We start from the raw sequence: 288,358 nt of genomic DNA, 5'->3' as shown, positions 1-288,358 counted from the left end.
TTTATGTTGTCGGCTTTTGTTTTGTCTTGTATATAAGAAAGTACATTAGATGATGTTTGATCAGGGGAAAGCCACCGAGAGGGGTTTTGGCACTGCAGGTTGTATTTCTGAAGTGCCAACTTGTGCCGGAAGTCCGGACTCAATATTCCTTTGTGGTGGTAAACAATTCGGGACGGGTGGAATCACCGGTTGAGAAACCAGTGTGGACAAAACGGAATCTGTAGCTGTCCCAGGCTGGACTCCCTCCACAACCGATTGATCGGATTGCGCCGAATCTTTTTTAGCTGCCGATCTAAGCAACATTTGAGGGTTTGCTGCGATCGTCAACTGATTAGCTGTGTTGATCACTTGCCGAAGGTTGCGGGGCATTCCCCTTAGGCAGCCTACCACCAGCGGCTTTCTTGCGCTTTGGAGATTCTTCTAATAGTTTAAGGCTATTAAATTGCGAGTCAAGCGCAGAAAGAAGATCATCAGCTCGACGAAAACTATCTCTAGCCACGCCAAAACTGCTGATCAGTCCTTTCAAGCCACCTTTAGTTTGGCGCATAAAGAGTTGCATTTCATTCGCAACTCCTAGGCAAGTATCACAACAGTATTTTAGATTAGGGCCGTAAAAACCAGCGCACTTAGTGTGCACCATTCTATCACATAGCCAACAGGTCATTTTTGACTGATCAGGCTTTATTACCTGACGGCATTTGTTATGGAAGCAGACAACATTGGATTCCATGTTTAATTGGGTTTTGACCACTGTACCAAAAGACAAAATCAGAAAATGTACCGCAAGAGCGCAGTGTGCACTTTAAGATTTTGTGTGGGAGAGCGAGAGAGCGGGTGCACCGTGCAGTTAATTACAAAAACAACACCAAACAGCACTACGGACAACGCACGAAAAAGAGAGTAAACAAAACGCAAAGACAGAAAGAGAACAGAACAGAAGAGAACAGAAATAAATAATGTTTTGGTCATGTAAGGATCATCAAATTCCTTTGACCACCGTTTTATAAAACCAAGCACACCCCTGGCCTTATTGACAATAGACGAAATATGGTCTGAAAATTTAAGTTTAGGGTCCAGAAGAACACCAATATCATCAACATGTGTTATTCTGTCCAAAGAGCACATTGAGTTGGCACGACAAAAGGTCATAACTTTACACTTAGAGCCATTTAGATTTAATACGTTATCACGGCACCAGGTTTGAAAGCAATCTAGATCGGATTGTAAGTCCAAATGGCGAGAAATGTCCTTATATTGCAAGCATAATTTTACATCATCAGCGTACATTAGTACACGCGAATGATTTATTATTAAGGGAAGGTCGTTAATAAATAAGGTAAAAAGGAGCGGACCTAGGTGGCTCCCTTGTGGGACGCCGGATGTGACTCGGAGAATACAAGAAAGAGAATTTTTAAAGAGGACCTGTTGCGTCCTGCCATTCAGATAACTTAGAATCCAATTTAGGAGATCAACAGGGAAACCTAATAAATCAAGTTTTTTTTATTAAAAGTGAATGATAAACAGAGTCGAATGCTTTACTGAAATCCGTATAAATGACATCTGTTTGAAGATTATTTTTGAAACCCTGTACTACGAAGGAGGTTAGCTCCAGAAGGTTAGTAGTTGTTGATCTGCGTTTCATGAACCCATGCTGACATGGTGAAATAATTGACCTACAAAGGTGCTGCAAATGAGGAGTGATAACGTTTTCAAAAAGCTTAGGGATAGCAGACAATTTGGAGATTCCTCTGTAATTGCTTGCATCCGATTTGCTACCTTTTTTATGGAGAGGGATCACAAAGGACTCCTTCCATATTTGGGGGAACTGAGTAGATTCCAAAGATAATTTAAACAGTTTTAGTAGAGGTTTGCACAAGGCTTCCGCACAGAATCTAAGCACACATCCAGGAATTCCGTCGGGACCTGGCGAATAGACAGGCTTAACTCGCTGAAGATCATAAAGCAGTGAGCTTTCGTTTAAAGTGGGACAGAATATTAAATTTCACTTTGATACCGCGTAAGAGTAAGGTCGTTCGGAATGAGGTAACGTAGAATATGTGGTTTGAAAAAACTTGGCAAATAGATCGGCTATTGCCTGATCCGATGTTACCGAAGTATTTTCAAAAAATAGCGAGGAAGGGTAACTAGTTGTTTTGCGCTTAGTGTTAACGAAATTATAAAACTGTTTGGGATCCTGTGCGAACTGGAACTTACAACGGTTTAAATAATTCTTATAACACTGAGCATTAAGCACGGTAAAATTTAACCGAACACTTACATATTTAGAAAATATAGATTGAGAACCGGTATTTTTAAATTTTATATAAAGTCTGGACTTAACATTTCTTAGATGTGTCAACTCTTTATTAAACCAAGGAGGTTTGTTAGAGGTAGACGGATAGTATATCGGAACACAAGAGTTGAAGAATGATTTAATTGCATTATAAAAAATATCTATGTCATCGGCCATTATGTTGCAAGAATATAGATCGGACCAATTAAAGCCAGATATAAAAAGATTTAGCTTCTGAAAGTTTGCCTTACGAAAACAATGAATTCGTTTGGTTGACTTTTCTGGCCTCTCTTTTATTACGGTACCTGTGTCGATTGTCACCTCGAAAGTTGGATGGTATGGATCTTCAGGTTGACTAAGAGGTGCTACTCTAGTCAGAAACACACTTTCAGGACTTGAAACAAAACATAGATCCAATAAACGACCAAGAGAATTTCGAATATAATTAACTTGCGACAACGATATGTCAAGCAAGCCGTCAATAAAGTCATGCTGTGCTATAGGCAGGAGAATATTCGACTGTTCTTCAGTGGACCACTTAGTGCCTGGTATATTAAAGTCACCTAGGACAACTAGTTGGTCCCTATCGGACAGTCTGTTTGTAACGGATTGGATAGCGGACAAATGGTTAATATATTCAGGAAATTCAGAAGACGGCGGAATGTACGAGCACGTAATATAAACATAGCTATCAGAAAATGACAGCTTTACGCATAAGAATTCTAAGTTACGGAACTCGTCAAAAAGTACCTTCACTGACGTGAGGGTAGACCTAACAGCAATTAGGACTCCACCTCCCCGCCTAGAGGGACGATCATGCCTGTATACTGTGTACATACCTGTGAAAACTTCGGAGTTAAGTATCTCCGGTTTTAACCAAGTCTCTGTAAACACAATAATATGGGATGCAAAGGAAAGACTATTAGAATACAAATTAGTAAGCTTACTACACAAGCCTCTTACATTTTGATAACAGATAGTGAGACTAGATTTTAGTTTTTTTAAGATAAAGAATTAGAATTAGTAGAGGAGGATGGGGCAGTGATCTGGCCACTTGTGGGAAGTTTAATTCCCACGGGCCCTTTTTTTCTATTTTTAATCTTAGCTTCAAACTCTTTCACAATCATACTTTCCGGCCAAAAATCACCAGAACATATGGTTGAGAATAGCTCATTTGGGACAGTTATCTTGAAAGATGAGATGTCCCTAGCATAAGAAAAGTTAAATTTTTCCACTTTTATGTTGTCGGCTTTTGTTTTGTCTTGTATATAAGAAAGTACATTAGATGATGTTTGATCAGGGGAAAGCCACCGAGAGGGGTTTTGGCACTGCAGGTTGTATTTCTGAAGTGCCAACTTGTGCCGGAAGTCCGGACTCAATATTCCTTTGTGGTGGTAAACAATTCGGGACGGGTGGAATCACCGGTTGAGAAACCAGTGTGGACAAAACGGAATCTGTAGCTGTCCCAGGCTGGACTCCCTCCACAACCGATTGATCGGATTGCGCCGAATCTTTTTTAGCTGCCGATCTAAGCAACATTTGAGGGTTTGCTGCGATCGTCAACTGATTAGCTGTGTTGATCACTTGCCGAAGGTTGCGGGGCATTCCCCTTAGGCAGCCTACCACCAGCGGCTTTCTTGCGCTTTGGAGATTCTTCTAATAGTTTAAGGCTATTAAATTGCGAGTCAAGCGCAGAAAGAAGATCATCAGCTCGACGAAAACTATCTCTAGCCACGCCAAAACTGCTGATCAGTCCTTTCAAGCCACCTTTAGTTTGGCGCATAAAGAGTTGCATTTCATTCGCAACTCCTAGGCAAGTATCACAACAGTATTTTAGATTAGGGCCGTAAAAACCAGCGCACTTAGTGTGCACCATTCTATCACATAGCCAACAGGTCATTTTTGACTGATCAGGCTTTATTACCTGACGGCATTTGTTATGGAAGCAGACAACATTGGATTCCATGTTTAATTGGGTTTTGACCACTGTACCAAAAGACAAAATCAGAAAATGTACCGCAAGAGCGCAGTGTGCACTTTAAGATTTTGTGTGGGAGAGCGAGAGAGCGGGTGCACCGTGCAGTTAATTACAAAAACAACACCAAACAGCACTACGGACAACGCACGAAAAAGAGAGTAAACAAAACGCAAAGACAGAAAGAGAACAGATTGAATTAATTTATTAAAATAATGCACATATCACAAAAGATTCACTCGCGAAGCGAACGGCACTTTAACTAGTACGGATTACGAAATTGAATTATTAAAGAATTTGTTAAATTCCACCGCTGGATTTAGCAAAACAAAAATAAATTCGGAGCGCAGAAAAAAAACACGACCGTTCGCTTTGAAGCTTGGCCAAGGTCAAAAGACATTTTTACTGGAAAAATATGAGTAAATAATTTATTCCAAGGAATGATGACTATAGCATTCTCCGGAATAGAACCGTCTCAGGCATTCCTTTATATGGATGACTTAATAGTCATCGGTTGTTCCGAAAAGCATATGCTTAAAAACCTCACTGATGTGTTTGATAAATGCAAGGAATACAACCTTAAGTTACATCCCGAAAAATGTTCATTTTTCATAAAAGAGTACGTAAGAAAATGCCAAAAATGCCAGAAAGCAAAAACAACAAAGCATACAAAGACCCCAATGACTATAACAGACACACCAGAACATGCTTTCGATAGAGTTGTCGTGGACACAATTGGTCCACTACCTAAGTCAGAAAATGGTAACGAGTACGCAGTTACTCTCATATGTGATTTAACCAAGTACTTAGTTGCCATTCCAATAGCAAATAAAAGCGCAAAAACAGTGGCTTAAGCTATATTTGAATCTTTTATTCTAAAGTGCGGTCCAATGAAGACGATCATAACGGACATGGGAACAGAGTATAAGAATTCAATAATTACTGACCTATGTAAATATTTGAAAATCAAAAATATAACATCAACAGGTCGAACGAAGTCATAGAACTTTAAACGAATATATACGATCCTATATATCGGCGGATAAAACCGATTGGGACGTATGGCTTCAATATTTCGTATACTGCTTCAACACGACCCCATCTATGGTACATAATTACTGTCCATATGAATTAGTTTTCGGTAGAACAAGTAATTTACCAAAAGATTTTAATAAGTTACACAGCATAGAACCAATATATAATATTGATGATTACGCTAAGGAAAGTAAATATAGGTGAGAAGTAGCATATGCTCGAGCAAGAAAACTGCTTGAAGCAAATAAAGAGAAAAATAAGGGAAATTACGACCTAAAAGTAAATAATATAGAGTTAGAAGTAGGAGATAAAGGTTTATTAAGAAATGAGGTAGGCCATAAATTAGACTTTAAATACACAGGGCCCTATAAGGTAGAAAGCATAGGAGATAATAATAATATTACGTTACTTACAAATAAAAACAAGAAACAAATAGTTCATAAAGATCGATTAAAGAAATTTCATTCATAACTGATTTTACACTTATATTTTTCTTAATCACAACATTTTTATTTTACAAAATTCACTTTTATAATACTATTGTTCAAGAAAAAAAAAATAAATAAAAAAATAAAAATAATAATAATAAAAAAAAAAGATATAATATGCATTCATTAAATAAAATAACTACACTAGGTTACGTTATTTTTCAAAAGGAGGGAGATGTAGTATGCGCATAAGTAATATTAAGAACATTAAACATTAAATTAAGAACATATTAAAAGTAGCAGCACTTTGTTTCTATGTTTATGTCAATAAACTCCAAGACGGATGCAACATGATCGTCCACTTGAAGGCTACAAAGTATAAGTGCATGGTCAGCATTCCCACGCCGACCAAATGCACAATACATATGTGCATAACTCACTCTCGCGATAAGCATAGATATATAAGATATACATAAGAGAGAGCCGCTCCGCTGCTGGCGTATCCGGCAGCGCAGCTACGCGGTTTAGGCTTAGCCGAAATATAATTAAGATCGAATATGCAGATACTTGTGAACCGTTGAACGGGCAGAACCATTTCTGCCCTTAATAAAGAAATCTTAACAAAGAAACTTGTGACTTAAAACTGACGACTTGTGGCATTCTCTACAATAGTGCAAGTGCTGCTGCAAAAGCTGGATACGGCGAGCCAAGCTAAGTGGGAGGAGCGCTTGGAGGATCTGGTCCTTGTCAACCTTATTCCGTTGTGGGAATCGATGGCTGCATTCCTGGAGCAGCGATGTAGGACTTTGGAGGCAGTGGATTGCGCCATGGCAACCTATGCGCGAGGTGATCAGGTGGGCAGAAATCGTTCGACGCTAGTTGCTACCACCCAAAATTCTCTTGGTTGCATGCTGTGCCATAATGCAGAGCATGCCATATATTATTGCCCGCAATTTAGAGACTTAGCGCCAGTAAATCGTCTGCGCGAGGCAAGGAGACTAGCACTTTGCCTAAATTGCGTAAAGGCAGCTACGGCAATGCAGCTCGAGCCGCTGCCGCTACCATTAAGCTCGGGATCAGGATCAATAGTCGAGTCCATCTGGCCATGTCCGTCTGTCCGCCCGTCTGTCCGTCCGTCTGTCCGTCCGTCTGTCCGTCCGTATGAACGCTGAGATCTCAGGAACTACAAAAGCTAGATTAAGCATACAGACTCCAGAGTAATAGACGCAGTGCAAGTTTGTCGATTCATGTTGCCACGCCCACTCTAACGCTTACAAACCGCCCAAAACCGCCACGCCCACACTTTTGAAAAATGTTTTAATATTTTTTCATTTTTGTATTGGTCTTGTAAATTTCTATCGATTTTCAAAAAAACTTTTTACCACGCTCACTCTAACGCCCACAAACCGCCAAAAACTGTCACTGTTGAAGACTCGCCTTCTCCCTTCCACTAACTGAGTAATGGGTATCAGATAGTCGGTGAACTCGACTATAGCGTCCTCTCTTGTTTCAAATACTTTAGAGAATATTGACAAACAACTAATGGGACGGTACGATGTCACTTCATTTTCTGCCTTTTTTGGTTTAAGGATCATCAAGGATCATAAGGAAAGTGATAAACTCTTAAGATCGCATTGAATATACGAGGGTCGTTTGATAAGTCCGTGACTTTTTGTATTTGCCGCGCACCTGCTCTAAATACAACACTGCTCCTGTCAGCAGTTATCGATTAACAGCTGACTGTAAAATTTTGAGAAAGCTGCGTTTTTTGGTTTGCGTTTTATAGGCATTGAAAGCAGACGATCTCGTGAATTTTAACGAAAATGGAAAAAAGTGAATTTCGTGTGCTAATTAAGCATTATTTTTTGCGTAAAAAATCCATCACCGAAACCAAGGAAAGACTTGATAAATATTATGGGGACTCTGCACCATCAATTTCAATGGTTAAGAAATGGTTTACTGAGTTCCGTTGTGGTCGTACCAGTACAAGTGATGCCGAACGTTCAGGTCGCCCAAAAGAGGTCGTCATGCCAGAAATCGTCGACAAAATCCATGGAATGATATTGGATGATCGGAGAATGAAAGTGCGTGAGGTAGCTGAGGCTGTAGGCATCTCAACTGAACGGGTACATCACATTTTACATGAATATTTGGACATGAAAAAGCTTTCCGCGCGATGGGTGCCGCGATTGCTCACACACGACCATAAGCGCAACCGTGTGACCATTTCAAAGGAGTGTTTGGCGATGTTCAACCGCAATCCAAACGAATTTTTGCGCCGTTTCGTTACCGTAGACGAAACATGGATCCACCACACCACACCAGAGACCAAAGAACAATCAAGACAGTGGGTTTCTCCGGGTGAACGTGCACCAAAGAAGGCCAAGGTGGGTCTGTCGGCCAACAAGGTCATGGCCACAGTTTTTTGGGATGCACAAGGTATCATTCACATCGATTACCTTGAAAAGGGTAAAACGATCACCGGCGAATATTATTCAGAGCTTTTGGACAGATTCGATATTGATTTGAAGCAGAAACGACCGCATTTGGCGAAAAAAAAAGTGCTGTTCCATCAGGACAATGCACGGGTGCACACGTGTGTAGTCAGCATGGCAAAATTTCATAAATTGGGCTACGAACTGCTACCCCATCCAGCATATTCTCCAGATTTAGCCCCCTGTGACTATTTTTTGTTTCCAAACATGAAGAAATGGCTCGGCGGTAAGAGATTCGGGTCAAATGAAGAGGTCATCACAGAAACAAACGACTATTTTGAGGGCCTTGAGAAAACCTATTATTTGGAAGGAATAAAAAAATTGGAAAAACGCTGGACTAAATGTATAGAGCTAAAAGGAGATTATGTTGAGAAATAAAACGCTTCTTTGACGAAAAAAATATATTTTATTCAAAAAGTCACGGACTTATCAAACGACCCTCGTAAGCTTAAGAATTCGGTGGTAGATTCTTTAGGGTTTTACCATTAATTTTGTCCGAACCTAGATATATTTTATTATTCAACCATTTAATTTCTAAAATAACTTCATCAATACTGATTTTACGGATGGGCAAGCTCATTTGGTATGGAGACTCGAGAAAGTTATTTACTTCTCTCTCTGTTTGCGGGTTATCAATATCATTTGGCTGAAATACAGAGTTTATGTGTTGTGCAAATGCTTTGGCTTGTTCATCATCATATCTACACCATTTGCCATTACTATTTCGGACTACAGTGTTTCTTTTTGCAGGTCGCCTAAGCTATTTGGTTTCTCTCCATAAATTATGTTCGTGGTTACAAGAACATGGATCTAGGTTTCTAAGATATTCAGCGAGAGTTCATTTTTTAAAGTTGGCATTAGTTTTTACAGATCAAATGCAGTCTTGTTATAGGATCTTTTGTCAGCAGGTTAACGGGTGTCTTGCCGGGTTTCTCTGGTTTTGTATTTGTCTTTGGATTTCAGATGAGGAATAGAGCTGATTCGATTGTGGGTTTCTGGCTGAATGCTTCGTAGATGTATAACTTGCTTTATGGATTTTAATTGCTAGAAGCTCAACAGCTTTACATATCTCCTATCCTGATTTTAAAGAGACATTCAGGCTGATACCTGTTTCCAAATAGCTCTTAAACGCATTGAAAGCGGAAATTACTTTGTATGGTTTTGTCAATATTTGAGCTACTGTAATGTATGTTACTATTATTGGAGAATGGTCTGTGCTTAGATCAAAGTTTTCCATTATGCGCATGTTTGATTGTGGAATACTACGAAGTCGATTAGGTATGGTATCTTTCTACTGTCAGTAGGCCAGTATGTTGGTTTGCCGGTTGAAGTTGTTATGTTGTTATTTATTATTATTTATGCATTTATTCTCTTCCCTTCGGATTTATCAATCTGGAGGGCCACCAAGGATGCTTAGCATTGAAGTCGCCTCCTACTATAAACTGTGTTACACTGCTGTCACACTCGCTGTTACAGATACGTCCGCATGAAAACATTTGATCTTGACCGTGACAGCTTGCATAGCGTTTTCTCTAATGCTTTGAAATTGTAGGCCCTGTTTAACCACCATGATCAGCTCTGATTATATCACATCCAACAACTGTAATATATGATTTGCTGCTGAAGTGAGTCTCTAAGATTAACATAATATTAATTTCATGCATTTTTATAAAGATGGATATTTCATTTACCTGGTTGGAAAGCCCATTGGCATTCCATATACCGAGGTTTAGATTCACTTGCATATTTTATTTACAAGTATCATAATCATGTTAAGTAAATTACTTGTAAGTTCAGACCGTTTTTCTAAGAGTTGCTCTATTCTTTCTAGTGAAGTGTTTATTTTGCTATTCCCTGAAGCAATTTTGGCATAAGTTTGATAATTGTTACTTTGTTGGGTATATGTTGGTTTGTTAGGTGGAGCAAAAGACTAAGAGCTTCCTATTTATTGCTATTCAGATATTTTCGATTTGTTATTGATTTTTTTGGCAAGAGTTCCTGATAAATTCGACATCCTTTGTAGCTGGCGGCGTGTTGTTCGTTGGCAGTTGGCACACTTTGCTGGTCGATCAATATTATTCGGGTCGAGGTTGTTGGGTTTCGAGAAAAGCATTTTACACATCGGTACACAATTCTGTGTCCGAATTCCTGGCATGGAAAGCATTGAACAATTTCATTGGTTTTGCAGGGTGGCTCTATGTCGATAATAGCATTACCAATGTGTTTCACTTAATATATATCTCCGTTTTTGTTTTTTGGCTCGATATCTACATAGAACATGTTCAGTGGCGTTTTGGTTGCACGGCTTTTAATATTACTTTTGATTCTAACAACATAGTCTTTTGACTCTACATCTCGTTTGATTTCATTTATATTTGTAGAAAAATGCAAATTCTTAACAACGCCTCTGAATTCTCTATGTGTGATAATTCAAACAATCATCATTAAGTGTTTAAACTAATTTTCTATATTCTTCGATAGTCTTAAACATTATTCTTACATGTCCATCACGTTGTGTTTTGTATAGTAGAGATAGGCTAGCACTGACGTCAGACAGAAAGATGGGAAGGGACTTGGCAGAATCATAAGTGCTGCCTTCAATTACCGTTTCGCAATCTTCTTTTTTTCATCTTCATTTACTCTTTTATTGGGTAATCCGTCGCTTAACAGAGCGAATTTTTTGGCGCTTGTGCTTGGTGAGTTGTCCAGAGAAGATTTTTTTCTGGGAAATTCGGGAGAGACTTGAGTTAGGTCTTCGTCGCTGTCATTTATGTCGACAACAGTTAGTTGGTGCTTATCAGCAACCACAGAATTATTGTTGTATTTTATGATTGTAGCACAAGAACTAAATTAATTCAAAGCTAAGGCGTAGCTTCCGCACAAACTAGGCACGTCTAGACTCAAAGAGTGTTCGATCGCAATTCGGCCATATGTTAATGCGAGTTTTTTCCCGATGAGTACTTGGAAATATTTGTGTCAACAATAGGCCAAATCTAAACAGTATTGTGAAACACTGGATCCCTAGTTCCTGTATTAAATATCGCTCGCAAAGAAGAGCGGCCATAAGAGTGCAATAGTTGCGAAGCGGCATTTGGTGGCCTGCGTTCGGAGTTAAAAGTTAATAATAAAGGAATACATTTAATGCTTCTTACAAATGTTTGTCTATAACCCCCTGTCGAGGTTCTGTATGCTCACTCAGATTTTTCATGCCCAGTCGTTATAGAAGCTTGGAATATTTGTATATTACTTATGTACATAAGTAAATATGAAATATTTCAACATGATTCTGGAACTCTTCACCAGCTTTTTGTACAATTTTAATGTTAATCCAGTTGAATTCTTGTGGCTATTCTAACAACAAATGTTGGACCTGGCTCTGCAATCATTATTATAAAACTCAGCACGAAGACATAAGTTTTTTGTGTTTGCAAAATGTTTGGCATATAAAAAAAATAATTCTGATCGCACTATTGAAGCCGTTTATTTCTACTACTTTATATAGAAGTCTTCTTGCGCATTTCATTTTTCCGGCAGCCAGCCCTTATCGTCCCACATAAGAAATAAAACTTTTTATCGCCAAAGAAACCGATAGCTTCCACGCTAATCCATTCTCCCGATCGGATGTATCTCTCAGAGGCTATCTGGGACCTTTCTTTCACACATCTTAACTTCTACAATCAGAGGTACTAGAATCTTAGATATGAACAGGTTCAACCTAAGAAAAATTTGAGTCTATATAAAAAAAAGAACACAAATTTAGGTTATATTTTTTACAAGAATATAATATCTTTAAACCCATTTTTTTAAAGTAACTTATGAAATGAAATCCTTTCATTTCTCATCTTACAATTTTCAAAAGTTAACAATATCATTGATAGCTGACAAACAACGGTGTTTATCGGGCATATAAAAAGGCTCGAAGACGTGAGGAAACGGAGTATCCCATCCAGTCACTCGCTTTACAGGTGCTTCAAGGTGCAAAAAGCACTTTTCTTGAATGTACGATGCTAGCTCTGAACCGAATCCCTGTGTTAATGGAGCTTCATGCGCAATTATAACTCGACCGGTTTTTTTAGCAGACTAAAAATAAAAAATTATATATAATCTTGTTTAAATATCTAATAAGTTAATCACTTACGGTGCATATGGCATCAGTGTCCCACGGCAAAATGGAGACCAAGTCTATAACTTCACAATCTATATTTAGCTTCAGATTTGCAGTTTCTGCAACCTATATAAGAAATAGCATAACGGGAACATTGGTATCTAACTGTATATCGCCACTTACTTCTAATAGCACATGTACTTGTGTACCCCAACCAATAAGTGTGACATCTTTTCCATGTCGCAATATATCAGCTTTGCCAAGCGGTGATGTATAGTATTCCGTTGGAACATCCTCAACGGCTGCCCGATATAAAGTTTTTGGCTCAAAAACAATGCACGGGTTTGGATCACGAATACATGCAAGGATAAGGCCTTTTGCTTTTATCGGTCCACGGGGTACCTATACAAATTGTAAAGTACAACTTCGAATATTCCAGAATTCATTGATGGTTTCAAATTACCACTACACGAAGACCCGGGGTATGCGCAAAGTATGCTTCAGGACTTTGAGAATGGTAGAGTGCTCCGTGTCCAACAGCACCGCAAGGAACTCTAAAAGTTAAGGATCCACAGTCGAATAGCCCTCCGCTTCGGTAGCGATATTTGGCAGCTTCATTTACTATTTGGTCAAAACTAGGAAAAATGTAGTCCGCAAACTGAATTTCAGCTATCGCGGTTGCTCCAGTATTAGCCACACCAATTGCAAAGCTATGAAATAAATAATAGAAATATTATCAATATAATATACTACATAATGTACACTTCTTTTAAAGCTCAGCTAATTTGAAAAAATACACAATATTAATATTCACAAAGTTGTCTTGATCTAATTCTTCACTTAGAAGGGGCTAGATAAATGGCTTTGATTTATTTAGAAACCTTAAGCATATTGAAAATGATTACTTTTACTCACATACAGCCTTACATATTATATATAAATTCCACATTAGTCGTGCACGTCTATGAAATATTTTAATATGATTCTGGAATTCTTCACCTGCTTTTTGTATACTTTTTTGAATCTTTGATGTTATCAGCTTACATCATGATGCATCAGCTTACAACAAATGTTTTACATGGATCTACAATCATTATTATAAAACTAAGCCGGAAGGCATAAGTTTTGGGTGTTGGCAAAATGTTATGCCCAACATTATACAACATTTACAAAACAAATAAACAAATTAAAAAAAGTAAACATTTTTGAAAAGTTGGAAGTATGCAGTTTCAAAGTTCTAAAATACGTTTTGATCAAGATACTTGTACATAATTAATTTGATCGCACTATCTTGCGCATTATTATTTTATTTTACTATTTGGTCAAAATTTGGAAATACATATGTACTCCGTAAACTGATTGTTCCAGTATTACCCACACCTAATGCAAGCTATGAAATAAATAACAGAAAATATATTATTATATTTTATTTATTAATTTATTTTTTATAATAGATAGAGTAGTTTAGAAAACTAAGCTAACTAATCTTATGACTGTGTTGGTTAACAATTGTTTTGCATCTTAATTGGCTAAATGATTTTGTGTTTGTTATGTATATTTGTCTTTTTTATTTTTTTTAAATTCTGTTAATACACTGCAGTGTAATAAGTTTTCTTTCTGTTTTATCGCAGAATCCTTTTTAAGATGTTATTTTATATCTGTGTGGTTTATGTTTGCCGCATTTCAAAATGGTCGTTTCGGTTGTGCTGACGAATGTTATTGTGCAGTTCATTTTTAAGCCGTCAGGGAATTTGTAGTTTGCGATTATATTTTGTGAGTTCTTACAGATTTCGGTATGATTCTGGTTCTTGTTTCTTATGGTTTCGGAGTTAACCGAACCTATTTATACCAGTTACTCGTAGAGTAAAAGGGTATACTAGCTTCCTTGAAAAGTATGTAACTGGCAGAAGGGAGCGGTTCCGACCATATATCCGACCATGTCCGTCTGTCCGTCCATGTCCATGTTGCTACGCCCACTCTAAAGCCCTCAAACCATCCAAAGCTGCCACGCCCACACATTTTTAAAAAATGTTTTGAAATTTTTTCACTTTTTTCATAGTCTTCTAAATTTCTATCGATTTGTCAAAAAACTTTTTGCAACCTCCACCCTAACGCCCACAAACCGCAAAAAACTGCCACGCCCACACTTTTAAAAAAGCTTGTGATATTTTTTTACATTTTTGTTAATTTTGTAACTTTCTCTCGATTTGCTTCGCCCACGCTAACTGAAAAACTAAAAAAAACTGTCATTGTTAAAATTTCTCCTTCGCACTTCCACTAGCTGAGTAACGGGTACCTGATAATTGGGAAAATCGACTATAGCGTTCTCTATTGTTTAATTTGGCCATGACCTTGACGACATCGAGGAGTGTATACGTGTTGCAATTAAATTTAGGACTGGATAGGCATTCCATTACATTTAGTTTATTGTGGAGTTTAGGTAGAAGTGAATTTATGTGTTTCCTATTTATTTATTGTTTATTGTTATACCTAGAATTTTTAAGGAAGTAACGCTAGGAATTTGTACGTTAACACAGCGTATCCTGCAACTGCAGTTGTGTTTTTTTTTGTACATATATGAGGGTGTTGGCATTTGGATAGGGATAGCAATGCCCTAAGAGGTTATCTATGCGGAAGTCTGTATTTATGTTTTCATTTAAAAATGTTGTTGTCGTATGCTAAATCTTATTTCTTTGTGAAGGGATATGATGTTAGATAATTTATTGAAATCTATAAAAAATAGTATGACGGATATATGTGAACCTAAATGGAAAAGGGGTTTGAAGAATGCGGACCGACGCGGAAGATTATTTTCAAAGGTTTTCGTTAAGAAGGTTGTTGTGTCACAAACCACCAGAGTCTTTTAACTACATATGTTTACTTGCGTTTTTGCTATACATGAGTTGAGAGAAATGGGACGGTAAGATGGAGTTTTGAGTTTTGTGGGTTTTTGGCTTGAGGATTGGGGTTATTAAATTTGTTTTGAAAGCTTGTGGTATGTGGCTATTAAGTATATCGTTAAATAGTTGTTATTATACCCGTTACTCGTAGAGTAAAAGGGTATATTAGATTCGTTGAAAAGTATGTAACAGGCAGAAGGAAGCGTTTCCGACCATATAAAGTATATATATTCTTGATCAGGATCAATAGCCGAGTCGATCTGGCCATGTCCGTCTGTCCGTCCGTCTGTCCGTCCGTCTGTCCGTCCGTATGAACGCTGAGATCTCAGAAGCTACAAAAGCTAGAAAGTTGAGATTAAGCATACAGACTCCAGAGACATAGAAGCAGCGCAAGTTTGTCGATTCATGTTGCCACGCCCACTCTAACGCCCACAAACCGCCAAAAACTATCAGTGTTGAAATTTCTTCTTTGCACATCCACTAGCTAAGTAACGGGTATCAGATAGTCGGGGAACTCGACTATAGCGTTCTCTCTTGTTTTTTTATGTAAGAGAGATATTTTTGATCAATTCATATTGTCTAAACATGTGTTTAGACATGATAAGAAGACAAACTATAAATATGGTCTATTTATGGGCTGCAATAAACATGTTACTGGACAGCATAAGTGGCAACTACAGATAAGTACGATTGCAGCGGTCTATTGCCGAAGTGTCATGATGTCAGATATGACCACGCGGGAGGTAATTAGCGCGGTCATAGGCCTTAAACATAGACATAAACATGTTACTGGACAGCATAAGTGGCAACTACAGATAAGTACGATTGCAGCGGTCTATTGCCGAAGTGTCATGATGTCAGATATAACCACGCGGGAGGTGATTAGCGCGGTCATAGGCCTCAAACGCAGACTGCGGCGTCTTACAAGCGCTGCATTATATAATTAGACGATAAGAACCTATGTAAGAAGGAATAAAAGTCGAAGCCCTCGCAGTAGCGAGTCAGTTAGATTCAAACACCCGAATTGAACACATTAAGTGTACGCACTAGTTTATAGTGTGAACATTTTCGTCCTTCGAGAAATTCTGTTGTTTTCCCCCACCAGTGGTAAGAAACACAGAAGTAAAAACCAGCGCTTCAAAGTAAAAAGAGCAAGGTTATACGAGTGATTCTGTTGTTTTCCCCACCAGTGGTAAGAAACACAGAATAAAAGACCACCCCTTAAAGTACTAGGACTATGTGAAACATTGTGTTCTTGCTTTTCCTTGGCTGATCAATCAGCTGGGTCAACTGGGCGACCAATCAAAAAATCCTCCAACGGATCACGCCAAAGAATACAAGCAGAAAGCACAAAAAAGTCACAGTGATTGTTTTCCCAAGATGTTGTTGGAAAGATCTGTGAAATTGATGCCAGACCATGGAGAGCTGCAGAACAAAATACTGCAAGCCATCAAAGAAAAAGCATATATACCAGCAATAGAAGCATTGGTAGTCCGATTTACTACTAAGAACAATGCGCTGGTAAAATTGGGAGTTGGCGATCATCAATATTTTAATGATAAAATATTTATTAAAACTATGGATGCTGTCAAGGCCTACAAGGAGTCGCAATTAAAGGTAGAAACACTTGAAGAGATAAATATACCAAGTGGATCAAAATTATCTGATACCGCATCAGCTCGGAGCTCCAGTCCAGTTGATAATCTGGCTCAACTGGTGGACAGAAGAGCGGACAGGGTGAGGCAACAGATGAGCCTAATCTACGAAACCCTAGATAGTTCAAGTGAGATTGAACTAGTCAAGCAGCTGGCAATGATGAAAAGTCATTGGTCCAACGTGATGGACACACTGAAACTGCTTGAAAATAAGTATGACAGAACTGCCTTTGATCAAGATGAGGCAGACATTCTGCAATCTGAAGTTTCAGCACTAGAGATGGTACTTCAGAGGAAGTTGGAACAGTTTAAAAGTTCCAACTACGACGTGCCAGAACTCCCAAAAGTGGACCTTCCAACGTTCAATGGAAATGCGACGGAATGGCCAACAGTTTTACGAACTGTTCTCTGAGCTAATAGACAGCAGGAAGGATCTCAGCAACACAAGAAAGCTGGGATATTTAAGAGCCTACTTAAAAGGAGAAGCTCAAATGGTGGTTAGCCATTTGATAACGGGTTCAGCGGCTAGATATACAGCAGCGTGGGAGCTTATCTGCAAACGCTATGAGAATAGCAGAAAAATATTCTCCCAACACTTCAACAAATTAATGGAACTGGAGTGCTTGCTGCCCCATGATGAGAAAAATTTAGGGAAGTTTTTGGATATTGCGAACGAGAGCATATTCATCATAAAGCAAAAAGGAAAAATAGGAAGCTCTGCTGACGTAATTTTAGCAGAAATTCTGCTGCGGAAATTTTCGCCAGAAGCCTTGCAGCTTTATGAACAGCATGTAAAAAAGGCAAGAGCTATACAGTCATTACAAGATGTACTAGAGTTTATTGAGCAACAATACAACTCAGTAAATGCCATTACCAAAAATACCGCTCAGCTTGCTACAAGAAAAGTGCAAGTTAGATCGTGTGCCTTTTGCTCTAAGGATGGCCACGATATGATAAAGTGTCTCAAATTCAGAGCACAATCAATCGAAAAAGGAAAAGAACAGCATGTGCTTTAGATGCTTTGGAAAGCATAATGCTATCGACTGCAGAAAGGAAATTAGATGCAATCGATGCTCCAAAAGACACAACAGCCTTCTTCATGAAGACACAAAACGCAGTATCAACAGCAATAGCCTTAAGCAAGGCCAAGACACACTATTGGCTACAGCTGTTGTTTTAGTGAAAAACAAAGCTGGTGGTTACAACGAGTTGATAGCGCTTATTGACGGTGTATCCCAAAAGACGCTGATTACAGAAGAGGCAGCACAAATATTAAGCATTCCCAGAGTGAGGAGTACTATAGAGGTCGAAGGTATCTACTCAATTATCAAAAAATAGTGTCCACCTGACGATCAAACCAAAAATTCCAAGCAGCTTCAAAACATCAACGGAAATTGGTTTTACCAACACTCCATAGAGCCCTTCCCAGCAAAAAGTTTGATATTGATATCAACAAAGAGTGGAAGGGCTACAGGCTAGCGGATTCACGATTCAATGAGCCAAGCAGAATTGACATGGTGATAGGTGTGGATCTATTTCCCCTGATTATGATGGAGAAAATAAAAACCGTGAATGGAATCTTGGGAGTAAAAACCAGATTTGGATGGATTGTGTCCGGAAATATAACTCGAGCAACAAAGTTATTATATTATAAATTATAAGTGTCACTACAACAATAAATCTAAAGGACCTGGAACGCTTTTGGGAACTGGAAGATGAAGCCGATGAGACGATTACAGACAATGCAGAACGCGAAAGAAAATTCCAAGAAACAACTGTCATCAACGAGGAAGGCAGATTTGTGGTTTCAATTCCATTCCACAAAGAAGCAAAGCTGGGACACTCTCGCAAACAGGCAATGGCAAAGGCTTATGCAAATGGAAAAGAAGTTTCAAAGAAACCCAAAGAACTGGGCTGCATACAACGAATTCATGAAAGAATACCTTAAGATGGAATCTGTAAGGACAACGGGTCAAGGTAAATACTATTTACCCCATCAAGCAATCATCAGGCCAGGAAGCTTAACTACGAAGCTACGAGTAGTTTTTGACGCATCCGCAAAGACGACAAATGGACTAAGCCTAAATTACGTTATTATAGCTGGTCAAAAGGATATATTGGATATTCTAATTAAATGGCGCAAGTGGCAATATGTTATGGTAGCTGACATTGAAAAATGTATCGCCAAATAAAGTTTGCTGAGAAAGACCAAGAATACCAATATATCCTATGGAGAGATGATCCAAAATTGGCGATCAGTGAGTTTAAGTTAACAACCGTAACTTATGGCACCTCGGCAGCACCTTTCTTAGCAGTCCGATATCTACGAGAGTTGGCAGATCGCTTTTGCCAAGAGGATAGCGTCTTAGCAGAAACAATTAGAGACGACTTTAATATGGATGACCTCATAACTGGTGGAGACACAGTCAACGAGCGCAATGAACTTCAAGGCAAATGTTTCATTCAGGAACTGTGGAAGTTACCGATGACTTGGGACGTTGAATTGGAATCCAACTTAGCTAACTGTTGGATGGAATATGCTAAAGGTCTATCATATTTCGAAGAAATTAGCATTTCACCCTGGACTGGATGCTCCAAAGGTATTATGGAGCTACATGGATTCTGCGATGCATCAGAGAAAGCATATGCAGCGACTGTGTATACAAAAGTAGGCGACAGAGTTACTTTGCTAGCAGCAAAAAGCAAAGTAAATCCTATAAAAAACAGGAAAACAATTCCAAAGCTGTAATTATGTGCTGCGCATTTATTAGCAAAGTTATTAGCGAAAGTGCAGGCTATATGGAGCAACGAGATTACAACGCATGCATGGAGTGATTCGTAAATTACTATTGCTTCGTCAGAACTAGAGGTATCAATAAACTAATTCCCAATGTCAAATGGAATTACGTTAAATCGGAAGAAAATCCAGCAGACGTGGCTTCAAAAGGGATATCACCGCAAGTTCTTAAAATCTGTGAAATTTATTGGAGAGGGCCGAATTGGCTATCTATAGATGCACAACACTGGCCCACTCAAAAGGAATCGGAAATTGTTGTGGCATCCACATTGATAAAATCCGAATATCTGCAAAACCATCTTTTATAGAAGTATTCATCGATCGACAAACTTTTTAGAGTAATGGCGTATGTATTACGCTTCATAACAAAGCTGAGAGGAAAATCGCAAAAGCCGTCACATCATACGGTGGAGGAATTAAAGCTAGCGAAGATTGCCGTGGTAAAGATACAACAATAGCTGGATTTTGGACACGAAGTCAGACTACTTAAAAACAAAAGACCATTAGACCCAAAGAGTAAGTTACAGGCGCTAAATCCGTTTTTGGATAGTAATGGCGTACTTCGAGTACGTGGTGGACGACTACAAAACGCAATGATACCGTATAATATAAAACATACAATTATACAGGATAAGTCACATTTGACTTGGTTAATTGCAAAGGATGCTCATAAAGAAACTCTGCATGGCGGAATTAACATTATAAGAACTTATGTTCAGAGGGAGTTCTGGATATATAGTATAAAAAATTCCTTAAATATTTAAGGGAATGTATTGTATGCATACTATACAAGCAAGAGATGTCCAGTCAACTGATGGGAAATTTACCAGTTTATCGAGTAACGGCTGATTACTCGTTTCAAAATACTGGAATCGACTACGCCGGACCGTTCCAGATTCGCTGCTCAAAGGGAAGAGGTCAAAAAACGTATAAAGGATACATTTGTGTATTTGTTTGTATGGCAACAAAAGCGATACATCTGGAAGCTGTTAGCGACCTTTCGGCAGACAAATTCCTGGAGGCTCTTCGACGGTTCTTTGCAAGACGAGGCAAGAGTGAGAACCAATACTCAGATAATGGAACAAACTTCGTGGGAGCTTTAAGAGTATAAGACAAAGAATTTGTAGCTGCCATTAAAAACAATAATGATTTAGCACCTATACTAGAAAAAGAAGGCATCAAGTGGCACTTTATTCGACCGGAAAGCCCCCATATGGGAGGTTTATGGGTAGCCGGTGTAAAATCACTGAAGCATCACCTTAAACGAGTTATTGGTGAAAACAGCTTTATTTATGAAGAATTTGCATCGCTGCAATGTCAACTCGAAGCAGTGCTAAACTCGCGCCCATTAGTCACCGTAAGGAGCGAAAACGATGGTGAGGACATATTAACGCCGGGTCATTTTCTGGTGGGAAGACCTCTAATTGGAGCTCCTGAACATTTTGACGAAAGTAAGACAATCAGCTCTTTGGATAGATGGAAGCTTATTCAACGCATCAGAGGTGATTTTTGGAAGAAATGGAAAGAGGAGTATCTGGTGTCATTGCAACAGCGAACCAAATGGCGCCAAGTAAAGCCAAATCTGAAGGAGGGACAACAGGTTCTTATAAAACATGAGAACACTCACCCTGCCAGATGGCCAATGGGAAGATTCATTTGTACGACTTAAGGACAAGATGATAAAGTCCGGGTAGTCACGGTTAAAACAATTGATGGGGAAGTAAAAAGATCGCTAAACAAGATCTGTCAACTTCCTGTTAGCGAAGCAAAACCAGCTGGAGCTGCAACGCCATCTATAACGGAGTCAATGCAGCTACGCAAGGACAAGAAGCTTAGGCAGCGAGTTCCAAAAGACAAAAGGAATGGCACTGGAAGCATATCTACTGTGCTATGCTGTTTATTGATGTTGCAAGCTACAACTGCAACAAAAAATTCTGAAGAAATTCCCAAAGAACTTGGGAAAATTTACGACATCGATGCAAAAGCTGCAGTTATGGTGAACAAAATTGGTAAAATTTAAGTCGCTACATCCAGTTGGCAATTATTGTTTTATTATGACATTTTGATGTCATAAAACAATCAGAGGACTTCCTGGAAAAATCCCGCCTGGTTTGCAAAAAAATGGAAGACTTCAAGGACTACTGCGATTTCTTCGGCACGACAATACGGACAAAAATTGACAACATAAAAGAAAAAGACAAAATACTACGGCACCGAACCAACCGAAAGAAAAGGTTTTTACTGTTCTTTGATATCGGAAATGCAAATAGAATACAGGAAAATATGCAAACGATCATAAAAAAACGAAAAGCATATAATGGAATATGTTGACAATCAGAACTCGGTCATCAATGCCACGGAAGAACTAGTAAGAGAAGCTACGATAGAAGCAAACCGCAATTTGGGAAAACTGACCCAACAAGTCAATATTATTGCAGAAACCATAAAGGAGCACTTTATGGAATATAAGGAGTCAATTAAATTTCTTATGTTATCAAATCAAGTGCGAAACTGGATTGAAGAGGCAGAAAGCCTACAAGCAACAGCGATCTCAATGATAACGGACATTAGTGAAGGAAGAGTTCATCCTACACTAATTGCGCCTAAAAAAATGCTGGAGGAGCTCGAAAAAATTAAGCAAAAATTAGGACAAAAACAAGAGAGAACGCTATAGTCGAGTTCCCCGACTATCTGATACCCGTTACTCAGCTGGTGGAAGTGCGAAGGAGAGTCTTAAACACTGACAGTTTTTGGCAATTTGTGGGCGTTAGGGTGGGCGTGGCAAAAAATTTTTGCAAATCGATAGAAATTTACAAGACTAATACAAAAATGAAAAAATATCAAAACATTTTTCAAAAGTGTGGGCGTGGCAGCTTTGGGCGGTTTGTGGGCGTTAGAGTGGGCGTGGCAAAAAGTTTTTTGGCAAATCGATAGAAATTTAAAAGACCAATATAAAAATGAAAAAATATCAAAACATTTTTCAAAAGTGTGGGCGTGGCAACTTTGGGCGGTTTGTGGACGTTAGAGTGGGCGTGGCAAAACGTTTTTTGGCAAATCGATAGAAATTTAAAAGACCAATACAAAAATTAAAAAATATTAAAACATTTTTCAAAAGTGTTGGCGTTAGAGTGGCGTGGCAACATGAATCGACAAACTTGCGCTGCTTCTATGTCTTGGGAGTGTGTATGCTTAATCTCAACTTTCTAGCTTTTGTAGTTCCTGAGATCTCGACGTTCATACGGACAGACAGACGGACAGACGGACGGACAGACGGACATGGCCAGATCGACTCGGCTATTGATCCTGATCAAGAATATATACTTTATATGGTCGGAAACGCTTCCTTCTGCCTGTTACATACTTTTCAACGAATCTAGTATACCCTTTTACTCTACGAGTAACGGGTATAATAAATGCTACCGGGTGGAAATTTAGTAATACAACTACCAGTGATCTATAAACTGATGAAGGCACAAGCTATGTTGAAGGATAATGTCCTATTCATTGAAGCAAAATTGCCGATATATAATAATCAGGAAACGGATCTCTTTGAAGTAATCCCAATACCACTGTGAGAAAAAAGGAACAAAGCTTATTCCGAAATTGAATTCTACATTTTTTGCGTCCAATACAGACATAAACGCATATCACCTAATGTCTAAAATGGAAATTAACCAATGCAGACAAGAGGATTCGACAACATGGCCTTGCGAAAGTAATTGGGCATGGAAAAACGCGGATGATCACTTTTGCGAAATATCACCATTGAAACCAAGCAAGGCGCACTCAGCGAAATGATGGAATTCCAAGGCAATTCGTTCATTAAAGAGATAAGTGGATTCAACCGTTGGATATTAAGACTGTTTCGGAATACAACAGCTTATATAAGATGCAACGAACAGCATCAAGTTATAAGACTGTCCAATCAAGGCATTATACATCTACTTGCAGGATGCAAGCAATATTAGGGGATACAACAATAATTACTCCTCAAAAAGTAATCTGAAATGTCAAGTAAAATTTTGTTAAGCTGTTTCTGTATATATTGTTTCGGAAATCCTCTTAAAATTTCCAGTCCCCTGAGAGGTCAGAAAACAATTTCTCTAATATGTCAGCAATTTCGTTGCTAGCAAGTGTAGTCCTATCGTTTCCTGGGTTTGAGATGGCACGAATTTGTTTTACTGGCTTAGTCCGCAGAAACGTTTTATATTGACCCATATTTTGTATGAAGGAGTAGTGGGTTGGATGGTTGAGGTTAAAGAACTGGAAGAGTCTTTTTTCTCTTTTTTTTAATTTGTACCTAATTTTAAAATTTTTGCGTATATATTCTATGTTTTCTACGGTAATTATTCGGTTTAATTTTTTCCAGGCAAGTTTTGATTTCGTAGTTGGTCAAGGTGTTTATTCCATCGTGGGACACTGTATTGATGTATGTTTGGTGAGGTTTGTGGGATGGAAAGGTGCGATATATAGAATAATCCTGTTGATTTGGGCACCTTGTTTGTTTATGTTTTGGGAAGTAGGGCATTTCTGATTTGTTTGTTGACTGAGTACGTTGTACTTTTCCCAGTTGGGTTCTTTCAGCTTGAAAAAGGTCTGTTTAATTTTTGTGTACTTGTTGTGAAATAGGGTCCTTGGCGTCAGGGGCTAAGATTGCAGAGCAGAATGTTTTGTCAAGTGTGTGGGAAATTTGTCGTTTAATAGAATAAAATGCCTATTGTCAAAGAATCTTTGAGTAATTTCCCCATGTGTATTTAAACTAGAAAGTTAAGATTAAGCATGCAAACTATAGAGACATAGACGCAGCGCAAGTTTGTTTACCCATGTTGCCACGCCCACTATAACGCCCAAAAACCGTACAAAGCTGTCACATCCACACTTTTAAAAATTGTTTTGATATTTTTTATTAGTATTGTAAAATTCTATCGATTTGCCAATTAACTTTTTTCCACGCCCAGCCTAATGCCCACAAGCCGCCCAAAGCTGCCACGCCCACAATTCTGAAAAATGTTTTGATATTTTTTTTTCTCATTTTTGTTAGTCTTGTAACACAAAACGCCACAAAACGCTAAAGACTGTCTGTGTTGAAATTTCTTCTTTACACTTTCACTAGCTGAGTAGGGTAGCTGACTATAGGTTCTCATTTGTTTAAGTATAAATTGTATATTTATTTATTATGTATATTATATATTATTATTGCGAGTTAGGCTTGTTAGTACTCAAATAACCGAAAAGTGAGTGCACTCGTGCAGACCTCTAGTGGCTATATTCGTTATCAGTTTGTAGTTTATTGGGATTGGTATGTTATATGTGAACTTTATGTGGGTTTCTTTGAGGTAAAAAAATGTGTGGGGAGTATTTTTGATCAGAATAAGCAGTTGGCTGTAGTTGTTTACATATTCTTTTAAATTTCATTGAATAACAGTTAGTAATTTTTGAGCAAATGGGGGCTAAAAATTTAACTTAGAGGTGGTGTTAACATTTAGGTTTAAGTTTTTTTTATAACTCAGATAATCGGATTTGTAAGGTTTTTAATCGAAATCTTTTCGGTTTTATCTTTGGCCCTAAGGAGCTCAGACGCTACAAACTTTACAGTCTATTTGGCTTAATATAATATATATACTTAATATTAATACTTGGTAACATCTCCCTTAGCCTCTATAACACGTTTACAACATCATGTACGAATTAATAGTGGTCAAGTGTTGGTAAGCAATAATAAGAATAGTGTATGTAAATAAATGCTGTTGTTGTTGTAAGTTAAATAACAACAACATTTTTTTTTCTTTTATATTTACTGTGAAATCATGGAATGTCTGCATGTTCATTAACCTTTTGGCTTAGCGTTCTTAAATTGTCTCGCAACTAACCAAATGTACGGCTTCAGCATCCTTGCCTCCATTACTATTGTCAAATTTAAAAGTTTCAGTTCATTTAAAAGTAAAGATAGCCACAACCAAAAAGAGGTACTGAACGAACGATTGTTCACTTTTAAAATCGATTATCCATCGATCAACTACCGGCTCAAACAAAGGAAGAAGAACTCATCTCCAAAGAGCTAGTCGCACATTCATTCGTTTTTCTTATTTAAATTGAATACAATTGTTAACGCTTTAAAGTTAGCACCCCATAAATAAACTAATTAAGATCATTAAAGTCAACCTCTCTAAGTGTTCTTTATCAACAACGCAGCAGCAAGTCCCCCGACCGAATTATAGCTCATCTTTAACTGCCAAATTATTCGGCGCAGTCACTACATTATGGTAACCCATTGGGGGAACTGCTCAATTGCTAAAGTTATTTATGAAGTGAACTTGGTATCTGCCGAATTATTTAACACCATCCAGCATTCTGAACGGCACTTTCTCAACATTCTGACTACATATCAAACACTACATACCAAAGCCACAAACAACGGAGTTTTCTGCAACCGACATTAACGTGCGCAGTAGGAAGTTTTAACAGCTTCATGCAGTTTACACTGGAAACTGTTGCCTAGAATCTTGTAGTCAAACGCTACAGCAATGCGCAACTTCAGTTCATGCACACTATGGCGGCATTCTATAAACTCGAACCAGCTTACAAAGAGGTAGCAAAAGTCTGTTTCAGCGAAAAGTAAATATCAAGTGCGATCACTGGTTGGTGCACCATCTGCTAACTAAACTATCATTACGCAAGCTTGAGAGCACAGGCTGCGAAGATCTGTCGAGATTCCCATCTTTGGCATGTTGGAGAGGTTCCTGTTTGTACAGAAGTGCTGCTGATCGATTTTTTATCACCAAAACCAGCAAATCGCGGTGTACACCCTGCCAAAGGAATCGCATTCTTCCTCGTTAGAAATCCCTGGGTCATTTCTTTATGTCTATAAACTTTTCGAAAATTTAAAAATAATTACATTTTTTATTTACAAAGTCGTATGTGCTACCGTGTAACACGCGAGACTTGAGGCGAACTTATTTCCAATGACTGCGAAATTGAGGAACGCACTTAAGCTTTACAAACGTGCCTTCACAGCTGCTTAAAAGAAGAACCTAAAATAAAAAGAACAGAATGCCGTTTTAAGTCATAGCATAACAATTCAAATGTAAAACTAATTTTTAACCACTCCCTTAAGTTCCTTTTTTTTCCTGAAACCTAAGTTGCAGACACCAAAGCCACAGAAACTTCTATAGAACTTCTTACCCAACAAAACTCCGAAATTATACTGAAAAGCCTTTAGAAAATACGTTGGTCCCATCAAATTTGTATTAAAACGTGATCACCCAGTTACCAGTAACAACACTTTGCAGTTCTCGTTTCTTGTATGTTTATTCTTGCCTAGATTTATAATGTGATTTCGTTATCCGGACGTATCGGCTGGACACTCGGCTGGTACTGCCGCGGCCACACGTGGTTGATGGCGAGAAGAAAGGCTGTGGTCACCGTTCCCAGACTAGAGTGAAGAACCTCCTGTCCCTTGCTCTGTCCCTGCCGGTCCCGCCAGACGCCTGTTTAGTTCCTACCGACGCTCCGCCCAATCGCACGGTTTACGCGGCAGTCCCTGTAGCAAGACGCCCCATGAAAGACGAACGTTCCACCCTACCTTTTCTTTCTAGCTAGTGCGGACGGACCAGGGTGGTCTGTTTAGGGGCTTTGTTCTGCTGTCTCGCCGCTCTTGTCGTCCTGAGTGGTGCGGACCGTGTCGCTGGGTGCCCGTCCCACTCAAACTCACTCTCATCCGAGGTGACCACCGGCTCTAGGTCTTCTCCTCGATCGTCCTCGGCACCACGCCTTGGAGCTTGGGTGGACCGCGGGTAAGGCAATCGCCCAACCTGACCGCCCTTGCCTCTCGGCAAGCGACCCTTCCTTTTCCCCGGTGGTAAGTTTGTTGACTCTGGCGGAGACCAGACGGATATACAGTCTTTCTATCCCATTCCTTCCCCGCTTTCCCTAATCGCTCGGGTAAGTTCATTGGTGCAATACTCTGGTTCGCTCGTGGTCTGCATCCGTTGACTCTCGCTTTGACCTGACACTAGAACGGCTGTCGAGGTATTGTCGTTCTTCAACATCCCGCCGTTTGCGACCTTACTTTTCCCTGGTGGTGGGTCTGTTGACTCTGGCGGAGCCCAGACGCTTACCCAGTTGTTCTCGGCACGTTCGAGGGATGCAGTACTCCAGTTTGCTCGTGGCGTGTCTCCGTTGACTCTCACCTTGGCCTGACGCTAGAACGGTCGTACTCGTGGCCTTCACCCGTTAACTCTCGCCTTGGCCTGAGGCTAGAACAGATGATTGGATCCGTCCACTCTCGGGTACTGTTTGCTCTACTACGTGCTCTCCCTGTTCCGTCCTCTCAGCTCCGCATCTTCGCCCTTGCATCCTTGCGTCTCCCTGCATTCCTGGCCAGTAATACCGGCAGTAAGTCGCGCAATTGTCTTACGACTGCCCACATGGCCGGCTAGTGGGGAGTAGTGGTTTTCTTGCAGGACTGTTTCCCTCAGTTGCCTCGGAACGCATACCTTCCAGGTCACTACATCTTCGTTCCCTGCTCTATGCTGAATCTGCCTGTAAAGGGGGCTACCTTCCCATACGTAGTCTAGGAACTTTTGCGGATGAGCTTTTATTTTCTCTTGCATTTTCGTGATCCAGCTGCACTCTGCTTTGGCCTCTGTGTCATGCGTTCTCCGCAGCATCTCTGTTTCTGTAGACTCGATAACGCATCTGCTACTACGTTCAATTGGCCTTTCCTGCACGCGACCTCGAAGTCATACTGCTGTAGCTCTAATGCCCATCTGGCAATTCTTCCAGAAGGGCTTTCTATGATCCGCCACTACCTTAAAGTGGTAGGCCGCCAGGTCGGGTCACGCCAAGACTGGTTCAATGACTTATCTGGCTTTCACCTCCTCAAAGGCTTGCTGCTAGTCCTGTGACCATTTCCACTTGGTACCCTTGCGGAGGAGGTCGTTGAGTGGCCTTACAATGCGCGCGAAGTCAGGCACGAAACGTTGGTATCAAGATGCGACCCCAATATATTGCCTAAGCTCGCGGACCGATGACGGTTGTTCTAGCTGGGCTATGGCTGCTACCTTCTCTGGGTCCGTGCCTATCCCTTGGCTTGTGACGCTGGCCTAGGTACTGTAGTTTTTGCTTAAAGAATTGGCATTTCTCTGGGTTTGCGTTCTTCAAGCGGCGGAACACTTCCCTGAGGTTTCTTTTGTGTTCCTCTAGGGTGCGGCCAATCACGATGATGCCACCTTGTTACGCAAAGGCATGTGGCGACATTTCTGGTTCAATCACCTGATCCAGTGCCCGGTGAAATGTGGCCGACGCGGAGTGTAATCCAAACGGCATCACTCTCTATTGGAGCAGCCCTTTCCCTGGGACCGTGAAAGTCGTGAAGCGCCGGCTTAACTCTTTCAAAGGTATTTGCCAATACTCATCCTTAAGTTCCAGACTGCTTATGAAGCGCGCCTCCCTTAGTTGGTCGAGGATGTCGTGGCACCGGGTAGGCACCTGAAGTCCACGCATAGTCTCTATTTTTCCGTGTTCTTCTTTACCATGTCTATGAGCGAGCTGTACGGGATCCTTGAATGTTCGGCCTGCTTATATAGGCATCTTTTAACGGTTAATCCCTCTTGTCCCCAGTCTCCGGATCCGAAGTCCGCGGTATTACCGCTGGCCCGGTCCAAAGTCCAGCTTGTACCGTTATGCTCCTTACCCTGGTACGTCCCCGTTACTACGCGATGACTTGTTGCGTAACCCAGCGTTTGTTCTTGGCCTCGGTTGAAAACCTTGACTCGATGTTCTTCCATTTGTAGTGGGACATATATGTATATTTAATGCCCACTGCACTGTACATTTATTTATAATTTGTTCGAATATAAATAAAAAATATAAAAGATCTAATAATAATTCTGTGATTCACATTTAAACAAGAGAGAAACCAATAGTCGGGTTCTCCGACTGATAACGGGTATCAGCTAGTGAAAGTGCGAATGGGGCTCTTCAAAACTGACAGTGTTTGGCGATTTTTTTTGCAGATCGATAGAAAATTACATGACTAACAAAAAAAGGAAAATCTCCTGAGATCTCGACGTTCATACGGACAGACAGACGGACGGACAGACGGACATGGGCAGATCGACTCGGCTATTGATCCTGATCAAGAATATATATACTTTATATGGTCAGAAACGCTTCCTTATGCCTTTTACATACTTTTCAACGAATCAAGTATACCCTTTTACTCGGGTATAATGACAGCGAATACGAAAGCGCGGCCGCAGCGGTCGTTACCGAAATAGGTGACGAGTCTGACGATAAAGATCAGGTAAATTTTTTAGGGAACGCTCCCGACTATTGTTCATTGAACGCCAGTTGCTGGAGAGGCAACTAAAAATTCTAATCGACACAGGGCGGCAAAAAAAACTACATCAAGCCCGTTAAGGAGCTTAAAAATCTGGTGCCGGTCGATTACCCTTTCACAGTTAGTTCCATTCATGGTTCTAACAGGGTTCGCCAGAAATGTTTAATGAACGTATTTGGGAAATTATAGGATGGCATTATAGGATTTGACCTTCTAGCACAAGTGGGAGCAAAGCTGGACGCAGAGAAAGATACAGTAAACTATGGTGCTGTTTCTGAAAAGCATTTTTCTAACGTGAATGACATTGCCGTACAAGAATCTATAAGATCTGAATTTCGAAACATGATCAGAAACATTTCTAACGCGTTTTCAGCATCTAACAAGGCACAGCCATTTAACACTTCTGGTGCCACAATTTGCACAAGCGATATATACAAGCCCGTATATTCCACACTATACCCGTATCCCATGCGTGTATCTGAGTTTGTGAAGCGAGAAATCGCCTTACAACAACGCAACATGGGTGGTAGACAAAAAAGCCATGATGATCTGGGGTATAAGAATAAGTATCGAAAAAACCATCGCTGACAACTTCCCAATGCCAAATATTCCCATGATACTGGCAAATTTGAGAAAGCCAAATACTTCACAACGTTAGATTTAAAGTCATCAGCAGATATACTTAACCAAGCATGACCGCGAGAAGACATCTTTCTCGGTAAATGGCGGAAAGTATGAGTTTTGTCGATTACCGTTTGGCTTGAAAAATGCGGAAAGCATCTTCCAAAGAGCGATCGACGACGTCATACAAGAACAAATTGGCTAGTCGTGCTACGTTTACGTAGATGCCGTCTTTTTTTTCATAAAAAAGACCATATTAGGCACAAAGATATTTGATGCCAACATAAAGGTATCCAACGAAAAACACACTGAATATCTGGGATTTATTGATACCAATGGTGGTGTAAAAACCTACCCAGAAAAAGTAAAAACCATAAAGGAATACCCAGAACCAAAAAATCTGTATGAGCCAAGGTCATTTTTGGGTCTAGCCAGTTACTACCGTTGCTTCGTTAAAGACTTTGCGGCGATCGCGAGTCCTTTGACAAGCTTGCTGAAAGGAAAAAATCGATCAGCAAACACATGTCTAAGAAAATCTATTGCCTTCGGTGACTTGCAGAGAGATGCATTCGAGACGCTGAGAAATTTCTTTGTTTCCGAAGATGCAGTTCTTAGATACCCTGACTTCAGAAAGCCATTCGATCTAACAACAGATACTTCCGCGAACGGTATCGGCGAGGTTCTATCGCAAGATAAAAGACCTATCACAATGATCTCTAGGAACCTCAAAGAAAGCGAGTCGCACTGTGTCACGAATAAAAGAGAGTTATAAGCCATAGTGTGGCCTTTAGGCAAGTTACAGCACAATCTGCACGGACCACCAGCCTTAGACCGATCGGAATCCAAATCCGAAGATAAAAAGGTGTAAAGTGTATATTGACGATCATAACGCAAAAATCCATTACATACGGGGTAGAGAAAATACAAAATGAGTCTCAGTGAGTCGCTGCGACTATTCACAGCGAACTCTCACTGACATACACGGTCGAAGCGACAGACCAACCATTAAACTATATCAGAAATCAAATCATTATAGAAGTAGTGACCAAGTTACGGGGCGAGGACTGTCACCCACTCTCCGCTCCCTCTCTCTCTCTCTCTCTCTCACTCTTCAGCACAGAATTGCTCCCTGGATCTCCAATTCTACTCTTCCCGTGGCAGCACAAATTGGAGTCTCCGCTGCGCTCGGGGGAGCTTAGTTAAGTAGAATAAGCTTTAGTTTCTAATTGGTATTCGCCGAATAAAAATTGCAAAAATCCAAATGTAAAAAAGTGAAAATAATTTGTGCCAAGTTCAGTAAAAATTTCTAAGTCCAAAACTCTGCCAAAAATGGCAACCATTCTGTTCTCATTTCATTGTGTCCAACGCAAGCCAAATTCTTTTCGCAACACATTTATCAAAGAATACAATAACATAACAAACAACACTTACCCTCTGCCCATTCCAATTAAAATATAAATACATATTACATATGCCATCGTTTCGATTTTGCCTCTCACAAACAGAGCGTTTCGAAAATAAACGATTGTTGCAGTCAATTGAAAATCCTTTTTAATGTGCAGTCGATACCACTGGAATCTGGGGCGGCCTTGAAGGTACTCCAAAGTACTGTTCAAGGTTGCTTGACTGCCTTAGAAATTTCAGGCATCAACATTGAGAACTGGGACTGTCTGCTGGTATATCTGTGTTCATCCAAGCTCCCGAAGTTAACTCTCTCCTTATGGGAGCAGTCGCTCCATAAGAAAGCCGACCTCCCGACATGAATAGAGCTGAACACCTTCCTCACAGAACGCCATCGAACCCTAGAGGCCATCGATGATGTGAGACCACCCGTACCAAGTAAGTCACACTCCAAAGCGATGAATTCAAGTGGGCCTCTAGAAAAATAAGTTTCTACGAGACAAAAGTGGCTCCAAAATTCAAAAGTTGCGACTCGTGCAACAAGGAAAACCATCCTGTCCGTGTATGTCCACGTTTTCTCAAAATGTCGGTTGACGACCGGTCAGCCTACATTAAACGGAAGCAGTTATGCTTAAACTGCTTTGCAAAGGGACATCAGCTTCGTTAGTGCCAAAGCACGCTCAATTGTTTTACTTGCCGTGACCGGCATCACACGTTGTTGCAACGAAACAACCCCTTTTCCAGCAATTCAAGTCCTTCAAATCCTGCAAGGTCAATTTTTGCTTATCAAGACAATTTCGTTCCTAATGAGCAAGCCGGTGTTCAAAATTATTTCGCCACGGGCTCAAGAGCTATCCTTCTAAACACTGCCATAATTCACTGGACAAACTACTCACAAAATTTTGGGAGGTGGAGAATATACCAATAAAGTTGGTAAAAGAATCCGATTCCATGTGCAAGAGACGAGTGCAGCAAATATGTCGTTACTCTGCCTTTTCGCGACCCAGAACATATCGGTTCCGGGCTAGGGCATTCCAGGTCTTTCGCGTTGGCTCAGTTTTTAAGAAATGAACAGCGTCTAAAAACAGATGAGGCCTTAAAAGTGAAATACGATTGAGTGATCCAGGAATTTCTCGACTTAAAGCACATGCGACCAGTTCTTCCTACCCATGATTGCAACGCCTATTATCTGCCACAACACGCCGTCTTAAAACCGGAGAGCGTAACTACTAAACTCCGTGTAGTATTCAATGCCTCCAGTCCTTCATCGAATGGTACCAGTTTAAATGATATCCTTCCTGCTGGCCCCGTCTTACAGTCCGACTTAACCATTCAAATTCTATAGTGGCGCTATTTCCGAAATGTATCGGCAGGTCTGGGTAGATCCGAAGCACACTCCATTCCAACGAATACTTTTCCGAAATAATATAGGGGAAATCAGAGATTTCGAATTGAAAAGCAGCTAGCAGCTGACGTAGAACTCAACCATCCAAAAGCTAGCAAAATCATTCGAAATTTCATGTATGTAAATGATGTTCTAGCCGGAGCGGAGGTGGAGAATAATGCATTAGATTTGGCTACAGGAGCTTGGGTTGGACGAAGACATTCCAACTGAGTTTTTTCAGCGATAGCTTAATTTTCTCCAAAGTTATTCGGTTTTAGAGCAGATACGCATTCCACGCTGGCTCTTGTTTTATCCAGAGTTCAATGTCGAGCATCATGGCTTTTGCGATGCATCGCAAAAGGCTTATGGGGCGGCTAAAGATGTCCGCGTAGAAGTGGGCAGCACCATTATGGTGCAACTCCTAACCGCGAGGACCCGGGTAGCACCAGTCAAAACGGTTTCGTTCCCAAGACTGGAGCTGTGCGGAGCGTTATTGCTTTCCGAAATGGCTGCAGCCATCATTCCACAGATGCCTACGATCAATTCCGCACTTTACTGCTGGACGGACTCCACAATAGTGCTTGCATGGTTAAGCAAGCCAGCGTGCCAGAGGGCCACATTTGTAGCCAATAGGGTGACGAAGGTCGCCCAGGCCACAAAAACAGAAAATTGGTCACATGTTCAATCTGAGCATAATCCAGCAGACCTCGCATGTAGAGGAGTTTCCCTCAAAGATCTAGCCGATAGCCAGTTATGGTGGCACGGACCGACTTGGTTGCAAAATCCACGCAACCCCTGACGAGCAATGATGACTAGCAATGATGCCGCATTGCGGTGCTCAACCGACGCATCCTGGCACACCTTGTATATCTAGCAACTAAAAATAAGGAAGCTAACCAAAATAAAGAGTTTTAAGGCCGAGTACGCATTACAAGTTCTTAAGAGAAAAGCTGAGTAATGGTACAAGCCAAAGCTTATAAAGAAAATCAAGAAAATTAATTTGAAAGCCGAGTGCGCATTACGAGCTCTAAAGAGAGGAGAGTAGTGGTACAAGACTGAACATATTACAAAAAAAAAAAATTAATTACAATACATAAACAAATAACTTTTAAAAAAAGAGAGAAGAAATTATTACAAGCTTTTAAGAAAAGAGCTAGGTAATAAATCTGAGTTGCAAACACAAAAAAAATAATATAAAGGTCGGGTGGAGCAGGCTGCCCTCTACAAGCCAAAGAAGGAAATACAAACAAAGAAACACAATTGTTGAACTGAGGCTGGGTAATAATTCTATTACCAGTTCTAGGTCCCATATCGGAAATGACTGACTGGGTCATAAAACCGCTTCAGTGCGAGGCGATCGACAGGGCAATTGAAACCGAAAAGCAGAAGAGGAGTAAGCTACTACTCTTGCATGAAGTCCAGCTACAGTCAGTAGTATATTCTTTACCTGGTTGAGACCACCGACGAAAATAACGAAAACATTTACTAAATCCTTATCGACCATCTAAATAAGCACTTCTCACCGAAGCAGAACTCAACGTTTCAGAAATATATATGTATTTGAGGCCTGACACCTTTAGACACGGAAAGCTTTTGCTTGACATGCGACTGGCAAACAAAGCAATCCTACGGGAAAACTATCCATTGTCAACCTTCGACTGTATCATGACCGGACTCAAGGAGGCTATGTTCTTCGCACGCCTAGACCTCAAGGACCTTTATCTTTAAGTGACCCGAGCCGGGAAAGAACAACGTTTATAACCCCAAGGAGACTTAAACAAAAAATTCGTCTGATGTTTTGAGTAAACTTAACTACGTAAGTAGTAAGAATACTGGAATTAGCCCACAAAGAACATCCTGGTGAGACACCAATAAAACACAGCCTAAGGTCTAAAGTACGGTGGCCACAGATAGACAAAGAGAAATTCGTTAGAGCATGTAGAGATTGCTGCCTGGTATTGCAAGACATCCGGCCAACCACAATGAAGAGAAATCCAGAAATCCGTTCCCCAATGGCCCGTAGATATGGGTAGCATCGGATTTGCTAGGTCCTTTACCCAAAACCATCTTAAAACCATATCTTCCACGACCCTGGTAGAGGCAATGAAAGAGATCTTTTGTAGACTGAGATATCCGTTCGTTCTCTAACTACTGCAAGGCGTACTGCATTAAACAAGTTATTGGCCGCAAGCAAACGGAAGAGATAAAACATGAACAGAGCTCTTGTAAAACGCCCAAAAAAATGATACGCCAACCCCATGTAACCCCAAATGGAGCAACAGGGGCAGTGTACACAAAGCTTATGTTCAACAGGGTTATCCGTGACAAAATACCAGGCCTTGGGGAGATCTACGAGCGAACCTTGGACTCTGTCGAAAAAGTGAAAGACAATATTGAAAAAAGAAGAGGGGCAAAGGAAATCGATATCGATGTGGGCAAAAAAGTATTTCTTAAAAACGTAGTGTTCCCGAACAAACTTACATCAAACTTTGACAAGACGGAATTTACTGTGTTAGAACAACAGAATAACATTAAAGAAATCGAAGGGAGTGGTATAAAACTAACAAGAAATGCTTCACATCTCAAAAAGGTGCCAGCCAACCAGACGTATCCAGTATCCGGAATCATCACCTACTCCGCAGGTCACGGCCCTCCTCGGGATCCAGCCAGTCCCTGAGCCCGTTAAAGCTAAAACTCTTTAATAAAGGAGGGAGGGACACTGATGACCGATGCCATTATTGTGTTAATGTTACACCATAAAAAGTGTTACGTCACTGAATAAGTGGGTCATTACATCTGGGTCACACAATTCATATTGATATATTCTTAAACAATTCTCCACCCTACAAATTATCAGTTAACGGAAAAATATAAAGAACTAATTTACCTCTGGCCGCAACTATCAAAATCCAAACAGGTTCACCGAACAGTAGCCTTATCAAGATCAGCATTAATATCATGTGGTGTGTCCGATCTTTATAAGACGTTGGAGCTGATCGATAAGCTTCAAAAAATGCTTAAAAAATTATCAGCGCGAAAGAAAATTTTAAGTAATTTAAGTGAGAATTCTTGTAACTCTTATACGTCCACACATTTATCCGTGTAATTGCAACCATGAGCAGCGTCTATTGCGGCATAGTGCGCCACCGATGCCCTTCCATTTCCTTATTGGAAATTTCCGATTGTTACTATTTTATAGTCTTGGAATTATTACAAAGCAAATTTGCTAATCTTCATTTCGTATTATAGGCACACATTACTGAGATTTTGGGGCTTGAGGCAGTGCGGAGGGGTTTCTTTTGTTTCATAATTATTTCCTTATAATCCTTTTTTATTCATAAGCTGGATCCAGCGAGTCAGGCAAAATGGGAGGAGCGTTTGTAGGACTTAAATGTAATACCAATGTGCAAATCCAAGGCATCGTTTTCTAAAGACTGGTCATCAACTGATACTGTGCAGGAAACTTTATGCAGAGGCAGCTTAGGACCACCTAATCTCGACACTCTCGCGTCTCTCTCTCTTCTTACTATCGCGTTTAGCGTTCTGCTGTTCGCTCTGTCTTGTCAGTTGCTTTCGCAACCTATGCATATGTGAATTGTGATCCATTCGTGACCACGTTTCCGATTCGACGTCAAAATGAATGAAGTTCGTTTTTGATGGCATCTATAAGGCTGAATTGAACGAGTTCCTGATTCGCGAATTCGCCGAAAATGGCTACTCTGGCGTGGAGTTCTGTATGGCCCCCTCTCACATCAAGACCCAGCAGGTGCTGGGAGAGAAGGGCCGTCGGATCCGGGAGCTGACCGCTATGGTGCAGAAGCGTTTCAACTTCTAGACCGGAGCCAAGGAATGTGTGGTCGTCGTGTCCGGCAAACTGCGTGGTCAGCGTGCCACGGCGATAATAATCTTCTGAACATATAACGTGAATATCCATATTCACCATATCTCTCTGTCCTCAATCTCAGTAAATATATAAGCAAGAATGTTAAGATTAAGCTTTCAGATTCCAGAGACATTGACGCAGAGCATTGTTTCCCCACCCACTCTAACGCGCAACAACCGCCCAATACTGTCACATCCTGATTTTTGAAAAATGTTTATTTTTCTTTCGTTGTATTTGTTTTGACAAATTTTTTCAGTATACCAAGAACTCTTTGCCCACGCGCCATCCAACGCCCACAAACCGCCCAAAACTCCCACACTTTTGGATTTTTTCTTAATTTTATTATTTTTTTTCCAATTTCAATCGATATGCCTGAACATTTTTTTTTTCAGTTTTTCGCTAGGTACTTTGTTATATTTCTTGCGAACGCTTCCTGCTGTTCAGTCGGAATACATTGAGAAAAATAAATCAATAGAAATTTGGAAAATTCATTCTGGAACGGGCACAGAAACATTTCTGAGTAAAGTTTACGAAAGCTTTGATCTGGAATGTTATACAAGGTGTGTTCAAAAAGTAAAGCGAATTTAAATTTTTGCGGGTTATGTATTATACTCATGTCTGTCACTTATGCCGACAAGCTCGTTCATTTTGAACGTTCACTTAATTTTTGACAGCTGCTCTATTTTTCCCTATTCAAATTTAGTGTAAAAACGAAATTAAGTGAGCGGATGCATCACGAATGTTGACTGTGCCATACGCAAAAGCTAACTTGGACCAAAGCAACGTTTATCGGTGATACAAAATGTTCTCAGCAAAACGGATTCCCTTTTTTTGCAATGCACTGTGGTCCAGAAATCGATTTTATCGCCATAAAGTCTAAAAATGAAGCTAAAGACTTGAAACATTTTGTTGTTAAATCACAAATAGTTTGCACACAAAACCACGCCCTCTCTTGCCCCCCATATTAACTACTGGTATGACTCAGGAGTCAACGAAATTTTATTGTTTTTTTAAATATAATAAATGTGTATACGTGTAAAATAATCTTGCTCCTGCATTTTGTTTAGATAAGTTTCGGCGTCCCCTTTGCTGTGGTGTGTTGGAGTTTTCAAAATACGTGTACATAATCTTGCTCCTGCATTTTGGTAAGATAAGTTTCGGCGTCCCATTTGCTGTGGTGTCTTGGAGTTTTCAAAATCACTAGCAAGAATTGCCATCCACTTAAATCGGTCTAGTTGTCTGTTACACTCGGGCCGTTTTCTTTTAATGAATAATTCAAAATTGACTATTTTTTTCTGTCTCTTCCAGATTATTGTTGTTGATTGCGGAATAAACGTAATCTGAAACATAACTTATTTGCCAATTGTTACGCCTCCAAATGTCCAGGAGGTCGCTATGTCTGAACTCGAACTTGTCTATATAAAATCAAATTCTTAGGAAACGAGCAAAAATGGGCAAAAGATATTACTTTACCGTCAAAGACAATAGTTAAAGGTTACAATCGTATCACGTGCAAAAGTAAGCAAATAATTTGGCGCGAATTGCCTTCTCGCAATCAGCTGTTCAACACTGCACTTTTAAAGCTCATATCAAAATTGTTTTTTATTTATATGATCAATTTTGTTTTAGAAAATATTTGATAAAGGACGATATATTGACATAAAAATGTAGACTTAATTACAAAAAAAACGAATTCTGGACCATAGTGCAATGGCAGAAACCGAGACGAAGCCGCCACTGAAGGCTTCAAAACGTTTACGCTGCACATTGCCGGCAAAGAACGGGCAGATCTACATATTTCATAGGTCCGCCTTACAAGACGCTACCGATCACTGCTCTTGATCCAGATCGAAAAAGTCGTGTCAAAAAGTTGTATGGAATTACACATCTACATATTCTTATGCCTTTGCTCCTTCCCAAATTAATTAAATAATCCTGATGTTTTATATTTGTCTTATTTATATTTATTTATATATATATATAATAAAATATATTTTTAGTTTCAAAGATCACAAAGATCATATCTATCCAAAAAATCGCTAATATTGGGTTTCGAGCATATACATATATTTAATCCAGTAACTACAAAATAACGTACCCTGCAATTCCTTGCTCACATAGGGGGGTATTAAAAACGCGCTGACTTCCGTACTTATCCCGTAAATTAACTGAACACCTGTTGAATGCAAACATTAAAAAAACCAGATAGTCCATTTAAATTGATTTACTGACCGAAAAACTCCACCGAATCCCACATCCTCGCCAAACAACAATGCTGATTTGTCTTCGTCTAGCGCCAAATCCATTGCATTATTTATGGCGTTAAACATATTCATTCGTTTTCCAGTTCCCAAAGATGTAGGATAGTAGGTAAAATGTGATCGAGACCACGAGCATTTTATATTGAACCGAATACAATTATGCAAAATATGTCCTAGTTGAGCAGTTATAATGTTCATTTTTTTAATATATAACTAACACTTAGCAGGAAACGCACAAACACTATGACATAACACTTGTTATGATCGCGACTGAAATAAATTAATCAATATAATTAATGAATATGGTCTAAAAATATCTTGTAATACCATTTTCATGCCATAAACATTAAATATGTTTTTCATTTTATTTAGGGTATTCATCGCTTTATATAGCGGCAGTATGCAAGTGGTTGCGACCCGTTTATACTAGCCACCGGTGTTTTCTTTAGAAAGGCCGATCGATTGAGCGCGAAACAAAGTCGGATGAAAAGGAATAGCGCTCTTTTTGAAAAGGAAAAACAAAATATTATAAAAAGCTTGATTCTTTGTGAGCAATACACTAATTTGCTATTTTGGGGTATCGACAGAAATGCCAAATGCCATTCCAACTCTCTGCCGCTCTTTAAGCGATCAATACTAACTTTTTTAGCACATAATTTTTCAAATTTTTTTATTAATCTTGTACATTTTAGTTTCTTGCTAAAAAAATAACTAGCCAAAGCTGCCCCGCTCACAATTTTGAAAAATATTTTAATTTTTTTGTCATTTTATTATTTATTTTGCGTGAGTATTATTTCCAACTCAACAACTTTATGCAGTATATATGATATTTTATTTATTTTCTTAATCTGACCAGTCATTTCTGTAGAAGGCAAACTTCGTCCGATTTATACAGTTGTATTGACATCTATTAAATTGGCTTTCGTTTCTGCCCTTTCTGTCTGTGATATTGTAAATGGGCTTGAAAGCGCTGTATTTTGTGGTGAATGTGCTGACACACTGAATGTGCTGGCAATATCAACCTGTCAATTGCTATTGATTGATTTTTAACTCTAAGACAATATTTGTATACCCGTTACTCGTAGAGTAAAAGGGTATACTAGATTCGTTGAAAAGTATGTAACAGGCAGAAGGAAGCGTTTCCGACCATATAAAGTATATATATTCTTGATCAGGATCAATAGCCGAGTTGATTTGACCATGTCCGTCTGTCCGTCCGTCTGTCCGTCTGTCTGTATGAACGTCGAAATCTCAGGAACTACAAAAGCTAGAAAGTTAAGATTAAGCATACAGACTCCAGGGACATAAACGCAGCGCATCATGCTGCCACGCCCACTCTAACGCCCACAAACCGCTCAAAACTGCCAAGCCCACATTTTTGAAAAATGTTTTAAATATTTTTTTCATTTTTGTATTGGTCTTCTAAATTTCTATCGATTTGCCAAAAAACTTTTTGTCACGCCCACTCTAACGCCCACAAACCGCCAGGGGTGTTTCCCCCCGGGCCCGGACTTCTGAGGGGGGCCCGGATTTTTGACGGAAACATAACTTATATGCAGGCCTGGTGACAGGGGCGGGGACGGGGTGTTTCCCCCCGGGCCCGGTATTCGCTGTCGCCGGGCCTGATTATACGCCTAACTGTAAAAAATAATCTTCTAAAGATACTACCTATCGTCCGTAGGTGGCATGCACGATACACGTACTATAACAAAAACCTCCGTGTGCTCTTCAAGCCCTTCTTTCGATGATCAGGATGTGGAGCCAGATTGCACACCTTTCCTTCAGAGTTGTTTTGTTTTAGCTTGCAGCTCTGTTGGCCATCTCGTCCGTTCGGACTCGTTTCATCATATTGATGATGATTCAATGTCCCAGCTCCCATGCCTCGTTGTTCGGCAAAATAGCTGCGAGCAAGCCACTTCGGCTAAGCGGATCACCAGTCAACGCTTTTAGCTGCTCTCTCACCGCCGTAAGCATACCGTAGTACAGAACATGGACTAAGTGCTATGGACCGTAACACCGAGCGCGCTCCTTTCAGGTATGATTCACTACAAGTGGTATTGCTCCAGATATTTGCAGTTTATAGAAGGGTAGCCTTTACTACCCCCCAACAGTCGTTTCCTGACCAGATTCCTGGGACCTCCAACGTTGGGTATGAGTCTAGACCGATCTTGAACGGTCTGTGGATTATCATAACACGCAACTACTTAAGGGACTCTTGTGAAGTCACCTGTGTCTCGTTAGTCTCCACCTTTTTTCTGCTGGTAAGTAGGACAGCCTCGGTCTTGGGCGCCGCGATTGTAAGCCCGGATTTCTCGAGCCAGTGGATGGGTGCGATTGTTTTGGCGACTGGCGACGTTTATTGCCACGACGCCACGTCCGCAAAGCAATGTAGATGTACTCCTAAGGGACTGTTGATGCCCAAGATCCCATCGTGCATGACGTTCTACAGGATCGCTCGAAGCACAGATTCTTGGAGAACACCTGCCAAAACTCGGTATCTTTTTGGGCCAGCTTCCGTATCGTACCAAATGATACTGTCCCTAAAGTAAGTGCCAACGACGATCCTTAGGTACTCCGGTATCCCCATTCTGTTCACTCTAAGACTCTAAATTCTATTGTGCATTGGCTGCGTTTTTTCTATGAAATAATTGTAATCCCATTTCTCTTCTGTGCCTAAGCTGTTTTACACTCGGTCGCTCCGCCAACGCTCATTTGCATTTCTGCTTCGAAATCACAACCTTGTGAAACACAACGCAACCTAATAAAGTTTCTTTTCCGACTCGGCTTTAACTGTTTCTTTGATGTCTTACTAATTCTTTATTTGCGTGCTTTTTAACATTAGTAATGCCGTGGCGGAAAAAAAAAAATGAGTTCGTGTTGTGCTGTATCTTGCGCGTTTAACAACAAAATATTCTCTCGTCCACCTTTAATTGCTGGACCAAAAAGAGCATTTTAGCGTGGAACTAGTCGCATAGTGGTCAAATCGTTGGTAAGCTTATACAACAGGTTGGCCTTAACTGGACGTGTCTGAGCACATTTATAAATGGCATGAAATCATTTATGAGGTGAGAAATTTGGATTTCCGTAACCTTCAAGAAAAAATGTATTTTTACCGAAGCCCGTTTCAAGAACCTACAATTGTTAAGCGTACTCCTCATTGAAATACAATATATTAATTGTAAACAGAACATTTTTCCAGCTTCCGTTGCCCATACGCAATTGCCTCTTTTCCCTTTGCTGTGGAGGTAAATACGGTGTCTCTAACGCTACTTGACGGATCTTGATGATCTGAATACTAGTGTTGGTGATAAGATTGGTAGCATAAATTGGCAAGGAAAAAGGAAAAAAAGAAACTGAACATTTTTAAAAGAGTGAGCGCAACAGCTTTGGGCAGTTTGTTTTCGTTTGAGTGGGAATGTTTCGGAGACCGTATTAAATGTACATAGGAAGCTGCAGGTAAAGCATTTCAAGAGGTAGAATTATCATTTGAGTTTGATAGGAATAGAGTAACCATAACGAATAAAAGATATCTAATCTGATAAAGATAAATGATAAATGGTGCAAATAAAAGCTTATGAGGCTAAGCTATTCTAAGAAACAATCCTGACAGAAAAATAACTGAATGAGAGTAAGGGCAGTGAGAGTAACAAGTTTCTGAATAAAAGTAGAAAACAATCCTGACAGAAAAATAACTGAATGAGAGTAAGGGCAGTGAGAGTAACAAGTTTCTGAATAAAAGTAGAAAACGTAAGTATCCTAACCAACTTAGTGGACTGGAACTGGACTGGAAGAGGTAAGAATCATGTTATCATGGTGATATTGATAACAGCCAAAAATATATTAAATAAACAATTTTTTTCCTTATATGCATCTGCCCAGTGGTCAATTAATTAAATCGTTTGATAACATCGGCTTTTGAGTAAATAGTTTACTCAACGTCGACTTGTGGAGTCCAGCATAATGACAGCTAATGGGTTAACATGTTCGTTTATTTTCTTCAGGTGTGTCATGTTGGATTTTCCATTTTTTCTACCACTGAATACGAATGAGGATCTCTTTTGATAATGATATTCCATACACATAGAAAGGCGCATTCATTATCTGCCTTAATAGTTTGGTCTTGGCTCTTTTAAACCTTTTTATGTTTGTATATGAAGCTGCGCACCAGAGCCTTCTTATTAGCCTGTTTTCAAAACGAATGACTTTTATATATATTTTTATAGTAGCGAATTCAAGCTATTTAATTTATTTTTCTTCGAGAAAGCGATGCGCATGCTTGGGGAAAACGAGAGTCTTTATATTACAGAGCGAGTAGCAGAACCCAACGACAAAGGTGCAGGCCAGAGTACAAGAGAGCGCGAGAGAGGGGAGCTTCGCTGCTCACGTAGCTGATCTGCATAGATAAAGCTAAAGTTCCGTTGACTAATTGTTTTTTTCAATGTGGACAACAGCTGGACATACATATTGGTGCTGCTGGTGTCTGCGAGACCCGACATACTATCCGGTTGGAAGCGTACTTAAGGGGAAGCAGTTTATTCAATGCCCGCTTTGTCAATCCTGTTGGTGTCCTTAGCACAGTAACTCGGACGACTATATCTCTTTCAGGCAGAGCTCAACGACCCTCGCTAAAGGCCACTTCAAAGGCGGCAAAGGAGGACCACTTCATCCACAACTAGCCCAGGCTTGGGAGTGCGCCAATTCGATAGCTGCTGCAGTAAGGTTAAATAATCTTCCTTACATCGAGACCAGAAAATCTGCTGCAGGAAGGCAATGCGCTGCCAGCTATCCAAGCGATATAAGTTTAAATTTGTCACATTTTGTTCGATAAATGATGACGGTGGGCCATCCAACACTGCCTTGGTGTGGACGTCGATGAGGAATAAACGCCTCAGTTCAAGCAACTCGTTCTTTAGTTAGTTGCATTACCAGACCAAATTTGTCGTGGCTTCCTTCTTGTGCATATAAACCGTGCAAGAAAGCAACTTAAGAAAGATCATTATTGAGCTCTCAATGTATAGCCTTGGTTGAGAAGCTTATATAAACACACGTAGAATTTTAAATGAGCCTAGTTGCGCGCTTCAGGCTTGTAGAAAAATGGTCCCCAGAAGTCGGTGCCAGTAACTTTGGCAGATCCGTCATTATGTGCTTAATTAGGCGAAGTTTTGTTCGAAAACACCTGACGCATTTGTTTACTGCCCTGTTTACGGGTTTCCTTCCCACATAGGCCAATATTGAGAGAGAAGAGAACCACGACAACCAGTATGTAGGTTGCGTAATTTATAGTTGCCATAGTAACTGGGTGATCCATTGGAAGGATGATTGGGCGACGGCCAATCCAACGAAGAATTCTTCAACAGACTATCTACACGAAAAAGTCCAACTTGGTCGGAAGGGTGACAGCGAAGCCAATGAGCTAGACTGCTGTACTACCCCTTTGGTCTGCAAGGATTTAATGTATTTCCACAAATGAGCACGCTGAACCAGACGCAGCAACAGTAGTGCCACTTTGAACGTCAGTGACAGTAAGTCCACGATGTCGAATGCACTTGCAAAACTTATGAATGTATCCTGCAAAGCATCCTGTAGCTGCAAAACATCAAATGAGCTTACATCGCAACAATAGAAGTGTACGGAGATCGTAGCAAGACCCTTTGACAAAGTCCCAGTATTGTCTTTTCCGTTACCACTGTTTGTGGCCAATCAGTTATGAGGTTACTAAGGAAAGGCGGTCCATGGGCCTACAAAAGGAAATCATTAAGCTCGTTAAGCGAAGAGCTCATCGCGAAAGAAAATCTTCCGGACTTAAAGCAGTGAGAATTGCAGGATCCAAGAAAGCACCGCACGCACAGCCATCAGAACATCTTTTAAGAAGTATCCTGAAGCAGTTAACGCCGATCCATCACAAACGACGCGAACTTTTGTGGTGGTACTGTCCTGCTGACAGGAACTGAATTCTTCTGTCGGAACTTCTCACATTTGTTCCATATGCAAGTACTCATTAATGAAAGCCGTGTATTGGGTCTTGACGGCTGGACGATGCTCTAGTTTTCTCTCAAGAGATACGAATCTTTGAAGAGCTTGCTGTAAGGCTCCCCCAAAAGATCTAAATTGGACTTGGCTGGCAATCGAACAGAATAATCTCCAGTAGGCAAGTAAAATGTTAAAAAAATGAGCTTCACAGTCGAGCTCATTCTTAGTAGCAACCTCAAGATGATCCAGTTGGGTTTTCTTATTAAGTGGAAAAATATCGTGAGGCGATATTAAAGCCTTGACATTGGAGCGACTGCCGGCTTCGGAAACAACCCAGCCTAACGAATCTTTTGAATTAGAGGCAATCCCGGCAGAAGTATGAATTGACCAACGCCGCCTATCAACAAATCAACGCGCTTGGGACGATTGAACTATGGATCCGCGAGCTTTAAGTTTTGGGTTATGTTCCAGTTTCAAACTTCGATGTTAAAGTTTGACTGATGTTCGGTTATATGGGAATCAATGACAACAGTAACAGAAGTCAAGTACTCGAAGGTTTGGGATCGCATTGTTAAGTTAACTGACTTGAAACTAGAGTCACCTTTAACGGTAACACAAGCGGACGAATTTGTTTTCTTAAGTTGAAGCAATTTAACAAATCGGTTTGCAGCTGGGAGCCCGAGTCGAGTACAGCTCGTCAAGAAACAAAGATTCCCGAACGGTTTTTTTTACTAACACAGTGGCAGTGACTAGGAGTACCACATCTTTGACGACATCGTGAGCAATAATTGCTGAAGATATGATGCATGATCAAACCATTTTCAGAGTCCACGGTTTCAGTCAGCTGAGATCGCTTTAAACAGCTTTGTATGATTGCACTTATGATCCGAAGTGCTGATCCGAATAGATAAAGCTAATTGTTTTCTCCAATGTTGACAACAACAGGACATAAGTTAATGTGCTGCTGCCGGCTACAAGACCCGACATATGGTTTCTGTCAAATAGTGAATGTTATGTGCATAAAATAAACAAATTCATAAATGTTTTACTTTTTAAGTATTGCAAGTGGACTGTAATAGCTGATAGACAAACAAGAGAGAACGCTATAGTCGAGTTCCCCGACTATCTGATATCCGTTACTCAGCTGGTGGAAGTGCGAAGGAGAGTCTTAAACACTGACAGTTTTTGGCAATTTGTGGGCGTTAGGGTGGGCGTGTCAAAAAGTTTTTTGCAAATCGATAGAAATTTAAAAGAACAATATAAAAATGAAAAAATATCAAAACATTTTTCAAAAGTGTGGGCGTGGCAGCTTTGGGCGGTTTGTGGGCGTTAGAGTGGGCGTGGCAAAAAGTTTTTTTAAAAAACGATAGAAATTTACAACACCAATACAAAAATGAAAAAATATTAAAACATTTTTCAAAAGTGTGGGCGTGGCAGTTTTGGGCGGTTTGTGGGCGTTAAAGTGGGCGTGGCAGCATGATTCGACAAACTTGCGCTGCGTCTATGTTCCTGGAGTCTGTATGCTTAATCTCAACTTTCTAGCTTTTGTAGTTCCTGAGATCTCGACGTTCATACGGACAGACAGACGGACGGACAGACGGACATGGCCAAATCGACTCGGCTATTGATCCTGATCAAGAATATATATACTTTATATGGTCGGAAACGCTTCCTTGTGCCTGTTACATACTTTTCAACGAATCTAGTATACCCTTTTACTCTACGAGTAACGGGTATAAAAAAGCTAGCTACACTCAGCATTCTATCTTACAAATAAAAAAATTAGTGTAAATTCCTACACGTTACTCAATATATAAATAATTGAAAAATAAGCAAAATATATCGATATACAAGCTTAGTTGGAAATATTTTAACGTTTAACATTTAAATATTTTGAGTCGACTCGAAGGTCATATAAATATACGACCCCATTACAATTGTAATGGCCTCCCAGTGGTGTTTCCTGGGTATAATTATTACATATATGTATGTATTACATCTTATTAATAATAACCATATAAATTTACATATTGTAACAACCCGTACTTTAAGGGACCACACATATAAATTAGGATTGTCAACTTATTTTATTAGATTCCAATATGATTGCTTCCAAAGTCAACGCCAGACTAAAACTACAAAGTATGTATGACAAAAGAGTCAAGTAAAGTAAATGCCGAGAGCGAGAGAGAGAGAGAGAGCATCGTGGTGCTGGTTCCCACACATATGTCAACAGTATATAGTGTAAGCGTCGATTTTAAGTAACGCATATTAATAAAACCTCTTTAAAAAAGCAATAGTCACGGCATAAGTTTTCAAATAATATTTGTTTAGATAATATTACAACGAAATTGGCCAAAACATTAATCAAATTCGTTTCTTAGATCAAAATAGATTTCGGGCCGAAAATCGTCTTCTAGCACATACACACTTTCCTGATTATTGTTTTTACTCACACAAGCAAGTGAATTCTATTTTTAGATTTTTCAACAATATCCCGCTTAAAGGTAACCAGTGTTACCGCTACATAACAAAGAACGTTTTATAAACAAATAATACTAAAATGGCATTATCAGTTAATCATCAAAGCAAACTTCTTCGACAAATACGCTAAGTGCCGCACTTCCCTGGATAATAATGCAGCTTCACTTCGTTTATACTTTGACGTCGTTTATCAGACGAATTGAATATCTGCTGAACTTATACTTTGACGTCGTTTATCAGACGAATTGAATATCTGCTGAACTTATACTTTGACGTCGTTTATCAGACGAATCGAATATCTGCTGAACTTATACTTTGACGTAACTACGAGTCATCGGAGATGACAAAAAGGTTTAAAAAGTTTATTCACAAGCAATGATAACCAAAATAAATTTATAATTTATAATTTATTTAAAAGCAAAACTCCCACCCCATTCAACAATGCGTTGAAAATTGAAAATGACGTCTCAATCAGACCACCATAAACAAGCTTTTCCTTCTAAACAACATCAATTCGATCAGAAAAGATCAAATTTGTAAAAACAATTCAGAACAGACTTGAATATTGACTGTCAGAATGATACCCGAAATTATTATCAGACCCCTTAACAGCAAAGAGTACCAAGTAAGCGTCTTACACAACACGTTTCCACAAAACGAGACGAGAATCACGAACACCGATGTATAGTCGATTCTGTGTGATCAATATATGTGATGAACTCAAACTTTTTCAATCTTCAAGTTCACGATAAACAAATACATTTGTATACATCTTGCAGCCAATGGATTATTCCATGAATCACAGAAATTTATATACATTCGTTTTCACCATTTTATGACATTTTATCAGAAGGAAAAGTATTTATGGAAAATAACTGTTGTATAGACTATTGTAGAAAAGAAACAGTTATCTGTGGAAAAACATGCCTTCATTATGAATTATAGCTATGTAATAGCTAGGACATTTTGAAGAAATTATACAAAAAACAAGAGAGAACGCTATAGTCGAGTTCCCCGACTATCTGATACCCGTTACTCAGCTAGTGGAAGGGAGAAGGAGAGTCTTAAACAAAGTTTTTGGCGGTTTGTAGGCGTTAGAGTGGGCGTGGCAAAAAGTTTTTTGGCAAATCGATAGAAATTTACAAGACCAATATAAAAATGAAAAAATATCAAAACATTTTTCAAAAGTATGGGCGTTTTAGTTATGGGCGGTTTGTGGGCGTTAGAGTGGGCGTGGCAACATGAATCGACAAACTTGCGCTGCTTCTATGTCTCTGGAGTCTGTATGCTTAATCTCAACTTTCTAGCTTTTGTAGTTCCTGAGATCTCGACGTTCATACGGACGGACAGACGGACATGGCCAGATCGACTCGGCTATTGATCCTGATCAAGAATATATATACTTTATATGGTCGGAAACGCTTCCTTCTGCCTGTTACATACTTTTCAACGAATCTAGTATACCCTTTTACTCTACGAGTAACGGGTATAAAAACATTTTTCAGCTGAAATATACTACGCATTTATAACATATTGACAAGAAAAATTAATTTTAAAAGAATTTGAAGATATCCAGTATTCTAATAAAAAAAAGGTAATTTTACAAGCATCCGTATATAGTACTGGGCCCTATGCATATCCGTTTCGTTAAAAAGAAGAAGCTAACAAGCAAATTAAAGAAATGCTCCCCCATTGCTGTCAATTATGGATGGTTCCCAAAAACATTAATAGCCATGGCAAACCAAAATTTATATAAAAAAATAACTTTTCTTCATTCAAAATTTGCGTTCCTTATAAAAACAAAGACTAGACGTTAGCTAGAAGCCATAAGAGCCCTAACTAGAACACGATAACGATATGGGAAAAACACAGAGAATCAAAGCAGACAAAGACTCAGCGTTTATACGCATCTCTTTAAAAGTTTGACTGCATAATGAAGGAATACAAATTTACATCACTTCGAGCGAAAAAGAAATAGCAGATGTAGAACAATATATAACAAAATACCAATCAATACTGGTTTTCAGGTGATTTAACAAAAACAAAATTTAAAAAGTTAATAAAGACCAACACAATTATGAAATTGACAAAATATAGACAAGCCCCCATACCACATTCACAATCTAAAAATTCTTACAGGAATACAGGCAGAATTCAACAATTAGATGAAAGACATTACAGCAAAAACCATAAAGGCCAAGATGTAACACATTATACAAGAAATTTAAAAAGAAAATTATTGTTAAAAACAGCGAACAAAGATGACGCAAGCTACAGCAGGAACAATCGAAAAAAATCCAATTGAAAACAATCTAGGATTAATTTTATTTGAATTAGGAAGAATATAAATTCCTATAAAAATTATAGAAAATATAACAATCTTATTAAAGGAAGTCAGGAGCTTACTGACATAACACAAATAAATTACCTAATTGAAAAAGAAATTACCTAATTAATAAAACGTAACAGACAAAGTGTGTTTAACTTCGAAGTCTCTTCTTAAAAATACCATAGACGAGACGACAGAGAAAATATGTATATCAAATTACATCCCTATCACAAAGCACTGTACAGATTGGCAGTCTAAACACGTTATTGATAACCTTATTAAAGGCGTAAAATTGATTAATGCCCACTTAAAACTTATAGAAAGAAGAACATTTTACTGAATATATCGAAGACGTTAAAAGGGTTTCACAATTAACACGACTAAGACTTTTTAATCCGAAACTTCTAAAGCACGACAGCCTTAGTAACGTTAACTATAAAAGTTTAACGGATTCGAAAACTTCTGCCTGGTACATATAACACCGCTTCCAACGAAATATTCCTAATGTATCACTTTCCCACAAACACAATTGAACAGCTTACATTCCTAATCATCCCTTACCTCGACAATAACGGACAAACTATTTATGAATAAAAGTCTAATTTTATGTACACAATAACTATATTTTAAATACACAAACAAAGAGTATTATCAAAGACCATTGCAAAGTAAGTTAAATCAATATCGAAACACAAACTTTCAACAAATATTGTAAAATATTTACTTTCAACACATTAAGCTTAATATAAACTAACAAAGGAGTATTCGAGTTTTTTTTTTTAATTCCTTTTATTCCTCTCGGGAACTTAGGGCTTCTACGAGAGCTTTCCATCTATCTCTATTTGGATATTTAATTGTACAGCATCTTCAATATCAAGTATATTGAACAATATACAAACCTAATATTTACCGAACATAATGTAATAAAAGTTGAACCAATAACACACATAGAATTAAATGAAATGATTATGCATATAATAAAAATTTTGCAATCTATCTATAGAAATAAAATAAAATTCCTCTTGTTAGTATTAGCTATAATTTTCACATTTTACCTTTATATTAAATTATAAGAACCTATATAAAACCTAAAACATTCAAAAAAGTTACTGAAAATATTGAAGCCTTATAATAATAAATCTTGTAAGACACAAATAGGTAAACGATAGAAAGCTTAAATTATTGATAAGCAAACAAGTCAAGCCCAATAGATCTTTAGAACATAAAAATAATGTTCATAATTAGTTCGTGGGAGTATGAACAAGTAATCCTTAATTGACAAAAATTTAAACATGAGATCAGAGTACGTATGTTCTGCACGCGTCTGCTGCTGGTGGAAGAGGGAGATCGTCCTCGAAAAACTATCGAAAAAGCTAACTGTCGAAAAATGCCATTCGCGGTGTTGGCTGTTTGCCAATCACCGACGGTGATTTTACTCGTAGAGTAAAAGGGTATACTAGATTCGTTGAAAAGTATGTAACATGCAGAAGGAAGCGTTTCCGACCATATAAATTATATATATTCTTGATCAGGATCAATAGCCGAGTCGATTTGGCCATGTCCGTCTGTCCGTCCGTCTGTCCGTCCGTCCGGCTGTCCGTCTGTCTGTCCGTATGAACGTCGAGACCTCAGGAACTACAAAAGCTAGAAAATTGAGATTAAGCATACAGACTCCAGGGACATAGACGCAGCGCAAGAATCATGCTGCCACGCCCACTCTAACGCCCACAAACCGCACAAAACTGCCAGGCCCACACTTTTGAAAATTGTTTAAATATTTTTTCATTACTGTATTGGTCTTGTAAATTTCTATCGATTTGTTAGAAAACTTTTTGCCACGCCCACTCTAACGCCCACAAACCGCCCAAAGCTGCCACGCCCACACTTTTGAAAAATGTTTTGATATTTCTTCATTTTTGTATCAGTCTTGTAAATTTCTATCGACTAGCAAGAAAACTTTTTGCCACGACCACTCTAACGCCCATAAACCGCCAAAAACTGTCAGTGTTGAGGACTCTCCTTCGCACTTCCACTAGCTGAGTAACGGGTATCAGATAGTCGGGGAACTCGACTATAGCGTTCTCTCTTGTTTTTAAATACAGTCTTTGTCGGTTCAAACGTACGTACGCCAGCGCTGATGTATGTACATAAGAAGATGGGCGATAGAAAGAAACGAGAAGCCGATGAGGCAAATTGCTGCGCTCGTTGCAGGTGTGGATATGATGTCGGTTATCCTGTACATAGTCGATGCATTGAACATAAAAAATGAATACAAATACAGCATGTACAGCTGCAAGACTTACGATGAACTACAGAGCCAGTATTCAATTTGCAAGCAAATGAAAGAACGCGAACCAGTTCATAAATATACAGCCGGATCAGGGAAAAAAGCCGAACATGGAGGAAGAGCAGCGCATTGTTTCAATTGCGGTTCCACAGATCATCTCAGGAAGTTTTGTCAAGCTGCAACTAAATGTTTCAAGTGCGGCGAAAGTGGTCACATGTCGAAAAATTGTCCAAAGCTGTGCAAAGCGTAAGAGTGATACGAGACAACAACCGCCTTAAATCTGTTGTCATCAATAAAGTTGCGATCGATTGTCTAGTTGACACAGGCGCTGATGTATCCATCATAAAAGCCAGCGTGTGTCAAATGTTTCCTGATGTCCAGCTGCAGAAGTCGGTATCAATGCTGAGGGATCTGGGCAACACTAAAACATCGCCGATAGGACATTTGGTTGCTGATGTGCTGGTGGACAACATACAAGTTCAGCAGAAGTTCGTCGTGGTGCCGGATGACAAGCTAGAGTACAATGGTCTTCTGGGCTACGATTTCGTGTCAAAATGTTGCGTTGTTTTGGATCAGAGTGGTTTTCACTTTTCTCAGAAGGTTGCGCCGGTGGAACAGGAGGCGCACAATGAGCTAAGTATTTATAATGTTGTAGAAGCCGATATTAAAATCCACACTCCTCCGCAGTTCGAGCCAGTTATACGATCCATTGTCACGGCTTATAAGCCGGAATCGCCCGCTGCAAAAAGCCCAATCGAGCTGAAGATTGTGCCAAAGGAGAAGATGATACCATTTAAACACCAGCCCACTCGATACTCAATGGTTGAATGCAAAGCGATTCGAAATCAAGTTGCGGAATGGCTACGAGACAAAATAGAACGCAAGTCGACGTCGAATTTTGCCAGCAGAGTCGTCATCGTCAAAGAGAAAGATGGATCCAACAGAGTCTGCGTTGATTTTCGTCAACTTAACGCCATGGTTTTAAAAGACTGCTTTCCCGTGCCGCTTACGGATGACATCTCCGAAAAACTGCAGGCAGCAAAGCTTTTTGTCGTCATTGATTTGGAGAACAGTTTTTTCACGTCCCCGTAGAAGAGGAAAGCCGAAAATACACTGCATTTATAACCAAGGAAGGCCTGTTCGAGTTCAGTAAAACGCCCTTCGGATTCACAAACTCGCCAGCTACGTTTATACGATTTATAAACGCCGTTTTCTAAGATGTTGTTAGCCGTTATGTAATGCAAATTTATATGGATGACATTATCATATACGGCATGTCGGTAGATGAATGCTTGGAAAAGCTTAAATTAGTGCTGGAGGTAGCTGCTCGTTTTGCATTGATCATAAAATGGAAAAAATGTCGTTTTCTGGAAAGCAGGATTGATTTCCTCGGACGGTTTAAAATGGAAGGATTTGGCCTGGCTTCGAAAAGACTCGAGCCGTAAAACATTTCTACGAATGTTAAAGCAGTTCAGTCGTTTTTTGGGCTGACTGGTTTTTTTTCGCAAGTTTATAAAAGGATACGCACCAGAGAACTGCAGCAAGCCACCGGCACCCTAAGTGCACCCGCTAAACACCGGGAGTCTCCGCACCCGGGTGTTTGGAGACACCCTATTTTTAGCAATGACAAACACCCGGGTGTTTTGCCACCAGGGTGTTTTTTGTACTTGCACACAAACACCCGGGTGTCTGCTGTGCAAAGAAGTTTAGGGTGAGTGACGCGCAAGCAAGGATCGGCCGCAGGTACTTTTCTGAAATTATACATACAAAGTTAAATATGGGAATTAAATATTAAAAATTTTAACAAACCAAATAATATAAGATATAAAAAAGAAATGTCTATTTCGTGTTGCTTAAATTTCTGTAAAAAGAATGCATAATTCTACAGATTTTGGGCATAATATATTTCGTTTTTCAGTACTTACTGTACTTTTCTTTTTCGTATGTTACGTACCACAGGCACTCGAATGTCTACCAGACACCCGGGTGTTCACCAAAACACCCGGGTGTTTACCAAAAAAAGGCACTTGCCTTTTTCTGCATGTTTGCCTTCTCTACCCTTCGTTATGAGTGGCGAGTGTGATCGGCACCCGCGACGTAGGGTGCCGCATTGATTCGGGTGCGCAGGCACCGGGGTGTTTGCAGACACCCGAATATTTTGAGCGGGTGTTTGTATGTACCCGCGATGACCGGTGTGAGTGGCACCCGCACTCAAAATTATTGAGTGTGATCAGGGTGGCAAAAAATGCCACTCTTGCAGTTCTCTGATACGCACACATAGCTCGACCATTCTGAATTGAAGATGGACGCCGAGGAGCTGAACGCATTTAATCAGTTGAAGAATAGCCTTTGCCAAGAACCAGTTCTTCAAATATATTCACAGAATGCACACACGGAACTGCACACAGACGCTTCAAAGGAGGGTTTTAACGCAACGTTGTTTTAGCGGTTTGGAGAAAATCTTCATCCAATATTTTTCTGGAGTAAAAAGACCTCGGAAAGCGATTCAAAACGACATAGTTACATCTTGAAGGTTAAAGCAGCATACTTGGCGATCGAGACGTTCAGACACTACTTGCTGGGTGTAAGCCTCGGGTTTTTGACTGACTGCGCATCGTTTACCCAAACTGTAAGGAAGAAGGATGTTCCTCGTGAGGTTGCGCAATGGATTTTGTCTCTGCAGGATTATTCGTTTGCAGTGGAGCATCGTAGCGCTGATCAAATGAGCAGTCAACAGCTTAAGCCGATTTCACAATATTCTTTTGGTGGGAACAGAAGTAACAGCCCGTATAAAGAAAGCACAACGGATGGACGAGTTTATTAATGCAATCTTATGTATCCTGGAGAAGGGACCATACCAAGGATATAAGCTAAAAGAAAATGTTTTGTTTAAACATGTTGACGGTCGTGATCTTCTCGTTGTACCTAAGGCTATGGAGCATGAGATTATAACTAAAGCCAATGCAGATGGACACTGCAATAACAAAGACGATGCACAGCCTGCAACAGCATTTTTTTATCCCGCACATGGAACGAAAGGTGTCACAGGTTATCGCCATGCATAAAGTGCATAATGACCAATAAGAAAATTGGTAAGCAGGAGGGTTACCTGAACTGTATAGACAAAGGCGGTCAACCGTTACTGACGCTGCATCTGGATCACCTTGGCCCAATGGATTCTACGGCAAAATTTTATAAGTACATATTTGCAATGGTCGATGGATTTTCGAAGTTCGTGTGGTTGTTCGCTACAAAATCTACAGGGGCCGATAAAGTTATCAAAAAGCTGGAGGAATGGTCAAAAGTTTTTGGATTTCCTGGATCGTGACGGATAGAGGAGCAGCTTATACCTCAGATGCTTTTGAGGAGTTCGTAAAGCAGAATGCGATTCAGCACATATGGACGACAACTGGAGTGGCCAGAGGAAACGGTCAGATAGAGCGAGTTAACCGAGTTATCCTGTCCATCATTAGTAAACTTTCTGCAGACGATACAACTAAATGGTATAAGTTCGTTGCCGAAGTCCAAAAAGCAATCAACTCGCATGTTCATTCGACTACACAAAAATCACCATTCGAGCTTATGTTTGGTACCAAGATGCTGACCAAAATTACAGACAAGATAACTATGGTCCTAGAACAAGAATTAATGGAAGATTTTGAGAAAGAAAGGCAAGAAATGCGTCGCGAAGCTCGAATGCAGATACAAAAAGCCCAAGATGTCTACAAACACAATTTTGACAAAAAGAGGAAGAAGGAGGTCACTTATAAGGAAGGGGATCTGGTTGCCATTAAGCGGACGCAGTTCGTCGCTGGTAGGAAACTGCCTAATACTTTTCTTGGTCCTTACGAGGTGGTGAAAGTGAAACGCTGTGGTCGCTATGACGTCTAGAAGGCTGCCGAGTTTGAAAGCTATAATCTAGAGTTATTATTCGTTGTATTACTTAAATACCCATTAATTATCAATAAACTATAAAGATACATCTACATATATATGTAATATTTATTTAAATATTGGTTATAGTTTATTAATAGTATTTCATGTAACAAAGTTAAGTTTAAGAGAAAAGATAAATGAGTGAAAACACTTGTTATACCCGTTACTCGTAGAGTAAAAGGGTATACTAGATTCGTTGAAAAGTATGTAACAGGCAGAAGGAAGCGTTTCCGACCATATAAAGTATATATATTCTTGATCAGGATCAATAGTCGAGTCGATCTGGCCATGTCCGTCTGTCCGTCCGTCTGTCTGTCCGTCTGTCTGTCCGTCCGTCCGTATGAACGCTGAGATCTCAGGAACTACAAAAGCTAGAAAGTTCAGATTAGGCATACAGACTCCAGGTTCATGTTGCCACGCCCACTCTAACGCCCACAAACCGCCGAAAACTGCCACGCCCACACTTTTGAAAAATGTTTTGATATTTTTTCATTTTTGTATTGGTCCTGTATCGATCGATTTGCAAAAAACCCTTTTGCCACGCCTACTCTAACGCCCACAAACCTCCCGAAGCTGCCACGCCCATTTTTATTTAGGACGACAAACCAAAACTTCCACGCTCACACTTCTCAAAAATGTTTTGATATATTTTTACCTTCGACTCTAGTGTTATTTATTATTATTATGGTGTGAAAAACCTTTTATTTGCTTTTCCACTATTCTGTTGTATTGTGTGGCGTTTCTAGTATACGATTGTTGGACCGCCGGACAGTGTTGCTTCCAGCGAGTCAACGCGTAGCTTAACTTACTTTAGTGACCTTTTCGATACTATAGAAATTTTGAAGAAAAAAAACAGGATGGAACTTTAGCTTAGCGTGAACCCTTGCAGAATGAAAAAAAAATGTACAATAGCTCTTTAGATAAATGCACCAAGGACTGCAAAGGAATGAAAATTTTTAAAAGTTTATATATTTAAAATAAGAGATCATATGTTTTAGTTTATGCTGATGAAAAGTAGCATATCTAATGACCAGGCTTACTAAAGGTCCTTTCAGACTCAGTCGAAGTGGTATTCTTAAAATGATCCCATACCATTGAAAACTCTCTTTTACTATTCGGAGTCGGGTTATCCACAGTTGTTGAAGGGTCTAATATCAGTGTAATTATGGTTACTAAATATAAATCAAAAAAGTATGTAAATGCATATTTTGTAATTGCATATGTATTTATATATATAAATACACATGTGCATATGGTACGCGAACGAAAGCATTTAATCACACTAAATACATACATTTCAAGTACTTATCCATTGTCTTTTCCAACCTTTATCGCTCTTCCAAAACCACCAAAACTTGTATAATTGTTTTTTTTTTCCTGTAATCTGAAAAAAGGTTACAGCTTTTTTGCAAGCTTGGTTTCAGGTCTCCTTTGGGCCTTCCCCGTGGCTCTCCCTTTTCCCCTGACAGCACCGTTATTTTTTTTTGCCCTTTGCTTTATAGGGCTCTTGTCTAGCTTTGGTTCCAGTCTATCTTCACGGTACTGTTGGCTTAAGCCGGCTCTCCCCCTTATTCGGGATTTTCTAATCGAGAGACCCCGTTGACTGTGGCGGTGGCTAGACGAAGAAACAGTTGTCTGGCTTCCCTACTTTCCTTTTTAGATTTTGCTGTCTTGGATGTGTTTGTATGCAGCAGTATTCTGTTTTGCTCGCGAAATGTCTTCGTTGACTCCCCTCACTGGTTTTATTTGACCGCTTACTGGCTTTCATTGCCTTCTTCGCATATTGTAATACTTGGAATACTTTTTCTAGACTCCTGCGCACTATTTTAAGAATCTCCGTAATTTTTTCGGCGTTTCCCATTGGGGCCCCGGCTGTCTTCCTGTACCTAGCGTTTCTTAGTCGTGTACCTTCGGTAGCTTTGTTTTGCTGATTTGTGGTAAAAACGCCGTTGAGAAGCCCGTAGATTCTGATGTACTGGAATTTACAAACAGCAAGATTTTAGACCATTTTTCATCCGGATTCCTCTGGTTTTGTCCTGCGAACTGAGCTATCATGGAATTTGGGCGGTTTGTGGGCGTTAGAGTGCGCGTGGCAACATGGGTGAACAAACTTGCGCTGCGTCCTGGATTCTGGATTTTGCATGCTTAATCTCAACTTTTTGGCTTTTTTAGTTCCTGAGATCTCGACGTTCATAATATATATACTTCATTTGGTCGAAAATTCTTCCTTCTGCCTGTGACTATTCAACGAATCCAATATATGTCAAAGGTACACTTTCGTTTTGCCCGCCATAATGTTAACGCAGTGAGTTTCGATCGCACTGAAGTTCTACGCACAACTGACTTGTGTCGCACACATTTTCTACGTGGTTACCATCGAACCACACTCGGCGTCAGCGACAACACACTGGCGCCGCGCTATAACGGTTCTTCCCAAAACTACAAAGTACAGACGACCAATAACTGCGCAAGTAGAGGCTGATGCAATATTTCCATTATGATGAAATACACTAAAAGCATACCCATACACAAACACATGCAAAAGTATGCTCCGACACGGCCATCCTGACTATTACACGACTTTGTGAATTATTACCAATAATTTTTTGTTCTTTTTAACTTCAATGCAACTTTTCAAATCACACTTACATTAACAAATTAAATTTCACATTTCAATATCATTCTTAGAGTAATACAAACTTTTTAACATTATTCAATCATTTCATTACAATATCTAATGCGTCACACGCCATGATCAAAACAATTGTTTTGCACTTGTGCTTACATTATTATTATAAATTTCATTATAAGCCCTTCAGGCCTCACTTGCTAAAACTTATATTTTAATTATTTCATTACTTTCTATTTCAACAGCTTCCTTTTCCATTTCCTTATTACTGTCTCTTTCAACAGTTTCAGTTTCCATTTCTTCATTACTGTCTCTTTCAACAGTTTTATTTTCCATTTCTTCATTACTGTCTCTTTCAACAGTTTCATTTTCAAACATTTCATTTAAATTCTTTTTCCATTTTTCTAATTCTTCTTGTACTTAATAATCTGGCATTTTTCTTTTGTCATCGTGAGCATATTTATATTTTCTATTGTTCGTCAACGACCTGAGCACATATCTAAACTTCGGACTTAACTTTGTTTGATGCCTTTCTTCATTTTTTAACAACACGAAATCTCCAACTTGACATCTAACAACTTTGGCTTTTTCTTTATCAAATTGCGCCTTGTTATATGCTGCTGCAGCTGAAATATTGCGAACTGCCTGTGATCTTACTTCTGCCAAATCAATCTCATCTACCGTATCGCAAGGTGGAAGCAACCCCAACGGGCGAGCGACTTTGCCAATAAACAGTTCTAAGGGACTTGCCTTGGTTGCTCTACTAACGGTACAATTTAACGCTAATTGAACCTCTCCCAATGCATTTTGCCAAGAGCGGCTGCTAGTCTCAACTGCAGTCTATAAGTTTTTTAAGGTGCTCATAATGCGTTAGACTTGCCCATTAGCTCTTCTTGCACCAGTCGCAATCAAATGCAAATTTATTTTCTGTTGATCACAAAACTTCCTCATTCTAGTGCTGGCAAAACACCTATTCTGATCTGCTATAATGCGATTTGGCACTCCAAACAAAGATATAGACGGCGACACAGCCTTTATGCAATTCTCAGAGTCAATCTTAATAGTGTGGGTTAGATAAACAAATTTAGTAAAGGCATCTACTTGGACGATTATATATATGATAAGATTTGCCACTCAACTTTCCAGTAATGTTAATATGAACGGTGTGCCAAGGTATATGAAAAATCGGGAGAGTTTTCCCGAAGAAAATTTGTTACGAAATTGGGACTGGCGGCTAGCAGCCGAAAGAAAAAGTCGAGAGGTTCGATCCAAAATGTTTAGTGCGCGGGCGCAGCCAGCAGCTTTGACTTCAGTTTTACGACTACTTATTAACATAGTAGAGCTTTCATGAGAGGGATAACATAATTGGTCGAACATAACATAACAGGGTAAAATCTGTAGGAATTTAATAATGGTTAACAATTCAGCAGCAGTTCTAAGATCTCTTATTGATTATTTAACAGTGCCAAATCAAACAGACTTTCGTATTCTTGTTATTAAAACTTAAACTACTGCTCCAACAGTATATTTACTTTTGGTATTGGATGAAGCCTAGCTTGAATTTTGCCGGAAGAAGTCGTTGACATTTTGTAGTATGCAGTAATGCAGTTTTCAACGAACTTTCGAATATATTATATTTAGACATGTTCGCAAACCAGTAAAAGTCATAGGCCTTATCTAATGTATTCTCCCAACCCAGGTGCATAATTGCCTCATGAATTTGATTTATAACTGATCATCTAAATTTTTTTTTTTTTTTTTTACTTTGCTGTTATTTATTGAATCTTCTTGCTTAAGAACTAACAATAAGTTTAAAAATCTTAACTATAACAAGTATTTTTTTTTTAAACAGTTGTACTACTTTTCCAACTGTTCTATGATTTAACGGCCCTAAAAATTTCTTCGCTGGGTTGGTAGGTCTTTTCGCCGGAGACGGGAACGGCTGCTGAGCTGGGTTAAACCTCTCGCTAGGTGTTGGTATGGTATGGTATTTTTCCGTAAGTTCCGTAATTGTATTGATAACTGATGGGATATTTAAGTCTCTTTGGATGTTTTCATTCCGAACGTACCACGGTGCCCCAGTGATGGTTCTCAGAATCTTTGATTGTGCTCGCTGTATGATGTCAACATTGCTGTTGCTGGCATTGCCCCATAACTGTGAGCCATAGGTCCAGATAGGTTTCAATACAGAATTGTAGAGTAAGACTTTGTGATCTAGGCTGAGCGGAGAACCAGAGTTGATGAGTCAGTGTAAGTTGTTGGCTTTTAGTTTCAGTTGAGTTTTTTTTGCTTCAATGTGCCTGCGCCATGTGAGTCTTCTGTCAAGGTGTACTCCTAGGTACGCTACCTCATCTGCTTTCGGGAGTGGTATGTTGTTCAATAAGAGCGGAGGGCAGTCTTGTCTGTTTAGCGCAAACGTCACGTGCTTGCATTTTTGCTCGTTTACCTTTAGTCGCCAGTCAGAGAGCCACTTCTCAATGTTGGTGAGGTGCAATGCCAGCTGTGCTGTAGCTTGGGTAGGGGACCTTGAACGGCTAAGGATAGCTGTATCGTCGGCAAATTTGGATACCGTTAAGCGACTATTTGTAGGGATGTCGGATGTGTAGATGAGGTATAAGGTTGGCCCAAGAACGCTGCCTTGGGGGACTCCAGCCTCAATTACATGATCTGTGGAAGTGGCAGTGTTGCACCGCACTGCAAACTTTCTGTCATAGAGGTAAGACGTTAGAAGTTTGTGTGTGCTTTCGGGTAGGGCTGTTTGAATTTTAAACATTCGGCCGTCGAGCCAGACTCTGTCGAATGCTTGGGATACGTCTAAAAATACTGCTGTACAGTATTCGCGATTTTCGAATGCAGTTTCTATTTCCGTTGTAATACGATTCACCTGTTCAATGGTTCCGTGGCATTCGCGAAATCCAAATTGATGGGCTGGGATTATGTTGTGGGTTCTCAGATGTAGATTAAGTCGGACCAGCAGGCATTTTTGGAATAGTTTCGAAATACATGAGAGTAGACTTATTGGTCTGTAAGATGAAGGGACTGTGTGGTCCTTACCAGGCTTTGGAATCATTATGATAATCGACCTCCGTCGTTGTGGAAAGTAAACTAGTTTGGTGATGGCATTAAAGAGCTGGGTTATGTAGCGAACTGCAGAGTGAGGCAGCTGGATGATCATTTCCGGTGTTATAAGGTCGCAGCCGGGGATTTTTTCGGGCTGCGATTGTCTTTGATTATTTTAATTACTTCTTTAGGACGAAACACAATTGGGGTGCGTTGCTGGTGGCAGTTTACGGGTGAGGACGGTAGCGCGAACGTGCTGTAGCCTAGTTTGGCGTGAACAAATTTTGTAGGTGAGCGGCAAATGTAGTGGCTCTGTCTGCATCACTACGGGCCCAGCCGCCTGAGGAATTCCTTATCGGCAAAACGGTTTCAGTCGGTGGGCGAAGAGTTGAGTGGGCTCTCCACAGTGACTTATGTTTCGTGCCTGTTGGTATGAGTTGCTCTATGTATCGGCGCTGATCGTCTTCCTCTTCTTGTTTCAGAGCGTTGGCCAGTTTTCGTGTGGCTACTTTTAGCTTTTGTTTTGCAGTTGGGGATCTAGAAGATTGCCATTCTCTGCGTAAGCGTCGTTTTACGTGTTCGAGTTGCTCGATTTGTGCGTTGGTCTTTTTTGAATTAATTGTAGTATTTGTGATTTCGGATGTTGCAGTAAGAGCTGCTGCAGTAAGGATGGATTGCAATGCACACGTGCAGCTCTCTATATCAGATTCAGTATTGAGTTTTGAGCTTAGCTCAATGTGTGAACTTATATATTTTTTATACCTGAGCCAGATTGTTTTGTGAGAAGTCAATCTGAATGGTGGTTTCACGTTTTCTGCGTATCGGCGTATAAGGCCGCTAGTGTGAGGTAAGTGCTGTCCTCATGCTGTATGTTGATAGATGTGGCCTGAAGATGATTTTCCCCAAATTCTTTGTAAAAGTGGTGCTTCATACGGTTTCTTATGAGTATTGCGGTGCCGCCGTGTGCTTATCCGTCGGGATGATTTGTACCATAGAAATGGTAGTCTTTTATTTGAAAATGAGATGAGTTTCCGAAAGAAGCATTACGTCGATATGCTTCTCATGTAGGAATTGAGCTAGCTCAAGTTTGCGCTGTGAAACGCCATTGGCGTAGCTATGCGTAAGGTAGCCATTATTTATTTGATTGTTGGGCTACAAGCATCTGTATCAAAAGGTTATGATTACGCAACATGTCTTGTATGGTGGTCCTTATAAATGCTTTTAAAACGTTTGCAGAGGTTATCTTGTTAGTGCTGGGTATAGACCAGGCGGCTCTTCTACTGTGATCCTACGGTCCAGAAGGAGCTGGAGTTTGTAAATTGGATGAACCTCGTTTTTTTTAGGAGGCTTGTTTTCTGCTTCAAGCTCAATCTTGAAGAGTGGTTGTGGCTGCCTGTTTCTGTTTTTGATATTGAACACGCTTTTGGCGAAAAATCTCTTTTCCTTTAGCGCCTCACTTATCTCTTCGGGCGTAACATCAGACTCAATGCCCTTCAGTACTACTTGCAGGCCCTTGCTGCTTTTAAGCTGGTAGGTGTAGAAGCCTATTTTTTGTGCGATAAGATAGTTTGTGAATTTCTTTCCCAATAAGATCAATCAAAGTATTTACCAAACCGCTTGTGCTCTCCTAGCGGATATATATTAACGGAGGCTTTGTTAAAGCGGGCTGTCGGTATAGCTCCAGCTGTTGTTGTTGGATGTTGCGGGGACCATCTAAATGATCTTGGAACAATTGATAAGAAACGAGTTCTCCCGTTTCGCTGAATTGTCCGATATAGTATTCCTTCTCTCAATTCTCTTCCGCAGGAAGAGAATAATCTTTCAGTTTATTTACGATATTAACTATTTCGGAATCCTGACGCTGTTCAGGCAAAAGCCAATTACTGGATATTTCTGCTAGATTAACTCTTTTTTCAGGAATATTGCACTTTATGAACAACAATTGAAACAACCTTGCTAAAATATTCGACTACATGAGGCCTATTATTGATTTTGTGTAATAAGATGGCACCGTATCCACGAGAACTTGCATCTGTATGCAACTCTATTGGGTGTGGCGGGTCAAATATTACTTAAACTGGCTTTTGTGTAAGAATAAAGATAATCCTTTGTCTAATTTGTTCATGCTCTGCATTTCTAATAATTTCTTTCCGAAGTCAAAAGATATAGCGAAGTCAAAAGATATAAAGCAAGAAAATCCCTGCATAAATTGTCTAAAATAAGACGCTAATCCTATAAATTGTCGTAAAGCGACTGAGGGGGTGATAAAGCAGTTAACGCTGCAATTTTTAACGAATTTCACCTGCACTCACTTCGTATCACAAATATTGAACTGTTGACTTAAGAAAAGAACATTTTTTTAAATTGAATTCATATCCAGCCTTAGTGAGACAATCAAGAGTAATCTGTAACCTTTCTAAAGCCTCACTTTTTGTTGAAGCAGCCACCAATCACTGTACGCTGAAAAACAGAAGGATCATTTTTGAGCCCAAACGGCATTGCCAAAAATTCGTATTGCCCATCTGGGGACAAAAGCTGTAAAGCCTAATCTGCATGCAAGGGAATTTGGTAATACCAACTTGCCATGTAAAATATTTCGCTCCATGAAGTCTAGCTATCTGATATGAAATAAGAGGCAAAGGATATCTATTTGACACCGTATTTGAATTTAATTATCGGTAATCAACGCACAAACTATGAGAACCGTCCTTTTTGTTAACTAACATTATGGGACTTGCATAGGGTGATCTTACACTCCAATTTTCCTCCTTAATTAATTCTCCTTAATCCTCCTTAATTTTCTCACGCACTAATTCTCTTTCATTTGGACTAAGCCTATATGGTCTTTGAACAATTCTATTTGGATCTACCAATTTAATTTTCATTTCTCCTGAGCTAACTCTAGACAAAGGAATTCTGTTAGTAAAAGATTTTGAGAACTTTCCCATTAGATTTTTTAATTTGTCTATATCTTTACCAAAAAGATCAGTATTTAACTCACAAAGTTTTTTATCATTTGAACAATAGTTTACAGTTTTTGAACTGACGATTTCAAAATGGCCAAGTGATACTACTACATTAAATCCTGAGAACAAAACTTCTCGACCAATATTGATATCATTTCTTAAATGCACATCGTCCAAAACATGAAACAATATCTCAATACAATAGTTGTTAATTTTTACGTTGCTAGTTATTTGCAATGTGCTACAAATACTACCATTGCCAATACCTTTCAACAACACTACATTGATAATTCTTTTACCAACAAATTTATTACTTAGCTTTTGTTTAATTAAAGAACATTCCGCTCCAGAGTCAAAAGTTATTGGAAATGTCTCGCACTGATGAACCATCTCGCACTTGGGTTCAACAACTTCACAAAGCTCCAGCCTTTTCACCTGATGCGTGCCTTTTTTCTTTCTTTGGTTAAAACAGGTTACATCCAATTTTTGATGGTGACCAACTGCGCTCCTGTCGTTGGTGTCCTTAGCACAAGATGAAAGATTTTGCTGCTGTTTAGTTCTGCATTCGATCATCTTGTGGCCTAGAACAGAAATGACATCTTATTGTTGAAAGTATATGACGCTTTATTTCAGACGTAGCTGCTTCTTCTTGCAGAGTTTTCTTCCTTTTGTTAGAGGTAAATGCTTTAAGGTCCGTTTGCAATTACTTCTGGTCAATCTCTGCAATCTGCTATCCACATGTGCCATCTTAGCAAGCGTTACAGACGCTGCAATTTCTTCCACATTCAGATCGACTAGCATAATTGAAAAGGCATTCACCGTCTGCCAGCATTGCCAAAAACATAGCCGCTGGAGTTTCCGCACTGGCAAAACGCTGAACGAAAAGTTCTTTAAATTCGGCCCAAGTTATTTTTTAAGTGGTCATTCAATATGGTGTGATAAATAGTAGATTTTTTACTCAAAAATTAATGTTTTTGGAAACATTCAATTTTTAGAAAGTATCTTTTGCTTAGGAAATTCGGGGTCGGACGTGGGGGGAACTGATCTCTTTTGATGATGATAAAGAACATATTCAAGAACAACACCTCGTACTCCAAAACCAGGGAATGGTACGGAATCGCTTTATTATTATTAAGTTGAAAAATATGTGAAAATTAGTACTTCGGTAAAACAGGTATTTCTGCACTTGCAATAAATATGATACATTTATTCTACCTTTATTTTACATTTATTCTAATCTCTACCGAGATTTAATGACCCTTTCCATAGAGACCATAGGCGAGCCAGTCGGTTACATATTTTACCTAAAAATCGACCGCAAAGTCCCAATTTTCTACAAAAAATACCTTCTGTTTTTGCAACCCAAAAAAGGTTAGACTTTGAACACGTGTAACTTCTAAAATACTGAACCGATTTGAATCATTTTTTGGATTCAACCCTTTTGAACTATTACCTGTCGAATACGATATCCGTTGTCATCAAAAATTTGATTTTTGTATAGCATCTGTATCTTTTGCGCTATTGTGCGCCATAGACATATCAGATAGCAAGCGAGATCCCACTTTTTATGTCAAAGATACACTTTCGTTTTGCCCGCCATAATGTTAACGCAGTGAGTTTCGAGCGCACTAAAGTTCTACGCACAACTGACTTGTGCCGCACACATCTTCTACGTGCTTAGCATCGAACCACACTCGGTGTCAGCGACAACACGCTGGCGCCGCGCTATAACGGTTCTTCCCAAAACTACAAAATTCAGACGACCAATAACTGCGCAAATAGAGGCTGATGCAATATTTCCATTAGATGAAATACACTTAAAGCATTCCCATACACTAACACATGCAAAAATATGCTCCGACATATATATATATAAGTTAGCGCGACCCAGTTGGTCACTCCTTAGCCGATCCATTTAACACGAATTGCATGAAGATTATATGTTCCATTCTCAAATAAATCAAGCTTCAGTTCCGTGGGTTGATTCTTTATTACAATATTTTAGATTCTTAATTTTAAGGTCTTCAATGTTCCTTGATGAACTTGGCTTGCCGTTCCAGACTGGAATGCCCAAACTTCCTCGGCCAAGTTTAAAAGTAGCCAATGCTACGACTTGCTGTATCAGCAACGGACGGTCGGCCCTAGTAAAATGCTGAGTGGCACAACAGATGTTGAAAAACGGGCTCAGCTTGTGTACGCTGACGTGATTGTTTCCAGCGCTGACGCTGCACATTGCAGCGACGATCGATTTGTCGAGGTATTTTGTCTACACATTGGTGTTGCGGCCCGCGTCAGCGGGAAGAGGGAGGAGCGGGTCTTTAACTCCTCCCCCTTACAAGATCTGCGTCCCGCCTTGGTAGTTTTGATGACGGTCACCACTACAGGATTTGTCGGGATGATGTCGCTGGGCTTGGGAACTCCTTTGAAAGATGTTAGCCTTCTCCATAGAAGGTACAACGATACAAGGATGGTCAAGGAGAAGGCTGTTCCGAGAGGAAAGAAGCCAGTAGTCCCCCTGTTATGTCGGACATCCTCTTCAGATTCCTCAAACTAACGTCGTGGACATATGGTGGGGTCAAATGGTATTCCCTCGTTGTGGATTTCAGTTTGCCATTGAAGTTTGTTATGAAAGAGGTGCCTTCGTCGATTGGTTTGACCATGTACTGATCATTCCGTTGGTATGCACAGAAGGCATGTCCTCCTTTCAGCAGGCGAGGGATACAATATATCTCCCTCTTGGCAGACGGTTGTGTTTTCGATTGATAGGCAATTTCCCAGAACCGCATAAGTTTCGTTAGCGAAACTGGCAGTAGCAAGTTTGATGTATTGTTATACCCGTTACTCGTAGAGTAAAAGGGTATACTAGATTCGTTGAAAAGTATGTAACATGCAGAAGGAAGCGTTTCCGACCATATAAAGTATATATATTCTTGATCAGGATCAATAGCCGAGTCGATTTGGCCATATCCGTCTGTCCGTCCGTCTGTCTCTCCGTATGAACGTCGAGATCTCAGGAACTACAAAAGCTAGAAAGTTGAGATTAAGCATACAGACTCCAGGGACATAGACGCAGCGCAAGTTTGTCGAATCATGCTGCCACGCCCACTCGAACGCCCACAAACCGCACAAAACTGCCAGGCCCACACTTTTGAAAAATGTTTAAATATTTTTTCATTTCTGTATTGGTCTTGTAAATTTCTATCGATTTGTTAGAAAACTTTTTGCCACGCCCACTCTAACGCCCACAAACCGCCCAAAGCTGCCACGCCCACACTTTTGAAAAATGTTTTGATATTTTTTCATTTTTGTATCAGTCTTGTAAATTTCTATCGACTTGCCAAAAACTGTCAGTGTTGAGGACTCTCCTTCGCACTTCCACTAATTGAGTAACGGGTATCAGATAGTCGGGGAACTCGACTATAGCGTTCTCTCTTGTTTTATTTGTATTGTATTATTTGTTTTCCCCCCTCGACCGTTGGGTAGATGTGGATCAGAAGGTAACTTCTGTCCGTCACTTTTGGAAACGCTACGATATACAACAAGGTTCCGTTGGTGACGATCGACGGTTGAGCAAATTCTATGGCCTCGATAGTGTTCTGGTACGGCAGGTTGTCCACCTCTGATTAGATCATCAACGGTATTTATTTTCGTAACGATGTTCTTAATTCGTTGAATTGACTCATGGGTCGCTTCAAAGATTCTGGAGCTAATCCTTAGCTGTTGGTCGTTGTTCTTAGAAGCCGTATCTCGTGCGCTTAGAATCGCGTTCCAATCAGCTGCATCCAGGGATCCGGCTACCCATTTCCAAGCTGCCCCTATACAAGCTATGGAACGTGGTCTCCTTCTTGGTACAATTGTTATCCGGTTGATTCCTTCCCCCGCATCCCTTAGGTAGTGACCCACCATTGGCTCTATCCTATTGTCCGTCAACATAGCTGCCTCTTTAGTGATTTCATCCGTTAGTTGCCGCATCCTTTCCAAGTCCAAGACAAACATGTTGCAAGGAAACCACCACAAGGAGGCCACCGTATTTGTAGATGCTAACAGCTCCCATCACGTGAGCAAATGCCAAAATTACAAGAAAAAATGTGTATATACTGTAGTGTTTTTTTTTTATGTGATACTTAATGTGATTTGAAACATTTTTATTGTTGATTTTGTATAATGCTTTTTTGTTTTTTTTATGTTTCGTGTTTTTTGTTTTGAGTGCTTCTTTGTTGTTAGTGTGTTTTCTTAGGTTATATTTAATTATACTATATATTTTTTATAAAAGTGTTTTTGTATGTTTTTCGTAAAAATTTTTTTTTTTATGTATTATGCATTTCTGTTCTATTGTGAAAAATATTATTAAACTAGCTTCAATGGGTGAAACGCATGGAGGTTTTTTGTTTTATTTGTTTTGTATTTATTTTTGTTAGTTCCTTATATGCGACTTATGAAAAATTTTACCGGTCCTAGTTTTAACAGCAACATTACTTCCGGTACCTCTTTAGCTTTGAATTTCGGATTTTCCTTTGTTTGTTGGCTTCGAAGATTTTATCGTTTCGATTGTAGTCAATTGGTTCTTTTTTACTTTTATTGTGATTGGCTTTATCTAGCTTTTGGTTATGTTCGATGAGTCCCCTTACGTCTTTCATAACTTTGTGTTAATGTTTGAAATCAGATAAACCCTGGTAGTTAATTCTAGCTGTCTGGTCGAAAAAAATATCTAGAGGTTTTTTGTTTGTCACTGAGTGAATAGAATTGTTGTATCTGTCACAAGATATAGAAACTAGCTCTTAACTCTTGAAAGTAGGATGTTCGGTCCTCAGCCAACGGTGGAACTCTAAGAAGGTAGAGTGAATTCTGACCGTTGACCTCGCTTTTCTGTGTAGGGTGTAGTATAGTTGTATTTGCAACGACCGAAGATATTTAAGAATGGTTGGAGAAAGAAAACCTTATTATCGGAGACAATTATTTTAGGAACTGTGAAGTAGTGAATTGCTTCGAGTTTAGTTTAGAAAATGTAGTAAATTTGTCGATGCGTCTGAGATAAATTTTTTTTTCCAATGTGAACACGTCAATGTGAATCATTATTTATTGAAGGGCAGGTTTGTTGGGGTGGCGCTCGTATTTGAAGGTCTTGCAACATTGGCAAGAATTGTGCTTGACATTTCTGACAAGTAAAATGTTTGCACTCTGCACTCTTACCTCTCTGGGACCTCTATGAGCCCTGCGGTGTCCTTTTTCGATTAATTCGCATATTATGTCCTTATCTGATAAATTAATAACCAATCTTTGCGTTATTTAAAATTTTGTAGAGTTTAAAATTGTCAAAGCAAACAGATTGCAAAGTTTATGAGTTTGTTTCTGAAATTTTAACGCCAATAATTATTGATGGTTTAAGGAACTTCTGTAAAGAAGTAACTAAACTGGAATGGTCGTTCAGTTTGAAAGGATCAGGTGACCTATACACCCCTTGTGGGGGTATACGCATGAGTATTCTCGCTGTTCTAGATCGAATACTAATTGATTCCTAAATACGTTTATGGGTGTTACGACGTGAAGTATCAGATGTGATGAATCTTGTAATCTCGCTTTCTTGATAAAGAACCGTTTTCAGATGAAAAGGTTTCTTGAAATCTGGGAACATCAAAACTTCAGAAGAGGAAAATATAGTTTTAAGGTTATCAAATGCTTTCAAAGCTGTCTCATCAAGTTCTATTGGAACTTGTTTCGATTGGCTAGACTTGACTTTTGTAAGTTCGCCCCGTGTAAGATTAAGCGACTTTGGCGTATACTCGAATACATTTCCTGTAATATGACGTCATACCAAGAAAGCTTCTGAATTCTTTGACATTTGCAGGCAGTCCTATTTTGTTTTTCGTCCTCCCTGATGCCTTCAAGGTTTATTATGTAACCAAGAAATTCGACCTGTTTTGCGAGAAATTGTGTCTTTTCCAGACACTTCTAGTCCCACCTTCTTTAATTTTTTGAAAACTTTGCGTAAATGACTCTCGTAGTCTTTGTCAATAAAGACGTAACATATTTTCCCTATGTGTTCCTTAAAACATCATCGATCATGCGTTGGAAAATTGCAGGGGCGTTTTTTAAGGTCCCCGTTAAAGGTTGAGAACGCTGTCTCATTGATGTTTGATTCCTTGATATGAATTTAATGGAATCCTGACTTTAAATCAAGCGTGGTGAAGTACTAAGCTCCACCGAGACTAGCCAAAGTGGTATTAATGTCCAGTATCGGGAACGTGTCTGATCTTGTCACCGTGTTAAGACGCTTGAAATCGACCACCATACGGTATTGTTTTTTCAGATCGGCTTAGGTTTCCCCCAAATCGGGGAATTTGATGGGCATTTCGAAGCCCTTATAATACCTTCGTTCAAAAGTTCATCTATCTGTCTTTCAACTCTGCCCCTCATAGGCGCGGGGTAGAGATAGCTTTCGTATAGATAGGATTTTCTTTCCTGGTACGAGTTTCAGCTCTCACGTTCGTGTTGATTGCTTTCCTAAACGATAAAGGTTCAAAGATACTAGAATATTCGTCTATAAGAGAGTTTAGCGTTTGGTCTATAGTGCGTGAGTGTTCTGCATCAAGCAGCGGGCAGACATTCGGTGATTCTTTTGCCAAAAGAGGTAATTGTAGGATACGTATCGCGTATCGCCTCCTATGATTCCGTCAAACGAATGCAGTTCTGGAAGTACGAAGAAGGGGACATCTTCGTTGTAGCCCCCGCCATTGTCGCAAGCTTGTTCATAATAAGGTACGGAAGGGTGTTGTTGGTCATTTTCATGAGAGTTTAAGGTTGCAGTTTTTGGTGTCACCTCTATCTGAAACAGCACTCTCTGATCTTTTTCTGAGGAATTAGGGCCATTAAAATATCTTTTAGTGCCCGATCCCTGAGAAGCGAACCTCTGAAAATTATGAGGCTTGCTGACCATTAATAATCTAAAATAGTCGTCGCTAACGCCCTGGATGAACACATGCTGTGCCTTATCCTTGTAGATCTCGATCATGGCACCTACGAAGCTCTGGGGGACGGTTGCTATTCATTAGATTGTTCATTATTAATAAAAATAGATTGTTGACTTGCAAATAGAATGCACCTAAAGTGTTAGCTCCCTGGGTTAGCATACCTAGCTCGTGTTTGAGCGTGGTTAAATCCCTTTTGTTTGCGTAGTGTAAGCTCTCGTTTAATATCGTCCCAGTCGTCGTCTTGAACATTATAAGATACTAATGCCATGTCAGCGTTTTCCCTCAATTTTCTGCCTTATGAACATTACGATTGCCCTGTGCAGGGGTTTGTTCCGAATGATATTGTAGTCATTCAAAATGGATTGTGCCCTTCCTACCCACGAAGCATAGTTCCCTAGATCGCCCTCGAAGACTTGTACATCCTTCAAGCAGTCGGAAAGAATCAAAGTGTCTCATAGCTCGTATTCGGTACGCGCTTGGACCATGTGGGCTGGTCGAGGGGTAGCCGTATTTCTATTCTGGCACTTCGTCTCTAGATTTACCATTCTTTCTGTTCTTATTATCTTCCCTGTAAGTTGCCATTAGGGCAATCATTGTATTATTGATTGTATTTTTGATTTATTCACTCACCCTTCGCTGTATCTTCGGTGTAATTTTTTGTGATTTTTTCGGTTAAGGTAAGGGTCCTCCTTACAATAGAAACATTCTAGTGGAGGTAGAAAAAAAACAAGAGAGAACGCCATAGTCGAGTTCCCCGACTATCTGATACCCGTTACTCAGCTGGTGGAAGTGCGAAGAGAAAGTTCCACTCTGACAGTTTTTGGCGTTTTGGGGGTGTTAGAATGAGCGTGCCAATTTGCAAGACTTACAAAAATGTGAATAATTATCAACAACATTTTTCAAAAGTGTGGGCGTGTCAGTTTGGGCGGTTTGGGGGCATTTGAGTGGGCGTGGCAACATGGGTCAACAAACTTGCGCTTCGTCTCTGGAAACTGTATGCCTGATCTCAATTCTCTAGCTTCTATAGTTCCTGAGATCTCGGCGTGATGTCATAAGAAGACAGCTAAAGTTCTAAAGAAAAAGAAATGGAAAATACTATCTTTGAAAATTACAGGGGATTTTGCGATTAAAAATTAATTTTAAACGGTGATGAATTGTCATTTAATATGTGCATAAACGGTGATGGCTTGTCTAATTGGATGAATCATTAATGTTTATATCATCGCTAGTTTTTGAACGAATTGAGCGGTAATATGGCGGTTATGATAAATCCTACTTAGTGATACATAAAAGTTTATGTATGGTACTGCTGGGTAGTATAAAACTTAAGTGTTGACACAGTTGTAAGAGTTAACTTCAATTTTAATTCCAGGTGTTTGCAGCTCTTAAATGATTTCATATTTATACCCGTTACTCGTAGAGTAAAGGGGTATACTAGATTGGTTGAAAAGTATGTAATACGTAGAAGGGACCGTTTCCGACCATATAAAGTATATAAGGTGAGCGGAATAAAATACGAACAACATTAAACATGTTCGCAAGAATTTCCAAGAATTTACGGAGAAGAACAGAACACATGACAATTAACGGTACTATTCCAGCTTGCAATGCAATGAATATTAGTTTTCAAGAAAATCAGTAGTAGTGGTAATGTCTCTGAGCACAGCAGAGCGTCGAAATTTGATTTGCACATATTGTGCAAATAACCCAACTCAGCCAAAAAAAAGCAATTTTTCATTACCCTGGGTCCGGAAAAAAGTGTCCATTACAGCAGTCTCAAGTTAGAGCCAAATTAAAGGCTGAAATTCTGGGTCGCACAGCAAAATCGTATCGTGCGCTTTTTAAAAAATACAATGTTAGCGACAAAACAATAAAAAAGTACATTCAAGAATTGGGAGTGATGGAATGTTCTAAAAAAACCTGTTCCTTAAGTTTCAGATGCCCAGAGAGAGACTATTAAACTTCGGCTGCGTGCGCTTACTAGAAATAGTCGGGGAACTCGACATGTGCGTTCTCACTTATTTTATATACATATACATACATATGTCTACAGATGCTTTTTGTAGATTTTTTTTCATGTTTTTAGACATACGAAATAAATCTGCAAGTAGTTCAAAGGTTTGCATAATGGACGGTGAGACATATTTCACAATGGAGGGCCATGAATGGACTCCAAAACACTACTTTAAGCTCCCTAATACTCATCCACCAGAAAGTGTTACTCAAATTACAAAAACAAAGTTTCTTTAAAAGGTTTTACTGTGGCTGGCCATTAGCGAACGTGGAATAAGCGATCCAGTGTTTTTTATGGCAGGATTAGCGGTGAATGCGCAAAATTATATGGACAAATGTCTTCCGGTCGTTAAAAAAATTATTAATAAATATCATGCAAATGATAATACAATGTTTTGGCCCGACTTGGCGTTATGCTAAAACAACACTGGAGGCTCTTGACCATTTGAGCATTGAATTTGTGCCTAGGAAGCAAAATTCTCCAAATGTGCCTCAGCTAAGGCCAATTGAAAAGTTTTGGGCAAATTTGAAGAGAAATGTTTACAGCAAGGATTATAAGCCGCAAAAAAAACATAGACTGTTAAATATTAAAAATCAAAAAAAAAAAGCTTGCTTAAATGGATACTAAGGAAATTCAGGAGGCTTTGCGAAAGGTACCCGAAAATCTAAGGAAAGCTGCTCGCTATTTTTTGTAATATAACGGGTGTTTTTTTTAGAGGTATAGAACTTTAAGTTGGCATTACTGTTCAAGATGGCGACCGATTTAACAGCTGTCAAGTGATTTATTCTCAGTTTGGTTTGGCAATTCGTCATGCGTGCTTACAAAATCCAACTCGTGCAAGAATTGAAACCAAACGATCATCAAGCAAGGCGTAGATTCGTCGAATGGGCCCAAAACGAGATTGCTGTTGTTCCCGATTTTTCATAAGCCTCCAAGATCTTGTGATTTAACACCGCTAGACTACTTTTTGTGGGGCTATGTAAAGTCATTGGTCTATGCGGATAAGCCACAAACGCTAAACCATTTGGAAGACAACATTCGCCGTGTTATTGCCGATATACGGCCAAATGTTGGAAAAAGTCATTGCAAATTGGACGTCCAGATTGGACTACATCCGAGCCAGCCGTGGCGGTCATATGCCAGAAATCATATTTAAAATGTAATGCCACAAGATTATCTTTCATGTCAATAAAATTCATGTCAATCGAATAATCCATCGTTGTTTTATTGCAATTTAAAGTTCTATACCTCTAAAAAAAACACCCTATACATAGCTTAAAGTCTTATAAAAAACATATACAATATATAAGTTGCTCTGACTTGAAATAAATTAGCTATTTGTATTACAACACGTGTTCGTATTTCATTCCGCATACCTTATATTCTTGATCACGATCCGTATGAACTCGACGTTCATATCTCGACGATTTCAGGAACAATAAAGGTCGAGAATAAGCTTACACATTCTAATTCCTTGTTCGCACTTTCACTAGCAGAGTAACGGGTATGTGATAGTCGGGGAACTCAACATGTGCGTTCTCACTTGTTTTAAATACATATATGTCTACAGATGCTTTTTGTTGTTTTTATACCCGTTACTCGTAGAGTAAAAGGGTATACTAGATTCGTTGAAAAGTATGTAACAGGCAGAAGGAAGCGTTTCCGACCATATAAAGTATATATATTCTTGATCAGGATCAATAGTCGAGTCGAACTGGCCATGTCCGTCTGTCCGCCCGTCTCTCTGTCCGTCTGTCTGTCTGTCCGTCCGTATTAACGCTGAGATCTCAGGAACTACAAAAGCTAGAAAGTTAAGATTAAGCATACAGACTCCAGAGTAATAGACGCAGCGCAAGTTGCCGACATAGACGCTGCGCCTACGTTTGTTGACGCACGTGGCCACGCCCACTCTAACGCCCACAAGGAAAATGTTTTGGAAAATTTGACTAAAATTTTGTTAGTCTTATAAATTTTTGACGATTTGTCGAAACTTTTTGCCACGTCCACTCTAACTCTAACTCGACTATAGCGTTCTCTCTTATTTCATTTTATTATTTGTCTTTCAACTTCCATCAATATCCAAAAATAAATTGGGGCCACACCTACCAACACTTTTGAAATATTTTTCCAATTTCTATTAAAATCTATCAACAAGATTGTTGAACATTTTCATTCGCCCTCCCACTAGCTAAGTTTGGGGTATCTTATAGTCGGGGAACTCGACTATAGCGTTCTCTCTTGTTTAATACTGTGGTGGTGACAGTTTTGGTCGGCTGGTGGGCGTTGTAGTGGGCGCGGCGAAAATGTTATAGAAAGACTAATTGAAAAATTAAAAGTAAAACAAACATTTGTATGCCCGTTACTGGTAGAGTAAAAGGGTATACTAGATTAGTTGAAAAGTATGTAAAAGGTAGAAGGAAGATTTTCCCAGCATATAAAGTTTATATATGCTTGATCAGGATCAATAGCGGTGTCTATCTGGACATGTACGTCTCCCCGTCCGTATGAACGTCGAGATCTCAGGAACTACAAAAGCTAGAAAGTTGAGATTAAACATACAGACTCCAGAGACATAGGAGCAGCGCATGTTTGTCGATTCAGGTTGCCACGCCCACTCTAACGCCCACAAACCGCCCAAAACTTCCACGCGCACACTTTTGAAAAATGTTTTAATATTTTTTTATTTGTCTTGTAAATTTCTATCGATTTGCCAAAAAACTTTTTGCCACGCCCACTCTAACGCCCTCAAACCGCCCAAAGCTGCCACGCCCACACTATTGCAAAATGTTTTGATATTTTTTTATTTTTGTATTAGTTTTGTAAATTTCTATCGATTTGCCAAAAAACTTTTTGCCACGCCCACTCTAACGCCCACCAACCGCCAAAAACTGTCAGTGCTGAAAACTCTCCCTTGCACTTTCACTAGCTAAGTAACGGGTATCAGATAGTCGGGGAACTCGACTATAGCGTTCTCTCTTGTTTTTTAATGTTTTTAGACATAAGAAATAAACCTACATATTTTATTAAACTTGGCGTAGTTATCTTTCTTATATGAATTTAATTATTTATTAACCACAATCTAAACATACTTCTTATGGAAGGAACTTCCGGGTGTCTATAATTTTAAAACCAAGTTAAATTATTCTATAGTTCTGGTGGGAATTGGAATTTACCATTGGAAACAGTATGCAAGGCTTTGACCATGCCGTGCCCATCACCATAAACATTGAGGTTTAAATTGTGAAAGAGTGAATAAAAAAAGACAACTCAAAAATTATTAGCCACTAGGCTAACTGAATATTAGGATCAGGACTCCTCTCGGATGAAACAAAATTTTGATTCGACGGTTTTGTTTAATGTTTGAAAATGATTAATTTAAATATTAAAAAAATACAATTATTTAGGCGCTGTATACGCCGTATGTATGATTGCCGGTAAATTTATTTCGATATTTATAAATAAAAGTATGTTTCATATTTGAAATAAAAAGGGTAATATACATATCTGAACCAGATGATTGTTGAGACACATACAAATAGTATCGAAATTTGCGTAAAAGAAATTTGCGTATAAATAAGAATTTGTCAAACTTACATTTCCAATTAAATACATCTTTACATACTTACTAAATACTACAAATAAATTTAGATTCCAATGTATTTAGTGTGATTCATATATGCGAAAAAGTTTTTTGTGTAAATTTAATTACTTTAATTACTTTCAGGCGGGTGTGTGCGTTTTCTAATGGTTGTATTGTAGTTCTTCTCTATAATTGTAGTTCGTATATTGACTTAAGATACTTATCGATGTACTAAATTACGGTCGTGTACATAACATTATGTACATTAAACAACCAATCAAATTCCTATATGGTGCCTCAAATGACTCCTCCACATGCAAAGCCTCATAATTTATTTTGCTTGGAAGTGGAGTTCCAACTGGATTACAATCTTACATATTGAATTTTTTAAAAACATTTTTAATATATGTAGATTGACTGAGACAAATTTGATCATTTTTTCTTTCAATTTTTATGCCAATAAAAAATCGTATTTTATTTAGATCGGTAATTTAAAAGTTATTTAAAAGATATGTTTTAAATTTAGACATTCTTTTGGAATCACTAGTAGAAATTATTATATCGTCAACATATAAGAGTACATACATATGTATATATTTTTATGTATATCTCCTTCATCTAAAATATATATACATCTGTCTACTTCTAGACTCCGAAATCCAAAATTTTGTAGTGCACTTTCAAATATCTCAAACCAGCATCTTGCAGCTTGTTTTAGACCATAAATGGCTTTATTAAGTTTACATACTTTATTTCCATCATACTGCTTCAAATCTTTTGGAAATTTCATCTTTTAGTGTTCCATTTAAAAAAGCTGTTTTGACATCCATCTGATGGATCAGTAAATTATAATGATTGGAAACTAGAAATGTGCAACTGGTGCCAAAGTCTCATCATAATCCATCATATATTCTTGGGTGAATCCCTTGCCTACCAATCTTGCCTTATATTTATGTAAATTACCATTTTCATCTTGTTTTATAATAAATACCCACTTGCAAACTGATATATTTTTATCCTTAGGCATTTGCACTAAGCACCATGTATTATTTACAAAATGAGAATTCAGTTCGTCCTCCCACAAGATTTCCAATTAAATACATCTTTACATACTTACTAAATACTACAAAAGAATTTAGATTCCAATGTATTTAGTGTGATTCATATATGTGAAAAAGTTTTGTGTGTAAATTTTAGTCATAATAGGGCTATTTAAAATTATTATTTTTGAATAGAAGTTATGTATTATATACGCTCTTTAAATAAAAGACTCGTTGGATTCTCCTTTCGGCAGTTGTTAATAATTTTTAAATTATTTATACGCTATTTATTTGATACAACAAAATAAGTTCACGTCTATCTGTAGCCTGCTTGGGTGTATAAACCCAAAAGCAACTCTCACTTTTAAACAGAGTAAACAAGTTCCAAAGTATCTATCACTGTGGTGTGTTTCTGGGCATGTTGGATAATAGTTGCTTGTGGTTGATTATAGGTTCCACTAGTAATAAATTTCTATAACAAAACCCGAGAAGTTTCACTGTCGCGATCGTCTGTTGCAATAAAATCAAAATTTTACAGTAAAATATTGCAAAATAAATATTTTATTTCAATATTATATAAAGTTTAGGATTCATGTAAGAGATCCACAAAATAAAAAAATGTTTACATTGTGCGATTAAACAGAAGCTGTTTGGGATCAGTTCCAAGCAAATCTACATAAACAGGTAGATACTAAAATAGGTTAAAGTCATGGCAGCAATTCGAAAAAAGATCAGCCGAATGGCGCTGGCAGTAACGTGTTATTACTTTATACACTATTCTTATAAATACGCACACGCAACTACCGCTAGTGGTGCATCGCGAACCCTATCAGGATTTGGAAACGTAAATCATCGATTGCCGCGTACAAGTGCCAGCTATTTTAGTAGTGGAGCTAGTGCAAACACCAATTTTAAAACTGCTACAAAATCAAAAAATTTAACAAGATACGGAAACATACACATCAGGTAAGAATTTAGATTGGTGCAAATAAAACATTTTCTGGTTGAAAAACTTAATTATAATCACAACTTTTTGATTATGACATGATTTATATGACAATTTTTTTTGGTATTGTAATTTTTCTAAAGCTGTGAATTTTATTCAGTGTCAGAATAAATGAAAAGTAAAGTAAAAGAAACAAATAAAACTCAGGTAAATTGTGTTTCAGAGTTTCAAATAGGCAAACACTTCTCTGGAATCTCTGTCTCTGGAATCTGCATGACTCCTATCAATTTTCTAGATTTTATAGTTCCTGAGATCTCGACGTTCATACGGACGGGGAGACGTACATGTCCAGATAGACACCGCTATTGATCCTGATCAAGCATATATAAACTTTATATGCTGGGAAAATCTTCCTTCTACCTTTTACATACTTTTCAACTAATCTAGTATACCCTTTTACTCTACCAGTAACGGGCATACAAATGTTTGTTTTACTTTTAATTTTTCAATTAGTCTTTCTATAACATTTTCGCCGCGCCCACTACAACGCCCACCAGCCGACCAAAACTGTCACCACCACAGTATTAAACAAGAGAGAACGCTATAGTCGAGTTCCCCGACTATAAGATACCCCAAACTTAGCTAGTGGGAGGGCGAATGAAAAAGTTCAACAATCTTGTTGATAGATTTTAATAGAAATTGGAAACATATTTCAAAAGTGTTGGTAGGTGTGGCCCCAATTTATTTTTGGATATTGATGGAAGTTGAAAGACAAATAATAAAATGAAATAAGAGAGAACGCTATAGTCGAGTTAGAGTTAGAGTGGACGTGGCAAAAAGTTTCGACAAATCGTCAAAAATTTATAAGACTAACAAAATTTTAGTCAAATTTTCCAAAACATTTTCCTTGTGGGCGTTAGAGTGGGCGTGGCCACGTGCGTCAACAAACGAAGGCGCAGCGTCTATGTCGACAACTTGCGCTGCGTCTATTACTCTGGAGTCTGTATGCTTAATCTTAACTTTCTAGCTTTTGTAGTTCCTGAGATCTCAGCGTTAATACGGACGGACAGACAGACAGACGGACAGAGAGACGGACGGACAGACGGACATGGCCAGTTCGACTCGACTATTGATCCTGATCAAGAATATATATACTTTATATGGTCGGAAACGATTCCTTCTGCCTGTTACATACTTTTCAACGAATCTAGTATACCCTTTTACTCTACGAGTAACGGGTATAATTACTTTCAGGCGGGTGTGTGCGTTTTCTAATGGTTGTATTGTAGTTCTTCTCTATTATTGTAGTTCGTATATTGACTTAAGATACTTATCGATGTACTTAATTCCGGTCGTGTACATAACATTATGTACATTAAACAACCAATCAAATTCTTATATGGTGCCTCAAATGACTCCTCCACATGCAAAGCCTCATAATTTATTTTGCTTGGAAGTGGAGTTCCAACTGGATTACAATCTTCCATATTGAATTTTTTAAAAATATTTTTAGTATATGCAGATTGACTGAGACAAATTTGATCATTTTTTCTTTCAATTTTTATGCCAATAAAAAATCGTATTTTATTTAGATCGGTAATTTGAAACTTATTTAAAAGATATGTTTTAAATTTAGACATTCTTTTGGAATCACTAGTAGAAATTATTATATCGTCAACATATAAGAGTACATACATATGTATATATTTTTATGTATATCTCCTTCATCTAAAATATATATATATATATATATATATATATACATCTGTCTACTTCTAGACTCCGAAATCCAAAATTTTGTAGTGCACTGTCAAATATCTCAAACCAGCACCTTGCAGCTTGTTTTAGACCATAAATGGCTTTATTAAGTTTACATACTTTATTTCCATCATACTGCTTTAAATCTTTTGGAAATTTCATCTTTTAGTGTTCCATTTAAAAAAGCTGTTTTGACATCCATCTGATGGATCAGTAAATTATAATGATTTGAAACTAGAAATGTGCAACTGGTGCCAAAGTGTCATCATAATCCATCATATATTCTTGGGTGAATCCCCTGCCTACCAATCTTGCCTTATATTTAAGTAAATTACCATTTTCATCTTGTTTTATAATAAATACCCACTTGCAATCTAATATATTTTTATCCTTAGGCATTTGCACTAAGCACCATGTATTATTTAAAAATGAGAATTCAGTTCGTCTTTAATGGCATCTTCCCACAAGATTCTGTCATCACGAGTTTTAATCTCTTTATATGTATTAGGAATATCATTTAAAGACATTTGGGTATTCATCAGACACTTTTCTAAAAATCTATATGATAACTTTGGTTTGCCTTTAATTCTCTCACTGCGTCTAATTTCTTCTTGATTTTTATTTTCTTTTATTTTATCACCAGTTTCAGCCCCTGGATCGGTATTCTCGAGACAATAGGAATTTTCATTTATATTTTCATCAGACTTCGAATCTGTAGATTCACAATTTTCCTGCATTGGAAAATTCGACTCTTCATTCTCCTCAATTAGAGAATCACAATATTGGTCAAAAACATCATGTTTTTCCAAAGAGTCATTTTCATTTGAAGTCACAGATTTCATGTTCATATCATCCACCTCTACATCTCTAGTTGTCATAAATTTGCTCGAGTTCTTATTCCACAACTTATAGCCATTTGGCTCATATCCGACAAGTATAGTTTTGATCGATTTCTCGTCAAATTTTTGCTTTCGCACTTTATTTAGTGCATACACTGTCGAGTCCAATATCTTTAGATATTTTAAAACTGGCTTCTTTTTATGCCACATCTTAAATGGTGTTTTCCGTATATTTTTTAAAAGCTCTACTTGGGGACCTGTTAATTAAATATGTTGCTGTCAAAACAGCTTCACCCCAAAAACTTTTATTTAGTTTAGTACAGTTAATCATAGAGTGAGCCTTTTCAGTGATTGTTCTAATCATCCGCTCTGCAACACCATTTAGTTGTGGGGTATGAGAAACCGTTAAATGATAGCTGATACCTTCGACACAAAATTCAAGCATTTCATTAGAGAGATATTCTCTTCCATTATCAATATATAGATCAACCATTTTTAAATTGAAATGAGCCTCACTCTTTGCTACGAAATCTTTAAATACAAAAAACACGTCCGATTTATAAGTTATTAAATACGTCACAATGTGTATATTGATCAATAAATACTACATAGTAATTTTTATTATCAATAGTTGAGGACGTAATCGGACCGCATACATCCGAATGAATTACAAATAATGGGTGTTTGATATTTTCTTTATGTTTGTATTTTTCAAATTTTAGTCTTGATTTTTTTCCGTTAATACACGCCTCACAAAATTTACTACTCTTAACTTGTTATACCCGTTACTCGTAGAGTAAAAGGGAAATTCAAGTTGAGATTAAGTATACAGACTCCAGAGACATAGACGCAGCGCAAGTTTGTCGATTCATGTTGCCACGCCTACTCTAACGCCCACAAACCGCCCAAAACTGCCACGCCCACACTTTTGAAAAATGTTTTGATATTTTTCATTTTTGTATTGGTTTAGTAAATTTCTATCGATTTTCCAAAAAAAAATTTGCCACGCCCACTCTAACGCCCACAAACTGCGCAAGGCTGCCACCCCCACTCTTTTGAAAAATGTTTTGATATTTTTTCATTTTTTTATTAGTCTGGAAAATTTATATCGATTTGCCAAAAAACTGTTTGCCACGCCCACTCGAACGCCCACAAACCGCCAAAAACTGTCAGTGTTGAAGACTCGCCTTCGAACTTTCACTAGCTGAGTAACGGGTATCAGATAGTCGGGGAACTCGACTATAGCGTTCTCTCTTGTACGTTTTTTATAAGTTCACTATATTCAAACAAGCCATCTCGTTTAATTTCTAAGAATTTTCCTACACTTATATGTCCCAATCGTTCATGCCACAAGCGATATTCTGCATCATTTGATATTACAGATGTGTATACTTTACTATTTAAATTGAATCTAACAGTCGGTACATTATACTCACATATTCCTTCAAATACCAAGTTACCGTTCTTGAATACTTTAATGCCATCCGTATTAAACTCAACGGACATTCCAGCATCTATCATTGTCTTTACAGATAGCAAATTGTGCGGGATTTCCTTACAATACAGCACGTTGTGTAATGTAATGTCGTTTCCGGAATTGTTAAGTTTAACTTGTCCTTTCGCAGTAGCATAAACAAATTCTCCACGCTTCGCAATCTCAATAGCCACGTTTACATTTAAATTCTCATACTCAGAAAGTAAATTAATGTCATTCAATAGGTGGCATCAGACCCCCGAATCTAATATAATGTTTACTTTGTCTGACTTTTCGGTGTAATTTGCTAATTTCACTATAAATGCAAATGCGCATTCTCCCTGTGTTGCTACTGTTTCTGTCGCTATCTGAGCCTGTCTCTCTCTAACATTATTTCCATTAGGAACATTCTGGTTTTCTGCCTGCCTTTTTAGTAGAAAACAATCTTTCTTTATATGACCTAATTTCTTGCAATGAAAACATTTTAGCTTGGGCTTATTCTGAAAAGGTTTCTTCATAAATTTCATAGCATTGTTTTTGTATGTATTTTCCCTAGGCTCTCGATTGCCTATAGCTTGCAGCACTTTTGTCTTTGTTAATTCCTTTTAACTTTATTTCATGATCGAGTAGCCGTGTCTTAACGAAGTCTAATGTTAATTTGCTCTCAGTAAGAGTTTCTATGGCTGTTAATACCCCTTCATAGTTAGTCGAAAGTGTATTAAGCCGATGAGAAACCCTGTCCATTTCGTCCAACTTGGCTCCAGCCGCAACAAAATCATTTATCAGATCATCAAATAAATGAAAATGGTTTACTAGGTGAGTATCACCTTTTAATTTTAAAGAAAATAATTGCTTGCGTAGTGACAGTTGAGATGCCAAACTTTTACGCTCATAAATAGAATCCAATTTTTCAAACATCTGCTTTGCAGTATTTTCATTATTGGCAAATGTTAGAAAAGAATCACTTAAATATTCTATTATGATCCTCTTTTTTTCTGCCCTTTTTACTTTCTCGCTAATTTTTGTTTGTTCTTTATCAATTACATTTAACAAATCATTTTCCTCTAACAGTGCCCTTACTCGAAACTTCCATATTGAATATTTTTCACCGTTAAACCGTTTTATGTTCCTTTTTCCTTTATCCATGTCTTTCCTTTCCTTGATTATTGACTGCGCGTCGTCGCTTTGATAAAGCTAACATCCTTTTTTTTTTTTTTTTTTTTTTTTACGCGCGAGTCCCACGGCCACACCTTCCGCCCAACCGACCGAGGGGCGCTGCCGTGTATCGTACGGCTCGAATCGCGGGAAGATAGACGCGATATACAAGACAGTAAAGGTAAAAAAATAAAGGTAGTAAATCTGCTTGGAACAGTGAAGTTTAGCCGACTAACCAAGTCGGGACTATCCACTTCACCACGAATAAGGTTAAAAATAAAGACTGTTCCAAGCATCGTTCTACGGTTAGCTAAGGAGGGTAAGTTAATTAACATTAATCTATTCGAATAAGGAGGTAATCTACGGTTTGCATCCCAATTAAGGCGCCGTAAGGCAAAAAGTAAGAAGTTCTTTTGAACCGATTTAATGCGGTCCGAGTAAACTTCATATTGTGGACTCCAAACAGGTGATCCATACTCGAGGATCGGACGGACTAGAGAAATAAATAATGTTTTGGTCAAGTAAGGATCATCAAATTCCTTTGACCACCGTTTTATAAAACCAAGCACACCCCTGGCCTTATTGACAATAGACGAAATATGGTCTGAAAATTTAAGTTTAGGGTCCAGAAGAAGACCAAGATCATTAACATGTGTTATTCTGTCTAAAGAGCAGCCACTTAAAGTGTAAGTGGCGTGCATTGAGTTGGCACGACAAAAGGTCATAACTTTACACTTAGAGCCATTTAAGTTTAATACGTTATCACGGCACCAGGTTTGAAAGCAATCTAGATCGGATTGTAAGTCCAAATGGCGAGAAATGTCCTTATATTGCAAGCATAATTTTACATCATCAGCGTACATTAGTACACGCGAATGATTTATTATTAAGGGAAGGTCGTTAATAAATAAGGTAAAAAGGAGCGGACCTAGGTGGCTCCCTTGTGGGACGCCGGATGTGACTCGGAGAATACAAGAAGGAGAATTTTTAAAGAGGACCCGTTGCGTCCTGCCATTCAGATAACTTAGAATCCAATTTAGGAGATCAACAGGGAAACCTAATAAATCAAGTTTTCTTATTAAAAGTGAATGATTAACAGAGTCGAATGCTTTACTGAAATCCGTATAAATGACATCTGTTTGAAGATTATTTTTGAAACCCTGTACTACGAAGGAGGTTAGCTCCAGAAGGTTAGTAGTTGTTGATCTGCGTTTCATGAACACATGCTGACATGGTGAAATAATTGACCTACAAAGGTGCTGCAAATGAGGAGTGATAACGTTTTCAAAAAGCTTAGGGATAGCAGACAATTTGGAGATTCCTCTGTAACTTTCAGGACTTGAAACAAAACATAGATCTAATAAACGACCAAGAGAATTTCGAATATAATTAACTTGCGACAACGATATGTCAAGCAAGCCGTCAATAAAGTCATGCTGTGCTATAGGCAGGAGAATATTCGACTATTCCTCTGTGGACCACTTAGTGCCTGGTATATTAAAGTCACCTAGGACAACTAGTTGGTCCCTATCGGACAGTCTGTTTGTAACGGATTGGATAGCGGACAAATGGTTAATATATTCAGGAAATTCAGAAGACGGCGGAATGTACGAGCACGTAATATAAACATAGCTATCAGAAAATGACAGCTTTACGCATAAGAATTCTAAGTTACGGAACTCGTCAAAAAGTACCTCCACTGACGTGAGGGTAGACCTAACAGCAATTAGGACTCCACCTCCCCGCCTGGAGGGACGATCATGCCTGTATACTGTGTACATACCTGTGAAAACTTCGGAGTAAAGTATCTCCGGTTTTAACCAAGTCTCTGTAAACACAATAATATGGGATGCAAAGGAAAGACTATTAGAATACAAACTAGTAAGTTTACTACACAAGCCTCTTACATTTTGATAACAGATAATGAGACTAGATTTTAGTTTTTTGAAGATAAAGAAGTAGAAGTAGTAGAGGAGTATGGGGCAGTGATCTGGCCACTTGTGGGAAGTTTAATTCCCACGGGCCCTTTTTTTCTATTTTTAATCTTAGCTTCAAACTCTTTCACAATCATGCTTTCCGGCCAAAAATCACCAGAACATATGGTTGAGAATAGCTCATTTGGGACAGTTATCTTAAAAGATGAGATGTCCCTAGCATAAGAAAAGTTAAATTTTTCCACTTTTATGTTGTCGGCTTTTGTTTTGTCTTGTATATAAGAAAGTACATCAGATGATGTTTGATCAGGGGAAAGCCGAGAAACAAAAATTTGTTTCTTTAGTGGAACCACCGAGAGGGGTTTTGGCACTGCAGGTTGTATTTCTGAAGTGCCAACTAGTGCCGGTAGTCCGGACTCAATATTTCTTTGTGGTGGTATACAATTCGGGACGGATGGAATCACCGGTTGAGAAACCAGTGCGGACAAAACGGAATCTTTAGCAATCCCAGGCTGGACTCCCTCCACAACCGATTGATCGGATTGCGCCGAATCTTTTTTAGCTGCCGATCTAAGCAACATTTGAGGGTTTGCTGCGATCGTCAACTGATCAGCTGTGGAGTCCTGTTGATCACCTGCCGAAGGTTGCGGGGCATTCCCCTTAGGCAGCCTACCACCAGCGGCTTTCTTGCGCTTTGGAGATTCTTCTAATAGTTTAGTATTAAATTGCGAATCAAGCGCAGAAAGAAGATCATCAGCTCGACGAAAACTATCTCTAGCCACGCCAAAACTGCTGATCAGTCCTTTCAAGCCACCTTTAGTTTGGCGCATAAAGAGTTGCATTTCATTCGCAACTCCTAGGCAAGTATCACAACAGTATTTTAGATTAGGGCCTTTAGCTAGGTCATCACTTGTTCGGCCGTTAAAACCAGCGCACTTAGTGTGCACCATTCTATCACATAGCCAACAGGTCATTTTTGACTGATCAGGCTTTATTACCTGACGGTAATGGGAAGCAGACAACATTGGATTCCATGTTTAATTGGGTTTTGACCACTGTACCAAAAGACAAAATCAGAAAATGTACCGCAAGAGCGCAGTGTGCACTTTAAGATTTTGTGTGGGAGAGCGAGAGAGCGGGTGCACCGTGCAGTTAATTTCAAAAACAACACCAAACAGCACTACGGACAACGCACGAAAAAGAGAGTAAGCAAAACGCAAAGACAGAAAGAGAACAGATTGAATTAATTTATTAAAATAATGCACTTATCACAAAAGATTCACTCGCGAAGCGAACGGCACTTTAACTAGTACGGAATACGAAATTGAATTATTAAAGAATTTGTTAAATTCCACCGATGGATTTAGCAGCACAAAAATAAATTCGGAGCGCAGAAAAAAAACACGACCGTTCGCTTTGAAGCTTTATACAGTATAGCTCCGATTGCTTAGCGCTTCTTAGAATCACTTCGTTGCTGTACTGCTTTTTAACACTTATTTATACCGTTATACCTAAATATGTATGTATTTCCTAAAACTTATTTTAAATAAGAACTTTCACTTTTTATTTATTTATTTTTTTTTTACTTGCACAATTAAATAATTTCACTGCTTGGCTGAAAATGTGACTGGGCCCATAACCTATTATACACGTTTACGTATATTATAATCCAGCCCATCAACCAAATAGCGAAACACATTTTTTGTTTATACTGCTGAATAATTATTTTATTAAGGCAACCGATAGAACCGCAATAATAGAGCGCGTTCTCTCTTTCCAAGATCCATCAAATTTCATCACTCTCACATACACACAAATTTGCATAAGTGTGACATTTGTATATTCAACACATACATATTGCGAATACCAGATAATGGAACAATATAATGGTATAGAACGCAAATGCGAATGCCCGTTTTTAATGAAAGCTAACAAGTTTTTAGTTTTCACTAATATTTACACGTATAAGGATTAAGAAGTAGAATGTTTAATTGGTACCACGATAAAGTCCGGCTGGAGCTGCATGTATGAATTGGATAAAACTATGTGCAAACATAACCTAGCATCATTCAAATTCACTAGGACTTTCCAGAACTCAATCTCTTAAGAAAGATCATTCCCGTTTAATAATAATTGACCAAGATGACTACCTAAAGAAATTTCGAAACTCACATTTACCGTTATATGTTATTAAATTGTACTCGTTGGATACAATTCGTTAAATAAATGCTTTGCTGAAGTCGGTAAAGAACATTTGTATTAAAAAATGGAAAACTTGCCTATAAACGTAGCAAACTGAAGGAGGTTGTTCGACTATTACTAAAGCCACGATGGCAAGAAAAAATTAAGGATGTCCACTGGATTAATTAATTTTTTGAACAGTTTTAGAATGACACTGAGCTTAGATATGCAAAGATAATTGCTATATCGGACTTTTGAAGTGTCCTTCCAAATGACCTGTCTGAAAAACAATGTTAATGAAACTGGCACTCTAAGCGGCATATTAGGACTAAGTAGAAAACATTAGTAAACAGATAATCAAGTTCTATATCGTTTGTCGCAATTCATTAATATTCAGTAATATATGGATAATAAATTATGAATGAGCGCTTTTAATTAACAAGAGAGATAGTAATTTTTTTGCAACGTACCAGGTAGTTCTCGAATTATACGAAGATGTTCATGGGTGCGCTTGCTCCGATAAACTTACATTTGGAGCTCCATCCATTGTGGTTTTAGGTGGGTGATCATTAGAGATAAATGACAACACGGGGTCTGTATCTTGGACGAAATTGGAATTATCCGCCATTTTTCCAATTTTTGTGAATTGGAAGATAAGAAAATCAGGACATGGTTTTAAGAGAAAGAATTGTATTTTATTAGTTACTCGATTTTTTGCGGCAAACCTTTGTCTACGATTTTCAGATCTTCGATCTGTTAATTAATAAAAAACTTTTTTTTAATTGCGATTTTATATTTTAGTGGGTAAATTAAATAAACTAAATGATATAGAAAAGACTCGAGTTGGGCGCACCTGAACATTGAGATCTTTACCGTAGGGGTCGCTCTGGTGATAGCCGTTAGTGCGAACGGAACCTCCAGGACATCTAGAGATGTTAAAGAAGTCATTAGCGGAAGAAATAGGCGTCTTCCTTTCCGGTAAATCGCATTTCTACTGGTAAGGCTTGTTACTGCACGCAAATTATCCAGCTATCAATAACCATAGACATTAGTGAGATCGACAAAGTTTTACAAGCGATAGTAAAATATAGTAGCAACAAAAAAAGACTAAGATTATTATCGTACATAAAATAGGAGAGAAGATACTGACCGTTGTAGTTAGAATATGCAACTCGTGTTACAGTTTTGCTCGTCAGTGTGTGTGTATTTGTAAGTCTGCAGAATATATCTGTGTATCTATATAAACTAAATTGTTAGCTTATTAGAAGGCCAGCAGCCAGCGGAGAAGATCCTGGGCCACGCACTAACATGCGTTAAAAATAATGCAAAAAAAAAGAAAAAAAAAACAAGAAAGAATGCTATAGTCGAGTCCCCGACTATCAGATACCCGTTACACAGCTAGTGGAAGTGCGATCGAGAAATATCAACATTTTCAGAAATATCGGTAGAAATTGGGAAATAAAATAATAAAATTAAAACAAGAGAGAACGCTATAGTCGAGTTCCCCGACTATCTGATACCCGTTGCTCAGCTAGTGGAAGGGAGAAGGAGAGTCTTAAACACAGTTTTTGGCGGTTTGTAGGCGTTATAGTGGGCGTGGCAGAAAGTATTTTGGCAAATCGATAGAAATTTACAAGACTAATACAAAAATGAAAAAATATCAAAACATTTTTCAAAAGAGTGGGCGTGGCAGCCTTGCGCAGTTTGTGGGCGTTAGAGTGGGCGTGGCAAATTTTTTTTTGGAAAATCGATAGAAATTTACTAAACCAATACAAACCAAATGAAAAATATCAAAACATTTTTCAAAAGTGTGGGCGTGGCAGTTTTGGGCGGTTTGTGGGCGTTAGAGTAGGCGTGCCTAAATGTTTTTTGGCAAATCGATAGAAATTTACAACACCAATACCAAAATTAAAAATTATTAAAACATTTTTCAAAAGCGTGGGCGTGGCAGTTTTGGGCGGTTTGCGGGCGTTAGAGTGGGCGTGGCATGATTCGACAAACTTGCGCTGCGTCTATGTCCCTGGAGTCTGTATGCTTAATCTCAACTTTCTAGCTTTTGTAGTTCTTGAGATCTCGAAGTTCATACGGACAGACAGACGGACGGACAGACGAACAGACGGACATGGCCAAATCGACTCGGCCATTGATCCTGATCAAGAATATATATACTTTATATGGTCGGAAACGCTTCCTTCTGCCTGTTACATACTTTTCAAAGAATCTAGTATACCCTTTTACTCTACGAGTAACGGGTATAAATATATTACAAATTTCCCAAGGGATTGGGTGTGGCAGCTTTGGGATTTTTTATGTATTCAAAATTATTATTTTCCAAATTAGTATATTGTGCAAAAAATTTTTTTTTCTGAATTACTAGTACAAAACGATTCTTTTTTTTCTCTTGACAGTCACAAGCACTTAATAAGTACAATCCACATTGATTAAAATACCTTTTACAGAATGGAAGTACACGCATTGGTTCTAAAGATATTACAATAAATATTAGAAGACATTTTTAAGGGGGGAATACTAATCGTTGCAGAAACATGTTTTTTGTATGCGCATCACTTTCTTTTACAAGTTGATTTCTTTCTTGTAGCGCCATCTATTTTAATTTCTGGTATGCAAAACTAAATATTGATAAATTATGAATTCGTATACATACCCATAACATTCCGACTTACAGAAAATGGGTTTTGTCCAGAAAAGAGCGTGTCGGAACAACAACTTCAGCGACCGAACGACATCGGCAGAATAGCAGAAGTTCAAGTGGCTACAACAATGTATGATTTTAAGCCCGGCAACAATGCCCTGCACGTATTTCCGTTGCATATATGCTGACACCACGAAAATGGCAGCGCGCGGTTTGGTCAAACAGCCACTTGTAGCTGACTTTAGAATTTATTCTCTTAGTACCAACAGGCACAGACTTATTGCTTTGAACTAATAAAGCCAAATGTAACGTTTACAGAAGATCTTGCTGTTCTATTTCAACGAAGACCAGTGTAAATAATTATAATATTCAATTGGGAATTCAATGGGAAAAAATTGGTGATAGAGCAATTAACTAACTATGAGGAATTTAGTCATTAGGTAAACAAAATTTTTCACGCCCAAAAGGATTAACTTGTATATATTTTTTTAACCAGAATCAATGGCCGAGCTAATCTGACCATGTATGTTTGCCTCTGACTTCTGCCAGTTGACAATATGCTCTCAGGAAAAGCTATAAGTTAAGATACAAAAAAAATAATAATCCAAACAGCAAATCAGAAACAAATCAACAAAGAATCGAAAGCAATGACAACCAGACCAATTGCTGATTCCATCGGTAAAATCTGAGTAGAGGCCATGACCCATCATGTCCTACAAGAAAAGTAACTTGAAACAAATGCTCGAGGTCTGGTCAAAGAGTCGTACAAGCCTTAATGGCCAACTCTTTATGCCCCAAAGAAATAACCTTAAAAGATCACGCCCTTATGTACGCTGCGTGGAAGAGAAGGCCACCTACTCCAAGCAAAAGAAGGAGCGTGCACCCTGTCCCAACAAGCGATGACGAAGAAGAAGATACACAATGGCAAGTTAGAGGCTGTTAAATCGCTCTTATCATCGCCTTGGGTTCCAAATATAATATCATTAGTTACGCGGACTGGTCCCCGCTAAAGAAAGAAAAAGCAACAGGCTTTAACGAGAGATTCCATTCGGAAAAGAAATTCCGAGGGTATGCTTCTAATAAATTACTGCAGAGCATGTGATTAAGAATAGAAACCAGTTTCTTTTTGGACGAGGCACGGCTATTGAATATATGTTATTTGATATATTTGAGCCAGTTACAGGTTCTAGCGCGTGGATACATCCATTCGTCCTTACGCTGAATGAGAACTGGAGGAGGAGAACAACATCAACCCCAACCTTGGTAGAAGCAATAAGAAGATCATTTGAAGAGTGAAGTATCCTTAGTTCTTAGGGACTGACAATGGGAGATAATATATTAGTGCAAAAACACTTTTTGCCACGCCCACTCTAACGCCCACAAACCGCCCAAAGCTGCCATGCCCACACTTTTGAAAAATGTTTTGATATTTTTTCATTTTTGTATTGGTCTTGTAAATTTCTATCGATTTTTGCCACGCCCACTCTAACGGCCACAAACCGCCAAAAACTGTCAGTATTGAAGACTCTTCTTCGCAATTCCACTATCTGAGTAACAGTCGGGGAACTAGACTATAGCGTTCTCTCTTGTTAAACTTAAAAACATATAAATATTCCACCAATTTTTAGAAAGGTATTTAGAAGTCTATTCCGAACATTCTCAGAATTTTCTCAAATCCCGATCCAGTGGCCGAGGTGGAGTATCGGGACACAAAAAACTATTAATCTTTCTCACTCCAAAAAGGGTGAAAAATTGTCAAAGTCTTCATAAGCACTCAGCAGGCTTTTGGGTATTGTTGGCTGATTCCCGAAATTTATCAGAAATATTTTGACAATATCACTTCTCTTAACCGATTTATTGAAGCTCAGCCAAACAGATTTCGGTGTTTGATGTGATCACGAGTCTCTTTAACGGCTATTATAGCAGTCGGATATGTGCAATTCTCAAGAAAGTACAACCGCCGCCAAAAATTTCAAAGTCTATAAAAGTGGGTTTTTGTTCACGGTTATGGATAAAAAATAAAGTAAATTTAAGTAATATAAGCATTTTTGATATTTTATCGTAACACATTTTTATATATTTCGATGCAAAGCAGAAAAGGTGCAAAAGTTCTGTTTAATACATTTATAGGGTACGTTTTAATTTGATTCTTTTTCTTAAAGAGAGTCACTATGAATCGATATTCCCTATTTTACATCTAGTTATATAGTTAAAGAATATTTAAAAAATATAAACGAAACGATGCGATAGCTAGTTACGGTAAATTTCTCGTGGGCTATTAACGTCGCGTGCGACATCGAAAAAGAACATTTGTTATCAGTGCGCCTAAAGTTCTTGTCCAGTGATCATCCAATCTTGTGTCTAAACATATATTGGGACATCAAATTTAATGAAATATATTTTTGTTAAGGATACGCAAATCGTAGTTTTTTAAAATTTTTTAAAGTGAGACGCGTACGACATGGTAAGTAATCATTTTATTTATTCTTTTTTTGTTAAACTTTTATTTAATTTTGATGAATAAAGGCAGGAGGCAATTTAATTGCAAACGTTGGAAAGAAAAAATTGAAATACAGAAATTAGAGAACAGGGAAAGAATGCGAAAGGCCAGAATTACGTGTAAAACATAAATGGAATTACAATTTATTTTATATCATCTGCACAAATTGATAATAAGTCACTGTCTTATAAGTAAGATGAAAAATCCAAGGATGTGCAAAGCAAACCTGGTATAAGCCAGATGCATTGGTTTGGTTGCAATGGCCAACAGACGAAAGCTGCTAGAACAGCATATTCATTTAAAAATGGTTTTTGACCTTTTTAACTATATAATTTAAGTTAGGTAATTAAGTTTTTCTTATAAGAAGAATATGTACATTTTGTAATTTTAGTGAAGATATTTTGTTATGTTTGAAGTTTAAAAAATAAAAAAAATATGTTAAATATATTACAAAAAATTTTAAATTCATTCTATGATCTTCTAATTTACTTAAAAGGTATAAAAGAATTTAAAAAACATGATGGAAGAAAATGTCGTGTGCGACCGTAGTTAAAATTCAATTTAAAAAAAGAACTACCTAATATTTTTAAGTAAACTCAAATATTATATTATTATCATGAAAACGAACATTTGTCCGAAATTGACTATAACACCAATTATAGTGCTAATCAAGAGCTATAAGCTTAAAATTAGTAAAAATTAAAATTAAGTCTTGGTACATGTTTTTTTTATACCCGTTACTCGTAGAGTAAAAGGGTATACTAGATTCGTTGAAAAGTATGTAACAGGCAGAAGGAAGCGTTTCCGAACATATAAAGTATATATATTCTTGATCAGGATCAATAGCCGAGTCGATTTGACCATGTCCGTCTGTCCGTCCGTCTGTCTGTCCGTATGAACGTCGAGATCTCAGGAACTACAAAAGCTAGAAAGTTGAGATAAGGCATACAGACTCCAGGGACATAGACGCAGCGCAAGTTTGTCGAATCATGCTGCACACGCCCACTCTAACGCCCACAAGCCGCACAAAACTGACACGCCTACAATTTTGAATTGGGAATTTCTTCCGAATTTTCTGTAACTCGCTGCTTAAGCTTCTTGTCCTTGCGTAGCTGCACTAGCATTGCTTCGCTAACAGGAAGTTGACAGATCTTGTTTAGCGATCTTTTTACTTCCCCATCGCTTGTTTTAACCGTGACTACCCGGACTTTATCATCTTGTACTTTAGTCGTACTAATGATTCTTCCCATTGGCCATCTTGCAGGGTGAGTGTTCTCATGTTTTATAAGAACCAGCTGTCCCTCCTTCAGATTTGGCTTTACTTGGCGCCATTTGGTTCGCTGTTGCAATGACACCAGATACTCCTCTTACCATTTCTTCCAAAAATCACCTCTAATGCGTTGAATAAGCTTCCATCTATCCAAAGAGCTGATTGTCTTACTTTCGTCAAAATGTCCAGGAGCTCCAATTAGAGGTCTTCCCACCAGAAAATTACCCGGCGTTATTATGTCCTCACCATCGTTTTCGCTCCTTACAGTGACTAATGAACGCGAGATTAGCACTGCTTCGACTTAACATAGCAGCGATGCAAATTCTTCATATGTAAAGCTGTTTTCACCAATAACTCGTTTAAGGTGGTGCTTCACTTCAAGTCTAATGTGACTAATCCAGTATAATTGGATGTTTTACATTATATGGTATCATTGCGTTTTGTAGTCCTCCACCAAATCGAAGTACGCCATCACTATCCAAAAACGGATTTAGCGCCTGTAACTTACTCTTTGGGTCTAATGGTCTTTTGTTTTTGAGTAGTCTGATTTCGTGTCCAAAATCCAGCTGTTGTTGTATCATGAAGCGTAATACATACGCCATTACTCTAAGAAGTTGGTCGATCGATGAATACTTCGATAAAAGATGGTTTTGCAGATATTCGGATTTTATCAATGTGGATACCACAACAATTTCCGATTCCTTTTGAGTGGGCCAGTGTTGTGCATCTATAGATAGCCAATTCGGCCCTCTCCACAAAATTTCAAAGATTTTAAGAACTTGCGGTGATATCCCTCTTGAAGCCACGTCTGCTGGATTTTCTTCCGATTTAACGTAATTCCATTTGGCATTGGGAATTAGTTTATTAATATCTTCCACTCTAGTTCTGACGAACTTATCTTTGCTGCGCTTGTTCTGTATCCAAGCAATAGTAATTTGCGAATCACTCCATGCATGCGTTGTAATCTAGTTGCTCCATATAGCAGCACATAATTCCAACTTTGGAATTGTTTTCCTGTTTTTTATAGGATTTACTTTGCTTTTTGCTGCTAGCAAAGTAACTCTGTCGCCTACTTTTGTACACACAGGCGCTGCATATGTTTCTCTGATGCATCGCAGAATCCATGTAGATCCATAATACCTTTGGAGTATCCAGTCCAGCGTGAAATGCTAATTTCTTCTAAATATGATAGACCTTTAGCATATTCCATCCACCAGTTAGCTAAGTTGGATTCCAATTCAACGTCCCATGTCATCGGTAACTTCCACAGTGAATGAGTCATTTGCCTTCCTGAATGAAACATTTGCATTGAAGTTCATAGCACTCGTTGTCTGTGTCTCCACCAGTTATGAGGTCATCCATATAAAAGTCGTCTTTAATTGTTTCTGCTAAGACGCTATCCATACATTTTTTCAATGTCAGCTACCATAACATATTGCCAATTGCGCCATTTAATTAGAATATCGAATATATCCTTTTAAATCTTAGGACCAGTTATAATAACGTAATTTAGGCTTAGTCCATTTGTCGTCCTTGCGAATGCGTCAAATACTACTCGTAGCTTCGTAGTCAAGGCCTGATGATTGCTTGATGGGGTAAATAGTATTTACCTTGACCCGTTGTCTTTACAGATTCCATATTGCAGCCCAGTTCTTTGGGTTTCTTTGAAACTTATTTTCCATTTGCATAAGCCTTTGCCATTGCCTGTTTGCGAGAGTCTCCCAGCTTTGCCTCTTGGTGGAATGGAATTGAAACCACAAATCTGCCTTCCTCGTTGATGATAGTTGTTTTTTTGGAACTTTCTTTCGCATTCTGCATTGTCTTTAATCGTCTCATCGGCTTCATCTTCCAATTCCCAAAAGCGTTCCAGGTCCTTTAGATTTATTGTTGTAGTGGCACTTATAATTTTTTGCTTTGCTGCTCGAGTTATATTTCCGGACACATTCCATCCAAATTTGGTTTTTTGTCCCAAGATTCCATTCACGGTTTTTATTTCTCCATCATAATCAGGGGAAATAGATCCACACCTATCACCATCTTAATTCTGCTTGGCTGGTTAATTGTGGATCTGCTAGCCTGTAGCCCTTCCACTCTTTGTTGATATCAATATCAAACTTTTTGCTGGGAAGGGCTTTATAATTTTTTTATAATTGAGTAGTCTGGGAGATACCTTCGACCTCTATAGTACTCGTTACTCTGGGAATCCTTAATATTTGTGCTGCTTCCTCTGAAATCAGCGTCTTCTGGGATCCACCGTCAATAAGCGCCCTCAACTCGTTGTAACCTCCAGCTTTGTTTTTCACTAAAACAACAGCTTTAGCCAATAGTGTGTCTTGGCCTTGCTTGAGGTTATTGCTGTTGATACTGCGTTTTGTTCCTTCATGAAGAAGGCTGATGTGTCCTTTGGAGCATCGATTGCATGTAATTTCCTTTCTGCAGTCGATAGCATTATGCTTTCCAAAGCATCTAAAGCACATGCTGTTCTTTTGAACAAATTCTTTTCTTTTTTCGATTGATTGTGCTCTGAATTTGAGACACTTTATCATATCGTGGCCATCCATAGAACAAAAGGCACACGATCTAACTTGCACTTTTCTTGTAGCAAGCTGAGCGGAATTTTTGGTAATGGCATTTACTGAGTTGTACTGTTGCTCAATAAACTCCAGTACATCTTGTAAGGACTGTATAGATCTTGCCTTTTTTACATGCTGTTCATACAGCTGCAAGGCATCTGGCGAAAATTTCCGCAGCAGAATTTCTGCTAAAATTACGTCAGCAGAGCTTCCTATTTTTTTCTTTTTGCTTTTTGATGAATATGCTCTCGGTCGCGGTATCCAAAAACTTCCCTAAATTTTTCTAATCATGGGGCAGCAAGCACTCCAGTTCCATTAATTTGTTGAAGTGTTGGGAGAATATTTTTCTGCTATTCTCATAGCGTTTGCAGATAAGCTCCCACGCTGCTGCATAGCTAGCCGCTGATCCTGTTATCAAATGGCTAACCACCATTTGAGCTTCTCCTTTTAAGCAGGCTCTTAAATATCCCAGCTTCCTTGTGTTGCTGAGATCCTTCCTGCTGTCTATTAGTTCAGAGAACAGCTCGTAAAATGTTGGCCATTCCTTCGCATTTCCATTGAACGTTGGAAGGTCCACTTTTGGGAGTTCTGGCACGTCGTAGTTGGAACTTTTGAACTGTTCCAACTTCCTCTGAAGTACAATAGTTTTAATAAATATTTTATCATTAAAATATTGATGATCGCCAACTCCCAGTTTTACCAGCGCATTGTTGTAAGTAGTAAATCGGACTACCAATGCTTCTATTGCTGGTATAGATGCCTTTTCCTTGATGGCTTGCTGTATTTTGTTTTGCAGCTCTCCTTGGTCTTGCATCAATTTCACAGATCTTTCCGACAACATCTTGGGAAAACAATCACTGTGACTTTTTGTGCTTTCTGCTTGTATTCTTTGGCGTGATCCGTTGGAGGATTTTTTGATTGGTCGCCCAGTTGACCTAGCTGTGCCTCGACTCACAGCTGATTGATCAGCCAGGGAAAAGCAGGAACACAATGTTTCACTTTATCGTCTTTAAGACGTGGTCTTTTATTCTGTGTTTCATACCACTGGTGGGGGAAACAACAGAATCTTTCGAATAACCTTGCTCTTTTTACTTTGAAGCGCTGGTTTTTTCTTCTGTGTTTCTTACCACTGGTGGGGGAAAACAACTGAATTTCTCGAAGGACCAAAATGTTCACACTATAAACTAATGCGTACACTTAATGAGATCAATTCGCGTGTTTGAATCTAACTGACTCGCTACTGCGAGGGCATCGCCTTTTATTCATTCTTACATAGGTTCTTATCATCTAATTATATAATGCAGCGCTGGTAAGACGCTGCAGTCTGCGTTGGTCAATGCAGATGAGATTTATCTTAAATCTATGTTTGTGGCCTATGACCGCGCTAATGACCTCCCGCGTGATCATATCTCTTGACACTTCGACAATAGACCACTGCAATCGTACTTATCTGTAGTTGCCACTTATGTTGTCCCGTGCCATGTTTATTGTAGCCCATAAATAGAACATATTTATAGTTTGTCTACTTATCATGTCTAAACACATCTTTAGACATAATGATAGCACAGTTTGCCGGACAGTTTGAGACAAAAGTAGGCCCGAAATCATGCTGGCTGTGAATTTCAGTGTGTCAGATTCCACAGGCTACTCACCGGATTTTTTGACACAGGGCCGCGAGCCAAGGTTACCGAACGCGCTATATGACAGAGAAACGCTAGGTACAGGAAGGCAACCAAAGTCGCCGGAAAGAAACGCTGAGAAGATGAAAGAGATCTTCGAGATTGTGCGGAGAAACCTGGAGAGAGTGTCCCAGGACCAAGCAAGGCATTACGACCTGCGGAGAAGGCAGTGGAAGCCAAGGATTGGTGAAGTGGTGTGGGCCAAAGAGTACCATTTATCAAAAGCGGCTGAAGGGTTTGCGGCCAAACTAGCTCCGAGGTTCTATGGGCCGTACCAAATTGTGGATTTAATATTGCCAGTGATCTGTAAGATTCGCCCCCGGAAGAACAGAACGGAGACTGGAGACTAGAGGGATGAACCGTTAAAGAAGGCCTGTATAAGCAAGCCGAACGCTGGGAGCAGGAACAGTCAAGGTGAACGAGTATACAAGTCAACAACGTGAAGAAACGAAGTCAGCAGAGGAGCTACAGGTAGTACAGGTACAGGTAGTCAATAAGGAGCAAGGAAAGTCTCCGAATTGAATTCGCCGAAGAGGCGACAGAAATTGTGGTGTAGACCCGGTCGACTATGTCGGAGACCGCGTACTTGAACCCGGCGATAGCCTGGTGTGTCCGTGCGATCCCAGCAGGCGTGGTACCGGCGCCACCAGTCCGAGCAGATGGGGATGGCGTGTTGCTGTTCCACCAGGCGTTTGCCTTGGGGATCGCAGCCGTTAGCTGCCGTGAGTCTGCATACGACGACAATTCTCAGCCCAAGTGACGAACGCCCGACGACACGGTCCGCGCCACTCAGGACGACGAGAGCGGCAAGACAGTGGAACGTGGCCGCTGGACAGACCATCCAGCTCTACGACGGGAGAGCAGAGACGTCCGGATAATCATACCGCACTGTAAAGCTAAGCACGAATAAATACCCAAGCAACGAAAACTGTAAGTGTCATTACTGGTAACCGGGTGATCACGTTTTAATATAAATTTGGTGGCATGAACACACAAAATCTACTGAGCTAGCCGCACGTATTCCGTAGCGAGCACACCAACAAAATCAGTTCGTTACAGAACACAACGCCAAAGAGTTCTATAAGCCTGGAAAGGAAAATATCCGACGCTTTGTCCCGTCAGAAAATTAGGGGTTTGGAAAACGAACCCCATTCTGGGGATCTGGATCTACACCGTCGAAACTACGGATAAACCCTTTGTGGCATTGCAAAAACTTCGTAAATAATATCACAGATGTTAATAAACAGAGAGAAATTTTTACGTGCTAGCACAACTGCGCCCACAGGAAAATGTTAAACAAGTCCTCCAGGATTTCTATTTTCCAAATATGTCCAAGCTCGCCAACGAAGTAGTTATAAACTGCAAGACATTAGGGCTAAGTACAACAGGCACCCCAAGAAGCAGGAATTGGGTGTGACACCTGCATATAGACATCTACTCCACGGATAATAAATTATTTTTAACCTGTGTGGACAAGGTTTGAAAGTGCGCCGTGGTACAGCCATTAACTACTTGGGCCATAGTTGACGTACGCAGCCCCATACTACAATTGGTAAATTTTTTCCCAAATACCAAAACAATATACTGCGATAACAAGGCATCCTTCAATTCGGAGATCTTAACTTCGTTACTAAAATATTATGAAATTTACATCCTTAATGCACCCTCTCTACACAGAAGCTCCAACGGGCAAGTTGAGCGATTCCACAGCACCCTAACGGAAATAGCTAGGTGCATTAAAACTGACAAAAAGTTTCTTTTTGCTGCGCTTCCGGAGAAGTCGTCTTTACTAGAAGCCACGTGCTAAATTTGTAGTTTGCAAGTTTCGTTCGATTCTTGAACCGTTCGCCACGAGAGATGACGAAGGGTACCTCCAGCTTTGGTAAGCGCCACAACAAGACGCACACCCTGTGCCGTCGCTGTGGCCGCTCCTCCTACCACATCCAGAAGTCCACCTGCGCCCAGTGCGGCTACCCCGCCGCCAAGATGCGTTCCTACAACTGGTCGGTGAAGGCCAAGAGGAGGAAGACCACTGGCACCGGTCGCATGCAGCACCTGAAGGTCGTGCGCCGCCGTTTCCGCAACGGATTCCGCGAGGGCACCCAGGCCAAGCCCAAGAAGGCTGCGCAGTCCAGCAACTAGGAGGCTCTGTGTATCCCCCTCGTGATGTATATCCCACACCACCGGGTTATATAGACGGAGATATAGCAGCTGCCCTTATAAACAGAGAACGACAGCCTCCAGTTGATCAACGTGAACACACCATCCAAAATCCACTAAAAAGGCCGACACAACATGGCTAATAAATCGCTCGAGCGCTAATAAATGAACGTTTTTTTTAAGAAGTGACACCATCGAGCTCATCATGAGAGCCACGGTAGAGTATAATAAATGCCTTACACTCAGCCAACGACTCTCAGAGACTGGCATTTAGAAACAACATCAAAAAGCGCAACAGGCTGATCTAGATAGGTGCAATCCTACTAGACAAAATCTCTTTAACAACAGACTACTCGCATTCCCAGTATATTCCTATCACGGACGGTGTTGCACTGGTGTGGGAACAGAGAAATTTACTTAGGCATTCAAGAAATCTGACCGAATTCTTAATGATGGTAAAAGAAACTAGTAGGTTGTCAGATTTATTCCTAGAGTAGCATATGCGAAAATTGTTAAATGTCGATACCGACCACATAAAAAGTTTATTGCCCGTATTAAAAGTTCATCATAGGATCGCCAGGAGACTAAACTTTCTAGGCACCGCACTTAAGGTATTAGCGGGCACACCTGATGCCTCCGATTTTGAAATGCTAAAAATGCCGGAATCCCGGTGAATAGAGTCATTAACATACAAACCCAAAATGAGTTAACGGAGGCAGTTAACAAAATCATTAAAGCAAAACAAAATAATATAGTTGACATTCCTCACTTGTATGTTATAAGCATAATAGAGACATCTAATATTAGATACTTCCAGTCCGATAGTACGAGGGTCGTTTGATAAGTCCGTGACTTTTTGTATTTGCCGCGCACCTGCTCTAAATACAACACTGCTCCTGTCAGCAGTTATCGATTAACAGCTGACTGTAAAATTTTGAGAAAGCTGCGTTTTTTGGTTTGCGTTTTATAGGCATTGAAAGCAGACGATCTCGTGAATTTTAACGAAAATGGAAAAAAGTGAATTTCGTGTGCTAATTAAGCATTATTTTTTGCGTAAAAAATCCATCACCGAAACCAAGGAAAGACTTGATAAATATTATGGGGACTCTGCACCATCAATTTCAATGGTTAAGAAATGGTTTACTGAGTTCCGTTGTGGTCGTACCAGTACAAGTGATGCCGAACGTTCAGGTCGCCCAAAAGAGGTCGTCATGCCAGAAATCGTCGACAAAATCCATGGAATGATATTGGATGATCGGAGAATGAAAGTGCGTGAGGTAGCTGAGGCTGTAGGCATCTCAACTGAACGGGTACATCACATTTTACATGAATATTTGGACATGAAAAAGCTTTCCGCGCGATGGGTGCCGCGATTGCTCACACACGACCATAAGCGCAACCGTGTGACCATTTCAAAGGAGTGTTTGGCGATGTTCAACCGCAATCCAAACGAATTTTTGCGCCGTTTCGTTACCGTAGACGAAACATGGATCCACCACACCACACCAGAGACCAAAGAACAATCAAGACAGTGGGTTTCTCCGGGTGAACGTGCACCAAAGAAGGCCAAGGTGGGTCTGTCGGCCAACAAGGTCATGGCCACAGTTTTTTGGGATGCACAAGGTATCATTCACATCGATTACCTTGAAAAGGGTAAAACGATCACCGGCGAATATTATTCAGAGCTTTTGGACAGATTCGATATTGATTTGAAGCAGAAACGACCGCATTTGGCGAAAAAAAAAGTGCTGTTCCATCAGGACAATGCACGGGTGCACACGTGTGTAGTCAGCATGGCAAAATTTCATAAATTGGGCTACGAACTGCTACCCCATCCAGCATATTCTCCAGATTTAGCCCCCTGTGACTATTTTTTGTTTCCAAACATGTAGAAATGGCTCGGCGGTAAGAGATTCGGGTCAAATGAAGAGGTCATCACAGAAACAAACGACTATTTTGAGGGCCTTGAGAAAACCTATTATTTGGAAGGAATAAAAAAATTGGAAAAACGCTGGACTAAATGTATAGAGCTAAAAGGAGATTATGTTGAGAAATAAAACGCTTCTTTGACGAAAAAAATATATTTTATTCAAAAAGTCACGGACTTATCAAACGACCCTCGTATTATCCATGTGATAATTGGATATCCCAACGGCTCACATCTGATTATGTTCGAGCGAGTGGCTTTCATCAACAGCATCAAATACTCCAACCATAAGGAAAACACCGGGCATGGCTGCATCCCCATTACTAAACATCATCGGCCACGATCCAAAATTAAGCGAGCCACTTTTCCAAAGGATTGAGAACGAAAACTTAGAGGTCATTCAAGGACTTAAGGAGGAAGTGAAAGCGGCTGAAACTACTGACATTTGGTTCGGCTTGGGATCCAGCGTCCTCTATATCAGCTCTATCCTACTCGTCTGGGTACTGAGGAGGAGACGATATGCGCGAGATATACGTCAAGTTGTTGACAAGTTCCAGATAACCGAGGACTATCATCCTCCTAGGGGGAGTAGTTAAGACAATTGATCATTAAAAAGTCCACCCTAGAGTTTTTATACTCAAATTGAGCATAAATGCCTTTAGGGGTTGTACCCGATCCCCATTGTTTGCCAAGTATGTTAAGATATGCTGTTTTTGCAAGTATCAGCACTTTGATGGACGAGCGGGCGTCCAGGCTGCGTGGGACCTCCCAGAAGTCACCCAATTTGGCTAACCAATATATAAGATCGTACTAATAATATAATTTATATGTATATTGAGGGGGCTTTGGCGATTCGTATGTATACACTACAGTTGCATGACGATCAGCGTTTGATTTCACAACACCGTAACTATTCAGTACATATCGACAAACGAATGAGTATTGTGATGCATTTTCCAGCGTATGAACATTCCGACGACGTGATCAGCGTTTTATTCCACGTCACCATGGCGGTACTTTACACTTGCACTTGTCATTGAAAATTATGATGTATTTGATAGCGTTTAAACATACCGATGACGTCATGATCAGCGTTTGATTCTACGTCACCATGGCAGTATTTTATGCATGCACTTGATGATGAAACTGATGATTTATTTGATAGCGTATGAACATACCGATGACGTGATGATTAGCGTTTGATTCCACATCACCATGGTAGGTTAGGATTTTGGTTTTGCATGTATGTTAGAGTTTTTATTTGGTGCACCACGGTTTAAAATTCGTTTTATAAGAATTTTTTTGCTATCACTTTCGGTCGTTATAAAATATAACTTGTTTCTTTTCTCACATGTTTACTTTGTAAAAGGGACTCAATAAGTAAAAGCTAAGTAAAAAAAATAGAAAATCTAAGCCACTTGTACGCTGTAGAGTCTGATTTAAATAAGCTGTCCTATATGAACCAATTGATAGTTATAGGAGATTTTAAAATACCTGGTACTACGCGGTCCTCAGCTAAAAAGTTAAATGTCCTTCTCCGTATAGCACAACATGATTTTATTGACGGCTTGTCTAAACATGTGTTAAGACATGATAAGTAGACAAACTATAAATATGTTCTATTTATGGGCTGCAATAAACATGGCACGGGACAGCATAAGTGGCAACTACAGATAAGTACGATTGCAGTGGTCTATTGCCGAAGTGTCAAGAGATATGACCACGCGGGAGGTGATTAGCGCAGTCTTAGGCCACAAACATAGATTTAAGATAAATCTCACCTGCATTGACCAACGCAGACTGCAGCGTCTTACAAGCTCTGCATTATATAATTAGATGATTAGAACCTATGTAAGAATGAATAAAAGGCGATGCCCTCGCAGTAGCGAGTCAGTTAGATTCAAACACGCGAATTGATCTCATTAAGTGTACGCATTAGTTTATAGTGTGAACATTTTGGTCCTTCGAGAAATTCAGTTGTTTTCCCCCACCAGTGGTAAGAAACACAGAAGAAAAAACCACGTCTTAAAGTACTTGGACGATAAAGTGAAACATTGTGTTCCTGCTTTTCCCTGGCTGATCAATCAGCTGTGAGTCGAGGCACAGCTAGGTCAACTGGGCGACCAATCAAAAAATCCTCCAACGGATCACGCCAAAGAATACAAACAGAAAGCACAAAAAGTCACAGTGATTGTTTTCCCAAGATGTTGTCGGAAAGATCTGTGAAATTGATGCAAGACCAAGGAGAGCTGCAGAACAAAATACTGCAAGCCATCATGGAAAAGGCATCTATACCAGCAATAGAAGCATTGGTAGTCCGATTTACTACTTACAACAATGCGCTGGTAGAACTGGGAGTTGGCGATCATCAATATTTTAATGATAAAATATTTATTAAAACTATGGTACTTCAGAGGAAGTTGGAACAGTTCAAAAGTTCCAACTACGACGTGCCAGAACTCCCAAAAGTGGACCTTCCAACGTTCAATGGAAATGCGAAGGAATGGCCAACATTTTACGAGCTGTTCTCTGAACTAATAGACAGCAGGAAGGATCTCAGCAACACAAGGAAGCTGGGATATTTAAGAGCCTGCTTAAAAGGAGAAGCTCAAATAGTGGTTAGCCATTTGATAACAGGATCAGCGGCTAGCTATGCAGCAGCGTGGGAGCTTATCTGCAAACGCTATGAGAATAGCAGAAAAATATTCTCCCAACACTTCAACAAGTTAATGGAACTGGAGTGCTTGCTGCCCCATGATGAGAAAAATTTAGGGAAGTTTTTGGATACCGCGACCGAGAGCATATTCATCATAAAGCAAAAAGAAAAAAATAGGAAGCTCTGCTGACGTAATTTTAGCAGAAATTCTGCTGCGGAAATATTCGCCAGATGCCTTGCAGCTGTATGAACAGCATGTAAAAAAGGCAAGATCTATACAGTCCTTACAAGATGTACTGGAGTTTATTGAGCAACAGTACAACTCAGTAAATGCCATTACCAAAAATTCCGCTCAGCTTGCTACAAGAAAAGTGCAAGTTAGATCGTGTGCCTTTTGTTCTATGGATGGCCACGATATGATAAAGTGTCTCAAATTCAGAGCACAATCAATCGAAAAAGGAAAAGAATACGTTCAAAAGAACAGCATGTGCTTTAGATGCTTTGGAAAGCATAATGCTATCGACTGCAGAAAGGAAATTACATGCAATCGATGCTCCAAAGGACACATCAGCCTTCTTCATGAAGGAACAAAACGCAGTATCAACAGCAATAACCTCAAGCAAGGCCAAGACACACTATTGGCTAAAGCTGTTGTTTTAGTGAAAAACAAAGCTGGAGGTTACAACGAGTTGAGGGCGCTTATTGACGGTGGATCCCAGAAGACGCTGATTTCAGAGGAAGCAGCACAAATATTAAGGATTCCCAGAGTAACGAGTACTATAGAGGTCGAAGGTATCTCCCAGACTACTCAATTATAAAAAAATTATAAAGCCCTTCCCAGCAAAAAGTTTGATATTGATATCAACAAAGAGTGGAAGGGCTACAGGCTAGCAGATCCACAATTAACCAGCCAAGCAGAATTGAGATGGTGATAGGTGTGGATCTATTTCCCCTGATTATGATGGAGAAATAAAAACCGTGAATGGAATCTTGGGACAAAAAACCAAATTTGGATGGAATGTGTCCGGAAATATAACTCGAGCAGCAAAGCAAAAAATTATAAGTGCCACTACAACAATAAATCTAAAGGACCTGGAACGCTTTTGGGAATTGGAAGATGAAGCCGATGAGACGATTAAAGACAATGCATAATGCGAAAGAAAGTTCCAAAAAAACAACTGTCATCAACGAGGAAGACAGATTTGTGGTTTCAATTCCATTCCACCAAGAGGCAAAGCTGGGAGACTCTCGCAAACAGGCAATGGCAAAGGCTTATGCAAATGGAAAAAAAGTTTCAAAGAAACCCAAAGAACTGGGCTGCAATATGGAATCTGTAAAGACAACGGGTCAAGGTAAATACTATTTACCCCATCAAGCAATCATCAGGCCTGGAAGATTAACTACGAAGCTACTAGTAGTTTTTGACGCATTCGCAAGGACGACAAATGGACTAAGCCTAAATTACGTTATTATAACTGGTCCTAAGATTTAAAAGGATATATTCGATATTCTAATTAAATGGCGCAATTGGCAATATGTTATGGTAGCTGACATTGAAAAAATGTATGGATAGCGTCTTAGCAGAAACAATTAAAGACGACTTTTATATGGATGACCTCATAACTGGTGGAGACACAGACAACGAGTGCTATGAACTTCAATGCAAATGTTTCATTCAGGAAGGCAAATGACTCATTCACTGTGGAAGTTACCGATGACATGGGACGTTGAATTGGAATCCAACTTAGCTAAATGGTGGATGGAATATGATAAAGGTCTATCATATTTAGAAGAAATTAGCATTTCACGCTGGACTGGATACTCCAAAGGTATTATGGATCTACATGGATTCTGCGATGCATCAGAGAAACATATGCAGCGGCTGTGTGTACAAAAGTAGGCGACAGAGTTACTTTGCTAGCAGCAAAAAGCAAAGTAAATCCTATAAAAAACAGGAAAACAATTCCAAAGTTGGAATTATGTGCTGCTATATGGAGCAACAAGATTACAACGCATGCATGGAGTGATTCGCAAATTACTATTGCTTGTATACAGAACAAGCGCAGCAAAGATAAGTTCGTCAGAACTAGAGTGGAAGATATCAATAAACTAATTCCCAATGTCAAATGGAATTACGTTAAATCGGAAGAAAATCCAGCTGACGTGGCTTCAAGAGGGAAATCACCGCAAGCTCTTAAAATCTGTGAAATTTGTTTGTATGGCAACAAAAGCGATACATCTGGAAGCTGCTAGCGACCTTTCGTCAGACAAATTCCTGGAGGCTCTTCGACGGTTCTTTGCAAGACGAGGCAAGAGTGAGAACATATACTCAGATAATGGAACAAACTTCGTAGGAGCTTTAAGAGTATTGGACAAAGAATTTGTAGCTGCCATTAAAAACAATTTAGCACCTGAGTTTAGCATCAAGTGGCACTTTATTCCCCCGGGAAGCCCCCACATAAGAGGTTTATGGGAAGCCGGTGTAAAATCAGTGAAGCATCACCTTAAACGAGTTATTGGTGAAAACAGCTTTACATATGAAGAATTTGCATCGCTGCTATGTCAAATCGAAGCAGTGCTAAACTCGCGCCCATTAGTCACTGTAAGGAGCGAAAACGATGAAGGAGCACTTTATGGTATATAAGGAGTCAATTAAATTCCTTATGTTATCAAATCAAGTGCGAAACTGGATTGAAGAGGCAGAAAGCCTACAAGCAACAGCGATCTCAATGGTAACGGACATTAGTAAAGGAAGAATTCATCCTATACAGAATTCATCCTAACAAAATGCTGGAGGAGCTCGAAAAGTTAAGCAAAAATTAGGACGAAAACAAATGCTACCGGGTGGAAATTCAGTTATACAATTACCACTGATCTATAAACTGATGAAGGCACAAGCTATGTTGGAGGATAATGTCCTATTCATTGAAGCAAAATTGCCGATATACAATAATCAGGAAACGGATCTCTTTGAAGTAATCCCAATACCACTGTGAGAAAAAAGGAACAAAGCTTATTCCGAAATTGAATTCTACATTTTTTGCGTCCAATACAGACATAAACGCATATCACCTAATGTCTAAAATGGAAATTAACCAATGCAGACAAGAGGATTCGACAACATGGCCTTGCGAAAGTAATTGGGCATGGAAAAACGCGGATGATCACTCTTGCGAAATATCACCATTGAAACCAAGCAAGGCGCACTCAGCGAAATGATGGAATTCCAAGGCAATTCGTTCATTAAAGTGATAAGTGCATTCAACCGTTGGATATTAGGACTGTTTCGGAATACAACAGCTAATATAAGATGCAACGAACAGCATCAAGTTATAAGACTGTCCAATCAAGGCATTATACATCTACCTTCAGGATGCACAGCAGTATTAGGGGATACAACAATAATTACTCCTCAAAAAGTAATTTCGACAGCGTCTGAAATGTCTATCTGCCCCAGTTTTCGAATTATAGATGACAAGGAGAGATGGAACGTGGTCCCGCTGAAGCACTTGATTGTCAACAACACTAATGAACTACAAAATCTTCAAATGCGCATCCAGACTCTGAAAAATAACAAAGTACACATTGATGACTTGATTTTCCACACGGCAAGCGGACACTCGGCTCTAGCGTTGACAACGATTATCATAATTATAATGGTCATTTATATCCGGAGGCAACGCATAAATGAGACTGGCCGTACATTTCCCCCCCCCCCCCACGGAGAATGTCTAAAAATGTGTTTAGACATGATAAGTAGACAAACTATAAATATGTTATATTTATGGGCTGCAATAAACATGGCACGGGACAACATAAGTGGCAACTACAGATAAGTACGATTGCAGTGGTCTATTGTCGAAGTGTCAAGAGATATGATCACGCGGGAGGTCATTAGCGCGGTCATAGGCCACAAACATAGATTTAAGATAAATCTCATCTGCATTGACCAACGCAGACTGCAGCGTCTTACAAGCGCTGCATTATATAATTAGATGATAAGAACCTATGTAAGAATGAATAAAAGGCGATGCCCTTGCAGTAGCGAGTCAGTTAGATTCAAACACCCGAATTGAACTCATTAAGTGTACGCATTAGTTTATAGTGTGAACAATTATCTTCACAATGCGGTTGGCTCTCTCCGTCAGGTTCTCCTGCGGTTCTCCTGCACGCCGTTGTCCGCAATCACCACCTTCGGTACCCCAAATCGTGCGACTATGCGTTTCCTGAACGCTTTCTGCAACGTTTCCGCCGTGGATGTTCGCAAAGGCACCAATTCTGTCCGTTCGACCTTGATTTGGTTTGAACCTTGCGCAGTCCTTGCATTTCCGAACGCAGGACTGTTTCCCTCATCTGCCGCGGAACACATACCTTCCAGGTCGCTACATCTTCGTTTCCTGCTCTATGCGGAATCTGCCTGTAAAGAGTACTACCTTCCATTACGTTGTCTGGGAACTTTTGAGGAAGCGCTTTTATCTTCTCTCGCATTTCCGTGATCCAGCTGCATTCTGATTCGGCCTCTGTGTCCTGCGTGTCCTGTGTGAGGATCGCGCCAATCGCGTAGTCGCTGGCGTCCGTTTGCAGGATGAACATTTTTCCGAAGTCGGGGCACTCCAGGACTGGGTCGGTAACTAATCTGGCTTTTACCTCCTCGAAGGCTTGCTGGTGGTCCTGTGACCATGTCCACTTGGTACCCTTGCGGAGGAGGTCGTTGAGTGGCCTTACAATGCGCGCGAAGTCAGGCACGAAAAGTTGGTATCAAGATGCGACCCAAAGGTATTGCCTCGGGGACCGATGACGGTGGTCTAGCTGGGCTATGGCTGCTACCTTCTGTGGCCTAGGTACTGTAGTTTTTGCTTGCAGAATAGGCATTTCTCTGGGCTTATTCTTAGGTTCGCGTTCTTCCAGCGGCGGAACACTTCCCTGAGGTTTCTTTTGTGTTCCTCTAATCACGATGATGTCATCTTGATACGCAAAGGCATTTGGCGACATTTCCGGTCCAATCACCTGATCCAGGGCCCGTTGAAATGTGGCCGACGCGGAGTGTCACTCTCCATTGGAACAGCCCTTTCCCTGGGAGCGTGAAAGCCGTGACGCCCCGGCTATCTATCATTCCCATCTCCAGAAGTTCGTCCACCCTTGCATTAATCTACCCATTAATCGTCTTTGGATTCTTGGGTTAGTATCTTTGCCTAATTGGTTTATCATCCTTTATGGTTATTGTGTGCTCGGCTATACTAGATGTTCCGGTCATGGAGTGAAATTCCGCGAGCTCTGTTTCCAGGAATTTATTCATGTCATCCTCTTCGCCGTCCTTTTGGACTACTGCGACCGGACAACTTCTCCTCCGCAGCCTCTGGCCTGTATCCTGATTTCATGACCGGCGCACCTGATCTCGGCCCCAACTTGCGTGAGGAAATTCCACCCCAGCACCAAAGCATCCACTATTCCTGGTAATATCAGCAGGCTCATATTGAGTCGCCTGTTGCCAAACTCCACTCCTATTTCGAGCTTTGCGTTAAAATACCACCTTGCGACCCCGGCTCGCTTCTCTGCGGCTGGGATCGCTGGCCATTTCCCGTTCACTGGCAGCATTCCGTACTTCGGATTCCTATTTTTCCGCACATCCAGCAGAGCAGCAGCCTCTATTTTTGGCAGCCTTTTGCCCAATGTACATGTCCACCGCATCTGCGACAAGCTTCTTGCGGATTGGCAACATGGGTTGGGTTCTGAACCGAGTTGCCCCCAAGAGTCGTTCCATTGTGTTTCTGGGTGGTGACTGGCGGCCTCCATAGGCATGTGTTTTGTCGCCTCGACTGAACCGGGGTATATTGCGGCCACTGTTCCTGCTCTAGCGTTTCCTTTTTCCCCGTATCCATGGGGTCTTATCAGGGTCTGCATCTCGACAATGTAGTCCTTGAATGCTTCCCTAAACCCTTGCTTCCTTTGCTTCACCTTGTCCGCGAGTTTCGTAAAGTACCCCCTGGGCAGAAAGTAGGTTTGGAAACTATCTATGAATTCGGCCCAAGTCCTCCAGTGTTTACTATCCGATATGTACTATTTCAGAGCCTTTCCCTGCATCAATTCCGGCATGGCTTGGGGAATCATGTTCAGGTCCAAACCATACGTGTTTGCGGACCACTCCACCTGCTTTAGAAATTCGAGGGCTTTTTTTTTCTCCGTCAAAGCGAAAAGAAAATTCCCTGACTTGCTTTGCTACTTTTGCGTAGTCCGCCTGGCTGGGCCTGGGTCTTTCTAGACTTGGCCTCCTTTCCTTGCTCGTCTCTCTACGTTGACCTTCCCGCTGCATCTCCTTCATGCTCAGACTTGCTATGAGGTCTTCACCCTCGGGGTTCGTCAGCTTTACGTTTGGACCTGGTATGTCTGTTTTCCGTCTCTGCGTAGTACTCCGCTTGGGCCTTTCGCATGTCCTCTGTTCTTCCGGACAGCGATATGCGCAACCTCTGTGCGAGGTTGCGATATGCGCAACATATGCGAAATCTTCTTTTTGAGACGGTATAATCACGTTTTTTGGGCGCCAGATGTAACGAACTGATTTAATTTGTCTGCTCGCTACGGAATACGTGCGGCTAGCTCAGTAGATTTTGTGTGTTGGTCCCACCAAATTTATATTAAAACGTGATCCCCCGGTTACCAGTAATGACACTTGCAGTTTTCGTTTCTTAGGTATTTATTCTTGCTTAGCTTTACAGTGCGTAAGTCTCTGCCCTCCCGTCGTAGAGCTGGATGGTCTGTCCAGCGGCCACGTTCCACTGTCTCGCCGCTCTCGTCGTCGGTGCTCGTCACTTGGGCTGAGAATTGTCGTCGTATGCAGACTCCCGGCAGCTAACGGCTGCGATCCCCAAGGGAAACGCCTGGTGGAACAGCAACACGCCAAACCCATGTCTGCTCGGACTGGTGGCGCCGGTACCACGCCTGCTGGGATCGCACGGACACACCAGGCTATCGCCGGGTTCAAGTACGCGGTCTCCGACACAGTCGACCGGGTCTACACCACAATCCCTGTCGCCTCCTCGGTGCCCTTCTTGGTTCGGCCCCGCCTGTTGAATGCTTCCGGACTAACCATGCTTCGTCGTATTTGACCTCAGCTACCTGCGTCTCAATTCGGAGACTTTCCTCGTCCCGAACGTCTTGACATAGCGATCTTGCTCCTTATTGACTACCACGGCTGTAGCTTCTCTGCTGACGTTTCTTCATGTTGTTGACTTGTATACTCGTTCTCCTTGACTGTCCCTGCTTCCAGCGTTCTGCCTGCTTATATAGGCCTCTTTTAACGGTCCATCGCTCTAGTCTCCGGATCCAAAGTCTACGGTATTACCGTTGGCCCGGTCCAAAGTCCAACTTGTACCGTTATTCACCTTCAAACCTTCTGTCTATCCAAACTCTCTTTCTACAGGTTCAGAGTCTCCAAACTCTCAATCTCTAGCTTCAGAGTCTCTAAAATTTTTTTCCCATGTTCAGAGTTTCCAAACTCTTTTTTTCCATGTTCAGAGTCTCCAAACTCTCTTTTTCCTCGGTTTCGCACTGCCGTTACTACGCGTTGACTTGTTGCGTAACGGCAGGCCCTCCTCATGCAATCCTCATCTGCATTTGTGCGGAGTTTTAACTCCTCAAAGCTCTTCAATTAATGCTTTCCATCGTTTTATTTTATCATTTGTATTCCTCTCAGACACAGCGAAGGTGAGAGGCTGATGGTCCGTAAAAATCCTCTCGTGCCGTATAGGTAATTTTGCAGTTTCCCAATAGCCCAGACGATTGCTAATAACTCCCTTTTGTTTATTGCGTAATTAACCTCGCAGTCTTTTAATGTGCGAAATATTATAGTGATTGGTCGTCCCTTTTGGGGCAGTATCGCAAAAAAGTATTCCGCTTGCTAAAGCTTCGGTAGTCAAGTCGAAAGGGTGTTAAAAGTCAAATTCAATAGCGACCTTTTTTGACATGTGTTTATTAACAGTGCCATTCTTTCCCTTTAGTATTGAGGTAAGTGGTCTAACTATGGAAACGAAGTCTTTAAAAAAACTTCTGTAATAACTGGCCAGTCCAGTTACGTCTACACAGACATAAAAAATTTTCTCGATTTGTTCGCGTAACACATCGTCCAATCGCCCTTTGGAAGATGCTTCCTGCATTCTTTAGTCCAAAGGATAGACGGCAGAATTCATACTTTCCTCCGTTTATGAAGAAGGCAGTTTTTTCGTGGTCCTTTTCGGCCAGATAACTCTGGTTGTAACCCGATTTTAAGTCTAGAATAGTAAAAGTCTGCTAAATTTATAGGAATACTTGGCATAGGGTACCAATCAGCGATGGTTTGTTCATTCAGTGTTCTGAAATCGATCACTAGTCGTTTTTTTCTGTTTCCGTCGGCATCAGATCCTTTTTTGTCAACAACCCATGTTGGGCCGTTGAAAGGCGACCTAAAAGGCCCGACAATGCCATCCTTTAACAGCTGGAATATACGGTTTCGTTAGTCTCCGTACGAATTGTGGCAATGATCGAGGTTTTAAATGGAAGCGCCTCGTTAGAGTGCGAAAACACTTGTTTCCTCTTAAGGATCATTTTTTTTAATTCAGCTTCCACCGAGCATGGGACTTCTACGTCATCGATATTTGTGAAGTTCACAGTATCGCATTCGTGGTATCTTAGCCGTTCGGATACGTTTCCGTACCTATACATAATTGCGTTGTTGCGTAGATCCTATGCCGCTCCGACCTGCGTTAGCAAGTCGAAACCTATTATGGCATCAAACGTACTGATGGTATCAAGTACAAAGAATCTGGCCCTTAGGCCAAATATGTGCATTAAGCACTTTTCTTTTACTTTACTGGAGCCGTGAATGGAACTTACAGTGAATGGGGAGTCGACGAGAGTTATGTTTTTCACCTCCTTTACGGGCTTTACATAACTTTTTGCCTCTGCCCCTCTTGCTAATGCCAGTGCTGCTAACAGGTCTTTGGGTTGTGGAAAAACAACAGCCCTTAGGGATTTTTTTCGACCGGAAATAAATACGTGTAGGGTATTAGCCCTAACCTCTCTATTATGCAAGATGGCTCTTTCATCATCATATGACATGACAATTTTGTTTGTAACGAGGGTTAATTTTCGTTCGACCTCATCGTAGTACTGCATTAGGGTTTCGTCGCCTTGATGGAACGACTCAAGTCCCTGTCGAAATAGGGGCAAGGATGTTTTATCTGCATAGGAGCAGTCTAATATATCCAAAATGGCTTTAAAATTAAGCACTGTGTTGTGCAAAACTAGCAGCGAACGCGCTGACCTTTAATTTTGTTTCTAATAATTGTAACGGCCTGGAAATGACCGCTACTGCCCAGATAATTCAAAACCATCAGTGGCCGATTGCCTCCATGCCACGTATTCATCCTGAATGCCAGTAAAATCTGGAATTGACTTTACTATGTGTAAAGGTGTATCGCACGGTGTTGCTCCCGGCTTTACGGCTTTCATCTGATAAGTTTCACCTTGTGGCGGTTTTACACGCAAACTTTTTAATTGTTGATTAACGGCATTATTAGGCCTGAACTAACATTTTAATTTGGGACACATTCATGGAGTATGTGTTTTTTTCTGCCTGTGCTGATGTCTGAGGTTCCCTGGTTCTTCTTCACTATCACTTTGTGATGTGGTTTCCCTATATGGGCCTGGGTAATTCATAGCGCACAACCCCTAAAGCCGTTTATGCTGAATTTGCATATGAAAACTCTAGGGTGGACTTATTACTGATCAATTGTCATAACTTATATACTCAAACATACAATGTCAAGTACACTACAATACGCTCATGTACTTTACTGCCGCGTTGAGCACACACACACACTCGTTTACATACAACGCGTTCTCTCAAGTTTTTACTTAGCTTTTACTTATTGAGTCCCTTTAACTAAGTTAACATGAGAAAAAAGAAACAAGTTATATCTTATAGCGACCGAAAGTGATTGCAAAATTTCTTATAAAACGAATTTTAAACCGTGATGCACCAAATAAAAACTCTAACATACATGCAAAACCAAAATCCTAACCTACCATGGTGATGTGGAATCAAACGCTGATCATCACGTCATCCGTATGTTCATACGTTATCAAATACATCATAATTTTCATCATCAAGTGCATGTATAAAATACTGCCATGGTGACGTAGAATCAAACGCTGATCATGACGTCATCGGTATGTTCATACGCTATCAAATACATCATAATGGTGACGTGGAATAAAACGCGTCATCGGAATGTTCATACGCTGGAAAAAGCGTCACAATAGTCATTCGTTTGAGTATAAATTATAAGTCGTGGTGTTTTAAGTTGATTTATTTATTACCACTCTCCCGTTAGGGTGAGGGTCTTTATATTTATGTAGGTTTACAATACGAGGCGTAAGCCACGGAGTATGTCTAAAGATGTGTTTAGACATGATAAGTAGACAAACTATAAATATGTTCTATTTATGGGCTGCAATAAACATGGCATGGGACAACATAAGTGGCAACTACAGATAAGTACGATTGCAGGGGTCTATTGCCGAAGTGTTAAGAGGTATGATCACGCGGGAGGTGATTAGCGCGGTCATAGGTCACAAATATAGATTTAAGATGAACCTCAGCTGCATTGACCAACGCAGACTGCAGCGTCTTACAAGCGCTGCATTATATAATTAGATGATAAGAACCTATGTAAGAATGAATAAAAGGCGATGCCCTCGCAGTAGCGAGTCAGTTAGATTCAAACACCCGAATTGAACTCATTAAGTGTACGCATTAGTTTATAGTGTGTACATTTTGGTCCTTCGAGAAATTCTGTTGTTTTCCCCCACCAGTGGTAAGAAACACAGAAGAAGAAACCAGCGCCTTAAAAGTAAAAAGAGCAAGGTTATTCGAGTGATTCTGTTGTTCCCCCCACCAGTGGTAAGAAACACAGAATAAAAGACCACGCCTTAAATTACTAGGACTATAAGGTGAAACATTGTGTTCTTGCTTTTCTTTGACTGATCAATCAGCTGTGAGTCGAGGCACAGCTAGGTCAACTGGGCGACCAATCAAAAAATCCTCCAACGGATCACGCCAAAGAATACAAGCAGAAAGTACAAGTCACAGTGATTGTTTTCCCAACATGTTGTCGGAAAGATCTGTGAAATTGATGCAAGACCAAGGAGTGCTGCAGAACAAAATACTGCAAGCCATCAAGGACAAGGCATCTATACCAGCAATAGGAGCATTGGTAGACCAATTTACTACTAACAACAATGCGCTGGTAAAATTGGGAGTTGGCGATCATCAATATTTTAATGACAAAATATTTATTAAAACTATGGATGCTGTCAAGGCCTACAAGGAGTCGCAATTAAAGGTAGAAACACTTGAAGAGGTAAATATACCAAGTGGATCAAAATTATCTGATTCCGCATCAGCTCGGAGCTCCAGTCCAGTTGATAATCTGGTTCAACTGGTGGACAGAAGAGCGGACAGGGTGAGGCAACAGATAAGCCTAATATACGAAACCCTGGATAGTTCAAGTGAGATTGAACTAGTCAAGCAGCTGGCAATGATGAAAAGTCATTGGTCCAACGTCACGGACACACTGAAACTGCTTGAAAACAAGTATGACAGAACTGCCTTTGATCAAGATGAGGTAGACATTCTGCAATCTGATGTTGCCGCACTAGAGATGGTACTTCAGAGGAAGTTGGAACAGTTCAAAAGTTCCAACTACGATGTGCCAGAACTCCCAAAAGTGGACCTTCCAACGTTCAATGGAAATGCGAAGGAATGGCCAACATTTTACGAGTTGTTCTCTGAACTAATAGACAGCAGGAAGGATCTCAGCAACACAAGGAAGCTGGGATATTTAAGAGCCTGCTTAAAAGGAGAAGCTCAAATGGTGGTTAGCCATTTGATAACGGGATCAGCGGCTAGCTATGCAGCAGCGTGGGAGCTTATCTGCAAACGCTATGAGAATAGCAGAAAAATATTCTCCCAACACTTCAACAAATTAATAGAACTGGAGTGCTTGCTGCCCCACGATGAGAAAAATTTAGGGAAGTTTTTGGATACTGCGACCGAGAGCATATTCATCATAAAGCAAAAAGAAAAAAATAGGAAGCTCTGCTGACGTAATTTTAGCTGAAATTCTGCTGCGGAAATTTTCGCCAGAAGCCTTGCAGCTGTATGAACAGCATGTAAAAAAGGCAAGAGCTATACAGTCCTTACAAGATGTACTAGAGTTTATTGAGCAACAATACAACTCAGTAAATGCCATTACCAAAAATACCGCTCAGCTTGCTACAAGAAAAGTGCAAGTTAGATCGTGTGCCTTTTGCTCTAAGGATGGCCACGATATGATAAAGTGTCTCAAATTCAGAGCACAATCAATCGAAAAAAGAAAAGAATTCGTTCAAAAGAACAGCATGTGCTTTAGATGCTTTGGAAAGCATAATGCTATCGATTGCAGAAAGGAAATTACATGCAATCGATGCTCCAAAAGACACAACAGCCTTCTTCATGAAGAGACAAAACGCAGTATCAACAGCAATAGCCTTAAGCAAGGGCAAGACACACTATTGGCTACAGCTGTTGTTTTAGTGAAAAACAAAGCTGGAGGTTACAACGAGTTGAGGGCGCTTATTGACGGTGGATCCCAGAAGACGCTGATTTCAGAGGAAGCAGCACAAATATTAAGGATTCCCAGAGTAAGAAGTACTATAGAGGTCGAAGGTATCTCCCAGACTACTCAATTATCAAAAAATAGTGTCCACCTGACGATCAAACCAAAAATTCCAAGCAGCTTCAAAGCATCAACGGAAGCATTGGTTTTACCAACACTCCATAGAGCCCTTCCCAGCAAAAAGTTTGATATTGATATCAACAAAGAGTGGAAGGGCTACAGGCTAGCAGATCCACGATTCAACGAGCCAAGCAGAATTGACATGGTGATAGGTGTGGATCTATTTCCCCTGATTATGATGGAAAAAATAAAAACCGTGAATGGAATCTTGGGACAAAAAACCAAATTTGGATGGATTGTGTCTGGAAATATAACTCGAGCAGCAAAGCACAAAATTATAAGTGCCACTACCACAATAAATCTAAAGGACCTGGATCGCTTTTGGGAATTGGAAGATGAAGCCGATGAGACGATTACAGACAATGCAGAATGCGAAAGAAAATTCCGAGAAACAACTGTCATCAACGAGGAAGGCAGATTTGTGGTGTCAATTCCATTCCGCCAAGAGGCAAAGCTGGGGGACTCTCGCAAACAGGCAATGGCAAGGCTCATGCAAATGGAAAAGAAGTTTCAAAGAAACCCAAAGAACTGGGCTGCATACAACGAATTCATGAAAGAATACCTTAAGATGGGACATATGGAATCTGTAAAGACAACGGGTCAAGGTAAATACTATTTACCCCATCAAGCAATCATCAGGCCTGGAAGCTTAACTACGAAGCTACGAGTAGTTTTTGACGCATCCGCAAAAACGACAAATGGACTAAGCGTAAATGACGTTATTATAGCTGGTCCTAAGATTCAAAAGGATATATTCGATATTCTAATTAAATGGCGCAAGTGGCAATATGTTATGGTAGCTGACATTGAAAAAATGTATCGCCAAATAAAGGTTGCTGAGAAAGACCAAGAATACCAATATATCCTATGGAGAGATGATCCAAAACTGCCGATCAGTGAGTTTAAGTTAACAACCGTAACGTATGGCACCTCGGCAGCACCTTTCTTAGCAGTCCGATGTCTACGAGAGCTGGCAGATCGGTTTTGCCAAGAGGATAGCGTCTTAGCAGAAACAATAAGAGACGACTTTTATATGGATGACCTCATAACTGGTGGAGACACAGTCAACGAGTGCTATGAACGTCAAAGGAAATTGAGACAAGTGATGGAGAAGGCCGGCATGCATCTGCGAAAATGGGTTGCAAATGACGAACGTATTTTAGCCGACATTCAGGACGACGGAGCTACGGAGAAAATCTGCATTGAGGAGAATGAATCGATCAAAACCTTAGGACTTCAATGGGATCCGAAGAAGGATACATTTACGTTTTCGGCAGAAAACCCAATGCTAACACGCATAACAAAGCGGTTAGTGTTATCACAGTTGTCCAGAATTTTCGACCCACTAGGATGGCTGGCACCGGTAACAATTCAAGGCAAATGTTTTATTCAGGAACTGTGGAAGTTACCGATGACTTGGGACGTTGAATTGGAATCCAACTTAGCAAACTGGTGGATGGAATATGCTAAAGGTCTATCAAATTTAGAAGAAATTAGCATTTCACGCTGGACTGGATGCTCCAAAGGTATTATGGAGCTACATGGATTCTGCGATGCATCAGAGAAAGCATATGCAGCGGCTGTGTATACAAAAGTAGGCGGCAGAGTTACCTTGCTAGCAGCAAAAAGCAAAGTAAATCCTATAAAAAACAGGAAAACAATTCCAAAGTTGGAATTATGTGCTGCGCATTTACTAGCAAAGTTATTAGCGAAAGTGCAGGCTATATGGAGCAACAAGATTACAACGCATGCATGGAGTGATTCGCAAATTACTATTGCTTGGATACAGAACAAGCGCAGCAAAGATAAGTTCGTCAGAACTAGAGTGGAAGATATCAATAAACTAATTCCCAATGTCAAATGGAATTACGTTAAATCGGAAGAAAATCCAGCAGACGTGGCTTCAAAAGGGATATCACCGCAAGCTCTTAAAATCTGTGAAATTTGGTGGAGAGGGCCTAATTGGCTATCTATAGATGCACAACACTGGCCCACTCAAAAGGAATCAGAAATGGTTGTGGTATCCACATTGATAAAATCCGAATATCTGCAAAACCATCTTTTATCAAAGTATTCATCGATCGACAAACTTCTTAGAGTAATGGCGTATGTATTACGCTTCATAACAAAGCTGAGAGGAAAATCGCAACAGCCGTCACATCTTACGGTGGAGGAATTAAAGCTAGCGAAGATTGCTGTGGTAAAGATACAACAACAGCTAGATTTTGGACACGAAGTCAGACTACTCAAAAACAAAAGACCTTTAGAACCAAAGAGTAAGTTGCAGGCGCTAAATCCGTTTTTGGATAGTGATGGCGTACTTCGAGTTGGTGGACGACTACAAAACGCAATGATACCGTATAATGTAAAACATCCAATTATACTAGATAAGTCACATTTGACGTGGTTAATTGTAAAGGATTCTCACAAAGAAACTCTGCATGGCGGAATTAACATTATGAGAACTTATATTCAGAGGGAGTTCTGGATATTTGGCATACAAAATTCCTTAAAGAAATATTTAAGGGAATGTATTGTATGCATACGATACAAGCAAGAGATGTCCAGTCAACTGATGGGAAATCTACCAGTTTATCGAGTAACGGCTGATTACTCGTTTCAAAATACTGGAATAGACTACGCCGGACCGTTCCAGATTCGCTGCTCAAAGGGAAGAGGTCAAAAAACGTATAAAGGATACATTTGTGTATTTGTTTGTATGGCAACAAAAGCAATACATTTGGAAGCTGTTAGCGACCTTTCGTCAGACAAATTCCTGGAGGCTCTTCGACGGTTCTTTGCAAGACGAGGCAAGAGTGAGAACATATACTCAGATAATGGAACAAACTTCGTAGGAGCTTCAAGAATATTGGACAAAGAATTTGTAGCTGCCATTAAAAACAATAATGAGTTAGCACCTACACTAGAAAAAGAAGGCATCAAGTGGCACTTTATCCCCCGGGAAGCCCCCACATGGGAGGTTTATGGGAAGCCGGTGTAAAATCAGTGAAGTATCACCTTAAACGAGTTATTGGTGAAAACAGCTTTACATATGAAGAATTTGCATCACTGCTATGTCAAATCGAAGCAGTACTAAACTCGCGCCCATTAGTCACTGTAAGGAGCGAAAACGATGGTGAGGAAATATTAACGCCGGGTCATTTTCTGGTGGGAAGACCTCTAATTGGAGCTCCTGAACATTTTGACGAAAGTAAGACAATCAGCTCTTTGGATAGATGGAAGCTTATTCAACGCATCAGAGGTGATTTTTGGAAGAAATGGAAAGAGGAGTATCTGGTGTCATTGCAGCAGCGAACCAAATGGCGCCAGGTAAAGCCAAATCTGAAGGAGGGACAGTTGGTTCTTATAAAACATGAGAACACTCACCCTGCAAGATGGCCAATGGGAAGAATCATTAGTACGACTAAAGGACAAGATGATAAAGTCCGGGTAGTCACGGTTAAAACAAGCGATGGGGAAGTAAAAAGATCGCTAAACAAGATCTGTCAACTTCCTGTTAGCGAAGCAAAACCAGCTGGAGCTGCAACGCCATCTAGAACGGAGTCAATGCAGCTACGCAAGGACAAGAAGCAGCGAGTTCCAAAAGGCAAAAGGAATGGCACTGGAAGCATAGCTACTGTGCTATGCTGTTTATTGATGTTGCAAGCTACAACTGCGACAAAAAATTCGGAAGAAATTCCCAAAGAACTTGGAAAAATTTACGCCATCGACGCAAAAGCTGCAGTTATGGTAAACAAAATTGGTAAAATTGAAGTCGCTACATCCAGTTGGCAATTACTGTTTTATTATGACATGCAAGCCTATTTTGATGTCATAAAACAATCAGAGGACTTCCTGGAAAAATCCCGCCTGGTTTGCGAAAAAATGGGAGACTTCAAGGACTACTGCGATTTCTTCGGCACGACAATAAGGACAAAAATTGACAACATAAAAGAAAAAGACAAAATACTACGGCACAGTACCAACCGAAAGAAAAGGTTTATACTGTTCTTTGATATCGGAAATGCAAATAGAATACAGGAAAATATGCAAACGATCATAAAAAACGAAAAACATCTAATGGAATATGTTGACAATCAGACCTCGGTCATCAATGCTACGGAAGAATTAGTAAGAACAACTACGATAGAAGCAAACCGGAATTTGGGAAAACTGACCCAACAAGTCAATATTATTGCAGAAACCATGAAGGAGCACTTTATGGTATATAAGGAGTCAATTAAATTCCTTATGTTATCAAATCAAGTGCGAAACTGGATTGAAGAGGCAGAAAGCCTACAAGCAACAGCGATCTCAATGGTAACGGACATTAGTGAAGGAAGAATTCATCCTACACTAATTGCGCCTAACAAAATGCTGGAGGAGCTCGAAAAAGTTAAGCAAAAATTAGGACGAAAACAAATGCTACCGGGTGGAAATTCAGTTATACAATTACCACTGATCTATAAACTGATGAAGGCACAAGCTATGTTGAAGGATAATGTCCTATTCATTGAAGCAAAATTGCCGATATACAACAATCAGGAAACGGATCTCTTTGAAGTAATCCCAATACCACTGTGGACAAACGGAACAAAGCTTATTCCGAAATTGAATTCTAAATATTTTGCGTTCAATACCGACATAAACGCATATCACCTAATGTCTGAAATGGAAATTAACCAATGCAGACAAGAGGATTCGACAACATGGCTTTGCGAAAATAATTGGGCATGGAAAAACGCGGATGATCACTCTTGCGAAATATCTCCATTGAAACCAAGCAAGGCACACTCATGCGAAATGATGGAATTCCAAGGCAATTCGTTCATCAAAGAGATAAGTGGATCCAACCGTTGGCTATTTAGACTGTTTCGGAATACAACAGCTAATATAAGATGCAACGAACAGCATCAAGTTATAAGACTGCCCAATCAAGGCATTATACAACTACCTGCAGGATGCACAGCAATATTAGGGGATACAACAATAATTACTCCTCAAAAAGTAATTTCGACAGCGTCTGAAATGTCTATCTTTCCCAGTTTACGAATTATAGATGACAAGGAGACATGGAACGTGGTCCCGCTGAAGCACTTGATTGTCAACAACACTAATGAACTACAAAATCTTCAAATGCGCATCAATACTCTGAAAAATAACAAAGTACACATTGATGACTTGATTTTTCACACGGCAAGCGGACACTCGGCTCTAGCGTTGACAGCGATTATCATAATTATAATGGTCATTTATATCCGGAGGCAACGCATAAATGAGAGACAACTACTGGCCGTACATTTTTCCCCCCCGGAGAATGTCTAAAGATGTGTTTAGACATGATAAGTAGACAAACTATAAATATGTTCTATTTATGGGCTGCAATAAACATGGCATGGGACAACATAAGTGGCAACTACAGATAAGTACGATTGCAGGGGTCTATTGCCGAAGTGTTAAGAGGTATGATCACGCGGGAGGTGATTAGCGCGGTCATAGGTCACAAATATAGATTTAAGATAAACCTCAGCTGCATTGACCAACGCAGACTGCAGCGTCTTACAAGCGCTACATTATATAATTAGATGATAAGAACCTATGTAAGAATGAATAAAAGGCGATGCCCTCGCAGTAGCGAGTCAGTTAGATTCAAACACCCGAATTGAACTCATTAAGTGTACGCATTAGTTTATAGTGTGTACAGAGTATGATTTATAACTGATTAAAAATCTAAACTCGCTGCAACTCCAGGCCTCCGGTTCGTTGCAGCGCTATTGGCAGAGCGCTAGGTCAGCACTTCTGTATCCGGCCGATCATTCGCTCCGCGAGTGCTTCGGGCGGACTCCGGGCAATTGTCCTTGGAATGCGCGATCAGCAATTTCTTCGCTGCGCGTGCAGGCCACCGGATACGGCTTGCAATTCGGCAGTCTCACTCCGTGAGAACTGCTTGTGTTAACTCCTCCCTCTCTTAAGTGGTCACCGTCTCGGGGACCCGCTTGCTCTACGTCGGTGTTAACTCCTGGCTCTGCGCGGCTTTTGGCTTTCAGGTGGTGGTAGCCAAAACCAAATGGTAGAGCAGAGCAGTAGGGCGGCAAGTACGGCGAAGGAGTTGCTGAGGAGGGACCCCAAGGTAAGTTTTTCCCTAAGGGTCCCGATATGATGGAGATTCCTCAAACTCAACTCATGAGGCTTAATCGGTTGTGATGAGCCGTGACGTTTACAATAGCCATGGCCGACACCGCAGGTTTCCTCATCGAATTTCCCAACTGATTGACCAACCAAGTACCGTTGAGAGCTACCTTGTTGGAGTAGGTTACCAGGTAAGTTCCAGATACCCTTTGCTCTTGCCCTTGATCGTCGGTTATGGTTACATTGGCGTCGTTCACGATAAGCGTGCCGTGGTCAACAATGGTCACTGGATCCAGGTGTCCCGGAAGTGTGGAGCAATGCGCGATAGATCCGGAAATTATCTGCTGAGCGCAAGTGCCGTTCTGCAGTTCTTTGCAAAAGGTGGCACCGACTGTCGTCCTGCAGTACCCGATGTTGATGTTCCGGGATTTGCATTCGGCCACTCTGTCTCCGTCCTCGAAGTTTAGGATCTTGTTATTATGTTGGACCGGAAAGACAGTAATTTTCTTACATATAACCTTAGGGTTAGGAAGTTTAATTAGAAAATGTATGATTTCGAAATTTTGAAAAACGCTTATGCTAGATACTTCTAATAGTTCTATTAAACTAACGTCTATAAGCTGTCTGTCCTTGAACTCGCTAATATCGGAGTTGTCCAAAATCGCTTGACTTACAATATTTAATTTTGCTAGGGTTAAGCCCATTAAAATATTTTCGAGGTCTGTTATAACGATTCTATTTTTTGCTAAAATAATTTCTAAAAGGTGAGTTTCTTGATTTGGTTCGAATTTTTGTATTTGGTTCATTGCAGTCGTGAGTTCATTTAGGCGGTTTTGAAATTTAATATTTTATTCTGTCTGGTGATAACGGTCTGGTCTTCCTCTGTTCTTACTAACTGTTCTTGATTAAATTTTATCTGTTCCCAATCGTTAAAGTCGGGGGTACCGGCAATAACTTTAAGTGCCGTTCCGGTTAAGTTGATACTCCTAGCAGCCCTATGGTGGGTCTTTAGAGTGGCGACTAACTTGCGAATGTGTGTCAAGTCCGTCATGATTACCGGTGTCCTGTGGTCGTCTGTAAATGTCTTTGTCATTGTCTCTGTCTGGTCGGCGTAGTCTTCATACGTTGTCATGTTCGTTGAATGTTGTAAGTACTCGTACGATTCCCAGATGACAATTTCATTGTCTTCTATTGGGATGTAGTCCGCGTTCGTATAGTCGTTAAGTCTTACCGTCGCGTTTGTTCTACCGATCGTTAGTATAAGAACTAGGATATAATGACGTAACCTAAAAAAAATATAAAAAGGATAGGAAAAGGGGTCAGAATCTCGCGAAGATGGTTAGCGTAGATTGTCTTTGTGGACCACCCTCCCCTTTATTAAAACCGTGGTCCCCAGGTCTGCTTCGACGGTTTCCTCTGAACATAGTGGAGAAAGCTTGTTTCCCAGGCGTTTGTTTGTCTTTAGGAAAACCTTTTCACCAACTTGATAGTCCTTATAGGTCCTATTTACATTTACTTGGTCAATGGTCTTTACCTGAGCCTGTTTAATCTTTTTGCTAATTTCACTTTCGAATTCTGCGGGCCTTACTTGGATAATTTCTATGGATTTTTTGTTGGTTACTGAGTGGATAGAATTGTTATATCGGTTAGTTGCCAAAAGAATTAATTCAGTAGTGTCATCTAAGTTGGTTTCTAGTTTTAAGCATCTGGTTATTTCTGCCAAGGTACTATGAAACCTTTCTACTTGACCATTTGAGGTGCTATGTAGAGGTGGAGCGTTTGAAATGGTAATATTGAAATGGTTAAGCAGAATTGTTTTAATGGTTTCGGAGTTTATCGATCTCTCGTTATCACAATAGATTGTTTTTATTTTTGGAAAAAAGTTTATTATGTGTAGTACGTCCACAATAGCACTCGATGCGATGGCTTGCACCGTGGCAAACTTCGAGAATTTATCAATGCAAGTGAGAAAAAGGGTTCCATCTGTTGAAAAAATGTCAATGTGTAGGATTTCCCCCACAAAGGACGGTATCGGTGTTTCTGCTACCGCTTGTTTTGATGGATGACATTTGTATTTTGCCATTGAACAGGTCTTGCAATTTAACGTTGTTTTTGTTGCCAGCCGAAGCATTTTAGGGAAGAAGTAGTCCCTCAAGATTTGCCCTGCTGTGCTCTGTTACACCGATTTCCCTTTGCTCGGTTGCATCTGCAATATCTTGAACGAAGCTTTTTGTATATTTGAAGGAGGTACCTGGGAACAGTTCGACTAGTCGGTGTTGAATAAATGCCAGGATTGGTAGAGAGCAATGTATTGCGTCAACCACCTCGGCATTGACTACGTCCTGTAATGTACTAAGCAGATTTGTTCGGTCGGGAATTTTTATAATACGTATGTCTCACCTTGCTTTTAAACAAGATGAATATGTCAACCGAAAAGCTGTTTCCCTCCTCAATTATTATTTGATTCCTAAAACAGTTTACCGGGTTTTCTGTTGTATCTAGGGAATACGTCAGTGATTGTTCGCTATGTATGGTTGCTACATCCGATTCTTGTTCGTCTTCCAAGGCGTTTATGTTCTGGCCGCAGAGCGCGTCTGCCACAAGATTTTCTTTCCCTGGTTTGTAGACCAATTTAGCGCCGTGATCGTCGATAATTCCCTTCCAGCGTTTTAGTTTCGAGTTAGGGTTTTTGTCTGAGACGGCAAAGGTAAGAGGCTGATGATCGGTAAAGATCTGCAAGCCTTTTACACCGTACAAGTAGTTCCGTAGGTTTTTTAATGCCCAAACTATGGCGAGGAGCTCTCGCTCGTTGGTTGCATAATTTTTTTCACTTTCCCGCAGGGCGCGTGATATCATTGTGATCGGGCGGCCATCTTGGGATAGTACTGCTCCTAAACCGAAGCCTGACGCATCCGTTGTTAAATCGAATGGTCTCTAAAAATCTGGGTATGAAAGTAAAACGTCCTCCGATGCTAAGATTTCTCTCAACCTGTCAAACGCTTCTTTCTGCTCTTTAGTCATGTCAATGTCAATTTTCCTTGACTGATATTTGCTGGCTTTTCCGTTGTCTCCTTTTAGGATACTCGTAAGAGGCCTTGCGATCGTCGCAAAATCTTTTATAAAGTCTATAGTAGCTTGCTAACCCTAGAAGTGATCTGAGTTCGAAAAGCGTTTTAGGTAAGGGGAATTTTTTTATGGCTTTGACCTTTTCAGGTGATGCTCGTAGCCCCCCTTGTGACACTATGAACCCCAAGTACTCAACGCTCTTTTTGAAGAACTTTGATTTTTCTTGAGATACTCTCATGCCTGCCTCCAATAGATTTTTTAAAACCCAGTCCACGTCTTTAACGTGGTCCTCTTTTGTTTTGGAGAAAATTATGACGTCGTCGACATACACGTAGCATATCTTCGAAATTCCATCCCGCAGGACATCGTCGATGGCCCTTTGGAAAATGCTTGGGGCATTTTTAAGACCAAATGGTAATCTACAAAATTCGTATTTACCATTGTTTATTGAGAATGCTGTTTTTCTCTGTCTTTTTCTGCCAGTTCTATCTGGTGTGCTGCTCATTGAGGACGGCCGCTGCGGCTTCGTCATGGGTCATAATCGTTTTATTAGTGAGGAGCGTTAGCTTCCTTTCTATCTCGTCGTAGTATTTAAGCAGGGGTAATTCTCCCTGTCTTGATAGGCTTAACTCCTGCTTGATCACAGGTGTCGGAGTTTTTTCCGCATATGTAAAATCGAGACGCGCCAGTATGGCGTGAAAATGTAAAGGAGTGTTGAACGAGGCTAATATAGCTGCTGCTGGGCCTCTGACTTTATTCTTTAAAATCCCTACGGCCTGGTAATGCCGACTGCTACCCGGGTAGGTCGCAAATATCTTGCCTGTCTCCAGGAGACGTAATTTTCTTGATTTCCGCCGAATTCTGGAACAGACTTTACCATATCGAGGGGCTCATTACACGGAACCTCTTCTGGTTTATACTCGATCTCTTGGAATGTCTGGATTTCTGTGGTTTTACCCTTGAGTAAGCTTAGCTCCCCCATAGTCTTGGATAATTTTGCTTCGAAAATTTCTTCTTGCCTCTGGAGTGCGCCGGCTATGGCGGCCTCCAACTCGCAATTTGATCTGCCTGCATTTCGGCTGCCTGCAGGGTTTTTTGATTTTTAAGGTCGAGAACGCTGTCTCGAATGAGAGGTGCCCTACTGCTTGACGGTTGGGTTTGATTTTTCACTGGCGTTTGCCTTATGACCCTTGTTTCTAAAAGTTTCCTGTATTCCTCCAAAACTTCGTCGTCTGATTCGACGGTATCGGTATTTCTATACATTTGTAATACGTATTAAACCAGTTGCCTTTTATTTGAAACACAAAAAACACAAAAAAAATTTGTTGACTATTATTTATTTCATATCGAATCGGTTGCCTTTTATTTGAAACACAAGCAAAAAATTTGTTGACTATTATTTATTTCATATCGAATCGGTTGCCTTTTATTTAAAACACAGACGAAAAAAACAAATTTTAATAATATTTATTTTCACATGAGAAATTCGAGTCCAAAATTGCTTGGATGTTATTTTTTTCAGTATTTTTTACTTTTTTTAAACGAAAAAATTTATTCACTGGATATGTTTTGATTGGCGAAAACTTAGAACAAATAGCCTACTCACATGTTCCTAATTTAATTTTTGAGTTTTGTGATTTGCCGACGGCTTTTTGCCACAGGTACTGTCGTCGCTGTCGTCGCTGCCGCTGTCGTTGCTTTAAGGAAATTTTTCCCGTTTCAGGTTTTTTATTATCAATTTGTCCAACTCTGTTAAGAGCTTTGTTTTGGATTTTGCACTTTGAGGTTTTTTATATCCCCAATTAGACCTTCTCGGCGTAAGCCACGGAGTATGATTTATAACTGATTAAAAATCTAAACTCGCTGCAACTCCAGGCCTTCGGTTCGTTGCAGCGCTATTGGCAGAGCGCTAGGTCAGCACTCCTGTATCGGAGCGGACTCCGGGCAATTGTCCTTGGAATGCGCGATCAGCAATTTCTTCGCTGCGCGTGCAGGCCACCGGATACGGCTTGCAATTCGGCAGTCTCACTCCGTGAGAACTGCTTGTATTAACTTATATGTACTGAATAGTTACGGTAGTGTGAAATCAAACGTTGATCTTCATGCCACTGTTGAATAAACAAACGAACACTAACCCCTCTTTAGCACACTTATGCACTCAAACGTACACAGCCATACACCGGTGATGAATCAAAACCCAGATACTCCCACTATCAAAACGCCAATAAATATCACATTTCAAAACAAGCGAGTCTCTTGTTGTGTGCCACAGCGAAAACAACGCTGCATGTGTGATTGTGCACCCATGTCTTGGGAGCCGAAGTAAGGGGTAAACGCGAGAATCATTCAGCTATTTTACCTTCCGCTCTCCCACAAAGTGTGGTTACGCTCATGTATGCAAAAACAAACTAAATAAAACAAGTCGACATATACATATACTTTGTTCCTTTTCATTATAAAATGTTATATATCAAACAAATACTAATATTAATCACATTGCAAAATCACATTACAAAAAAAAAATAAGTCAAGGACGCACAAAAATAAATATACACAAAAATTAGTATACACATAAAGTTTAAAATACACACCACATGTAAGGCCAGCTTGTTAAGTGAGCTTGGCTGACTTTAGGGCATCTTTTTTTTGGTATATCAATGCTGAGGAGCCAACACCGTTGCAGATGCCAAGAAAGTTGTCTACATCGGGGTTTGTCTCAATGCTTTTATTACAGGTTTTAGAGAGCCTCTCAAGACTTTCGTCAGGCTAAAGTCCCCTTCTACTATTCGAACAATGCCAAATAGAACATACCTTATATAGGGCACAACACAAGCGGTCCAACAGAATAGAGCAGAAACGCAATGAATCAGATGGCAGGAAACAACAAAATAACGACCATAATAGCCGTGGCGAACGAAACGAACAAATTTACCTTAATTCTAACCAAAATATACCGTATAATTCGTACAATCGTACACCCCAATCCGGTAATAATGACAACCAAGCCAATGTACATATCAAACCCTTTCCGATCACCATCGCATGTTCTGAACAACATAGAGGAGAACCCTCAACCCAATTCCTATTTTCAGCAAATTGCTTCGGGAAGCCAACAGGGTACACAGGCCCAGCCACGCTCCCTTTTATAAAAATAAAACTATTCCAGACAAACCCCCTAAAGTTCCTGATTGACACAAGTGCTACACATTCTTTTATTGACCTAAAATATGTCGATTTTGTGAATTCTGTGAACCTGATTTTCAATATAATGACGTAGGTAACATTCAAAGGCAGTCGTTAAAACCAAACAAGACATGTGCAGCATTTGCCCCCGATCATGTTTTTCAAATGGTGGAACAAGCTTACCAAACCTACTTTTCGGCCAACGCACATATAAACTTATTAGATGTCTGAATTTCCTCCCCGAAATAACTGATAGTACGGAGATACAAAAATGTATAACCGACTAACACTGTAATAGTAACCATCGCGGGTTCGATGAGACATATTTGCACATAAAACGGCAACAGTTCTTTCCACATATGAAAGCAAGAATAACTCAGTTAATTAGGAAATGCAAAACTTGCTTAAAATTAATTTATGACAGACAGCCCGAAAAGATCACCTACCAAATACCATTACCCAATTTGGAATACCTAAAAGCTAATCTATGATCAGGGAGCAGACTCGCTAGTGATATGTTCAACAAGTTTTGTACTCAATTTAACATTCACCTACGCGCTACATCCTTTTAACAATCGTCTAGTAAATCTCCAGTTGAACAGCTTCACTCGACACTAACTTAGACTTATAGAATAATACTTGACAATAGAAAACAACAAAAATTTAAGGAAAATGACGAGATAATGTCCGAAACATTAATTACATACAAAACCGCTATTCATTCTGCGACTAAACCATTGAACTATTTAACGGACATACCAATATATTTAACCAGGAAATCAAGTTCAATAACGAACATGACTACCTGACGGAACTAAACGAATTTTGCTAAAAATTGTATCCCCTTATCAAGGAAAAACAAGAGAGAACGCTATAGTCGAGTTCCCCGACTATCTGATACCCGTTACTCAGCTAGTGGAAGGGAGAAGGACAGTCTTAAACACAATTTTTGGCGGTTTGTAGGCGTTATAGTGGGCGTGGCAGAAAGTTTTTTGGCAAATCTATAGAAATTTACAAGACCAATATAAAAATGAAAAAATATCAAAACATTTTTCAAAAGTGTGGGCGTAGCAGCTTTGGCCGGTTTGAGGGCGTTAGAGTGGGCGTGGCAAAAAGTTTTTTGGTAAATCGATAGAAAATTACAAGACCAATATAAAAATGAAAAAATATCAAAACATTTTTCAAAAGTGTGGGCGTGGCAGTTTTGGGCGGTTTGTGGGCGTTAGAGTGGGCGTGGCAACACGAATCGACAAACTTGCGCTGCTTCTATGTCTCTGGAGTCTGTATGCTTAATCTCAACTTTCTAGCTTTTGTAGTTCCTGAGATCTCGACGTTCATACGGACGGACAGACGGACAGACGGACAGACGGACGGACAGACGGACGGACAGACGGACATGGCCAGATCGACTCGGCTATTGATCCTGATCAAAAATATATATACTTTATATGGTCGGAAACGCTTCCTTCTGCCTGTTACATACTTTTCAACGAATCTAGTATACCCTTTTACTCTACGAGTAACGGGTATAACTATCAAATGACGTTGTCAAGATAACACTAAAACTTAATGAAAACCGAACAGACCCTATAGACCGACAACCCGACACTTTAGTCCTCAGGAAAGAAAACAGAAGTAATAAAACTACACCTAAATTATCAATTCACAAAGTCAAACATGACAAAAGCCTTACACTTATAACAACTAGAAACCAAAAAATTACATAAATCTAAAATTCGAGAGATAGTTTTAAAAAAAGGAAAAGTAATAACTAAACTAATACTTATAATAATACTGACCCCACGCCCTCTTAACTTACCATTTCAGGTTCACCCTTGGGTCAACTCAGGCTATCTCTGTTCACTTCCTAAATGACAGCACCCCCATAGCCAAGATAGAATTAGGACAAGGTTTTTTTAATTAAAAGAAATTATTAGTCGATGCTTAGAACAGTTTCATCTCACGATAAATATATTTCACCCAGACATCACCCTAGCAGACTCCTAAAGCTACGCTAACTCTAGCCCAATTAATACTAAACGCTCTCACACTATACAGAAGAAATAAACAAACTTTGATAAAAACATTTCTCGAAAGCTCTCAAAGCACAATTTATAAACCACTAAACATACACGATACCCTCATGGAGAAAATACAATACATAAACAGAATTATAATACAGAATTACTACTTAATCATTTAAGTGACATAACAGAAAGCCTGGCAAAAGTAAAAGTAATCCCCAAATTCATTTTAAATCAACAAGAAATAAGCAAATTAAAGAGTAAAATTAAAATACAAAACATTACTTTTAAAACTGAACAAAACGTATGAATACATTAAGCTTCGAACAAAAGATAATTTTTAGCATCAAAGTCCCAATTTTTAAACAACCCGTATACACACTGGTCAGATTAGTTCCACTACCGTTGAATAATTCATACTGTGTAATAGCTCCGAATTACTTAACTTATAATGTTTATAATAAGACATATCACATGACTCATAAATGCCGCAAACTAGATGATGCGATTAAGACCTTTATACCGATGCACCACTTAATAACGCATGTGTGGCACACCTAAATGGCGAAAATAGTTCTTGCAGCGTACGAGAAACCGGCCCTATTACCAACTTATTTGAGGCAGTGGGAGGCTACATTTTTGTGTTCAACGTTGACAGCCTTATAATCTATTTGTCAAACGGCTCTGACCTCATAATTAATGGGTCAGCTATATAAAACTACGCCAACAAAACATTACGCATTTATGGCATCAATTACGATAATACGATCGACACATCCTCAGATCAACTGGATCTCGTCTTTCCTCCGACGCGAAAAATCACTAGGAATACCAGTGTTATGGTATTAAGAAAATACGCTTGGAAGCGACTGAAACAATACACAAAGTGTATTGCCGTCCACCACAATACTTTACAACACACCTGGAGCCTCTACACCCTGCTCGGCTTCTGTCGAGCATCAGTCATCTGATGGTTGCAACGGCGTACAAAACACGTTCTCCATGTCCACGAATATCGGCACCTACCGATCCATACCTTCGCTATGGCCGTCGCTTCGAACTGGGGGGGGTAGAAGTTACCACCCCACCCCCTAATCTACCACGCCTCTAACAAAACGTCGGATACCGAACCGGGAAGACGGCAACTGGAGCACAGCACCGCACCCGGCCGAATGCTGACATATCATACAACGTTGCAACTGCAAGGGACCCGGCTAGCCAAATGCTGAGGCGGCATGAAAGTTATGTTAACAATAAGATCTTATGTACTTATATAAGGTTGTCAAGTATCTCCCTTCCGCTTTTTTGTCTTTTAAATTTCGCGGCTATGTACAAAGCGCTACAGAGCTCGTATTAAAACAGAGAGCATGGGGGGAGATTTTCGGACAATAAACTGTTTTTTTGCAACGTCTATTATAACGCCCACAACCCGCACAAAGCTCCCACGCCCATACTTTTGAAAAATGTTTTGATATTTTTTCACATTCTTTTTAGTCTTCTAAATATTTCTCGATTTGCAAAAATTTTTTTGCCACGCCCACTCTAACGCCCACAAACCGCCAAAAACTGTCAGTGTCGGGGAACTCGACTATAGTGTTTTCTCTTGTTTACGGCTTGTTTCCTGCATCGGAATTTTTAGGGCTAAGTTTTCTCTTGATTGAAACGTAGCGGTCTATTCCAGTCTGGGTGGTCGACCCAACTTTTTTGTTTTCGTTTTGATATGCTTGCGTTCCATTTGCTTTTCGCGCTTTTGTTTTCGCTGACTCAGTGAGAGCGTGAGCTTGTGCAGCCTGCGACGAAGTGGTTTAGATAACTGGGAATTTAGAAGACGGGGGGATGTATGAGCATGTGGGCGGGTATATTTTTGGGCGGTTGCAGACGTTCGAGTGGCGTGGCAAAAAGTAGTTTGAAAAATCGATAGAGAAAATTTGCAAGACTAATAAAAAACAAGACAGAACGATATAGTCGAGAGTCGTAGTCGTTGAGTACAAGGGTATACTAGATTGGTTAAAAAGTATGTAAGAGGCAGAAGGAAGCGTTTCCGACCATATAAAGTATATATATTCTTGATCAGGATCAATAGCTGAGTCGATCTGGCCATGTCCGTCTGTCCGTCCGTCTGTCTGTCCGTCTGTCTGTCCGTCTGTCTGTCCGTCCGGATGAACGTCGAGATCTCAGAAACTATAAAAGCTAGAAAGTTAAGATTCAGCATGCAGACTCCAGAAACATAGAAGCAGCGCAAATTTGTCTATTAATGTTGCCACGCCCACTCTAACGCCCAAAAAACGCCCACACTTTTGAAAAATAATTTGATATTTTTTCATTTTTGTATTGGTTTTGTAAATTTCTATTGATTTGCCAAAGAACTTTTTGCCACGAACAGTCCTACGCCCACAAACCCCCAAAAACTGTCAGTGTTAAAAACACTCCTCTGTATATCTTGTTTTAATATTAATTTTAAGCTTTCCGACATCGCAATTTGTTATAAAAGTCGAAATGACTATCTTCATATCGTCGATCTAGGTAGCTTCAATTACTTTGCAAAGATTATCTTCTTCAGTAGTAAATGTATATAACTCTTTTCTAGGGAATGCTGTTCTCGGTGTAAGATTTTGATGATTGAATATTTGTTAATGGCGCTCTTATAAAGCTTGCAGTTATTTTGGTAATCTTTTTTTTAAGGAAACCTTTGTTGTATTATCTTTGTAGTATTGTACTCATATTTCTGAATAATTAATTCATGAATATAAAAAGCATCGATGATCTATAGTAACATTCTCAAGGTGTTTGGATTTGCTGAATGTCGACTATTTTCACGTTATTGACAACGTTAGCCGAACCCCCCCATTTTGGGAGAGAACTAGGAAAAAAAGGGGTAATATCTACAAAAGGACTCATCTTAAAGGATGGACGGCAACCATTCCAGCAATTTGAACCGGTCCCAAAGAGTATTCTAAGATGGGTGGCTACTTGGTTAAGCCTGCGAGGTGATACATCACAAGAATGAGATCTTAGGCGTGAGCCTCCCTTTTAATTTCAGCATAGGGGCGCTAATAGTAACTCAGTGAGAGGGTGCTGCAGTAAAATATACGTACATTCTGACATACATATTAGCTTTAATGGCAACCTCAGTTTGATCCCGAGACTTTCGTCAGTGGGCGGGATTGTAGCATCCTCCAGAGTAGGTCAGGACAACCGGCGCTGAACATGAAGTTGCACGTCCAGTTGTGTTCAATTTTCTTTCCCGTTGGCATATGCTTTTTTAAGGCGTTTCCCCCGGGCCCTGTTCATATTTTCAACTTTCCCATTTACTTGTGGTGGAAATCGAATCTTAATCTAGGCGTAAAATTCATCACTAATATATTATCTCCCATTGTCAGTCCCTAAGAACTAAGGATACTTCACTTTTCAAATGATCTTCTTATTGCTTCTACCAAGGTTGGGGTTGATGTTGTTCTCCTCCTCCAGTTCTCATTCAGCGTAAGGACGAATGGATTTATCCACGCGCTAGAACCTGTAACTGGCTCAAATATATCAAATAACATATATTCAATAGCCGTGCCTCGTCCAAAAAGAAACTGGTTTCTATTCTTAATCACATGCTCTGCAGTAATTTATTAGAAGCATACCCTCGGAATTTCTTTTCCGAATGGAATCTCTCGTTAAAGCCTGTTGCTTTTTCTTTCTTTAGCGGGGACCAGTCCGCGTAACTAATGAATTTGGAACCCAAGGCGATGATAAGAGCGATTTAACAGCCTCTAACTTGCCATTGTGTATCTTCTTCTTCGTCATCGCTTGTTGGGACAGGGTGCACGCTCCTTCTTTTGCTTGGAGTAGGTGGCCTTCTCTTCCACGAAGCGTACATAAGGGCGTGATCTTTTAAGGTTATTTCTTTGGGGCATAAAGAGTTGGCCATTAAGGCTTGTACGACTCTTTGACCAGACCTCGAGCATTTGTTTCAAGTTACTTTTCTTGTAGGACATGATGGGTCATGGCCTCTACTCAGATTTTACCGATGGAATCAGCAATTGGTCTGGTTGTCATTGCTCTCGATTCTTTGTTGATTTGTTTCTGATTTGCTGTTTGGATTATTATTTTTTTTGTATCTTAACTTATAGCTTTTCCTGAGAGCATATTGTCAACTGGCAGAAGTCAGAGGCAAACATACATGGTCAGATTAGCTCGGCCATTGATTCTGGTTAAGAAAATATATACAAGTTAATCCTTTTGGGCGTGAAAAATTTTGTTTACCTAATGACTAAATTCCTCATAGTTAGTTAATTGCTCTATCACCAATTTTTTCCCATTGAATTCCCAATTGAATATTATAATTATTTACACTGGTCTTCGTTGAAATAGAACAGCAAGATCTTCTGTAAACGTTACATTTGGCTTTATTAGTTCAAAGCAATAAGTCTGTGCTTGTTGGTACTAAGAGAATAAATTCTAAAGTCAGCTACAAGTGGCTGTTTGACCAAACCGCGCGCTGCCATTTTCGTGGTGTCAGCATATATGCAACGGAAATACGTGCAGGGCATTGTTGCCGGGCTTAAAATCATACATTGTTATAGCCACTTGAACTTCTGCTATTCTGCCGATGTCGTTCGGTCGCTGCAGTTGTTGTTCCGACACGCTGTTTTCTGGACAAAACCCATTTTCTGTAAGCCGGAATATTATGAGTATGTATACGAAGTCATAATTTATCAATATTTAGTTTTGCATACCAGAAATTAATAAAGATGGTGCTACAAGAAAGAAATCAACTTGTAAAAGCAAGTGTTGCGCGTAAAAAAAACATGTTTCTGCTACGATTAGTTTTACCCCCTTAAAAATGTCTTCTAATATCTTTTGAACCAATGCGTTTACTCCCATTTTGTAAAAGGCATTTTAAGCAATGTGGCTTGTACTTATTAAGTGCTTGTGACTGTCAAAAGCAAAAAAAGAATCGTGTTGTACTAGTAATTCAGAAATTGTTTTGGCACATGATACTAATTTGGAAAACAATAATTTTGAATAAATAAAACTATTTTTCAAAATGGTTAGCGTAACAGTTTTTAACATTTTGGCGCCATTGGAACTCCTAAATACCCAAGATATCTATACGACTTCTCTATCTGAAATAATACTATTTTACATTTTCATACTCTTTTCTCGAAAATACTAGATTCGTATGTAACAGGCAGAAGGAAGCGTTTCCGACATAAAAAGTATATATGATCAGGATCAAAAGCCCAAAAACCGCCCAAAAGCTGCCACACCCAAACCCTTGGAAAATTTGTAACATATTTTTAATTTTATTATTTTATTTCCCAATTTCTACCGATATTTCTGAAAATATTATCGATCGCACTTCCACTAGCTGAGTATCGGGTATCTGATTGTCGGGGACTCCACTATAGCATTCTTTCTTGTATTTCCTGATATAGCACATTTACATTCAAGGCTAAGATTGAATAATTTTTATTTATCATTTTATTACAGAGAACAACAACTGTTAAACATATTTGAAGTTATAATGGACACCCTTGAAGGAAAACTAAAACGAATTGACATTCTAGATAATACAGTTGATCTTCTTATGAAAAATATGGAAACGCTGCAAAGTCGGGTAATGAACAATATAGTGAAAACTGATTTTATTATATCTCAGCTAAAAGATATAGAAAAATCAATTTCTAATGGACTGCCTCAAGGTCAATCATCAAACTTAGATGTGGTTTACGAAACCACAAAAATATCACAAAACTCTTCAACGTTTCTAAAGGAAAAAATCGTTAATTTGGATCGAAAAGTATCTGATATAGATAACAAGCTGGAATGTATTAAAGTCCAATTAGATAATAATTTGTTGCATGTTGAAGACTTTAATGCCGAAGCTAGCGAGAAAAAACCAGTTACAATAAATGTAACTGACATCACAAAGGCATTGAGCTATGAAGCTATTACACATGTTACATCCGAATTAAGTGAACTTCGCTATTCAACAGACAGCATTGATAAAAAATTACAGTTTTACATAAATATAGTTTCTGAAAATATCGGGAGAATGACAAGCATTTTGCAGGAGATTAATTTTGCTGTAGTTGATCATAACAAACAATCTAAATTTTTGAATGTAACAACTGGGACGCCACCGACAAAATCAAAAAAACTTGAAGTGCTTGATAAAGAAATAAGGCCAATGGGTGCAGTATCAGAAAAAATTGATAATGTTTGGGACGTCGTGGTACACACAAAATCAACTGTGGATTATCTTCCCAAGTCCTCTGTCTCATTACCACAGACACAACGTCAAGAACGTGCAATAGATGAAATCCATCATGACCAAAACTCCGAAACTTACTTAAATATTAACAAATTAGATATGGTTCAAAAACAATTACGAAAACTTGAAAATTATAAGGCCCCTGAAGAAATAACAGATACAACAATAAAAAGTATTTTGGAAAATGAATCAAATAAGTAATTTGGTATTTATTTTTATACTATATGATCTAACCAATTTATATTTTAAGCTACTCTGACACGGATGAAAATTTAAGAACGGAGAGCTTTCTTTTATCCCTCTCTTATATTCAACCAACCATAGTAAATAAAACTTTAACTACACTTTTTACATCCACACCTGGAGATGTCCTGGGTCACCTACATTCGGCGTCTTTAGACACCAACGGTACACACAACAACGGACCTGTAGTCAATGGATCCAAATCAGCAAATAGGAAAGATCGAATTATCTTTCCAAGCATAAAGAAAAAACCATCAATTCTAAACACAACGATTGCCACTGATTTTTGGACGCTCAAGGATGTAAAAGTAAGTGTTTAAAAATAAGTAGGCAAACAAAAAATATATCATTAAATAACGATGTAGTCACGTTCCTTCTATTTTTGCTTTATAATTATCTTCTAGTTCTCATAGCTCCCGATATCTTTACGATTATAGGGTACTTGTTGGCGGGAATCTTTTTAGTACTCTCTAATCAAACTTTATCACCTGCAATATAGCGTGTGAGTTGAAGAAAAAGTTAGAGCGGTTTTGTGTAATCAGGTTGACAGCTGAAGCTCGAAGCTATAAACTTATGCAGAGGAGCGAGTTTTTAAATACACCTCTAGGAGCTTATTCAGGGCTAACAAAATTGGACGGTTGTAACATATAGCTGCCACAGGTCTACATTTTAAATTCTTAGCAAATTAATAGATTAATAAATCTTTGTTGTTTCTGATCATAAATAGTTATAGTATTTTTGTTTATGAGGTAATCACAATCGGTCTTCTATATATATAACTTACTGATTTCGAATTATGTCTTCCATGTTGTAATTATTGTTGTCTTTGTTTATTTCTTAGTTTAGGCAAAATCTAACCAAAGTGTTCGTCTATTGTGGAGTGAGAAATAATTTGTGCCAACTTGTGCCAAAAACTAATAACTGATGTGTTTACTCAAAACTGTAATTAAATTAATGTTATTAGCCCCTTTGGCCTAAATTAGCCTATGCTTTTTATATTTTGCCGTTAAAGCCAAAATTGAGATTAGCCGATCGGTTCTGCTGGATGAGTGGATCAGAGGATGTCGAAATGACAAAGCCTTAGTTGACTGGGTTGTTGGCGAATTTAAATTTAATGATATTACTATTGACGAGAAAGCTAAAATCGCTAAGCAAATCAGAAGCTTTCACCTCTATGCAAGAGGAGGTATTTAAGAGGCATAAGAACATAACAGTGTCAAACTGATCGCAAGCTTTGACGGTTCTACCGAGAAAAGTATGTACAAGCTGAGATTTCTAGAACACGAATCCCATCTCAAAAACGACTCAATTTTCGTTGATTAAAAATTTTTCGTTCCATTAAAATTAACAGATGATTTAGAGACACCGTTATGGATAAATGAAAGCTCCCAATCAGTACGATTTTGCAGACTTCTAAAGATAGAATTCGCTATAGAAACAAAAGAACTTATTTTTGCGGAAAAGTATAATTTAGAGTCATAAATTGAAAACCTCACAGATTTTACTTACCATTTTCAGTCGACAGAAAAATAGTTGTCACTTTTTTTCTCCATCTCACATTGAACGGACGGAAAGGTATTGAATATAATAACTGGAACGAAATCTAGCCAGGTGTGTCCTATCTGTGGAGGTAGTCCAGAAGATTTTTAAAAAACCGCCGAAATATCAACAAAATATAACTTTAAGGCTAAATTAGAAAATCTAAATTATCGGATCAGTCCTCTGCACGAATGGATCAGATTTTTCGAGTTTGTACTCAATCTCATAGAAACTTGAATTGGAAAAATGGCAAACTCGGGATAATGATGAAAGAGACATGATATTTTTATATTCTTTTAGTAGCTATATCTTGCGAATTTCGTATAACTAATTCATTGTATATGGATAACTATAAATGGTATCCGATGTCAGCAGCTGTCCACAAAGTTTTGATTCACGGTCATCAGAAAATAGCATTCTATAATAGCATTACCTATCGGTTGCTTTGGAGAGAATGCATCTGAAGCACGTAATAAATTCTACAAGCGCGATAGACGATCATATTCGAGACAAAGTTCTCGTGTTAACGATTTAATGGACGTATTTCACCGATCCATGGATTCATCGGATCCTTTACTTTCAATCCTAAATATAAATAAAAGGTCATCTCAAAATAAAAAATATCGCTTTGACGGATGAAGATGCACCAAATGTAGAACATATTAATAATGAATATTTTTTTTTTGGGAAGGGATGATAGCGTCTCGGATTTGGATCGCGATGATCCATTTTCCATGCATTTGGACGTAGAAAATTATGATTAATGATATATTATATTATATGCATAGTTACATAAGAAAAAACTCAGTTTAAATTTATTGTATTAATTTATATTTATAATTTATTAAATATATATTTAAATGTCAAATGCACCAATTCTACAAAAATTCAGCTCTCTAGCTCTGGCCTAGTGTGCATTGGTGCGGCTTAAGTGAACTTGCTCCTAAACATCCCCGTCCTCAGAAGAACGCTGCTTAGAAGACGGGAAACATACGTGTTGGATGCTTTACTCCCTTAACCCAGATCCCCCTCTTTCCACACCAAGCAACCGGAACAGGAGAGCACTTGATTACGGCGCCAAGGAACTGAAAGACAAGCTATCATCCAATTAAAAATTGTATTAAGAGCACTAGGAAATTCGTCACCAAACCCCATTCGTTCTCCAGTGTACACGGACCTAAGCTGATCCAATCCAATGATAACATTGATTGATCCTGGTGTGAAGAATGTTGGATCTACTAGGATTTAGATTTACCTCCACGTAAATTCTTGCTAATCCGACACGTGTGTTTTGATGAACAGTTACAAGTCAGTTATCAGAAAGTAGGACAGGCCGGACCGGACACGTTGGCGCTTCAAACGCTTCAAAACTACAAGGTAAAACACCCCATTAACGTTTTGGCCAGGTGGAACAAATTCTTTGTGGACAATACTCTTGGAATCATAAACAAAAATCAGCTTTGTCTTCACTTTTGACTTCTCCAGGTGCGATTTTGATTGGCCAACGTGTTCATCGTCATTTATGTCCTCACGACCACTTTGAAAACGTTGAAACCACTAGTGCAATTGTTTCATCAATTGAAACGCTTCGGTAAAAGTTTTACCAAATTTAAAACAAAATTTAGTGTTGTTCGTATCTTTTTTTCGTATCGATAAAAAAACATACTTACACTTAAAACGCAATAATTTCATTTGCATTTTTAAAAATGGAAATTTTACTGAAAGTCGATATAGGATAGCAGATTCAAAAAGTCCTGTTTACTTTGGAACGCACCTTGTGTCATGATCATAGTCGAGTCGATCTGGCCATGTCAGTCTGTCCGTCCGGAACTATAAAAGGTAAAAAGTTGAAACTAAGAATACATAAAGTTTTTTATTAGTCTTTTAAATTTTTATAGATTTGCCAAAAACTTTTTGCCACGCCCACCCTACCGCCCACAAACAGCCAAAAACTGTCAGGGTTAAAATTTCTTCTTCGCACTTACACTAGCTGAGTAACTGGTATCAGACAGTCGGGGACTCGAAGTTCTTTCGAGTTCTTTCTTGTTTGTATTTAATTCATAATTTTTCTTATTATACCCGTTACTCGTCGAGTAAAAGGGTATACTAAATTCGTTGAAAAGTATGTAACAGGCAGAAGATGCTTCCGACCATATAAAGTATATATATTCTTGATAAGGATCAATAGCCGAGTCGATTTGGCCATGTCTCAGGAACTATAAAACGTAGAAAGCATATAGACTCCAGAGACATAAATTAAATTAAATTGTCTATGTTAACATGTTTGTCATGTTAACATATCTATCGCTTTTCTACTTTTGAGCAATAAAACAGAGGGCTTATTGGGCTCTCGAAATTGTCAATATGAGCGTCCTACCCTAACAGTTGTACTACTAAACCATACTACTAAACGGGCAACATTTTGTTTTGTTTTTATTTACTGTGCGATTATTTATTTTATATTCTTTTATAATATAACTATTTATAAGTTTTAAAATCTTAATACTAGTTTATATTGTCAACAGCTTATTTTAGACTGCCCTTCAGATCCTTCAGGGCAGCGCCGCTCTTTTGAATATATTTAAGTGTCAATGTTGCTAGATGCTGGAGGAGGAAGAGTGCTATAGGCACGCATGGTGATTCGGGCAGCACTTGACTATGCAATTATGCATGGTGACCTTCAAGAGGGTGCTCGTATTACGTCTGCACTTGGTCACTGTTTACGTACACATTGCAATAGAAAACACATTGAAAGAGGCTGTTTCTTTAGGCTGACTAACTAAAACAAGAAGGATTCGAAAGCACAATGTGTGAAATACTGCTCGCCACGCAGCAATTTCCGTCTTTTTCGATAACGCGGGTTCCGTGGCTGCCAATGAAAACCCCCGAAACCCTTAATTTCATCTCTCAAGTTAAGCAGGCGTATTCTTCCGCGAGAAGTCACTGAATTGTTGTCGTGCGAGTTTGAGCATGCAGACGAATATTAAGATGATCCTGATTGGGAAGAGTAATATGAAAATGACTTATTATTAAACGCTAAAAATTATATTAGGAAAAAACATTTTTTTAGGGGAGGTTGCTTCACGCCCACATTTCCGAAAGAATGGTAAAGGCTATAGTCGATTCCCCCGACTATCTGATATTCGTTATTCAGCTAGTGAAAGTGAGGAGGAGAAATTTCAGCACTTACATTTTTTGGCGGTTTGTTGGCGTGGCAAAAATATTTTTTGTTAATCGAGAGAACTTTTAAATTAATTAGATTAACAAAAATATGAAAAAAAGATGAAAACATTTTTCGTGTTTGTGGGCGGTACGGTGATCGTGGCGAAAAGGGTTTTCTGCAGATCGATAGAAATTTAAAATACTAATAAAATATGAAAGAATATCAAAGCATTTTTGAAAAGAGTGGGCGATTTTTGGGCGTTAGGGTGGGCAGCATGGGCAAGAAACTTGCGCTGCGTGTATATCTCTGGAGTCTGCTTTCTTAATCTGAACTTTCTAGCTTTTATAGTTCCTGAGATCTCGACGTTCATACGGACAGACAGACGGATAAACTGACTCGGCCAGATCGCCTCGGCTTTTGAATAATATATATAGAATATACATATACAGACATGCTCCGGTAATCGTAAGTTTTTTTCGATTTTGATTTGGGCCAAATTTTAGGTGCTCTGGTTTTTGAAAAATTGTTGCTATCGTTTTGCTATCGGAATGATTCGTTTCTCATTCTTGCTGCTCAAACGCCTGTTTAATTTTATTTGTCAAAATCAAACAACGTGAAAAATGGCTTTTATACTTGGAATTGCTTGCTTTGAAGCGTTGGTGAATTTATCTATACCGCTCAAATAAATATTCTTCTCCAAAGTGAAAATATCGATGTGAAGAACTTCACACAGATACCTTGGGAGCTTACCTGAAGAGCTTACAACACTCGCACGACGAGAATTGACTGCGGATGTTACTAGCCATCTAAGGGAAATATTTGGACATCTCCAAAAGCTGCAGGCGCACCTCTTTGGCACCCCTATGAGCTTTGCGATGCTCTCGTTCAAAAACTTTGCAGATAAGATCGATGCAGCTGTGCGGTTGTTTGCACAAGTATTCCAAACGGGGTCAAAAACTAGTTGATTCCGGTAAACGTAGATGGGTATGCATGGTGGAACCGATGCAGTAGCCGATGCAGTGTCCGAACGGCACCAAGATTAATCGGAACTATAAGGGACAAGGCGTCACTACGTTAGATTTTCCGGGCTTGTAGGTGAGTACACTCAAATTAGACCTGAGGCTGTCCAGTGCCCGGACTAAAACAAGCATCTCCTTTTCTATAGTAGCATAGTTTCCCTCAGTTTTGGACATAGCGCGTGAGATATAAGCTATGGGGCGATCTTTTCCCTAAATGTCTTGGGACTATACAGCTCCCACAGCATACTTAGCCGCATCTGTGGTCAAATGGAATGGCTTGCCGAAATCTGGGAAAGCGAGCACTTTTGAAGTAAAATTGTTTTAAGGCCATCGAAAGCCTGCAATGCCGCGTCGTCAAGCTCAACCGGGACCTTTTAGATTGGTTCGCCTTAACGCGAGTGGATTCTCCGCGGGTCAAAATGGTCGGAGGTTTGGCGATTTTAGCTTAATCGCGAATAAACTTCCTATAGTAGGATGTCATGCCAAGGAAGCTTTTCAGTTCCTTGACATTCCTATAAGGTTTCATTTTGGATATAGCTTCAGCCTTCTTCTTTTCCCCTACCATAAAGCCATGACTTACGATATAACCGAGGAACTCGACCTGGCTCGACAAGAATTGAGTCTTGGTAAGATTCACTTGAAGTCGGGCCTTTATAAGGCATTTAAAGACTAGGCGAAGGTTTTTTCAGTGGCTATCATAATCGTTAGTAAAGACGATAATGTCTTCAATGTATACGTAAAAATTGCTTGCTTTGAAGCCAAGAAAGGGCAGAAAGTGGAGGGCTTGAAAAAATCTAGAAATCTAGAATCTAGAGTCTTAAACACAATTTTTGGCGGTTTGTAGGCGTTATAGTGGGCGTGGCAGAAAGTTTTTTGGCAAATCGATAGAAATTTACAAGACCAATATAAAAATGAAAAAATATCAAAACATTTTTCAAAAGTGTGGGCGTAGCAGCTTTGGGCGGTTTGAGGGCGTTAGAAAAGGCGTGGCAAAAAGTTTTTTGGTAAATCGATAGAAAATTACAAGACTAATACAAAAATGAAAAAATTTCAAAACATTTTTCAAAAGTGTGGGCGTGGCAGTTTTGGGCGGTTTGTGGGCGTTAGAGTGGGCGTGGCAACATAAATCGACAAACTTGCGCTGCGTCTATGTCTCTGGAGTCTGTATGCTTAATCTCAACTTTCTAGCTTTTGTAGTTCCTGAGATCTTGACGTTCATACGGACGGACAGACGGACAGGCGGACGGACGGACAGACGGACATGGCCAGATCGACTCGGCTATTGATCCTGATCAAAAATATATATACTTTATATTGTCGGAAACGCTTCCTTCTGCCTGTTACATACTTTTCAACGAATCTAGTATACCCTTTTACACTACGAGTAACGGGTATAACAAGAGAGAACGTTATAGTCGAGTTCCCCGACTATCTGATACCCGTTACTTAGCTAGTGAAAGAGTGGGCGTGGCAAAAAGTTTTTTTGACAAATCGATACAAATTTACAAGACCAATACAAAAATGAAAAAATATCAAAAATTTTTTCAACAGTGTGGGCGTGGCAGCTTTGGACGGTTTGTGGGCGTTAAAGTGGGGCGTTGGACAGAACAAAATGCGGCCTATGTCGATCGAGCATCCACTCAGCTTGAGTCCTGAGATCTCGACTTCATACGACGGACAGACGGACGGACAGACGACGGACGGACAGACGGACGGACAGACGGACATGGCCAGATCGACTCGGCTATTGATCCTGATCAAAAATATATATACTTTATATGGTCGGAAACGCTTCCTTCTGCCTGTTACATACGTTTCAACGAATCTAGTATACCCTTTTACTCTACGAGTAACGGGTATAAACAAAAGAGAACGCAATAGTCGAGTTCCCAGACTATCTGATACCCGTTAATCAGCTAGTGGAAGTGCGAAGAAGAGTCTTCAACACTGACTGTTTTTGGCGGTTAGTGGGCGTTAGAAGTTAAGGGCGAAAAACAATGTCAACCGCTTAGGCAACGCGGCCAATAAGCCTCCAAATAGTGGGATGGGCAGCAGACGCTATTTTTGAAATCAATTGTTAAGCACTGGCGATCGAACGCACTCGAAAGCTTATACATTATTTTAAAGCACGATTTAAACTTACTATTGGCAGTATTTGCCTTTAAAAAAAAAACTTCGGTCGACACGATGCCTGTCGATTAATTTGAGGACGCTGCAAAAAGTTGAAGTGCTTTCAATCAGGCCTTCCAGTAAAAAGAACGGAAGTTTAAAGACCTAGTGTGACCGTAGCTTGCCCAAAGTCCTATTCGGGGATTTTGGGATATTTTATCGGGCAATATTTAATTTTGCCAGGATCTCAACTTGGCTATGATGGTTCGTTGCCAAATGAATGCGATAGCTCCTATTGGTCTTCAATACCCTGACTCGACTCTTACAAATTGCGTCTGAGATCCAAGCCCAGTTTAGTTATATATCTACCATAGATGTGAATGATGGTCTGGTTTACTGCGTATAGCGTCAGATCGGCTTGGGTGGTTTTCTGTTTAACCAGCGGGCGAGGTACAACTGAAACCACAGATCCAGAATCGATGAGGTATCTGATGTTGGAGGTACGATCGGTGACGTATTAGCGCTGCTCCCGTGGAACAGCTGACTGAACTGATGGATCGCTGCTGCTGTCCTGGCTGCCGCTGACCAGCGCGCCTAGCTGTGATTTTCCTGTGCTCCTGAAGTCTGTTGACCGGAATTGTCCGCTGGTCTGGCGCTACGAGTTAAGCTACGGGACAGTTCATTGACAACCTTTTTTAATGCCGTGACATCTTCGGAAGCTCTGCGGACTGCGATCTTCGCAAGCTATAAGTCCGTCTCATCCCATACGGTGAGCAGCGTACGAATGGAGGCTGGCATCTCAGCGAGGAACAGGGTGTGATTGATGCTTTCGCTGTCACGATCCGGGGCCAAGCGTCGCATATTGTCCAATATTTCCGAAGGCTTTAATACGGTGGCACCTCCTCCTTGAAGTAGTCGTCGCAGTTTTAATTCGGGCGACTCAGCAAACTTCTTCAGCAAGCGAGTTTTGATTGCGGCGTACTTGTTATCTGCCGGTGGACGAGTGACCAAATCGCGCTGCGATGCATCTCTGTTCGCTACGAAGAGGTAATAAGCACGCTAGTGGTCCAGAATGTCTCTGTAAAGGAGGTGGCAGAGATAGTTCTTAAGGAGATTGCGTAATTTTACGGACAGGATCAATATGGCAGAACTTTCTATGGCAGTATGTCTTGAAAAGCCATGATCGCGGACAGGATCAACATGGCAGAACTTTCTATGGCAGTATGTCTTGAAAAGCCATGATCGCAGGCTGTTGGCGCCATTGTCAATGTGACGCTTTATGTTAATGCTGAGGCTTTAGACGTTTTGGATGGTGGCAAGGCGAATATCGGCTGGTTCACGTACAGCTGCCGGGCTCTGGTCCGTGCCTACGCTTGTGTCAGATTTGACCACCAGGTTAAAAACTGCAAAAAAGGGTTCGCAAAAAATGTCTTCCGTCAGTGCGCACAGACAGGCCATTGTGCACGAAGCTGCACAAATTCGGTGCACTGCCGGGGCACCATATGCTGTCATTGGCTGCCCAGCCTATGCGTCAGGGTGCAAGATACACATTAACATGTTGAGCTTTACCTAATCAAAGTGTGATCGAGGAGATTCTGCCATGAGTGACTAGGTAGCGAAAATGCTGGAGAGTGGTAGCCTGTTCGCACTTGTCTAGGATCCATTCCTGAGCAGTGGGAGGACGGATCTGCTGCCTGACGGAATAAGGATTTTCGTGGATCGAAGAGGGATGGCAGCCATCCCAGTGAATAGCCAGGATATCATCTGCATGCAAGTGGAACTCTTCACTAATAACTGCGGCGTATGCGTGAATTTAAATGGGATTTTTGGCTCAATCCTGTGCTCCGTATTCTTCCAGTTCGGCACCGATCTCCAGTCGTACTTCAGATATATGGATGCGCTCCTGCTGCTGGCCAGCAGAGCCCCCGCAATTCTACGCCTGAATGCGAACACAGCACAGCAAATGGAGCTGAGGTCCTGAACCAGCCATGCGAAATGTACACGTTCGTTAACTATAGATCCCACAGCGTGACGATCGCCAACGAGGCAGAATCTATGTGGGCCACATACGAGTTAAGAGTGGGCTGTGCCACAAAATGATTACTGTTGTGGCAAATCAAACTACTGTGAGTGCCGTTGATAGATTTTCTCCGGTGATTCCTGGGACGTCTCCAATGCACGTTGGCAACGATTCGAACAGGAAATATTGAGTAGGGCAGTCGAACTTCCGGAAGACTTCTCGTTATCGTCGCTGGACTAGCGCAGAATTATAATGACGTGTGTAATCTCGCTCTGGCTAGAAAGACACCTGGGACGCCTAGGCGAAATGTCAGTTGGTGGACCGCCGACCTCCGCTTGGTTGGAGATTGTGGTCGAACTGCTGCGTACTTATCCTGAAGACCAAAGAGAACAGCTGAACACGCTTTATGGGAGAAAACTCACATGATCCCTGGAGCCGCGTATACAAAAATATGCCGAGGTCGCAGGAAACGCACGGAGATTGGGTGTCTCCGCATGAATGGAGAGCTGGTCACTGTCTAGACCGACGAGTTGTGGTTCTGTTCAAGGGATCCGACAAGGATAAATGCGACCCAGCGTCATACCGCGGCATTTTCTGACTGCCGGAATTTGGCAAAGTGCTTGAGGTCATTATGGTGGATCGTGTGAGAGAAGTTTTTCCTGAAGGCTGCAGATGACAATTCGGATTTCGCCAAGGACGTTATGTAGAGACACGTAAGGAGCAAAGCCATCATATGTCCGTAAATACAAACGTGGATACCCGCTGGAGGAATGCGATATGCTTTCTACCAGCTTGTCTAAGCAGTTGCGCAAACACTCGGGTGCTGTAAACCATAGATCAGTAGAGATCAGCAGTAGAGATTGCAGCGCTCTTTTCCAGAGGCAAGCTCATTAGACATCCTGGGCTTACTGTCATCGACGTTCAAAGTGGGACTTTTCAGTTGCTGCGTCTGGTTCAGCGTGGCCAGTTATGGAATGATATTAAATCTTTGCAGACCAAAGGGGTAGTACCGCCGTCTAGTCACCCTTCATTGACCAAGTTGAGCTTCTTCGAGCAGATGGTCGGTTGAAGAACCCTTCGTTGGATTTCAAAGGCTGCCACGAAATCATTCTACCAAAGGATCATCCAGTTACTATGGCCATTATAAATTTGGTCCGACAACGCAACCAACTTTGTTGGCACAAAGAACGAGTTGCTTAAACTTAGGCATCTATTCCTTAGCGACGACAACACCAAAGCAGTGTTGGATTTTTGCCTGGTGGAGAAAATCGAGTGGCGATTTACCGCCTCACTTTGGTGGTCTTTGGGAAGCTGCAGTGAAGACAGCTAAGCATCACTTTTATCGTGCTGTGAGCTCTTCCATTTAATGATGATTCACGAAGTTTAGAATTAATTTCAGAAAACCCTGCCAAAACTCCAGCATATTTTTTTAATGGTGGCCCGCCTTCATCATTTATCAAGCCAGATATGATAAATTTAAAATTCAATCACTAGATTGAATCTAGATTTAAAAAAATCACTTTTAGCAAGAAGGGGATCCTTATCCCAGGGGATATAACCAGACAGTTATTTTCTTCTCGTCTACTAAGGCTTTCAAATCTTTGAGCGTGTCGTCCCATCCAAGGTTTTCAGTCCGGGGATGACAAAAAAGGTGATTGTCGAGTCGTTTCCTAATTTCTCGAAAAACTTCCCGACTACGCGGTGTGTTATTTTATCAGATCCCGAAGCCGATTGAACGCAAAAGGGGAACCCAATTCTGGGGCTGATAAAGTTTTGGCTTGCGCCGGTATCGATCAAGAATTGTAATTTAGCCCCATCTTTTCCATCATATTCTAGGTATGGGACGCTGGAGAGGCCTCGTTCATAAAATTTGGACTCTCAGCTCCCTCAAGTGTCCCTCCCTTTAATGGCATCCTGGTGAGGCATGCCAACGTTCTCAACTATTGGGTTACGTTATCTGATTCCATAGTGCTAATCCTATTATTCATTTTTTTCATACTGTCTTTAAGCCCGGTCATTTGAGCAAGGAGTGCTTTAAGTGTCTTCTTAATTTCCTACATTTTTCATAACTTTTATTATTACTATTTAATCACAATTCCGCCCACTCTAAAGCCCACAAACTGCCAAAAACTGTCAGTGTTAAAGACTCTCCTTCGCACTTTCACTAGCTGAGTAACGGGTATTAGATAGTCGGGGAACTCGACTATAGCGTTCTCTCTTGTTTTTGTATTTAATTCATAATTTTTCTATTTCTTTCTTTTATGCTCTTTTTTAAACTAATACGAATTTTTACGAAAGCAACGACAAAGATGCAGGCGAGAGTACAAAACAGCGCGTTCTGCAGCTGATCCGCATAGATAAAGCTAAGGTGCCGTAGACTAATTGTTTCATCCAATGTTGACAACAATTAGACATAAGTTTAGGTGTTGCTGGCGGCTGCGAGGGCTTTCAACCGCATCCTTAAGGGGAAGCAGACACAGCTTATTCACTGCCCGATTCGTCATTCCAGTTTGTGTCCTCAGCACAGCTATTCGGGCGACTCCATCTCTTTCAGGCAGCAGCTCAACGACTCTCGCTAAAGGCCACTCTACAGGGTGGCAAACATTCATTCTTAACGAGCACCTCGTCATTCACAACACAGGCTTTCGAGTGCGCCACTTCGATCGCTGTTGCAGTAAGGTTAAAAACTCTTCCTTCCATCGGGACCAGAAAACCTGCAGGAGGTAGGCGATGCGTTGCCAGCTTTTAAGTGATTGAATTTTAAATTTATCATATCTGGCTTGATAAATGATGAAGGCGGGCCACCATTAAAAAAATATGCTGGAGTTTTGGCAGGGTTTTCTGAAATTAATTCTAAACTTCGTGAATCATCATTAAATGGAAGAGCTCACAGCACGATAAAAGTGATGCTTAGCTGTCTTCACTGCAGCTTCCCAAAGACCACCAAAGTGAGGCGGTAAATCGCCACTCGATTTTCTCCACCAGGCAAAAATCCAACACTGCTTTGGTGTTGTCGTCGCTAAGGAATAGATGCCTAAGTTTAAGCAACTCGTTCTTTGTGCCAACAAAGTTGGTTGCGTTGTCGGACCAAATTTATAATGGCCATAGTAACTGGATGATCCTTTGGTAGAATGATTTCGTGGCAGCCTTTGAAATCCAACGAAGGGTTCTTCAACCGACCATCTGCTCGAAGAAGCTCAACTTGGTCAATGAAGGGTGACTAGACGGCGGTACTACCCCTTTGGTCTGCAAAGATTTAATATCATTCCATAACTGGCCACGCTGAACCAGACGCAGCAACTGAAAAGTCCCACTTTGAACGTCGATGACAGTAAGCCCAGGATGTCTAATGAGCTTGCCTCTGGAAAAGAGCGCTGCAATCTCTACTGCTGATCTCTACTGATCTATGGTTTACAGCACCCGAGTGTTTGCGCAACTGCTTAGACAAGCTGGTAGAAAGCATATCGCATTCCTCCAGCGGGTATCCACGTTTGTATTTACGGACATATGATGGCTTTGCTCCTTACGTGTCTCTACATAACGTCCTTGGCGAAATCCGAATTGTCATCTGCAGCCTTCAGGAAAAACTTCTCTCACACGATCCACCATAATGACCTCAAGCACTTTGCCAAATTCCGGCAGTCAGAAAATGCCGCGGTATGACGCTGGGTCGCATTTATCCTTGTCGGATCCCTTGAACAGAACCACAACTCGTCGGTCTAGACAGTGACCAGCTCTCCATTCATGCGGAGACACCCAATCTCCGTGCGTTTCCTGCGACCTCGGCATATTTTTGTATACGCGGCTCCAGGGATCATGTGAGTTTTCTCCCATAAAGCGTGTTCAGCTGTTCTCTTTGGTCTTCAGGATAAGTACGCAGCAGTTCGACCACAATCTCCAACCAAGCGGAGGTCGGCGGTCCACCAACTGACATTTCGCCTAGGCGTCCCAGGTGTCTTTCTAGCCAGAGCGAGATTACACACGTCATTATAATTCTGCGCTAGTCCAGCGACGATAACGAGAAGTCTTCCGGAAGTTCGACTGCCCTACTCAATATTTCCTGTTCGAATCGTTGCCAACGTGCATTGGAGACGTCCCAGGAATCACCGGAGAAAATCTATCAACGGCACTCACAGTAGTTTGATTTGCCACAACAGTAATCATTTTGTGGCACAGCCCACTCTCAACTCGTATGTGGCCCACATAGATTCTGCCTCGTTGGCGATCGTCACGCTGTGGGATCTATAGTTAACGAACGTGTACATTTCGCATGGCTGGTTCAGGACCTCAGCTCCATTTGCTGTGCTGTGTTCGCATTCAGGCGTAGAATTGCGGGGGCTCTGCTGGCCAGCAGCAGGAGCGCATCCATATATCTGAAGTACGACTGGAGATCGGTGCCGAACTGGAAGAATACGGAGCACAGGATTGAGCCAAAAATCCCATTTAAATTCACGCATACGCCGCAGTTATTAGTGAAGAGTTCCACTTGCATGCAGATGATATCCTGGCTATTCACTGGGATGGCTGCCATCCCTCTTCGATCCACGAAAATCCTTATTCCGTCAGGCAGCAGATCCGTCCTCCCACTGCTCAGGAATGGATCCTAGACAAGTGCGAACAGGCTACCACTCTCCAGCATTTTCGCTACCTAGTCACTCATGGCAGAATCTCCTCGATCACACTTTGATTAGGTAAAGCTCAACATGTTAATGTGTATCTTGCACCCTGACGCATAGGCTGGGCAGCCAATGACAGCATATGGTGCCCCGGCAGTGCACCGAATTTGTGCAGCTTCGTGCACAATGGCCTGTCTGTGCGCACTGACGGAAGACATTTTTTGCGAACCCTTTTTTGCAGTTTTTAACCTGGTGGTCAAATCTGACACAAGCGTAGGCACGGACCAGAGCCCGGCAGCTGTACGTGAACCAGCCGATATTCGCCTTGCCACCATCCAAAACGTCTAAAGCCTCAGCATTAACATAAAGCGTCACATTGACAATGGCGCCAACAGCCTGCGATCATGGCTTTTCAAGACATACTGCCATAGAAAGTTCTGCCATGTTGATCCTGTCCGCGATCATGGCTTTTCAAGACATACTGCCATAGAAAGTTCTGCCATATTGATCCTGTCCGTAAAATTACGCAATCTCCTTAAGAACTATCTCTGCCACCTCCTTTACAGAGACATTCTGGACCACTAGCGTGCTTATTACCTCTTCGTAGCGAACAGAGATGCATCGCAGCGCGATTTGGTCACTCGTCCACCGGCAGATAACAAGTACGCCGCAATCAAAACTCGCTTGCTGAAGAAGTTTGCTGAGTCGCCCGAATTAAAACTGCGACGACTACTTCAAGGAGGAGGTGCCACCGTATTAAAGCCTTCGGAAATATTGGACAATATGCGACGCTTGGCCCCGGATCGTGACAGCGAAAGCATCAATCACACCCTGTTCCTCGCTGAGATGCCAGCCTCCATTCGTACGCTGCTCACCGTATGGGATGAGACGGACTTATAGCTTGCGAAGATCGCAGTCCGCAGAGCTTCCGAAGATGTCACGGCATTAAAAAAGGTTGTCAATGAACTGTCCCGTAGCTTAACTCGTAGCGCCAGACCAGCGGACAATTCCGGTCAACAGACTTCAGGAGCACAGGAAAATCACAGCTAGGCGCGCTGGTCAGCGGCAGCCAGGACAGCAGCAGCGATCCATCAGTTCAGTCAGCTGTTCCACGGGAGCAGCGCTAATACGTCACCGATCGTACCTCCAACATCAGATACCTCATCGATTCTGGATCTGTGGTTTCAGTTGTACCTCGCCCGCTGGTTAAACAGAAAACCACCCAAGCCGATCTGACGCTATACGCAGCAAACCAGACCATCATTCACATCTATGGTAGATATATAACTAAACTGGGCTTGGATCTCAGACGCAATTTGTAAGAGTCGAGTCAGGGTATTGAAGACCAATAGGAGCTATCGCATTCATTTGGCAACGAACCATCATAGCCAAGTTGAGATCCTGGCAAAATTAAATATTGCCCGATAAAATATCCCAAAATCCCCGAATAGGACTTTGGGCAAGCTACGGTCACACTAGGTCTTTAAACTTCCGTTCTTTTTACTGGAAGGCCTGATTGAAAGCACTTCAACTTTTTGCAGCGTCCTCAAATTAATCGACAGGCATCGTGTCGACCGAAGTTTTTTTTTTAAAGGCAAATACTGCCAATAGTAAGTTTAAATCGTGCTTTAAAATAATGTATAAGCTTTCGAGTGCGTTCGATCGCCAGTGCTTAACAATTGATTTCAAAAATAGCGTCTGCTGCCCATCCCACTATTTGGAGGCTTATTGGCCGCGTTGCCTAAGCGGTTGACATTGTTTTTCGCCCTTAACTTCTAACGCCCACTAACCGCCAAAAACAGTCAGTGTTGAAGACTCTTCTTCGCACTTCCACTAGCTGATTAACGGGTATCAGATAGTCTGGGAACTCGACTATTGCGTTCTCTTTTGTTTATACCCGTTACTCGTAGAGTAAAAGGGTATACTAGATTCGTTGAAACGTATGTAACAGGCAGAAGGAAGCGTTTCCGACCATATAAAGTATATATATTTTTGATCAGGATCAATAGCCGAGTCGATCTGGCCATGTCCGTCTGTCCGTCCGTCTGTCCGTCCGTCCGTCTGTCCGTCCGTCTGTCCGTCCGTATGAACGTCGAGATCTCAGGAACTACAAAAGCTAGAAAGTTGAGATTAAGCATACAGACTCCAGAGACATAGAAGCAGCGCAAGTTTGTCGATTCATGTTGCCACGCCCACTTTAACGCCCACAAACCGTCCAAAGCTGCCACGCCCACACTGTTGAAAAAATTTTTGATATTTTTTCATTTTTGTATTGGTCTTGTAAATTTGTATCGATTTGTCAAAAAAACTTTTTGCCACGCCCACTCTTTCACTAGCTAAGTAACGGGTATCAGATAGTCGGGGAACTCGACTATAACGTTCTCTCTTGTTATACCCGTTACTCGTAGTGTAAAAGGGTATACTAGATTCGTTGAAAAGTATGTAACAGGCAGAAGGAAGCGTTTCCGACAATATAAAGTATATATATTTTTGATCAGGATCAATAGCCGAGTCGATCTGGCCATGTCCGTCTGTCCGTCCGTCCGCCTGTCCGTCTGTCCGTCCGTATGAACGTCAAGATCTCAGGAACTACAAAAGCTAGAAAGTTGAGATTAAGCATACAGACTCCAGAGACATAGACGCAGCGCAAGTTTGTCGATTTATGTTGCCACGCCCACTCTAACGCCCACAAACCGCCCAAAACTGCCACGCCCACACTTTTGAAAAATGTTTTGAAATTTTTTCATTTTTGTATTAGTCTTGTAATTTTCTATCGATTTACCAAAAAACTTTTTGCCACGCCCTTTCTAACGCCCTCAAACCGCCCAAAGCTGCTACGCCCACACTTTTGAAAAATGTTTTGATATTTTTTCATTTTTATATTGGTCTTGTAAATTTCTATCGATTTGCCAAAAAACTTTCTGCCACGCCCACTATAACGCCTACAAACCGCCAAAAATTGTGTTTAAGACTCTCCTTCTCCCTTCCACTAGCTGAGTAACGGGTATCAGATAGTCGGGGAACTCGACTATAGCGTTCTCTCTTGCTTTATTTTACTGAACGCTTACAATATTTTTATTTGAGAAGAACACCGACCGATTATAATTAGGCCTCAAACTGAACACTGATAATTACTCTGATTTGATCGGTTTCGAGCTTTTCTAATATGGACTTTAGACTTAAGGGTTCATATGAAGAGAGAAAGCTTTGGAGTTGCTGACTTTGATTGTCTTTGCATTTCTTATAATTTTGTTTATTCAAATCTAATACATCTGTTTTTCGGGATTGCGAGTCAGGGCTTTGAACGTGAGAACGCAACAACGATGCGAGGGCTTAAGCAAGGAATATTACCAGTGGGTAACCTACCAGGTATCTGGTATTTGTTGGGTACATCCAGAGTAGTGTAGGGTGTGTGGGTGTGTTTGGGTGTACATGTTGTATGTGTATTAGTGTATAGGCATGTGCTTAAGTCTTAGGGACTTATGGATATGTCACTCCCCCAATCATTAAATTTGGCCTGTCCTCAGGTCGTTAAATTTGGATATATCATAACATTGTTTTCTGGTTGAATATTTTCCTCGACAAGGACAAAGTTTCAAGGTGCGGATGTTCTTCTTTTTGTTTACAATAATTGAAAATAATTTTCTTAGGTATATTTTTTTAAACTTATATGCTAGATAAAGAGTCAAACTAATTATAATGATGACAAAAGTTGAAATGCATATAATTTGGAAAATGCTGTAGTGTTTTACATGCAATTTTATAATTTCTCTTGTTTCTAAGTGAGTTATTGGTTCTAAACGTGTAACATTGTTGGTGATATAAATCGTTTGTGTAAAATCTGCTAAATTATTAGAAATTAGGAATTCATCTATTTGCATGGTACAATTTTTAATTTTAATAATGTTGTTTCCTGATATTAATATTTTGTTGTTTGTACAGTCCTGGTTGACAACTGTTTCAGGAATATTCCATGTTAAAAGTATATTTGGTTCTATATAATTTATGTAAGATGAGATTTACTCAACTTTGGTTTTTATTATTATAAGTATTTAAATATCAGTATTATTATTAACGATGAATGTTACAAGTTTAGTTTAAGTTTTCTGCTTTTGTTTTTTCTGCTTTCTTAACTCGTTCTCTGACGTCCGTATCTGCTGACTTCTACTCTCCCCATGCTCTTCTCTCGCTCTGCTGCTGCTCTCTGTTGTCGCTTCTCTTTTCTGTCGCTCTGCTGTTTCTACTGCTCTCTTCTGTCGCTCTGCTGTCGCTCTGCTGCTGCTCTGCTGTCGCTTCTCCTGCTTAATACTTTTTCTGCATCTTTTCTTAAATCTACTCGAGTACTGCTTTTGTTGAGAAGTCCCAATACCCCGTCTTACATTCGGCCATTCCTGACTATTCATCTGTCCCAGATGAACAATCATCCTCATTGTCCTGGACATACCTCCACAACTTCATGTAATCACAACTTGTGGAAGTCTTGCATGGGCCTTCAAAATCTGCTGCCTTTCGAACTTCGTATCTGCCGTTCCTCTTGACAGTTGAAACTTCGTACGGTCCCATATATTCTCCAGCCAACTTCTTTCCCGCAACAAATTGTGTCCGGCGTATAGCGACTAGGTCTCCTACTTTATATGCGACTTCTGGTTTCCGCTTAAGGTCAAAATTCCTTTTATAAGATTCCTGTGCGCGTTGAATCTCGATCTTTGTATCCTTTCTCAGTTGCTGTCGTTGCTCGTCAAAATTCAAATACATCTCCTCCTCCAAAAGCTGTAGAATACGATCCATTGGCTTATTGTTCATCTGCACTCCGAATAGCAGCTCAAATGGTGACTTCTTGGTTGAAGCATGTACGTGTGAATTGACCGCTCTCTGCACGTCTGGCACTGCCTTAAACCACTTGGCTGGTTCATCCGCCGACATCTTTGAAATAATCGACAAAATTGTTCGATTCACCCTTTCAACTTGTCCATTTCCACGTGGAACCCCTGTTGTACTCCAAACGTGCTCGATTCCGTTTTCCTTCATATGTTCTGCAAACAAGTTGGCTGTGAAAGCGGAGCCTCTGTCCGAAACCATCCTCACGGGGTTGCCAAAAACTTCTGACCAAATCTTCAACTTCTTCAGTGTCTCCTCACAGCTTGTAGTTTTCGTTGGGAACAGCCATATAAACTTTGTAAATGAATCCACCATCGCAAATATGTACTTGTACTGTTTTCCCGTAGCATCCATGGGGCCCAAATGATCAACGTGCAGCGTGTGAAGGGGTTGATCACCTTTATCAATACAGCTTAGGAATCCTTCCTTCTTGCCAAGTTTCTTGTTGAAAATGATGCATCTCACACAGTTTTTCACTACCTGCTGAGCCTTCTGTTCTAAGTGAGGAATCCAATACAATTGTTGAACAGCATGAACAGTTTTCTGTAGTGCAAAATGACCTGCACTATGGGCTTCAACAATTACTTCTTTCTCCATCGATTTCGGGATCACAAGGAGGTCATTGCCGTTCACCTCCTTGAAGACAAGTCCAGCTTTCATCTTGTAGCCCTCATATGGACGACTCTCCAGAATTTCCATAATTGCCTTTAGCATCTCATCTTTTCCTTGTGCGACTTTGATTCGAGCTGTGATCTCCGAGGACACGAGCATCACACGATCGGGATAGCGACTAAGGCAGTCCACATGCTTCAACCGTTCCCCAGGGCGATGTTCCACTGCAAACTCGAAATCCTGCAGGTAAACAATCCACTGCGTGACTGCCCTCGGCACATCCGCTTTCTGTAGGGTTTGTTTAAAAGCAGAGCAATCCGTAACCAGCTTAAACGGCGATCCCAGCAGATAATGTCTAAATTTCTTCACCGCTAGATAAACGGCCTTTGCTTCTAGGATATAACTGTGCTGGCGGGACTCAGCTTCTGACGTCTTCTTACTCCAGTATTGTATTGGATGGAGTCTGCCATCGAACCACTGCATTAAAACCGCTGCAAATCCATCTTTTGATGCATCCGTGTGTAATTCAGTTTTGGCCGCTCTGATATACAACTTTAAAACGGGTTCCTTTGTCAACGCATCCTTCAAACTATGGAATGCATTCATCTGCGGATGGGCCATTTGAAAGCAAACATCTTTTCGCAGCAGGTCAGTTAATGGGCGTGCAATCTGCGAATAATTCAATACAAATTTTCTGAAAAATCCAGTCAGCCCTAAAAAAGCTTGGACTGCTCTGACGTTTTTTGGCACCGGAAATTTGCTGACCGCAGCTGTCTTTTCCTGTCCAGGCCATATGTTTCCGTCCTCAATGTTGTGGCCCAAAAAATAAATCTTCTTTTGCAAGAAGTGACATTTTCGCCACTTTATCTTCAGGCCAAACGCTCCAGCTCTGTTAAACACGAGTTTAATCTTTTCCAAATATTGCTCTGCAGTCTCGGCGTGGATAATTATATCATCCATGTACAAGTCGAGTACATCTCTGCTCATCAGCTCTTGGAACACGTGATTAACGTAACGAATAAAAACAGCTGGCGAGTTCCGAAATCCAAACGGGGTTCTATTGAATTCGTACAATCCGGATTTGGTGATGAAGGCTGTGAATTTTTTGCTATCCTCCTCAATGGCCACGTGGAAGAAACCATTCTCCAAGTCCATTACAGTAAAAAGGCGTGCTTTTTGCAGCTTTTGCAGAACGTCGTCGATTATAGGAACGGGAAAACAGTCTCTCAAAACCATCGAGTTCAGCTTTCGAAAATCGACGCAAATACGCCGTGTGCCATCTTTTTTGCTCACCAGTACAAGACGGCTAGCAAAGTTAGATGTAGATGGGCGAATGATTCCAGCATCTAACCATTCGTTGATCTGCTTTTCCACGTCATTCTCTTCGGCAATCGCAAATCTACTTGGGGATTGACGAAATGGGATGATTTCACCATCCGGAACGATTCTTAGCCTCACTGGAACTTCGGCTACCGAATCCACCGCCTTGTAGTTATTGATCAGCAGCGACACCTCTTTAGCGAACTGCGGAGGAACATCTATTTCATCAACTGAATTTATTATGTTGTAAATACTCATCTGATTTGGTTCCTCACAAGCTTTCTCCCCCAGCGGGGAAGAAAACTTGTATCCGTCGGCCGACAGCGAAAAGTCAAACTTCGATACAAAATCAAAACCGAGCAGCGCATCATACTCAATGTCTTCATCCTCCACTACGACGAACTTGTGTCTAGTCATCTCCTTGTCCACCGCAACCTCCGCCAAAAAGTAGCCAACTGTGCACGTAATCTTCCTTCCCAGCCCACGAAGCTTGGACGCACACCTCTCCAGGGTAACATTTGGTATCTTGTTAAAGATATACTTGCGCAGTATAGATACATCGGCTCCCGTATCTACCAGACACTCCACTGCCACATTGTTGATAGTGACATTTTTCATGCGACTTGAGCTGCGTACGACTTGGACGCCAGCAGCTGACCCAGGGCAATCTCTTGACATGTGACCCTCTTTGTTGCAACTGAAGCATTTTACAGCAGACTTGCAGTCCTTACGATGATGATCTAATGATCCGCAGTTAAAGCAGTGACTCTTCCTGTCGTGCTGTCCCTCGTGCTGCTTTTTCTGGCTCGACGTCCACTTTCCCTCGTTAGGATTAAATGGCTTCTCGACCACACGGTCGAACACCTCATACTGCTCCTGTAGTTCTTTGTAAGACTTGCAACTGTAGAGAGAGTATCTGAAATCACTTCTCATGTTCAAGCCGTCAACAACATAGCGGATAACTGAACGTGCATCAATGTTGCCAAGTGAGGCGATCTTTTTCATCTGTAGTAGGTATTCGTGAAAAGATTCCTGCTTGCGTTTCTTGCGGTCGCGGAGCTGCTCGTGTACATCCGCGCTGCACACATATTGTCGACTGAACTCTGTCTCCATCAGCATACGCATCTCTGAGTATTGGTGTACATACGTAGAGTCCAAAAACAACTTCGCTGTGTTCGTCATTTTGGCGCGAGCCTGAACATACATCTGCTTAATGTTCAGATCGTAGGCTGCCGCATTCATCTCAAAATTTTCAAACCAATTTTTAACCGGCATGGACTCTCCGTCAAACTCTGGAATGATCTTCGCAAAGCTTTCTGCCGTAATCGAGCAACCGTTGTTTCGCTCCTCCGCTCCAATCTTAATAGCAAGAAGCTGCACTAAATCTTTCAGCGTTCTTGTATTTTCGTCGATCGAGCTGCTTTCGATTAAACCAGCTGCGCCACGTTGCTCTCCACTTGTCCCGACATGATTCTGCATGTTGTTTCTTGCATTCCCACCTTGCTCTCCGCTTGTTGCGACAAGATTCTGCATGTTGCTTCTTGCATTCCCACATTGCTCTCCGCTTGTTGCGACAAGTTCTTGCACGATTTTCATTTCTTTCGTATTTTCATTTCCACTTATTTCGCAATCGCTTTCCAACGGCGTACTCATTTTAATCTTTTTGTCTGCTGCAGCCACTGACCTTGTGTAATATGGCTGTTTTCCTTTTGAAATTGGAATCCGCGACGGCTCTTGCTTAATTTCCTTCTCACTCACACGCATTCCCCGTTGCTAACCGGCGTCTGTCGAACTCTTCTTCTTCGTCTTTTGAGACTTCTCGGGGCAGCGTTGAGACTTCTCGGAACAGCGTTGAAACTTCTCGGAACGGCGTTGAGACTTTTCGGGACGGCGTCACTTGCAATTTTCAGGTTAGGACGAGCCCCCAAATGTAAGATGAGATTTACTCAACTTTGGTTTTTATTATTATAAGTATTTAAATATCAGTATTATTATTAACGATGAATGTTACAAGTTTAGTTTAAGTTTTCTGCTTTTGTTTTTTCTGCTTTCTTAACTCGTTCTCTGACGTCCGTATCTGCTGACTTCTACTCTCCCCATGCTCTTCTCTCGCTCTGCTGCTGCTCTCTGTTGTCGCTTCTCTTTTCTGTCGCTCTGCTGTTTCTACTGCTCTCTTCTGTCGCTCTGCTGTCGCTCTGCTGCTGCTCTGCTGTCGCTTCTCCTGCTTAATACTTTTTCTGCATCTCTTCTTAAATCTACTCGAGTACTGCTTTTGTTGAGAAGTCCCAATACCCCGTCTTACATTTATTTGGAATTTCTTTGGGTTTTAATGTATTTGCATTGAGTTGGTTCTTGTTTAATAAGTCCAACAATACATTTGTCGAATATTAATTTATCTGTATCTTTATGAAATTCTTGGTTATTGAATATATAAAACTTATCGAATATTTGCTCGGTTAGAATATAGTTATGTTCATCTGGGTACAGAACTATTTGAAATATCGGAACTTTAGTGACCTCGCTAGGAACTTGGGATATAATCAAAATTTTGTTCGTGTCTGTCTTGAGCCAAGTTGATGTTTTTATCTTTAGCATTTTCTCCGAATTTTGGGTATTTTTGGGTTAAAGATTCCTAATCTGGTTAATTGCATACCTAACTCGATATCTTCTATGTATTCTGTAAACTGCTGTAGGTTGAATATCAGTATCGCAATTTGTTGGTTCTGTTCTTTGTCCACCTTAAGCCTATTAGTTATGTATATAACTCTGTTGATTATGTCGATAACCATGTTTAGATCATGGGTTTTCACGGAGTCTTCTGACATGTTATTAATTTTTTTTCTAGCTCCTTCCTGTCGTCTTTGTCTAATGTACCAAAAAAGTATTTATATGCCTTCCCTTCTACGTTCAAAAGACCTCTTTTGCTTCTGTTAATAATTCTTAATCCATTTATTTCCCGTTTTAGTTTATAGACTAAATATTGTATCTGAGGTACATTGGGATAGTCGTTTGCTTCAGTTACTAGATTTTGGAACATAAGCATTGTCTTTGTAATGTTTATACTCAAATAGTGGTATTCGTAGCTGGTTGGAATTTCCATTGTTCCGGTTTGGAATATAAGATATCCATTCTTCGCACTTATTGGGTTTACTTTGATATTGCTGCATTTGACCATAGTGCTAAGTGGTAACATGCAACTAAGCATTATTAGAAATATGTTGCGTACTTTGCGCTTCTCTGGCTGATCTAGAATTATCGTATTTGCTCTTATTAATCTTTTTTTGTTTCTTGAATTTTGATTTATATTGAACGATTTTCCTGCCGCGGTTTGTTTCCTCAAAATGTTTACTGTCTACTTGTTCAATTCTTCCTGTCTTTTTAAATGAGTAAAATCACCACTCTTTACGAGTGGAGCCTGTCTATATTTTATATCAACTTTAAAATCATGCCTATTCTTATTGAGATATTCGATCTTATCGATTTTGTTTTGTTGTACATTAAAGTCTGGGCTGCCTGCATATAGAAAAATTTCTGCCGGAGATCGTTTGGTACTATTATGTTAGTTTTATGATTATAGACGTATAAGATTGTTTCGAACCTTGTGAACCTATCTTCGATATTTTGTTTACTACCGATGACTCTTAGCTTTTCATTTACGGTCTTGTAAAATCTTACTATCTTTTGCTGGTTGTTTCAGAAATTTGAGCGCCTTCGGATCTTAACCAGTTTTGCAAAGCTATGCACTTGAAAGCTGAATCTCTGCCCGCTTTAATTTCCTGTGGCTTTCCCATATCATTGAACATTTTAGTAATGGCTCTTTTCGCTTCTAGCCAATCTCTACTTTTTACTTCAACTAGAGAGGCAAATTTTGAATAAATATCAATACAAGATAGGAAGATCTGGTTTCCCGTGAGATACAAATCTATCACGTATTTTTCCCTTGTGTTAAATATTTCTGGTGTTGCTTCGAATGTCAATTTTGTGTCTCGATGTTCTGTTTTTGCCATATTACAGATTTCACATTCATTGATAATATTTTGAATTAGCTTTTGACTATCCGGGAAATAGTATTTTTCTTTAAACCAATTAATGGTTTTTTCTATACCTGGATGTAAAACTTCCTTATGTCTCTTTAGGATTAATCTTTCGTGGTACATCTCAATAGTTTTGTGAAATTGTTAGGGCTTATAATTTCGGTAAATGCCTTCTGGAAGATCAGAAAATCCCCATCATTAGGGAAGTAAATTGCGCTTTTCTTGGTCCACACATATTCCTTAATGAGGGTTTTGGCGAGTTCATGTGTCATTTCTTTATAGATTATTTGAATCTTTAGTAGTAGTCTTTAGTAGTGGCTTACACTTGTCACTGTCTTTTTTTTTGTATCTCTGTTTGTCTAGAGAAGAAATTGTTTGGTCTATATATATCAATGGTGGATATATATATATATACATAACTTTGTTATGTCTTTTTAGGATTAAATTCCTTAAAATCCGCATAAGTTAGTATATCAATTAGCTTCGTGGTACATCTCAATAGTTTTGTGAAAATGTTAGGGCTTATGATTTCGGTAAATTCCCTTTGGAAGGTCAGGAAATCCTCATCATTAGGGAAGTAAATTGCGCTTTTCTTGGTGCACACATATTCCTTAATGAGCATTTTGGCGAGTTCAACCGTCATGTCTTTATAAATTATTTTAATCTTTAGTTTTTGAAAGTAGTGGTTTACACTTGTTGTGTCACTGTCGCCTTTTTCTATCTCTATTTGTCTAGAGAAGCAATTGATCGGTCTCTCTGTTATGGATATATAATTTAAATTATCTTCATTAGCACTATGTATGCGTCTGCGCTGTTTGGGACTTGGCCAACCATGACTTCTTCTATCTTTGTGCGGGAAAGAACATCCGCGACATAGTTTTCTTTGCCTGGAAGATATTTTATTTTTTAATCGAATTCGTTAAGTTTGGTAATTTCATGTTCGGTTTTTTGATATTATTGAGCCATACCAATGGCTTGTGATCACTCATTATCTCAAATGGCCTGCCGAATAAGTATGACCTGAAATATTTTGTCGCCCAAGTTGCATAGTTGATTTCGTGTTCGTTCAGCGTTCTGCTGGCATAAAAAACGGGCTTATGGTTCTGCGATAGCACTGCACCAATAGCTATATTACTCGCGTCAGTTGTTAGAGAAAAGGGCTTTGAAAAATCAGGGTAGATTAATATCGGATCTGAAGTTATCAAAACCTTTAGTCTATTAAATGATTCGATGTAATCTTTACATTTGATATCTATTACAGCACCTTTCTTTAGTTTGAGGGTCATGGGTTTAACTGTCTTGGCAAAATTAGGAATGAATTTGCAATAGAACCCACATAATACCAAAAATGATTTTATCTGTTTAGGTGTCTTAGGTAACGGACCATTTTTTAGGCCAAAAGACTTACGTGTATATTCGTAATGGCCATGCTTAGTGGAAAATGCAGTTTTTGCAACAGAATTTTCGTCCATCTGGATTTGGTAAAAACCCTTAGCTAGATTAATGATTGTAAAATACTGGCATCTACCTAATTTATCCAATATCTCATCGATTCGAGGAATGGGAAATTTGTCATTAACAGTTATCACGTTTAGATTCCTGTAATCAACTACCAACCTAAATTTTTGTTTCCCAGAGGCGTCTGCCTTCTTGGGGACCACCCAAATAGGAGAACAATAAGGGGACTTCGATTTGCGAACGATCCCTTGTTCAATCATTTCTTTGATTTGTTTGTTGACTTCTTGGTCAACACTTTGGGGGTACTTTTATGGTTTACGGAATACGGGATCCTTATGCTGAGTCTGGATGACATGTTTAATAGTACTGGTGAAGGCCAAATTTTCGTCTTCCTTGTACTAAATGTCTCTATATTCGTATAGAACCTTCTTTAAACATTCAATTTCCTCTACATTTAGATGCTCGAGTCTATACTCGTTACATTTGCGTAACTCATTGTTGATCGCGAAGTTGACTAGATCGTTGTCAACGGACATGGGATCGAGATGTGTTACATCATTGTCCACTGTGTCACTAAGAATTTTTGAAGTAAGGCATTTTGGTAATGCGGTCTCCTTCTTCTGTTGTTGATACTTTGGTTTAAGGCACATAGGTGCGGTCTTAACCTTTTGCATCTTTGGTTTAATTTCCTTCACTGGAGCAGAATCATCCTTTCGCTGTGGGTCGAGGCATTTAGATGCGGTCTCGCCCTTCTTTTCTCCATACACAAACTTAAAGGTTCTTGAACCTAGAGTTACCGTCTCGTTATCGTAATCTAGCTAAGCTTTCGTATCCTCTTTTACTTTCGACCTAACAGGAAATCATAATTGTCGGAAAATTTGTGGACATAGAATTTCTGAACAGACGGACATACTTAAGTGGGCTTCATAATTATGCTTTTCTTTAATTTTATTGCTCCTTTAATGGTATAGATCTTTTTCTTCTAAATTTTCAAAATTTTCCCTTATGATATTAATTGATGAGCCTGTGTTGATCATTCCCTTGTACATTTTGTTAAGATAACCTATTCGCACATGGGGACTGGTACGTCCTCCTGTGTCACTTGAGTGTCCGAGGCAGTTTGATGAAAATTTACATCCATTCTGCTTTGGCCACTTTGACTCTCGCGTTGCCTTTTTACCGGCATCTGACCGTTAGTATTATTTGAGGTTGAAGGTTGGAAATTACGGAAATTGTTAACAGGATTGTTTTATTGGCCTCCCTTCTAAACGTGTAATAATTTCCCCTTTGACTAACCGGTATGGGACGAGTGGAATACTGACCTTGATTTGTTGTAGGTTGATTCGAATTTTGATGTTGCTTATTATTATTCTGATTCGTTCCAGGATAATAATTGCCGTAATTGTAATTTCTATTATTGTAATATCTTTGATTATTGCTTTGACTATGATTTCCCCTGTTCCTACGTTTGATTTATCTACAGGGTCGCTTTCCCGTATTGTGATTTGAGCTTCTCGATGAACTTACAGATGCTATCGGGGTATGATATATCCTCCAGTTGTCTTATAAGTGTTATGTAGGGCCTGTGATCCGTCTTTGTATCCATCCATGTATTTACCCTTTCTTGGGTCACGACCTCCAATGCTGCATCCACTAGTAACCGTTTTACTGCTCCGTAGATAAAATGTGCTTGTCTGGCATCTTGGGTAGGGTATAAGTTAAGTAGGTGCTCAACTTGGTTTACAAACACAGACAGCTTGCCAGGTGTGCCATCGTACGTCTTCCCTATCTGTGTATTTTTGTAGGGTCTCATCGAATTCCCCTACTGCGTTTTCCTGTTCCCGTATTTTAGCGTAGTCCTTTTCGGTCATGTCAATTTGTTCGTTGTCATATGTCTGGATGTTAAAGTGTCTTGGTCTTTTATCACCTATTGCTTGGTATGGTGCAGGTGGCCTTTTGCCAACTTCGAACCTCATATAATTAATTTGACTAGAATGGATACTAAGGTCGACCTCCATTGGTTCTGGTTTCAGCAATGGTTTAAATGCCAATGGTCGAGGTGGTAAGGTTGGAAACTTGTTATTGAAAGCTATGTTTCTTGGGAATGACTGTGGTCTAAATTGTTGGTACAATGATTGGTATTGTTGTTGTGGTGGACCTTGATTAAAGAATTGTTGGTATAGATGTGGTTGTTTTCGCACCATTGGAACATCATTATAATTGATCTTGTTTCTGGTTAAGAGTACCAATAAAAATGGTATAAAAACCGGATTTCTATGGTTGGCATGAGCTGTCCTGAAATTTTGGATCTCAAGCTTCAGGCACAAGTGTAGTGCTTGGGGCAAATCTTGTGGTTCTTTAATACCCAGAAGTTTAGGTAAGTTTCCTCTCAAACCCCTCACGAAAGTATCCATGGCCCTGTCCCTATAGAACTGAGTCATGACCCTTTCTGATTCTTTAGACAATGCCGTACATCTCCTGGTTGTAAATCTCCTGATAATACTCTTCTACCGTTTGGCTTTTTTGCATCATTGTTGTCATCTGATGCTCTAAGTGTTTACATCAAGTTTATCTGCATAATGCAGAGTCAGACATCTGGATATGGCGGACTACATTATAAGATTCTAGTACCGCGTCTGCGTGACCTGTTACTTTATTTCTTATGGTATTCAGGATACCGAAATATTTGGGGCTGCCCCTCTTTGCATCGTAGGCACTCAATACTCTCCCCACTGACCTTCTCCATGAATTAAATTCGGTTCAGTGACCAGGAAATTCTCGTAATCACTAAACTACATCAGGCACTTTAAATTTACTCTTAAGTCCGGTTTAATCGTTTTGTCAGTCGCGTCAACAAAATTAGCAGGTGGATTCATTGACCTGGCGAACGCTGGAATTCAAGTCTAGTGTATTGCCTTGAGCTGAACTGCTCGCGTTGGATTAATTAATTTTGAATTTGATGAATGTTTTATATTTTCTTCGAGGAAGGAAAATTAGCTTATTTATTTTTGTATGCTTATGAATTCTACAAAAATTTTTTGTTTTGGAAAAAATTATATTATTTTTTCTCTTTTATTTTTTGTATTCAAGATTTTTAATATTTTGTTTTAATAATGTTGTATATATTTTTTTTCTTATTCTTGTCTTACATTAAAATGTAGATCTGCAGATCTACGGTGGTCCAGATTTACTCCTTTTTACTCTTTGGCTACTTGGAATCCGGAAACACACACTTCAGTTGGAAGGCGAGTTGCGGTCGTACCTTACAACTCAGAGCACGATCAACTCCGATCTATTATGCCGGGGTTGTAGCTTTAATTTTGTATGTTGATTATGTTTCACGTCGACCGGCAATTTTGTGTAGCTTTGAGTCTGTTTCGATCGCGAAAGGTTTTTATAACCGTCACTGTGCAGAATTTTTCAGCACTTATCACGAACTTAGTTTTGTTGTACGCCCGTGACGGTCCCTGTTCAGGCGCCAGTTAAAAAAAAAAAACAGATTAATTATTATACCCGTTACTCGTAGAGTAAAAGGGTATACTAGATTCGTTGAAAAGTATGTAACCGACAGAAGGAAGCTTTTCCGACCATATAAAGTATTCTTAAAGTATATTCTAAATCAAGATCAATACCCGAGTAGATCTGGCCATGTCCGTCTGCCCTAAGAAAACGTTGTCGCTGTTGTCGGTCGCCGCAGAGGCCTCGGTGCTGAAGAATCGCGGAAGTGTCGCAACCGCTAGGTCAGCAATTTGGGCAGGTGCATTGTTCTTATTTGTGGAGCGGATGCTCGTGTGGTGGATCGGACGCTCGTGTGGTCATGGCTCAGCGTTTTGGCCAAGTGCATTGCACTTTACATGTAGAACATTTGCTTTCGCAATAGCGGGTGTCAGGTGACTTGAATTTATGTTTTATTAACTTATACGCAATCGAAGGTAATGGCGAAATTCACATCGCTATACATGGGTGCTGGTGGCGCCAGGGCGTCCCTGCTAATTGAGCGGTTTATTGAGGTTATCCACCAAAAAACCAATACGGCAGCACGAAATCGTTCCAGGACACCGACCTCAGCAAGGCCTTTAACCCGTCAGTTGTTTGGTGACAGAATCCAAGAGCAAAAAGTAAAGTAACGGGATTGACATGGCTAATAAGGGTACGGTACAAGTGCAGCACTCAGTCAGTAAATAGCCAGTCAATAGGAAGTCCAGTTAGGGAAGCGAGTATCTGGATTGCGAACGCGATTCGGGAGTCCTTGAAAAGGAAGCGTTCCTAAGGGACTTCCGGTGTTCTGCAACGGTGGTTATGAGGAAAGCTCTGATTTGATCTAACGGCCGACACATCTTGCGGCATTACCACCACTGTAATATCCTAGATCTCGTTCGATCTGTGACGGTCCTGGTTGTCGATCAGGACGAGAATGAGATGAAAAAACGACGAAGAGTAGCGGAGTAAAACTCAAGTTAAATCAAAAATCTGTTCTACTCCAAAAAATTAGAAATTGTTGAAAGTAATTGTGATAATTTTTGCCGACTGAGGGGCGTTGGTGTGTATCGTACCACTCGATTCGCGATAGGATAGACGCGATATAAAAAACAGTAAAGACAAGAAAATATAATAATATAGGTAAAATCGAATTATGTTTTAAGAAAAAATATTAAAATTAGAGATAATAGGATATTACTAGGGAAGGTCTGGGTAAAAGGAGCGGATGGGGGCTTCCTTGTGGGACGCTGGATGATAACAATTATTTTTGATGCCTTGTGTACCAGGGAAGTACGCCCAGCCCTTTTAGTATTACCAGCACCATTTTTGAAAGCTGTCTAGATCGGATTGTAAGTTCCAATAGAAAATAATTTCCTTATTCTGTATGCATAGCTTAACATAATCTGCGTACTAAGGACACGAGAAAGTGTTATAAATACGGTGAAAAGTAGCGGACCAGATGGATACCTAGTTACTATTTCATGGAGACGGATAAGAAAGGACTCCTTCTATATGTAAGGGGACTGCGAAGATTCCAGAGACAAGGTAAACAGTTTGAGTAGAAGCTTACACAAGGTTTCAGCACATAACCTAAGCACACAGCCAGGAATTCCGTCGAATAGACCGGCTTCGACTTGACGAATAGAATCGACTTTAATACAGCGTAAGAGTAAGGCAGTCCGGGATAAGGTTACGTAGAAAATATTGTTAAAAAAAACTGGGCAAATAGATCAGCTGTTGCCCTATTCAATGTTACCGCAGTATTTTCAAAAAATAGCGAGGGAAGGTAAGAGCTTGTTTTCCGCTTAGTGTTATAAAACTGCTTCTGATCCTTACATGGGCTTAATTAGTTCTTGTAACACTGACCATAAGAAACGGTTAAATTTAACCAAGAACTAAAGAAAAGACAGACTGAGAACCGGTATCTTTTAATTTTCTATCAAGCGCGGAAAGGATCGGAAAGGATCAGATCGACGAATACTACCTCTAGCCACACCAAAACTGCAGATCAGTCTTTTCATGACACCTTTAGTTTGGCGCATAAACGAATTCATCCCCTAGACCAGCATCGCAACAGTATTATAGATTTGGGCACTTAGCTAAGCCATCATTTGTTCGGCCGCTAAAAGCATCGCACTTAGCGTGATAAAACAGCCAACAAGTAGTTGTTGGCTGCTCAGACTTTATTACCTGACGGAAGCAGACAAAATTTATTTCCATGGTTTTACGCTTCAGATCACTGTACAAAAAAACCAAATCGAAAGTTGTATCGATCAGTTAAATGTTACGCAAGATTTTGTGTGGGAGAGCAAGATAGCGGAATCACAGTGCGGTTAATGTGCATTTAAAAACAACACCAAGCAGCACTACGGGCAATGCACAAGAAAGTGATCAAAACACAAAGACCTAAAACTGTAAAACTATTAATTTAAAAAATAATTTAAAAGAATTTTGAAAATTTTGCACAAATCAGAATAGTTTCACTCGCGTAGCGACCATTCGCTTTGAAGTCAGAGTACAATGAAAGATTTTTGTATGGAATATCTACATGATAGGCTTAATGGCAAACATGGTTATGAAAATTAAGGCGCCTTCCATAGTTTTTTTTTATCCAAATCAAGAGTAAGAAACTTCTCAGAATAAGTAACTTAAATAAATGTAAATTGGAAACGACCAGGCCCGGCGACAGGGAATACGGGCCCGGGGGGAAACACAACCCCCCCCTGTCACCGGGCCCGGGCCTATATGATATAAGTTATGTTTCCGTCAAAAATTCGGGCCCCCCTCAGAAGTCCGGGCCCGGGGTCCCCCCCCCCCCCCCTGTCGCCGGGCCTGGAAACGACAAATCTTGTTTACGCAAGCATTTATTAGAGAATCGTGCAATGCTGACATATTTATTTATTGACAATTTATATATTTTAATTTAAGGGATTTTCCTGTGTAGACATTCTAAATGCTGGAATGAAGCAATCAGGAGTATTTTATTTACAAATTCGAGGTACAACGTATTGGTTTTTAAAGGTATACTGCGATCAAGAAACAACGGATGGGGGTTGGACGGTAAGTAATTACTTACGCATACACACCATTATATCAAGTATGATAATTTTAGGTAATACAAAGGCGCGACGATTTTAAGGACTCCCGTGAAAATTTTAACAGAGACTGGGCCGATTACAAAAATGGATTCGGTGAACCAAGTAAAGACTTTTGGCTTGGTAATGAGAACATATATATGTTGACAAATAATGAGGAATATTCATTACGTGTAGAACTAGAAGACTTCGAAGGCAACAAACGGTAAGATATTTAAATTCTGCGGACTGAGTTCTATCGAAAGTTATTAAGCGTACTATCGCCCCTAAACTTTTATTTATTTACACGACTCCGTGCTTGAGGCGGTCGCGTTTTAATCTTGATCACTTATAGTTAAATAGCTAATCCTGTCTGAAATAATAGGTTTTTTTATATGTATTCTTTAACATAAACTGATGAGCATACAACTTTCTAAACAATTTTTTAGAAGTACTTATCATAACACCCGTACATCTGCTTAAGCGTGCAGCATATTTAATTTAAAAATGTCTTCTCCTGGGTTAAGGGTAAACGAGTTATATGTATTTAACTCGGGAAAAAGAGTCAATGAGACAATTTAAAGCGCACATAAATTTCTGATCTTTCATTTTTAAAATCTTTTAAAAAAACAGGAGACTATCAATATGTATCAAGTAATTTTTGAATTGTCTTACATATTTGTTTTCGCTGGCACCCTTTCTTTCCTAGCACATTAGGAACAAAATGTGCAAATATCCAACTTCCTCTTAGGCCTCTTTTGCATTGATGTCATCATTAGATGTCGGCAGCTGTTGTATCCAGAAACGCTATTTAATGCCCATTCTAGATAAAGCTTAAGCTTTGATGATTATTTACGGCTTTTCGAAAATATTTTGCTGTTATTGGAGAAAGATGTGAGTTAAAATCAAAGCTTTTCGTTATGCCCATGTAAGATTGCTGGATTCCAAGAAATGCTATGAAATCGATATATTGGTTGCCGTCTAAGTAGTTGGCAAAGTTGATGTCTTGATATTTCGTATAAATTTGTATAACACGGATCACTTCGTATTAGTCCAATAGTGAGCCCAAACATTTGGATGGTTCCAACTTTTTGTATCGAATCCTATAATGTCAAACGTCAATGTCATTCGTTTTTAAAAATAAAGATATTGGAGCCCCAGTGATCGCAACAACTACAATCTTCCTAAAAAAACAAATAAGAATCAAAACAAATCTTCAAAAGAAAGTAAAAACAAGTTCTGAACAGAAACCGTTACAAAACCATCGAAGCCGCCGCACCGCACAGAGCAACCAACCCATAACTAACGAACCCAAACTTATTGTAATAAGGAGAACAGATAAGGAAAGTTTCATCATTCGCGATTAAAAAAATCATAGACTTCACATGCGGAAGCTAAGAGAAGTCTTGCCAAAAAAGTTTCGCTGGGACATTACTAGTCAAAACTAATGGGGTTTACCAAGCAACTTCTATTTTCTCAAAAATGTTTTTAACTGTAATTCAATGGCATTTAAAAGGATATGTACGCAACTACAGCCAAGTCCCTATTCTCAGAAACATTTTATCTCCAAACATTATTTTCCTCCAAGAAAGCCACATACAATACAGAAATAACATACCAACCCCAATAAACTTCAAACTGTTAACAAATATAGCCACCAACAGATTTTCCGCATACATTCTCCGACCAAAAACATTATTAACCAGACACTCCAATACACATTTAATAGACAATAAACACCCTCACCTATTACGGGAGCACCCGTTCTGGGGCTTCCAAACAACAAATACTTATTATATGAAACGACAAATCTCCCACACACCTTTCAACACACAATACTTACATACATATCGCCCCTCACGCCAAGTGGGAAATACTAAGCGACCTCCATTGCAGCGACCATTTTCTACACAAAAATTAAACAGACCCTTTTTCAAGCTAATAGAAACCAACCGAGAACAGTACAACGTACTCACTTAACAAAAAGCCAGAAATACCCTACTTCCCTAGCACAAACCTCACCAAACATACTTCCATACAGGGTCCCATGGTGGAATAAGCAGCTCGACCAACTATGAAAACAAATACAACTTGCCTGATAAAAATTATACCGTAGAAAACATTATCGAATATAGACGCACAAAATGAAAAATGTAGGTAAAAAAATAAACAGACCCTTCTAGTTCTTTACCTCAACCGTCCAACCCACTACCCCTTCATACAAAATATGGGCCAATAAAAGACTATTCTGCGGACTAAACCCAGTAAAACAAAATTCATGCCATCTCAAACCCAGTGAACAATGAGACACAACAAAATTTATAACATTTTAGCACAATAGCTTTTCAGAGTTCCGAAACAATAAATACAGAAACAGCTTACAAAACTATACCCCCTCTCCAACTGACCAAACCATAGAAAAAACAACACATCCCGAACGTATTTCAGCCATTTAAACATTAAAACAAGAGAGAACGCTATAGTCGAGTTCCCCGACTATCTGATACCCGTTACTCAGCTAGTGGAAGTGCAAAGGAGAGTCTTCAACAGTTTTTGGCGGTTTGTGGGCGTTAGAGTGGGCGTGGCAAAAAGTTTTTTGGCAAATCGATAGAAATTTGCAAGACTAATACAAAAATGAAAAAATATCACATTTTTCAAAAGTGTGGGCGTGGCAGTTTTGGGCGGTTTGTGGGCGTTATCCAATTTAATTGCAACACGTTTACACTTCTCAATGTCGCCAAGGCCAAACAATAATACGGTCCAAAAGCAATCTCAAAAAATTAAAAAATCGTTCAACTAAGCAATACGTCTAGCCCTCGGAGCCCATTCCTCCAATCCAATAAATAACTTACTCTACGAAGCAAATATTGTCTCCTTAGAAATAGAACACACAAATTTATAGGTTTGTCAAGCTAAATTAATATACAAGGAAAATACTACTAATAATAGAACAGACTTAAATCCAAGCTTAATCTTCCCTACAAACCAGAAAAGCTCCATAAATAAAGACCATCCTGGGCCCTCAAAAATCTAATAAACACATCACTCCGAACCAATTAAAAACAAGAAACATCTTCAGAATTATAACGTAACTGTACCATATTCACTGTTCACCAAATTAACTGCACAATAACATTCGCCATCACAACGGAAACATACTCATACTAGAAAATAGCATTTCTTCTCTTTATTTTATTTATGATCTCTATGTCGTATTGATGCTTTAAGTTTTTTTTTTTTAAATCGTGGCTCTGGCTTTTCATTCTACTGGTGGTGGTCTTTAAGAAGCGTCTTTAAGAATGCGTCTGCTACATAGCCAATTACTTTAGTCATGGCACATCGTTTTATACGCTAACCACAGTGCCCAGACTTTTTGCTCTGAGCATTTAAAGGAGACCTATCGGGTTAATTCATATACATATATGCATATATTGTCGTGCTTCTTTTATTTTTATACGATTAGTAAAAATACGTATATTTTTGTAAAATTGATAACCGAAAAGTGTCGGTATAAAAGAACATATTTTATGGTTAGCCTCGTCCAGGCAATACATTTCATTAATAGACAATAAATGTTCAATGATCAATAATGTTTAAATAAAAATAACTTTTCAGCGGCGATTATCCGCCTTGTTTTTGTTATGCAAAAACAAAATTACTAAATATACGTATATTTTTGTAAAATTGATAACCGGAGGATGTCGTTATAAAAGAAAATATTTTATTGTTAGCCTCGTCCTGGCAATACATTTCATTAATAGACAATAAATGTTCAATGATCAATAATGTTTAAATAAAAATAACTTTTCAGCGGCGATTATCCGCCTTGTTTTTGTTATGCAAAAACAAAATTACTAAATATACGTATATTTTTGTAAAATTGATAACCGGAGGGTGTCGTTAAAAAAGAAAATATTTTATTGTTAGCCTCGTCCAGGCAATACATTTCATTAATAGACAATAAATGTTCAATGTTCAACATTGTTTAAATAAAAAAAACTTTTCAGCGGCGATTATCTGCCTTGTTTTTGTTATGGAAAAACAAGAGCCCTCAGAGCGACGTTTGTAGTCGTGGATAGGCAACCATTTTTTTTTAAAGTGCGCACCGTTGCCCGGTGATGAGTTCGATACTCCCCGCTAAAAAAAATTATAGTCAACTTGACATAATCTTTGTATGATAGCCTTTAATTTTTCTGCATTACACATGGCACATGGCCAACAATTTATTAATCAATAAAATTATGCTATTATTTTAACAAAACAAAATAACAAAAACAAATTTCCAAAAGGGGTGCGGGGCCCGCGGCGATCCATCAGGCATGCGGACGCATGAAGGGGAGGGAATGTGGTCGAAACATTGCCTAATCGTTTTATGATCAAGCAACAGCTTAGCTGGAGGACTGATGACTGACAAACGGTACGAACTTTCTCAGGCTTTTCTAATATTTATTTTCCCTCGGCCTGAGTCCTTCCTAGGACACGGGCACAAATACGCCGACGTAACAAAGGGTATACTAGATTCGTTGAAAAGTATGTAACAGGCAGAAGGAAGCATTTATAAAGTATACAAGCTCACCCGGACTTCATCCCACCTGGCCGGGATTCAATTTATGCTATATAAACAAAAACAATTTTTTTCTCTGTGTAGCATGAAAACAACTATTATTGCAAATGCGCGAAAAGGAAATGTGAAAATAACATCATACCGAACAATAATTTGTTAAATTCCTTGAAATGTATTCTCTTAATGCTAGGGCGTGTACAGTATTCTAGGTTAGCCGATTTTTAGCTAGGACAAACAAACTGGAGGGTTTACCCACTCGAGAGCATGCCACGTATATAATTGACCATGTGAAAAACATGGTGTGCTTAAATCTAAGCCACAAATCCACATCGATTGGCCTTTGGACTTATTAATTGTTATGGCAAATGCCAATCGAATTGGAAACTGAATTCGTTTAAGTGGACATGGCACATCTGTGAGGATAATAGGGACTCGCAGTATCAATCAGAGTCATATTCTAGCTTCAAAGCGAACGGTCTTGTTTTTTTTCTACGCTCCGAATTTATTTTTTTCCGTTCGATCGGCGACGCGTGAAGACGTGTAATTATCGAGCTCCGCACAAAATCAGTTGTTTTGAGTGAAGTGAACGCCTAATAAAATAAACTAAATAAATAATCCGAAAGCGAAAGAGACGCCCTATGCGATGCAAGATCGCTTAAATATATATAGTGATTTGTTATCGTAAATAATAAAACTATGAGTCAGAACGACACTCGCTCTCAGCGTCAGCGTGAGCAAGACAAACGCCGGCTCTCAGTTCAACGCAACAACGCGTACTTCTCCTACGTCTCACCGACAACCAACAAATCAAATCTTCTACCAACAAATCAAGAAAGAGCGCGCTCTTGCTCTCCAGCACTCTTTGCTCCGACAGAAGCCTCGCTACCTCCAACAACAACAGCTGGAGATATACCGACAGTCCGCTCTATCTCGTCATCGGCTGCACCCGCTCACGCTCTGACTGAGTCAGCGAAAGCAAAACCGCAAGCAATAAACGGTTCTTCTGCACTACCAGCAAAACAAAAAGAAAACGTAAACAAAAAAGCTGGGTCGACCTGGCAGACTGGAATGGACAGCTACATTACAATAAAGCGAAAGCTCAGCCCGGAAAATTCAGATTTGGAAAACAAGCAGAAAAATACTAATAACAAAGACTACAATTAATTCAAAAGAGACCAACGTACAAATCGAGCAACTCGTCCACATAAAACGACGCTTACGCAGAGAATGGCAATCTTCCCGATCCCCAACTGCAAAACAAAAGCTAAAAGTAGCCACACGGAAACTGGCCAACGCTCTGAACCAAGAGGAGGAAGACGATCAGCGCCGATACATAGAGCAACTCTCACCAACAGGCACAAAACAAGTCACTGTGGCGAGCCCACTCAACTCTTCGCCCACCGACTGAAACCGTTTTGCCGATAAGGAATTCCGCAGGCGGCTGGGACCGTAGTGATGCAGACAGAGCCACCACATTTGCCGCTCACCTACAAAATCTGTTCACGCCAAACCAGGCTACTAGCACATTCGCGCTAACGTCCTCACCCGTAAACTGCCACCAGCAACACACCCCAATTGAGTTTCGTCCTAAAGAAGTAACTAAAATTATCAAAGACAATCTCAGCCCGAAAAAATCCGCCGGCTGCGACCTTATAACACCGGAAATGATAATCCAGCTGCCACACTCTGCAGTTCGCTACATAACCAAGCTCTTTAATGCCATCATCTAACTTGGTTACTTTCCACAACGATGGAAAAGATCGATTATCATAATGATTCCAAAGCCTGGTAAGGGCCACACAGTCCCTTCATCTTACAGACCAATAAGTCTACTCTCATGCATTTCGAAACTATTCGAAAAAGGCCTGCTGATCCGACTTAATCTACATCTGAGATACCACAACATAATCCCAGCCCATCAATTTGGATTCTGCGAAAGCCACGGAACCATTGAACATGTGAATCGTATTACAACGGAAATAAGAACTGCATTTGAACATCGCGAATACTGTACAGCAGTATTTTTAGACGTATCCGAAGCATTCGACAGAGTCTGGCTCGACGGCTTAATGTTTAAAATTAAAACAGCCCTACCCGAAAGCACACACAAACTTCTAAAGTCTTACCTCTATGACAGAAAGTTTGCAGTGCGGTGCAACACTTCCACTGATCATACAATTGAGGCTGGAGTCCCCCAAGGCAGCGTTCTTGGGCCAACCTTATACCTCATCTATACAGCCAACATCCCTACAAATAGTCGCTTAACGGTATCCACATTTGCTGACGATACAGCTATCCTAAGCCGTTCAAGGTCCCCTATCCAAGCTACAGCACAGCTGGCAATGCACCTCATCGACGTTGAGAAGTAGCTCTCTGACTGGCGAATAAAAGTAAACGAGCAAAAATGCAAGCACGTGACGTTTACGCTAAACAGACAAGACTGCCCACCGCTCTTATTGAACAACATACCACTCCCGAAAGCAGATGAGGTAGTGTACCTAGGAGTACACCTTGACAGAAGACTCACATGGCGCAGGCACATTGAAGCCAAAAAAACCCAACTTAAACTCAAAGCCAACAACTTACACTGGCTTATCAACTCTGGTTCTCCGCTCAGCCTAGATCACAAGGTCTTACTCTACAATTCTATATTGAAACCTATATGGACCTATGGCTCACAGTTATGGGACAATGCCAGCAACAGCAATGTTGACATCATACAGCGAGCACAACCAAAGATTCTGAGAACCATCACTGGGGCACCGTGGTACGTTCGGAGTGAAAACATCCAAAGAGACTTAAATATCCCATCAGTTACCAATGCAATCACGGAACTTACGGAAAAATACCATAGCAAGCTGTACACGCACCCCAACCACCTAGCGAGATGTCTAATCCAGCTCAGCAGCCGTTCCCGTCTCCGGCGAAAGGACCTACCAACCCAGCGAATAAATTATTAGGGCCGTTTAACCATAGAACAGTTGAAAAATTAATACAACTGTTTAGAAAAAAATACGTGTTATAGTTAAGATTTTTAAACTTATTGTTAGTTCTTAAACAAAAAGATTCAATAAATAAAAGCAAAGTAATAATAAAAAAAAAGAAATTTATTTTTGTTTTGCTAAATCCAGCGGTGGAATTTAACAAATTCTTTAATAATTCAATTTCGTAATCCGTACTAGTTAAAGTTCCGTTCGCTTCGCAAGTGAATCTTTTGTGATATGTGCATTATTTTAATAAATTAATTCAATCTGTTCTCTTTCTGTCTTTGCGTTTTGTTTACTCTCTCTTTCGTGCGTTGTCCGTAGTGCTGTTTGGTGTTGTTTTTGTACTTAACTGCACGGTGCACCCGCTCTCTCGCTCTCCCACACAAAATCCTAAAGTGCAGACTGCGCTCTTACGGTACATTTTCTGATTTTGTCTTTTGGTACAGTGGTCAAAACCCAATTAAACATGGAAACCAATGTTGTCTGCTTCCATAACAAATGCCGTCAGGTAATAAAGCCTGAGCAGTCAAAAATGACCTGTTGGCTATGTGATAGAATGGTGCACACTAAGTGCGCTGGGTTTAACGGCCGAACAAGTAATGACCTAATCTAAAATACCGTTGTGATACTTGCCTAGAAGTTGCGAATGAAATGCAACTCTGTATGCGCCAAACTGAAGGTGGCTTGAAAGGACTGATCAGCAGATTTGGCGTGGCTAGAATTATTTTTCGTCGAGCTGATGATCTTCTTTCTGCGCTTGATTCACAATTTAATAGCCTCAAACTACTAGAAGAATCTCCAAAGCGCAAGAAAGCCGCTGGTGGTAGGCTGCCTAAGGGGAATGCCCCGCAACCTTCGGCAAGTGATCAACAGGACTCCACAGCTGATCAGTTGACGATCGCAGCAAACCCTCAAATGTTGCTTAGATCGACAGCTAAAAAAGATTCGGTGCAATCCGATCAATCGGTTGTGGAGGGAGTCCAGCCTGGGATTGCTACAGATTCCGTCTTGTCCGCACTGGTTTCTCAACCGGTGATTCCACCCGTCCCGAATTGTTTACCACCACAAAGAAATATTGAGTCCGGACTACCGGCACTAGTTGGCACTTCAGAAATACAACCTGCAGTGCCAAAACCCTTCTCGGTGGTTCCACTAAAGAAACAAATTTTTGTTTCTCGGCTTTCCCCTGATCAAACATCATCTGATGTACTGTCTTATATACAAGACAAAACAAAAGCCGACAACATAAAAGTGGAAAAATTTAACTTTTCTTATGCTAGGGACATCTCATCTTTCAAGATAACTGTCCCAAATGAACTATTCTCAACCATATGTTCTGGTGATTTTTGGCCGGAAAGTATGATTGTGAAACAGTTTGTAGCTAAGATTAAAAATAGAAAAAAAGGGCCCGTGGGAATTAAACTTCCCACAAGTGGCCAGATCACTGCCCCATCCTCCTCTACTACTTCTACTTCTTTATCTTCAAAACACTAAAATCTAGTCTCACTATCTGTTATCAAAATGTAAGAGGCTTGTGTAGTAAGCTAACTAATTTGTGTTCTAATAGCCTTTCCTTTGCATCCCATATTATTGTGTTTACAGAGACTTGGTTAAAACCGGAGATACTTAACTCCGAAGTTTTCCCAGGTATATACACAGTATACAGGCATGATCGTCCCTCCAGGCGGGGAGGTGGAGTCCTAATTGCTGTTAGGTCTACCCACACGTCAGAGGAGGTACTTTTTGATGAGTTTCGTAACTTAGAATTCTTATACGTAAAGCTGTCATTTTCTGATAGCTATGTTTATATTATTACGTGCTCGTACATTCCGCCGTTTTCTGAACTTCCTGAATATATTAACCATTTGTCCGCTATCCAATCCGTTTCAAACAGACTGTCCGATAGGGACCAACTAGTTGTTCTAGGTGACTTTAATATACCTGGCACTAAGTGGTCCACAGAAAAACAGTCGAATATTTTCCTGCCTATAGCACAGCTTGACTTTATTGACGGCTTGCTTGACATATCGTTGTCGCAAGTTAATTATATTCGAAATTCTCTTGGTCGTTTATTCTGACTAGAGTAGCACCTCTTAGTCAACCAGAAGATACATACCATCCAATTTTCGAGGTGACAATCGACACAGGTACCGTAATAAAAGAGAGGCCAGATAATTCGACCAAACGAATTCATTGTTTTCGTAAGGCAAACTTTTGGAGGCTAAAGCTTTTTATATCTGGCTTTAATTGGTCCGATCTATATTCTTGCAACAAAATGGCCGATGCCATAGATATTTTTTATACAGCAATTAAATCATGTTTCAACTCTTGTGTTCCGATGTACTATCCGTCAGTGTTATAAGAATTATTTAAACCGTTGTAAGTTCCAGTTCGCACAGGATCCCAAACAGTTTTATAATTTCGTTAACACTAAGCGCAAAACAACCAGTTACCCTTCCTCGCTATTTAAAAAAAAAAAACACTTCGGTAACATCGGATCAGGCAATAGCCGATCTATTTGCCAAGTTTTTTCAAGCCACATATTCTACGTTACCTCATTCTGAACGGCCTTACTCTTACGCGGTATCAAAGTCAAATTTAATATTCTGTCCCACTTTAAACGAAAGCTCACTGCTTTATGATCTTCAGCGAGTTAAGCCTGTCTATTCGCCAGGTCCCGACGGAATTCCTGGCTGTGTGCTTAGATTCTGTGCGGAAGCCTTGTGCAAGCCTCTACGGAACTGTTTAACTTATCTCTGGAATCTTCACAGTTCCCCCATATATGGAATAAGTCCTTTGTGATCCCTCTCCATAAAAAAGGAAGCAATTCAGATGCAAGCAATTACAGAAGAATCTCCAAATTGTCTGGTATCCCTAAGCTTTTTGAAAACGTTTTCACTTCTTATTTATCACTTCTTATTATTCTTATATCACCATGTCAGCATGGGTTCATGAAACGCACAACAACAACTACTAACCTTCAGGAGCTAACCTCCTTTGTAGTACAGGACTTCAAAAATAATCTCGAAACAGATGTCATCTATATGGATTTTAGTAAAGCATTTGACCCTGTTAATCATACACTTTTAGTAAGGAAACTTGATTTATTAGGTTTTCCTGTTGATCACCTAAATTGGATTGTAAGTTATCTGAATGACAGGAAGTAGTGTGCTGTTACCTTACCGCCCTTTTCCCGCGATGAACTACTTCCTTATTATCGTCCGAGTGCGGTGTGGTCGAGCGCAACTGCAACTTGGTTGTAATAATGTCTTCTTAGGATGATTATGTTGGGGAGTTACTTTCCCCCTGCTTTCTTCAGATGTTAATTTATATACGTAATATATGTAATAATATTTACGTATATATGTAATAATCTATACGTAATATGCATAGGTAATAATATATACGTAATATATGTAAAAATAAATACGTAATATATGTAATAATATATACGTATATATAATAATATAATAATATATAAGTAATATATGTAATAATATACGTAATCTATGTAATAATATATACGTAATATATGTAATAATATATACGTAATCTATGTAATAATATATACGTAATCTATGTAATAATATATACGTAATAAATGTAATAATATATACGTAATATATGTAATAATATATACGTAATATATGTAATAATATATACGTAATATATGTAATAATATACATAATAACGTATATATATAATAATATATTCGTAATATATGTAATATTATATACATAATATATGTAATATTATATACATAATATATGTAATATTATATACATAATATATGTAATATTATATACATAATATATGTAATATTATATACATAATATATGTAATATTATATACATAATATATGTAATATTATATACATAATATATGTAATATTATATACATAATATATGTAATATTATATACATAATATATGTAATATTATATACATAATATATGTAATATTATATTTATAATATATTTAATATTATATACATAATATATGTAATATTATATACATAATATATGTAATATTATATACATAATATATGTAATATTATATACATAATATATGTAATATTATATACATAATATATGTAATATTATATACATAATATATGTAATATTATATACATAATATATGTAATATTATATACATAATATATGTAATATTATATACATAATATATGAAATATTATATACATAATATATGTAATATTATATACATATACATATAATATTATATACATAATATATGTAATAATATATACGTAATATTCGTAAAACTTCACACTTTAAGCGATCAGTATTGCGACGCCTTTAATAATAGTTGACTGCACTTAGCCGAAAGTGCTTAGAGCTGCATTATGTTATTGCATGTGAGTACTACATTTTTTGCATTTATATGACGAATTAAAATAAGGAAATGATCTAATTAACCGTTCTCGGTAGCGTAGATCATCAATGACATAGCCGGCCAAATATTAATTAAACTGAAATACAGCGGCTGGAAGCAGAAATTTCTGGCGTTCTCAGCGACATTTGCCATAAAACCATCAGCACAATTCTAGTGTCTCCTAAGAGAGCGATATATCGCAAACCACTTTCTGGCATAAGCCAGAAATAGACGAAGCCTAGTTGAAGCTTGGTCAATTCCATATTGCAACAACAACATTTAGCAAGTATGCACACTCCAAAATTTCTCGTTATACACAATTTGCTCATGTCAAGCGTATTTATTATTATAGTACCCATAAATACTAAAAAGTTTGATTAATAAAATTAGTTATGGTTGGTATGGATTTTTTTATTTAGCAAAATCGGCCACTGAGTACCAAACCATAAGCCCAAGTAAACAGCTACCAAATAGGCATAAGCAAATATTTGTCGGTTCACTGGGAGACCAAATAAAAATAAAAGAGCTTGGACACACAAAAATTATACACAAATCATACTTCGACCAAACGTAAACCACTGTCTGGACGTTTTGCAACGACGACCTATCACTAGAACACATAATTTCCACTTGCAACACTTTAATAAACTACAGAACAAACATATTAGAAACACAAACCCAATAGATTCTGTTTCAACCCCTCTCACGCAAACATTTATAATAATCTACAATACCTTAGAGTCGATACCACCATATATGTACCAACTTTAACCGCCTATACATGGACAATAATATATATATATTTTTTTTTATTACTTTGCTTTTATTTATTGAATCTTTTTGTTTAAGAACTAACAATAAGTTTAAAAATCTTAACTATAACACGTATTTTTTTCTAAACAGTTGTATTATTTTTCCAACTGTTCTATGATTAAACGGCCCTAAAAATTTCTTCGCTAGGTTGGTAGGTCTTTTCGCCGGAGACGGGAACGGCTGCTGAGCTGGGTTAAACCTCTCGCTAGGTGGTTGGGGTGCGAGTAAAGCTTGCTATGGTATTTTTCCTTAAGTTCCGTAATTGCATTGGTAACTGATGGGATATTTAAGTCTCTTTGGATGTTTTCATTCCGAACGTGTCACGGTGCCCCAGTGATGGTTCTCAGAATCTTTGATTGTGCTCGCTGTATGATGTCAACATTGCTGTTGCTGGCATTGCCCCATAACTGTGAGCCATAGGTCCATATAGGTTTCAATACAGAATTGTAGAGTAAGACTTTGTGATCTAGGCTGAGCGGAGAACCAGTAAGAGAGCCACTTCTCAATGTTGGCGAGATGCAATGCCAGCTGTGCTGTAGTTTGGGTAGGGGAACTTGAACGGCTAAGGATAGCTGTATCGTCGGCAAATGTGGATACCGTTAAGCGACTATTTGTAGGGATGTCGGCGGTGTAGATGAGGTATAAGGTTGGCCCAAGAACGCTGCCTTGGGGGACTCCAGCTTCAATTACATGATCAGTGGAAGTGGCAGTGTTGCACCGCACAGCAAACTTTCTGTCATAGAGGTAAGAAGTTTGTGTGTGCTTTCGAATGCTTGGGATACGTCTAAAAATACTGCTGTAAAGTATTCGCGATTTTCGAATGCAGTTCTTATTTCCGTTGTTATACGATTCACCTGTTCAATGGTTCCGTGGCATTCGCGAAATCCAAATTGATTGGCTGGGATTATGTTGTGGGTTCTCAGATGTAGATTAAGTCGGACCAGCAGGCATTTTTGGAATAGTTTCGAAATACATGACAGTAGACTTATTGGTCTGTAAGATGAAGGGACTGTGTGGTCCTTACCAGGCTTTGGAATCATTATGATAATCGACCTCTTCCATCGTTGTGGAAAGTAACCAAGTTTGGTGATGGCATTAAAGAGCTGGGTTATGTAGCGAACTGCAAAGTGAGGCAGCTGGATGATCATTTCCGGTGTTATAAGGTCGCGGCCCGGGGATTTTTTCGGGCTGAGGTTGTCTTTGATTATTTTAATTACTTCTTTAGGACGAAACACAATTGGGGTGTGTTGCTGGTGGCAGTTTACGGGTGAGGACGGTAGCGAGAACGTGCTAGTAGCCTGGTTTGGCGTGAACACATTTTGTAGGTGAGCTGCAAATGTGGTGGCTCTGTCTGCATCACTACGGGCCCAGCCGCCTGAGGAATTCCTTATCGGCAAAACGGCTTAAGTCGGTGTGCGAAGAGTTGAGTGGGCTCTCCACAGTGACTTATGTTTCGTGCCTGTTGCTGTGAGTTGCTCTATGTATCGGCGCTGATCGTCTTACTCTTCTTGTTTCAGAGCGTTGGCCAGTTTTCGTGTGGCTACTTTTAGCTTTTGTTTTGCAGTTGAGGATCTAGAAGATTGCCATTCTCTGCGTAAGCGTCGTTTTACGTGGACGAGTTGCTCGATTTGTGCGTTGGTCTTGTTTGAATTAATTTTAGTATTTGTGATTTTGGATGTTGCAGTAAGAGCTGCTGCAGTAAGGCCGGCCGGTGGAAGCGCTCGTCCGCGAGACGAACACCGTCAAACTTGGCCGTTGCGGCGTCGCTCAGAGCTCGGATAGGTGTCCGGATCCTTAGGCTGGGTTCGATCTTCAGGGCGACGTTGAGTCGGAAGGTGCTTGTTCGGGACCGGAGTGTCACCGAGCAGACCTCGTCGTCTTCCAGCCGGAACGCAGCCGCCAACGACCGGTCGATGCTGCTCACCGGCATGCATGGGTCGATCATGGCCCCGGTCTCGAAGGTCTTCGAGCCCGTGTCCAGCACGACGATGGCTGTAGGCAGGATAGGGACAGCTTTCTGCTGCCCCGTTGCTACCGCTGGAGACGCGACGGAGACCTTCGGCCGCGGGCGATTGTTGGCGACTGGGGCTGGTGGCGGAGTGCCGGAAATCCGGACACGACGAGGTGCAGCGGGATGGCGCTCTCTGCGCGTCGGAGCTGGTAGCGATGCCGGGGTCGGAGCGGGGAGGACCTCGTGCATGTGGAGGAGAGTGTGGTGGTCTCCTCCACACTTCTTGCAGCCCTCTTGGCTGCGGCAGTCTCCTCCTGAATGCTGATGGGCGAGGCAGTTCGAGCAGTACTTATTGATAAGTACTGCCCGAAGGCGCTTTTCAGCGCTCAGTTTGTGGAACCTCTTGCACTTCCGAAGAGGATGGATTCCAGAGCAGACTCGGCAGCGGTAGGATTTAATACCTCGAGTACGTCTGCTTTCCAACGACTGGGTGGCACGAGGACGAGGAGCCATTACTGTAGGAAGTGAGTAAGTCTGCCAATAAAAGAAATAAAAAAGCTTAGTATAAGCCGACTACTATTTGGGCCCCGGAATGGGGGAAGTGCCCTAATCCCTAGGAACGGAGGACTCTTTGTCCTCCATCGATAGAAGAATAACTTTGTGGACAGGGCGTTTTATGGTGCCGCGAGACGTACGGATCTCAACGACTCGAATGCGGTCGTCGGCTCCTGGAAAGGCAGAAACGATTCTGCCGAGCCGCCATTCGTTCGGTGGTAGATTGTCCTCCTTGACAAATACCATATCGTCGGCTTGGAGGTTCCTGGTCGGAAATTGCCATTTATTTCGTTTATGGAGTTCTTTAAGATACTCCTCTTTCCAACGTGCACTAAACTGCTGATGTTGTGCCTTGAGGTGTTGCCATCGATTTATTATCGACTTGGCTTCGCCCTTTATCTCGGGTTCCGCCGTGGAAAGCAACGGCCCTCCAATAAAGAAACGGCCTGGTGTGAGGGCCAGCAAATCTGAGGGATCTTCGGACATAGGGGAGAGGGGTCTAGAGTTGAGGCAAGCCTCAATCTTAGCGAGAAGCGTCGCCAGCTCCTCAATTGTATATTTGCGGGCTGACGTCGATTTAAGGAATAGGGTTTTGAAGCTTTTCACCCCTGCTTCCCACAAACCCCCCATATGTGGAGCCCCTGGTGGGATGAACCGCCATACGAGTCCCTGATGGCTATATGCATCAGTCACGGACTCTTTGATAGCTTAGAGAAAGTCCCTGGAAATACAAGTTGCCGCCCCCACAAAGGTCTTACCATTATCCCGCTGAGGACAACCGCGCCTCGCTACGAAACGAGCAAAGGCCGCTAGAAATTTCTCGGTTGTTAGATCGGAAGTGGGTTCCAAATGGATAGCCTTCGTGGAAAAGCACACAAACACACAAACATATCCCTTCGTTATGAGACACGCTCTCCCTGTATAATTTTTTATTTCGAAAGGGCCGGCATAGTCGATACCCGTGTAGGTGAACGCCCTCGAGAAGGAGACTCTATCTGTCGGGAAATCGCCCATCAGCTGTGTTTGGAGTCTCTTCTTGTAATCGTGCAAATCTTACACGGATTGACCACAGCCTTCACCAGATTCTTGATTTTAGGAATCCAATACTTCGATCGGATCAGGCGTACGATCAATTGACTACCGCCATGAAGAGTAATCTGGTGAGTAAATTGGACGATGAGGCGCGACAGTCTATAGTCATAGGGGAGAATAATCGGATGACGTTCATCATATTGCAGGGTTTTGGAGGCAGTGAGACGGCCGCACGCCCTTAAAAGGCCGTGTTGGTCAATGAACGGGAACAAATTCACCAAAGGACTTGACACTGGATGAGGCCTTTTCTCGGTCAGATGCTGATGCTCTTGGCCATATGCTCTGCGCTGCGCAATGGAGGTCAGAGTTCGTTCTGCCTCTCGGATCTCTTCACTTGTAGGGCGTGAATTGGGCAAGAATGAACCTTTGCGGCAGCGTTTAAGGAAGCGTTGAACATAGACCAGAACTCGCAGGGCCTTGTCCAATTTGGAGAAACGTTCGAGAAAGTCGATGGACGGGGCCTTGACAAAATGTCACTGGAAGAGTGTCGCTTTGTGCTGGCCATAGCTCTCGTGGCCCTTGCAGCCACTCTGGTTCGTGCCACCAGAGATGGTTTTCTGCCAATTCATGTAGGGATACGCCTCGACTGGCTAGATCGGCGGAGTTTTGTTCTGAGCGAATGTGTGCCCAACAGTCGACTGGCGTCGCCTGCGTGATCTTGGCAACTCTGTTGGCCACAAATGTGGTCCAGTTGCACGCAGGCTTTCGTAGCCAGGCTAAGACGATTGTGGAATCTGTCCAGCAGCGGATATCTGAACTGGCTGAGGGCATGTGCGGAAGGATTGCTGTCACCATTTCGGCTAACAGCACGGCACCACAGAGCTCTAGCCGAGGAAGGGAGACGGTTTTTACCGGGGCCACTCGTGTTTTGGCTGTAAGCAGGCGAGTCAGGATCTATTGCCCCATCTCGACGCGGATGTATAAAGCCGCTCCATAGGCTCTCTGAGACGCGTCACAGAAACCGTGGTGCTCTATGATGACCTCAGGCTGGTACCAGATCCATCTCGGAACGCGGATCTGGTTGAGGTCGGAATACTCGTCTAAAAACGATTGCCACCGCTGACTCATTTCAGTGGGAAGCTTATCGTCCCAGCCTAAGTTCTGCAACCAAATCTCCTGCATGAACATTTTTGAACGGATTATGAACGGCGCGAGCCACCCGGCAGGATCGAACAACCTAGCGATTTGGGACAAAACTTCTCGCTTTGTATAGGAGGGTTCCACAACTATTTCGGGGGGAACGAAATAGAATTCGTCGGACTTTGCCCTCCACCGAATATCGAGCGTCTTGGCCGTGCTTTCGGCATCGATGTCGAGGAACTCGCTATGAAGGAGGTGTTCGGCCGGGACGTCTTTAAGGACGCTTTTGTTGTTCGAGGTCCACTTTCTTAGCGGAAACCCGGAGGCACTTAGGGCTGCTTGCAACTCTCGAATCGAACTTTGGGCTTCGTTTACGAAATTCGCCCCTGCCAGAACGTCGTCGACGTACATGTGCTGCTGGATGATGCGGCTGGCATTTGGAAATGGCACTTGGATATCCTCCGCCAGCTGTTGCAAGACTCGAATGGCGAGGAAGGGGGCGCAGTTGACCCCGAAGGTAACTGTTTTTAGTTCAAAGTCTCGGATATCTCCTTCCTTGTTTCGGAACAGAATTCTTTGAAACGGGGTATGTTTTGGATCGACCCAGATCTGACGATACATTTTCGTAATGTCTGCACTGAAGACGTATTGAAAATAACGCCATTTCAGGACCTGGATCTTTAGATCGGATTGTAGGACTGGACCAGCATGAAGGATATCATTTAAGCTGGTCCCATTTGCCGACGGACTTGAAGCGTTGAATACAACGCGAAGCTTTGTAGTGGTGCTTTCGGGCTTAACTACCCCGTGATGACGAAGATGATACAAGGGAGAATTGTGAGTCGGCGGAACTTCTTTCATATGACCCAGATCCAGGTACTCCTGGATCACGCTGTCATATTGCTCTTTTAAGGGAAAGTCTCTTTTTAAACGATTTTCGTTTCTAAGAAACTGAGCTAACGCAATGGACCTTGAATATCCTGAATCCCGGAACGGGAGCGTCACCACGTACCTTCCGCTTGCGTCTTTTGTTGTTGTTTGGAGGAAGTTCCTTTCACAATAGGAGTCCGACTTCTTTACCATCTTTACTGGTAGATCCTCCACCTCCCAGAACTTGCTGAGAAGCGTGACGAGCGAATCAGGGTCGCCTATTTGGTGCACCTGGGTCGTGAAGGATTCGACCCGTTTCGGCTTACCCTTGGAAATCGGCCCCGTTAGCACCCACCCGAAAATAATTTCTTGGCCCAGGAGCGAGCCGCAAATATTTTGTCGGGTGCCATCCATCATTATGGATGGTAGAATGTCAGCCCCGATCAGTACATCAATTTGAGAGCTCTCAAAAAAGGTAGGATCTGCCCAGCGGAGTGCGGGCAGGTCCTTCAAAGAATTCCGAGGGATCGGATAGGAGGGCAGTTTGCCTGAGAGCTCCGGAAGGACGTACGCTTCAGTGTCTAACTGTAGACCTGGCTTAGTAGGAGAGCGAATCCCGAAGTGACACAGCTTCGAGGATTTCGCGGAGACCGAATGATTTAACCCGGAGACTTGGGTCTGGGTGTTGCGGAATGGCAACTTGATGAGGTTGAACAGGCGTTCTGAAATAAACGTCGCCTCGGATCCCGAGTCGATTAAGGCTCGGGCTCGATAGTTCGTTCCCAAATGGCACACGTCAATGATCGCTGTGCTCAGTAGGACGGCTGAAGTGCCGGACGCGAAAAAAGTTTGCACCGCTGAGGTGCTTGCCGATGCATTTCTGCTGGAGGGTCTCGGAGGTTGCTGTGTAGGGGGCGAGGTTGAGGAACTCGCATTTTGGGAATTTGGGGGGCTGCGATGCAGCAGCGTATGGTGCCTGCCCTTACATGTAAAGCAGCTGTGTGTGCTTGTGCAGTCACGTAGCTGGTGACCTCTGGCAAAACAATTCAGACATAGCTGCTTCTTTTTTATATAGCCGGAGCACGAGTCAACAGACATTTGAAGAAAACGCGGGCACAATCTTACCGGATGGTTCTCCTTAGAACATAAGTCACACCCTTTCTGTTTGGTGCTGACCTTTGTCTCGAAGGATTGAAGCCTTTTTGGAACTGCCTGAGTCGGTTTCATATCTTCGATGGCTTCCAATGTCCGATACCTTTCGCTCAGGAAGGCATTCATTTCTTCCCAAGCTGGGATCTCGGATTTGGCAGTTAGCGACTGTTCCCATAAGGACAGGGTCTGCTTGGGCAGTTTGCTCGCGCAAAGGAAAACCAAGAGACAATCCCAGTTTTCTGTGGATACCTGGGAATGCGCTAGTGCTGTTAAACACCCCTGAATCGTGGATTGTAGCTCTTTTAGAGCATGACCAGATTCTTGCGAAATTGAACTCAAGTTAAAAAGGAGCTTGAGCTGGCTGTTGACTAAAAGTCGCTTGTTTTGGAACCGATCTCGAAGCGCCTCCCACGCCGAAGCAAAAGCATCATTCGTGAGAGGAGATTTCGCCACGATGGCTTTTGCTTCGCCACTTGTTTTCGTAAGGAGATGGAATAGCTTCTCGACCGGAGTCAGCCTGGGGTTGTTTACGTAAATTGCCGTGAATAGGTCCCGGAATGTGGGCCATCGGAGGTAGTTGCCATCGAAGACTTCCGTGTCGCATGGAGGTAAGCGGCAGCCGGACGAAATTAGCGGCTGAGAGGGTGCTTGCGCGACTTGAGGCGTTGCTCTGTCGATTGTTTCGCCAATTTGTGCTGCACATGACTCGTATACTGAGTAGCAGTAGTCATATTTGGCCTGGAGAATAGGCACTGTGTCGAGGGATCCTTCTTGGGCCATTAGGTCAGAGCATGTTTCGTACTCTCTTTCCACTTTGTCCCATAAGGCTCGCACCTTTTGCAGACGGACTTGTAACGTGTGTAGGGACGGAGAGGCTTGATCAGGAGTGTTGATCTTCGCTTCGAAAAGGCTTACGCGATCGCTGACGGCGATGAATTTATGCAACGCTGCGGTTGCGGGCGTTGGCTGCTCAGAGGATGCCATTTTCTGTGTGGTAGAGCGTGTGACGCGGAGGAAATCAGTCCCGACAGCGGAGGGACTCTCGGATTTTCTCGATAGAGAAGACTCACTAGACGCTCGCGTCACTGGTCGGGAAATGATCAACCTAGGAGTTGTCTTCGAACTGGTCGATGGCAAAACCTTTGCTTTCGGAGTGGGAGTCGCGGTTTTAACCCTGGGACTAACGGGCTTGGGTGCTGGCTTACCGCGAGTGGATAGCGGAGATTGCGGGTTGAACTTTTGTTCTTTTCCAGGTGCGGGTGTCTTTTTCTTGTCTCCCTCTAGGGGCATGCTCAGCTATGCCCTAGGAGAAGGAAGTCAAGAAGGCCTGCACGCCAGACACAGAGGGCACCCAAATCTGGATGAACAAAGAATCCCGTCGGAATTCGGGAGAAAGTTGCAATTGGGATCTGGAGATTGGAGCACGAAAGGAAAAAAAGTCCCAATTTTTGTGAAAAAAGGCCCCAATAGATCTTCAATCAACTGGAAAAAGCTTGTTACGGCCTGCTGATTTCGATGGGGCAAGGCCGGCTAGCCAGTCATCAACAGGGCGGATTCTTCCCCTGTGCCCACAGGTCGCACCATAAACGTGTGAGTGCGGTCGGTCTACCGGAGGTGAAAGCTCCGAGGAAACGTTAGTGATGTTTTTTTTTATTGTTGTTATAGGGAAATTAAGATAATTTAACCCGATCCGGAGATCGACGGGAGCAGGACAGAAGCAGAACAGGAAGACCCGGCAGCCGGAAGTGGAAAATAAATAAAAAAAAAAAAATAAAAAAATAAAAATAAATACATGCATTTTCTGGACCCCGGGATATCCACAGTTTGGACCCGGGGAGACCTTTTCTGGAACCCGTGGTGTTGTCCTCTACAGCTCTTTCGTCGTCTTTTTTCTTTGTATCGTCTTTGCTTTGGCCCAGGGCGATGGAAGCCTAAAATTTTGGAAAAATTGAAAATGTTATTTAGTATAATTGAATATTTAAATAAGTAAAGATTATAACGATGAATTGCTAGAGTGTATTAATTAGGGGGGGAAGACGAACGGATAAGCCGATAACCTGGAGGAAGCCAATGAACCACATGCCAGGGAGATCCTCAAATGGGAAATAGACGGATCCTTGGTAGGGAGGGTGGTCAGGGTCCTTTCCATCGAAGACCCAAATCTGCGTCGTGTCGTCCGGTATTAGTCCTTCACTTGTAGTTTCTGTTGCTGTTTCTTTGTTGTTTTTGTGGATTCCATGTCGAGTGGAATTTATGGTGCGACCTGTGGGCACAGGGGAAGAATCCGCCCTGGTGATGACTGGCTAGCCGGCCTTGCCCCATCGAAATCAGCAGGCCGTAACATACTGACGCCCAATCCTAAACCAGGAATGGGGTGGCGAAGGTCCTCTAAAAAGGACATTCGAGCCCATACGCGGAAAAGTAGATACAAATAAAAATCCAGTGGGGGAATGGAATCCACGTGGTGCCGGCAGACCAGGTTGGAACGCGTGCGATGGCTTATGTCGGCTATCCAAAAAGCCGAACATAATTGCTCGCCGCGGAAAGACCTGGGATGCTGGAAAAAAATAAACCACAAAGTAATTGTTCATATTTGTAGTAATTTTGTCGTTGTACTCACCTAAAGTGTAGAGATCCTCCAAGCGAAGGGTATGTCGCTAGCGGCGGATACCGCCAGCTAGTTTTGTGACCCGTTCGGTGCCTGGTGGCGAACGGAGGACTCGCAATGGGATGAGTCTTCTGCTGGTTGCGGCGCGAATGTACGCGGGGGAATGGCTGGTCTCCGGGTGGCCCATGGGAACACAGGGTTCACCATGCGATGCACCCGGGACGGCCAAAGAACTGGCAAGCGCATCCGCGGCGCAACTGGACATGAAGCAGAGTAGATATGTGAGCGCCCTCGATGCCCTATCTTCCAGGAAGAAGATAGAGGATCCGATGGAGCTCGCCATGGCATACAACTCGATCGCAGAGGTAGAGGTACATGTGGAGGTTGGCTCCGGTTAGGCATCACTCCTTTTTTTCCCCCCTTTGTTGTCCAATTGAGTTTCCGTTTTTTGGCTTTGTTGTTTTCGTCTAGAAAAGGAAAAGAAAGCGTGTTTAGTGTAAGGAACAGAAATTAGCAGGTAGAGTAGGTTCATGGTTAGGAGATATAACTTGCGGTCCGGAGCTGATAAGATGACAACTAGAATTCCCCCGCCGGAAGGGCAGCAACTCAGAGCGGAAGATGGCACGGCAGGCGGCGCAGCCGGTGCAGCCGGCGATAGCTGGGAAATCTCTCCCCCACGGGGAATTCCGAGCGATATCGCGTCGACGGTAAACTCTGCGGTGGCTCAGGCGTACGAGACGCACAGGGCGGCGATGTCCGACAACGTCAGTCGGACGTTGCAACAGGAGATTCGCCAAGGCTTCCTCGAGATGATGGCGATGATCAACAAGGTGGTCCAGCCGCTGAAGCAAACGGCAGCAGCCGTGCAGTCGATGCAGCAGCAGGCGATGCAAGGCGACCCCAGTGGTGGTCACGAGCATGCAGGAGCACGAGGATGCCAGGAGGCGACGGGCGCATATCCCAAGACCCGGCCAGAGGGACAGAATCCTTGGACGTCTCCACCCAAACCTCCAAGAGCAAGCGAAGTACTCGCGGAGAGGAACGTCGGCGCCGGTGGATATCCGGGAGAGCAGCAGCGTTTCCAGACGGAGTGTGAGGCTCGAAGGGGTAGCACGGAGGGTCTCCGAGGTCCTGAAAGGAGAAGAGATTCGGTTAGAGGCGTCAGGATCGAGAAGTGGGAGATCTTCTTCGACGGCGACCAAAATAAGCTCGCCGTGGAAGACTTTGTGTTCCGCGTGGAATACCTGCAGCGGCAGTCTCGGTGTTCCTGGGACCAGGTGCTGGGTAGCTTCTACCAGCTGATGCGAGGCCAGGCTGCCGAGTGGTACTGGCAATATGTCAAAGAGAGCCCTCCGCAGACATGGGAGGACCTCAAGGAGAACCTGGTGGCGAGGTTCCGGGGCATCGGAGGCGAGTTCGAGCGCAGACGAGCACTCCAAGATCGACGGCAGCAGCCAGGTGAGTCCGTCGAGGATTATTTCCGAGCGATGCGGCGGTTGGGAAACAGACTGCTGGCACCGATACCGGAGGCGGAAATGATCCGCATAGTTAAAAAGGGACTTACCGACGAGGTCGCCCGGTTTGTTTATGCCCTGAGGGTGTACAGCGTGGACCAGCTGCGAGAGGAGTGCCTCGAAGTGGAGGAGGCCTTCATGAGGCGGGAGCGGGACAGCCGAGCCTCGGAGCGGAAGATCTTCTGCTACCGCTGCGGGAAGCCAGAGGTGATCACACCGAACTGCCCGGTATGTGCGGGAAACGGGAGGACGAGCGCCGGAAAGGTGGGAGACCCATGCTCGAAGTAAAGGTCCAACCGACAGTAAACCTTCCACCGAAGCCACCAACAATTAAAACTATAGTAGAGAGTAATAAAATCGTCATTAAGAATAGCAATAAGCTGAGATACTTACCAGCGGAGGAACGGATGCAGAAGTACCTTGAGGTTCGGAACCGAATATTTGCCAACCACCAGATAGACGGGATGCGGAGCGTCAGCCGGAGGCTTTTAAAGGCCAGATCACGTTTCCGGCAGAGGCATCAGACGCGACGTGCCGTGGTTGAAGCCGTTCGTCGGGGCATGGGAGGTGATCCCAGGGTGTTTGCCGAGGTCCGGATATATGGCAAGCCCATTTCCGGTTTGCTGGACACAGGCGCGTCCATTAATGTCCTGGGAAAAGGCAGCCGTGAAATGCTGGAGGAGCTCGGGGTCCGCATGGACAAGTACACGTCGATCGTGAGGACTGCGGCGGGAGAAGACCGGTCAATTATAGGTCGAGTACACGTTCCGGTAGAATTCAAGGGAGTGGAGAAGGTACTTACCTTTTACGTATGCCCGTACCTGGAGCAAGAGCTATACCTTGGGATCGATTTCTGGAGGAAATTCGCGTTGGCACCGGCTATCCTCGGAGAGATACCAGCAACGAAACCGAAGGCGAACGTGGAGGAATTGTGGGACGCAACAAATCCGTGGCTGGATGGCAAAGCCGGTAAAGAGTCTGTAATCGAGGAGTGGAACCTGCAAGAAGAAGACAAAAATCGGTTAGAAGCGGTAAAGAAAGAGTTCCTAGCGTTCGAGGACGTCGGTCTGGGTAAGACATCGGTGGAGACACATCGGATCCAGCTCGTGAAAGGCGCAGAGCCGTTTAAGGATCGGCATTATCCACAATCGCCAGCGATGCAGGAGATTGTGTGGGCGGAAGTCGACAAAATGCTGGAGCTGGGCGTGATCGAGGTCAGCGAGAGTCCGTGGAGTAACCGCACGACAGTGGTGCGAAGGCCGGACCAAAATAGGTTCTGCTTAGACGCACGGAAGCTGAACAACCTCACCGTGAAGGATGCTTATCCGCTGCCATGCATCGAGGGAATCCTGTCCAGAATCGAGCAGACCTACTATATTTCAAGCGTCGACTTGAAATTCGCATTCTGGCAGGTGGAGTTGGATCCTGAAAGCCGTCCATATACAGCGTTTACGGTTGCGGGGAGGCCCTTGTACCAGTTCGCCATGATGCCGTTTGGCCTGTGCAATGCGGCGCAGCGGCTATGTCGATTGATGGTTTCTCCGGTTGGTAGCGGAATGCCTGAAAAAAGCGAATTTGACGATAGGTTTAAAAAAAATCAAAATTTTGCTACAGGGCGTTGAAATACCTCGGGTTCATAATCGGTGGAGGGACACTTCGGATGGATGGGGACAGGTCGTCGCAATCCAAAAGATTCCGGAGCCGAAATCGGTGAAGGAGTTACGAAGCTTCCTGGGAACAGCGGGATGGTACCGCCGGTTCATCAAGGACTTCGCGACCATGGCGGCCCCGCTCACCGACGCACTGAAAAAAGGAAAGAACACCCGATTAGTGCTGAACGACGAGGCCAAGGACGCGATACAGGCTCTAAAGACGGCACTTACCTCGGCTCCTGTCTTGGTTCACGCCGATTTTAGAAGGCCGTTCGTTGTCCAGTGCGACGCGTCGCACCATGGAGTTGGAGCAGTCCTGTTCCAATACGACGAGGAAAAGAACGAACGTCCGATTGCCTTCTTCTCCGCAAAGCTAAACAAACATCAGATAAATTATTCTGTGACGGGGAAGGAGTGCTTGGCAGCCGTACTTGCCATCGAAAAGTTCCGGCCCTACGTGGAACTGATGCAGTTCACGGTCATCACCGACCACGCCAGTCTGAAGTGGCTGATGACCATGAAAGACCTTAGTGGGCGCCTGGCACGATGGTCACTCAGGTTGCAGAGCTTCGACTTCCAGATAGCGCACCGGAAGGGATCCGAAAACGTTGTGGCCGACACGCTGTCCAGATGCGTAGAGGAGCTGAAGCTGGATGCCGACGATGCTCTCGGGTTCGCCACGACGGAGTTCGAGTCTGAGGAGTACAAAGAGATTCGGGATGAGATTCTGGAGAATCAGGATCGACTGCCGGATGTCCGAGTGGAAGGGAACCTCGTCTTCAAACGCAGCGGATTCGACAGATTGGAGGAGGAAGTCGAAGGAGGGTCTTGGAAGCTGTGGATCCCAGCCTCGCTCACAGCTGGCCTGATCGCGACGGCCCACGACGAACCGACGTCAGGACACGGATGCGTAAGGAAGACGCTGCAGCGACTCCAGCGGCAATATTACTGGCCGAAGATGACGACTCAAGTCCGAGACTTTGTGGGGCAATGCATCCAATGCAAGGAGTCGAAGGCTCCGAATTACCGCACACAGGTCGGGATAGGGCAGGAAGTGGTGACTGAGAGGCCATTCCAGAAACTCTACATAGATTTCCTAGGCAAATATCCAAGATCCAAGCGAGGAAAGGCCTGGATATTTGTAGTAGCAGACCACTTCTCCAAATTCACATTCCTGAAGGCCATGAACGAAGCCACAACGTCGAACGTCATCGAGTTCCTGGTGCAGGAGGTGTTTTTCAAGTTTGGAGTGCCGGAGGTAATCCACTCCGACAATGGGAAGCAGTTCACTGCCAAAGCTTTTCAGGAGATGATGGAGGCGTACGGGGTCCAGCATGTGCGGACGGCAGTGTACTCGCCGCAAAGCAACGCTGCAGAGCGGGTAAACCGGACAGTACTGGCCGCAATCCGGACATATTTGGAGCAGGACCACCGAGACTGGGACGCATATCTGCCGGAAATCGAAGTCGCGATAAGGAACTCTGTCCACGAAGCGACAGGCGTCACGCCGTTCTTCGCGGTATTCGGGCAGCAGATGTACCTCCACGGCAGCTGCTACAAACTGGCCAGGAAACTGCGGTCAATGACGGATCATGAGGTAGTTGCGTTGAACTCGCAGAACAAGAGAGACATCATCCGCGAACGTATCAGCCAACACTTGCATCAGGCCTACGAGCGGAGCAGCCGGCAATACAACAAGCGCGCCCGTGAGTTCCACGTGAAACCAGGCCAAGAAGTGCTCCGGCGTAACTTCACCCTGAGCGATTTCGGGAAGAATTACAACGCCAAGTTCGCCCGGAAGTTCGCGAGATGCCGAATCAGGAGGCCGGTCGGGAACAACATGTTCGAGTTGGAGGACCTGGCGGGGAAACCTATTGGCATCTACCATGCGAAAGACCTGCGGCTGTAAGGGAAGAACGACACGCTCAAGATAGGGACAAAGCAGGATGCTTACCGTGGGCGTGGCCTACGTTGGGGTAACCCAGGAGCAAAGGGGCAAGGGCCGATCGTCGGGTGAACACCGCGGAGCGTGTCCGAGTTTTTTGTTTCCATAATTTGTTTGTTTACGTGTTGGTGTGGAATGCTCGCGAATATTCCCCTCCCTATTCGATTGGCGAATTTTCGCGTGGTGTTGCATTCTGACGGTGATCGATAGCCGCGGGCGAAAGAAATATCGTCTGGAATGAGCGCCTAAGGCGAGGTTGGCAGTCCCAAGAGGAGAAGGGGGAAAGTGGGATGGATGTAGAGCGCCCCCTACCGTCCACACCCCAAGAAAGGGGAAGTGTGGATGGTATGTGGAGAGAGGAGAACACCGACGAAGTGCATCCACACACACTAAGACGGGAAATGAGCACTGGCATTGGCCTTGAAGTCGGTTCTCGACCTATGTGAAGAAAAAGGAGAAAACAAAAGGATAGTAAAGGGAACCGGCAGAGCCGAGCCCATAAATAGGGCGAGGTGACCGCCATGTGGGCCAGAGAAAATTTGGGAATCAGACGACCCGCTGCCGCGAACTAAATCTAACGGCCGTGTTTTAAAATCGGTGGCGCACATAAGCGTGTGAGTGCGGTCGGTCTACCGGAGGTGAAAGCTCCGAGGAAACGTTAGTGATGTTTTTTTTTATTGTTGTTATAGGGAAATTAAGATAATTTAACCCGATCCGGAGATCGACGGGAGCAGGACAGAAGCAGAACAGGAAGACCCGGCAGCCGGAAGTGGAAAATAAATAGGGTATACATGCATTTTCTGGACCCCGGGATATCCACAGTTTGGACCCGGGGAGACCTTTTCTGGAACCCGTGGTGGATTCCAACCTCAAATCCCGCCGAGGACCAAGCCAAACCGCCCGGGAGAAGCTCGTCCAGAAAAAATTAGAATAATTATTTATTTATAATTATTTATTTATTTATTTAATCCGCCTTATTTATTCGCATTTATTTATTTATTTCTATTTATTTATTAATCGTTATTTATTTATTTATTTAACTTATTTATGTGCCCGTGTTAAAATTATGTAAAATATTCGTCTGTGTGTAATTATTTATTTATTTATTTTAGTGGCGTTTAGCATGCCATAAACAAACACACGAATATTTGTTTGAAAGACGATAAAACCTAAAGCACGTAAAACGATGATCAAAAATTTATAAATATGATATAAATAACCAGTAACTTATGTACAATTAAATCGCGCCGAGTCCAAGCAAAATTAAATCTAAATCTTGGAATACGACCTCCGAGAAGACCAGGCCGATCCTGTGTAGGAGGATGGACCTTTCGTAAATAACCACCTGACCCGTCTCAGCCCCTGATCCTCCTTAGAGCTCCATGTAGGCAGGAATTCTGTAGTGAAATGAGGGTTTGTTAATTTTATTAATTTATATGTCAATACCCGTGCAGTAGTTTCGCTTCTTTGTTGTCCTCTACAGCTCTTTCGTCGTCTTTTTTCTTTGTATCGTCTTTGCTTTGGCCCAGGGCGATGGAAGCCTAAAATTTTGGAAAAATTGAAAATGTTATTTAGTATAATTGAATATTTAAATAAGTAAGATTATAACGATGAATTGCTAGAGTGTATTAATTAGGGGGGAAGACGAACGGATGAGCCGATAACCTGGAGGAAGCCAATGAACCACATGCCAGGGAGATCCTCAAATGGGAAATAGACGGATCCTTGGTAGGGAGGGTGCGTCAGGGTCCTTTCCATCGAAGACCCAAATCTGCGTCGTGTCGTCCGGTATTAGTCCTTCACTTGTAGTTTCTGTTGCTGTTTCTTTGTTGTTTTTGTGGATTCCATGCCGAGTGGAATTTATGGTGCGACCTGTGGGCACAGGGGAAGAATCCGCCCTGGTGATGACTGGCTAGCCGGCCTTGCCCCATCGTAACAAGCTTAAATGAAGCACAATATAGCTAAAATTCAGTGTGAAAAATAGCTAGGAGGATTCACAAAAAAATAGCTAGAGTGAAGTCCACAAGAAGATATAGCTATATTGGAGTCTTGAAAATGAATAGCTCAAATTTATAAAAAAGCTATGAATTGCAATTTTTAGAAAAATAGCTAAAAAAAAATAGCTACCAGCTGGAGTCTGGAAAATAGCCAATGATTTATAAAAAATCGCTACCGATTGGAAATCCCGAAAAAAATAGCTAATATATGGAAAATAGCTATAAATTGGAATTTATGGAAAAATAGCTAAATAATAGCTACCAGATGAAGTCTGGGTAATAGCCAATAATTTATAAAAAATCGCTACCGACTGGAAATCCCGAAAAAAATAGCTAATATATAGAAAATAGCTATAAATTTAAATTTATGGAAAAATAGCTAAAAAATAGCTACCAGTAGAGTTCGGATGATAGCTAATAATTTATAAAAAATCGTTACCGACTGGAAATCCCGAAAAAATTAGCTAATATATAGAAAATAGCTATAAATTTGAATTTATGGAAAAATAGCTAAAAAATAGCTACCAGTAGAGTTCGGATGATAGCTAATAATTTATAGAAAAATAGCTACCGGATTTAGGACCACAACGAAAAATCGCGACAAACGGATGCGAAAACATAAACCCCAAAAAAAACCAACAAACACGCCAAAAAGCCAAGTTGGGAGGCTGATAAATTTGGGTGGAACTGATAAATAATTATTTTAATTTAGGAACCAGAAATAGGAGCCAGAAATAGCTTGTAAAAAAATTATTATTTGGCTTAAATAATTATTAAATAATCGGGTCAGTTTTTTCTTAAATTTTGTCGTCGGACTTATTTATTTTATTTTATGTTTCGATTCTAGGGTATTCTCTCGTCGCTATGCGCCGATTTTTTGTCAGGGCAATAAAGAACAAAGAGGAGACGAAAAACCTTACTTGTGTGTGTGTATGTATGTATGTATTATTTGGAGTTTAATATGGTACTTGCAATATGTATTTATGTATGGAGAAACATATATATGTAATGTAATCTCGGAAGAAAAAAGTCAGATTTTATTTTATTCTGTATGTCGAGATTTGTGTTTTATTTTTAGCCAAGAGATAAAATTTGTTTTCAGTTCGGTTTCGATATTATTTATTATTTTTGCTAATATATTTTATTTGTGTATTAAATTGGTTAAATCTATGGAGTGATTCTTCTATATGTATGTAGATGTAAATTTTATTGGAATATATTTATGTCAATGGATATGTATGGGTATGTATATTTATGGGTATGTATAATTTTATGTGTATGTAAAATTTTGCTGAATATATGTATATGTATATTTGATTTAATTTAGTTGAATTTGTGGTTTGTATTTTGGAATTTTGGACAGTGTTTTAAAAAATGTAACGGGTGTTTTTTTTAGAGGTATAGAACTTTAAGTTGGCATTACTGTTCAAGATGGCGACCGATTTAACAGCTGTCAAGTGATTTATTCTCAGTTTGGTTTGGCAATTCGTCATGCGTGCTTACAAAATCCAACTCGTGCAAGAATTGAAACCAAACGATCATCAAGCAAGGCGTAGATTCGTCGAATGGGCCCAAAACGAGATTGCTGTTGTTCCCGATTTTTCATAAGCCTCCAAGATCTTGTGATTTAACACCGCTAGACTACTTTTTGTGGGGCTATGTAAAGTCATTGGTCTATGCGGATAAGCCACAAACGCTAAACCATTTGGAAGACAACATTCGCCGTGTTATTGCCGATATACGGCCAAATGTTGGAAAAAGTCATTGCAAATTGGACGTCCAGATTGGACTACATCCGAGCCAGCCGTGGCGGTCATATGCCAGAAATCATATTTAAAATGTAATGCCACAAGATTATCTTTCATGTCAATAAAATTCATGTCAATCGAATAATCCATCGTTGTTTTATTGCAATTTAAAGTTCTATACCTCTAAAAAAAACACCCTATATATATAGGGTATATATATATGTATATGAGCGCGAGCAGCGGTGCTGGCGAGCCGTGGAGGAGCTTTGAGTACAAGCATTGGCCGCTTACACTGCCGCTCAACTGTATGCGCCCTTCTGGCGTGAACACTCTCTATAAAGACGTTCCAGATAGTGTCGGTTGTGGTGATATCTTAGGCCGAATCATCATTTTGGACTTTTTTAATGTGTAGTCCCAACCTCTCCAACGAAACCATACTATTCCTTGCCGCGCAGTTAGATCTTGGGGATCATGAAGATAAAGACCATTTAGACCCCGTCCACAGGACTTCCACCACCAGCCACCCTAGAAAGTTAAATAAATGGTGTTATTTTCGAATAATAAAATATTCAACTCAGTTTCTTTGTTTTTTTATTTTACTTATGAGAATTCGAACTGTATATTATCACTCTAAAGGAGAACTAAGAACATAAAATGGGTTAATAATGATAAAAACATCTTAGAGTACATTAAGATTTATGTTGGCCTTTTTGGTGGGCTCGAAACACGTAAGATTCTTGTCAACGATTGTCGATAAAGCATTTGCCCCAAAGAATATGATTCTTTAAAGGTGTAGTAGGTTATGGCCTATGCTTTCCATTACTGATTTCATTGGACTATAAATTATTTTTTGTCTTATGATTTCCACTAGCAAGATGCAGTTTTGTCCTCATGGAGATTGAGGAGGTACTGCGGGCTTTTAAAGTAAAAGGGGCTTCGCAAACGTACTTAATTATTGAAAAATTAGGATTTTCTTTTAAATTATTAGTGCTTAGTTAAAGGAACTAGTTTTAATGTACAAAATATTGTATTCCTCGTAGCCTGATGTTATTCTACCCGTTACTCGTAGATTAAAAAAGATTCGTGTAAAAGTATTTAGATGAAAGCGTTTCCGACCGTAAAAAGTATATATATTCTTGATCAGGATCAATAGCAGAGTCGATCTGTCCATGTCGGTCTATCTGTTCGTCGACCACACTTATTTAAAAAGGTTTGATATTTTTTCAGTTTTGTATTAGTCTTGTAAATTTCTATCGGTATGCCAAAAAATTGTTTTCCACGCCCCTTCTAATGCCCACAAACCGTGCAAAATAACCACACCCACAGTTTTGAAAAATATTTTGAAATTTTTTCATGTTTTTAGTCTTGTACATTTCTATTGATTTAATATAAAACAAGAGAGAACGCTATAGTCGAGTTCCCCGACTATCTGATACCCGTTACTCAGCTAGTGGGTGTGCGAAGGAGAGTCTTCAGCACTGACAGTTTGTGGGCTTTAGAGTGGGCGTGGCAAAAAGTTTTTGGCAAATCGATAGAAATTTACAAGACCAATGCAAAAATGAAAAAATATCAAAACCTTTTTCAAAAGTGTGGGCGTGGCAGCTTCGGGCGGTTTGTGGGCGTTAAAGTGCGCGTAGCAAAAAATTGTTTGGCAAATCGATAGAAATTTACAAGACCAATACAAAAATGAAAAAATATCAAAACATTTTTCAAAAGTGTGGGCGTGGAAGTCTTGGGCGGTTTGTGGGCGTGGCAAAAAGTTTTTTGGCAATTCGATAGAAATTTACAAGACCAATTCAAAAATGAAAAAATATTAAATTGTTTTTCAAAAGTGTAGGCGTGGCAGTTTTGGTCGGTTTGTGGGCGTTAGAGTGGGCGCGACAACATGAATCGACAAACTTGCGCTGCGTCTATGTCTCTGGAGTCTGTATGCCTAACCTCAACTTTCTAGATTTTATAGTTCCTGAGATCTCGACGTTCATACGGACAGACAGACGGACAGACGGACGGACAGACGGACGGACAGACGGACATGGCCAGATCGACTCGGCTATTGATCCTGATCAAGAATATATATACTTTATATGATCGGAAACGCTTCCTTTTGCCTGTTACATACTTTTCAACGAATCTTGTATTCCCTTTTACTTTACTAGTAACGGGTATAATTATGCGGTGGCATGCCTGGATAATCCAATGCGTTTAAAAAATCGGTGGGAAAACTAACAGCTTCGCGTTCTTCACCAACTTTATCAATAGGATTGTATGCTACTGAGTTCCCAGGCAACAACTTTTTGTATGTCTCAGCGGATGGATCTTAAAGAATTTGAACGCGCATATTTATATTGAGCTGTAGTTTTTCTACATTACGCCATAATGGGGATGATTCTAAGCACGCGTTGATCTCATCCAGTTATGTTGGACGTGGAATGATTGGAAGTATTTGTCTGAAATCACCTGAAAGGACTAAGATAGTGCCGCCAAATAGTTTGTCGTTGTTTTTAATATCTTTCAAAGTCCTGTTCAATGCCGCAAGAGAATGTTTGTGTTCCATATTACATTTATCCCAGATGATTATTTTACATTGCTTCAGCACTCTGGCCATGGACGATTGTTTTTATACCCGTTACTCGTAGAGTAAAAGGGTATACTAGATTCGTTGAAAAGTATGTAACAGGCAGAAGGAAGCGTTTCCGACCATATAAAGTATATATATTCTTGATCAGGATCAATAGCCGAGTCGATTTGACCATGTCCGTCTGTCCGTCCGTCTGTCCGTCTGTCCGTCCGTCCGTCTGTCTGTCTGTCCGTCTGTCCGTCTGTCTGTCCGTATGAACGTCGAGATCTCAGGAACTACAAAAGCTAGAAAGTTGAGATTAGGCATACAGACTCCAGGGACATAGACGCAGCGCAAGTTTGTCGAATCATGCTGCCACGCCCACTCTAACGCCCACAAACCGCACAAAACTGCCACGCCCACACTTTTGAAAAATGTTTAAATATTTTTTCATTTCTGTATTGGTCTTGTAAATTTCTATCGATTTGTTAAAAAACTTTTTGCCACGCCCACTCTAACGCCCACAAACCGCCCAAAGCTGCCACGCCCACAGTTTTGAAAAATGTTTTGATATTTTTTCATTTTTGTATCAGTTTTTTAAATTTCTATCGACTTGCAAGAAAACTTTTTGCCACGCCCACTCTAACGCCCACAAACCGCCAAAAACTGTCAGTGTTGAAGACTCTCCTTCGCACTTCCACTAGCTGAGTAACGGGTATCAGATAGTCGGGGAACTCGACTATAGCGTTCTTTCTTGTTTTATGTTGCACACCGCGTCAGGGTTATTTTGAGTGCAAGGCATTCATCTTTATATGTCGCATACTGTTGTCCATCCACCGTATGTATATCTTGAAATGATAACGGGCCAGTAACATTAACCAACAACAGTCGAAGATAAAAGCACTCAGTCTGCCTTGGATTGTCTGTAAACATCCTCCCCAAGGCGTTCGAATTGAATAAATTGGGACATGTATTAAGCCTTGCTTGCGGGGAGTCCAATTTTTTGTTTGAGCCCATGTGAAATAGCGTGGTACTTCTGAATAGAGTAATGTTCGTGCAAAGGCCCCATAATCATCCGCACGATTACACAATTCAAAAAATGCAGTGTGTTTTTGGTGGATTAATCGCAAGGTTAATACATTTTTCGTTCGTTAAAAATACACGCAGTCCATTTTCAAGATGGACGGCTAATTGAATAACTGCTGGATCCCGCTCATGAATAGGAAAGCCAAAGATACGCCAAGCTGATGTACCGACCGATTTGGTAGAGCGTTATTTCATCGTTTTGATTAATTATAGGAGCATTAGCAGTGGTATTTTCCACTCTAAACACGGACATGTCACTGCCTTTATGGACATACTTGCAAATGTATTTGATGCTCTTAACAGGATTCAACGTTAATATGAGCATTATATGTCTTGCTCAGCAAAGGCGAATATGGCACCACCCAACGATTGGCAATGTCAATTTCTGTGTTGTTGATGGTTTTAATAAATGATCGCCCACCATTACCGGTATTCCTTCTACGATATATTGAATATTCGTCGAGATTTGTGATGGTATCGTTAGTGAAATCTTTTGGGAAATGTTTGGTACATTTTCCATCTACCATGCAAGGCGATGAAGGATTGAGAGTACCGCATGGACCATGAATCATGTTTGCTGTAACAATATCAAACAGCATTTCGTCTGTAGACGGATCTAGAATATCAGCGGAAATTATATTATCGATTTCTTCAGGTCGGATTTTGTCGGCTAACCAAACCAAAATGTGTGCATGAGGTAATCCTCGCTTTTGCCATTCAACCGAATACAGGCAGCAACGTGTGGGACCAAATACATGTAATTTAGTAATTAAATATGAAAGACTTCAACTTCTGTCTGAACAGACGTGCTGCAATGTCATGACGATGTATAGCATTTTGTCATGACAAAAGCAAACATATAATCTCTGGCCAGTTTGGGTTACATGTAAACGTGATAAATAAACACGGTCGTCCATATTCGCGCACGAAAGTCATAGCATCCTGTATATATTCTTGCATATGACGTGGACTGCCTACGAATGATGATGGTAAAATGACGGAGTTACCAATTTCGGCAGCGTCTGCATTGATGACAATAACGTCTCGCAAGTGAGTGTACTCTTCCGCACGTAGCCTGACTTGATTGAAGCGTAAGTATGTAAAATCGTAAGCGTGTAAAATTAATTTGTATGCACATCATTATATTTTTTTACATATGGTGTCCATTTTGCAACACCCTGTTTTATGACACTATTATAATTCAAATGGCACTATTATATGTGAAATCAAAAAACTTACCATACAAAAACTTTTTGATTTTCTGTGTACGAACTAATGTTCAGCATTTATCACTTTTTTCTTCTTTTTTTTTTTAAATTAACATCTTTTTGTTTAAAATATTGTTCAAAATATAGTTGTTTAGCTATTGAGCTTTTTCAATAGCTGTTGCGAATAATAAGTAGCCGAAGAAAGTTTGTTTATTTTCCGATACTGTTTATTTTGCGAATTGTTTACGGCAGCTAGGGCCGACGAAGAGCGATTTCAAATGCACAAGTTGAGTCTTTGCCGAAAAACGAAGAAGTGACAATTGGCGGGACAGACAGCCGAAATGCAGCGCCCAAGCTTAACGTAGGTAGATAACAAAGAGAACACGGAATGAGCGCCGCACAGATAAATGCGTGCGAGAACAGCGGTTTGCACTATGGGCATCGCAACTGCTACCACTGACTACTTCGGCTTACAATATTAAAGAGTATGAGATTAGTCTACCCCCCGTTGGAAGCTTGGCTTCCAACAGAGTCCTCAAGGGGAAGCAGACACAGCTTGTTCACTGCCCGCCTTATTACTCCAGACGGGGTCCTCAATTCTGCAACTCGAGCGACGCCGCCTCTGCCAGGAATCAACTGCCAAAGGCCATCTCATTGGGGGTAGATTCTCATCCTTAACAAGAACGACGTTGTCCACGGCTACGCCAGGCTTTGGGGTGCGCCACTTGGAGCGCTGCTGGAGCAACGTCAAGTACTCTTCCTTCCATCGCTACCAAAATATTTGCTGAAGAAAGGAGATGCGCTGCCAAGAGTCAAGCCGATTATAGTTTAGGCCCGTTATATCTGGCTCGTCAAACGACGAAGGCGGACCACCGTTAAGAAAATGCGCCGGAGTGAGGACGTCCAGATCGGCAGGGTTCTCTGAAACGGGAACTAAAGGTCTGGAGTTAATAATTGCCGAGATGTGGCACACCAGCGTCCTCAGCTCGTCAAAGGTCAGAACCGCCGTACCCACAGCGCTGCTTCCCAAAGTCCACCGAAATGGGGCGACCGTGGAGGGATGAACCGCCAGTCAATCGTCTCCGAAAGGCAAAAATTCTGAACGGAGCCTTGATGCTCGCTGCTGAGAAATAACCATCGAAGTTCTAGAAGTTCATTTTTGGCGCCGACAAAGTTGGTGGCGTTGTCTGACCAAATTTGCTTCGGTTTCCGCCGGGTGCATATGAACCTCTTGAGTCCGCACAGAAATGCAACTGTCGAGAGATCCTTGATCAGCTCCAGGTGCACTGCCTTGGTTGCAAAGCATATAAAGACGCAGACGTAGCATTTAACCGTGGGCTTGTTGCGAGTATCTGACTTGTGAAGGAAGGGTCCACAGAAGTCTATACCAGCAACCTCAAAAGCGTGAGATCCTTCCAAGCGAATTGCACCCAGAAGAGCTCGAGGTCCGGCATGAAGATTGCTTTTATGGTAATGCGAAATAATTGCCAGAGTCACTGGATGGGACCTTGGAAGGATTTTCGGGTGGCGGCCATCAAAGTCCAATGACGAATTCCGGAGGCGACCGCCTACTCTAAGAAGTCCAAATTGATCCAGGAACGGCGAGAGCGAAGATATGGGACTAGACGAGGAAACTCTTCCCAGCGTTTTTAGGGACTGCATGTCCTCCCATAAATGAGCGCGCTGCACCAACCGCAGCATCATCTGAGTACCCTCTTGAATGTGTGCGACGGTGAGCCCAGGATGACGAATTCCATTACAAAATTTGTAAATGTATGCAAACACTCGTTGAGTGAGGGGTAAGAATTTGCAAATTTGGAGCTAGCAATTACATCCACGTACGGCGACTTTACGATGAACACACTTCGACGAAGCTCAAGCACCGGTTTGTCAGGACAAACAGCTGTTGGCCAATCTCTTTCAGGCTCCGTAAGATAGGCGGGTCCATGCGCCCAGAGTGACGATTCGCTAAGCTCAGACGGCAGGGATCCTCTGGATAAGATGTCAGCCGGATTTAAAGCTGTTGGAACATAACGCCAAGCCGTGACATCTGTCAGCTCCTGAATGGCAGCAACCCTATTTGCCACAAATATGTTGAACCTGGCGGGCTCATCTCGGATCCAGGAAAGTGCCACCGTCGAGTCGCACCAACAATAGTAGCGTCCTTTAAATACTTTCAAGCCAACTATTTCCCTCATGATTTTAGCCAGAAGATCCGCACCACAAAGCTCCAGCTTTGGTAACATGACTTATTATTTCAAAACTGCGACATATATGAAGCCATTTCGTGTTATGAGTTTCCGGGAGGCTTTCATCCCAGAACAGCTTTTCCTTGCAGAGCTGCTGCAAAAAGATTTTACACCTTGTGATTACCGGACCGACCAGGCCGAGAGGATCGTAAAATTTAGCAATCGCAGACAAAACAGAGCGCCTGCAGGGTGTCAATGGCGACTGAAAGGCAGAGAACGAAAACAATAGCTGGTCGGAGGCGGGATACCAAGCGAGACCTAAAGTTTTGGTGAAATCGCTACCATCTTCAAACTTCATGAATGACTCCTTGTCCTCGGCGGGCACACCCTCCAGCACAAGCGGAATGTTAGAGCACCATTTCCTTAGCTTGAGCTTGCCCTTCGCAAGAATGCCAGCCGTCTGCTGCATTATGCTGATAGCATCTTTTACCGTGCCTGAGCCGGAGATAAGATCATCCACGTAAAAATCGCGCCGAAGGATTTGTGATCCAATTGGAAACGATGCCTGCTCATCGATTGACAACTGCTGCATAGCCCTTACGGACAAGAAGGAGGCTGGTTTGGTGCCGTAGGTAACTGTGTCGAGTTTGTATACTTAAAGGTCATCGAGCGGGGAGTCCCTCCAGACAATGCAAATAGCTATCTTCCTGCTAGACCCTTACACATCGGTACATTTTACATATGTCTCCTGTAACGGCAACTGGGTGCGAGCGAAATCGAATTAGGATGTGAAATAGCTTGGGCTGGATGACAGGGCCGGCCATTAACACATCGTTAAGCGAGTAACCGGTGGAAGTGGCAGCTGATCCGTCAAAAACAACGCGAAGCTTTGTGGTAGAGCTATCCTCCTTCATGACGCAGTGATGTGGTAAAAAATATCGGCACGAGCTGACCTCGGAAGCAGGCACAGGCGACATATGTATGTCCCAGATGACGATATTCCTTCATGAACGCCGCAGGCCAGGGTGCTTTGTAAGCTTCCTTTCCAGCGACAGGAATCTCCGCAAAGCCTGAGGATAGGAATCTCCTAAAGAGTCCAAATGGAGTTTTAGCGGCAACCGTACCGAGTAATCGCCAGCTGACAGTCGGGTGTAATTTTTAACAAAGTGGGCCTCACAATCCAGCTCCTCCTAAGTGGCTTGAACTATTGGGCCGGGACAATTTTCTACCTCCCAAAAGCGCTGCAAAAGTGAATTAAGTTAAACGTCAATGCTGTTTTCCTTGCTGGCTGAAGAAGGAACGCGTGAAGCTATTAAGGCGCTACCGCAAGGGCGCGCGCAGCCTCCAGACACAACCCAGCCCAGATGAGTTTTTTTAAGCAGTGGCAGTCCTGGCAACAACTTTATCTGACCTACGCACAGCAGCTCATAAAACAGGCTAGCTCCTATTAACAGGTCAACACGCTGAGCTTTATGAAATTCCGGGTCGGCGAGCTGCAGGTTTTCTGGAATCTTCCAGTTCCCAATGTATACATTAAAACTTGGCTGCCGATCCGTGATATTGGGAGCGATAACTGCTGTTATGCTCGTTGAGAAATCCGAAGTGACAGACCGCATCGCAATTCCTACCGAGAATCCATCAGTCGCGAAATTGGAATCCCCGATTCCAGTGACGGAGCCGGACGACCTCGACCTCTTAAGTTGCAGTTGATTTGCAAACCGAGGGGAGACCAAGTGCAGTTGAGAGCCAGAATCTAACAAGGCCCTGCAGGGAACGAACAGTCCCGACCGATTCTGCACTAGAACGGTTGCAGTGGCTAGCAGCACAAGGTCACTACCGAGATCCTGGGCAATTAAAGTAGAAGAAGTCGAAAGCGGGGCAGAAGGCTCAGTGTGGGAGCTTGAAGACACCGGAACATGTGGCTGCGAGGAAGGCGGACCATCTAGATGAAGCAGCGTATGATGCCTGATTTCACAGGTGCGGCAGCGGCTCGAGCTGCACTATGGCAAAGCATGCAACCAAGAGAATTTTGGGTGGTAGCAACTAGCGTCGAACGATTTCTGCCCACCTGAACGCCTGGCGCATAGTTTGCCATGGCGCAATCCACGGCCTCCAAAGTCCTACATCGCTGCTCCAGGAATGCAGCCATCGATTCCCACGACGGAATAAGGTTGACAAAGACCGGATCCTCCAAGCGCTCCTCCCACTTAGCTTGGCTCGCCGCATCCAGCTTTTGCAGCAGCACTTGCACTATGATGCAGCCAGCGATTTGCTCAGTGGTGCCCAAACCCTTCAACGCACGAATGTGAGCATTAAACTTGTCCGACAATTCCCGAAGCGATGCCACTGAACCATTCCGTACTACCTTTAAACCCAGAATCTCGGAGATGTGCGCCTGAAAAACGAGACGCCGATTATCAAACCTTTTTTGAAGCAACGAAGCGATGCCACTGAACCATTCCGTACTACCTTTAAACCCAGAATCTCGGTGATGTGCGCCTGAAAAACGAGACGCCGATTATCAAACCTTTTTTGAAGCAACTCTAAAGCCGCTTCGTAATTGCTGTTTGAGATCTCCAATGATCGGATAGTTTCCAGCGCTGAATCCCTCAAACATGACCGCAGATGTTGAAATTTCTCAATGTTGGAGAGGTCCGGATGGCTGTCGATTATGCTCGTGAACACAGAGTAAAAATCCGCCCAGTTTGCGTAGCCTCCGCCAAAGGTTGGCAGCTGCACAGGCGGCAACGGCATCGGCCTCGGCCGCGGCGTTGAGTGCGGCGCGAAATGCACATTGCGTTTGGCTATTTCCGCGCGCACACTAGCCTTGAATTCAACGATGAATTCATAGAATCTCTCGCTCATTTCACTGCCAATTTCGTCGAAATCCAATTCCTCAAGTTCTGTATGAAGAACATTGAAGGCACTTTGCAGCTCATCAATCTGCTCCAGCCTCACCGTAAGAGTGGGTTCGTCGTATCCGCTTAGCGTCTCATTAGACAGCGACGTTTGTAGCCTCTGCAACCTGCTGAGCAGCGTATTGGCTTTGCGCTTTAAAAATTTCACCCTGTTTTTGTCACTTTCAGCGGGCATAGCAACAAATCGCTTTTAATTCGGTTCAGCGGGAAGATGAGCACAAAATAAATTCCGAAAATGCAAGCGGAGGCAATGCACGTAACGATATATGTAGCAATGTATGTATGTATATATGTAATGCTAGCTCGCTTAAATACAGCCACTATCACCGAAATCACCACTCACTTGTCCAACCGATTGCGATTTAATGTATATATTTATATTAATTTATATTAACGGGATAAGTGTCACGTCGGGGTCACCAATGTTTAGCTATTGAGCTTTTTCAATAGCTGTTGCGAATAATAAGTAGCCGAAGAAAGTTTGTTTATTTTCCGATACTGTTTATTTTGCGAATTGTTTACGGCAGCTAGGGCCGACAAAGAGCGATTTCAAATGCACAAGTTGAGTCTTTGCCGAAAAACGAAGAAGTGACAATTGGCGGGACAGACAGCCGAAATGCAGCCCCCAAGCTTAACGTAGGTAGATAACAAAGAGAACACGGAATGAGCGCCGCACAGATAAATGCGTGCGAGAACAGCGGTTTGCACTATGGGCATTGCAACTGCTACCACTGACTACTTCGGCTTACAATATTAAAGAGTATGAGATTAGTCTACTGCACAGTTTTGGCGGCTGCGTGACCCAACAATAGTATTCGTAGAACCCATGAGCTATGCACACATGATCTAAATTACACTGATGAGACCCACGACACGTAAGTCCAGCTGTCAATAAAGCTGAGATCTCATTGGCGGGAGCTGAAAAAAATAAAAAAATGTTTGGGGTGGACATCTCTTATCGGTTAGCCGATTGCCAGGCCTACAGAATATACTCTCCAAATTTCATCAAAATCGGTCAAGTAGTTTCGGAGGAGTTCGGTTACTAACAGTGTGACAGCAGAATTTTATATATAAGATATATATTCTCGAACAGGATCAATAGCCAAGTCGATCTGGCCATGTCCGTCTGTCTGTCCGTCCGTATAAGCGTCGAGATCTCAGGAACTATAAATGTTGAGATAAAGCATACAGACTCCAGAGACATAGACGCAACGCAAGTCTGTCGATTCATGTTGCCACGCGCACTTCAACGCCCACAAACCGCCCAAAACTGCCACGCCCACCCTTCTGAAAAAGAATTGGATATTTTTTCTTTTTTTTATTAGTATTGTACATTTTTTTCTAGATTTACCAAAAATCTTTTTGCTACGCCCACTCTATCGCCCACAAGCCGCCTAAAACGGTCAGTGTTGAAATTTGTCTTAGCACTCGATTCATGTTGCCACGCCTACTCTAACGCCCATAAACCGCCCAAAGCTGCCACGCCCACAGTTTTGAAAAATGTTTTGATATTTTTTCATTTTTGTATTAGTCTTGTAAATTTCTATCGATTTGCCAAAAAACTTTTTGCCACGCCCACTCCAACGCCCACTAACCGCTAAAAACTGTCAGTGTTGAAGACTCTCCTTCGCACTTCCACTAGCTGAGTGGACTCGACTTGTTACTTCTGAAAAACTTCCAAACTTTTTTTAATTTTACTTATGAGATTCAAAACAAAAATACAGTCATCATCTTATAATGGGAAATGATTGTGAAGCACCAGCAAACTAAGCTACGCAAGTAAAAATTGTTACCTGCTTGTAGCTAAAATGAGCACTTTGGATTTCGTTTTGGTGTGTCAACCGATAATTTTCCGCAAAATCAGTTTGAAGAATGAGCTCGCACGGCTTTAGGTTGATAAAAAAGGTTGATAAGCCTACCTTTTCGCTTGGAAAATACTTCTTAAATAATTCATAAGTGAAGAATTTAATTAGTTTATAGAAAAGATTGCTCTAACTTTGGTGACAAGACGACAACGAAAAAAATCGCGTGTGCTCGTATTGAATTCAATTTTCGACTTCATCTCTATTTAACATATGTGTTCTTAGGCCTAGCTTAACAGAGGTTGGCGAAGACGGGGCGAATTCGCAAAGAGCGAGAAAGAACTTTATTATGCTCCCGCCTTCGCCCTAAACTAACTTACAATAGACTTCAGATTTTTTTTCTCCTTCACCATCCAACAATCAACAAAAAACAATAAACAATAACCGACAATATGAGTTCCGCCAACACCGGCCCCGTTGAACGCCTCCACTGCTTCAACAAATCGGCAGCGGCGCCAGCTTGTGTATCGCCCTCCGGTCGATGGCTCCATCACTCCTCCTAAGGTCGACGACCCTGACCTTGCCGTCCTCTCCTGCGTGCCTCGCGACGATCCTTCGCAGGAGCCACTGTTGAGGCAGCAGGTTGTCCTCTGCCACGACGACGAGTTGGCCCTCCTCGACGTTGGCCTTCTCCTTGTGCCACTTGCCCCGAACCTGAAGGCCCAGGACATATTCCCGGAACCATCGCCGCCAGAACGTTTGCCTGACTGACGAGACAAGCCGCCATCGCCGCAAGCAACTGAGACCCGCCTGGTCCGGGGTCCGGAGTGCTGGTGCTGCGATGAGCGGCCCGCCTGTCAGCAGGTGCCCGGGAGCTGGCTGAGCGCTCCGAGGGGCCGCGAGTTCATTGCGGCCTCGATCCCGACGAACACTGTTGCCAGCTCTTCGGCGTTGAAGAGTGCGCGGCCCACCCCTCGTTGGAGTAGGTGCTTTGCAGTTTTCACACCTGCCTCCCATAGTCCGCCCATGTGCGGAGCCCGAGGGGGTGTGAACGCGAATTCGCATCCGCTTTTTGATGCGAATTCGCGAATTGCGTCCGCCTGCTCCTCGATCCGATCGCGAAGAGCCAGGAAGTGGCGACTCGCTCCGACGAAGTTCGTCGCGTTGTCGCAATGCACCGTCTGCGAACATCCTCGTCGACCAATGAATCTTTGAAAAGCCAATAGAAAAGAATCAGTACTTAGATCTGAGACAATCTCTAAGTGAACCGCCTTGGACGCAAAACAAACAAATAAGGCAGGGCCACAAAAATCAACGCCACATATCGCAAATGGGCGGAGAGCACGGAGTCTATCTGCGGGTAGATTTCCCATAATTTGTGTCATAAGTCGAGGCTTGCATTTGAAGCAGCGCACACATGATCGAACTGTCTGACTGCAGAGTTCCTGAGCGTTTACGGTCCAAATACGCTGTCGTACGATGCTCACAAGTGCTCGAGGGCCGACATGAAATTGGAATGGTGCAAATGCCGGACGTAGCTCTGCACAAACTGCGAGCGTTTCGTCAACAGCAAGGGAAACTTGGCATCATATGATATGGGAGCGTTAGCTAGTCGCCCCCCCACTCGCAACAACGAAAAGTTGCACCAACCAAGTGCCTGTATCCTCATGGATGAATGGGCTCAATCGCTGAAGACTTGGGCCAACCTTGGAGCCTTTAGGAACCTTTTTAATTTCTACTTGATATTCGTGCTTTTGTACTATTTCGATAATCTTATGAAACGCTTCATTATATTCAGTCGGTGACAGAGTTTCTTCGAAAACTATACTCTTGTCTTTGCATTTTCTTATAAATCGGAACATGTAAGCGAACACTCTAAGCAGTTTGAGGTGTGACGAAAACCCCTCGATGACATCCAGCAAATCGGAAGTTTTCTTCTTCGTCCTTCAGAAATGGTGGGCCAGTGAACCAGATCGACTGCCCTATCTCGTCGACGTCACAACCTCTCGAAACGATATCTGCTGGGTTCTGCTTTGTGGGAACATGCCGCCATGTAGCTTCTCCTGACCATTCTTGAATCTCCGCTACCCTGTTCGAAACGAGTGTCGACAACGAAGATGGATGAGATCGAATCCAGTGAAGAGTAACTTCAGAGTCCGACCAGTATACAATTCGTTCAATAGGGACTTTTAATAAGGTTTTGATTCTATGGCAGAGATCTGCGAGAAGGTGAGCGGCACATAACTCAAGCCTTGGGAGCGTTTTGGTCTTGAGCGGCGCTACTTTTGACTTTGAAGTCAACAACGATAATTTAAAACCTTCGGCAGTTTTGCTACGAATATAGACGCAAGCTCCATAAGCTCTCATGGAGGCGTCGGCAAAGGCATGTAGCTGTACCGGTGACAATGGGTCGGTATGCACGAACCGAGGAATCGATATCTCATCCAGTTGAGACAGAGTGCTTTCTAGCATATCCCAAGCTGTTTCCAAATGCATCGGAATTGACTCATCCGAATCTAACTTATTAAGCCAGAGTTCCTGCAATAGGATCTTTCCTTTAATCACAATGGGACTTAACAAGCCGAGGGGGTCAAACAGCTTCGATGTCACCGATAGTATGTTCCGTTTTGTCGCTCGGAGACCCATAACAGAAGTGTCAATTTTGAACTTGAAGGCATCTTCGCTAGGCAACCACGCTATTCCTAACGCCTTAGTTGACTCTGAATCCGAGATAGGTATCGACTTAACTGTGCTCTCAGATGCAGTAACCTCAGGTGAGTTTGAAAACCACTTTGTCAATTCAAAACCTGCTGTTTGAAGAACCTGAGACACTTCAGACTTAATTGTCTTTAGCTCCTCTACGCATGCAGCACCAGTTAACATGTCATCGACGTAAAAATCGGATCCAATCACGTCGGCAGCTCTAGGGAATGAACATTTAGCAGATTCACTCAACCTATTTAAACACCGAATAGCCAGAAATGGGGCTGGTCCAGTACCATATGTGACGGTGTTGAGCTTGTATAATCTCAAGGATTCAGAGGGGTCTCTCCTCCACACTATGAGTTGAAACTTCCTATCCGCTTCATTAACCATTACTTGGCGATACATCTTTTTTACATCGGCAGTCAGGGCATACCTGTGCAGCCGGAAGCGGAGTAGAGTGGAGTACAACTCTTCTTGAATTGTCGGCCCCACCATCAGAATGTTGTTTAAGGCCACCTGAGACGATGTTTTGCAGGACGCATCGAACGCGACGCGCAACTTTGTTGACGTACTCTGGGGCTTTAACACGCATTGATGGGGAATGACATAATGTGGAGTGGAAGGGATTTTGTTGTTTGTAGGCGACATATGACCGAGGGCGAGATATTCTTCCATGAATTCCAAGTACATGGTCTTCAAGTTAGGATCTCGAGACAACCTTCGCTCAAGCGACAAAAACCGCCGTTTTGCAACCTCGAAGGAGTTGCCTAATCCATTTGGATCAGATTTAAACGGCAGCCTAACTTCAAACCGACCTGATGGCAATACCTGAGTAGTCTTCCTATAATGGTCTTCACATAACTTGTGCTCAGGCGACAGAATTTTCTTTGGATTTCGCATTTCTTCCAGCGACCAAAATTTCTGTAGTGTGCTGTCAATCGATACTAAAGGTTCTTCACTACAACTGAAACTATTCACAACTTGTTTCGGGACTGCAGACTGGTATCTCCCCTAAACAACCCAACCACGTAGGGTCTTTTGTAGAGTTGGATAGTCAGGACCTTGTCTAATTTGACCAACAGCTAGCAATTCGAAAAATGATTCTGCTCCTATCAACATATCAATTTTTTGTGACTTGTAGAAATATGGGTCTGCTAATGGTAGGTTCTTCGGGATCTTCCAATCACTGACTTTCACCGACTGATCAGGATGGTAACCGGAGATCGACTTTAAGATCCAGAAATCGAACAAGAACTCACTACCATTATTCGCGACTTTACCACTGTGTGTACCTTTTTTTTGACTTGAGAATTGGACTCGCCAATACCAAGTAAGTTGATACACGACTCCTCTCTACGAATCTGTAAGCGGTTCGCCAGTTCTTCTGTTATAAAATTCGTTTGAGACCCAGAGTCCAGCAGAGCTCGGGCCAAAACGTATTCTCCGTTTTTCGTACGGACGCTTACGATTGACGTAGCCAAAATCACCCTGTCCAAGGACGTGGCATGCATAACATGTGACGTGGAAGGCTGATCTTGGTTAAAAGTAGGAGATATGGTCTCTGGCGGGGGTGGCAACGCTAAACTGTTCTCAGGCACTGTATATCTATGAAGCAGAATATGGTGTGAGCGGTCACAAGCTCGACACTTTTTGCCTTTGCATTTCGAAACAGTATGGCCTTCTCGCAGACAATTGATACATAAGGAGGCAGACTTAACAAACTCGAACCTTTGCATTACAGAGAGACGCCCAAACGGGCTACAATTCTATAGCAAATGATCTGCTGCATTGCAATAGCTACAAGTTTGCTGAGGCTTGCTGTTGGAGAAGGAACACGAGAATGAGCTACGATTATGTGGCTTGCTCGACACAATTTTATCTTGCTTCGGCTTTGTCGATTCTTCAGCTGATAAATGCTGATATCGGCGATTTAACATTTTTTCAAAATCGGCCCAAAGCGGCAAAGTCTCATAATCGACCTGTTCCTCCCATTTTTGTTTGGTCACTGGGTCGACTCTATTCAATACCAAATATATCAACATTGCATTCGAAATTTTTGTATCATCTCCTATCGATAACAGAGAACCATAAATCGAAGAAACAGTATCGGTAAGGTTTCTCAAGGAGGAAGCGGACTGAAGCGATATTTTAGGCAGACTAAACAATGTTGATATATTATTCATAAAGATGAGGCATTCGTTATCGTAAACCTTTTTTAAACTGGCTAGTGCCTTTTCGTAATTGCTCTCGGTGACTTGTTAGCTTTAACTGTTCCTAAAGCTTCACCAGATAGACATGAAATTAAATGGTTAAATTTTTCGATAACTGGAATGCTGGCGTCTTTATGAACCAAAGTTTCGAAAAGGCTGATGAAATTTTTGAACTCCGAATAATCTCCACTGAACTTTGGCAATGCCAAATTCGGAAGTCGCGCACGAGTTGGAGCTACACTAGCTGATCCCGGAGCTTCGCTGACGCTTGCTACCTTCAAGGCAGACAACAGGGACATTATTTTTGCCCTGGTCACTATACAAAGCTCTTCCAACTTGTCGCCAAATTCATCGCTACAATCTATGTCTTCTATCTGTTCTTGTAATTGATTTGCCTTACTAATTGAAGCATTTAAGTTTTCTAGTCGACATTTCAATTCTTGCTCTAATAGCGGGATCGTTTCCCGTTCTAGTCGCTCATTTAATCGGCGAATTGTTCTGATCCGAATTTGGAGCTTGCTTTTCAGCTCTTCCAGAACAGATTTATTTTTGGTTTCTAGGCTCATTTTAAATTAAATACTTAAATTAATTAAATTAAATTAATTAAATTGTATTTCCGAATTAGCTAAATAAATGGCCGAAAAAAATTATCTCAAATCAGACCGACAATATAATTTAATAACCTTCGAATCAATAATTAGAAATTTATTAAACCACAAAAATAGGTTATTTTTAATTTCATAAATTATTAATTTATTGTTCGAAATGTATATTAAATATTTTTCTGATGAGAGCAACGAAAACAAATTATTTAAATTGAAATTCAAGTCACGCAGTATCAATTAATAGTGGGTACGAAAAGACGCCGAAAAGGGTATACCCGCAGAATACAGGGTAGAGCGTCACTTGACGGTCCGCTAATCTAAGCGGGCCAACGAAAAAGGGCCAAACAACAACAACGCAGGTAGCGGTGCAAAAGCGAATTTTAGCGGCCACTTTCCTTAAAAGTTTCCTCGGTGGTGGCGGCAATTCCGGAAGCAGGGTATTTCGCGACCGACACGGAATATGTTTTTATTTATTTTCACTCACAAAAAAAACAAAGAACAATTTTTTATGTTGCACTTTTATTATATATTATATATGTGTCACTGTCACTTTAATTAAATGTTGCCTTTTGTTTAACTAATTATCTTGTCCACTCGGGGGCGCCATGAAGAATTTAATTAGTTTATTAAAAAGATTGCTCTAACTTTGGTGGCAAGAATAATTAGGTTTTAATTTCGCAACGACGACAACGAAAAAAAACGCGTGTGCTCGTATTGAATTCAATTTTCGACTTCATCTCTATTTAACATATGTGTTCTTAGGCCTAGCTTAACAGAGGTTGGCGAAGACGGGGCGAATTCGCAAAGAGCGAGAGAGAAATTTATTATGCTCCCGCCTTCGCCCTAAACTAACTTACACTAGACTTCAGATTTTTTTTCTCCTTCAGAATCCAACAATAAACAACAAACCATAAACAATAACCGACAATATGAGTTCCGCCAACAATAAGTTTCGGACACTGTCATTAACATAAAGCGCTTAGCCACTACTTTTTGGCATCCACTAAGCTATCTGGTATTATTTTGTTGGACTGCTTTATATTTTTATGTTTTTCATTCTTATTATATTTCTTTCCAAGAATTTCCAAAACTTTTAGCTTTTTGTAAAAATCTTGGACCAACGCTCTTTCCACTTTTTTTTAGTGTTTTCGCTAAAGTTTGATAGCAACTATAAGACTCGGCTTGTTGCTGGCGTGTGCAAGACTCATCGTTTTTGGCACCCCTCCTTTTGTAGTACGCGATCATATTTTCGTTTTACCTCAATAATTATGTTTTCACTTTTAGCCATCCTTTTCCACGTAATTCTGGCCTTTCTTTCCTTATTCTTCCATTTCTGCATTTCCATTTTTGTTTCATCATTTTGTAACTTTTTTCTCCATCGTTTGCAATTTAATTTGTTTTTCACCTTGCGTTCATTCATCTACATTAAATAAAAGTTTTTTAAGGGAAAAAAAAACTTTTTTTTTACTTACCACGTCGCACGCGACTCACTTTAAACAATTTTCAAAAATAACGATGTGCGTTTAATTAACTAAACTAAATTTTATTAAATTTGATTTCCAAATATACATATGTTTGGACACAAGATTTAAAGATCACTGGACAAGAACTTTAGGTGCACTGATAACAAATGTTCTTTTTCGATGTCGCACGTGACATTAAGAGAATCTGAAAGGCCCATGAGAAATTTACCGTAATTAGCTATCGCATCGTTTCATTCATATTTTGTATATATTCTTTAACTATATACATAGATGTAAAATAAGGAATATCGATTCATAGTAACTCTCTTTAAGAAAAAGAATCAAATCAAAACGTACCCTATAAATGTATTAAACAGAACTTTTGCCCTTCTTCGTGTTACAATTAAATGTCAAAAATGATTATATTACTCAAATTTACATTATTTTTAATCCATGAAAAAAACCCACTTTTATAGACTTTGAAATTTTTAGCGGCGGTTGTACTTTCTGGAGAATTGTCCATATTAAGCATTTAAAATAAACTAAGGCAAGAGCTAGTTGAATTATAGGAGTTAGCAGGCTCACGGCAATTTAATGCAAGCATAAGACTCTTCTCTAGGTTTCCGGGAAACCTAAACTGGCTGTGCATCTTTTTAGCGGCCTTCTCGTCCTTTTTGTTTAGCTCCTGTCAGGTCCTGCTTCACTGGCCCGTGTTCCTGGACAATTGAGCGTGGCTACAGAAACGAGAAGCTCCTCCTCGGGCAGCTTAGTCGAACGAGAGTTCTTGCCAGAGCCGCATTTGCATACAACCGGAAGCACACATTTGTTAGGACTCCACAATCCCTTCTGACCCCGCCAGGTCCTTGGCTTTTCATTTTCCTGTATCCTCAGTGTGTGGCAGTGTGGATCTCCGCCTCGCACTGCTTAGCCACTCCTATGCTCACCAAACAATTTACGACTGAATTGTCACTGTTCTCACTGAGGGGTATCTTGTTGACTGGTGCGCGTTTTCACTGACGGGTCTCTTATTCTCATCCGTTTCTTATTGACTGACCCCGAGCTGCGCTTGCGCCGTCCTTTTATGGGCTGCGGCGATCCCGTCATATTGCTTTTTCCGCTCGGCCGCACTTATCCAAGGTCCACAAATGTCTCGTTAAATCACGGTGTGTCCTCTCTGTAGATGTCCGAAGCCCACACCGTTACCGTTGGACCCCTGTGCCTTTCGCCGCCTAAAGTCCGATGTCCAGAGTGGACCCGTTAATTCACGATCTTTATGATTTGCCGCGGTCCGAGGTCCCATTTGACCTGGCTGCCCTCGACTCCTCCCGCGTTCCTTCTTCGCTGTTGCTAGGCCTCTTTCCTGCACCTCTGTGGGGAGTCTTCGGGCTCCTCACAACGTAGTAGTGTTACCAATGTGATAAACCAATGTTAGATACAACATACTTCAATGACCTATTTTTTATTCTACTACTATTATTACTCCGATCCAGTAAAGTATTCTTGATCAGGATAACTAGCCGAGCCGATCGGGGCATGATCGTCTGTCTGTCCCTCTCTCTTTGTGTAAGTCGAGATCTCTAGAACTTTACTTCTACGCCTATTCCGTATCCCACTCCTATGCTCACCAAACAGCGTAAAACCTCTCCCCAAACGCCAGGTATGCATCATACATAAATGTACATTCCATTACAGTAAATCAACTGAAAGCTTAAAAACTAGGACCTAATATAAGCCATAGTCGCGACCGATCAGTGACCATTTGCTAAGGTGTTTATTTTTAGTAGTACGTTATCCGGTTCAAATGGCATAGGTGCGTCAGGTAGCTGCGTTGTAGTGGAAACGTAGTATTCAATTTAATAAGGCACCGAGTAGCTTTTAAATACCTGTCATCGACAGTTTCAACTGCAACTAGTAAAAGGAACAAGAGGGAACGCTATAGTCGAATTTCTCGACTGTCCAAGTGTTACTCTAGTGGGACTGAAAGCTATAGTTTCTAAAGTTTTGTTTGTCAAATCGATATAAATTGGCAAAAAAATAAACAAAAAAAACGGAAAAAAATCATCGAATTTAAAAAATTGTAGTGGTGTTAGTTGTGTTGGCATTAGAAGCGCATGACCGATAATACAGATAGAAATTACCAAATTGTGAGTGTGGTAACATTCTGAATCAAATTCCGCAGTTTAGGCATCATTAGAGTCTTTATGTCTAGTCCAAACTTACTAGCTGTTATAGTTTCTAATATCTCCACGTTTAAACAATTGGTGGCTGCGTAACCCGACATACTGCCCCCTTGGAAGCGTGTCTTTCAATAGAATATTTAAGGGGTAGCAGTCCCAGCGTATTCACTGCCCGCTTCGTAATTCTTTTGGTGTCCTTAGCACAGCATCTCGGGAAACCCTATCTCCTCCACATCTACAACTAACCCCGGCTTGGAAGTGCTCCACTTCGATCACTACTGCAGCAAGGTTTAATACTTTTCCAAAAGGTCGAGAATTAACTACCGCAGATATGTGGCAAAGAAGTGATGCTTTGCTGTCTTAACTGCATCTTCCCAAATTAGCGCCACAGTTCAACAGTCGGACCAAATTTGTCGTGGCCTACAAGAAGGAGGCCACGACCGTTAAAGTGCGAAAATATGTTTAATTCGACTTTGAGTAAGGCTGTTCGGAATTAGGTAACGTGGAATCCGCCATTTTGTTGCAGGAGTGAGGATCGGACCAAACAAAGCCAGATATATAATTATTTAGCATAAGAAAGTTTGCCTTAAGTAATCGAACAAGAGATTTTCAAATATAATTTACTTGGGACAACGATAGGTCCAAAAAGCCGACAATAAAGTCAGGAATGAGGATATTTAATTTATATTTCTGTGGAACTCGTAGTGCCAGTCATATAATATATATATATCTCGCCTAAAACTATTAATGGGTCCCTTTCGGACATTTTATTTAAACCGAGAAACGAAAGTTTGTTTCTTAAGTGGAACCACCGTGAATGGATTTGACAACGTAATTTGTGTTTCTGAAGGGCCAACTTGTGCCGGTCGTCGGGACTCAATATGTCCCGGGAAACTAATTAGGACATGCGGAATCACTGTATGAAAAACCTGTGCAGCCAAACCGGAATCTCTCACAATCCGATTAGCTGCCAATCTAAGCAACATTTATGGATTTGCTGCGGTCGACAGCTGATCAGCTGTGGAGTCCTTTTGACTATTTGCCGGAGACTGCATGGCGTTCCCCATACACAGCCTACCACCAGCGCCTTCTTGGCGGTCTAGTGGTTCCTCTAATGGCTTAAGGCTATTAAACTGCAAATGTAGCAGAAGCAGATCATCAGCTCGACGAAAATCTCTAACCACGCCAAAACTTCCAAGACACCAAGACTCGAAGCAAAAAAAAATCGGAGCTCAGAAAAAACACGACCGTTTGCTTTAAAGTCAGAAGACGAAGTTTATCATTTATATCATCGCGATCGAAAAGTTATATTTTTTTTGTATGACTCAGAAGGGATTTTAAACATTCATAAAACGAGACGACCACATCTTTCTGCTGCCACAGAAAAAAATTATTTTTATACCCATTATTCGTAGGGTAAGGGTGTAAGGGTATGGGTATACTAGATTCGTTGAAAAGTATGTAACAAACAGAAGGAAGAGTTTCCGTCCATATAATATATACTTGTTCACTCTTGATCAATAGCCGGGTCGATCTGGCCATGTCCGCTTGTAAGTCGTCTGTCTGTCCGTCCCTATGAGCGTCGAGAACTCAGGAACTATAAAAGAGATTATTGATGCAGATTTCAAAGACAAAGACGCAGCACAAGCTTATTAACTTATATTGCCACGCCCACTCCAACACCCACAAACCATTTTTATACCCGTTACTCGTAGAGTTATGAGATTAGGCATGCACACTCCAGAGACATAGACGCAGCTCAAGTTTGTTGATTCATATTGCCACGACCACTCTAACGCCCACAAACCGCCCAAAACTGCCACGCCCACACTTTTAAAAAATGTTTTGATAATTTTTCATTTTTTGTAGTATTGTAAATTTCTTTCGATTTGCAAAAAAAATGTTTGCCACGCGCACTCTATCGCCCACAAACTGCCCAAAGCTGCCACGCCCAAACTTATGTAAAATTGTTTGATACTTTTTCATTTTGACGGACATGACTTCAGCGAATCGTCTAGTATTAACGTGGACAATCCACGCATAAACACACGACATAGAGATACAAAAAAAACAAGAGAGAACGCTATAGTCGAGTTCCCCGACTATCTGATACCCATTACTCAGATAATGGAAGTCCGAAGGAGAGTCTTCAACACTGACAGTTTTTGGCGGTTTGTGGGCGTTAGAGTGGGCGTGGCAAAAAGTTTTTTGGCAAATCGATAGAAATTTACAAGACTAATACAAAAATGAAAAAATATCAAAACGTTTTTCAAAAGTGTGGGCGTGGCGGTTTTGGGCGGTTTGTGGGCGTTAGAGTGGGCGTGGCAACATGAATCGACAAACTTGCGCTGCGTCTATGCCTCTGGAGTCTGTATGCCTAATCTAAACTTTCTAGCTTTAGTAGTTCCTGTGATCTCAGCGTTCATACGGACGGACAGACAGACAGACAGACGGACAGACGGACAGACAGACGGACGGACAGACGGACATGGCCAGATGGACTAGACTATTGATCCTGATCAAGAATATATATACTTTATATGGTCGGAAACGTTTCCTTCTGCCTGTTACATACTTTTCAACGAATCTAGTATACCCTTTTACTCTACGAGTAATAGTTTAACAAGTTTAACATTGAAAAAAAAAATGGTTCAGAGGAAGCAGCGGTGATAGTGTAAATGTATACCTTATTGTCCTATACGTCGTAATGTAAGTATGTAACAGGTAGATAGACATAGTAACATTAATTAAAAGTTGCAAATGCAAAACAAATGTCACTTTTCAAAATATATACCTATTAGGATATAATTGCTCATATAGAGTATAATAAAGATACACTTATACTAACAGTGCGAAAATACGGGTTTAAAATCTAATGAGAATCGGTACCTTAACATGCAAGTTTGAATGTTACTCTAACTAAAACAATACACTCTCAAAAACTATTCGGCAATTATTTGGCTTGTTTTAATAAAAGATGTCCGAAAGGGCTTAAAACTATTTTGGATATGTCTTATTCACGTCGTTCAAAACTAAGCTTAATTCATTATTCAGACTAATATATAAGAATCAATACTGCAATTATATCTCTTATTTTTAGATATGCCCAGTACTCACATTTTAAAATACACTCAGAAGCAGATTATTATAAACTTGAAATAGACGGATATGAAGGCAACGCTGGAGATTCGTTAAATGACCCTTGGTACGGCTCAAATAATAGTCCATTTTCAACATACAATAAAGATAATGATCGAAGCTCGCTTAATTGCGCAAGCATGTTAAAGGTATGTTTACTTTATATATACATTTTTGCTTTTATAAATATATAATTATTGACTCGTAGAGTAAAAGCAAAGACATTAGAATAACAAGATGCGTAACGCCCAACGATTTTTTTGCACACGTTTTTTTTGTGCGGGCTCTAGAGCTAGCTCCAGACTCTCTCGAAATTTTGTGCAAAAGCCAAAAAGCGGAGAGCTCTAGAGCCAGCAGCTCTCTTGTACGCATACAGCGACAGCTGACCACTGTATTGGTGCACACGTATGCACATGCATTGTAAAAATGACAAAATATGGCTTAAGACTGAATACAAAAGAATGTGCAAAGTGTGGATCTACTCTGGCTCCAATGCATCACGCCATAAACCCATGGTCGGCAAGCCGACTCAGCATTTATGCAACATAGCTCGGTACCCCGGATAAGGGGTGTCCGCTTGCTGTTGCTGACCGTTCGTCGCACGGAGCGCTGAACTCAGTTGGGGCGAGCAGCATTGTTTATATGAAGTAACTAGTGTTAGTGTATTGTTGACATGAATGTCTGTGCTCTTAGTTGTTAACTACTCCCCCCTTAAGATTATGACCGTCCTCGGTAATATTTAGTTTATCGATAGTTTGTTGTATCTCAGCGGAGGCTCGCCTTCTCCTTAATGCCAGAAAAAGGATGAGTGAACCAATCAGACCAACGTTATGGACTACTCCAGCCACGAACCAAAGTTTGGGGGAACCCGCGGCGTCAACCTCGTCTTTGAACCCTTGGATAAAGCGCAGGTTGTCGTTGTTCATGCGGTGTAGCAAGGGCATGCTCAGCGCAGGGTCATGGCCGACGATGTTCAGTAGTGGTGATCTTGCTACTCCAGGATGCTTGTCTATTGTCTTTCGCAGGTTTACGAACTCCGTTCCGTTGATGGTAGCTGATCGTTCGAATGTAACAAGATGTGTCCCTTCGACGAGCACCTCTGGGCCGCCGTCCGCGCTGATGCGGGCTGTTGCCTCGTTGATGACAACTATGCCGTCGTCTATAGGCATTACTGCCCTAAGGTGGCTGGACTGCGTGTGGCATTGGGCTGTATTTCCCGCATGGAGTGATCAGGCGCAGGTTTCGCGTTGAGATCGCTCGCAGAAGGTGCTGTGTGTGGTCTCCGTGCACTCGGTGACCGAAAAGGTGTCTTCCTCACACTCTGCTAAGGTGTCTTCATCGAGTCGCAGGATTGTCTGATTGTGTGATACCGGGTATACGAGAGCCTTCTTACATTTGACCTTCACCCTAGGATAGGCTATTAGTATGTGAATAATGCTGTCGGACTGAAGAACCCTAATCTTAGAGGCTTCTAATAAGCTAACTATTGGAGTGTCTTGTTCAATTAATGAGCTCAAGTCGGCATGATTAAGGATTGTGGGATTTACTATGTTAGTTTTAGCCAATGTTATTGTGAGAATTAAATTTTGGATTTCTGTTGTCAGCATTCTATTTCTCGCTATAATGCCTCGTACAGATGCGGGGTGTCGACCGTCTTTGTTTCGGGCTTTAATAATTTTGTTCACGGTGTCGGTCAGTTTGTTTATTTGTATTTGGGTTTCGGAATTTATATTAATTTGCCTGGAGTTGGAATCTATAAGCTGGGCTTCGGTCATTTTGATCTTTAGAAAAGCTGAGGCGTCGGGAGTTCCCGCAACTACCTTAAGGGCTGTACCTAGGAAGTCTAAGCTTCTAGCGATACGGTGGTGTATCTTTAGAACGGACAACAAGTTCATAAGGTGATCTGTATCCACGTCCAACAACTTGCGCATATGCGACTGTGGAAAGGAATCGGACAATTTCTTTGTTTCATCTACCATGTAACTATAATCAGACAGGTCGCTCGAATGCCTCAGGCAGTTACGATGCTCGAACACCAGTACATCTCCATCTACGACGGGAATGTACTTGGCGTGGGAAAAGTCAGTAATCCGAGCACTTTCCACTGCCAGGGTGATGAGTGTTATGATGTGAACCTGCAATCCAAACGTAGAATGAGACCACGGCATATTTAGTTAAATCTGTCTTACTACTAGGAATAGGCAAATAAAAAGTGGGAATTTTATTTGAGGTTGTCCTTGTGGACCACCCTCCCCTTAATAAGAACAGACGTTCCCAGGTCTGCCTGCACTGTTTGTTCTGTGCATAATGGGGTAAGCTTGTTTCCAAGCCTTTTATTGTTCTTGACAAAAACTTCGTCTCCTACTTCAAAAACACGGTTTTGCCTAGCTGGGTTACATCTTTCGATGTTGTTTTGCTGGGCTTTTATCAGCCTGTCTTTTATGCCCATGCAGCGACCATCGGAACCCGTATGGAGGATCTCGACTGGTTTCTCCTGAGTGACAGAATGTAGGGTCTTATTATACTCTATTGTTGCCCTCAATATTAACTCTGTCGTATCGCTGATTTTTTTGTCTAACTTAAGACACCTGGCTATTTCTGTCAAGGTACTGTGGAATCGTTCCACTTGACCGTTTGACAGGCTATGCAGCGGGGCCGCATTCACAATGTCAATGTGATAGCTGTTTTTAAGTAAGGAGGTGATAGTCTCCGAATTGAAGGCCGCTTTATTGTCGCAATATATCGTTTTGATTTTGAGAAACAAATTTACGAGTTGAAGCAGGGGCCCCGTGACGTCCACTATTGTTCTGGACAGCACTGGTTGCACTATTGCAAATTTCGAGAATTTGTCAACGAATGTTAAGAATTGCTTCTTATCAGTTGAAAAGATATCGATGTGCAACATTTCGCCGGTATAGCTAGAAATGGGTGTTTCCCCGAGCTCCTGTTTTTTGGGGTGCCTGTCATACTTGGCCTTGGTGCATATTCTGCAATTTTCAACCACTTCCTTTGCTAGGCTGCTCATTTTGGGGAAATAATAATCTCGGAGAATTTGCTTGGTGTTCTCCTGAGCTGCCCTGTGTGCACGATTGTGTTCTGTCGTGACAATTTCCAGCTGCTTATTTCGATTTGTAACATCTATTACCATATTTTTACAGTATCGAAACTGCGTAGCCGGGAAATGGGAAATTAAATTATGTTGAAAGCTTGCCAGGGTGGGTAGGTCGCAGTGTATCGCATTCACGACATCGGGGTTCACGACCTCCTTTAGCATTTCCAAAATGGTGCTTTTGTCGGCGAAATTGATTAAGTGGCGAGTTTTACTACGAAACAACACCAAGCTTTGCTTAAGTCGGAAACGTGCTTCTTCTATAACAATCTGATTTCTGAAGCAGTTTACCGGTTGGTCTGTCGTTTCGACCGTGTAGGTCAATGACTGTTCGCTGTGAATAGTCGCAGCGTCTGACTGAGGCTCATTTTGTAGGGCATTTATGTTCTGCCTAGAAAGAGCGTCAGCCACATGGTTGTCTTTACCCGGTTTGTAGTGGATTTTTGCGTTATGATCATCAATATACCCTTTCCATCTTTTTATCTTCGGATTTGGATTCCGATCGGACACCGCGAATGTCAAGGGATGATGGTGCGTATAAATGTTTATATCGCGAGTGCCGTAGAGGTAGAGCTGTAACTTGCCTAAGGCCCACACTATGGCCAACAATTCTCTTTCATTTGTGGCGTAGTGTGACTCGCTTTCTTTTATCTTGCGATAAAACCTCGCCAATACCGTTAGCAGAAGCATCCGTCGTTAGATCGAATGGCTTTCTGAAATCGGGGTATCTGAGAATTACATCTTCAGAAGCCAAGACGTTCCTCAGCCTCTCGAATGCATCTCTCTGCAAATCACCGAACTCAATAGGAGTTTTCTTGGACATGTGTTTGCTGATGGAGCCGTTTACTCCTTTCAGCAAGTCCGTCAAAGGCCTCGCGATCGCCGCAAAGTCCTTTACGAAGCAACGGTAATAACTGACCAAACCCAAAAATGACCTTAGCTCATACAAATTTGTAGGCTCTGGGTATTCCTTTATGGCCTTTACCTTTTCCGGGTCGGTTTTTGCACCTCCATTGGTAACAATGAACCCCAGATATTCAACACTCTGCTTAAAGAAGTGTTTCTTTTCACTGGATACCTTCATGTTGGCATTGCATAGGCTTTTTAAGACCCAATCTATATGTTTGACGTGGTCATTTTCGTTTTCAGAAAAAATAATGACGTCATCTACGTAGACAAAGCACGATTTGCCAATTTGCTCTAGTAAGACGTCGTCGATCGCTCTTTGGAAGATGCTTCCCGCATTCTTCAACCCGAACGGTAACCGACAAATCTCATACTTTCTGGCCTTTTTTGTCCACAACCCATGTTGGATTGTTGTATGGCGACTTTGAGGTTCTAATGATGCCTTTCTGGAGTAAGTCTGCGATTTCTCGCTTAACAAACTCAGATACACCCATGGGATGCGGGTATAGCTTGGAGTATACCGGCTTATCGTCGCTTGTGCGAATTGTGGCGACAACAGAGGTGTTAAACGGCATTGCCTCGTTAGAGGCTGAAAATGCCTTGGATCTGTTTTCGATTATACCTCGAAATTGAGCCTTTACAGGTTCTGGTACGGCGATGTCATTTACGTCAGTAAAATTAACATTATCGCAATTATGATGCTGAAGCTTCTCAGAAACAGAACCATAATTTATTGTACCTTTCTCTGCGTCGAGTTTTGCTCCCACTTGAGCTAGGAGGTCAAACCCTACAATACCATCGAATGGTGTCAGTGCATCCAAAAGGAAGAACGCAGATGTTTTTCCAAAAATATTCATTAAACATTTTTGGTGAACCCTGTTAGAGCCATAAATGGAACTAACTGTGAAAGGGGAATCGACGGGCACCACATGTTTAAGCTCCTTTACGGGCTTGATGTAGTTTCTTGCCGCCCCTGTGTCGATTAAAATTTTTTGTTGTCTCCCTTGCAGCCGTCGTTCAATGAACGACAGTCGGGAGCGCTCCCTAAAAAATTGATCTGATGATTTTCATCAGACTCGTCATCTATCTCGGTAACGGCCGCTGCGGCCGCGCCATCATATTCGCTGTGTTCTGCAATCTCTGACGCCTATGACCTGTCATGCGTGCGGAGCCGAGTCTTTTCTGGCCCCGAGCACTCTCGGCCTTGGCGTTTGTAGGCTGACTGTTTTCAAAGGAGGTAGGTTGCCTATGTTGGGTTACAGCGGAGCCTAACTCCATAGGCTCAGGTTATTGATTCCGATAGCTGTTATTATTCTGGGCAAAATTATTGTGTTTACCCTGCTTCTTGTAAAAAGGCTGTCCTCGGCCCTGCTATATCTTCCATGCGGCTCCTTTGAGCGGTTTCGACCCTTTCGGTGCTCATAGGTGACTGCCTTGTCCTCCAAAGCCTTTGCATATGTAGTGGCAAAATTTCTGCGCTCTATGGTAGCCTCGGACTCCCTAGCCAAAGCTGAGGGCAAATCCTTGGGCTGCGGCCCTCAAGGGCTTCCTAAGACCGGCAATAAAAGCGTGGAGAGCATGCCCTCTAACTTCATTATTAAAGAGAATAGCACTGTCCGGTTCTTGAGTCATAACGATTTTGTTTGTTATCAACGTCAATCGTTTCTCTACATCGTCGTAATATTCCATTAGGCTAAGCTCTCCTTGCCTAACTGTTTCGAGTCCCTGCCTAAATACACGCAGCGACGTTTTGTCCGCGTAGGTGCAGTCCAGTCGAGCAATAATGGCATCGAAATTTAGGACTGTGTTATGGGCAACTAGTAGCCCTCTTGCTGACCCCCTAACTTTGTTTCTGATAATCGAGACAGCCTGGTAATGTGCCTCGCTACCATCATACCGTTTGAAGATTTCGTATGCGTCTACGGCTGACTGCCGCCATGACACATAGTCGTCTTGCTCCCCCGAAAAGTCTGGCAATGTCTTCACAATGTCAAGCTTGACCCCGCACGGTATGTTCGGGTCTACGATTATTTTTTTGTATGCCTCTACTTGTGGTGCTTCCACACGCAAGTTTTGCATCTGCTGTTTAACTTCATCTAATTGTGCCTGGAAATCCTGCTTTAGTCTGTTTTCTTGTTTAGCCAAAGCCTGCCTAACAGCTCCAGATATAATAGCTTGCAGCTGTGCGGCGTCCATGGCTGCAGTGCTACTTGTAGTATTCGGACCAAAACCTACTGGCTCTGAACCAAACTCGTCGTCACTATCGCACTCGACTTGTATGTCTCTATATGCCGTCCAACTCATCTACCGTTGGTTAACACCGCGCAAATTAATTTAAAGCACGACTGTTCGGCTATGCGAGGCGCGATATTTGCACTCGCGAGAAATAGAAGGCGACACAAAGAAAAAAATTGTTTCCCCTAAAAAGAACAAAGACAAGGTCTGCGCAGAAGAAATATTTATTCTTATTTAATTCCTTTGGGCAATAGCTCAAGGTAAAGTAAAGTAGAATTTGCGTTTGTAAAAAACAACTTGGGGTATGCTACAGATTCTTGGTAAAAGTATGCCGTGTAAAATCAATAGATCAAGGTAAAGTAAAGTAGAATTCACGTTTTGTAAAAGCAACTTGGGGTATGCTACAGGAAAAAGTATGTTATGGAAAATAATGCATGCCAAAAAAAAGGGCTGTAAGCTTTTTTTTTACTTTTTTAATATTCCACACTAAATTCCTTAGGTTGCCGAGTGACTTCACTAATTAAACTTACATGGCCTGTACTCTTAACTACGTGGTTATGTTAAGATATAACTATGTGCAGGTCCTAAATGCACGTCGGGCGCCAATTAATGTGTTTCTCCGTCGGGATGCGTCCTGTGGTCTCCAGACGGTGGGGATATTCCTTCCTGTGCACAGTGGTTGCGCTCATAGGCCAAGAATGAAAAAAAAAATGTTTCTAAATATTTACGAAAAGTAACCAGATTGTCTCAAAAATGCCCAAATATGTGTATGGCAAAACCGTTTTGACTTAACTCTAACGGGACATTCTAAAAATATAGTGTAAAGGAAGAACAACTGTTCATTTTTGCAGCACAGCGGAGCTTTGATTGCTTTTCGTCGCAACAAAAGTGAATTTCAAAGTGGTCAAACGTGCGATTTATAGGTCCAATTTTAATTATTTAAAATGAATTTTAAAGTTTCAGGTATTTATTTTAATAAATTCTTATTGTGAAATTCATTGAATTGATCTATCATATTTGGTGAATTTTTGATGGATTATACCTTTTTCGTGTATTATGTGGAGGTCATTTACCTAGTTTAAGTAAACTTTTAGATATATTGCCCCCCTATCCCCCCTTAATGAGTGCTATCACTGTAATTGTCAATGTTTTAAGGAAATAACAAGAGAGAACGCTATAGTCGAGTTCCGCGACTATCTGATACCCGTTACTCAGCTAGTGTAAGTGCAAAGGACAGTTTTTAGCGGTTTGTGGGCGTTAAAGTGGGCGTGGCCAAAAGTTTTATGGCAAATAGATAGAAATTTACAAGACTAATACAAAAATGAAAAAATATCAAAACATTTTTCAAAAGTGTGGGCGTGGCAGCTTTGGGCGGTTTGTGGGCTTTAGAGTGGGCGTGGCAAAAAGTTTTTTTGCAAATCGATAGAAATTTACAAGACCAATACAAAAATGAAAAATTATTAAAACATTTTTCAAAAATGTGGGCGTGGCAGTTTTGGGCGGTTTGTGGGCGTTAGAGTGGGCGTGGCAACCTGAATCGACAAACTTGTGCTGCGTCTATGTCCCTGGAGTCTGTATACTTAATCTCAACTTTCTAGCTTTTGTAGTTCCTGAGATCTCGACGTTCATACGGACAGACGGACATGGCCAGATCGACTCAGCTACTCATCCTGATCAAGAATATATATACTTTATATGGTCGGAAACGCTTCCTTCTGCCTGTTACATACTTTTCAACGAATCTAGTATACCCTTTTACTCTACGAGTAACGGGTATAAAAATAGTAAGTCTAGCTGCAAATATTTGCAAACATACGTGTAAACAATAATAAACTCAAGCTGTCTTGCAGTCTTCGAGGTAAAGTTTTCGCCGTATTTTGCTGCTTGTCCTACGTTACGCGTTAAAAATAAAGTGTTTTTAAAATGGAATCATTTAATATTACAAATAAAGGTATTTACTGTAACTTTTTGCAGTTTTAGAGTTTCTGACGTGTTGTTTTAGTTTATTAGGTGATTGTGAAACCTGTGTCTTTTTAAGTATTAAATGTTAAGTGAACTCATTTTTCACTTAGATTTTCAAAAGTGATGGGCACCTGATAGCACGATGAAATTAATTTAAAAATATTGGTCAATGTTTATAGATAATGTTTAAAAAAATTTCAGCTGCAGAACTTTGCAGATGGCTGAGTTATCTTACACAAAAGAATATACACGGGCCTGCCATAATTGAAAATTCTCTCATATCGATCGACGAGTTGTCAGAGGAAACTGCTGAATCCAGAAATAACGATACAAAAAAAATGTCGACAACAAACACCGATTTATTTTACCGTCTATTAATAACTTTAGATCCTTTAGTAACGGGACAGCGAAAATTGACACCTAAGCACAAATCAATTTAAAAAAAATCTGTTTTCTGTTTGTTATTGTAACATTATTATATACGTCTTTATTAAAACTTTTGCTTTATATCTAAATGCGAAATCGATGTTCCTTAGTATCTCTATTTTTATATTGCTTGATATATATATTATCCTTTTGTTGGATTTTTTCTTTATAAAAAACATTTATTAAAACATTTACAATTATAAACTTTCATATTAACAAAATTGAAGCATACTTTTAGGTGTATTTTTTGGTTTTTGCTTTTTGGTGGGCGTGAAACTAACGACCACGCCCATTTTTTCCAATTCTTATTTTTCAAAGAACTTACAGTAAAAATTTCATAACGATATGTCTGCTAGAAGTATTTTCGGCCGCTCTCCCCATATAGGCGCAACCACTGTGCTGTGGTATTCGGTACGATGCTGCCACCAGGGATTAATAGCTTCTTACGAAGTTTAGGTTGGAGGGCGTGACTTAGACCTCTTCGTCGATCGCTGGCCTTTTGGCTCAGCGAGAATGTTCAAATAAGAAAATGGTATTTTACGGCTGCGTGCCGGAGTGAATAGCTGCTCTTTATTAAAGCTCTGGCTTAAGACTGAATACAAAAGAATATGCAAAGTGTGGATCTACTCTGGCTCAAATGCATCACGCCATAAACTAATGGTCGGCAAGCCGACTCAGCATTTATGCAACATACATAGCTCGGTACCCCGGATAAGGGGTGTCCGCTTGCTGTTGCTGACTGTTCGTCGCACGGAGCGCTGAACTCAGTTGGGGCGCGTCAGCATTGTTTATATGAAGTAGCTAGTGTTAGTGTATTGTTGACATGAATGTCTGTGCTCTTAGTTGAGCGGAGCATAACGGCGCATTAGGCACTTTTGCTTTACCAAAATCGTAACTCTTGAACCAGTAGAAAAATTTTCATAATTTTTTTTTAAATGAAAGGTAGTTCTAATACCTTTCGATTAAGTGGTCATACAATATGGTGTGATAAATAGTACATTTTATACTCGAAAATTAATTTTTTTAGAGGCAGTTTTCTCAATTTGTATCCAACTTCGACAAATACTTTTCATTTGTTTTCTCTGAAAATGCTAATATGGTACATATTTAATGTTTCAAAAACAAAAAATCAATAAATTTTAAAGAAAAAAATTATATTTTTTTTATTTTGTATTTCGTCAATTTTACATCTATTTTAACCTTTTTTTTACAAATAATTAAAAATAATCATTCAATTTTACTTAATTTAATATTTTTGAAGAATAGTTAATCATTAATTTAAAATCATTACAAAGTCAGGGATTGAAAAACAAGCTGCCAATACGAGAAAAAATGTATGCCCGTATTTATATACTCCATCAAAGTAGAAAAATATGTGAAAATTAGTACTTCGGCAAAACAGGTATTCCTGCACTTGCAAAGAATATTATACATTTATTCTACCTTTATTTTACCGAGATTTAATGAACCTTTGCATAGAGACCATAACCCGGTCGGATACATATTTTACCTAAAAATCGACCGCAAAGTCAGAATTTTCTACAAAAAATACCTGTTTTTTTTTTTGCAACACCAAAAAGGTTCAACTTTGAACACGTGTAACTTCTAAAATACTGAACCGATTTGAATTATTTTTTGGGTTCAACCCTTTTGAACTATTACCTGTCGAATGCGATGTCATCCGTTGTCATCAAAATCATCCAGCCCACCAATGCTAAACGAAGCATAAAAAATCTCGCTTGTCCGGTCCATTCTGGCAGGTGGGGTAGAATCTAGCTTGGGGAAAATGACACAAGAAGTGTGCGCAAGAAAAATGTATTATGATTGAAGTGTGTGGGTGAGAGCGCTTAAGAACGGATTGAAAGCGGACACAGTTTCGACACTGACCGTTTTAAATAACTCTACGTTTTAAGCGTTACTACTCGGACTAACGCATCCGTACCTGGGTGCAACTCGACGACACGTCATAGTAAACATTGTTACGGCGGAAATCGGTCATCCTTGATGATGAGAAGGTCGTTGAGCTGAAAACCTTCAGCTTCCTGGCACCACTTGAGTTTCTGCTGCAGATGAGCTTGCCAGTCTCGACTCCAGGCCATACAAAAATGTCGCATCATGGTTTGATAAATGAGAATCTGCTTCACGAAGGACTTGGATTGTGGTCGATATTCCCGAGCAGCCAACAAGGAGACCCCAATAAAAAAATGAGCTAGCGTGAGCACCTCTAAGTCGTCTGCATCAGCTGTAAAAGGGCAAAGCGACCGTGAGTTGAGGCATGCTTACATGCTTATGACCACCGTTGAAAGCTCCTCATAGGTCAGACGCCGATCCGCAATGACCCCCTTAAGGTGATGTTTCACCGACTTCACATTAGCCTCCCATAGCCCGCGAAAATTGGGCGACTGAGGGGGTTTGAAGTGCCATGTGGTCCGCTGAGAAGCAAGCTTGGGGGCTATGAGCTTCTCGTAATCATCCTTGAGCCTGCCCTAGAACGCCTTTGTTAAATTGTCCGCGCCCACAAATTTGTTTCCGTTGTCACTGTAGAGTTGCTGAACCATTCCTCGTTGACCGGTGAATCTGTTCAAAGCCAGAACAAAATGCTCCGTCGTGAGGCCTGTCACCGCTTCTATCCCATATAAAAGCTTGTCCCTCGCAAGCGAGCTGCCTTCAGCTCTACACCGCCTGTGTAGTAAAATCCAGTCGCCAGAAACGATGTACTAGAGCTGCGTCGGAGCGATTGTCCTGGTCCAAAAGCAGCTCACACCTTTCCGTACAACTGTTTGGACGGTTCGTCTTTCTGTCAGTATCCAGAACTGCTGGCGAGTGTGTGCCAAAGGCAGCTGCGCACCTCCGTGCAGAGTCAAAACGTGCGACTACCGTATTACTAGCTGCGTAAAACGATGCGAACTTGAAAGGATCATTTAATGACGACGCTCGTGTGACAACCCAAAATGGCGCAATCACCTCCTTACTCGAAAGAAGTTACCTACCAAGATCGGTGATAAGCTCAAGAGCTTACTTCTGGGAGGCAGTCTTATATCACTTTTTACCTTTGTCAGCTCGGACAAGAAAAGCTCTCTTTGAACGATGCGCACGACAGCGAATACGGCATAGTCCAGCTCCGGAATGCTTAGGGGACCAGTGCACCTATCTTCTGTCCTGATAGCATTGGTTTTGAATCGAAATATATATGCTATTATAAAAAAAGTTCCAGAAGCGATGACCTTGCGACTGCGTGGCTTTTGCTTCTAGCGCGGCATCATTCATGTCGACCTGTCCGATTTCCGTCAAAGGCCAGCCACCTTGACTGGGTGTAAGCCACTCCGGTCCTCGCCACCACAATTCAAAGTCCTTCAGCTCACTCGGAGGCAGCCCTCTTGTCGCGCAGTCCGCTGGAGTCTCGCTACTTCCGACATGTCTCCATTGAGATCGTGAGGAGTGATCCAGGATGAAGGCGACCCTGTTAGCGACAAACGTCTTCCATCTATTGACGTTCCCGTGCAGCTAATGCAGAAAAATTGCGTCCAATAGCATCCGTCCAATAGAAAGTCTGGATTGAAAGGTCCTTTAGCCACTTAGCCGTGGTCAGCCATTGGACCGCCAGTCAACAGCGAGGTGTAGCACGTTCCGCCCTCATGCTCGAGCCTTAGATAGGTCGTAGCTGCCTAAGATGTGGAAGCCCCGTCACAGAACGCGTGAAGCTGAGCTGAAACTATGGATCCTGGAGCATAATGAATCCACCGCTGTATGCTTTTATCATCGATCCTAAGAAAGCTGTCCCGAAATGCCCCAATCCAAGGCCGTCAGAGTGCCATCGGCATGCGTTTTCTTGGCCATGGTTACCTCCTTCAAATTTATCTTTCCTTTAGGTTATCGGAATCAAGCGGATAATACTCGCTTCGTTGCTGGACCATTTACCCAACTCCATGCGAGCGGAGTTTATAGCACCCTCTTTCTGTGTCCGTCTATCCTGCGTCTCTTCTATCGTATGCCCTCCGGACAGAATGTCGTCCACATATATCTCGTTGATCAAAGCTTCTTCCGCCTTAGGAAATGAACGCCGTTCATCCTCTGCTAACTGTTTAATGACCCTGCTGGCCGTAAAGGGGGCAGAAGCCGTTCCGAATGTTAGAGTAGACAAAGCATAAACATTGATGCATCCATCCGCCGCCCGCCATAAAATCCGATTTAGTGCCATTTGATGAGATCTTAATAGAACCATGGCTGGATTTCGATAGGTTTTAAAGGGCAACCGCACTACGTGTGGCATGAAGCTCAGACTTGGCAGGCAGGTAGTAACTGAATTAAGAACATAGGCTGAATCAACCCCTAAAGGGAAATTTAGGTTAATAATACTACAGATTTCGAAATTACTGTGTACTTGCAACGACGACCGCCCCCGGGTCCCCCCCCCAAAAATTGATCCTCGGGTGGCTGACCGCTTCAGGTGCAGAGACTGAACGACGTGTTCCGTTACTATGGTTGTCTCAAATCCTTGATCGATGAGAGCATTTATGACTTCTTGTAGGCCGTTGACCGAATTTCGTACGGCAATAAGATCAGTGTCGAGAAGCACATTCCTCGAAGGGACATTCAATGAAGTTGCCGAATGGCATCAGTAAGATGCGTGCGGATTTGGATCCTCCGTCGCCTGTGGGCTTTGCTGAGATAGGTTCTTTATGGCTTCATGTGCACTAAGAGGCGTTGCTGAAGGCCGGATTAGATGCTGCTGTGGCCAACTCGAGAATTGATTTTGAAATGCAACAGCGTGGGATAACGCTGCCCACATACTTGGCAGCTTTTATGGCTGGTGCATCATGACAGTGCATGCGATTAGCTCAAAACCGTTACTCGTAGAGTAAAAGGGAATACTAGATTCGTTGAAAAGTGTGTAACAGGCAGAAGGAAGCGTTTCCGACCATAAAGTATGTATATTCTTAATCAGGATCAATAGCCGAGTCGATCTGGCCATGTCCGTCTGTCTGTCCGTCCGTATGAACGCTGAGATCTCAGGAACAACTAAAGCTAGAAAGTTGAGATTAAGCACACAGACTCCAGAGACGCAGCGCAAGTTTGTCGATTCGTGTTGCGACGCCCACTCTAACGCCCACAAACCGCCCAAAACTGCCACGCCCACACTTTTGAAAAATGTTTTGATATTTTTTCATTTTTGTATTAGTCTTGTAAATTTCTATCTATTTGCCAAAAAACTTTTAGCCACGCCCACTCCAACGCCCACAAACCGCCCGAAGCTGCTACGCCCACACTTTTAAAAAATGTTTTGAAATTTTTTCATTTTTGTATTAGTCTTGTAAATTTCTATCGATTTGCAAAAAAACTTTTTGCCACGCCCACTCTAACGCCCACAAACCGCCCAAAGCTGCTACTCCCACACTTTTGAAAAATGTTTTGATATTTTTTCATTTTTGTATTAGTCTTGTAAATTTCTATCGATTTGCCAAAAAACTTTCTGCCACGCCCCCTATAACGCCTACAAACCGCCAAAAACTGTCAGTGTTGAAGACTCTCCTTCGCACTTCCACTATGTGAGTAAAGGGTATCAGATAGTCAGGGAACTCGACTATAGCGTATTGGATGTCATTATCGCGCTCTCCTGGCAACGACTCTTTGAGAAAGTGCAACCGTTGCACATTGCTCAGATAATTGTTGTTGTGTATAAGGCTTGTGATAGCGTCATAGTAGCCTGGCCAGTCCACACATTCACCCGAAAATTTGAGCGCTGACATCTGTGGCATGTTTAGCCGCACTTCCGGATCGGCGCCCAGCCCGCTTGTGGGGTCGGCGGAGGATTCTCTGGTGGAAGTTTATCCAAGTCCTCTGCAATGGCTTAATAGGCGTCTATATAATGCTCCTTGAAATCCGACCGGAAATTCTTCACGGCATAGTTAAATCCCGCGAACCCTTCCAGATTAACGATCTCGAAATCCGTCTTCTGATACGCGTTTCGTAGTTCTTCCACCTGTTCCAGACGCTTCTTTAAATAAATTCTCATTTTTTCTCGATTAGAAATCCTTCTTAAAATTCTGCAATGTCGATTTAAGGGCATGGTACCGATTTGCCTGCAATTTAATTAATTCAATTCTATTTCTATTCAATTTATATTCTGATGAGTGTAAAACCGAACTTAGCGCCACTCACCACCGCAAATAATCACATAATAAGACAAATTCTGGTCCCGCACAAAACTTATCCACTTACTTCGTTTGTGCACCATATTCGACTTACAAGAAGCCGCCAAAAACAATAAAAGCGAGCGTATCGCGGTCTTCCTTTCCCGTCCTTCGCCAAGCTGAAGAGGAAGAAACCAAATTCCAAAAACAGCAATTGCTGCGTTTCTGTATCGCAGTTTTATTTTCAGGCAATTTGCAGAGTCGAATTGCGAACTTAACGCGGCCGCGATCTATTCTGATCTATTTACACACAAAACTTTTCGAATTTAAATTTTTACACTTGCACTTTCCTCTTATGGGTTACCATGTAAAGTTGTGTCCCCTTATATATGGTTAAATAGGGGACATTGTAAGAGGGGTTCCCCGGCAAGAGTTAAATCGTTAAATCGTTATAAGTATTTACTGGTTTACTTTAAGCTATGATTATATTATACACAGGCGTGTGTATACACAAAATAGATAGTTAGACCGGCGGCGGGCGTTCAGCGTCGTGTGCAAATTCAGACTGATTTTCCTCTGTTTTCCTTCTCCCCGTTGTATGCACTACCCAGAAACTAGCGAGCGACCAGCTGATCGCCGCTCTCCCGCATATTGAGACAAGCAGCAAACTGAAAACACCGCATAAAGTATATATATTCTTGATCAGAATTAATAGCCAAGTCGAACTGCCTATGTCTGTCTGTCCGTTTGTATGAAAGTCAAGATCTTAGGAACTATAAAGGTTAGAAAGTTGAGATTAGACATGAAGACTTAAGAGACATAGACCCAGGGCAATTTTGGTAACTGATTTCGCCACGTCCACTCTAACGCCCATAAACCCCCAAAACTGCTACCCCCACGCTTTTGGAAAATGTTTTGATATTTTTTCATTATTTTTGTTCCGCAGCTGTGACGTAGATTGACATTGGTAAATCTATGTGTCGCTCGTAAAATTAATGATGTGCTTTCATCGAGGTTCGAAATAGGATGAATGTTAATGGTTGACTTCCTTATAAGGTTAAAGGCTATCTGTTTCTAAATCAAAGGTGTTGTCAGCGTTTTAAATATATTGAAACGAACTCATTTTATTGGTCTGCTCGCTACAAGCATATTACGAATGTTCGTCCATCCAAATTTATATTAAACCTGATCACCCGGTTACCAGTAACAACACTTAGCAGTTCTCGTCTCCTTGCTCTTTATTTGACTTTCTATAACACTTTAATTCGATTCCCCGTGGTGGGTCTCTCCTCCCTCTTGAAAGTGATCGCTATCCAGGTACTGCCGCGGCAGCCGCGGCAAAAAGGTGAAAGAAGCGTCGCCGTTCCAAGATTCGGGTAAACAGGTGCTGGGCTTTCAGGGCTAACGACTTGCTAGTCGCAACCTCCTGTCCCTTGCCCTGTCCCGGTCGGTCCGTGCAATCGGCCGGTGTGTTTCTGGGTGCACGACATATGGGCTAGAGATTGCCGTGCGCGGACTCACGGTAGCTAACGGCTGCGTCATCCAGACAATCGCTGGGTGAAACAACACGTCAACCCCACGTCTTCCTTGACTGGTGGCGCCGATACCACGCCAGCTCGGTTATTACGGACGATCCAGGCAATCGCCTGGTTTAGGTACGGAATCTCCGACACCGTCGGAGATGGGACGCCCCTGGGTGTGGTCTCGATTCGCGGTGTAGCAAGGCGTCTCAACCTAGCCGCATAAATGCAAATGACAATTGCTGGAGGAGGGCCTGCCTGTTGCCAGTTACGCAACAAGTCAACGAATAATTGGCAGTGCGAACCCGAGGAGGAACTGAACCGGTAGAAAGAGGGTTTGGAGAAAAGACGGTTTGATGGAGAGAACATGGAGAATAAGAGTGCGACGGCACCAACTAAAGCAGGACAGCAAAACAACAGTAAGCGTCGACGTGACGAAAACGTGACGAGAACAACGATTTAAACTGGACTTTGGACCAGACCGCGCTGGACTTTGGACCGGGCCAACGGTAAAACCATGGACTCTGGATCCGGAGACTGGAGACAAGAAGTTAAAAACCGTTAGAGGAAGCTTATATAAGTTAACTATAGTTAAAATAAAACAATATAAATAGCCAACGAATCAAAAAATCAAGTTCAAACCAGATCTGCAGAGCTCTGCCGCGTTGCTGCTGTACACCCACAGCTAGCTTAGGGTATTCTAAGATCTTTTCTATTCAGTCACAATTTGGAGTTGAATAAAACCACAACGAAATAAAGTTTCTGAGTTTTTAATTAAACGGAAATAAATTGGCACCCGAACAGGGACCAGTGCGATGAAAAAGAGATTAAGTTCAGTTTAGTGCAAAAAATAAAAAGTTTTGTGCCACTCCACTGGTCCAAGAACAAAATCCAGTTGTAATTCGAAGTGGCTCTTTCCATTAATTTGGAAATCGTAAAGCAACACAGGATTTTTTTTTTTTTTAAATGCTTTGCTTTTATTTATTGAATCTTCTCATTTACGAGACTAACAATAAGTGTATCAAATCTTATTCTATAACCTAACTAGGAGTCATGTAGACTGAGACAGTGGCCCTGACAAGTTATGGCTGGGTTGGAAGGTCTGATCGTTGTAGGCGGGTTCGGCTGGAGACCCGAGTCAAGACCCTTGCTAGAGGATTTGGGTGGACAGAGAGTTTTTCATTGTAGGACGCTTTTTGCTTGTCTATTTCATCTTTTACTGCGAGAATGCCGAGGTCCCTGTGGATGTTTTGGTTACGAATATACCATGGTGCCCCAGTGATAGTTCGCAGGATCTTTGATTGGGCTCGCTGTATGATGTCTATGTTGGTTCTGCTCGCGTTCCCCCACAGCTGGGAGCCATACGTCCAGATTGGCTTAAGAGTGGAGTTGTAGAGCAGGACCTCGTAGTCCAGACACAAGGGCGATCGTGAGTTTATAATCCAGTGGAGGCTGCTGGCTTTCAGTTTTAGGTGCAGATTCTTGGATTTGATATGTCTACGCCATGTTAGACGTCTATCGAGGTGGATGCCCAGATACGTTACTTCATTAGCTTGGGGGATCTGCGTGCTATTCATACAGAGCGGAGGGCAAGTTTGTCTGTTGAGGGTAAACGTTATGTGTTTACACTTTTGTTCGTTTATTTTAATACGCCAGTCAGATAGCCACTTCTCGACTACCACGAGGTGGTTGGCGAGTTGGGTTGTTGCACGGACTGGGCATCTGGAGCGGCTAAGGATCGCAGTGTCGTCGGCGAAGGTGGATGTTGTTAGTCGGTCGCTCGTGGGAATATCTGCTGTGTAAAGGACGAATAAAGTTGGCCCAAGTGCGCTACCTTGTGGGACCCCAGCTTCGATAGTGTAGCTGTCGGAAATTGTTGTGTTACATCTTACTGCGAAGGCTCTATTGTAGAGGTAGGATTCAAGAAGTTTATGAGTGTACCCGGGCAAGTGTGTTTTAATTTTATGCATGAGACCTTTGAGCCAGACGCGGTCGAATGCTTGAGATACGTCGAGAAATATCGCGCTGCAATATTCCCTATGTTCGAAGGCTGTGCGAATTTCTGATGTTATTCTGTTTACTTGCTCTATAGTTCCGTGTTTTTCTCTGAAGCCGAATTGATGGGCTGGGATAATGTTGTGGGCTCCCATATATGGTATTATGCGCGTTAGAAGGCATTTTTCGAATAATTTGGACAGGCATGATAATAAACTTATTGGTCTGTAAGATGACGGAATCGTGTGATCTTTTCCGGGCTTCGGTATCATTATAATAATTGATTTTTTCCATTTCCTTGGATAATAGCCGAGACTTATGATTCCATTGAAGAGTTTACAGATGACCTTAATAGCACAGTACGGAAGTTCCATTATCATTTTTGTAGTTATTAGGTCACCGCCTGGAGCCTTTTTTGGTTTTAGCTCCCTGATGACTTTTGTGATCTCGTTCGGCTGAAATGTAGTTGGCGTGGATTCAGTTTCGAGGTGGATTTGCGGAGGAACATAATCATCTGCTGCGGGGTTCGGCTGGAAGACGCCTCTGAGATGTAAGGCAAATGATTCGGCTCTATCTTTGTCGCTGCGGGCCCAGCACCCTGAAGAATTCCTTATAGGGGTGACGGTTTGAATTGGAGAGCTTAGATTTGAGTGAGCCCTCCACAATGGATGCTTTGTACTAGTTGGCGAGAGTTTTCCAATATATTTAAGTTGTTCATTTTCAGCTTCTTGCTTCAGGGCCCGGCTAAGATTGCGGGTGGCTTCAGTAAGTCTTTGCTTTGAGCATGGCGATCTGCTGGTTTGCCAAGCTCGTCACAGACGCCTCTTTTCCAGAACCAGCTGTTCAATTTGCCGGTTGGTTTTGAACTTCTTAAATTCCCCATCCTTCCGTTTAGGGGTTGAGATCCTGGCTGCTGTGACGAGTACCTCTTCCAGTGCGGCGGTGGAGCAGTCGATGTCCGCTTCGATATTTAGTTGGGGAGTTAGCTCGATGTGGGAACTCACATACTTTCTGTATTTCATCCAGTTAGTGTTGTGCGACGTCAGCCTGTGGGGGTGGTCCGCAATTTCTGGGCTTTGAAGAAGGCTTATCAACAAAGGCGAGTGGTCAGATGAGAGATCCGGTAGTGCTATGGCGCTTATTAGATTGCGTGGGATGTTTTTTGTCACCGCGAAATCAATTAGATCTGGGATCTTTTTTGGGTCTGCAGGCCAATATGTGGGGCTACCAGGAGAAACGTAGTCCAGTTTATTGCTCACCCCTATAAGTGCATTATACAGTTGCCTTCCCTTGGGAGTCACGAGGCGTGATCCCCAGTGCGTGTGTTTGGCGTTGTAGTCTCCTGCGGCTATGAAGCGATCCCCCAGAGTGTTGTAGAAGTCCATGAATTGACCTTCAGAGATATTAAATCGAGGTGGGCAGTAGACAGCGGCAATGCAAAGGTTGCCGTTTCCTGAGATCACTTTTATGGACGTGGCTTGCAGGTAATTTGTTGCAAACCTTTGATGAAAGTGGTGTTTGATGCGTTCTCTGATTAAGATGCCCGTTCCGCCGTGGGCCTTGCCATCCGGATGATCTGTGCGGTAAAAGGTATAACCTCTTATATGGATTTACGTTTAGAAATTGAGTTATTTCAAGTTTATGCCGTGAAATGCCGTTGGCATTCCACATGGATATACGTAGGTTAGTCATTTATTATTTGGACTGTTGTGCTACAAGCAACTGAATTACCATGTTCTGGTTCTGAACAAGGGTTTGCATGGTTGTTTTCATGATTGACATAAGTTCCATCATACTTTGTTGCATGGTGAACATCATAGATTCCAATTTGCTTTGCGGTTGCACTGGAACCTGCTGAGCATTTTCTGAGTGAGGCTGGGGCGGATTTTCCATGCCTGTTCTTAGTGCTTCGGCGTAGGAGATTCCCTTGGTTGTATCTAGCTGCCCAAAAGATGATCTGGCTGCCTTGGCGAAATGTTGTTGGTGCGTAGCTGTCGCTCGTCGCATACGACTCTTCAGCTCCTTGTAGACCGCACAGCCTCTGTAGTTTGCCGTATGGTTTCCTCGACAGTTGCCACATTTTTTCATTTGGGGGTCTTCTTTGTTTGCGGGGCAGTTTACGGAGTTGTGGAAGTCTCCGCAGACTACGCAGACCGTCCGAAGTGTGCAGTATGTCCTGGTGTGTCCATACTCTTGGCAGTTTGTGCATTGAACAGGGCCGTTGCGTTTGTGGGGTTCTTCCACGGTGATTCTTCGATGCAGTAAGAGCTGCAGCTTGTAGATCGGGTGCACTTCGTTTTTCTTTAAGGCTTTGCTATCTGGTTCGAGCTCGACCTTGAAAAGTGGTTGCGGTTTTTTGTTTCTGTTAACAATATTGCTAACATTTTTGGCACAGAAACCCCTGGCCTTAAGGGCTTCTTGAATTTCAGAGGGGGTGACGTCAGGTTCTATACCTTTTAGCACAACTTGCAGTCCCTTGCTGCTTTTTAGTTGATAGGTGTAAAAGTTCTTTTTTGTGTCTTCCAGGTACTTAGACACAGCTCGGAAGTGTTCTTCAGACTTCGTTTGAACCTTTGTTTCGTGAATGTTCCCTTTAATAAGCGGAACAACATGGAAATTCTCGTCCCCGACCAGCGCAACAATTTTGTTGACCAGGGCGCTTGAACTTTTTTCCCTTACGTAAATAGGGGGGGGGGGCTTAGGTTTCCTTTGGGTCTCCTGCCCCAACTCTGGTTGATTGTTGTCCGCCTCTGCTAAGATGGAGAATCGGTTTTCATTGGAGCTCCTCGTTTGATCGGTGCTTTTGTTGGTTCGATTGATCTTGGGTTTATTGCCAACCGTGTTGGGTGGACTAAGCTTGCGCTTAATCTGGATGTAGCGGTCCATGCCGGTCTGTATAGCCGGGACCGCTTGTCGCTTATCGAGGCTAGCTGTTTTTGTTGCCATTTTATTTTGTTGGGACCGAACTCGCAGTATTGGTAGTTGGTTTAGTTATTGGTGGTGAGTTTGCTGCAGAAATTTTAGCACTGCTTGTTGTTGGAGCTTCATTCAGCGAAGCCGGCGGTGATGGAGTTTGGCATTGGTAACTCCATGATGCGGGAGTTGGGGTGAGCAGAGAGGGTGAGCAAGAGCTGGCTCTCTTGCTGTCGACGGTCAGTAGAGCCGAGTTGCTCTTTGTCGCCTTCTGATGTTGATCTATATCTCTAGATGAGAAATAGGAGTAGCAAGCATTTCTTGGGTTGACGGAGCTTCTACGCTCATTCTTTTGATCGCTGCTCATTTTTTCGAGCTTGTTGTGCGTGGCACTTATTTGTTTAAATTAAATTAAATCAAATTTTGAATTTAATTTTGAAATTACGCGCCCAACGTTCGTACCTCAGCACTGGTCTTACAGTTGATGTGGCAACGCCACTCGCTCATGATCGCCCTCCGAGATAAGTTGGCAGCGCTGTCAGCTGTTTTATCAGCTGCAAAAATTGCAAACTTATATATTTTGCTAACCACCTGCACACGCGGTCATTCAGCACGCCTAGGTTACGCGCAGAACTATGGCACAAGTCCACCGTTTGTTTTTGCAGATTTGCCGCTAACACTGTTCAGCACAACCACGTTAACACAAGATTTTCGCGCAGCGCTATCGAAAGACGTCCGCTTCCACGAATGTGTAGACTTATGAGCAACACAGGATGGGCAGATTCAATTTTGCTGATTTATCGGTGGTCTACAAGTCTTGTCAGGTACGCCCGCAGGGCGTCGCAGGATCCCAAGTAGGAAGCGATCTGGACAACATCCGGACCATCAGGAGGAGTAGGCGCATCATTCAAATAATGTAAGCTAGTGATTAAGAAAAACAAACACACTAATCAAATCGAAAGATTAAAGTAAAAACAACCCAAAATAAAGTTTAAGCAAAAACAAAGTGAAAGTAAGTGCTAAAAGGAAACAATGACTAGATAAAAAATCTTTCTAAAAAAAATATTAATACAAAATTTTCTACTATAACGAAATAAAAAGGCGCAAAGCGATAACTAATTAAACTCCACCACACAGTCTACAACTGAATAAATAAAGAAAATCTTTTCAACAAGTGGTATAACAAAACCCAATCTTGCGAATCATAAACAAAGGGCCCTCTAAGGTAGAAGGGTAAAACCAGCTGCTGGTTTTCATTGCATTCTTTTCAATAACTTAGGTTTCAACGGCCGTCGGCTATCCGACGCACTTAGACCATTAGAGGTCCATTGTGATACGGTGTACGTTTTCCCCTTTTGCCCGTCGAGGTTCGTGTGAAGTTAGCAGTTTCCACAGCCAGAGGCGCTGGTAAATTTTTGTATCCGATGTGGATTGGTGTCGGACAGGTCGGACGTGTCTATCAGGAATCTACTTCCTAATTGAGCAAGTTTTTGGCTTGCAGTGCTGGACTGTAGCATAGTAGATGCTCTACCGTTTCTTCCATTTCTTCGTCCCTACAGCTACGGCAGAAATCATTATGCGGGGCATTTAGTCTTCTGGCATGGGTGCCTATCAACCAATGCTCTGTGATGAGTCTCATAGCAGTGCTGAGGTTTCACTGGTCAATCTTAAAAGTTTTGACGTTCTTTTTGAGTTTATTTTTGGCCATATTTGGCGTGTTAGGCGACAGTGTGTGGTATTTTCCCATATTGTCTGTTTGTTACGGCTTAGGTTTTCCCTAAGTAGTAGTTTACAAGTGGCTAAAGGCATACTCATGCCCTCCATCTCTTGTATGAGTGGCGCGGTAGTGCCTTCTCGGGCTAGTTCATCTGCGATGGAGTTTCCTTCTATGTCCCTGTGTCCGGTTACCTATGTAAGGCTGATTACGAATTGTTGTGTCATCTCATGTAAAGATGATCGGCAATTCGAACTGTTTTTGAGTGGCTTGAGATTGAGCCAATCGATTTGATAGCCGCTTGGCTATCACTGAAAAAGCTTACGTGTGAGCTTTCCGGTTTTAGTGCTTTCAAGTGTTTAAGTGCCTTCCTTTTTGCTGCCACTTCAGCTTGGAAAACGCTGCAATGATCGGGGAGTCTACGAAATGCGTAGACCTAGCTGTTCGGAGTATACTCCTCCTCCTACTCTGTTCTGTAGTTTTGACCCATCCGTATAGAAGCATATAGCATTCTGGGGGCAAGGTGTTCGTGAGTTCCACTCGTCACTCTGTGGGATGATTGTGTTGAACGGGGTTTGTATGTTCTCCGTTGAAGTGCAGTAGTCTGTCCTGGAGGGGACTATTTGAATGTTTTTTAGGATACATGAGTGACCCGCTTCTTGTGGGTTCCACTGCTTGGTATCTATAAGCCTGATTGCCGCTACTGTAGCCTGTTCCATGCCAGCTAGTTCTGGGCTTGGGCGGTTGAGTATGGCATTTAGCGCTTCGTAGTATCGAGTTGACTGCTATGTTCCATAGAAGTGGGGAGAGGACGCCTTCTTGAGGAGTGCCTCTGCTGACGTGCCTAGTGAGGGTCGACGCGCCTAGTAAAGACATAACCCTCCTGCAGGTGAGCAGTTGGTTTATGAGTCCCACCAAGTGGCGGTCCACCCCAAGGTCTGTCAGGGCTCCGGTAATCTCCGTTGGGATGACGTTGTTTAAAGCTCCTTCTATGTTCAGGAAAGCTACCAGTGCATATTCCTTTTGGGACATTGATTTTTCTATCTTGGAGACGAGAGAGTGTAGTGCTGTCTCTGTCGATTTGCCTTTCTTGTAGGCGTGTTGCGTGTCTGTAATAAGACTAGGGTTGAGAGTTGATCTCAGATGCAGGCCGATGATTCTTTCAAGGGTCTTTAGTAGGAAGGATGACAGACTGATTAATCTGAAGTCCTTGGGGGTCGTGTGTGACGGTTTCACACAACAATACGGGACTCTAGCCACGATTGTGGTAGGTGTCTAAGAAGTAGGGACCTTTTAAAAATGTCAAGAAGCCAGTTTATTGCTATATTTCCCGTATGTTGGATTTATGCGGGCATGATTTTTTCTGTACCTGCAGATTTGTATAGTTTAAAGCTGTGTATGGCACATTGGAGGACCATTGGGTCTATGCACAATTCGATACTTTCCAGTGTGGCGTTTGTTTGATGGGGTGTGAGAGCGTTTTGGGAAGTGAGTGTCTAGAAGTATCTCCTCACTCGTGCTGGTCCAGGAGCCATCTGCTCTTTAAAGCTAGCCTAGGGTTGTGGCTGATTTTGATAGGATTTTTCTAAGTCTGGCTGCTTCAGTTGTATTTTCTATTTCTGAGCAGAAGGTATGCCATGAGGATCGCTTTGCTTTCCTGATGGCTTTTTTGTAGTTTGCAAGGGCTCTCTTGTAGGCGGTCCACAGGGCCTCCTCATTTCCTGCCTTGGCCCTGTTAAAAAGGGTTCTGCAGTCTATTCGGAGGGGGGACAGTTCTGCTGACCACCAGGGAGGTTTTCTTTTTCTTTTGGGCTTGCTATTGGGGCAGGCCTTTCTTAGTGCATAGTTGCACGTTTCTGTGAAAATTCAAACTAGTTCGTTTAGACTTGTTTGGGAGTATGGAGGGGGATCCGTTGGGATTTTTCCCCTTATTTTCCCTTTGTATTTTTGCCAGTCAGTTTTCCTTGGGTTTGTGAAAACTGCTGGTTTTGAGGGGTTGACTGTGAGGGTCGTTTCTATATACATGTGGTCCGAGAAAGAGTGCTTATGTGGCACCCTCCAGTCAGTTACTGTCTCTAATAATGGTTTAGAGACGAGAGTTAGGTCTATTACCTCTTTTCGGTTCTTAATGACAAAGGTGGGGTCATTACCTTTATTACATATGAAGAGTTCAAATCTCTTCATAAAGATAAAGTTAAAAGAGACTCACCGCGGTCGTTTGTGTCTGTATTTTCCCATTGTGTATGGTGGGCGTTAGCATCACAGCCTAATAGTAGGCCTATGTTTTGCTTTTCGCTGTCTTCTACCAGTCTCCTTACCACCTCATCCAGCGGTTCTTGCCTTTCGTAGACCATGTTCGATGACAGCACTCGGAACGGAGATGGCTGACTCTCGGTGGCTGGCGCGTTATCTGCATCGCTGTAATTATGGAGCAGAAAAATGCTAAGATGCTTTTTGGCTAAAATGCAGGCCCTTACTTTACCTTCGCAGGGAGCTTTTAGAAGCTTATATTTCTGGCCTGGTTTGTTGACCCCTCCATTTCGTCGACCTTCCCCACTCGCCAGTCGCGATCTCCGCAAAGGATCGCCCTGGCTGTACGCGTTGCCGCTTTGCCCTCTTAGGTGGAGGTCGCTTCTTGACCTCTGTGGGCTTGTGTGGTTTGGGAGCTTCCTTGCCGAAGTTTGGCAAAACGTATCTAGCCCATTCCACCTCTTTAACCATTCAGCCGAAGGAGCCGTTTTCGATCTCTCCTGGCTGCGTAGGATTGGACCTGCAGATCGTTTCTCTGCGTAGGTGTGTTTGCCTTAACCGGTTGCCACTGAGTGCTTACCGTCTTTGGCTGCGCCTGAAGGGGGCATCATGGCACAAGGCCTGGAGATGTTCCCATGGCGACGGCTTTGGGCGGCTTGCACTCAGTCGCCTCAGATTTGAGGCGGAGTTCACCCGAACCCGATCCTGTGGTGTTGGCCAGGCATGTGGCCCAATCGCCAACTTCGCTGCCTTGAAATTTGTACGGCCAGACTCAGTCGTCACTGCCGTTTGAGTAGGTTTTTTGGGAAATCCTGACTCCTTTTAATTTATTTTTATTGACTCCACGTGATTCCCACGAGTTGCGGAGAAAAGGAGGGTCCACCCGGGCGGAGATCCGCGACGCCCGGGTAAGGCTTCTTAGAACAGATGGTCGCCAGGTATCCTGAGCTCTCCGTTTGAGACTGAGCTATTTTATGATCCGGGCCCTCAGTCATGCAGACTCTCGGCACGGGTCGACCTTAGTCCTTGCCAGCATCCTTTGGCAGGGACATAACCTTGCCAGGGGACCTGTTTCCAGCCGTCCTCGCGTGGAGAGTATAGTCGCACTTCCGGGTGTATGGACCATTACGGAGCGTTCTTCTAGCAAGCTTGAAATTACACGTTATTCCCCTTGTTCATCACCCGACTGACGGCCTTTTCAATAACTTAAATCGCAAAAAAGGTTCAACAAATCTTACTATTGAACAAAATATTTAAATGAAACAAATTTTTAATACAAATTCCTTTTCGCACTTAACTTTCATAATAACTTTAAGTCAAATATAAACAAATAATCCGAATACACACTCTATTTTTAAACCAATTTAAACACTAAATCAAACTTCATTTTTATCGATAAACGTATTAGTTTAAGTGAAATCAAAACTAAACTGAACTATACTAAATTCCCTAACATCGACAAATTTTCTGACAAGTTTCACTTGTATGGCAAATACAAATACCCTAGTAGGCCACCCGTTCTCTTAGAGCATAGAACAGCAGCTAATCGAAGAAAAATCATGCCATAGACAAAAACAAGAATTATTTCAACAAAATAGACACATGAAGCAAGTACAATTACAAACTATCATTCGTCAAGTTTACCACAGTTCCGAGCAAATTTAGCTGATCATGATAAGATTCCTGACATAGTAAAAAGTCTTCGCGAATTTTCCGGCAATCCGTCCGAATTCAGTTCGTGGAAGAAGGGCATTGATCTAATACTAAAAACGTATGAACACACCGTAGGTACCCCAAAATATTTTTGAATTTTATATACAATTAGGAATTAAATTACCGGTAACGCAGACACAGCCCTCGAATCATACAATGTCCCCCTTAATTGGAATGCTATTTCCAAATGTCTTACACTACACTACGTCGACAAGAGAGATTTGGGTACACTTGAATATCAAATGACAATAATAACCCAAGCTGCAAATCAAACTGTTAAAGAATTCCACTAAGCAGTATACAAACATTTATACCTGATTTTAAATAAAATTGGCTGCATGGCCAAGTGCTTAACATATTTACAGACACCTGTTCAAATAGAAATTATATCCAGCCCAAATTCGTCACAAATCCATTTCAAACAGTCTTTGTAGGAGGCAACATTAAAATAACCCATTACAAGATGGCAAACTTGTTCAACGACCCAAAAAGTATAGATAAGTTTGCCTACTACCTACACTAAAGACGTTTGACGCTATACTGGGAAGCGACAGCCTAAAAGAATTAGGTGCTGTAATCGACATCAAAAGTAAACTAATGTTATTAAAAATTGGGACACTCATATCCCAATACAAGAAAAGAAATTTGAATCCGTGAACGTAATAGTCCCAAGAACAGAACACCTGACAGAATCTAAAAAACAAACTCAAGCCAACTTAAAAAAAAAATCTTAACCTTTTTGCTGAGCCCAACTAAAAACTGACCTACACCACTAGAGTCAAAGCAGAAATCCGCACAGACACAGGTACTCCGGTTTATTCGAAATTTTACCCATTCCCATTTGCTTTAAAAGACGAAGGCAACAAACAAATCAATAAACTTTTAGAAAATGAAATAATTCGTCCGTCACGTTCCCCCTACAATTCATCAGTGTGGATTGTACCAAAAAAATTAGACGCCTCAAATATAAAATATATAGGCAATAACAAATTGTATTCCGTCCTTGACCTCAAGAGTGGATTTCACCAAATACAGTTTAAAGAGAGCGACATAGAAAAAACAGCATTTTCCATAAATAACGGAAAATATTAATTACTAGACTACCTTTTGGACTAAAAAACTCACCCTCAATATTCCAACGCGCCCTCGACGATATCCCTAGAGAACACATAGGTAAAATCTGTTACATTTACATTGACGACATAATAGTTTTTAGCCAGGACAAAGAAACACACTGTAAAAATCTTGACTTTATTTTTGATTCTTTAAATGCAGCTTATATAAAATGTCAACTAGATAAATGCGAATAAAAAAAAAAGTAGAGTTTCTGGGATTTGTTATATCCGATAAAGGAATAGAAACCAATCCAACAAAAGTAGCAGCAATAGCCAACCAAAAACAGATAAAGAACTAAGAGCATTTCTTGATTTACCGAGTTACTATAGAAGATTTACAATGGGTTACGCATCGCTAGCTAGACCGCTCACAACTTTGCTCAGAGGAGAAGACGGTCGTATTTCCAAATCAGCTTCAGCTAGAAAACAAATCCAACTCAACAGTGAAGCCATGGAGGCGTTCGAATAAATCAAAAGTACCCTAATATCCGATGATGTCATTTTACAATATCCCGACTTTAATAAAGAATTTGTCCTAACTACAGATGCAATAGGGGCAGTACTTTCCCAAAACGATAGACCAATATCATTCATATCTAGAACCCTATCCGAAACAGAAGAAAATTATGAAACAGCCAAAAAGGAAATGTTAGCCATATGTTGGGCAGTAAGATCATTCAAAGGCTATTTGTATGGAGGGTCAAAGGTGAAAATCTATACAGACCATGAATCGCTTACGCACGACTGTAATTGGAAAGGAGGTATAGCAATTAGGAGATGGAAGACATACCTTGACGAATATAACAAACAACTTCTTTATAATACAGGAAAGGAAAATGTAGTGGCAGATGCTCTCTCCAGGGCCCCTAATAGAAATCAAATAAATTCAATCACCTCAACACAACATAGCGCTCAAAGCTCAAACCAAAATCTTATCTCATAAAACCACAACGAAATAAAGTTTCTGAGTTTTTAATTAAACGGAAATTAATTTATATAAGCTTACCGAACCCTGAAAGCTGGACGGTCAAGGAGAACGAGGATACGAGTAAACAACGTAAAGCAACGAAGTCTGCAAGGGAGCTACAGCCTTGATATTCAGCAAGAAACATGATCGCTACATCGAGACTTTCGGGTCAAGGAAAGTCTCCGAATTAAGACACTGGTAGCTGATGTCCATTACGACGAAGGCCGGTTAGCCCGATTCAACAGGCGGGGCCAAACCTAACAAGGACCCGAATAGGCGGCAGGAATTGTGGTGAAGATCCGGTAGACTGCGTTGGAGACTACGTACGTGAACCAGGGGATTGCCTGGTGTGTCCGTGAGAACCGAGCAGGCGTGGTACCGGCACCACCAGTCAGAGCAGACGTGTGGTTGGCGTGTTGTTGTTTCACTAGCGTTTGGCTTGGGGATCGCAGCCGTTAGATACCGTGAGTCCGCGTACGACGACATCTCTTAGCACCCAGGGACACAGTCCGCACCACTTAGGACAACCAGAGCGGTGGGACAGCAGGACGAAGCCGCTGAGCCATCCAGGTCCGTCAGCACCAGCAAAAGGAAAGGGTTAGGGTGAAACGTTCGTCTTTCACTGGGCGTCTTGCTCCAGGAACTGCGGCGAAAGCCGTGCGATTGCGCGGAGCGTCGGTAGGAACTGAACAGGCGTCTGGCGCGACCGACCGGGACAGAGCAAGGGACAGGAGGTTGCGGCTAGCAAGGCGTACGCCTTGAGAGCCCAGCACTTTTTCACCCTAGTCTGGGAACGGTGACGATTCCCTAAGCCCACAGACTTTTACCTTGTCAGCAATCACGCGTAGCCGCGGCAGTACCAGACGAGGTTCTAGGTCTACGATGGGAGAGCCGAAGAATCAAATCACATTATAAATCTAGTCAAGAATAAAGAGCAAAGAAACGAGAACTGCTAAGTGTTTTTACTGGTAATCGGGGGATCACGTTTTAATATAAATTTGGTGGGACGAACATACGAAATCTTCTGAGCTAGCCACACGTAACTCATATCGAGCAGACTAACAAAATCAGTTTGTTACATTTGTCTCAACGTAGCGATCATGCTCCTTGATGACTCTCATGGCTGTAGCTCCCTTGCTGATATCGCTGCTATCGATCCAAAGTCCAGTGTTTTACCGTAAGCCTGGTCCAAAGTCCAGCTTGGTTTCGTTGCTTTCCTTAACCTGGCACGCCGACGCTTACTATTCTTCTGCTTTCCTGATCCAGTTCGTGCCGTCCAATTCTCGCTTTCCAAAATCTCTCTCGCCCACTTCCCTAAGCACATGGCGAAGAGAAAGAAATTACTCGCAGGTACGATTTCTCATTAAACTTCCACATTTCCCTTTCCATTAATCCACTTTCTCTCGGCTGCTCCCTTTGGGATTTCGCCTCCCCTCCTCAAAGGCTGGGGTGATTCTTGGTAGGATCCGGTCGGCCGCCCAGTCTCTAGCCCTGTCCAGTCGTCATCTCCTCCTTTCTTGGCCCGGGTCCTCCACCTACTCCAGGTCTTCTTGATTGTCTCCAGAACCACGCCTCGGAGCTCGTGTGGGCCGGCGAATAGGCAACCGCCTACCTCCGACCGCCCGTGCACCGACCCGAGTGGCTTGTGTGGCCCGACCCTTTTGGTATCTTCTCCAAGATACCTCGGTTTCGAGTGGATTTTCTGGGCCTTCACTTTATTTCCCTCAGCGTCTATCTCTTTTCGGGCCCGGGCGTCTTTTTGTCTTTGACTCCAGTCTCCTATCCTTACGATACTGCTCTCTTAAGGTGTACCATCTCTTTGCTTTCTTCGGGATTTAATAAGCGGTAAGGTCTTCAGTTGTATTTTCAATTTCTGAGCAGAAGGTATGCCATGAGGATCGCTTTGCTTCCCTGATGGCTTTTTTGTAGTTTGCAAGGGCTCTCTTGTAGGCGGTCCACAGGGCCTCCTCATTTCCTGCCTTGGCCCTGTTAAAAAGGGTTCTGCAGTCTATTCGGAGGGGGGACAGTTCTGCTGACCACCAGGGAGGTTTTCTTTTTCTTTTGGGCTTCCTATTGGGGCAGGCCTTTCTTAGTGCATAGTTGCACGTTTCTGTGAAAATTCAAACTAGTTCGTTTAGACTAGAAATTGTTTGGGAGTATGGAGGGGGATCCGTTGGGATTTTTTCCCTTAAAATATTTTTGTATTTTTGCCAGTCAGTTTTCCTTGGGTTTGTGAAAACTGCTGGATTTGAGGGGTTGACTGTGAGGGTCGTTTCTATATACCTGACCTCCAGTCAGTTACTGTCTCTATTAATGGTTTAGAGACGAGAGTTAGGTCTATTACCTCTTTTCGGTTCTTAATGACAAAGGTGGGGTCATTACCTTTATTACATATGAAGAGTTCAAATCTCTCCATAAAGATAAAGTTAAAAGAGACTCACCGCGGTCGTTTGTGTCTGTATTTTCCCATTGTGTATGGTAGGCGTTAGCATCACAGCCTAATAGTAGGCCTATGTTTTGCTTTTCGCTGTCTTCTACCAGTCTCCTTACCACCTCATCCAGCGGTTCTTCCCTTTCGTAGACCATGTACGATGACAGCACTCGGAGATGGCTGACTCTCGGTGGCTGGCGCGTTATCTGCATCGCTGTAATTATGGAGCAGAAAAATGCTAAGATGCTTTTTGGCTAAAATGCAGGCCCTTACTTTACCTTCGCAGGGAGCTGTTAGAAGCTTATATTCCTTTGTCCCTAATCCTGAAACCTTTCCTCCCACTATCCAAGGTTCCTGGATCAGGACTATGTCGACTCCATCTTCAGTCAGATGGAGTTGAAGAGCTGCCTTACTGTGGTGGAGGTTTATCTTCAGAAGCCGATGTGTCTAGGTCTGTCATTGGACCCATGTTCGCAAGGCTACGGAGGATTGAGGCATCTGTCGAGTAGCCGTCCTCGGTTTCCGATGCCTTGATATCGGAGGCAATCTCCTCGATCACTTCTCCACTGCCTTCCTTATCCTCCTTGGCGGAGTCCGATTTATAGACCTTTATGGTCACTGAGCTAAACCCGAAGTTTAGCTCACCGCCTCAATGGGAGCTAGGGACTCCTTGTTTAGGATGAGGATGGCCTGGTTTGTTGACCCCTCCAAATCGTCGACCTTCCGCACTCGCCAGTCCGAGGTGGGAAGGTGCGGGTTGCAATGCTGCAGCATGGTGACGATCTGGTACGGCACCTTGATGGATGCAGGGATCCAGATCCATGCACGGGGTCGGCAAGGTACGTCGGACCAGCTCAGCGCAACAAGTCCGGCGCCCTCATACACGTCCCCCAGCTCCTTTACTGCGGCTTTGTACAGCTCCGCAGAGCGTTCATCGTCACAGGCGATCACCTTGACGCCGCCTTGGAACCATCCCACGTCTTTGCAGTCAGAAGGGGTGCCAGGTTCTTTGGCTAGAATTTCAAAGCATTTTGTGGCTAGGGTTGCTTCTACCCACTTCCACTTGTTTCGTGGAATTCTGTCACTCGGGTCGTTTTTATCGACCACGCCCAGGAGAATGCGTTTTTTCGCGATCTCCGCAAAGGATCGCCCTGGCTGTACGCGTTGCCGCTTTGCCCTCTTAGGTGGAGGTCGCTTCTTGACCTCTGTGGGCTTGGGTGGTTTGGGAGCTTCCTTGCCGAAGTTTGGCAAAACGTATCTAGCCCATTCCACCTCTTTAACCATTCAGCCGAAGGAGCCGTTTTCGATCTCTCCTGGCTGCGTAGGATTGGACCTGCAGATCGTTTCTCTGCGTAGGTGTGTTTGCCTTTACCGGTTGCCACTGAGTGCTTACCGTCTTTGGCTGCGCCTGAAGGGGGCATCATGGCACAAGGCCTGGAGATGTTCCCATGGCGACGGCTTTGGGCGGCTTGCACTCAGTCGCCTCAGATTTGAGGCGGAGTTCACCCGAACCCGATCCTGTGGTGTTGGCCAGGCATGTGGCCCAATCGCCAACTTCGCTGCCTTGAAATTTGTACGGCCAGACTCAGTCGTCACTGCCGTTTGAGTAGGTTTTTTGGGAAATCCTGACTCCTTTTAATTTATTTTTATTGACTCCACGTGATTCCCACGAGTTGCGGAGAAAAGGAGGGTCCACCCGGGCGGAGATCCGCGACGCCCGGGTAAGGCTTCTTAGAACAGATGGTCGCCAGGTATCCCGAGGTCTCCGTTTGAGACTGAGCTATTTTGTGATCCGGGCCCTCAGTCAGGCTGACTCTCGGCACGGGTCGACCTTAGTCCTTGCCAGCATCCTTTGGCAGGGACATAACCTTGCCAGGGGACCTGTTTCCAGCCGTCCTCGCGTGGAGAGTATAGTCGCACTTCCGGGTGTATGGACCATTACGGAGCGTTCTTCTAGCAAGCTTGAAATTACACGTTATTCCCCTTGTTCATCACCCGACTGACGGCCTTTTCAATAACTTAAATCGCAAAAAAGGTTCAACAAATCTTACTATTGAACAAAATATTTAAATGAAACAAATTTTTAATACAAATTCCTTTTCGCACTTAACTTTCATAATAACTTTAAGTCAAATATAAACAAATAATCCGAATACACACTCTATTTTTAAACCAATTTAAACACTAAATCAAACTTCATTTTTATCGATAAACGTATTAGTTTAAGTGAAATCAAAACTAAACTGAACTATACTAAATTCCCTAACATCGACAAATTTTCTGACAAGTTTCACTCGTATGGCAAATACAAATACCACCACCCGTTCTCTTAGAGCATAGAACAGCAGCTAATCGAAGAAAAATCATGCCATAGACAAAAACAAGAATTATTTCAACAAAATAGACACATGAAGCAAGTACAATTACAAACTATCATTCGTCAAGTTTTAGCCTTTTACCACAGTTCCGAGCAAATTTAGCTGATCATGATAAGATTCCTGACATAGTAAAAAGTCTTCGCGAATTTTCCGGCAATCCGTCCGAATTCAGTTCGTGGAAGAAGGGCATTGATCTAATACTAAAAACGTATGAACACACCGTAGGTACCCCAAAATATTTTTGAATTTTATATACAATTAGGAATTAAATTACCGGTAACGCAGACACAGCCCTCGAATCATACAATGTCCCCCTTAATTGGAATGCTATTTCCAAATGTCTTACACTACACTACGTCGACAAGAGAGATTTGGGTACACTTGAATATCAAATGACAATAATAACCCAAGCTGCAAATCAAACTGTTAAAGAATTCCACTAAGCAGTATACAAACATTTATACCTGATTTTAAATAAAATTGGCTGCATGGCCAAGTGCTTAACATATTTACAGACACCTGTTCAAATAGAAATTATATCCAGCCCAAATTCGTCACAAATCCATTTCAAACAGTCTTTGTAGGAGGCAACATTAAAATAACCCATTACAAGATGGCAAACATATTCAACGACCCAAACAGTATAGTTAAGTTTGCCTACTACCTACACTAAAGACGTTTGACGCTATACTGGGAAGCGACAGCCTAAAAGAATTAGGTGCTGTAATCGACATCAAAAGTAAACTAATGTTATTAAAAATTGGGACACTCATATCCCAATACAAGAAAAGAAATTTGAGTCCGTGAACGTAATAGTCCCAAGAACAGAACACCTGACAGAATCTAAAAAACAAACTCAAGCCAACTTAAAAAAAAAAATCCTAACCTTTTTGCTGAGCCCAAGTAAAAACTGACCTACACCACTAGAGTCAAAGCAGAAATCCGCACAGACACAGGTACTCCGGCTTATTCGAAATTTTACCCATTCCCATTTGCTTTAAAAGACGAAGGCAACAAACAAATCAATAAACTTTTAGAAAATGAAATAATTCGTCCGTCACGTTCCCCCTACAATTTATCAGTGTGGATTGTACCAAAAAAACTAGACGCCTCAAATATAAAATATATAGGCAATAACAAATTGTATTCCGTCCTTGACCTCAAGAGTGGATTTCACCAAATACAGTTTAAAGAGAGCGACATAGAAAAAACAGCATTTTCCATAAATAACGGAAAATATTAATTACTAGACTACCTTTTGGACTAAAAAACTCACCCTCAATATTCCAACGCGCCCTCGACGATATCCTTAGAGAACACATAGGTAAAATCTGTTACATTTACATTGAAGACATAATAGTTTTTAGCCAGGACAAAGAAACACACTGTAAAAATCTTGACTTTATTTTTGATTCTTTAAATGCAGCTAATATAAAATGTCAACTAGATAAATGCGAATAAAAAAAAAGTAGAGTTTCTGGGATTTGTTATATCCGATAAAGGAATAGAAACAAATCCAACAAAAGTAGCAGCAATAGCCAACCAAAAACAGATAAAGAACTAAGAGCATTTCTTGATTTACCGAGTTACTATAGAAGATTTACAATGGGTTACGCATCGCTAGCTAGACCGCTCACAACTTTGCTCAGAGGAGAAGACGGTCGTATTTCCAAATCAGCTTCAGCTAGAAAACAAATCCAACTCAACAGTGAAGCCATGGAGGCGTTCGAATAAATCAAAAGTACCCTAATATCCGATGATGTCATTTTACAATATCCCGACTTTAATAAAGAATTTGTCCTAACTACAGATGCAATAGGGGCAGTACTTTCCCAAAACGATAGACCAATATCATTCATATCTAGAACCCTATCCGAAACAGAAGAAAATTATGAAACAGCCAAAAAGGAAATGTTAGCCATATGTTGGGCAGTAAGATCATTCAAAGGCTATTTGTATGGAGGGTCAAAGGTGAAAATCTATACAGACCATGAATCGCTTACGCACGACTGTAATTGGAAAGGAGGTATAGCAATTAGGAGATGGAAGACATACCTTGACGAATATAACAAACAACTTCTTTATAATACAGGAAAGGAAAATGTAGTGGCAGATGCTCTCTCCAGGGCCCCTAATAGAAATCAAATAAATTCAATCACCTCAACACAACATAGCGCTCAAAGCTCAAACCAAAATCTTATCTCATAAAACCACAACGAAATAAAGTTTCTGAGTTTTTAATTAAACGGAAATTAATTTATATAAGCTTACCGAACCCTGAAAGCTGGACGGTCAAGGAGAACGAGGATACGAGTAAACAACGTAAAGCAACGAAGTCTGCAAGGGAGCTACAGCCTTGATATTCAGCAAGAAACATGATCGCTACATCGAGACTTTCGGGTCAAGGAAAGTCTCCGAATTAAGACACTGGTAGCTGATGTCCATTACGACGAAGGCCGGTTAGCCCGATTCAACAGGCGGGGCCAAACCTAACAAGGACCCGAATAGGCGGCAGGAATTGTGGTGAAGATCCGGTAGACTGCGTTGGAGACTACGTACGTGAACCAGGGGATTGCCTGGTGTGTCCGTGAGAACCGAGCAGGCGTGGTACCGGCACCACCAGTCAGAGCAGACGTGTGGTTGGCGTGTTGTTGTTTCACTAGCGTTTGGCTTGGGGATCGCAGCCGTTAGATACCGTGAGTCCGCGTACGACGACATCTCTTAGCACCCAGGGACACAGTCCGCACCACTTAGGACAACCAGAGCGGTGGGACAGCAGGACGAAGCCGCTGAGCCATCCAGGTCCGTCAGCACCAGCAAAAGGAAAGGGTTAGGGTGAAACGTTCGTCTTTCACTGGGCGTCTTGCTCCAGGAACTGCGGCGAAAACCGTGCGATTGCGCGGAGCGTCGGTAGGAACTGAACAGGCGTCTGGCGCGACCGACCGGGACAGAGCAAGGGACAGGAGGTTGCGGCTAGCAAGGCGTACGCCTTGAGAGCCCAGCACTTTTTCACCCTAGTCTGGGAACGGTGACGATTCCCTAAGCCCACAGACTTTTACCTTGTCAGTTCTAGGTCTACGACGGGAGAGCCGAAGAATCAAATCACATTATAAATCTAGTCAAGAATAAGGAGCAAAGAAACGAGAACTGCTAAGTGTTTTTACTGGTAATCGGGGGATCACGTTTTAATATAAATTTGGTGGGACGAACATACGAAATCTTCTGAGCTAGCCACACGTAACTCATATCGAGCAGACTAACAAAATCAGTTTGTTACATTTGTCTCAACGTAGCGATCATGCTCCTTGATGACTCTCATGGCTGTAGCTCCCTTGCTGATATCGCTGCTATCGATCCAAAGTCCAGTGTTTTACCGTAAGCCTGGTCCAAAGTCCAGCTTGGTTTCGTTGCTTTCCTTAACCTGGCACGCCGACGCTTACTATTCTTCTGCTTTCCTGATCCAGTTCGTGCCGTCCAATTCTCGCTTTCCAATATCTCTCTCGCCCACTTCCCTAAGCACATGGCAAAGAGAAAGAAATTACTCGCAGGGATTTCGCCTCCCCTCCTCAAAGGCTGGGGTGATTCTTGGTAGGATCCGGTCGGCCGCCCAGTCTCTAGCCCTGTCCAGTCGTCATCTCCTCCTTTCTTGGCCCGGGTCCTCCACCTACTCCAGGAGCTCGTGTGGGCCGGCGAATAGGCAACCGCCTACCTCCGACCGCCCGTGCACCGACCCGAGTGGCTTGTGTGGCCCGACCCTTTTGGTATCTTCTCCAAGATACCTCGGTTTCGAGTGGATTTTCTGGGCCTTCACTTTATTTCCCTCGGCGTCTATCTCTTTTCGGGCCCGGGCGTCTTTTTGTCTTTGACTCCAGTCTCCTATCCTTACGATACTGCTCTCTTAAGGTGTACCATCTCTTTGCTTTCTTCGGGATTTAATAAGCGGTAAGGTCTACTGCTGGTCTACCTTTGACTCTGGTGATAGCTAGACGTGGAAACGGTTGCCTTGACTCCTTCTCATTTCTTCCTTTCCTACTTTTTCGACCTTCCATGTATGTAGCAGTACTCTGGTTCGCTCGTGGCATGGTTACGTTGGCTCTGGCTTTGACCTGACGCTGAAATGTTGCGGTCCTGTCGCTTCACTATCTCAACGGTGATGATCTCTCCTTTCCCCGTTGTTGGGGACTGTTGCCTCTTGCGGTGCCAAGATGGATAAACAGCCGTTGTGTCTCTTCCTTATTCCTTTGTCCCACCGTCCAGGGTATGTTTGTTCGTGGCAATACCCAGGCTCGCGGCATGTCTCCGTTGACTCACACCTTGGACTGACGCTGAAACGGGTGTCTCCATCTCGACGTTGGTGACCTTATTTTTCCCCGGTGGTGGAGGCTATTGACTTTGGCGGTGGCCAGACGAAACTACGGTCGTCATCTGAAATATAGCTGGTATTACAAATGGCTGTAATAAAATTAAAAGAAGGTATACTAACGCCTCGGAAATAAATGCGCGTATTTTGCAAAATGGCATGCCAAAGAGATCCGGGTACTGATGCCAGTACAAAAACACTTCTGTTGGTAGTCCTAGTTTTATTCAAATAGAATATTCAGAAAATTACATTTTCTAAGTTGGTCGAAGTGGCGAATAATCACAATGCACACTAAGAGATTACCAGCAACCCCGGTTATAAATATACCACCAAATATAATTGTTATCTGAAAAAGGTTTACGCAAACAGAATGACGGCTTTACAAGACAAAGCATTTTCCAGTTAAGAAGCTTAAATTGAAGCAAGCTATTTTCTATCCCGATAAATAAACATCCATGTGTATTTAGCCAAGTTATGTACTTGAAAACCCAATTTTTAAACACATTAAAACAAGTTTAATAAGGTGTATTAAAGTTTGAATAGAACATCCCCGGGAATGCTTGTGGGATACAGTATTCCAGTTTACTCCGTTGACTCCAATTTTGGCCTGATGCTAGAACGTTTGACTGAATCCGTCCATTCTCGGGTAGTGTTGGCTCTACTGCATACTCTACCTGTTTCCTGCCATCGGATCCGCATCCTTATTCTTGCTATCAACCTCCACCTGATCCTGTTGCTAAAGGTCGCTGATGTGTACCGTGCATTCCTTTCTGTCCTTGGGTGGCGGATCTTTCAGATCACTAGCGATATGAAATCCACAATTTGGTACGGCGCATCGAACCTCGGAGCCTCTTTGTCCCACACCAAGTCACCAATCCTTGGCTTCCATTGCCTTCCTCGCAGGATGTGGTGTCTTGCCTGGTCTTGGGCCACTCTCTCCAGGTTTCTCCGCGCTATTTATCATTGTCTCTTCAGGGCGGTTCGCTCTCTCCGTCGAATTCTCCTGCGGGGTGTTTGGTGCCGTAAGCTGTTGCTTTATTCCCATGTATTTAAGGAACTTCTTGAACGCCTGACTTATAAACTGCACGCCGTTGACTGTGATCCCCACATTCGGGACTCCAAACCTCGCGACTATGCGTTCCCTAAACGCTTTTTGCAACGTTTCCGCCGTGGCTGTTCGCAAAGGTACCAACTGAGTCATATTGTTTCCATGCCATGACCTTGGCATTGGTCCGACGAAGTTTGCTGAACGGGCTGCCGTGTGGTCTTCCGGGACTTGAACCTTGCGCAGTCCTGGAATTCCCGCACGTACGCCCTTTCGTTTCTCTGCATTCCTGTCTAGTAGTACCGGGCTGGCAGTCGAGCTTGGCTCTGCCCACATGCCCGGCTGCTGGGAAGTCGTGGTTTTCTCGCAGAACGGTTTCACTTAATTGACACGAAACGCACAGCTTCCATGTCACCACATCTTCATTCCCTGTTCTATGCGGAATCTGCCTAAGAAGGGTGTTGCATCCATACATAGTCTAGGAACTTCTGAGGATGTGCTTTTTTTCTCTCGCAATTCTTTGATCCAGCTGCACTTAGCCTTGGCCTCTGTCTCCTGCGTTCTTCGTAGTGTCTCTGATGTCATGGCCTCTGATAGTGACTGCCAGAGCTCAAATACTACCACGTTCAACTGACCCTTTCTGTACGCAATTCCAAAATTATATTGCTGTATCCCTAATGCCCATCCCTTTACGAAGGGCTTTCTATGTTGTTTAGCCACTTCAGTGCCATGTGATCCGGCATTACCTTAAAGTGGTACCCAAACAGGTATGGATTTAATTTCCTAGATGCCTAGCACGCTTTCTCTGTTGTTGAGTAGTTTTTCTCAAATGCGCTTATGGTCCGGCTAGAGTACGTCCACTCTAACGACCACAAACCGCCCAAAACTGCCACACCCACACTTTTGAAAAATGTTTTGATATTTTGTCATTTTTGTATTAGTCTTGTAAATTTCTATCGATTTGCCAAACAATTTTTTGCTACGCCCAATCTAACGCCCACAAACCGCCCGAAGCTGCCACGCCCACACTTTTGAAAAAGGTTTTGATATTTTTTCATTTTTGCATTGGTCTTGTAAATTTCTATCGATTTGCCAAAAACTTTTTGCCACGCCCACTCTAACGCCCACAAACTGTCAGTGCTGAAGACTCTCCTTCGCATACCCACTAGCTGAGTAACGGGTATCAGATAGTCGGGGAACTCGACTATAGCGTTCTCTCTTGTTTTATATTAAATCAATAGAAATGTACAAGACTAAAAACATGAAAAAATTTCAAAATATTTTTCAAAACTGTGGGTGTGGTTATTTTGCACGGTTTGTGGGCATTAGAAGGGGCGTGGAAAACAATTTTTTGGCATACCGATAGAAATTTACAAGACTAATACAAAACTGAAAAAATATCAAACCTTTTTAAATAAGTATGGTCGACGAACAGATAGACCGACATGGACAGATCGACTCTGCTATTGATACTGATCAAGAATATATATACTTTTTACGGTCGGAAACGCTTTCATCTAAATACTTTTACACGAATCTTTTTTAATCTACGAGTAACGGGTAGAATAACATCAGGCTACGAGGAATACAATATTTTGTACATTAAAACTAGTTCCTTTAACTAAGCACTAATAATTTAAAAGAAAATCCTAATTTTTCAATAATTAGGTACGTTTGCGAAGCCCTTTTTACTTTATAAGCCCGCAGTGCCTCCTCAATCTCCATGAGGACAAAACTGCATCTTGCTAGTGGAAATCATAAGACAAAAAATAATTTATAGTCCAATGAAATCAGTAATGGAAAGCATAGGCCATAACCTACTACACCTTTAAAGAATCATATTCTTTGGGGCAAATGCTTTATCGACAATCGTTGACAAGAATCTTACGTGTTTCGAGCCCACCAAAAAGGCCAACATAAATCTTAATGTACTCTAAGATGTTTTTATCATTATTAACCCATTTTATGTTCTTAGTTCTCCTTTAGAGTGATAATATACAGTTCGAATTCTCATAAGTAAAATAAAAAAACAAAGAAACTGAGTTGAATATTTTATTATTCGAAAATAACACCATTTATTTAACTTTCTAGGGTGGCTGGTGGTGGAAGTCCTGTGGACGGGGTCTAAATGGTCTTTATCTTCATGATCCCCAAGATCTAACTGCGCGGCAAGGAATAGTATGGTTTCGTTGGAGAGGTTGGGACTACACATTAAAAAAGTCCAAAATGATGATTCGGCCTAAGATATCACCACAACCGACACTATCTGGAACGTCTTTATAGAGAGGTTACGAACAAAATAACCATTTCTTGTAAAAATTTTTCACATTTTATTATTTAGATGTTTTAATTATGAGTTAGATTAGTTATTAAATAAAACTTTTTTATTAAATTATATATAAAAAACAAAGAAATTATTAAAAATGTAATAAATAAATGACTAAGAATAAATTATAAGGCTTTGTCGATTTATAAAGAGACTTTAAAAGCATTCGACTATTCGGTGAATACAATCAAGGCGTACCTTACAAACTACTAACTAAACAAACTCCATAGAGTTTAAGGTGTACATGTCAAGGACCTACAAACCCAAAAAAGCCTGATTCCTTCTAAAAAAAAAAATTACTGAGATGGGCTCCATTTAATTTGTGGTATACATTGTTTTAACCACAGAAAAGCAACAAAACTTAAATACAATGCTGAGACGGTAAAATATATGTGAATTATATATAATTAATTAATATAATTCGATTGGTATCGGTTCGGGATATCGCATAAAACAGCTTAAATTATTTTGAGTCTGTTTAAGCCCATTAATGTAAACATTTATTTATTTATAAAGATCTGACTGGTGAATTAGAGCTATGACGTCTAGGGACTTCTGCTTGAGTTTTTTATTGCCATATTATTGTGGAAGTTCAATCGCCGACGTGTGAAGACGTGTTTTTATCGAGCTCCGCACAAAATCGGTTGTTTTGATTGAAGTGAACGACTAATAAAATAAACTACATAAATAATTCGAAAGCGAAAGAGACGCTCTATGCGATGCAAGATCGCTTAAATAGATATAGTGATTCGTTATCTTAAATAATAAAACTATGAGTCAGAACGACACTCGCGCTCAGTGTCAGCGTGAGCAAGACGAACGCCGGCTCTCAATTCAACGCAACAACGCGTACTTTTCCTACGTCTCACCGACAACCCCCAACGCAGACATCGAGCGGTCAATAACCCATAGCCCAAGAAACCTTCTTCTACCAACAAATCAAGAAAGAGCGCGTTCTTGCTCTCCCGCTCTTTTAGCTCCGACACAAGCCCCGCTACCTCCAACAACAACAGCTGGAGCTATATCGACAGCCCGCTCTATTTCGTCGTCCGCTGCACCCGCTCACGCTCTGACTGAGTCAGCGAAAGTAAGACCGCAAGCATCAAACGGTACTGCTGCACTACCCTGCAAAACAAAACGAAAAAAGCTGGGTCGACAGTTTGGTTAAAGCTGAATGCCTGCCGGATTTGTCATCTGATCACTCGCCTGTACTAATTCACCTCAGCCGATACGCAAAAAACGTGAAACCACCATACAGATTGACTTCTCACAAAACAAACTGGCTCAGGTATAAAAAATATATAAGTTCACACATTGAGCTAAGCCCAAAACTCAATACTGAATCTGATATAGAGAGCTGCACGTGTGCATCCGTCCTTACTGCAGCAGCTCTTACTGCAACATCCAAAATCACAAATACTAAAATTAATTCAAACAAGACCAACGCACAAATCGAGAAACTCGTCCACGTAAAACGACGCTTACGAAGAGAATGGCAATCTTCTAGATCCCCAACTGCAAAACAAAAGCTAAAAGTAGCCACACGAAAACTGGCCAACGCTCTGAAACAAGAAGAGTAAGACGATCAGCGCCGATACATAGAGCAACTCACACCAACAGGCACGAAACATAAGTCACTGTGGAGAGCCCACTCAACTCTTCGCACACCGACTTAAGCCGTTTTGCCGATAAGGAATTCCTAAGGCGGCTGGGCCCGTAGTGATGCAGACAGAGCCACCACATTTGACGCTCACCTACAAAATGTGTTCACGCCAAACCAGGCTACTAGCACGTTCTCGCTACCGTCCTCACCCGTAAACTGCCACCAGCAACACACCCCAATTGTGTTTCGTCCTAAAGAAGTAATTAAAATAATCAAAGACAACCTCAGCCCAAAAAAATCCACGGGCCGCGACCTTATAACACCGGAAATGATCATCCAGCTGCCTCACTTTGCAGTTCGCTACATAACTCAGCTCTTTAATGCCATCACCAAACTTGGTTACTTTCCACAACGATGGAAGAGGTCGATTATCATAATGATTCCAAAGCCTGGTAAGGACCACACAGTCCCTTCATCTTACAGACCAATAAGTCTACTGTCATGTATTTCGAAACTATTCCAAAAATGCCTGCTGGTCCGACTTAATCTACATCTGAGAACCCACAACATAATCCCAGCCCATCAATTTGGATTTCGCGAATGCCACGGAACCATTGAACAGGTGAATCATATAACAACGGAAATAAGAACTGCATTCGAAAATCGCGAATACTATACAGCAGTATTTTTAGACGTATCCCAAGCATTCGAAAGCACACACAAACTTCTTACCTCTATGACAGAAAGTTTGCTGTACGGTGCAACACTGCCACTTCCACTGATCATGTAATTGAAGCTGGAGTCCCCCAAGGCAGCGTTCATGGGCCAACCTTATACCTCATCTACACCGCCGACTTCCCTACAAATAGTCGCTTAACGGTATCCACATTTGCCGACGATACAGCTATCCTTAGCCGTTCAAGTTCCCCTACCCAAGCTACAGCACAGCTGGCATTGCACCTCACCAACATTGAGAAGTGGCTCTCTGACTGGCGACTAAAGGTAAACGAGCAAAAATGCAAGCACGTGACGTTTACGCTAAACAGACCAGACTGCCCTCCGCTCTTGTTGAACAACATACCACCCCCGAAAGCAGATGAGGTAGCGTACCTAGGAGTACACCTTGACAGAAGACTCACATGGCGCAGGCACATTGAAGCCAAAAAAACTCAACTGAAAATCAAAGCCAACAGCTTACACTGGCTCATCAACTCTGGTTCTCCGCTCAGCCTAGATCACAAAGTCTTACTCTACAATTCTGTATCTGGACCTATGGCTCACAGTTATGGGGCAATGCCAGCAACAGCAATGTTGACATCATACAGCGAGCACAATCAAAGATTCTGAGAACAATCACTGGGGCACCGTGGCACGTTCGGAATGAAAACATCCAAAGAGACTTAAATATCCCATCAGTTACCAATGCAATTACGGAACTTAAGGAAAAATACCATAGCAAGCTTTACTCGCACCCCAACACCTAGCGAGAGGTTTAACCCAGCTCAGCAGCCGTTCCCGTCTCCGGCGAAAAGACCTACCAACCTAGCGAAGAAATTTTTAGGGCCGTTTAATCATAGAACAGTTGGAAAAATAATACAACTGTTTAGAAAAAAATACTTGTTATAGTTAAGATTTTTAAACTTATTGTTAGTTCTTAAACAAGAAGATTCAATAAATAAAAGCAAAGTAATAAAAAAAAATATATATATATATTATTGTCCATGTATAGGCGGTTAAAGTTGGTACATATATGGTGGTATCGATTCTAAGGTATTGTAGATTATTATAAATGTTTGCGTGAGAGGGGTTGAAAGAGAATCTATTGGGTTTGTGTTTCTAATATGTTTGTTCTGTAGTTTATTAAAGTGTTGCAAGTGGAAATTATGTGTTCTAGTGATAGGTCGTCGTTGCAAAACGTCCAGACAGTGGTTTACGTTTGGTCGAAGTATGATTTGTGTATAATTTTTGTGTGTCCAAGCTCTTTTATTTTTATTTGGTCTCCCAGTGAACCGTCAAATATTTGCTTATTCCTATTTGGTAGCTGTTTACTTGGGCTTATGGTTTGGTACTCAGTGACCGATTTTGCTAAATAAAAAAATCCATACCAACCATAACTAATTTTATTAATCAAACTTTTTAGTATTTATGGGTACCATAATAATAAATACGCTTGACATGAGCAAATTGTGTATAACGAGAAATTTTGGAGTGTGCATACTTGCTAAATGTTGTTGTTGCAATATGGAATTGACCAAGCTTCAACTAGGCTTCGTCTATTTCTTTCTTATGCCAGAAAGTGGTTTGCGATATATCGCTCTCTTAGGAGACACTAGAATTGGGCTGATGGTTTTATGGCAAATGTCGCTGAGAACGCCAGAAATTTCTGCTTCCAGCCGCTGTATTTCAGTTTAATTAATATTTGGCCGGCTATGTCATTGATGATCTACGCTACCGAGAACGGTTAATATGATCATTTCCTTATTTTAATTCGTCATATAAATGCAAAAAATGTAGTACTCACATGCAATAACATAATGCAGCTCTAAGCACTTTCGGCTAAGTGCAGTCAACTATTATTAAAGGCGTCGCAATACTGATCGCTTAAAGTATGAAGTTTTACGAATATTACGTATATATTATTACATATATTATGTATATAATATTACATATATTATGTATATAATATTACATATATTATGTATATAATATTACATATATTATGTATATAATATTACATATATTATGTATATAACATTACATATGTATATAATATTACATATATTATGTATATAATATTACATATATTATGTATATAATATTACATATATTATGTATATAATATTACATATATTATTATATTATATTATGTATATAATATTACATATATTATGTATATAATATTACATATATTATGTATATAATATTACATATATTATGTATATAATATTACATATATTATGTATATAATATTACATATATTATGTATATAATATTACATATATTATGTATATAATATTACATATATTATGTATATAATATTACATATATTATGTATATAATATTACATATATTATGTATATAATATTACATATATTATGTATATAATATTACATATATTATGTATATAATATTACATATATTATGTATATAATATTACATATATTATGTATATAATATTACATATATTATGTATATAATATTACATATATTATGTATATAATATTACATATATTATGTATATAATATTACATATATTATGTATATAATATTACATATATTATGTATATAATATTACATATATTATGTATATAATATTACATATATTATGTATATAATATTACATATATTATGTATATAATATTACATATATTATGTATATAATATTACATATATTATGTATATAATATTACATATATTATGTATATAATATTACATATATTATGTATATAATATTACATATTATGTATATAATATTACATATATTATGTATATAATATTACATATGTATATAATATTACATATATTATGTATATAATATTACATATATTATGTATATAATATTACATATATTATGTATATAATATTACATATATTATGTATATAATATTACATATATTATGTATATAATATTACATATATTATGTATTTAATATTACATATATTACGAATATATTATTATATATATTACGTATATATTATTACATATATTACGTATATATTATTACATATATTACGTATATATTATTACATATATTACGTATATATTATTACATATATTACGTATATATTATTACATATATTACGTATATATTATTACATATATTACGTATATATTATTACATATATTACCTTTATATTATTACATAGATTACGTATATATTATAACATATATTACTTATATATTATTATATATACGTATATATTACTACATATATTACGTATTTATTTTTACATATATTACGTATATATTATTACCTATGTATATTACGTATAGATTATTACATATATACGTATATATTATTACATATATTACGTATATAAATTAACATCTGAAGAAAGCAGGGGGAAAATAACTCCCCAACATAATCATCCTAAGAAGACATTATTACAACCAAGTTGCAGTTGCACTGCAAGGCCGCTCGACCATACCGCAATCGGACGATAAGAAGGAAGTAGTTCATCGCGTGAAAAGGGCGGTGAGGTAACACACTACTTCCTGTCATTCAGATAACTTACAATCCAATTTAGGTGATCAACAGGAAAACTTAATAAATCAAGTTTTCTTACTAAAAGTGTATGATTAACAGGGTCAAATGCTTTACTAAAATCCATATAGATGACATCTGTTTCGAGTTTCGAGGTTAGCTCCTGAAGGTTAGTTGTTGTTGTTCTGCGTTTCATGAACCCATGCTGACATGGTGATATAAGAATAATAAGAAGTGAAAACGTTTTCAAAAAGCTTAGGGATACCAGACAATTTGGAGATTCTTCTGTAATTGCTTTCATCCGAATTGCTTCCTTTTTTATGGAGAGGGATCACAAAGGACTTATTCCATATACGGGGGAACTGTGAAGATTCCAGAGATAAGTTAAACAGTTTCAGTAGAGGCTTGCACAAGGCTTCCGCACGGAGTCTAAATACACAGCCAGGAATTCCGTCGGGACCTGGCGAATAGACAGGCTTAACTCGCTGAAGATCATAAGGCAGTGAGCTGTTGTTTAGAGTAGGACAAAATATTGAATTCGACTTTGATACCGCGTAAGAGTAAGGCTGTTCGGAATGAGGTAACGTAGAATATTTGGTTTGAAAAAACTTGGCAAATAGATCGGCTATTGCCTGATCCGATGTTACCGTAGTATTATTAAACAAGAGAGAACGCTATAGTCGAGTTCCCCGACTATCTGATACCCGTTACTCAGCTAGTGTAAGTGCGAAGGACAGTTTTTGGCGGTTTGTGGGCGTTAGAGTGGGCGTGGCCAAAAGTTTTTTGGCAAATCGATAGAAATTTACAAGACCAATACAAAAATGAAAAAATATTAAAACATTTTTCAAAAATGTGGGCGTGGCAGTTTTTGGCGGTTTGTGGGCGTTAGAGTGGGCGTGGCAACCTGAATCGATAAACTTGCGCTGCGTCTATGTCCCTGGAGTCTGTATACTTAATCTCAACTTTCTAGCTTTTGTAGTTCCTGAGATCTCGACGCTCATACGGACAGACAGACGGACGGACAGACGGACATGGCCAGATCGACTCGGCTACTGATCCTGATCAAGAATATATATACTTTATATGGTCGGAAACGCTTCCTTCTGCCTGTTACATACTTTTCAACGAATCTAGTATACCCTTTTACTCTACGAGTAACGGGTATAAAAATAGAGAGGAAGGGTAAGAGGTTGTTTCGCGGTTAGTGTTAACGAAATTATAAAACTGTTGGGATCCTGTGCGAACTGGACTCACAACGGTTTAAATAATTCTTATAACAGTGAGCATTAAGCACGGTAAGGTTTAACCGAGCACTTACATATTTATTTATATGTACTTTTAAATTTTTTATACAATCTGACAACATTCCTTAGATGTGTCAATTCTTTATTAAACCAAGGAGGTTTTTTAGAGATAGCTGGATAGTACATCGGAACACAAGAGTTAAAAAATTATTTAATTGCAGTATAAAAAATATTTCGGCCGTTATGTTGCAAGAATAAAAATCGGACCAATTAAAATTGTTTAGCCTCAGAAAGTTTGCCTTACGAAAACAATGAATTCGTATGGTTGACTTATCTGGCCTCTCTTTTATTACGGTACCTGAGTCGATTGTCACCTCGAAAGTTGGATGATATGTATCTTCTGGTGAGGAGGTGAGAGATTGACTATTCAGAAACACACTTTCAGGACATGTAACTTGTATGTATTGAGTCGGGAGTAGTCTTACCATTTTTGATTAGTTTACCAGTATTGAGTTAGGGCTACCGGTAAAAGTTTGCCCTTCAGAAACACAATCTGCAGTGATAAAGTGTTTCGGTGGAAACTAAAAAAGAATCGATTTTTCGATTCTAGGTTTCCCCCTGATTAAATATCATCTGATGTAGTGTTTTATATATGTAAAAATGACAGGAGGGCTGGTTTTCCGAATGGTGGAGTGCTTTTATTGGCTTAGAGGGTAACAGTCACTAAATGAGATTCGCTTCTACCAAACTTTACGTGCGCTTCCTTACGCGTGCCTTTTTAATCTCCTCTTCTTAGTCTTCTATCGAACTCGATCATCATTCTACTTAGCTATCGATTACAGTATAGGGTTTTGCCTAAACTAATCCTGGACAACAACCCGCTCGTTACATATATTTATTATATATGTATTTTTTTATACCTGGTACCTTGTAGAAAAATCAAATATCCTTCTCCCTATTGCACAACATAATTTTTTTTGACAGCTTTCTCGACATATCGTTCGCGCAAGTGAATTATTCTCTTGGTCGATGCCTATGCTTTGTAACAAGTCCTGAAAGTGTATTTTTGTCAAGAGGAGCACCTTTTACTCAACGTGAAGATCCATATCAACTTACTTTTGAGGCGACCATCGGCTCAGGTACCGGAGTAAATAATCTGACAAGTCCAAAAATTCGTGTTTCTGAAAAAATATTGGTCCGATCTTCATTATGGCGAATTCTATTAATATTTGCTTGCAGCTAACTTTATTTGTAGTTATATTCGTGGTGGAGTTTTGTCACCGACTTGGTTAGTCGGCTAAACTTTTCTGCTCGAAGTGGATTCCCTTGAAACTAGACACCCCTAACTTTAATTCATTATAGATCTGAACATGAGTTACATAACGATTTTACAGAATAATGTTCTGACTATAATAGACTTCATCATATTATCTATTATTGTAACTCTCTGCCGCTCCTAACGCATTACTACATTTGTATACCCGTTACTCGTAGAGTAAAAGGGTATACTAGATCCGTTGAAAAGTAAGTAACAGGGAGAAGGAAGCGTTTCTGACCATATAAAGTGTACATATTCTTGATCAGGATCAATAGCCGAGTCGATATGGCTATGTCCGTCTGTCCGTATGAACGTCGATATCTCATTCATGATTCATGTTGCCACGCCCACTCTAACGCCCACAAACCGCCCAAAACTATTTTTTCATTTTTGTATAAATCTTATAAATTTCTATCTATTTGCCAAACAACTTTTTGCCACGCCCACTCTAACGCCCACAAGCCACCAAGAACTGTCAGTGTTGAAGACTCTCCTTCGCACTTCCACTAGCTGAGGAACGGGTATCAGATAGTCGGGGAACTCGACTATAGCGTTCTCTATTGTTTCACAATAAATTAGTTCAGATACAATATACACAATACTCGTATAGCAAAAGGGTATACTAGATTATTTATTCTTGATCAGAATCAATTGGCGTGTCGATCGCGAGATGTACGTTTATCTGTTCATATAAACGTAGGAGATCCCAGAAATTATATAAGCTTGAAAGTTGAGATTAGGCACGCAGAGCATCTTCTAGACCATCTTCTCGTGCTTCTAATATGATGTTGTTGACTAGGGTTGATCTAGATACACCAAAAGGGGTTCTAAAAGCTGTATCGTAGATTTAGTTTTCAAAGTGTTGAATTAGTTGTACATCCGTAGATTGAAAGGCCGTAATTTGAGGGTTTTTAGTAATGTTAAGAAAAGTAGGTGTATTGGAAAAGAATTTTGGACTTATGTCGCAGAGCGAAATTTAACGATCGAATAATAAATAAGTTGTTTTTATAATCTCTCTTTATACTTCACAAATTACGACTAATTGTTTAGAAGTGGGATCGCTTGAAGTTTTAATAATACGAGAGAAGAGGTAGTGTGCAAAAAACGGCAAGAATACTCGGCGTGGAAAATTTGCAGAAAGGTGTGTTCCCAAAGGTCGATGTGACTTCGATAAATTGTTTTAGTTTTAATATTTCTTGTTGAAAAAATTCCTATGGTCATTTGTATACAGTTCTAGTATAGCTCCTATTGCCGTATCTCATTACACACTAATGCAAATCCGATGAAGATATGATGACAGCATCTTCGGTCACGTCCGTTCTGCATTCTTCAAAAGCACGAATGAGTTCTGGCGTCCAATCGATTTGCCGTTGATAATTTTTCTTTACATTCTTAAGCAGCTTTGACGATACAATGACGATAAGAATTTACAATTTATAATAATTTACATGAAATGACTAAAACTTTGTGGCGCCGACAACCTCTTGCATTAATCGCTGAAGATGCAAACGGTTGAGACAGATATTTAATTTGCTTCATCTCGAATAGCCGTAGTCTCAGACCCATTATTTATTCAACCAAATGACTGTTCCGCTCGGCGATTAGAAACATAAAATTTAATAAAAAATCATCACCAAATATTGCAGTCGGAACGTTGCTTGCCACGAATTAGCGAATTTAACCAATCGAATATATCTATGGCTAATTCAATTGATCCGAACCCGACTCTTAAAATATTATACCATGCCATTACCATATGCAGCAATTAAATCGAATAGTGAAAGGGTATACTAGATTCTTTAAAAAGTTTGTAAGGTGTATTAGGAAGCGTTTTCTTATAAAGTATATATAATAAATTTTTTTGGTGATTAATTTAATGAAAAAAATATTTTTTTTCCTTTTATAAACTTTATTTGATAAGTTTTCACCAGGGGTCAGTTATGAACTAATTTACAAATGTATTCTTTCGGCCCAGCAAACCTTTTACAGAAGATTAACAAAAGCCTTTTAAGTTCTAGTTAGCTTTATATGTCAAGCTTATCGGATCGTTAAGCTCGTTACCGTTAAGCGGTTCGTATCTTGGGAGAATGTTATTTATGAGTCTTTTGAAGAGTGAAGCTTTCCAAAAGATCGGCGTTAGCTTTTTTATATAAAGAGTGAATACCTTTTCACCTTTTTCATATTAGCTTGTCTTCAAGCGATTATTTCTGGATATAAATGTGGTACTGGATTTTCAACTTCAGCTTTTTCTGTTTTTGATTCTGTTTCTTTTCCGATATTTACTTGGTTAGTGGTTTTACTTGGTTTTAGGTAAGAGATAATAATTTTGTGTGGCGCTGTTTTACATTTTATATGTAAAATATGTAAATTAAAACTAAAACAGATATGAAGATTATTAGTATGTTTCTCTAAATGGTGTTACTTTTATTGTTTAACAAAATTATTTCTTTAATTTCTATGTGTGACATTGGTTCGATTTTTGTTACATTGTGTTCAGTAAATATTACATTTGTGTATTGTTGAACACTATTAGATATTGTAATTTGTTTTAGTTCTGCCGTGCAGTTGGATATTTTTATAATTTGATTATTTTTAATATAAATCTCTTAATTAACGTGGCCAATATTGTCATGTTTTAGTAGTTTAGGATTAATTATTCCTAGTCGTGAACCCATATTAATGTCCTCGATATATTCGGTAAAATGTTCAATGTTAAATATTAATAGATTAATTTTTTGTTCTTTTTTCAAAGTATTGGACTGTTTTAATTTTCTGTGGTTTTCCTATGTCGTTTAAAATTCTAGTTAGGGCTCGTTTTGCCTCTAACCAATCTCTACTGTTTGTTTTAATAAGTGAATATACGTCTATACAAGATAAATACTGTTCGTTGTCAATTGCATAAAAGTCAATAACATAAATTTCGCGTTATTTCGAAAACTAGTTTTGTTGGTCTATGTTTTGTCTTTGCAAGGTTACAGATTTCACAATCACTAAAAATAGTGTATAATTTTTTCAATACCAGGGTGTAACAATTTGGAATGTTGAGTAATAATGAATTTTTTATATTCAGGATACGATTTTATGTCTTTTCACATAATGATACTTTTCAGAATTTGCATGTTACTATGTGGGTTAAAGGTTTCTCGATATGCTTTTTGAAAAACTAAAAAGTCCTTATCGTTTTCCAGGTAAATAACACTGTTATTATTTAAGAAGTATTTAATAAGGATATCCTTTGCCTTTGTCAGGGTCATGTCAGTGTATTTGATGGTCAGTTTTATTTTGGAAAAGTATTTCGATGTCTCTACTTGGTCTACGGTATCTTTTATAAATTCAATTTGTCTTGCAAAATAGTTTATGGGTTTTTCTCTAATTCCAATGTAGGTTTTGTTGCTTTCTGATGAACTGTGTTGAAATATTTGAAATATGACCTAACAAATTTGTTTGCTTTTTTAAAAATTCGCATTTGTCCAATTGGAGTTTAAGATTTGCCACTTTAAGATTCTCAAAAACCTTCATCAGTGAGTCTAGGTTCAGAGATGTTGAATAGATGATTACATCATCTAAATAAACAAGGCAATGTTTATTTATGATGTCTTTTAGGACGTAAATTATGCACCGTTGGAAGGCTGCAGGATCATTTTTTAAGCCAAATGGCATGCGAGTGTACTCATAGTGACCATGTTTGGTCGAAAACGCCGTTTTTGGTATAGACTTGGTGAAAGCCTTTTGCTAAGTCAATGGAATTGAAATACTGGCATTAAACCGTTATTCTCCATTAGTTTTTTTCTTCCTTATAAATTGTCATAATAATGTGAAAATGAATTAATATAGAATTTTTGTGTTTGTTGAAAAAGACCGTTGGCTGGAAGGTCTACATATTTATTTAATTTAGAATAGCCTGTCATACTTCGGACAGTTATTTGCTGATTTTTAACTGGAAGGTTGACAAAGTTTGAGCTCATCATGTTTATTGAAGAGCCAGTATCAACTATGCATCTATATCTTTGGTTATTAAACATGATCTCTATGTATTGGTGGGATCCCAGGCTGGTATAGGAAAATTTTCAGCTTGTTGATATTGCTGATCTGTAAACATTTCTGTCTGAGTATTTTGTAATTGATCTTCGTGGAACTGTTCGTCGTTATTGATGTAGTGTTCAGTTTCGTTATCGTAATCTAATTCGTGCTGCTGAAAATTTTCATTTGTCTGGATACGCGATTGTTCGCTGCTTTCTCTAAAACGCTTATTCGGCACTCTTGGTTGTTGGCTGGTAGTAGTTTCGGGTGTCGTTTTGACGGTCATGAAGTAAGTCTGTTCTGAATCCGTTGTATAAATTACTGTACTGATTAAGTTCCTGTTGTCTGGTCGGAGGAATTTGTCTGAAAGGGGTTTGGTTTTTTACGTTAGTATTTTTTATCTGTGTGGGATTTGTTAATGGAATAAAGGGGCGAATAAATCATTGGTTGGGGTGAGTGTTTTTGATTTGATTAATGTTAGTATGTTTATAGGTGTTAGGTGAATTTGAGTTAAGTCTTGGTTGACTATCGGATGTTTTTGAAATTGGGTCTTCGTATAGACGTTCTTTTTGGGGCGGTTTGTCTTAATTTTTGAACGGTTGAAATGTCATACCTCGCTAAGGTCATGAACAACCTATCGGGGAGTGAGCGTTGAATTTTATTTTTTAAAGTAGTAGTTGCCATTGCATGTGTATAAACCTTTATATTATTTCGGTCATTCTCTAATGCTAACTTATTTATAATTACAGTTGACTTATTTTCTAATTGTTCACAGAATAGACGTAAGTTACCCTTAAAAGGTGTGCGATACAATCTTCCTAGTAGTTCCTCCAGGGGCGTCTGAGTCTTGAATTCCGTAATTAGGGCGTCTCTTAAAGTTGTCCAATTGTTGTGCAATCCAAATTGGGAAACCTTTTCCGCATCTCCGACAATTTGAAGTTCGATGGCTCCAAATATTACCACCTTCTGTCAGACGACGTTCGAAGGGTATACGTTCAACAGGTATTCAATACATTTGATGAACGAGCTGAGATTTGAGGGGTCTCCAGAGAATTGTGGTACTTGGCGTATTTTCCGAAGTAATTGAGACAGATTTTCCGCTGTTAACGCCAGTTTTATTTATAAGTTAGTTTCTGTTCTTGTTCACAGACTGCTACGGTATGTCGAGACTTATGCCTTAAGTGACCTGCACTGTTTTAACATTTTCTTGTTTTATACAATAATAGCGGTCGCACTTTTAATTTTTGGTGGGCTACTGTTTTCGTTCACAGACTGCTACAGTATTTCGAAGCTGTCAGTCGGGTGATGGACAAGGGGTAAACGTGTAGTTTCAAGCTTGCTAGAAGAACGCGCCGTAATTGTCCATACACCCAGAAGTGCGTCTATACTCTCCACGCGAGGGCGGCTGGAAACAGGTCCCCAGGCAAGGTTATGTCCCTGCCAAAGGATGCTGGCAAGGACTAAGGTGTCACTCGACCCGTGCCGAGAGTCAGCCTGACTGAGGGCCCTGATCAGAAAATAGCTTAGTCTCAAACGGAGAGCTAAGGGTACCTGGCGACCCCCTGTTTTAAGGAGCCTTACCCGGGCGTAGCGGATCTCCGCCCGGGAGGACGCTCCTTTTCTTCGCAACTCGTGGGCATCACATGGAGTCATTAAAAATAAATTAAAAGGAGGCAGGATCTCCCAAAAAACATGAGTCTGGCCGTACAAATTTCAAGGCAGCGAAGTGGGCGATTAAGCTGCCTGGCCAACACCACAGGATCGGGTTCGCGAAAAAACGCATTCTCCTGGGCGTGGTCGATAAAAACGACCCGAGTGACAGAATTCCACGAAAGAAGTGGAAGTGGGTAGAAGCAACCCTAGCCACAAAATGCTTTGAAATTCTAGCCAAAGAACCTGGCCCCCTTCTGTCTGCAAAGACGTGGGCGCCGTCAAGGTGATCGCCTGTGACGATGAACGCTCTGCGGAGCTTTACAAAGCCGCAGTAAAGGAGCTAGGGGAGGTATATGAGGGCGCCGGACTTGTTGCGCTGAGCTGGTCCGACGTATTTTGCCGACCCCGTGCAAGGATCTGTATCCCGACATCCATCAAGGCGCCGGACCAGATCCTCACAATGCTGCAGCGTTGCAACCCGCACCTTCCCACCTCGGACTGGCGAGTGGTGAAGGTCGACGAAATAGAGGGGCCAACAAACCAGGTCATCCTCATCCTAAGCAAGGAGTCCCTTCCCTAAACTTCGGGTTTAGCTTAGTGACCATAAAGGTCTACAAATCAGTCTCCGCCAAGGAGGATCAGGAAGGCAGTGGAGGAGTGATCGAGGACATTGCCTCCGAGATCGAGGCATCGGAAACCGAGAACGGCTACTCGACCGATGCCTCAATCCTCCGTAGCCTTGCGAACATGGGTCCAATGACAGACCTAGACACATCGGCTTCTGAAGATAAACCTCCACCACAGTAAGGCAGCTCTTCAACTCCATCTGACTGAAGATGGAGTCGACATAGTCCTGATCCAGGAACCTTGGATAGTGGGAGGAAAGGTTTCAGGATTAGGGACAAAGGAATATAAGCTTCTAACAGCTCCCTGCGAAGGTAAAGTAAGGGCCTGCATTTTAGCCAAAAAGCATCTTAGCATTTTTCTGCTCCATAATTACAGCGATGCAGATAACGCGCCAGCCACCGTGGAGAGTCAGCCACCTCCGTTCCGAGTGCTGTTATCGTACATGACCTACGAAAGGCAAGAACCGCCGGATGAGCTGGTAAGGAGTCTGGTAGAAGACAGCGAAAAGCAAAACATAGGCCTACAAATAGGCTGTGATGCTAACACCCACCATACACAATGGGAAAGTACATACACAAACAACCGCGGTGAGTCTCTTTTTAACTTTATCAAATCTCTGCATATGTAATAACCTTTATCATTATGAACCGTAAAGTGGTAATAGACCTAACTCTCGTCTCTAAACCACTATTAGAGACAGTAACTCACTGGAGGGTGCTAGATAAGCACTCTTTCTCGGACCACTGGTATATAGAAACGACCCTCACAATCAACCCCTCAAAACCAATAGTTTTCACAAGCCCAAGGAAAACAGACTGCCAAAAATACAAAAATATATCAAACTATACCAAAAGAAAAAGAAAACCTCCCTGGTGGTCAGCAGAACTGTCCCCCCTCCGAATAGACTGCAGAACCCTTTTTAACAGGGCCAAGGCAGTAAATGGGGAGGCCCTGTGGACCGCCTACAAGAGAGCCCTTGCAAACTACAAAAAAGCCATCAGAAAAGCAAAGCGATCCTCATGGCATACCTTCTGCTCAGAAATTGAAAATACAACTGAAGCAGCCAGACTTAGAAAAATCCTATCCAAATCAGCCACAACCCTAGGCTAGCTTAAAAGAGCAGATGGCTCCTGGACCAGCACAAGTGAGGAATCTCTGGAGATACTTCTAGACACTCACTTCCCAGGAAACAGCCAAAACGCTCTCACCCCCCAACAAACAAAAGCCACACTGGCAAGTATCGAATTGTGCATAGACCCAAAGGTCCTCCATTGGGCCATACACAGCTTTAAACCATACAAATCTGCAGGTAGAGACAAAATCATAACCGCACAAATCCGAAATGCGGGAAATATAGCCATAAGCTGGCTTCTTGACATTTTTAAACGGTCCCTACTTCTTGGACACCTACCACAATCGTGGCTAGAGTCCCGTATTGTCTTCATCCCCAAAGCTGTGAAACCATCACACACGACCCCAAGGACTTCAGACCAATCAGTCTGCCATCCTACCTACTAAAGACCCTTGAAAGAATCATCGGCCTGCATTTGAGATCAACTCTCAACCCTAGTCTTATCACAGACAACACGCCTACAAGAAAGGGAAATCGACAGAGACAGCACTACACTCTCACGTCTCCAAGATAGAAAAATCAATGTCCCAAAAGGAATATGCACTGGTAGCTTTCCTGAACATAGAAGGAGCTTTTAACAACGTCATCCCAACGGAGATTACCGGAGCCCTGACAGACCTTGGGGTGGACCGCCACTTGGTGGGATTCATAACCCAACTGCTCACCTGCAGGAGGGTTATGTCTTCACTAGGCGCGTCAACCCTCACTAGGCACGTCAGCAGAGGCACTCCGCAAGAAGGCGTCCTCTAACCACTTCTATGGAACATAGCAGTCAACTCGATACTACGCGACGTGGAAGGGGGGGGGTGCAGGATAATAGCCTATGCGGATAACGTTGCTATCATCTTCACAGGCAAATGCCCCCAAACGCTATGCGATCTCATGAAAAACTCAGTGTTTTGTCCAGCTTGACCAAATTAGAAATTAACTCCTCAAAGACCGAGCTGGTTCTCTTCACTAGGAAGTATAATTTACCAGACTTAGTCCCACCTATCCTCAACAATCAAAGACTTTCCTTCAGTAGCAGCGCAAGGTACCTGGGCGTAATACTTGACAGGAAACTAAACTTGAACTTGAATCGCACAGACTCATGTGCAAGAAAGCAATAGGGCTCAAATGGGGCATGACACCCTATATAGTAAACTGGATATATACGGCGATCGTCAGAATAATACTACTGTACGGGGTCGTGGTATGGTGACCGGCTCTGAAAAAGAAATCCAGCATAAAAATGCTAGCAAAGATGCAAAGAGCCGCGGCACTCTGCATCAGCAGTGCTTTACGCACCACCCCAAACGAAGCCCTAAATGCCATACTCAACCTCCCTAACCCAGAACTAGCTGGTATGGAACAGGCTAAAGTAGCGGCAATCAGGCTTAAAGATACCAAACAGTGGAACACACAAGAAGCGGGTTACTTATGCATCCTAAAAAACATTCAAATAGTCCCCTCCAGGACAGACTACTGCACTCCAACGGAGTACATACAAACACCGTTCAACATAATCATCCCAGAGAGGGACGATTGGAACTCACGAACACCTGGACCCCAGAATGCTATATGCTTCTATACGGACGGGTCAAAACTACAGAACAGAGTAGGTGGAGGAGTTTACTCCGAAGAGCTAAGCCTACGCATCTCCTTCAGACTCCCCGATCATTGCAGCGATTTCCAAGCTGAAGTAGCAGCAATAAGAGAGGCCCTGAAATACTTAAAATCACTAAAACCGGCTCTCATGTAAACATTTTCAGTGACAGCCAAGCAGCTATCAAATCGATTGGCTTAATCTCAAGTCACTCAAAAACAGTATCGAATTGCCGATCGTCTTTACACGAGATGACACAACAATTCAAAATCAGCCTCATATGGGTACCCGGACACAGGCATCGCAGATGAACTAGCTCGAGAAGGCACTACCGCGCCACTCATACAAGAGATGGAGGGCATGAGTATGCCTTTAGCCACTTTCAAACTACTACTTAGGGAAAACCTAAACCGTAACAAACAGACAATATGGGAAAACACCACACACTGTCGCCTAACACGCCAAATATGGCCAAATATAAACTCAAAAAGAACGTCAAAACTTTTAAGATTGACCAGAGCGAACCTCAGCACTGCTATGAGAGTCATCACAGGGAATTGGTTGATAGGGACCCATGCCAGAAGACTAAATGCCCCGTATAATGATTTCTGCCAAAGCTGTAAGGACGAAGAAATGGAAGAAACGGTAGAGCATCTACTATGCCACTGTCCAGCACTGCAAGCGAAAAGACTTGCTCAATTAGGAAGTAGATTCCTGATAGACACGTCCGACCTGTCCGGCACCGATCCACATCGGATACAAAAATTCACCAGCGCCTCTGGCTGGGGAAACTGCTAACCTCACACGAACCTCGACGGGCAAAAGGGGAAAACATACACGGTATCACAATGGACCTCTAATGGTCTAAGTGCGTCGGATAACCGACGGCCGGTAAAACCTAACCTAACCTA

General features: G+C 41.1%; 4 protein-coding genes and 1 long non-coding RNA gene across 9 annotated transcripts; 4 read left to right on the top strand and 1 right to left on the bottom strand.

Annotated features, from left to right (window-relative positions):
- Window positions 1-11,987: 11,987 nt before the first annotated feature.
- Window positions 11,988-39,852, bottom strand: LOC120457606 (2-oxoisovalerate dehydrogenase subunit beta, mitochondrial). The gene is made up of 6 exons (XM_039645115.1): window positions 39,547-39,852; window positions 39,413-39,490; window positions 12,795-13,041; window positions 12,515-12,733; window positions 12,365-12,457; window positions 11,988-12,306 (listed from the first exon to the last, which is right to left on the bottom strand). Exons 1-6 carry the CDS (start codon window positions 39,771-39,773, stop codon window positions 12,079-12,081), a joined length of 1,092 nt encoding a protein of 363 aa, XP_039501049.1. The 5' UTR covers window positions 39,774-39,852; the 3' UTR covers window positions 11,988-12,078.
- Window positions 37,309-39,491, top strand: LOC120457607. 3 transcript variants are annotated; one of them, XR_005617049.2, is made up of 3 exons: window positions 37,309-38,288; window positions 38,382-38,459; window positions 38,623-39,491. It is a non-coding gene; the product is annotated as an uncharacterized LOC120457607 (long non-coding RNA). The 3 variants fall into 3 exon arrangements; XR_005617048.2 differs by having other exon boundaries at window positions 37,314-38,288; window positions 38,382-38,832; window positions 38,944-39,491; XR_006356535.1 differs by having other exon boundaries at window positions 38,382-39,491.
- Window positions 39,853-79,312: 39,460 nt separating the features above from the next.
- Window positions 79,313-270,085, top strand: LOC120457614 (angiopoietin-2). Of its 3 annotated transcripts, XM_039645122.1 has the most exons (7): window positions 79,319-79,804; window positions 139,239-140,219; window positions 140,273-140,573; window positions 173,442-173,573; window positions 173,626-173,813; window positions 228,527-228,713; window positions 269,826-270,085. In XM_039645122.1, the coding sequence occupies exons 1-7, from the start codon at window positions 79,548-79,550 to the stop codon at window positions 270,015-270,017; spliced, it is 2,238 nt and encodes a 745-aa protein (XP_039501056.1). In that variant the 5' UTR covers window positions 79,319-79,547; the 3' UTR covers window positions 270,018-270,085. The 3 variants fall into 3 exon arrangements, with proteins under 3 accessions (XP_039501057.1, XP_039501056.1, XP_039501058.1); XM_039645123.1 differs by lacking the exons at window positions 173,442-173,573; window positions 173,626-173,813; window positions 269,826-270,085 and having other exon boundaries at window positions 79,313-79,804; window positions 228,527-228,700; XM_039645124.2 differs by lacking the exons at window positions 79,319-79,804; window positions 139,239-140,219; window positions 140,273-140,573; ... (1 more) ...; window positions 173,626-173,813; window positions 228,527-228,713 and adding an exon at window positions 250,240-250,677 and having other exon boundaries at window positions 269,826-269,903.
- LOC120457616 (probable 60S ribosomal protein L37-A) lies at window positions 101,555-102,149 on the top strand. Its single transcript, XM_039645126.2, has one exon. The coding sequence runs from the start codon at window positions 101,658-101,660 to the stop codon at window positions 101,940-101,942; it is 285 nt and encodes a 94-aa protein (XP_039501060.1). The 5' UTR covers window positions 101,555-101,657; the 3' UTR covers window positions 101,943-102,149.
- Window positions 197,835-200,550, top strand: LOC120457615. Its single transcript, XM_039645125.2, has 2 exons — window positions 197,835-198,085; window positions 200,461-200,550. Exons 1-2 carry the CDS (start codon window positions 197,835-197,837, stop codon window positions 200,534-200,536), a joined length of 327 nt encoding a protein of 108 aa, XP_039501059.1. The 3' UTR covers window positions 200,537-200,550.
- Window positions 270,086-288,358: the final 18,273 nt, after the last annotated feature.

This window comes from Drosophila santomea, unplaced genomic scaffold (genome assembly GCF_016746245.2).
Source record: "Drosophila santomea strain STO CAGO 1482 unplaced genomic scaffold, Prin_Dsan_1.1 Segkk63_quiver_pilon_ctg1_scaf, whole genome shotgun sequence".
Classification (NCBI taxonomy): Eukaryota; Metazoa; Arthropoda; class Insecta; order Diptera; family Drosophilidae; genus Drosophila; species Drosophila santomea.
The sequence above is the reverse complement of the archived record's forward strand: the minus strand, read 5'-3'. Positions and strand labels throughout refer to the sequence as shown.

Excerpts from the sequence above, each read along its gene's own strand:
- LOC120457614 (XM_039645122.1), top strand. The coding sequence starts at position 79,548 with ATGGCAGCAATTCGAAAAAAGATCAGCCGAATGGCGCTGGCAGTAACG. Across the intron at positions 79,805-139,238 it reads TACGGAAACATACACATCAG|AGAACAACAACTGTTAAACA; the intron begins GTAAGAATTTAG and ends ATTTTATTACAG. Across the intron at positions 228,714-269,825 it reads ATTGCGCAAGCATGTTAAAG|GGTGGCTGGTGGTGGAAGTC; the intron begins GTATGTTTACTT and ends TTAACTTTCTAG.
- LOC120457615 (XM_039645125.2), top strand. The coding sequence starts at position 197,835 with ATGCTGGAGGAGCTCGGGGTCCGCATGGACAAGTACACGTCGATCGTG. Across the intron at positions 198,086-200,460 it reads ACGAAACCGAAGGCGAACGT|ATCAGCCAACACTTGCATCA; the intron begins GGAGGAATTGTG and ends ATCCGCGAACGT.
- LOC120457616 (XM_039645126.2), top strand. The coding sequence starts at position 101,658 with ATGACGAAGGGTACCTCCAGCTTTGGTAAGCGCCACAACAAGACGCAC.
- LOC120457606 (XM_039645115.1), bottom strand. The coding sequence starts at position 39,773 with ATGAACATTATAACTGCTCAACTAGGACATATTTTGCATAATTGTATT. Across the intron at positions 39,491-39,546 it reads GGATTCGGTGGAGTTTTTCG|GTGTTCAGTTAATTTACGGG; the intron begins GTCAGTAAATCA and ends TGCATTCAACAG. Across the intron at positions 13,042-39,412 it reads TGTGAGCAAGGAATTGCAGG|CTTTGCAATTGGTGTGGCTA; the intron begins GTACGTTATTTT and ends TTTATTTCATAG.